Source organism: Urocampus carinirostris, chromosome 19 (assembly GCF_059441175.1).
Source record: "Urocampus carinirostris isolate Australia breed hairy pipefish chromosome 19, RoL_Ucar_1.0, whole genome shotgun sequence".
Taxonomy (NCBI): domain Eukaryota; kingdom Metazoa; phylum Chordata; class Actinopteri; order Syngnathiformes; family Syngnathidae; genus Urocampus; species Urocampus carinirostris.
The window spans coordinates 22,008,401-22,279,501 of NC_142367.1; the positions used below are offsets into that span (position 1 = coordinate 22,008,401).

Here is a 271,101-nt window from a genome sequence, read left to right on the forward strand (position 1 = left end):
AGCCCAATTGGCCCCGCCTGTGTGGCGCCAGCTGCGGCTCGGTGACAGGTTGGCTTCCCTTCTATTTAATCTCAGTGCTCACACTCATCCTTTGTCAGTCCATCGACAAACCTGTGCCCCACAAGACGTGGGTTTTGACTGTGTCCGGTTCCCTGTCTTTGTGTCCTGTTCGGTATTGTTCCCGTCTATTTTGTCCTGTTTAATATCAATCTTCGGTTTCGTTCCCATCGGGTTTGTCCTGTTTAATTTCGATACCCAGTTTTGATATCAATCCTGTCCGTCCCGTCCTGTCCGGTATCGCTCCATCTGTCTGATATCTGCTTGAGCAATTGGTATCGATCTCATCGGCCTCTGGCTTCCTGTCATACCACACTAGGCTGCTGCCTTACGTCTTCCGCCCAACGATCGCCGAATCATAGGCGTTTGGGTTAACATGCATGACTGCCCCATTTCCCGTCAAATAAAAGCTTGTGTGAGAAACATCACGCATTTGGGTTCTCCTCCTATTCCGGTTCATGACGAAACTATCTGCTGGGTTTTAGATACTATAGAGCAAATATTGTGTGCACAGGATGTTTTCAATTTGTGCACACAGGCAAAAAAAAATCCTCGGATAGTAAATCTGAGGCATACATATAAAATCCGCCCACTTTATGCTCCATTAATAGTTTCTACAACAGGGGTCTCAAACCTACGACCCGAAAACAATATTGCGTAGCCCTCGCATTAATATGCAAGTTAAATATACTGTAAGGGAGATCATCATCGCTGTTGAACTGAAGCTTAAAGGACAGTGGATGCACCTCACAAATAACATTCGATGGGCTTTTGCCATTGAGAGAAGTGTGTTGAATATTTTATTTCTGCTTGACCATAGTTCTAAAACACCATTTGGCTTTATTTGCTTTATCATACGTCACAGAAATTAAACAGTAATATCACATTTTTTGAAAGGAGCCGTGTCAATTGCAGTTCATGTTCGGAAAATTAAAGGCTAAAGACACACATTGAAAAATGAATGACAGAGACCCATCTTGATTCGGTTATCGCTGGTTCACTAAATGTAATGTGGCTCAAACTCACGGAGACCCAAGCGCAGGCAGGCCCCATGAAAATCGAGTTTGAGAGCCCTGGTCTACAATATATAAAGAAACACACGACACGACGTAACCAAACACAAAAAACACATGGTAGTGACTAAGGTCCACTTTGCAGTCTCCCTTCAACCGGGAAAATTTGCAGGCGAGCTCGTACGAAAACAGAAAAACGTTTCAAAGTTTCGAGTGAAGCCGCTCTATTGGCTGTAAACATCCGAAGGGGCGGGGCCTTTTTATGTAAGCTCCTCCCCTCCGCCGTAAACGTAGTTGTTGCTTCCGGCCGGCTGCACGTACTCTTCCGTTTTGTCCCAGTCCGATACCCAGCCGCCCCCGTTGGGGTCGGGGCCCTGGTCGGTGGCCCCGTAACCCCCGCTGCCGGTGCGGTAGAGCTCCTCCGTCTCATTGGCCAGCTCGTCTTCATCCAGGATGCCGCACTTTTCCTCGCTCAGCTGCTCGGGTTCGGCCCAGGCTTGCTTCTCTCCGGAGGCGAAGAGTCCTTTGAGATGTAACGCAGGTAATTTGACACATTAGCTCATCAGTAAATAATCGAATAATGAGTGGAGCTAACGATAAACTAGCTGAAAGCAGAAAAAGTGATAGAAATATTCCAGCAAGATTTTTCACATTTGCCCACGACTTTTTTTTAAGATGTAAGAAGTAGACGTTGAAGGATTTTATACGATTAAATACATGTTACATTTATCGAGTGCAATGAAGATTTTCACTGAGTGGGCTGAAGTTCAATGACAGGTCACGCTGATCCAAATTCTGAATGTTTTGGCTGGGGAATTTTGATAACAGAACTCTGACGCAGAACGGCAGGCATTGTTTGGAGAAGTTATTTTGATAAGCGCTCTGCTGTTGAGTTTTTCAGACATTGAGGCGAGGTGGTGGAGCCGTGGAGCCCACGTGGGGGGCTTTGCTGGCGCTCCCATGGGAGGAGCCGGCACACCGGCTGGCGGAGAGACGTGGGTCGAGAGAAGATTGAGAAGATCGAGGGAGAATCTAGAGAGGAGGCTGGACGGAGACTCAAGCGACACTAATTCGGCAAATTCGGCTAATTTGATGGAGTTTACTTAGTTAAATTATTTAAGAAATTAAATCTGCCCCCGTGTCGAAATGCCGGTCTCTTGTCCATATTTTCCCAAAAAGAAACGAGCACGCATTGTTGGGACAGAATGTATGTTGTGTTTGGAGTCAGATAACTAATTTGAACAATTTGGTAAACGGTACATTTTTAATATATTAATTCCTAACAATGTGAATGACTTCATTTTTGTGGCTGTTTAAAGTTTGTGACTTAAAATCTGGGCGGCGACAGGCGGGGCGGGTTTTGGGAGCGGATGTCGTTGGGCGTCGCCCCAAATTATACGCAGAGACAGAAATATGACAAAGAGGGAACGTACTTTATTGCATCCGTTCATTTATTCAAGCCATGTTCGAAGTTCGTCCAAGAGACGCTGGGCTTTATACTGTCATCAAAACACATCTTGTGATGATTTTCTTTCCCCGCTTGCTTAATCAACATCTTGTGAATTCTCTCTTGACTCATGACTCCCGCCAGATGTCTTCACACAATGGGCTACTGTCAGCTCGAAGGCTGCTGACTTAAATAATCCACAATACGGGGCGGAGCCGGGCCGGGCCAGAGCTGTGTCATGGAAAAGGGTCTCAATAGTTGCTAGTTGAATTAGCGCAGCTTGAGCGGTCACCATTTGTAAGAATTGCTCCTCCTGACCATGCTAGTTGCTAATGCTGGCGGCCGTGTCTACATTAGTATTGGCTTTTAGCACTTTCTTCCTATGTTTGATATTGCTAAAAGAAGCATTAGTCTTTCTTATACTAAAAAGGTGTCATAAATAAGGTCTGTCCTGACGCCCGGGGCATGCATCTTTTACGTCGGGCGTACAACTTACAAAACGTCTCTGCCTGGCTGGCCGACAAGGTCATGCATTTACATATCATTTTCCAAAGTAGACGCACAGAGAACACAAGAAAAATGGAGAAGTGGTCAGGAATCAAGCAGAAAACCTCAGCCCCAGAAGAGAGATTCAAAAGAAGCTAACACAATTTATGACGCTACAAAACGTAAACATACATCAAAAGCATCGTGGAAAGAGGAGTTCACGTGGCTTGTAACAGACGACGCAATGCAAATATTGCATGAATGAAAATCAGTAAATACAGGTACATACTGATGGCAGATGGAAAACAGAATGCGGCAGGCAACTTTATGACTGGGCAGGCAACTTTTCAGAGTTTTCTGCCCTGGTGTCTGCTAACTTTTTCTCATGAGTTTCAGACACTGGCTGGCAGCTGTGTCTACATTAGTATTGGCTTTTAGCACTTTCTTCTTATAATTGATCATTCTAAAAGCAGCATTAGTCTTTGTTATACTAAAAGCTTTACATTTTTAGGACACAATAACCACTCATAATTACGCCAATTCTACTTCGATCACAATCATATGTTTGCTAATTCTAGGTATGAGGAATGAGTTACTGATGTGAATACACTCACCATAAAATATAACACCTCCGTAATGAACGAGAGAAGCGATGAGAAAGACACCTTGCCATTCTTCACGCGTCTGCGAGAAAAGGTTGAGGACAAAAGGTTTATTCAGCGGTGGGCAGAATGTGTTAAGTACATGTTAATTGCTTCTTACCTTGTGTTTCGTCATTGCGCCAACAATAAGCGGGCAAACCATACCAGAGAGGGTGCCAACCCCGTTTGAGATGCCCATGAGGATGCTAGCGTAGCGCGGGGCGATGTCCAAGTGGTTGACATTGAAGCCTAAAAATAGGTTGAAGTATTCATTTTGAATTTATGAAATATGTTGATCGAGGAACCAGTTTACTAGACAAAACCAGGGGTGTCGAACCCATTTTAGTCCGGGGCCACATGTTAAAGAACACTGTTACGGGGGCCGGAGTAAATTAACTCGGCAAGAGCTCTCATTCTCATTCGCTGGATAGAGGAAGCAAAGTATTTCATGGAAGTGGGGGCTCCTCAATGTGCGGACAGAGATCTGACACGAAGCCATTCCTTCCATCTAGCGGCCAATGTATGCCATTTTGACTAATTTGTGAAAGCTTACAGATAATTTAGTTCTGTTTTTAGCTAATACCATTATTTAGTAAACAACAGTTGAACATTGCCAAGTTACTTATTGAAAAATTCTGAGTAAAGGATGCATTTGAGGCAGAACTTTCACTTCAGTGTTATGTTTTTTGCATTTGTGATACCTTTAATATTTAAATAATGCTTCCCATTTTATTGCAAAACACTCAACTCAAGCATGACTGAGTCATAAACTTTGCAAGGACTTTTATGTTTCCGGTGATGGGATCGTACAATTCTCTGTCAATTGGGGGCCGCCCACACACTCTCATTCGCTGGATAGAGGAAGCAAAGCATTACGTGGAAGTAGGGGCTCCTCAATGTGCAGACAAAGAGTTGACACAAAGCCATTCCTTCCATCTAGTGGTAATTTATCATACTGAAATCATTCCCATAGGCTTGATAATTACTGATCAGAAGCACCAAAGCCTTTAGAATATTTTTTTAAAATAAAACAGAAAAAAATGAAGTTTTGGCACTTGGAGAAAGGCATCACGAGGAAGTGGGGGCTCCTCAATGTGCGGACAGAGATCTGATCAAAGCCATTCCTGCCATCTAGGTGTAATTTATCATACTGAAATAATTCAAAGAGGCTAGATAATTATTGATCAGAAGCACCAAAGCCTTTAGAATAAATTTTAAAAATAAAACAGAAAAAAACGTAGTTTTGGCACTTAGAGAAAGGCATCACGAGGAAGTGGGGGCTCCTCAATGTGCGGACAAAGATCTGATCAAAGCCAGTCATGCCATCTAGTGGTAATTTATCATACTAAAATCATTCCAAGAGGCTTGATAATTACTGATCAGAAGCACCGACGCCTTTAGAATATTTTTTAAAAATAAAATAACCCAAAAAAATGAAGTTTTGCTGCCACCACCATGTTTGACAGTGGGAAAGGGGTTTTCAGGGTGATGCGAAGTGTTAGACTAACATACAGTCAGGTCTTGGTCGGTTTGCAGTGGTTTAATGTGCTCTCCATTTTTTTTATATGATTGCTTGAACAGTGTTCCAAGAGATGTGTTACTATTCTAATCTTCTCGTATCTCATTCACGCTTTGAACGTTTCTACAAATTGAAACGGACGATATCACCTGAAATGGCAAAGCCTGAAAATCCCACAGCAAGAACCAGGAAGGAGATAGCCACGCCCTTGGTGTGCGAGAAGCCCACCACCAGCAGTAGCGTAGCCTCCATGCCGAAGCCTGACACCGTCAAAAACAAAGACAAGAACGAATGGGAGCAAAGATCCGTTTCATAGTCGGCCGTGACCTCAAGTTTCCATTTCTCCACACTATTGATTTCTTCTACTGTTTAAAAATAACACCGGCAGAGTCACGGTGCCCTCAACTCGGCTAAACAAACTATGTTCTAGTGAGGTTTCTGACCTGGGTAGACAGAGTGCAAAATATAGTAGACATACGGTTGAAATACGGGGAAAACGAATCAAAATACAGTGCCTTGCAAAAGTATTGCCCCTCCATTCCGTGTACATGCCGACATTTCTTGTGTAAATATTGTGTAAATTATAACTATAACCTTATCCTCCCTGTTTTATAACCTTATCTTCTCTGTTCCTTTACCTTCTTGGCTTTTTTACCTCACTGTGAATGTGTGAAACTGGAGTGTCAGGCCCAATTTCGTTGTCACAATATGTTAACCCATTTTGGAACAATGACAATAAAGGTATATTCTATTCTATTTTGACATTTTGCCGTATTTCAGGCTTTTCAAAGACTTAACATCGATTGTGACTTTTTTCAAGATTTTATATCGTGCTGACAAATCTAAAAAATGAGTAAATACTTTGTACAACCTTCTTTTGTCTTTTAGGGCATGTTTCTATAAGTTTTGTACACCTTGAAACCGAAATATTTGCCCATTCTTCCTTACAAAACTGCTCAAGTTCCTTTAAGGCAGGGGTGTCAAACTCATTTTAACTCGGGGGGCCACACGATAGAACAAACATTCTGTCGGGGGCCGGACTAGTAGATTAAAGAGAAAGAAAAAGAGAGAGAAAGAAATAAGAGAAAGAGGGAGGGAAAAGGAGAGAGGGCGGGACAAAGAAAGAGAGAGAGGGAGAAACAAAAGAGAAGTCGTGAGAGAGGGGGAAAGAAAGGGAGCGGAAGAAAGAAATCCGAAGAGAAATAGAAAGACGGAAGGAGAGAAAAGAAAGCAAGAAGGGTAGGAAGAGAGAAAGAGAAAAGAGAGAAAAGGATGTTAGAACAAAAGAAGTTAAAAAGACACAGAGAGTGAAAGAGACGGAGACAGAGTGGGAGAAAAGGGGTGGAAGAGAGAGAGAGAGAGAGAGAGAGAGAGGGGAGAGAGAGAGAGAGAGAGAGGGGAGAGAGAGAAATACAAGTACAGTGTCTTTGTTGGAGGCACCTTTCTTTGGCAACATCAAGTTGACATATTTCAACCTGCAGCTTGTTTTTCTCTTGCTCTTCTCTTAGTGTTGTCTCGCCGGCCGGATTCAATCCCCTAGCAGGCCCGATCTGGCCCGTGGGCCGCCTGTATGATACCTGTGCTTTAAGGTTTGACGGTGATCGTTTGTGTAAAGCATTTTTCATCTTTGCATAAATGTTTTTTATGCTTGAGGTCTGGACTTTGGGTTTGCCATTCTACCATCTTTATATATTTAGTAAAAAACCATTCAATTGTTGATTTTCCTTTATGTTTATGATTGTTGTCCTGTTGGAAGTAGATCCTGCACCCCATTTTCAGGTGTTTTTCGCACTCCAACCGATTTTCTGCCAGAATTGCCCTGTATTTAGCTCCATCTCTCATTATCTTCCCGGTCCACACTGAAAAAAAGTAACTCTAGACCATGATGCTGCCACCACCATGTTTGACAGTGAGAAAGGGGTGTTAGACTTGCATATGGTCAGGTCTTGGTTGGTTTGCAGTGGTTTTATGTGCCTTCCATTTTTCATATTATTGCTTGCACAGTGTTCCACGAGATGTGTAACTATTGCAAAATCTTCTTGTATCTCATTCATGCTTTGAACCTTTCTACAATGCTATCCCAGACCTGTCTGGTGTGTTTGCACTTCTATTCTATAGCATATGAATAACCTATATTTTATGTTGACAATATTTGTGTATCTGTGTATTATTTGCCCTCAATTAGGTTTTACATCAGGTGATGGTGTCATAATAGTCTGTGGTTTGCCATAATCTGCGGTCTGTGCGGCCCTTTAAGACTATATGTCAAAAGTTTCATAAAATAACTGATTTCCAAAAGGACTTCCGAATCGATATCGGATGATTCCTCAAATTGATATTAGAAATTCTACGCCGGGACCAATACGGCAAAATCCCAAATGATGGTATGAGTGTCGATACTAGCCGGGTATCAAGATACCCGTTTTCAAAATGGTGGCCGATATCGATATTGTCTGCCCTTGAGTGGTCTTAAACTTTTAGGTATCTAAAAAAATAGATAACGGAAGAATTTTATCTAGTCACAATATCTCTTTCACAATGCCCTCATTTATATTTGGAAACTATACATTTTTGGTTGATTTTAGTTAATTAGTTAGTTAGTTAGTTTAATCAGTGCGATTCAAACAAAGATCAGTAACTTATTCCTCTCCCCTCTGTCACTTACTGGATGGTATCGTCATCCAAATAGGAAAACCTATACATATTTTGGTAGTTTTATTTAAAACGTACACTGTTTTTTCCCTTTTTTTTTATAAAGTTCAGTTACTTATTCCTCTCCCCTCTGTAGTATTCTGGAACTTATTCTCATTAAAGTATGGAAATCTATAAATGTTTCGGTGGTTTTAGTTAAAGCGCTTTTTTTATCCTTTCGATTTTGACAAATCCTTGAAGGGGGATTACTTCATGTGTGGTCCCTTCTCAAGGAATTATTTTCCTCATGCTGAGGTTTTTTTAGTTTTTCCTTGCCCTCATGTAGGTTTTAGATCAGGGGATGGTGTCATAATAGTCTCTAGTCTGTGCAGCCGTTTGAGACTATATTCAGGGCTATACAAATAAACATGATTTGACTTATTTGGTCTTCATAAGACTGTTCCCTGAGTCATTGTATATTGCACACTGGATCATTCCGAAGTCATCAAGGAACCACTTGACTCTGTTGGCTGAGCTGAGAGAACAAGGGGCCGATCATTTTGCAACACCTACTTTTCAGTTTTTTTCGTCAGAAATCTATTGTCAAATGCTTGAATAAGTGGACTCCGCTTCCCGATTGGGTCTCGCATGTTGTTGATTCTTAGATTTTGCTTTTCCAGTTTTTTAGCGTTCAGTTCGAAGCCTGAATGATGGCATTATGACAAATCGTTCTCGGCTCAATACTTTTGTTCGCTAGGCACTGTATTTTTTCTTACCTCCACAGTTCATGAGTTTCCTGACATTGGTGGTGGTCATGATTTGGTTGGAGCGCAGGTAGTCGGCAAGTTGGCCTCCGATTGGCACGATAATGGTCATGACCAGGTGAGGAAGAGCTGACACTATTCCTACCTGCATCCGACAAAGACCAAACAGGAAGTAAGCAAAAAACGTAGTACTTAAGTAATGGATTAAAATATTTATCACTCATATAAGGCTAGTAAGTTAACTTTCATTTCGTGATTTGCAAAAAAGGCTAAATCAGGTGAGGCTAACAAGACATGGTGTTTACCATTTAGTCTTAGTAATAAGTTTATTCTGTTTTTAATATCGAAAACCAGTAAACGAAATTTCAGAGCTATTTTATTGTTTTGACTATCATTGCGCACTGTTTTTTTGACTGTTACATACCGTAAATTCCGGACTATAGAGCGCACCTGATTATAAGCCGTACCCGCCACATTTTAAGAGGAAAACTGCTTTTGTATTTACACAATCCGCACCTGTATATCAGCCTGTATATAAGCCGCATGCGCCCACATTAAAACATGTAACACAATCATAAAAGTAACCCATACCCTATCTTAAGTCCCACGATTGTAACTGAATATAAAGTACACAGTCCAAAAAACAGCCGGATAAATGAACGGAAAATGATACCGGTACTTAAGGTTTGATGCAGACCTGCAGAGTCCGGGTCCCGTTGAAAGTAATCCGAGGAAAAAAAGTGTATATTTCCAAAGGTATGGGTGGGAAAAATTTATATCCACTATTGTCCGCTGCGTCCACAAACACGTCTCACCTTTACTCCCCTTCCCGTCAGCCCCCGTTGTTTACGCCCCTTCTTTTTAATTCGCCCGTGGAAAACATATCAGAATAAGTCTCTAAAATAAATACATTACAAAAATATACAGTTGCAAATACATATTATACATGGTTACACATATTTACAAAGAAAGACGGTACACCGAAAGAGATTTTAATATAACTTTCATCCCAAACCGTGACTGTGACAGGTAGCAACACGCTCGCAAAAAAGTAAACAGGTCTGTTAAAAAAATATACCGTACTTTTAAAGATCACCGTTGGTCGTGGTTCAGCAAGGCTTTGATGCCAGGTCCTTAGCTTGGCCTTGAAGCTAGGTCCTTAGCTTGGCCTTGCTTTGATGCTAGGTCCTTAGCTTGGCCTTTGATTTTTGCATTCCGGAGATGGAATAAGAGCTTACTCTGTCCACTCCACGCATCGGCCCGGTATTGCAGTACCTCCGGGAACGGTGCATTCGCAATGATCGCAGCAAGGCTTTAGGGCTAGGACCTTAGCTTGGCCTTTTGGCTGAGAGTAAGTGTCCCGGCTCCTAGGCTTTGTAGCGTATTATGAACTGACCGATAACGGATAATGGATAATGAATAACGAAGATAGATCAATAACCCTTAAAAATCCCAAACCCCCCCGTAAACCGTCCTCATCTTACTCCTTATAACTGATGGCATCAAAGTCGTCTGCCTCAGTATCGGAAAGAAACTTTGTTATATAGACATCGTCCCACGCTCCTTTATTCCAAAACATATTCCAAAACACGCTAGCAACACGCTCGCAAAGTAAAGTTTACATGCAATAGTTCTGTTTTCTTCTTTATCGGATTGCTTTTAGCTTGAAAGCTGCGTCATGTGCCTTTCTTTTTGCAATTTGCATGATGAGGGTAAGTTTACGCTAATTTAATTTGTGCACAAGCTAAGAAGTTGCAGTCTTCCTCGGCGCATATATTCCACCGGTCTAAATCTTACCTTTTGTACTCGAGCGCCGCTGGCGGCTGTTAGAAAAATGACATAAATTGGCCGCATCACTGAATAAGCCGCAGGGTTGAACGTTTGGGGGAAAAAAGTAGCGGCTTAAAGTCCGGAATTTACATAATTGTCACTATCGGACAATCATGTTACTGTTCTTTGATCTCCACACCCTTTAAGGTAGATGTGCTTTTGTAACACAGGAGATTCAATAAAAAGAAGGGGAAAGGGTTTAGGTCTTGAGGACGGCATATACCTATGTAATTTTTTTTATCTGAAAAATCCATTGATGTCTTCCCTCCTTGTTTTGAGTGTCTACTAAACTTTAAAGATATCAGCTAGCTAGACAACAAAAAACAACAAAAAATACTCTTTTCAAAGACATTGCACTTATAAATATTTTACACATGCTACCTAGCGTAGCCTGTACATCTAAGCTAACAAACTGTTAAAACAAAGTATTTTTTGATGTTGTAAAGTTTAAAAAAACGATTCAATTATTAAGAATAGCTGAAATAACTAATATATCATTAGACAACGATTATTAAACAACAGAAATTACATGAATTAATATGTTTTGGGCTGTTGAGCTACAAAAAACTCCACGTGAATCCTGCGCTAAGTAGCATAGACAACATTTGTGCTTGCAAAACTGTTTGAACAAAATATAATTTGTAATAAACTATTAAAGGATAGCATATACAGCCATTATTAAGCAAAGTAAATTATATAAATCAGTATATGTTGTTCTGGAAAGCTTTAATGTATTCTTTGTGATTTCTGCTCTAACTAGCATAGTCGCTACATTTATGCTATCAGAATTAAGTGTTTGAGCCCTTTCTAATGTTGCAAACATGCAAAATTATTTGAATAAGAAGACAAAAACAAGCTCAGAGAATGAGAATGTATCAAACACTAAATTGTACTAATATTGCACTATATTTTTTTCATGAAAGATAACAATTAACACTAATTAATCGGTTAAGAACAATATATAAAAGTAAATATTTTGGATATAACTATCAAGTTTTACTTTTCTTACTGTTCATTTATTATGCTCGCACGCCGTCTAGCGACCAGCATTATATCGCTCCATTAAATCATGTTATTTTGTTTAAGCCAATCAGAGTTGTTTCATGTATTCATGTGATCTTGTTAAAGCCAATTAGATGTGTTGTTTTACACCTGCGTTTTAAATTAATGGGCTAGTACCGTAAATTCCGGACTATAAGCCGCTATTTTTTCCCTAACTTTCAACCCTGCGGCTTATTCAGTGATGCGGCCAATTTATGTCATTTTTCTAACGGCCGCCAGCGGCACTCGAGTGTTGCTACCATTAACTGCCCTGTCAAAGCTATATTATTATTATTAAAGCTTTGAAAACTCCCTTAGTGTACCGTCTTTCTTTGTAAATATGTGTAACCCATGTATAATATGTATTTGCAACTGTATATTTTTGTAATGTATTTATTTTAGACACTTATTCTGATGTTTTGCGGGGGAACAAAAAATAAGGGGCGGAACAAACACAGGGTGCTGAGTTTAAGTGGGGACTTCTAAAGGTGAGGGACAGACAAGGAAAGAAGAGGGGGTAAAAAGTTGGTTAAAGAAAAAGGAGTTGCGTGAGTAAATATGTTAATCTGATATATTTTTCCCACCCTTACCTTTGGAAATATACACTTTTTTCCTTGGACTACTTTTAACGGGACCCGGACTCTGCAGGTCTGCATCAAACCATAAGTACCGGTATCATTTTCCGTTCATTTCGCCGGCTGTGATTTTTGGACTGTGGACCTTCATGAAGGACATTTAGTTTCAATCGCGGGACTTGAAGTCGGCTAATTCGGTTAATTTTGTCTTTGTGTTACATTTTTTAATGTGGGCGCATGCGGCTTATAGACAGGTGCGGCTTGTGTATGTACAAAATCGGTTTTCCTCTTAAAATGTGGTGGGTGCGGCTTATAATCAGGTGCGCTCTATAGTCCGGAATTTACGGTAGTTATCGGATGGGTGTCTTTTCTCTCTGAAGCAGATCGAGGGGAAAACTCAGATGGGATGTGCCTCTGATGAAAATCAATCTCCAACTCAGAGTGTTTTTCTATCTTCACTTTAATACAATCTCAAATTTTAACTTCGACAGGTTTTCCTTCCAACGCTCACCTTGCTGATCTCAAAACCAAACACTTCCTCGAAGTAGGCAGGCTGACTGATGAGTAGCAAGTAGAAAGTCCAGCTCCTGCAAAAGTTGGCCACGATAATGGCGTACACCGGCATGGAGGTGAAAAAGGCCCTCCACGGCGTGTTGAATTTCTGCAGGACAGCAAAACCGGGACGGTATTGACCTCCGTTCCTGCGAGCATGCGGAAAAACTGAAGAGACACGCACCGATATCGATTGCTGAGCCGATTCGCCGATACTATCCTCGATGTACTTCCTCTCCTCCTCCGTGATGGTAGGGTGAGCGGCGGGACTTTCGTAAGACACCATGATCCAAAAGCAGTACCACATGATGCCAAAACTTCCTGGTGCAGGGGAGAAGGTCGGAGAAAAAAACAGAAAAACCTTTAGCCTATAACGTCTAACAGACTTTGTATTTTACATGCTAGCCGAAACATGACGTGGCTAGCTAGCGCCAGCTGGGCTTTGTTTCTTTTAAAGGAAATGATCATGGCAGCGTAAATTTGACTTATGCTAGCAAAATGAATATGGTCACAAAGGTACTTTGATGTTTTTCTCTTATAAGTATTTGTAGTTTGTAGTTTTTACGGTGGGTTAAACTAAATAATACATAGCTAGCTAGCGGCAACTCGGCTTTGTTTCTTTTTCGGTCAAGTCCTTAGATTGCTAACATAATGAAAAATACTAAATTAGGTAACAAAAACACTCTCAATACATTATTATTGTAAATAAAAACAGAAGCTATTATTTTTAGGCTAGCACAAGACACTTGTAGCAGACGATATCGAAAGCTAGCTAGCCTGTTAGCAAAATGAATATGGTCACAAAGGTACTTGTGATGTTTTTCTCTTATAAGTATTTGTAGTTTTTACGGTGGATTAAACTAAATAACACATAGCTAGCGCCAACTCGGCTTTGTTTCTTTATGGGTCAAGTCCTTAGATTGCTAACATCATGAAAAATGCTAAATTAGGTAACAAAAACACTTTCATTACATTATTATTTTAAATAAAAACAGAAGCTAGTACTTTTAAGCTAGTACAAAACACTTGAAGCAGACAATATCGAAAGCTAGCTAGCCTGTACCAGCTAGACCCTACTGTGTTTTAGCCAAGCTAAGGCTTAACTTACAAACGCCAAAAAATCAGTTAATAAAAGTAATTTCATTACAATTTTATGGACTGAATTTTTGTGTTTTTTATGCTAGCTCAAACAATATATTGCTAGCTAGCGCCAGCTTGGCTTTGTATCTTTTGGGGGGGGGGGAATGGTCGTGCAAGCGTAAATTTGACTTATGCTAGCAAAATGAACATGGTCACAAAGGTACTTTGATGTTTTTCTCTTATAAGTATTTGTAGTTTGTAGTTTTTACGGTGGGTTAGACTAAATAATACATAGCTAGCTAGCGGCAACTCGGCTTTGTTTATTTTTAGGTGAAGTCCTTAGATTGCTAACATAATGAAAAATGCTAAATTAGGTAACAAAAACCCTCTCATTTCATTATTATTGTAAATAAAAACAGAAGCTATTATTTTTAAGCTAGCACAAGACACTTGAAGCAGGCAATATTGAAAGCTAGCTAGCCTGTGCCAGCTAGACCCTACTGTGTTTTAACCAAGCTAAAGCTTAACTTACAAATGCTAAAATAATCAGGTAACAAAAGTAATTTTATTACAATTTTATGGACTGATTTTTTTTTTGTATTTTTTATGCTAGCTAAAACAATACATTGCTAGCTAGCGCCAGCTTGGCTTTGTTTATTTTGAGGAAAATGATCATGCCAGCAAAAATTTGACTTATGCTAGCAAAATGAATATGGTCACAAAGGTACTTTGATGTTTTTCTTTTATATTTAGAAGTTTGTAGTTTTTACAGTGCACTAAAATTAATAATACATAGCTAGCTAGCGCCAACTAGGCTTTGTTTCTTTTTCGGTGAAGTCCTTAGATTGTTTTTCATTTACCCTCTCATTACATTATTATTGTAAATAAAAACAGAAGCTGTTATTTTTAGGCTAGCACAAGACACTTGTAGCAGACGATATCGAAAGCTAGCTAGCCTGTGCCAGCTAGACCCTACTGTGTTTTAGCCAAGCTAAGGCTTAACTTACAAACGCCAAAAAATCAGGTACAAAAGTAATTTCCTCACAATTTTATGGACTGAATTTTTGTATTTTATATGCTAGCTAAAACAATACATTGCTAGCTAGCGGCAGCTTGGCTTTGTTTCTTTTGAGGGAAATGATCATGCCAGCAAAAATTTTACTTATAAGAGAAAAACATCAAAGTACCTTTGTGACCAAATTCATTTTGCTAGCATAAGTATTTGTAGTTTGTAGTTTTTACGGTGGGTTAAACTAAATAATACATAGCTAGCTAGCTAGCGGCAACTCGGCTTTGTTTCTTTTTAGGTGAAGTCCTTAGATTGCTAACATAATGAAAAATGCTAAATTAGGTAACAAAAACCCTCTCATTTTATTATTTTTGTAAATAAAAACAGAAGCTAGTATTTTTAGGCTAGCACAAGACACTTGAAGCAGGCAATATTGAAAGCTAGCTAGCCTGTGCCAGCTAGACCCTACTGTGTTTTAGCCAAGCTAAGGCTTAACTTACAAACGCCAAAATAATCAGGTAACAAAAGTAATTTCATTACAATTTTATGGACTGAATTTTTGTGTTTTTTTTTATGCTAGCTAAAACAATACATTGCTAGCTAGCGCCAGCTTGGCTTTGTTTCTTTTGAGGGAAATGATCATGCCAGCAAAAATTTGACTTATGCTAGCAAAATGAATATGGTCACAAAGGTACTTTGATGTTTTTCTTTTAGAATTCTAAGTTTGTAGTTTTTACGGTGGGCTAAGATAAATAATACATAGCTAGCTAGCGCCAACTCGGCTTTGTTTCTTTATGGGTCAAGTCCTTAGATTGCTAACATCATGAAAAATGCCAAATTAGCTAACAAAAACACTTTCATTACAATATCATTTTGAATAAAAACAGAAGCTAGTACTTTTAAGCTAGTACAATACACTTGTAGCAGACAAGCGCTATCTAGCATGCTACTAGCTAGCTCGCACCAACTTGGCTTCCTTTTCAAGTCAAATGGAGTCAAATATATACATAATTAGGTAAACGAGAGTATCAAAACTCTTTTACTTGTAAAACTCTCTCACCATAGACATAAAAAACCGAAGACCATCCCGAGTACTGGACCAGGATTCCAGCCAATGGCATGGCAATCACGGCACCCGCATAAGAACCTTGAAAAAAAAAAAGGAACCATTTTTAGGAACGTGAAATATATAAATACTTGATGAAATAAGTACCACAAAAGGCCGTTGTTGCTAGGCGACTTCTTTCCAGGGGTGGGGCCCATTTGGCCCAAATGCCATGGCAGGCCGGGTAAGAGACCCCCTGCCGGATCACAATGGAAGGACTATAATTAGCTAGCTGTATGTAGTTTAGGTTTTATATTAAAGGGACAGTGTGTAATATGGAGTGCCTCCATTTGGTCCAAAAACGTTCATTCAGTGAAAAAACAACAGCATTGATTTAATTACCTGGCATAAAATACATGAACTATCATACCAATGTTCATTTTCATTAAAAAAAAAAAAAAAAAAAAAAAAAACTACGGAAAAACTATAGGGCTGTAGCTAACGATTCATTTCATAATCGATTAATCGGATTTCTTAAAGACATTTCTAATCTCATCCTCTTATTCCAGTATTGTGGTGTAGTAGAAAAATAGTGCACGGAATATTCTGTAATATAAAACAATAAAAAATACAAGTGTTTGTCAATTAACTTGGCAATAAACAAAAATAGATAGAAATTAACGCTATACACCTGCAAATATGGAAGATACTCTTCCAAAGATATTATATATGAGCGTATTCTCAAAAAAAAAAAAAAAAAAGAGCAATACATTTCAATTTAAATGTAGGTTTTTTTTCCACAAAAAATATATTAAAAATGTAAACAAACCCACTTTTCAAAATGTAGTATTTTGGCGTAAAATTTTAGAATATAATAATAATAATAATTTCCTTTGTATTGTCATTCTTTGTAAGAACGAAATGTCGATACACCTGACCCGTTGTAGCGAGCCGATGCAGCCGCAGCCAACAGAGGGCGCCGCCATTTTACCAATTATAATACACATTCCTTAAGAGTTTGCCCCTTGGGTAGAGTTAAACATGTCATTATTATTATTTTTCTTTTACTTTTATTCATTTGATTTACTTCTTTAAAAAAAAAAAACCAGTCTTGGCGCCCTCTACTGGACTACAAATCCCAGCGTCACAACAGAATGGTGGGCACTCCTTATTTGATTTAACCTCCTCAGTGGCTCATAAAACACTTAATACGACGAATCGATGATTGAACCAGTTGCTAAGCCTTTTAATTGTTTTTAGCGATTAGTTGTTGCAGCCCTATTTTTTCCTTTTACACAATGCTCTCGCTATTTAAGTCGCCGCCATGCCTGTACAGCCGTCACGATGCGCTCTGACACCACAGTGCCACCTAGTGGTCAAATAATACACCCTGAGGATTCATATTTAACCATATTGTGTTTGCATTACCAATTCCCATGTCCGGACTTTGCTGGATTTAATGGATTGTTGTAGTTGCCATGGAAACAGAAGGTTGACATATGCAAAGTTTTGCCTAGCAACAAGTCATTGGGCTATTTTACAACTAACAGTATTGGTTCTTTAAACCCTCTGCAACAAGGTTATCAAGAGAGTATGAATTTGGGTTGATGTCTTGCAGTAAAGGGAGGCAGGTGAGGCAGTGCCTCACCTGTTAAAGAAGATTGAAATACACAGTTAAAATATACTAAATGGTTTTATTCGTTCTGGGTTAATGTTCTTTTTTTGGATTTTCTATTTTAAATTAGCAGAATGATCACTTTATATTACAAATGTTATTAATACAATTGGTACACAATGTATAACCGTGCTGAGCGTTTGTAAAGGCAGAGTGAGGCACGCAATTCTCTTGCCTCATGGCAGAGGGCGATAGTGAGACCAAGGATTCTGATTTAGCCCCAAACAATAGAATAGATGCTAGTATTAGCAAGCTAACAGCAAGTCAAGCCATCCAGAATTTTAGTTTTTTCATTGCATGGACTTTTTGCATCGGATGTCAATTCCTTATTTCAAATACCGTACTATATTTCATTGTTTTGATTGTTATGCTCTGTTCACAAAATTTTCACTTTTGGCCAATCGTGTTGCAGTTCATTGAATCCACACGCTTTACGGCGAATCGGCTTGGGTAACCTAGGGGATTTAAAATGAAGAATGGCCTTATCATCTCCGGTTTGAGCTCTCTCCTTTTCCCCTTGGCAGTTCAAAATCCATTAAAGTCTTCTCTCCTTTTTTTGAGGGTCTACTATACTTTAAACTTGTCACCTACCTATACAGGCTTTTATCCAAAAATGTGCCTATTTTCTTCCTACCTATTTCTAAATCAGACTGTGCCTCAACAGACACAAACCTGATTGTACAACAGGGGTGGGTAAACTACGGCCTACGGGCCACCTGCGGCCCAACAGGCTTTTGAATCTGACCCTCCAAACGAAACGAGTCAAAATATCATGACAATAGTCAATACAATTCTGCTAATAAAAACGGGGTTTATAAGACAACTTTCTCCCCGTTGTCACTTTGTATGTCTACAACACAGGTGTCGAACGGGCGGCTCGCGGGCTAGGTCAGGCCCGCTAAGGGATTGAATCCGGCCCGCGAGACAACACTCAGAGAAGCGCAAGAGAAAAACAAGCTGCAGGTTGAAATATAGCAACTTGATGTTGCCAAAGCCAGGTGCCTCGAACAAAGACACTGTATTTGTATTTATTTCTCTCTCTATGTCTCTCTGTCTCTCTCTCTCTCTCTTCCACACCTTTTTCCCTGTCTCTGTCTCTTTCACTCTCTGTGTCTCTCTTTTTCTCTTCCTTTGTTGCTCTTTCTCTCTGTGTATTTTTAACTTATTTTGCCCTAACTTCCCTTTTTCCTTTTCTCTTTCTCTCTTCATACCCTTTCTTTCTTTTTCTCTTTGGATTTCTTCTCCAATTCTTTCCCCCTCTCTCATGACTTCTCTTTTTTATCTCCTTTGTTTCTCACGCTCTCTCTTTCTCTCTCTCTCTTCCACACCTCTTCTCCCTCCCACTCTCTGTCTCTTTCTCTCTCTCTGTGTCTTTTTAACATCACACTAACTTCATTTTTTCCTTTTCTCTCTTTTCTTTTTCTCTCTTCCTACCCTTTGCGCTTTCTTTTCTCTTTTCTCTCCTTCTGTCTTTCTATTTTTCTTTGGATTTCTTTCTTCCTCTCCCTTTCTTTCCCCCTCTCTCACGACTTCTCTTTTTATCTCTTTTGTTTCTCACCCTCTCTCCCTCTCTCTCTTTCTTTGTCCTGCCCTCTCTCTTGTTTTCCCTTCCTCTTTCTATTATTTCTTTATCTGTCGTTTTCTTTCTCTTTAATCTACTAGTCCGGCCCCCGACAGAATGTTTGTTCTATCGTGTGGCCCCCCGAGTTAAAACGAGTTTGACACCCCTGGTCTACAACAAATATTACTACAAAAATAATAACATTTGGTGATTAAAAACAGGGACCTAATATTATATTTGTCTTCATTTTCATACATATTATGATTTACATATCAAACAGGATTGGGTAGGGTTACTTTAACTGGATTACTTTCAATTACTTTTGGATTACTCCAATACCAAATATGCTAAAAAAGGCAAAAGAAACTAAATATGAATAAAATGACTAAATTTTGTGCAGGCTTGGGGAGTAACGGAATACATGGAACGGCAAAAATCATGTTGGACTTATTTTCATTTTGTTTCTGTCGCATTTTATGTTCGTTTTGCCGGAGATCAAAGAGATCAAAGTCAGGAGAGAAAGCTTACCACGTGTTGTGAGTCATCATTTGATTCATATTTAGTTTCTTTTGTCTTTTATTAGCCTATTTGGTATTGGAGTAATCCAAAAGTCATTGAAAGTAATCCAGTTAAAGTAACCCTACCCAACCCTGCATATCAATCAGGGGATAGGGCTTCGGTATATAGATATAGAAAGATAGAAAACAAAAAAAATGAGTGTGTGACCTCCACAAGCCCTTGAAAAATCCTGACGATGATGACGCAACCGAAATGCATGCGAGCTGCCGCCGGGATGAGCATGTTGAGGAAGGAAGTCGCCACAATGGCGAAACCGAAAACTCGGTTCGCGGCGAACTTTTGACAGATGAACCCGCCGGGGATTTGCGTCACGATGTAACCCCAAAAGAAGGAGCCGTGGATCATCCCCACCGTCTCCGGGTCCCAGTCAAACTGAGCTTTCTGTTAAGGAGAAAAGAATAAAAACATGAAAAATGTATAGTTGTCTTTGTTAATAAATCAAATCGGATTGGGGTCCTGTTTCACTGTAACTGTTGGGGTCTGATACACCTCCTACCACCGGAGAGCCCCAAAAGGGGTTTGAACTGGACACATGTAATGAAATGATCTGCATTTATATAGCGCTTTTCAAGTCAAGACTTCCCAAAGCGCTTTACAGTGTGCTTCACATTTCCCAATAGTGGCCGTGCAGCCATGTAAGGCGCTAACCTGCTTATTGGGGGTATTAGGGGTTCAGTGTCTTACCCAAGGACACTTCAAAATGTAACACGGAGGAGCCGGGAATTGAGCCTGCGATTTCTTGATCCCAAAACGAGGACTCTACCTCCTGAGCCACTGCCGCCCCATGTGTGTCATATTATCACACGCCTGTGCCTAAATAGCCAGTACCCTTTAAAGAACATTTTAAAGATTGATTTTGACATTTTTTTGTTCCCACCACCTTGTCAGGTTTGTTTGTTTCTGGTTTCTTTGTTCCGTGTATTTTCCAGTTATTTTTTTCTGGTTTTAACATTTCTTTGTATGGTGAACCCATGTTTGTTTGTCCTTTTGAACGTCTGTTTTGTAAAAAAATGCAATCCCTTGTTTTGAGCTCCCCTGCCTCCCCCACATGGGTCCACGCCTCAAAAACCTGAAGGGTAGGGTGCGTAGTTTTTCTCTACTTATTATGTGTTAACAATGCTCGACTGAGTTCAAAGAGCCCTTGTGCCAAAAAGACAATCAATGGCCTGCAGTTTTAAATATGTCCACTTGGTGTTGCCAAAACCAGGCATCACTTACAAAGCACCCACTGTAGCCGTATATGCTGATTACCATTTATCAACCAGAGAACAACAAGGAAACCCAACACTGGTGTTATTTTACTTGCAATAAAAATCACAGACCCATTGTTTAAGGGAAAACCAAAAATACAAAATTATAATAATAGCACCTGGGTGTCTTTCCAGATGTTTAGAAGTGGGATGTGTAGTTTGAAATGTCCTCAAAAAGTTTAAAATTATATATTTTTTCTTTATTAAGTATGTGTCAACAATGCCCAACTGGGTTCAAAGAGCCTTTGTAGATTTTTTCCACCGAACCGATCTGTTTTTAGTTTACTTTTACCCTCAGTGTTTTGGCCACGGAGCGCATAACGCTGAAAAAAAGTAGGAGGAGTGAAAATGGTGAAAGTAAGAAAAGGACTGTTTCGAATACGGTCTAAATGCCAACCCGTACCCTCAAAAATAGGAAAAAGGAAGAGTTTGTTCGAGCACGCCTAAGCAATGTATATACTTGCACATGCAACAAAAGGAGCTTCAGAGAGGCTGCAATGAGGATTCCAGCCAGAAGATGGCATCAGCAGGTAGAACTCTCATGATTACTGATGGGACTCAGCTTTGCCTGCTCTTTTGGCGCCAGCTGCCGCGCCTTCTGATTGGCTCCCAATCAGTATTTGTAACCGGTCCTGTCTGTCCCCTTTTGTCAGTCCGTCTGCGAACCTCAGTGAACACTAGGCAAGCCTTTTTCGACCCTGACTCCCACCTGTCCCGTTTGTTTGCTCCCGTCTGTCCCCGGCTTCGACCTGTTTTTGATACTGACCACGTCTGATCTCCCGTCCTGGCTTCCGACCATTTTTTGTTCCCGACTAAGTTTTCTGGCTTACGACTCGCTTCCGACCCCGACCACGATTTTGCTCTCCTGTCCCGGCTACTGACCCGTTTTTCCGTCCCTGACACCGCCATCGCTCGCCACGGAAGATCCACTTCCGCGTTCGGAGCACAATCCGAGTACCAGGGCGACTTGCTTCCTGCGTCCAGCGAACACCGGATCGTAGGCGCAGCCCTTTCTCTTCCTTCCAATAAAAACTTGTGAGAAACATAACGCAAGTGGGTCCTGTCTCCGTTCTGGTCCTGACAAGAATATTTTATAGGTACAAGGCTTAGCTCATTACTATAACAAATATAACAACAAACTTCCTGTATTCAAGTATATATTTTAAAATAAAATAGAAAACAGAAATACTTTTTAATCATACATCCTTTAAATGAGTATTGGTATACGATCTTGGTCACTTTCTAGTTTGTTTCCATTATTTAAGTAAACTGTAGTGAAAATGTATTATTTTTTACAAGTGCACAGTTGATAAACACTACAAAAGTTTAAATCTTAATGAAGGAAAAACATAAAGGAAATGATAACCTCAATAATGTTGCATCTCTCATAACGCTATTTAGTTGTGAGCCTCCGAAAAGACATCCGGCCCTCCACCTAAAGCACGGGTTTCAAAGAGGCGGCCCGCGGGCCAGATCAGGCCCGCTAGGGGATTGAATCCGGCCCGCGAGACAACAATCAGAGAAGCGCAAGAGAAAAACAAGCTGCAGGTTGAAATATGTCGACTTGGTGTTGCCAAAGAAAGGTGCCTCGAACAAAGACACTGTACTTGTATTTCTTTCTCTCTCTCTCTTTCTCTTTTCTCCACCTCTTTTCTCTCACTCTTTCTCTCTCTCTCTTTCTCTTTTCTCCACCCATTTTCTCCCACTCTGTCTCTGTCTCTTTCACTCTCTGTGTCTCTCTTTTTCTTTTCCTTTTTTGCTCTTTGTCTCTTTTTCTCTGTGTGTCTTTTTAACTTCTTTTGTTCTAACTTCCTTTTTTCCTTTTCTCTCTTTTCTCTTTCTCTCTTTCTACCCTTCCCACTTTCTTTTCTCTTTTCTCTCCTTCCGTCTTTCTATTTCTCTTTGGAGTTCTTTCTTCCACTCCCTTTCTTTCCCCCTCTCTCACGAATTCTCTTTTTCACTTGTTTCTCACGCTCTCTCCCTCTCTCTCTTTCTTTGCCCCGCCCTCTCTCTTCTTTTCCCTTCCTCTTTCTCTTATTTCCTTACCCCTCTTTTTCTTTCTCTTTAATCTACTAGTCCGACCCCCGACAGAATGTTTGTTCTATCGTGTGGCCCCTGAATTAAAATGAGTTTGACACCCCTGTAATAAGCCCAACTGAAGGGTTCACCTCAATGAGCCCCCTTTACTCACCACCAGTGTTCCCTCTAAGCAATTGCGCACTGCTCGCACATTCTCGGCGCATAAGAAAATCGAGCCAGCGTACAAAAATCAGGGCTCAAAATTGCTAATTAAGAAGCAAATGAAGTCAAAGTTACAGTGCATGAAGGTAAAAATACACGGGTTCCCCTGACGTTGTGTCCTAAATGCGGTATTTTGAAGTCGAGTCGAAGTCGAACAAAGTTGAGTAAAGTTAGTAGAGTATGTTCAGAACCGGCTTCTTCGGCTCGGCTCACTAAAAAGTGTCCTAAACGGCTCTTCAGGTTGTTTTTGCTTCTTTAATCCCACCATGACCAAATATTATGTAAAATGATGCACAAAATGACTTAATGGAAGGGGGGAAATAGAACAAAAAAGAAAAAAATACCAAAATGAAAAAGTAATGAAAAGCTGAGAAAAAAAGAAACAAAAGGAAGAGAAAAAAGAAGGAAAAATTTAGAAAAAAGCCAGAAAAAAAGAAAAGAAAGAAACGTATGAAAAAAGTAAATAGAGAACAAAAAGAAAAAAGTAACAGCTTGGAAAAAATAAACACAATGAGATTTTTTTTAAAGGAATTAAAAAAAAAAGTAGAAAAAAACACAGAAAAAAGAAAAAAAATGTTGTGTTGCATTCAAATAATTTCCAATGATATCAAGTGAATCTTGTTGCCAACATTGTACTTCCACTAAAAAATGTGATTAAGTACAGTTCTGTATCATAAAACCGACTCAATAAGCCCCCAAAAATGTTAATATTATGCGACAAAATATATCAGGAAATAAAAAGAAATGGATATCTTGTGAAAAAATTGTAAGAACAAACGACGTTTGTAGGCAATAGTACATGAGTCAATTCATTCAAAAGAGAAAAATCATTTTGCATTGCCGGAAACTCAGCAAAATGTAACTTGATGTCAAGTTTTGGACATGTTTGATAATTAATTATCTTGCCACACTTGGGATTATGGTTGCTCACTGTTGTTTCAAGCGTTGCTCACAGACTTTGTGTGAACGCTCAGACCCGTAAGGAAAACTACAGGGAACATTGCTCACCACTATAACCTCTTTGTTGTCCCTGTAGACGGTGTGGCTGTTGACCATGCTGACGATGGCCACGCCGAGGTTGCAGCGAATGCCGAAGGAGATGCAGAATCCGATCCCGGAGAGAATGGCGATGATGTAGCGGCGAGGGAGGCCGAAACACGTGCAGTCCACTACCGGTAACTCCTTCTCCGCCAAGAGCTCCGGACGACCCTCCGCCGACAGCTCGATGGTCTCGCCGTTCTCTTGTTTCTTCTCCAGAGCTCTGTCGATGGGATTGTAGACCAGGTGTCACCACAGTTTTTGGTTAGCGATTAGCGAGACCGGCTAACAGTTGACGGGGCACCATTTCGTGTGGTGTGTCTTGGGTAAGTACAGCCTAGTGTCACCAGGGTTGGGTAGGGTTACTTTAACTGGATTACTTTCAATGACTTTTGGATTACTCCAACACCAAATATGCTAATAAAAGACAAAAGAAACTAAATAGGAATACAATGATGACTCACAACACGTGGTAAGCTTTCTCTCCTGGCTTTGATCTCTTTGATCTCTGGCAAAACGAACATAAAATGAAACAAAATGAAAATAAATCCAAACAGCTTGCCGACATCATTTTTGCCCTTCCATGTATTCCGTTACTCCCCGAGCCTGCACAAAATTGAGTCATTTGATTGATATTTAGTTTCTTTTGTCTTTTATTAGCATATTTGGTAGTGGAGTAATCCAAAAGTAATTGAAAGTAATCCAGTTAAAGTAACCCTACCCAACCCTCAGTGTCACCTACCCTTCTCCTGGTCGGTTTTTGGAGTAGGGGTTTGCTGCCCCACATGAAACAGTACCATAACCTGTCAACCTCCACGGCTCCGTGCCCGTACAAACTGTCGTATTTTCCCTCACAAAATACAAAATAATCTTACACCATTTTTTTTTCGGAATGATGCATGATGGGAAATCCCCAGGTAGCATCAAACCGCTGGCTTCGTTTGCAACGAAAAAAACGATACCGAGATAGAGGCTACCGCGGCAAAAACGTACAGAATGACAGGTATGCAGTACTGATCTCCATGATTATCAGTAACAGGAGAAGCCTCGTGATCTGACTCAGATCCAGCACCTTTACCACCTGGTAACTGTTGTTTTTCGGTGTGAAGCGTCATCCTACTCTTCAGAGATGGTCTGAACTTGAGCAGTTTTTCGCGGGACTATAAGCAACTATCTGCCGTATTGTTGTCACGGTTGCCATGGCGCCCAGTTGGCCCCGCCCATGGACACCGGCTGAGACGCGTTGACTGATTGCTCCTTGGGAGTACTTAAACGCGGTCCTTTGAGCTATTAGTTGTCTGAGCGTCTGTGATACTTCTGTGAAACTTCTGCAAGACTCCTGTTAAACTCTATGGAATGCCTAGTCTGTGAATTTCCCTGCGTTTGATCCTGTTTAGTTTTTGGCCTGATTTGTTTGATTTTTACAACTCTTTTGTTTGGATTTCAATCCACTTTTGCCACCATCGATCCCCGGATCGAGTGTGCGCGCATTCCTCTTCTCCCCAATAAATTGGGAGTACGTTACGCGATTGGGTTCTAAATTCCCCTCCTGCCCCGGTTCGTGACAATTGTGAATTTATTATAAACAAAATTCAGTATTTTTATCTATATTATGGGTTTTTTCTTTGTCATTTAATAACATATTTTGGTATTTTTCATCTAATCCCCTCACCCTGCCCCAAAGCCCTGCCTCACTGGCCTTGTGGGCAGGGTGCTTCCCCCAGGCTTGGGAGGTCTCTGGTTTGAGCCTCGGCCAAGTCATACTTAAGAATTACAACACTGGCGTTCCGCATTAGGGGTTGGAATTGGGGGGTTTGGTCACCTATTGACTCCCAATGACCGTTGTTGCGAAATATTGGTTGGGTTGAGTGAGGGGGCTGGGAATCCCCTCCTTTATATCAATCTCCCAGAAAGAGTTTTTTTTGACTCTAGCCACCTCCCACTAGGAGGAAATATAATACATACATTTAATCCCCTTAGGGAGATTCATTTTCACAGACTTTACCGGGGGGCGGGGTACAGTCAGTGCTGTTGCAGCAGAGCGTGCGCCAAATGACCAAGTACTAACCAGGCCCAACTCAGCTTAGCTTCCCGAAATCAGCCGTTCTCAGAGTGGTATGGCCGTAAACAGCTCGAATTGAAAGTAATCAAATTACATTGCTGCAAACACCGAAGACCAAAGCTAATGAACTAAAAAGCATCAATGTTAAAGATCCTTCAAATCCGAATGAGAAAATCAAAATGAAGCGGATTGGTTTACATTTCGAAAATACCATCATGTTACTACAATGCTGTTACTATGTTATTATTATTACCATCTAGTAGTTATAAAATTTCAATTGAAATAGGCTCAGTCACTAAAACACTATACGATTTACAAACATAAATCATAAATAATGTCGGAAGAATGTATCAATGTATTTGATTTATATATGATTTCCTAGAAATTCATAATAAACCAATACAGGTGAGCTACATAGGTGATCTATAGGGGCTACCTAGTGCCCACGGGCACCATGTTGGTGACCCCTGTTATAGATAATTAGCAAAAGGAAGGAAAAGGAAAAGGATAATTAGCATGTCATAGTGGTATCATTACATTTCAGGCAAACCTTTGTTATAGAACAGGGGTGTCAAACTCATTTAAGCTCGGGGGCCACACATTAGAACAAACATTCTCTCGGGGGCCGGTTTAGTAAATTAGAGAGAAAGAAAAAAGAGAGAGAGAGAAATAAGAGAAAGATAGGGCGAGAAAGGTAAAGAGGGTGGGACAAAAAAACAGAAAGAGAGACAGAGAGAGAGAGAGAGAGAGAAAAGAGAGAGAGAGCATGAGAAACAAGAGATAAAACAGAAATAATGAGAGAGGGGGAAATAAGAGAAAGAATGAAATCCAAAGAGAAATAGAATGAGAGAAAAAGAGGAGAGAAGAGAGAAGGAGAGAAAGAGAAAGGGGAAAGACAGAAGGGGAAAGCAATAGAGAGAAAGAGAGTAAAAGAAAAAAATGAAGAGAGAGCAAAAGAAGGGAAAAAGACAGAGAGAAAGAGACAAAAAGGAACAAAGAAAGAGAAAAAGACAGAGAGAGTGAAAGAGAGAGAGGTAGAGGGAGTGAGGGAAAAATGGAGGAAGAGAGAGAGAGAAATACAAGTGCAGCGTTTGTAAGAGGCATCTGGCTTTTGCAACATCAAGTGGACCTATTTCAACCTACAGCTCTCTTTCTCTTGCGCTTCTCTGAGCATTGTCAAGCGGGCCGGATCGAATCCCCTAGCGGGCCTGATTCGGCCCGCGGGCCGCCTGTTTGACACCTGTGTTATAGAACATTATTTGATTGGTTTGGGTATTTTTTTCTATATAAAAAATTATAAATATAACGAATCAAATGATAATAATTTTATATATAATCATAATATATAACAGTAATAAGTTATAATTAGGAATAATAATAAATATATATGTATAATTTCAAATATAAAACAACAAAGTGTGGATGAGTACAATTATTTAAAAAGAAAATTTCAGAAAACTAAATAGATTTCAATTAATAAATAATTGATCATCAATAATTAATTCGAGTACTTATGATAATAAATCAAAATAACATAATTTATACTATTATCTTCACCTTAATTAATGCGTTTATTTTTCTTTTTTCTTTTTTTTTTAACTTTTTTAAAAACTTAAAAAAATGTATTGATACATTGTCAAGAACCGGAACAGGACCCAAATGCGTGACGTTTCTCACACAAGCTTTTATTTCATGGGAAATGGGGAGTCATGCACGTTAGGCCGCGGTCTGGCGTGGTAAGACAGGAAGCCAGAGACCGACGAGATCGATACCAATTGCCAGAGCTGATATCAGAGAGATGGGGTCGATACTGGACAGGACGGGACAGACAGGATTGAAATTGAAACAAGATATACGGGAACAAAAACTGGAGAGAATAATAAACGGGACAAAAATAGACTGGAACGAAACTATAAAAATATATTAAACAGGACAAAATAAATGGGAACAATACTGGACGGGAAATACCAACAGGACTGAGTGAGAGCACACGTGTTGCGGGGCAGAGCTTCGTTGACGGACTGACAAAGGAAGAGTGAGAGCACTGAGCTTAAATAGAAAAAAAGCCAATCTGTCTACGAGCCGCAGCTGGCGCCACACGGGCGTGGCCAATTGGGCGCCATGGCAACCGTGACATACATATTCTGTTTTTTTATCAATATTATTTTGGAATATTGTATTTAATTTATTAGTAAAGGTTTACTGAGGTTTTAATGTTACTTTAAAGAAACTATGCAGGCTATTTATTTATTTGATTAATTAATTAATCTATTTATGGAACGAGTTAAATTATTACTGTAAAATGTCCCATATTTATATCATATTAAAAAATTATGTACTATATGTATTTTGGAAAAATATACTAGAGACCAATATATTAAGATTCTATTTGTGTGTTTCTATTCTATAGGAGTCACTAGGGGATGCTATAGTAAGTTCGATATTTAATTTCCTTGCTTTTTCACTTTCTTTTTGCGGGAAAAAATATAGTTTTCTTTTTTTGATTTCAGATATGTCTTCTCTGCGAGGAAAACATGTAGGTGGGGTGTATTTTAGCTCTTTTTGTGTACATATTTTGACGTTCCCTTTTGTTAATTAGTAGTTATTGCGGTTTCGGTTTTTTGCTGTTCCTAAATCAACATTATTCATTCGTTCATTACTGATAAAGAGTCCAGTGTAAACAGCAAAATGTTTCATAGTAGTTTTATATTGTGTACATTTACTGTAGTAGTTTTATAGTAAAACTTTTAAGGTAAGTTGAGATAGTAAGTTTGATTCTTAATCTCCTTGTTTTTTAATTTTCCTTAAGTGGGAAAAAAAAATTGTTTTCTTATTCTGATTTTGAATACATCTTCTCTGCAGGGAAAACATGTAGGAGTCGTGTATTGTTCAGCTCTTTTTGTGCACATATTTTGCCGTTCCCTTTTGTTAATTAATAGTTATTGCGGTTTCAGTTTTTTGCTGTCCCTAAATCAACATTATTGATCGTTCATTACTGATAAAGAGTCCAGTGTAAACAGCAAAATATTTTATAGTAGTTTTATAGTATGTATATTTACTGTTTTCTTGTAAAACTTTCATAGTAAGTTGCTATAGTAAGTTCGATATGTATTTTCCTTGTTTTTTAATTTTCTTTTTGCGTGAAAAAAATGTGTTTTCTTATTCTGATTTTGAATACATCATCTCTGCAGGGAAAACATGTAGGAGTCGTGTATTGTTTAGCTCTTTTTGTGCACATATTTTGCCGTTCCCTTTTGTTAATTAGTAGTTATTGCGGTTTCAGTTTTTTGCTGTTCCTAAATCAACATTATTCATTCATTCCTAATAAAGAGTCCTGTGTAAACAGCAAAGTTTGAACCCTTTGAGTGAGGAGTCTTGCCAATAAAGTATTAATAGATTCTCAAGTATGAATTATTAATACCTCTGCATGCCTTGAACTATTTTTGTCTTTCTCGCTTCTTTTTTTTTTTTTTTTTACTTTTCAAACCTGAAAGCTTTTTTTTTTTTAACACTTTCGGTGCAGTTGTCTAGCATCCTGCTGTTAACTGCATATAACGGAGAATCTATATTAGTCCTGTTTCAGTAGCGGCAGTTGGCTCATTTTTAAAGGGACAATGTGAATTATTTGACAGTTATATGTCGTAGTGCGATTGAAAACAAGTGCTAAATAGCTCAAGGAAGAATACAAACTACGGAGGCTGAAAGTGACCAAACAGCTCGATTTTTCTTGTTATTTTTTGCTCAGTGTTTTGCAATGTTTTTGTTTTCGGGGGTACCCAGAGCAGCAAGATGGCTGAAGTTTATGTCAGCACCCTCATGATATGTAGAATAAATGCAAATTCTGAAACATACGAGGATTTAAAAGAAATGCACATTTATATGGTAGTTATTATATATATATATATATATTTTTTGCTTATTATCGAAATTATTATTTTTAACTGAGTGACATTTTTACTATTAGAAGGCACTAAATAATACATCCTGTCCCTTTAAGTTTTTGGGTTGGATTGATTATTTTGTGTAATGTTTTACAAAGCATCTTTGGATTTTTTTTTTTTTTACAAAATGTTTTATGCCATATAAAATATTCATACCCCCCCAAAAAAAATTAATTAAGGCGAAAAAATATATATTTTAAGGTGGAAAGCTGGAATGAAATATCTGAAAAAACAAATAATAAATAACCAGAGCATTTTATTTGTAAATAAATCTTTTTTTTGTATATCTTAGGTGTTTCGAAACAACTTAGATAAAAGGGTCCATTTATGAACAATTAGACGACAAGTTTACAGCACTAAAAGTTTTGCAACTGTGTGTTTTAACTTGTCCAATTTTTTTAGACGGTTTGAAAGAGTTGTAAATGTTGAACTTCTCTTTCCAGAAATCAAATCAATGATTGACACACTTGCGCGTAATTGTGCGTAAATAGGGTGCGTAAAAAATAAATCATCATCTTGGGGTTTAATTTGAATACACAGTGAATAGCTGCGCAACAATCTGTTTGCTAACCAACGTGTCAATTATCATTTCAATCAGTTACCACTGGATGAAGATAGTCGGAGCTACCTTTTATCAAACAATTCCCTATTAGCTAATGCGAGCTCTGGAACGTAAAAAAAAGCCTGCTATTAGTGTCAATCAATAGGTCAGAGCCTAAAGCCTGTATTGAAAATAATTTTACGAGTCTGTTTTTTGTATACGGGGGTAATTATGTGGCAAACCGTACGAATTATGATAATAAACATCCAACGATGCAGGAATGCTTTTAGGCGGATTTTTTTTTTTTTTATCTGTCGGCATTATCGGGTGTTTTGGTTGGATTCAATGGACAGTCCTGGGTAAAATGACTCAATTTTTGCAGAATATTTATTCATCAGCTGACTTCCTTGGGGACTTTTAGGTGTGCTATCACGGATTTTTAGTTTTCGGTAGCTTGTTTTAGACTGATCGTGAAGTTTCTGTGATGAGTACATTTTGAATCCCAAGAGCTGAAGCTTTCCAATGACATAGACGTGACGTATTTTTGTGACTGGAACGGTTAAGGGGTTTTGAATATCTAAATTAGAATAGAATAGAATAGAATATACCTTTATTGTCATTGTTACAAAATGGGTTAACATATTGTGACAACAAAATTGGGCATGACACTCCAGTTTCACACATTCACAGTGAGGTAAAAAAGCCAAGAAGATAAAGGAACAGAGAAGATAAGGTTATAACACAAAGAGGATAAGGTTATAGTTATAATTTACACAAAATTTACACAAGAAATGTCGGCATGTAGGATGTTACATACAGTTTGGTATCGTAAGGGTTTGTGCAATATGCGTTTGGTGCAAAAATGGTCGTCATAGTGCAAAAAATAGTCAACAAAATTAGCGAATTTTCATCAAAAAAATACCGCCTGTGATTCAAAAAGTCTGCCTACCCCTGGGTTAATGTATGTAGAAGCATTTCATTGTAATAATGCAAATATTTTCACCGTATTTTCGGCCTGTAAACTGCACCAGTTTTTTTAGCTGCACCTTAGAGTAGGGAAAATACGGTACTTGAGCATAACGAGGCCCCCGTTGACTTAAGGCCGAACGTGGCGTGCAACTTGGAGAGCCTCACGCACGAAAGCGAGAGCGGAAGCGTGGGCCCTAATCCCGGGGCCTGTTAAAGGCGGGGTTAGCTATAACGTTGGGGGAGGTGTTAGCATCAAGGTGCACGGGCCCTGCGGGAGGATTTACGTCGCTGGACAGCTTGCAGGAGAGCGAGGCTATTTCTGGACGGGATTTACCTGTTTAGACACTAGATCAAATCCCGTAACTCAAAGGAAGTTCATCCACAACTTGAACACGCCCACTTTGGGTCGGAGATCATTTCCTACACGTTACAAAAGTTTGAAGCCGACCTGACGATTGAGAATGAGAATGTCACTATTTAGGTTTCAAATGATAGCTATGATATATTTTGCCCATATTAATCTCTTACTTCTGTTGGCCAGTCTGAGATGTGGCTTTTTCTTTGCCACTCTGCCTCTTGGGCCACCATCTCAGAGTCATCTCTTCACTGTAGTTGTTGACATTGGTGTTTCACAGGTACTATTTAACCAAGCTACTAGTTAAGGACCTGTCAGGCGTCTATTTCTCCAAACTATAGACCTTATTGTACTTGTCCTCCTGCTTCTTCTCTTTCTACTCAGGTTCGAGCCTGTTTGTACTTAAGGGAGTAGTACACACCGTTGTCAAGTCAAGTCAAGTCATTTTTATTTGTATAGCCCTTAATCACGAAGAGTCTCAAAGGGCTGCACAGGTTATTACACAGACTATTTTTCCAGACTATTATTACATCATCCCCTGATCTGGAACCAACATGAGGGCAAGGAAAAACTCAAAAACCCCAACATGAGGAAAATGAAGAAACCTTGAGAAGGGACTGCACATGTAGTATCCCCTTCCAGGATTACCAGACAGCAAAGGATGTTGCAATCACAAATAATAGAGATATTGTCCACGAATTGTTCAGGTTTCTTGGCAATTTCACACATGGAATAGTCTTCATTTTTTAAAACAAGAATAGACGGTTGAGTTTCACACAGAAGTTCTTTTTTTTTCCCTGGCCATTCTTAAGTTCAATCACACCCACAAATGTGACACTCCAGATACTGGACGAGTTTAAAGGAAGGTGAGTTTTATATAATAATTATAATACGTTGTACATCGAAGCACCTTTCAGGACACACAAGGTCGGTGTACATATGATAACAAACAACAATAAAGAAAGAATAAAACAAGAACAAAACAAGCAAGTAATAAATACCCAATAAAACACATTAGAGTTAAAAGGGACAGTGTGAGAGGCAGATGATCAAGGATAGGCAAGTTTTGTGAGTTTTGAGTTTGGATTCGAAGGTGGACAGGGTGGCAGAATTTCGTAAGTCAGGCGGCAATGAGTTCCAGAGCTGGGGGGCAGAGCGGCTGAAAGCTCTATCGCTTATCCAACCAGGTAAACTGTTTTAGCTATGCTTACATAATTGTAAAAGAGGTTTCTAATAATCCATCAGCTTTCTAACGTAATTAGCAAACACAATGTACTATAAGAGTACTGCAGTGCCGGTTGCTGGGAATGGGCCTCAATACACCTTTGTGGAAATTGTATTAAGAACAGATATTTGCAGCTAAAGTAGTTATATACCATATACCTTGCCTCAGACATAAAGGGACAATGTGTAAATTTAAAAGAAGTCTTCTTAACCATATTGAATCAAAGCGTGTTTAATTTCAGCCTGCAGAACAGTTGAAAACCACAATTTTATCGATTAGCATTAGCATCGATGATTGTATCTTCGCTGACATGTGAAAAAACGGATCTACGAAATTTGTTTTAGTCAAATCAAGTCTTGTTGATTTGTATAGCCCCGAAACAGAGTCTCAAAGGGCTGCATCCCCTGATCTAAAACCTACATGTGGGCAAGGAAAAACTCAAAAACCTCAGCATGAGGAAAATAATTCCTTGAGAAGGGACCACACATGAGGTAATCCCCCTTCAAGGATTTGTCAAAATCATTAAAAGGATGAAAAAAGTATCAGCTTGAACTAAAACCACCCAAACATTTATAGATTTCCATGTTATAATGAGAAATAAGGAGGGGAGAGGAATAAGTAACTGAACTTTATAAAAAAAAAAAAAAATCACACAGATGGGAAAACGCGGTATTAGTTTTAACTAAAACTACCAAAATATGTATAGGTTTCCCTATTTGGATGACGATACCATCCAGTAAATGACAGAGGGGAGAGGAATAAGTTACTGATCTTTGTTTGAATCACACTGATTAAACTAACTAATTAACTAAAATCAACCAAAAATGTATAGTTTCCAAATATAAATGAGGGCATTATGAAAGAGATATTATGACTACATAAAATTCTTCCGTCTTTTTTTTTAGATACCTAAAAATTTAAGACCCCTCAAGGGCAGACAATATCGATATCGGCCACCATTTTGAATACGGGTATCTTGATATCGAAACTGATACCATGATTTGGGATTTTGCCGTATTGGTCTCAATGTAGAACTTCTAATATCAATTTGAGGAATCATCCGATATCGATTCGGAAGTCCTTTAGGAAATCAGTTCTTTTACGAAACTTTTGACGTAATATTTTTGGTTTTTGTTCTCGACTCTAGCCACTTGCCACTAGAGGGGTATGGCTCTGGTATTTAAATATATATATATATAATTTTTTGGGGGGGGTTACTTTTTTATTTAAAGAATCTCAAATTCGCCTTCATTTTTTCACCTTTTGTCCTTGAGCCTTCGTGGCCGCATTCGAATGAATTATTGATGTCCGTTTCCCGAGTGTGATACTTAACATTGAGCGGCCGTGCAATGGAGAAGGATGAAAAATGACGGTGTGGGGGGCAGGATATCGATTTTTGAGCGGATATTTCGAAATAATTGCGCAGGATTTTTTTAGGTGCATTTTTTAATGTTCTCACTTTCTTTTGTGGTAGATATCAAATAATCGAACACTCGTGGGATATCAGCACCTTACCTAATCCTATTTATAGATGTGTGTGTTTTTATACAAAAGTAATCCATTTTTTTAGTACATACCCATATATTTTCCCCAAAGTTTTGGCCGCCGCGGCCTTAAATCTGTCCGGCCGGATTTCCATCCTCTTTGGTCCAGCTCACGGCAGCTTAGTCCTGTCTCCAACTACCACATCCAAACTTCTAAACAAAGAAGAAGAAATATAATCCCTCTGAACTACAAAAAAAAGGCGATTTTCAAATGAAGAACTCACCTCTAGCTCCCTTGGAGTAGAATGGAATTGAAAAACATCCTCAGAGTGCGTTTGTCCGTCTCCTCAAAGTATCCAAAATGGAGAATATGAAATATTTTATGTCCTCTGGAGGCGGGATGCCCCCAGGAGGCAACTTTGGACGGGATTCATGGCTGGAGCTCCGTATTCTGAGTCCAGATTACCGCTGCCTAATCTCCCCGAGTGAGTGGGACCAATAGAGTGAGGCGCAGGTATGTCATAAAACCCCTTCTCCGTTATCCCCCCGGGCCACTAAGTGGCGCGCTGTTCCTGGAGTGCATCGTGAATGGACAGAAGGGACGCAAACGGGGACAAAGGAGAGAGGAAGCGAGCACCGGGATGGGAAAAGTTTGGATGATGGAATATAGACAAAAGAGAGAAAGATAAGAGAGGATTGGAAAAATCAAGAAAATAAGAGGAAGAAATCAAAAGAAAGGGAGAGAATGAAATAGAGTAACTAAAAAAAAGGAAAATAAGAGACAAGAAAAAGAAAGCTAAATAGAGAAACCCCAAAAAACAGGAGAGAAAATATATGAAAGAAAAGAGCAAGAGAAAACATGAGAGCACCGGTGTCAAGCATGCATCAAGGGTATTAATCCGGCCTGAAAGAGCACTAAGAAGCACAAGAGAAAAATGAGCAGCAGTTTTAAATATGTCCACTCTATGTCACCCAGGCCAGGCACCACTCGCAAAGCAACTTCAGTAGTATTTCTCTCTCTCTCTTATTCGCTCTCTCTTCCTTTTCACTTTCTTTTTTTCTTGCCCTCTCTTTCTTTTTCTATTTCTATTGTTCTCTCTTTTCCCCCCCTCCTTCTCTTTCTCCGCTTTCTCTCTCTGTTTCTTACCCTCTCTTTCTCTTTCAGTTTCTCTTTTATTTCTATTTCCCTTTTGCTATTTCCTTCTTTTGTTCTCTCTTTTCCTCCCTTCCCCCTCTTTCTCTCTCTAAACTGTTTCTTTGGATTTTTTTTCACATCTAGGGTAACCTACCTGACTGCCTGTAAAATATGGTGTTCCTATCAAAACTCTTTACTCCTTCCCTTAGGTGGACAGACACACACACACGTATATATATATATATATATATATATATATATATATAGGCATTGTCACAGACCAGAAACAGACACAGGACCCAATAGCGCTCGTTTTCTCCGTTTTTAGTGAAAAAAAGGGAGAGTAAGGCTTGCTTCCACGATCCGATGGCAGACGGACAAAAGGAGCGAGAGGTGCGGAAGTGGCACTTCCGTGTCTGGCGAGGAAGATCGGAGGGAGGCGAGAATAGCAAGTCGTTGGCCGGGACTGGAGATCAAAGGCGATGTCGAGTTCGTAAGCGGGGTCGGTAGCAGGAGGCAGGCCGGTAACGGGGCAAAACAGGTCAGGTAACAGGCAGGCAGAACGGGGCGTAGTCAGGTCCGGAAACAGGTTGGCAACAAAGATCAGGCAGAAAAAAGCAGGGCAGAAACGGAGTCGGACGAAAAGGCTTACTGAGCTGAAGGACACAGTTCGCATAACGATCTGACGGCTTCCAAAAGGAAGCCGGGGGTTTAAAAAGAGAGTGACAGCCAATCAGCTTTCCGGGCTGTTGGCGCCAATTAAGCCGCCGCAGCTGCGCTTAATCTACAATCATGACACTATCACCACCGTCGCTATAGTCACGAGTAATAAAAGAAAAGAAATAGAAATGAAAGGAGAATTAAACATTTGAGAAATAAAAATAATGGGAACAATCGAGAAAGTCAAATAGAGAGAGGGAAAAGAAAGATGATCTGTGAAGAAAAAAAGATAGACGATTTGAAAAAGGAAAAACTGAAAAAAATCCAAAGAAATAGAAAAGAAAGAATGGAAAGGAAAAGAAGGGAAAAAAGAAAAACATAAAAGAGAAAGTCAAAGAATAGAAAAAGACAATTAGAGCTAAATGAAAAATAAGAAAACATAAAATAATCGGTATCATCATGTCTGTTTTGTCTTTCTCAAATAATTGTTAGAGATGGTTGAGTGGCAAAACCATGTATTGATATCAAAAGTATCAGAATGTGGTATCAATTTCTACCAAGATTTGCGTCTCTCCCCAAAATACTCGTAGGATAAGAAATTTGCATTTAGTCTACATTTCATAAGCCTCACCTCAAGGGAGCTGACGTAATCATCCGCCGTCTTGCTTCTACCCACAAAAAAAAAAAAAAAACTCTCAAAGTGAGAGTAAAAACTATGCTTTTTGGTCACTTTGAGCCTCTGTAGTTTGTATTCATCTCTGTGCGTTTTACCACTTGTTTTCGGTTTCGCGACACAAAAGAGCGACATCTAGTGGTCAAATAATCCACACTGTACCACCGGATCATTCAACACAGGACTCTTTGAGGAATCGAGTTTATTGAGACTACAAATGGTTTGACATGTTATCACTTAAAAAAAAACTACATTTGATTTTCAAGACTCGGATTAATGCGATTGGCGGCTATCTAGAGCAGTGTTTCTCAACTGGTGTGTCGGGGACCCATTTTTAGTATGTTGCGGGCCTTTTGCCTTGGCAAAATAATGCAAAGAAATCAAAACAGAGGGTTAATCACACTCCTTCACAGTAGATGGCGATAATGCACTTCTTCCTGTTCAGTCAAATCCCCCAATTGTGTTTAAAAGGGACCACATCTCATTTTATTGTCATTTCATCGGTTTTATTGCCTGTTTGAGATAAGGGGAACGATAAGTGGCAGACCGTGTCAACAACGATCGAGTGGATGAAGAAAATTGTTGTGAAATATAAAAAAATGGTGTACGAGTGTCTGCCATTGAAGCGCTCCTTGAAAGTACAGAAAATGGTTTAAAATGTTATGTTTTTCGATTTTTACCAGTACATTAATCTTATTATTCTTATTATTTTCATGATCAAATAATTTTCAATTTTTAGACACACATTTTAAAAATGTTCTGCTATCTCTGCTTCAAACTACCCGATCCTAAAATATTCCACAAAAAAGGCCAAAAAAACCAAAACAAGTAAAGCATATACTCTCACATAAGCCTAAATCACATATGAGCAACCCCTAGAACCTTTTTTTAAAATAGCCAGATACACACAAAAAAATCAAAATATTATTGAAGTGTGTACCTAAAGAAAAAAAAAGAATAATGTAGGTAATAAACATTAATATACCTGGTAAAAAGCTAAAAATGCGACATTTTTCAAACATTTACTGTACCTTCCATCAGCGCTACAACATCACTTTCGTATTTTTCAATTGTTTCTTTCTTCTACTCGATCGTTATTGTTACTGTTGTCCCCTTTTTTTTCTTTAATCACTAATGAAGCCAATATTATGGGCAGAAAAGGAAATAAGACCAACAAAATCCAAACAAAATGAGATGTGTTCCCTCCAAATTGCGCCGATTGATTCAACAGGAAAAGAGATTGATAAGGCATAATCACAATTTACGATCATTATTGTTACTGTTCTCCACTTTTTGCTCCCCTAATCACTAATGAAGCCATTATTATGGGCAGAAAAGGAAATAAAACCAATAAAATCCCAACAAAATGAGATGTGGTCCCCCCCAAACACACCGATTGACTCAACAGGAAAAGAGATTGATCAGGCGTTATCACAATTTACGATCATTATTGTTGCTATTCTCCACTTTTTGCTCCCCTAATCACTAATGAAGCCATTATTATGGGCAGAAAGGGAAATAAAACCACAAAATCCTCACAAAATGAGATGTAGTCCCTCCCAAACGCGCCGATTGACTCAACAGGAAAAGATTGATCAGGCGTTATCACAATTTACGATCATTATTGTTACTGTTGTCCACTTTTTGCCCCCCTAATCACTAATGAAGCCATTATTATGGGCAGAAAAGGAAATAAAACCAACAAAATCCAAACAAAATGAGATGTAGTCCCTCCCAAACGCGCCGATTGACTCAACAGTAAAAGATTGATCAGGCGTTATCACAATTTACAATCATTATTGTTGCAATTCTCAACTTTTTCCTCCCCTAATCACTAATGAAGCCATTATTACAGGCAGAAAAGGAAATAAAACCAACAAAATCCCCACAAAATGAGATGTAGTCCCTCCCAAACACACCGATTGACTCAACAGGAAAAGGCGTTATCACAATTTACTGTTGAGGAGTGCAATCAACCCTTTGTTTTTTCTTCTTCTCAGCATTAATTTACCACTAAAAACTGGTCCGTGACCCATTTTTGGGTCCTGACCCACCAGTTGAGAAACTGATGTGACACCATATGTTAAAACCATAACAACAACAAGACAAATGAAAAACAAATGCTAGTTGCAACCTTCAGATGCAACCTCTCTGTAGATCTTTCGCCGAGATGGTTCTGAGAGACCGCAGAGAGGATGAGGACGAAGATGCAAAGTGGGGTGGAAAAGGTATGGCGGAATGAGGGGGGGACAAGTAAGGGGGTACAGAAATGACGGAGGGCGTGTCCGAAAGAGAACCGTAGCCCAAACGCTGTACCTCCCCCTCGCTCGGGGCCTGGAAATGAACCGAGGTACGGTCCATGGGATCTACAAAATGAAAAGTACAATCGATTTATCGACAATTCCTCTAAATTCCGGACTATAAGGCACACCTAAAAACCACAAATCGGCCAGAAATTTCCTGGGGCGCCTTATAAACCGGAAAATACGGTGAAACAGTTAGCTTAGCATAAAGCAGTGAACCCAATGTTGCACTAATTCTATTTTATCTCCGAGCCATATTTACTCATAAATGGAGCCATATATGGCTCGGGATCCATAGGTTCCCGACCCCTTGTTAAAGATACTGAGCAAGTACCTTGATTGGATCATTACTACTTGGGATCGATACTGAAGGATTTTATACATTTGACTATAAAGGATTTTATACGATTGAATACAAGTTTTAATGCAAGATATTCACTGACTGGGCTTTAGTTTAATGACAGGTCACGCTGTTCCAAATGAAGAATATTTGGCTGGGGAATTTTGCTAACAGGACTCTGACGGGGGACGGCAGGCGATGTTTTGAGAACAAGGCCCGGATGACGTAGAAAGGCTCGGTGTTGTTTTGAGTTTTCCAGACATTGCGGCGAGGTGGTGGAGCCCACGTTGGGCTTCCTTGGCACGCCCATGGGAGGAGCCGGCACACCATCTTGCGGGGAGACGTGGGCCAATAAGGAGAGAGCTCCAACGACACTAATTCGGCCATTTTCGATGGAGTACACTTAGTTAAATTGCTAATGAAATTAAATCTGCCCCCGTGTGAAAATGTCGGCCTTTTTGTTCATCTTTTCCGTCAAGAAACGAGCGCGCATACATTTTTGGGTGAATGTAGTTGTGTTTGGTTAATGGAGTCAGATAACTCATTCAAACAATTTGGTAAACGCTACATTTTGATATTTAATTCCCAATAATACTGACTACCCATTTTTAGCTCTATAACAATTTCGTAAGTTGGTCATAAGATGATACACAGCGTTAAAACTTTCAAATAAAATGCATTTGTGTTTAGTTAAAAAAGGCCTGTTTCAAAAATAGTCCCCCCAAAAAAAAACATAAGATAAAGAACGTAAATCCAAGCGCTTCCCAGAAAAGCATGTACTTGCACGTGCCGCGTAAGCAGTGAAGGATTTTATACATTTGACTATAAAGGATTTTATACGATTGAATACAAGTTACATTTATTGAGTTTAATGCAAGATATTCACTGACTGGGCTTTAATTCAATGACAGGTCACGCTGTTCCAAATGAAGAATATTTTGACTAGGGAATTTTGATAACAGGACTCCGACAGGGGACGGCATCCGGGCCTTGTTTTGAGAACAAGGCCCGGATGACGTTGAAACGCTCGGTGTTGTTTTGAGTTTTCCAGACATCGCGATGCCCAGGGGGGCTTCCTTGGCACACCCATGGGAGGAGTCGAGACGCCATCTTGCGGGGAGACGTGGCCCAAGAGGAGAGAGCTAGAAGACTTGAGAGAAGGCTTCCCAGAGACTCAAACGACACTAATTCGGCCGTATTCGATGGAGTTCACTTAGTTGAATTATTAATGAAATTAAATCTGCCCCCGTGCGGAAATGTCGGCTTTCCTGTTCATCTTTGAATGTAGGTTGTGTTTGATTAATGGAGTCAGATAACTAATTCGAACAATTTGGTAAACGCTACATTTTAATATTTAATCCCCAACAGCAGCTTGACAGAGGCTGCCATGATGATTCAAGGCAGGAGATGGCGCCAGAGAGTAGAACGTTTTCAAATTCCGGACAGCCATTTTCAATATTTTACCTGGGTCTTCTTGAAGTTGGGCGTGCAGGTAAGGTCGTTTGCTGTAGAACTTGCTGTAGATGCAGTAAACGACCGCCATTAGGGTGCAGGTTCCGGCCACCGCCCCCATGAAGATGCCCACCTTGGTGCTATCTTGATCCACCCGGGGGTCTGTTCCATTTCAGAAAATACCATTTTTTTCCCCGAATTCCGAAAACGCCAGTTCGACTCATTCACTCACGAGTCGGTTTTGGATCGAAGTGGCCCGGGTCCTGAGTCCTCAGCGAGACCTTGACGTGTACAGGTGGTGGAGGAGGGGGCAAGGCCGGGCCCTGGTGGGTAGGATGGGTACTGCAGCTCAAGCTAGGAAGCAGGAGTAGCACCAAGAACGGAGAAAGAAGGTCTGCCATGGAGGTGGAATGCAAGCAGTGTTGGGCGCGATGCTGAAAAGAAGGAGTTACAGTTACCAGTTATTAGTAACTCAGTTACCCAGATTACTGACACCAAGAAGTAGTTCATTACTCTTTAAGTAACCGTACCCTATATACTGTTGGGAATTAAATATCAAAATGTACCAGTTTATGCGCGCTTGTTCAACAATTTAACTAACTGTACTCCATCGAAAACAGCCGTGTTAGTGACGTTGGAGTCTCTGGGAAGCCTTTTTCTCAAGTCCTTTAGCTCTCTCCTATTGGCCATCTTCTCCCCGCATAATGGCGTGCCGACTCCTCCCATGGGCGTGCCAAGGAAGCCCCCCCCCCTAGGCTTCACCATCTCGTCGAAGACCTTCGCGATATACTCAAAACAACACCGAGCATTTCTACGTCATCAGGGCCTTTCTGCATCTGGAACCGACCCTTAGCGGAGACACTCCATATGCATTTTGGCTTCAAAGCAGTCAAAGATCTCTCTCGAGGTTTTTCTTTTTTCTCTTCATGCAGTGTTTTGCAAAAACTATTTTGCGAATATAAAGACCAAAATTAAGCTGAATTTTATATTATATATATATATATATATATATATATATATATATAATATATATATATATACACTTAAACAGCTTCCGGTTGCTTCATATTTTCACAGCGTTCATTTCCAATTCGCTTTTTGTAGTCAGCATGTTTCATTTGGCAGTGCCTCTTCATATTATGTTCTTTGGAAACAGCCACTGTCTCCTAGCGAATTAGGCAGATTATGTTGTTTTGGATTTAGGTGGAAAAATACACGATTTCCACTTGTCCCGGAAGCGGCGGTCCTCACAGTCAACTTTCCTTTTTTTATTTACAGTAGCGATTTTGAAACTAGGGTGGGCTAACATTCTCACTGGAAGCCAAGGCGGCCAAAGGGCTACTGCCATCATCTGGTGATTTTTTTGTTTTTGTTTGTACAAATCTGTTTCATACTGCGGTCAAAATTACCGGCGGGCCACATACTCTGAATTTTTATCAGAGAGGCCGCGGGCCGGTAGAAATTTAATCGCGAGCCGTAACTGGCAAAATATTCTTCATTTGGAACAGTGTGACCTGTCATTGAATTAAAGCCCAGTCAGTGAATATCTTGCATTAAACTCAATAAATGTAACTTGTATTCAATCGTATAAAATCCTTTATAGTCAAATGTATAAAATCCTTCACTGCTTACGCGGCACGTGCAAGTACGTGCTTTTCCGGGAAGCGCTCGGATTTACGTTCTTTATCTTTTGGGGGTTTTTTGTTTGGAGTATTTTTGAAACAGGCCTTTTTTAACTAAACACAAATGCATTTTATTTGAAAGTTTTAACGCTATGTATCTTTTTATGACCCACTTAAAACATCTTTATAGAGCTAAAAATGGGAAGTCAGTATTGATCCAATCAAGGAACTTGGTCAGTATCTTTAACAGGGGTCGGGAACCTATGGATCCCGAGCCATATATGGCTCTATTTACTGTCATTCATGCAAAGCCGAGACATCACTAGTGCTAGCATGGTTTGGTCCAGTGTATAAGGTGCATACTTTCTCTTACTTGCATACTTTTAAGTCTCAAAGGGCTGCAGGATGGAAGGGAGAAAGAAAGACAGGACCTGAGGAAGAGAGAAAAAAATACAGGATGAAAGGAGGAGAGAATGAAAGAAAGGACAAAAAGGAGAATGAAAGAAAGGGAAAATGAAAGAAAGGACAAAAAGGAGAGGGAAAGAAAGGGCAAATGAAAGAGAGAAAGAGAGAAGGAAGAAAAGACAAAAAAAAGATAGAATGAAAGAAAGGATAAAAAGGAGAATGAAAGAAAGGACAAAAAGGAAGATTAGAAAGAAAGAAGGAAGGAAGGAAGGGAGAAGGAAGAAAAAAAGTGAGAAAGATCAATGGAAGAGAAATACAGAAAGAAGAAAGAGCAAAAGAAATAAAGAAGGAATGAAGATAAAAAAAAGAAGAGAGGGAAAGAAACCAAAATATCAAGAGAAATAAAGAAACAGAGTCAAGTCAAGACATGTTTATTTGTATAACCCTTAATCACAAGGCGACTCAAATGGTTTCAGGATGGAAGGAGGAAAGAAAGACAGGAATGAAGGAAGAGAGAAAAAAGACAAGATGAGAAGAAGAGATTAAAAATACAAGAACGAAAGGAAGAGAGAAAGGAAAGACAAAAGGAAGATAGAATGAAAGAAAGGACAAAAGGGAGAATGAAAGAAAGGACAGAAGGAAGAGAAGAGGGTGAAAGAAAGAAGGAAGGGAAAAGGAGGAAGGGAAGTGAGAAAGATCAAAGGAAGAGAGAAATACAGAAAAAAATGAAGAGCAAAGTAAATAAAGAAGGAATGAAGATGAAAAAAAGAAGAGAGGGAAAGAAACAAAAATATCAAGAGAAATAAAGAAACAGAGTCAAGTCAAGACATGTTTATTTGTATAACCCTTAATCACAAGGCGGCTCAAATGGCTCCAGGATGGAAGGAGGAAAGAAAGACAGGAATGAAGGAAGAGAGAAAAACGACAAGATGAGAAGAAGAGATTAAAAATACAAGACAAAAGGAAGAGAGAATGAAAAGACAAAAGAAAATGAGAAAGAAAGAAAAGACAAAAGAAGAAAGAATGAAAGAAAGGATAAAAAGGAGAATGAAAGAAAGGACAAAATGAAGAGAGAAAGAAATTAGGAAGAAAGGAAGGAAGGGAGAAGGAAGAAAGGAAGTGAGAAGGATCAAAGGAAGAGAGAAATACAGAAAGAAGAAAGAGCAAAAGAAATAAAGAAGGAATAAACAGGGAAAAAAGAAGAGTGGAAAAAATTGCAAAAGAGAAACAAAGAGAGGAAAGTGGGAAGAAATAGACAAGGGAGAAAGCAAAAGAAGGATGAATGAAAAAAAGAGAAACGAGAAAAGAGATTAAAAAAAAGAAGAATGAAAGAAGGGATAACAAAGAACATGTTTTGTGCCTACCTGAAGTGGAAGCAGGTGTCGGAGTTGCCCGTTGTGATTTCAAAATGGCAAAGCGCAGCTAAGGTAACTAAACTCCCATGATGCCGAGTTTCCACCTGGGATGTTCTTCCGCGCAACAAACGTAGAAACAGAAAAGAAACAAAAAGGCTCGGATATTTAATCGGGTCAACACTATTTATTCGTTATTGTATACAAAAAAAACTCAAGTTGGGTTAAATAAATCTACAGTTTTGAATGAAATCTATTTTCCAGGTTATTTTGTCCAAAACATTCCATTTTGGGTGCTTTTTGGGGTTTTACACGGTACAACTCAATTTAGAGGGAATTTTATAGCATGTTTCTTTAAACAAAATTCGTTAAGCATTAAACTAGGTTGCAACAATCAGGGTTGGGTAGGATTACTTTAACTTGATTACTTTCGATTACTTTTGGATTACTCCACTACCAAATATGCTGATAAAAGACAAAAGAAACTAAATATAAATAAAATCAAAAAGTTTTGTGCAGGCTTGGGGAGTAACGGAATACATGGAATGGGAAAAATGATTTTGGCAAGCTGTTTGGATTGATTTTCATTTTGTTTCTGTCGCATTTTATGTTCGTTTTGCCAGATATCAAAGCCAGGAGAGAAAGCTTACCACGTGTTGTGAGTCATCATTTGATTCATATTTAGTTTCTTTGGTCTTTTATTAGCATATTTGGTATTGGAGTCATCCAAAAGTCAATGAAAGTAATCAAGTTAAAGTAACCCTACCCAACCCTGATAGCCAGTACCCTTTTAAGGACATTTTTGTTCCCACCACCTTGTCAGGTTTGTTTGTTTCTGGTTTATTTGTTCCGTGTATTTTCCAGTTCTTTTTTTCTGGTTTTAACATTTCTTTGTTTGGTGATAACCAGCTCAGTAGCCTAGATGGTAAGGCGCCCGCTTTGAGACTGGGAGGTCGGTGGTTCGCGCCCCGGCCGAGTCATTCCTAAGACTTAAAAAGTGGTCGGCGGCGCCCTCTGTTGGCTGCGGCTGCATCGGCTCGCTACAACGGGTCAGGTGCAATCGACATTTCGTTCTGTGTACATTGTTACACAGAATGACAATACAAGGAAATTATTATTATTATTATTATTATTATTGAACATCCGTTTTGTAAAAAAATGCAATCCCTTGTTTTGAGCACCCCTGCCTCCCCCACATGGGTCCACGCCTCAAAAACCTGAAGGGTAGGGTGCGTAGTTTTTCTCCACTTAGTATGTGTTAACAATGCTCGACCGAGTTCAAAGAGCCCTTGTGCAAAAAAGACAATCAACGGCCTGCAGTTTTAAATATGTCCACTTGGTGTTGCCAAAACCAGGCATCACTTACAAAGCACCCACTGTAGCCGTATTTGCTGATTACCATTTATCAACCAGAGAACAACGAGGAAACCCAACACTGGTGTTATTTGACTCACGATAAAAAGTAAAATAAAGCAAAACCAAAAATAAAAAAGTATAATAATAGCACCTGGGTGTCTTTCCAGATGTTTAGAAGTGGGATGTGTAGTTTGAAGTGTCCATAAAAAGTTTAAAATGGAACATTTTCTTGATTAAGTATGTGTTCAAAGAGCCTTTATACCATTTTTTCCTTCGCACCTATCTGCTTTTAGCCTACTTTTACCCTCGGTGTTTTGGCCACGGTGCGCATAACCCTGAAAAAAAGGAGAATGATTTGAAAGTAATCAAGTTAAAGTAACCCTACCCAACCCTGGCAACAATATATTTTTAAAAAAATAAACAAAACTACCCATGTTTTATATTTATATATGTTTTTTTTTAAATATCTTAATTTGTTCAATTTTATAAACAAACCCCTCAAATTGTTTCGCCTTCAACAGAACAGAAGAGCACAATTTTTGAAAGAGAATTTACAATAAAACCCCATTTTTTATTCAATTAAAGGTGTTGTACGGAATTTGGGAGTTTTTGCCTTGCTGATGCCATCTTCTGGCTTAAGTGATCATTGCAGTCTTTAGACGCGGCCGAATAAACACTTCTTTTTTGGGGTTTGAGTTGGTGTTTGGGAAACCAAAAATAAAGGCTCTTTGAACCCAGTCGAATTTTTTTTACACATACATAATCGAGAAAATATGCTACTTCTACTCTAATTACTACAACGATTCTAGTTCTATTCATTACTTCGATTAAACTTTTTAAGGACACTCAAGTTTTTGGACATAACGATTTGTTTTTAAGAATATACATTTTATCCTAAAGTTAAATTGAACAATCTGACCCCAATTTGGTGGGCTATAATTCATAAGCAACATATTTTTGAGAGAATATAGAACAAGAATGAGCCAATTTGGAGTCTGTCATAATTTGCCCATTGCTCTCACCTGCGCTGACTCGTTTAGTCCCAGCTGCCACTCGTGCCCTATTTTGTTCTCCTAATATTTCAACACGTCATTCTCATTCACTGCTTGTCAGTCCGTCATCAAACCTCTGCACACGCAAGGCAAGCACTTTATGACACTGGCTCCCGTCTGTCCTGCGCTGTTCCTGTTTCCTGCTCGTCTGTCCCTGGCTTCCTGATTGTCTCCGGTTACCTGACTGCTTCCGATCGCCGACCACGCTCTGTCTCGGCTACCTGACCGCTTCCGATCTCCGGACCTCGCTCCGTCTCCCGTCCCGGCTACCCGACTTGCTTCTGATCTTCGACCACGCTTCGTTCCCGAAGGCTTCCAGCTCCTCCTGCCCAGCGAGCACCAGATCGCTGTTGTTTTTTTTGGGCTTCCTGCTCCTCCTGTCCAACGAGCCCCGGATTGTTTTTCTTCCCCTCGTCTGACTTCCTCGATTCCCCAATAAAGCATTGAACGTTACGCATTTGGGTCCACTGCCTGTTCCGGTCTTGACAGTCTTTGATACAAAACTACACTATCTGTAAGACCGAAATTTGTGAGGTCACTGTACACCAAGCGAGAATTTTTGTGGATACAACATTTTGGAGTTTATAAAGTAAAATCATCTTTTCTTAAAAAACTAAAATTTTCAGGTTAAATTCAGATAATTTGAGAAAAATGACTCCATTTTGGGTGTCTTGAGAACAAAAATGGCACTTTTGAATTTTAAAGGATTTTTATGGGACAGTGTGTATTTTCTGACCATTAGATGTTGCAGTAGGGTGTAATGTAACCAAAACCGAGTGCTTAAAGCACAAGGGAGAACACAAACTAAAGTGACCAAACCGCTTGCTTGTTTGGCTAGCCTTTTGCAGGGTTTTTGGTGGAACCCGTGGCAACAAGATGGCGGACAATCGTGTCAGTCATTTATGTAAAATAAATGGATATTTATCGACCTACGAGTAATCCAAAAAATGCACGCGTATAAGATTTCGTGTATTTTTTCGAATTATTTACATGAATATTTTTTTCCAACCAAGTCGCTAAATAATAGACGAAGTCCCTTCAAAACAAAGGGGGAATATAGTGTTTATTTTATACAAGACCAGATTTTTTTTTTTAAAAGTAGATAGTTAAATACTTGATTTGTGGGTCGGTGTAATTTAACTATAGTTATCATAGTAATACTGACAAGACTTTTTGTCACGGTTGCCATGGCGCCCAAATGGCCCCGCCCGAGTGGCCCCAGCTGCGGCTCATTGACAGATTGGCTTTCCGTCTTTTTAAGCTCAGTGCTCTCATTTTTCCTCTGTCGGTCCATCAACGAACCTCTGCCCCGCAAGACGTGGGTTCTGACTCGGTCCTGTTTTCCTGTTGGTATTTCCAGTCCGGTATTGTTCCCGTTTATTTTTGTCCTGTTTAATATTGATTCCCAGTTTCGTTCCCGTCTATTTTTTGTCCAGTTTATTATTCCCTCCAGTTTTTGTTCCCGTCTATTTTGTCCTGTTATTTTCAATATCCTGTTTCATTATCAATCCTGTCTGTCCGTCCTGTCCGGTATCGACCCCATCTGTTCGATATCTGCTCGGGCAATTGGTATCGATCTCATCGGCCTCTGGCTTCCTATCATTACACGCCAGACTGCTGCCTAACGTGCATGACTCCCCATTTCCTGTCAAATAAAAGGCTTGTGTGAGACCGTTACGCAATTGGGTCCTGATCCTGTTCTGGTTCTTGACACTTTTAAAAAAACAATAAATCAAGTAAAAAAAAAAAAAAGAACAGATTTAATGAAAGATAATTCTTTTTAATAATAGCAATATATTACATAAAAGTATGAAATCCCTATTTCTGTACATCTTTGATAATATTCCACAAGAAATGTTCAAAATTGTACAAGGCACACAAATATTCTTTTCATGAAAAACAAAAAGCACCAGAGTTTGGGCAACACTAGTTCCTATTTTTGTCATATAACACCTGTACATGAGACAAAGTATTTTAGCTCTTATAAACAACGCCGTGCAAAACAGACGTACAAAAACAAAACAAAATATAAAACACAAATTGGAAATTACAATGTCTTTTCCTGCCAATGACGGCTATAAACATCGATTCTTCAAACGCTGAATCTATGACCAGGAAACTCCATTCAAACATGAATAATCGTAATCCTTGGACATAAACGAGAATCCCTGAAAACTTAAAAGTGGACGGGTTGATAAAAACAAAAGCAATCTTGGAATGATCGTTTTTAAATGTTAATTTATCTTTCGAGATAACTTAAACAAAAGCACACATCGAGGAAGCCCCCACTACCTAGTATTGCTTTCTGTATCCAGCAATTGAAAATTCATAGGCATCCCGTATGGCGGGTAGGCATAGGGAATCGTGAGAAAAGCGATGGTAGGGATAACTAATGAACGTTTCAACAGAGAATTTTTTCTTACTCGAAAAAATGACAAAGAGAGGGATGAGGTTTCGTGCACGTCCGCAAGAATCGATCGCCATGGTGACCGACATCATGTGTTAATGTGACTGGAACCATTTGACGCTGAAAAGTTCTTGCAAAGTTTATGCATCGTTCATGCATAATTTCAGTCTCCTTGCAATACAATTCTTTTTCAAGCAAAGTGTCCTGGTAATTTTTTTGAAAGCATTGTTTAGATCAGGGGTGTCAAACTCCTTTTAACTCGGGCGCCACAAATGCTATAAAAAATCTCACGAGGGCCGGACTAGTAAATTTAAGAGAAAGAGAGAGGGAGAAAAAGACAGAGAAAGAGAGGGAGGGAAAGAGAGAGCGATAAACAGATAGGGATAACAAGGGAGACAGAGTAACAGTGAGAGAAAAAGAGAGATATGAATGGAGAAGAAGGGGGAAATGAATATAGAGAGAAAAAGAAAGTGAAAAAAGAGAAAGATAAAAAGAATAAGAGAAGTGAAACGACAGAAAGAAAAAGGCCCAATCCCATTTCTCTCACTCGGCCCTGAGAACCCTCCAGTGAGGTCCCTCGATAGAGGAGTGCCCTCCGCGATTGGAGTGCAAAGTGGAGATGGTTTGGACAAGACTTGCAAGGTTCCACCCCTGTCCAGGAAATTGTGTGCAGTAAACAAGGGCTTATGTCCAGAACGGTATTCTGACTATGCTCCATGTAGATGTATAAGCACGACTCGTTTAAGATACAAACAGGGATGGGCTGAACCGTGATTTTCTGCAGTTATCCTACTTTAGAGTTTGTAGCGTGAAGATTATTTTTTGGCAGCTCCCTTGGTAGATTAGTGCACTTCGTAAAGTAGCGATTTTGCAATGTTCGTGTTTTAACGCGAAAATACGATTTTCTATTGCATTTACGTCCAACTAAGATATCTCAATACATTTTGTTGCAAATACATGCGTGGTTGTGGAAAACTACTTGCATTTGTGCGGTTCCTTTTCGGGCATGTTTGTTGATATTGAGAATTCGCAAAGCCTTCTGGGTAGTCACTTCGCCGCCAAGTGAGGTCGAGAGCCCCCTCGGTCTTGAAGTGGTTACGACATGGTTTGAGGGCACTTCTGCCTCGGTCTTGAGAGTATCGGGACACACCCCATTTTCACGTGAACGCGCAAACCGAGTGACTAGGGCACATAGCGTGTGGAAGTGCGAAGAATGGGACGCAGCCAAAGAGTCAGCAGGAGAAAAAGAGACAACGAGAGGCGAGAGAGAGGGAGAGAGAGAGAGAGAGAGAGAAAGAAAGGTCGAAAAAGGAAAGAAAGAGGGTGAGAAAGAAAGAAAAATAGAAAGAAAGAGAATCAAAGTGTAAATTAGAGAGAGAAAATGGAAAGAGAGCAAGACGGAGAAAAAGAAAGTTAGAGAGTGAGAGAGAAATAGAGAAAAGAGAAAAAGAGAGAGAAAAAGAGTGAACCGGAGAAAGAAAAGGAGGGAGGAATAAATAAAAAAGAAGTGAGTCAGAGAGAAATGGAGAAATACTACCACAATTGTTTTGCAAGTGTTAACTGGCCTCGGTGACATCCGGTGGAAATATTGAAAACTACAGCTCATTTTCCTCTTGCGCTTCTCTCACTGTTGTCTTGGGGGCCGGATTTAAGGCATTGGTGGGCCCGATCTGGCCCGCGGGCCGCCTGTTTGACACATGTGGTTTAGATAATGGAAGCGTCACAGCGTCTGAATCTGCATTGAATGAGTTAACGGTCAAATTTTATCTTAAATCTCCTGTTACCGAAAAAAAAAACAAAATCCAGAAGTGATCCTAATGACCAAAACTAGGCTGACCCGTTTTCCTGGTTCCATTGGCCGCCATGGGACATGTCCGTCATGGGGGTTTCGCTTTTGATGCTGACGATTCGGTACTCGTTGGCAGCTCCAGCTCGGTTCCGGTCCCGGGAAAGTGTATAGAAGAAGCCCAATGGCACCGGCATCATGGCAAAAATGATGAGTAGTGCCAAGACGGCTAGGGCCCAGCCCGGGTACGGCACGGCAACCTCGGAAGCCTATGAGTCAGAGAAGAGACAAGAAAAAAACGAATCCAATCATAATTAGTGACTCTTGGGGCAATACCCAATTTTTGAACGGTGCTCAAATATAAAGTTATTCAATTCCTATTCCGTAGAAACGCAACTGGCGCTCCCGAATCTGGCACGTACCCGTAGATTCGCCGATGGAACCTTGTCACACAGAAGTCCAGTCTATGGCTCAGGCCCTCGGTGAGCGACCAGGCTTCACAAGATTAAAGCAAAGTCCATAACACCAAGGACCTGAACTTTCGTCCCAGTGCTCTGATAACGAGAGCGTGTAAAGTAGGCTTAAACGTATTGACTCAAGGTGTGTATTTCGAATCAGTCTGATGTTCCCTTTTGGCGTCTTAGTCTCCCTGTCTTTGTTTGAAGGTGTGGGTATTTTTCCAGGGGGGGCGGGTGATCTTCTATCTTTTGTCCTTTATCTTTTGTCTTTTGTCACAACATACCAGTACTCTTCCTTGTGTTCTTGTTTTCAATAAAACACAAAGGCAGGCTGGAAGAAAGCCAGAAGGAGTTTGGCCATCGAGTAAATTATCCGCTCCTTGTCCAACTGCAGTAGTAAATATACAAAACAAGTCTTTGCCTGAATTTCCTCCTACGGTTAGCCAATATTTTCTTAGCTCTCCCACACTTCAGTGGTCGTTTTAGACCCAACAGAGCGCCACACGGTCTTGTTCAGCGAGTTCATCGGTCCGTGTGCGATGCCAGGTCCATGGGCAACCTCTTTTTCGCAAAACAGGTATTGTCGGAATGGATATTTAAAAAGCTTTGCGAATCAGCAACTATTTCGAAGATTAGAACAATCTAATGTGCTTTTAAGAAATATTTTGACCTAGAGAATCACGTCACAATTCATTAGCTATGCATATCCCCCGCTACATGGCAATTTCAACCCTAAAATGGATTCATGTCATATCCCAGAAGGTAGCTTTGCAAGTCTTCATACCTTGGTTGGATCCCACGCCATGTAAGTCGGCATTTGGATGAACATGCGAATGCTGGTGGCCGCCAATAAGGCCAACATTGCCAGCTGACAAATGTACTTCCAGAGGTACTTGTAAGCCACCGAGGGGCGCCAACCCATCATGGCTTCAATGTCGTCAAGAAATCTTTAAGGAAGAAGAAGAAATATAAATGTCATGATTTGCCAATTGCCAACACCTGCCCTCACTCGTTCAGCCCCAGCTGCCACTCGTTCCCTAATTAGTTTTCCTCCTATTTAAACTCGTCATTCTCGTTCACTCCGGTCAGTGAACTTCAGCCAGGCAAGGCAAGCACTTTTGACTCTGGCTCCCGGTTTGATCCCGACCTGTCTCCTGTATCGATCCCTGATCCAAGCTCTGTTCTCCTGTCCCGGCTACCCGTATCCGGAATGTATTTCTGTTTCAATTCAGGATCCAAGCTCCGTTCTCCTGTCCCGGCTACCCGTATCCTGATTCTGTTTCCTGTATCGATTCAGGATCCAAGCTCCGTTCTCCTGTCCTGGCTACCCGTATCCTGATTCTGTTTCCTGTATCGATCCCCGATCCAAGCTCCGTTCTCCTGTCCCGGCTACCTGTATCCTAATTGTGTTTCCTGTATCGATCCCCGATCCAAGCTCCGTTCCCCTGTCCCAGCTACCCATATCCTGATTGTGTTTCCTGTATCGATTCAGGGTCCAAGCTCTGTTCTCCTGTCCTGGCTACCCGTATCCTGATTCTGTTTCCTGTATCGATCCCCGATCCAAGCTCCGTTCTCCTGTCCCGGCTACCTGTATCCTGATTGTGTTTCCTGTATCGATCCCCGATCCAAGCTCCGTTCCCCTGTCCCAGCTACCCATATCCTAATTGTGTTTCCTGTATCGATTCAGGGTCCAAGCTCTGTTCTCCTGTCCTGGCTACCCGTATCCTGATTCTGTTTCCTGTATCGATCCCCGATCCAAGCTCCGTTCCCCTGTCCCAGCTACCCATATCCTGATTGTGTTTCCTGTATCGATTCAGGGTCCAAGCTCTGTTCTCCTGTCCTGGCTACCCGTATCCTGATTCTGTTTCCTGTATCGATCCCCGATCCAAGCTCCGTTCCCCTGTCCCAGCTACCCATATCCTGATTGTGTTTCCTGTATCGATCCCCGAGCCAAGCTCCGTTCCCCTGTCCCGGCTACCCGTATCCTAATTCTGATTCCTGTATTGATCCAAGCTCCGTTCTTCTGTCCCGGCTACCTGTATCCTGAGTCTGTTTCCTCTATCAATCCCTGATCCAAGCTCCTTTTTCCTGTCCCGGCTGCCCGTATCCTGATTCTGTTTCCTGTATCGATCCCCGATCCAAGTTCTCCCATCCCGGCTACCAGTATCCTGAATCAGTTTCCTGTATCGAGCCCCGATCCCTGCCTTCCCGCTCATCCCGGCTACCCAACTTGTTCCAATCTCCGACCACGCTCTGTCTCCTATCCCGCCTGCCCGACTTGTTCCATTCTCCGACCACGCTTCCTTTAGAGGGCTTCCCTGTCCTCCTGCCCAGCAAGCACCAGATTGCTATCTTATTCCTCTCGCCCTGACTTCCCCGTTCCCTTAAAAAAGCATCGTGTGAAACGTTGTGCATTTGGGTCCCCTACTAGTACCGGTCGTGACAATAAAACACCAACAACAGTACCTGAGAAGGTTTGGTCCTACCTGTCTGCTCCGTACAGCCAAGAAACGCTGAAGTTTTCGAACACAACCACGATAATAAGCGGCAAGGTGGCCGAGTAATCGTCGAACATCATCACAAAGTAGTTCCCGCAGCGTTGAGTGAAAAGTAGGCCCAACAGGAAGCCGACCATGCAGATAAAAACTGTTGACGCAAAAGGTAGAGATTTTAAGACGTAGGCTTAAAAAGCCATAAAAATGGACTCATTCACATCTGCAGTTACAGGCGAGTTTTTCTACCTGTGAGTTTGGTCTTGTTGTTTGCTAACGTCTTGAAGCGGTCGGTAAGCGGCGCCAAGATGCCCTCCATGGTGCCGAACATGGTGCTGAGGCCCAGATTGAGAAGCATGAGGAAGAAAAGAGTCGACCAGAAGGGGCTGCCGGGCAACAGGGACATGGCCTCAGTGAAGACGATGAAAACCAGACCGGTTCCTTGCACGCCCTGATAAAAAATACATACAGGAACATTTCATTCCGTTTTTTATATTGGACACCTGCAAAAAATATGGTATAGGAAGCCAATTTGTTATTATGACTATTATACCTCACTGTTATTTGTTGTTTTAACTATTATGCGGTGTTTGCATCATCGTCACAATTGCCAATCATATTAATGTTCTTTGATATCCACACCCTTTAGGGTTAATGTGCTTTAGGAGATATCATAAGAAGGAAGGGCTCACGGGAAGGCTTTTAGAACAGGTTGTAATTTCTAATCCGAAGTTTGGGTCCTCTCCTGTTCCCTTTGCTTGTTCAAAATCCAGTGATGTCTTCTCTCCTTATTTTGAGTGTCTACTAAACTATGAACTTATCAATTGAAGTACAACAGAAACCTGGTATATGGTGACCCTTACAACTCATGAAAAACGTAAACAAGAAATTATTTTGAGTTTGTTGTGTGTATCGAAGATGCCTGTCTGCTATTGGTCAGTGTCATATAAAATCCTGCTCTGCTATTGGCGTGTGTCAGGGCATAAGGAAAATACGATGCCTTTCTTTTTCTCCGTTCAGTTTAGAATATTGTGTGCTTTATTAAATACATTAATCAGCAATACAATATTGTATTTTTTGTACTGGGTCCCCAAGCTTGCAGAGACGCTTAGGGAAAAGCAAAATATGATAACCATGGAAACGAAGTTTGCAATTATCAAGAAATGCAGGGCACGTGAATCGCTACCCACACACATTAGGGACTATTTGTAGGAGTAAGGCAATTAAAGCAAGGAAATCTTTTTAAAATCAGTTTCATTTTTAATCCACCATCACTGACTCCTCCCACCAGCACCCGCCTGCTACTCCACTGAACCAGCTCAAGTCACATAACAGCAAAGGGAGATGAAATGTCGTGTTACATGTATATTTATATATGTAATTTAATTATAGACACATATATTACACACACGCAGTACTACTATATGTTAAGATCCTGTTCAAGTTTAAAAAATAAAAAAAAATAAACCCACCTTCTTCATTTCAGTTTCCAGGTCACACACAGTTAAGTTGACCTGGATGTGGCTTTTGTGTTGGCTAAACCAGCTTTTGTAAGCCTCAAGTCCAAAAGAACCCGGGTCCGAGTGATTAAAGTCTGGCAGCATGTTGGGGTCAACAAAACCGGCGTCTGCCTGCTCCAACAGGAACTCCAGGTTACTGAGGAAAAAACGAAGCGTCAATTTATCTGAGCTAAAAGATCTGATAGGTACACAAAATGTCTGTACCGTATTTTCTGCACTAGATATAAGGAAAACCGCGTTCTGTCATATATTTTTCATACATAGGGCGCACCGTACTATGAGGTACATACTATTACAGGGTTCCTACAGCAAGGCAAGTTAAATTCAAGACTTATTAAGACTTTTAATGCCTTTTGAAATCAGATTTTAGTCCAAAAAAAAAAAAACCCACAATTAAAACAAACAAAAAACGAATTTTTCTTGCACACATTACATCGTGCCTCGTACATTACCTGGGACCATGGGCAACCAGACCGTTTTTGAGGATGCTCAGGCCACCCCATATTTAACCCAAACACCCCCCATGTCAGGACCAGAACGGAGACAGGACCCACTTAGGTAGGTAGATAGATAGATAGATACTAAGTGATGGCGGTGTCCGGGACGGAAAAAGCAGGTCGGTAGCCAGGACAGGAGAGCAAAAACGTGGTCGGGGTCGGAAGCGAGTCGTAAGCCAGAAAAGGAGAGAAGACGTGGTCGGGGACAAAAAGAGGTCGGAAGCCGGGTTGGGAGAGCAGACGTAGTCAGGATCAAAAACGGGTCAAAGCCGGGGACAGATTTGAGCAAAAAACGGGACAGGTGGGAGTCAGGGTCGAAAAAGGCTTGCCTAGTGTTCACTGAGGTTCGCACACGGACTGACAAAACGGGACAAACAGGACTGGGTTCAAATGCTGATCGGGAGCCAATCAGAACCCGCGGCGGTTGGCGCCAAGAGAGCGGGCACAGCTGAGTTACATCAGTAATCATGACAGCCCAAAATTATAGCATTTTAAAACTCCCCTGAAAAAAGGACAGGATAGGCTTGAATGTAATGAAAAACGCTGGCTAAAACATATTAAAAAGAAGTAAAACAAAACAAAAATATGAATATTGTAGTTTGAAACGGTTCAGTCCATTTGATTCCTAGCACAGTTCTCGCCCCCCTCCCCGTTCCCCTTTCGCTAAGCTAGCGTCACTTACGGCATAGCGGCGGATTCTGTGGAGGCTCCGGTGTATTACTATGAGAGTATGTTATTATGGAAGGCAAAGAGTGCCATAATTCGAATAAAAAAAGGAATATTCAATTTATAAAAACAGCATTTAAAAATAAAAATCCTTTAGCTAAATATTTCTATTCAAATGTTATCATAATTATATGTAACATGTTAAAGCAAGGGGCAGCACGGCGGAGCAGTGGTTAGCGCCTGTGCGGCACAGTTCATGTCATGGGAACCTGTCGTGGGTTCAAATCCAGCTCCAGACTTCCTGTGCGGAGTTTGTATGTTCTCCCCGTGCTTTCGTGGGTTTCCTCCGGGCACTCCGGTTTCCTCCCACGTTCCAAAAACATGCATGTCAGGTGAATTGGCTGGTCCAAATTGTCCCTAGGTGTGAATGAGCGAGTGAATTGTCTGTCCCTGTGTGCCCTGCGATTGGCTGGCAACCAGTTCAGGGTGTCCCCTGCCCACTGCCCGGAGATGGCTGGGATGGGCTCCAGCCCCCCGCGACCCTAATGAGGATAAGCGGTATGGCTAATGAGATGAGATGTTAAAGCACGGCAGGTGAGTGGTTAGCGCGTCCGCGGCACAGTTCTGAGGTCATGAGATCAAATCAAGCTACCAGCCTTCCTGTGCGGAGTTTGCATGTTCTCCCCATGCTTGAGTTAGTTTCCTCCGGGCACTCCGGTTTCCTCCCACATTCCAAAAACATGCATCCAGATTTTTTTTGTCTGTCTCTATGTGCCCAGCGACTGGCTGGCAAACAGTTCGGGGTGTCCTCTGCCTACTGCCCGAAGATGGCTGGGATGGGCTCCAGCACCCCCGCGACCCTACTGAGGATAACCGGTGAAGATAATGGATGTATAGATATCACTGTAAGTGAAATGATACAATTGATAAACGTTACTACATCTTTTTAGTTCACACAAATATACATGTATTAATGTGTTCGCGTTTTGAAGACTTTCGAAAATTTTAATTCCAATCAATGCATTATTTTTAGAATAATGAATTCAATCCCTTTTAAGACTGAAGGATTTTACACAAATGACTATAAAGCATTTTATACGATTGAATACAAATTACATTTATATTCTCTGACTGGGCTGTGGTCCGAGGTTAGGGCACCCTGGTGGAAAATGTTGTTTACAGGAACGGCGGGAACGGGACGTAAGGCTGAGAAGATAATCAGCACATCCAGAAGCAGAAAGGCCCTGATGACGTAGAAACGCTCGATGTTGTTTTGAGTATTCCAGACATCGCAACGATCTTCGACGAGATGGTGAAGCCCAGGGGGGCTTCCTTGGCACGCCCATGGGAGGAGTCGGCACGCCATTATGCGGGGAGAAGATGGCCAATAGGAGATGGCTAAAGGACTCCAGAAGAAGGCTTCACACCGACTCCAACGTCACTAATTCTGCCGTTTTTGATGGAGTACACTTAGTTAAATTGTTGAACAAGCGCGCATAAACTGTTGGGTGAATGTAGGCTGTGTTTGGTTAATGGAGTCATATAACTAAATCGAACAATTTGGTAAACGGTACATTTTGATATTTAATTCCAACAAGACTTTTTAGAGATCCACCGGGACCCTGAATAAGGACTACAGTAAGAGCTACCGAGTATTTTCGTGGTTGAGCATCGGTTGGATCCCTTAACCACCAGGGTCGTAGGGGCCCCAGTTCCCGTGGTGTGTCTTGGGCAAGTACAGCCTGGTGGTTACATATAAAAACGATCGATCAGTCAAACTTACTTGACCACGCACTCCGAGACAATCTTATTGGCCCGGAAGCCGAGCATGGCGAACACCACCAAGGTGGCCAGCACCGACGTGAAGAAGTTAATAAAGGACACGGTGTAAGCGTCTCGGTGGCAGTTGTTGCTCTTGGGATTGTAGGACGAGTACGCGATGATAGAACCGAAGCCCAGGCCCAGCGCAAAGAAGACCTGCGTGGCTGCTTGTCGCCACACCTGGATGTTTCCCCAGATCTCCAGCTACGTGGAGAGAAACAAAACCATGGAGACTGAAAAAGTGGAACTTCTTGGTCCAAAAAATCTGACGTTCTCTACCTTGGGATAGAACATATAAGTAATTCCTTCCATGGCCCCTTCCAGGAGAAGACCTCGCACAAGGAAGCAGAACAGCACCACGTAGGGGAAGATGGAGGAGAAGTACATCACCTAAAAAGAATCACAAGGGCATAAAAGAGCAACCTGGAACAGAAGCTGCTGGTGGAGCACGGCAGCTGACAGAAATAACAGTAATCAACACAGGCCAGAAGATCATCAGCTGCTCCTCTGCCCAGTCTGGAGGACATTGCCGGCTTGCGATACCGTTGCCGAGCCTTCAACATTATAAAGGGCTCTTCCCAAACAAATCACCATCTCTTTGACCTGTTTCCCTCAAAACAAGGACAAACAGGCTCAGAGACGGCATCTCCCCCGAGGGCCATCACCACCCTAAACGAGCGCACAAAACTGTGACTTTTTCTTATTCTTTCTTGTTGCTGCTAAACATTATTGCACTATTGTGACTACGCACTATTCCATTTTATTCACAAACATTTCACTATCATCATAAATGATGCCGGTCTCTAAGCACTATGTAGTAAAAAAATTCTTCTGCCTTTTATCTCATGGTTTTGTAACTGCAACAAGCGCAAAAAACAGTAAACATTGCTGTTTGTTATAAAAGAAAAATAGCAAAAGCATTCGTAACGGAACACTGTGCTTGTGATGAAATGTCTACTTTATATTGAGGTTTTTGAGTTTTTTCCTTTCCCTCATGTAGGTTTTAGATCAGGGGATGGTGTCATAATAGTCTGTAGTTTGCAATAGTCTGTGGTCTGTGCAGTATATAACATATACTTGTAAACATTTGCATGCAACTCTTAAGACTTAGCTTTATTTTATTGATCATTTTTTTATTTTTGAATCAATGAAATAACCAAAAAAAAAAAGGCTAAAAATGATTGTTTTTTTATATCCTCAACATCAGATCTAGGACCACACTCGTCCTTGTACATCAGGGGTGTCAAACTCATTTTAACTCGGGGGCCACACCATAGAACGAACATTCTGTCGGGGGCCGGACTAGTATATTAAAGAGAAAGAAAAAGAGAGATAAAGAAATAAGAGAAAGAGAGAGGGAAACGGAGAGAGGGGTGGACAAAGAAAGAGAGAGAGGGAGAGAGCGTGAGAAAGAAAAGATAAAAAGTCGTGAGAGAGGGGAAAAGAAAGGGAAGAAAGAAATCCAAAGAGAAATAGAAAGACAGAAGGAGAGAAAAGAGAAAAGAAAGCGCGAAGAGTATGAAGAGAGAAAGAGAAAAGGAAAAAAGGTAGTTAGAGAAAAAGAGGTTGAAAGACAGAGAGAAAGAGACAAAGAGCATCAAAGGAAGAGAAAAAGAGAGACACAGAAAGTGAAAGAGACAGAGTGGGAGAAAAGGGGTGGAAGAGAGAGAGAGAGAGAGAGAAAAAAGGGGTGGAAAAGAGAAAGAGAAAAGGGGTGGAAAAGAGAAGGAAAGAGAAAGAGAGAAAGAGAGAGAAAAAGAGAAAGAGAGAGAGAGAAAGAGAGAGAGAGAAAGAAATACAAGTACAGTGTCTTTGTTTGAGGCACCTGGCTTTGGCAACATCAAGTGGACAAATTTCAACCTGCAGCTTGTTTTTCTCTTGCGCTTCTCCGAGTGTTGTCTCGCGGGCCGCATTCGATCCCTTAGCGGGCCTGATGTTGTACATGGTTCTCATTTCATTCGAGTCAGTCAATCTATATAAATCCGCATTCCGTTTCAATTCAATCTCATTAAAAAATACCAAATGAAATGTCAAAGTTATTAAAAAATAAGACTTGAATTTTGTATATGTGTTTTAAAGGGATTGGTATGTGAAATTGTGAGCTACTGTAATATCCTACTTTGCTGGTTGAATTTTGTCCTTCGGGTGCTGCCGTAGCTCCACCTGAACAGGTGTTGCTAATTAGGAAGCTGCTTTGTTTGAGCCACAAACGTTTGATTCCTGAGCCTCAGTTAAACTTTAATTTTACTTTATTTTTTTCATAAAAAAGGACTTAATGGAGGACACCGGTTTTAACAGCAATGAAGATTTAAGCGGCGAGGTAAGTAGGTTTCGTTTGTTTGTTGATAAATTGTATCTTTGTGACTTTGTATCAGTGGGCATGGAACACTTTGATATGAGTGTTAGCTGTTGGATGTTGAACTATCAATGCACAAAACATGAAGATAGGAACTTGTTTTATGTTTGTATACGTTAGACTAAAAGACACCTTGAGATTCCTTTTGGGCAGGGGTCCCCAACCCCTTCCCAAGCTGAAAACACTTTTGAATTGTTTTATCTTATTAGTGCAAAGGGCACCGAGTTGGATATACATTTCTGAAATGACAGCTCATCTTGTACTGCTTGTCATGTTTTTGCTATGTTGTCAACAGGTTTGTTATTGAAAGAATGAGAGGGAAGAAAAGACGGAAAAAAATTAAGAAAGAAAAGAAAAAGACGGGGAGTGAAGGAGAGGGTGAGAGAAAGAAAAAAGAGAAAGATGGAGTAAGAGAGAGTGAAATGTAAAAAATGAGAAATGGACAGAGTGAAAGATATAAAGAAAGGAAAGAGAAAGAAAGTAAGATGGACGGAGTAAGAGAGTGAAAGATAAAAAGAAAGGAAAGAGAAAGAAAGTAAGATGCACGGAGTAAGAGAGGGAAAGAGAAAGAAAGTAAGATGGACAGAATAAGAGAGGGAAAGAGAAAGTAAGATGGACAGAGTAAGAGAGGGAAAGAAAGTAAGATGGACAGAGTAAGAGAGGGAAAGGGAAAGAAAGTAAGATGGACAGAGTAAGAGAGGGAGAGGGAAAGAAAGTAAGATGGACAGAGTAAGAGAGGGAAAGGGAAAGAAAGTAAGATGGACTGAGTAAGAGTGAAAGATAAAAAGAAATGAAAGTGAAAGAAAGAGACCGAGTAAGAGTGAAGGATAAAAAGAAATGAAAGTGAAAGAAAGAGACCGAGTAAGAGTGAAAGATAAAAAGAAATGAAAGTGAAAGAAAGAGACCGAGTAAGAGTGAAAGATAAAAAGAAGTGAAAGAAAGAGACCGAGTAAGAGTGAAAGATAAAAAGAAATGAAAGTGAAAGAAAGAGACCGAGTAAGAGTGAAAGATAAAAAGAAATGAAAGTGAAAGAAAGAGACCGAGTAAGAGTGAAAGATAAAAAGAAAGGAAAGAAAGAGACCGAGTAAGAGTGAAAGATAAAAAGAAAGTGAAAGAAAGAGACCGAGTAAGAGTGAAAGTTAAAAAGAAATGAAAGTGAAAGAAAGAGACCGAGTAAGAGTGAAAGTTAAAAAGAAATGAAAGTGAAAGAAAGATCGACAGAGTAAGACAGAGTGAAAAATAAGAGATGAGAGAGATCGACAGAGTGAAAAATAAAGAGACGAAAGAGAAAGAAAGATGGACAGAGTAAAAGGGTGAAAGATAAAGAGACGAAAGAGAAAGAAAGATGGACAGAGTAAAAGGGTGAAAGATAAGAGACGAAAGAGAAGGATAGAAAGATGGACAGAGTAAAAGGGTGAAAGATAAAAAACGAAAGAGAAGGATAGAAAGATGGACAGAGTAAAAGGGTGAAAGATAAAAAACGAAAGAGAAGGATAGAAAGATGGACAGAGTAAAAGGGTGAAAGATAAAAAACGAAAGAGAAGGATAGAAAGATGGACAGAGTAAAAGGGTGAAAGATAAAAAACGAAAGAGAAGGATAGAAAGATGGACAGAGTAAAAGGGTGAAAGATAAAAAACGAAAGAGAAGGATAGAAAGATGGACAGAGTAAAAGGGTGAAAGATAAAAAACGAAAGAGAAGGATAGAAAGATGGACAGAGTAAAAGGGTGAAAGATAAAAAAACGAAAGAGAAGGATAGAAAGATGGACAGAGTAAAAGGGTGAAAGATAAAAAAACGAAAGAGAAGGATAGAAAGATGGAAAGAGTAAAAGGGTGAAAGATAAAAAAACGAAAGAGAAGGATAGAAAGATGGACAGAGTAAAAGATGAAAGATAAAAAACGAAAGAGAAGGATAGAAAGATGGACAGAGTAAAAGGGTGAAAGATAAAAAACGAAAGAGAAGGATAGAAAGATGGACAGAGTAAAAGGGTGAAAGATAAAAAACGAAAGAGAAGGATAGAAAGATGGACGGAGTAAGAGAGAGGAAAAGATAAAAAGAAAGGGAAAGAGTGAGAGAGAAAGAAAAATACAGCATGAGAAAGGGAGAGGGAAAGGGGGAGAATGAGAGAAAGCAAGGAAGAGGGGGAGAATGAGAAAGAGAAAGCAAGGGAATCCTATTTTGTTACAGTTGACCTCTAAAAGTACTTCCCAAAATGCCCATTTGTTGTATTTACTGTTGTACTACCGCTCATGAACCTGTTCTTGGTTCACAGGGATAACAAAAATGTTTACTTGATATTATTTATTAATTTGCCTGTCTCTCAAAATTCACTTTGGTTTATTTTTGGATTTATTTCTATACTGAGTGCCGTGCCTAATTTATTTGAGATTTTTATTTCATTTTTGTACAAAGCAGTAGCAGGTTAAACAAATGTATTTTTCAATATAACACTTCTTGTAGTATCATTTGCCACAAAATTAAACCAATTACCGTATTTTCCGCACTATAAGGCGCACCGGGTTATAGGACGCAACCCGAAAAAATAGTTTTTGGTCCTATTTTTGACATACATAAGGCGCACCGGATTATAAGGCGCTACAATGGGAACGTCGACAAAACAGTCAGATAGTTCAGTCAAACTTATTCCCCCCTTAACATTCCCAAAGCTTGCAAAGACGCAAATACGTGTCGAGAACACGTGCGGATGCGGTGTCCGTACGATGTCACTCAAATGCATCGTTCCATCATTCGGAAGGTTAAAGTCTTGGGATTCAAGAAATGCCAACCATTCCTTAGTTTCTATTTTCTTTTTCGCTTGCAACTTTACTGTATATATGACAATAAACACTTGAGTTTAATTTAAAAATAGACACTCTATTCCATCCATTATCTGCACCGCTTATCACAGAAACATCGAGTTCCGTCTGAAACAAGATACAGGGATAACATATATAGCCAGAGTAGCTCACCGAAGTCGTTGTGTTCATAATAATGTGCAGCCGTGGTCCTCTTATATCCGTGAGTTTAGTAAATCCAGGAGAATAAAATATTTACAAATACAAAATAGTAAGAAAATTCTTTCTGTATGCCGTCAGCCACGTGCTATACGCATTCATCTTTTTCGGCCAATTGCAGGCTTTGTTTTGCCGTTTAAGCCAATGCCAGCCTGTAAATGATAAAAAGGATCCGCCCCTTGACCTCCGAATAACTTTAGCCAATAGTGATTCATTCAAATGATGATTGACAATTTGGTTAGCCAATGAAACGCCGGTAAATAAATCCCAGCATACACCGCGGACTATTTGGCGTTCGGGGGAAAATCGAGTCGGCGGCTTAGTTGCAAGACTTTGCGACTTAATATTGATCCATATATAGGGCGCACTGTATTATAAGGCGCATGGTCAGCTTTTGAAAAAAATAAAGGCTTTTAGGTGCGCCTTATAGTGCGGAAAATACGGTAGTTACATTTAAGAAGAAAATTAAATATCCAACTATTCGACTAATCATTTTAATAGCTAGTGAATAGTTGACTATTGAAATGGTCATTAGTTGCAGCTCTTATCGCCGCTGCTATTCTAAAAAGATTTCTCTATTTTTTTTTGTCTTTTTAAAAATTTTGCTTGAATAGAATATGCAAAAAAAATGCTAACAGTTTTTGAAAATTACCCCAAAATAGAGATAGGCCGACATCATCTTTATTCCCTCATGTATTGCCGAGGTATAGGATTTGAGACTGAACAGGTAGATGAAAAAAATAAAATCGAGATTTTTCTTTCCTTTTCTTGACCTTGGTTAACTATTCAAAATAATCAAAGGGGGGAATATTGTGGAAAGAGTCAACTTTGTATGACCTTTTAAAAGGAACATTTTTAGCAGTCACATGATTCCTAAAGCTTAAAGGTGAGTTAAATTCAAGACTTTTTTTTATGCCTTTTGAAATCAAATTTAAGACTAAGTCGACAAAAAAAAAATTGAAAGTAAAATATTTCTTGCACATAAAACATTGTGCTTCGTACACATGACCTAGCACAGCTTTTAACTATGGCTAAAAATATTTGTCAAACAGCCACTTTCCAATGGTCCGAAGTAATTTTCTGTCCGAAGTTGCTATGCGCATTGTGGGTAGGCCTAAGACATAGGTCCGCTCTGAAAGCCCGACTGAAACCACATCACTGATATTTCTGTTATTGAGGGACAGGTGCCTTTGTTAAGCGCTAAGTTAGAATAGAATAGAATAGAATAAACCTTTATTGTCATTGCTACAAATGGGCTAACATATTGTGACAACGAAATTGGGCATGACACTCCAGTTTTACACATTCATAGTGAGGTATGAGCAAGAAGATAAAGGAACAGAGAAGATAATGTTATAAGACAAGGGGGATAAGGCTATAGTTATAATTTACATGGTATTTACACAAGAAATGTCGGCATGTGGGATGTTACATACAGGGTTGTCGTGATAACGTTGGTATCGTAACGGTTGTGCAATATTGCATTTGACATAGTAGGTCTGAAAAGGATTAGCGCGTACGTATTGTGGGTTCATCATGCTGTTCCACGTACGTGTCCAACTTCGCCCGCACTGTTTAGCCAATCGGAATGCAGAACACAATGCATGGTGAAAATTCGCAAAGCGGCGAAGCCGTGAAAAGTAAACCACAATACAGCGAGGGATTACTGTACTCTTAACGCAGGGGTCGGGAACCTTTTTGACCGAAAGAGCCTTGATCCCTTATCAAAGTTTCTTCATTTTCCTCATGCTGAGGTTTTTGAGTTTTTCCTGGCCCTCATGTAGGTTTTAGATCAGGGGATGGTGGACTAAAGGATTAAAGGCTATACAAATAAACATGACTTGACTAAATCAGTAAATTATTAAATGTTATGAAATCTTTTGAGCTTAAACAAACATAAATCTTATGTGTTCACGTTTTTATGTATTTTAAAATTTGGATTTAAGACATTTTAATGCCAATTAAGGCTTTAATTTTTATAATAATGAATTCAATGCCTATTAAGACTTAACAAGGATCCGCAGGAACCCTGAGTCATTTTAGCAGTCATTTAATAACCAGTCATGGAATGAACTGATTGTTCCAATATTGTGATGTGGTCATGATGGAATTTCCTGGTGATAAAACTCTTATAAACCAGATTTTGTATACAGTAGACTTCTGACAATAAATGCTGATTGTCCTGTCCAGTTTAAGCAAGTCCGCATTTAACTCGGCCGTCTCTTACGATCTCAAAACTGTATGCAGCATCCTACATGCCCACATTTCTTGTGTAAATTATGACCTTATCTTTGTTCCTTTATCTTTGTTTTCTTTTATCCTCTTGTTAAATGTGAAACTGGAGTGCCACGTCCAATTTCGTTGTCACAATATGCTCAACCCATTTTGTAACAATTGCAATAAAGGCATACAGTGGGACCTCGCTACTTCGCGGTTCCACGTTCGCGGGTTCAGAGCTTGGCGGGTCTAAAAAAAATTATAATACAATAAAATAATAAAAACAACAACAAAAAAATTTTTTTTAAGCATTTTTGAAGGGGCGTTGCTACTTTGCGGTTCCGCGTTCGCGGGTTCAGAGCTTCGCGGGTCAAAAAAATAATAATAATTTTATATATATATATATTTATACACCACAGCCATATCCCCCTAGTGGGAGGTGGCTAGAGTCATTTCTGACTCTTTTTGGGAGATTGATTCAGAGGAGGGGATTCCCAGCCCCCAACTGAGGTGTTGGGAGTCATTAGGTGACCAAACCCCCCAATTCCAACCCCTAATGCTGAACGCCAAGCAAGGAGGCAACCACAGGCTTGAACCACAACCTCCCAGTCTCGGGGCGGGCGCCATGCCCCCAAGGCCACCAAGCCCAAGCTGGTGTTTTCACTTTTCGCGGGTGGTTTTGGTCCCCATTAACCGCGAAATCCGAGGGATTACTGTATTCTATTCTCTTGCGCCAGAATTGAAGATAAATTATTCTCAAATAGCAATTATTTTAACGAGTCCAAAGGTTTGCCCACCCCTGGTAAATATGGAAAAACCTTAGCACAAAAGTATGAACTGAAGATGTTTCACCTTGACTGAGCTTTTGATGCCCTTGAACATCCCCAGGCACACAACAACCCAAGCGGCCAGCAAACAGCCGACCATGTATGGGTTGAAGGAACCGATTTGGTCGATGCTGTCCGTGGTATCCAGCGCTTTGCGGTACCAGAAGTAGGACGTGGTGGAGTTAGCCTTACATTCTGAGAAGAAAGCACGGTGATGAGGATGTTCTGTTTTATGTTACGGAAGATCGGAACCGCCAGCACCTGTGACGTTGGCTTCCTCTGGACACGAAGTCCAAGGTAAAGGAGACTGGAAGGAGTTTCCGAGGTAGAAGAGGCTCCATGCAAGGATCACGTTGTAGTAGAGCGCCACGAAAAAGCACACCTGAGAAGATATGGACGTTTTTCACAGCCTGAGAAGAATGTATGGCCTGCTCACTACGGCGAATTTCAGTGAGGATTTTTTCCCCTCCTTTTTTATTTCATTACATTTTATTCATATATATATATATATATATATATATATATATATATATATATATATATATATATATATCTGTTGGAATTTATTAATGGGTAATTTAAAGATTTTTATTTATGTATGGATTTTAAAAAAATAAAATGCATAATAATTAATATGGGGGTTGACTGTATTAATCATAATGGTTACCGATGGGATTTGATTTCATTGTCTTTGTAACAAGTATCTTGAAATGTATATTTCCTTAAAAATAATAAAAATCGGTAGATATTATTTAATTTAATTATACATATTATTTATATATAAATATTCTTATTAATGCCGGTCCAAATTGTCCCTAGGTGTGATTGAGCGAGTGAGTTGTCTGTCCCCGTGTGCCATGCGATTGGCTGTCAACCAGTTCAGGGTGTCCCCTGCCCGATGATTGCTGGGATGGGCTCCAGCACCCCCGCGACCCTACTGAGGATAAGCGGTGTAGCTAATGAGATGAGATGAATAATATCTGCCGGAATTTGTTGGTGGTAAATTTAATTAAATATAGTTTTTGTGTTTTATAAAAGAAAATGCATAATAATTAAAGTGGGTGTTGAATGTATTTAAAGATTTAAGATGTTTTAAAATTTTCTTCTTTATTAAAAAAAAAAAAGAATTGATTTCTGTATTTTTAACAAAAATCTCAATGTATATTTCCTTTAAAAGTAATAAACATATTCAATAACTATACATATTTATATATATTTATGTAATTTCAAAAACATAATATCTAATGGAATTTGTTTATGGTATATTTATTTTTGAAATCGTTTTAATTTGTATTTTATAAAAGAAAATGCATAAAATTAAATTGGGGGTTCAATGTATTTACAATTTCAAAGATGTTTTAGAATTTTGTGATTTATTAAAGAACAAATAATTCCAGTTGGGATTTGATTTGTCTTTTTATTATATCTTGAAATGTAAATTTCCTTAAAAATCGGTAGAACATATATCTATTTTTAATTTATTTTCCATAACATTTTGTATTTGTATTTTTAATTTAACAAAAACATTAAGTTGGGATTTATTTGATCTTAAATCATATTTAACTTAAAAAGATCAGTGGAGATTTTTGAAAAACATATATTTGAATTTAGCTTGTGCAAATTTTTTATTTATATTAGTATCTTATTGGGGCGGCAGTAGCTCAGGAGGTAGAGCGATCGTTTTAGGATTAAGGGATCCCAGTTCGAATCCCGGCTTGTCCGTGTTACATGTCGAAGTGTCCTTGGGTAAGACATTGAACCCCCAATTACCCCCAATAAGCAGGTTAGCGCCTTACATGGCTGCACAGATCACAGCCGCTATTGGGAAATGTGAAGCACAATGTAAAGCGCTTTGGGAAGTCATTGACTTGAAAAGCGCTATATAAATGCAGATCATTTCATTTCATTTCATTAAACAAATAACTATTTACTGGAGATTTCAATTCTTTATATATTTTATATATACATTCAATTGATAACAATTCATTTCAGTGGTGATTTTATGTATTTCTTTAATTTACAATAAATTATTTGGGGATTTCTCTAATATATAATTTTAATTGATTTTATTTCCATTTTTTTCAATTTATTGAAAAACATTTTTACAGGGGATTGATAAAATTTATCAATGTATTCTTTGTTTCTATATATTGTATAATTTGTATTTTATCAATAATAATAAATTCAGTGGTGATTTAATTTGTATATTTTTTTCATTTGATGTTTTTAAAAATCTTTTTTTTTTTTTTAAATGAATGAAAAACAAACCACTGATCTTACCACACAGCTGGAGTATCCAATTCCTACAAGCCTGGGGGAGATGAACTTCCACACCCCGATGCTTCCTTGTCGGATGGCCTGACCAGCAGCCAGTTCCAGGAAGAACAATGGGATGCCCACCACCAGCATCATCAGCACGTACAGCAGCAAAAAAGACCCTAAAGTAAAAAAGTGAGTCGAGTATTCTTTCAATACAAAAAGAGAAATAGGGTTATCTTACTTACCCCCTCCGTTTTGATGGCACAAATATGGAAACCTCCAGACGTTGCCGAGCCCAACGCTGAATCCAACTTGAGCCAAAAAGTACTCGACTTTACTGTTCCATCCCGCTCTTGCTTCGGGTTCCGAAGCATCTGGGTTCTCTTCTTGACAGCTGGTCTCCAACTCTGGGACCTGCTTCTCCATCTGTGAAGACAGAAAAAAATATATGAAATCAAAAATTGGTCATTTAGTCTACAGCTTTTTCATTTTGAAGCGAGACTTGTCTTTGTGCGTTTATTTATATTCTGGAGACAGATTCTGCTTAGCGCGTAAATATAGAGTGCACGATAAAATCTACTGCTTTTAATGTCAAAACCTTGGCGTATATGCACATATGTTGAGCCTAAAGGTAAATGTGATGAAACTCTTTATTCAGATTGATTTGGTGCTATCAATTGCTATAACCAGATACTTGCATTTAAGATTAGTCACTATTAAGAATAAAAATGTTTTAAAAATTATTTCAACATAAATCTAATAATCAAATACTCAAACTGTTAATATTGAAACCATTTCAATCAAAAAAGTGTTGTACATAGAATAGTATTTATTGACATTGTTTACAAGGAACAGTCTTGGGATCAGGGGTCGCAGTTTGAATCCTGGCTCCTCCGTGTTACATGTCGAAGTGTCCTTGGGTAAGACACTAAACCTCTAATGCCCCCAATAAGCAGGTTAGCGCCTTACATGGCTGCACGGCCGCAATTGGGAAACGTGAAGCACACTGTAAAGCGCTTTGGGAAGTCTTGACTTGAAAAGCGCTATATAAATGCAGATCATTTCATTTTCATTTCATGACTCGCACATTTTTTTATATTCAACAGAGCTGTCATTTAGTCCGAATATACAACATGGATTTACATTGAAATCGTACAACTGACCAATTCATCTTCCACTATTCTTGTTCATCAATACACTAAAAAATGGATGTAAGCAACATGTGGAAAGGCCTGTAGCCATCCATGACTTCAACTTTTTACCACAAGAATTAACCAGAATCAACCATTCTTCATCGAACTACAATCAAAAACAAGTGATATGGACAGGTCCCATACCATTCATCAATGAAATCTTGTTGCAGAAAATATCAAAACTTGAAATAACAGCAGCAAGGCAGAAGGCTACTTAAAAATAAGTGTAACAGAAATAACAGCTGATTTGGTCACAGATGTAAAATGTATTCCGTGCTTTGAAATAGATAGATAGATAGATAGATAGATAGATAGATAGATACTTTGTTCATCCCCGAAGGGAAATTCACATTTCCAGCAGCATCCCTGAGCTGAGAACAATCGAGAACAATCGAAAATAACACGGGAGCTGCTGGAGTGGCTGCCATTCGTGACGGCGCCGGAAGAAAAGATTCAATTTGAATCATTTACAAACAAACAAACAATTGAATCATGTACAAACAAACAAACAAAATATTCATGTTTTAATAAGTGGAGTGTTAATAAAATATTTCTGATACTGATATAACCAGATAAAACTAATTTTAAGTTACCTGTCCAAATGAATGTTGTGCCATCTCACCTTTCCCACTCTCTCTCCTGCAGTTGACTTGCTGCTTCTCGCTCCTGAAACTAATACTTACCTCTTTGTGTATTGCCTGCCTCTTTGTGTATTGCCTGCATATGGCGACACCCTCTTTCAGCTTGTCTGTCAGAACCTTGATCTCCTCCTAAAATGCTTGTCTAAATGTGGGAGCATGCGGCTTATATACAGGTCCGGCCTTTCGAGACGCCTAGACATGCTTAACACACCCATGCACACAATATACTAAAGTGTAAGAAGGTGAATTGAGGGAATTACAAGGCATTGATTTAGAAACAATTTGCTCAATTTCTTTTGTACAATAAAAACGTTATAATCACAAAACATTCAAACCAGTTCCACCGTCTTTGATCCTAAATATGTTTAGCTCTTTGCAACTGTCCTCTTTGAAATGCTTTCTATAAAGATGTCTTATCCATCCTATATAACAGTTTTTTTCCCTTTCCAATATAGCACCAACAAATCTTCAAAGAGGCGGCCATAAACTGGCTTCTGATATTGAAGTCTTTTTAAAAAAAATAGCACAGAGTACGAAACATGAACCAAAAACATAAAAGGTAGGAAATGCAGTGAGCAATGTGATAACTTGCTTCAGTGGTGGTGTTTTTAGCTGTGACAAAGGTTTTCAGAGTCTGTGTGTGTTGGCCGTACCTGGACACAGCGTGTTTTAATGTATCCGCCTTGTCAGACTTATCCTTGGGTTCATGTTTTGTCTCGTAATGACGAATTAACACTTGATGTGCGAGGTGCAACGCTCGCGAGGCATAATGCACAAACAGCACGGTCATTTTTTTTCCACAAAGCCCCAGTCATTTGTCCACGCTGGCTGAAAAGAACAAGATTTTTTCGCTGGAGGAGCTTTGATTCTAAAATATTAGTTGTTTTTTTAAACAAATATAGTGTGTACTGTAGAAAAAATATTCCATTGGCAGATCATTTTGCTCATTAAGTATTCACATTTATTTTAACAATTAAATAACAGAAGTGGGAAAAATTCATGTTAATTTTTTTGAAACATATTAAGTTCTTGAGCTAATTTTAATCATACTTAATTTGTTTTCTTTGTCTCCGTTAAATACGGCAATGTTTACAAGGTAGTGCTTAAGGACTGGCCTAAGTTGTAAGTGCATTAGAAATTAGTTATAATAAAATAAACACAAACTGAAACGTAGTTACATTTACAAAGTGTTCTAGTTTTAAAATGTTGGTTAAATTTCTTGTCTTGGATATTTATGGATGTACTGGCAAAACACAATTTAGCTCATTTTTAGTAGTACTTTTCTTTTACCACGAACAAGTTACTGTAGTAAAACAATTCCTACAATGTATCATTAAAAACATGATTTAATTCAGCTTAGTTTAATTTTATTATCTGTATTTGTTTATCAGTAAAATATGAAAAAGCCATTTGTGATTAGGGAAAATTGCGATAGTGTCTGTTTTACAAAAAAAAACGTAGTGTATCAGGAAAAAATGAAGTACATTATCGGCCAATCGAAAAAGATAATATACTACATTTGTGTGAGTCTGTGTATATATATATATATATATATATATATATATAATCAAATTCCTGTGCGGAGTTTGTATGTTCTCCCCGTGCTTGCCTGGGTTTCCTCCGGGCACTCCGGTTTCCTCCCACATTCCAAAGACATGCATTTCAGGTGGATTGGCCGGTCCAAATTGTCCCTAGGTGTGAATGGAACGAGCGAGTTGTCGGTCTCTGTGTGCCCTGTGACTGGCTGGCAACCAGTTCAGGGTGTCCCCTGCCCACTGCCCGATGATTGCTGGGATGGGCTCCAGCACCCCCGCGACCCTACTGAGGATAAGCGGTGCAGCTAATGAGATGAGAGGAGATATATACAATCAATACAGTTTGTAGCTAGCTTTGTTATTAAAAAAAACAGTAATTTATTCATCCAACTAGCTTAAGGAAGATTATAAATAAATAAAATACAATGTTTTTACTGTCGTTGATCAGAAAGTAATAGTAAATATTTCACCACAAAGGAAAAAGCTTGACCTAGCTAACCGAACACGTCCATTGGAGGTTAAAAACAAAAATGAACTGCAGTTCCGATCCAATGACACGAATCAAACTAACCTGAACCCAAACGGCAGAAGATGTTGTTTTTATCCGTGATCGGGGGAAAAAAGCCCCAAGAAAAGTCAAAATATAGATAATATTAACGATACAATCTTGAAAAGGGCGCACGTGCGATCACTGCTTCGATTTCTATAAAAGAAGCGCCGCTATTTATTGCAGAAAACTAAACAGTATTATTCTCCCGATACAAAAAAAAAACATTAAAATAAAAATAACAACGATTGTGTAAAATTATGACCACATTTTACTGAACCGCGTGGGAACCTCGCCTTCGTGCTGCGTTTAATGCTGTTGGCAATCAGCAATTTCGTTTAAGTGAGGTAATAAACGAAACATAGAATCTAGCCTTACGGATTCAGCAAAAAAGTCTTGGTGTGTAAAGTTGCCCTAAGGGTTGAAATGTTTTCTTTGTGTTTATATTTGTGGCAATTTATTCCATTTCACATAATTCCCACGCAGACAGGAGCCATGAAGGCAACCCATTCACAACTACAGTGTGTACATAACTTCCGCGCTCGCGTGCTGCGTTCTTAGACTTTTGTTGGTCTGTCTGCTAACCGTCATAATCGTTAAAACTATGACTTCTAACTCGTCAATTATTAGTATTAAACTGTCTTAATCGTTTTGAATTTGGCGTTTGTGTGTGTTAGTTAAATATCAGTAGCCCTGGTCGAACGGTTACGCTGAAAGAAACGCATGTCTTACTTTTTTGAGGTTCCTGAAAGCATCATAGTATAAACCATACGTCTATTGCGTAACCAGGTAAACATTCAATTAACATGCAAATGATTATTGATTATTAGATTTAGTTAATTTCCTTTTAAAAATGTTTCATCTTTATAAGGAGATATGTTTCAAAAGAGATCATTTGACTGGCGTCACTTAAAAATATTAATTATACGCGTATCCTTTATTTTAAAACACTTACAGGTGAAGTGACACAATAATAAGCATCTATTACGGCTTCCGGCGCTCAGGAATGCAGATGAGGTTCTCTAAATAACTAAAACAAATCACTTTATTTGCTATTGGAGACTCAAGTGGGAAATTCCACGCGCTGTCTTCATCGTCACACATTCTGCCACGTATGCCGCTGCTAAAGTTGAAACAGAACCCAAAAATACACAGGCCAGTAAAACCGGACCAAAAACAGGTAAATTCTTCCTTGCAAATTAAAACGTTGCAAATACCTTACTTGAAGAAATCACCGCGTGGAAATATCCTTAAAATCAAAATCAAGTATGTTCTTCTGAGCTGGACCTTCTCTCAACTCCGCCTTTCTCCTTGATTGGTGCAGAGTGGAAGCTTGTTATGAAAAGTGACACCTTTAACTAAACTACTTTACTTTACTCAGTAAACCCGAAAAGAGCAAAAAAATGTACATTTCAACAATAAAAAATGCTCAGCTTTTAGGCAAATCAAAGCACTAGATAATGGAAATGTGCCTGTGGTGCTGTGACGTCATCATCAATTTAATCACTCCATAGACTTATTATGAATATCATCAAACAACAAATTATACAATTCATTTGAATTTGTTCGACATTTTTAAATTGGAACTAAAGATTTTGGCAATGAGAGGTGAGATGTAATTGTAATTAAATGATTTTCCGCTAGAGGTCAGAGAGTACTACACAACACGTCTTTTAATTGATGAAGTAACAGTAAAAAATAACATTTATTATATTTTACCATTTAATATATTTAAATATTTTTCTGAATATTTATGTATGTAAAATGTAATATATATAATTGAATATTTTTAATATTTAGAGTTTAATATTCTAATTTGATTTATATTTGAATTACTGTATTTCCATGTTTTCATTTTGTTTTAAACGTATGCTTGTTTTTTTTGTTTCCATACTATTTTATATTTTTCTAGATATTCACTGTAGTTGTGTTCATTTTTTTTTACATTTTAACTAAAAAAATCGTATTTTTCTATTTAAAAAAAAAAATGAACTAAATTGATTTCCCAATGTGTTGGGAGGCAAGTATTTGTACTTAATTTAGTAAACGTGTTTAACTATGATAAGAAAACGTTATATTGAAATAATTACAAAATAGTAAAAAAAAATTAAAATATTATTTTAAAATATCCATTGTTCATTGTTTTTAAAGGGGCAGTGGGTAATATATAACTATCATGTAAATACACATTTTTTTTCGAGAGAATAGTATCTGACACATGATGATCCTCACCTAAAGCAAGGAGGCGCCTTGCATGGCTAATGCTGCTATCCGTATCCGTGTGTGTGTGTGTGTGTGTGTGTGTGTGTGTGTGTGTGTGTGTGTGTGTGTGTGTGTGTGTGTGTGTGTGTGTGTGTGTGTGTGTGTGTGTGTGTGTGTGTGTGTGTGTGTGTGTGTGTGTGTGTGTGTGTGTGTGTGTGTGTGTGTGTGTGTGTGTGTGTGTGTGTGTGTGTGTGTGTGTGTGAATGGGTAAGTGTGAAGCACTTTGTAAAGCGCCTTGGGAGGTCCTCAGTGACTTGGAAAGCTCTATATAAATCCATACATTTTACTTATCTTGCATGATTGGCCGCCATCTTGCTGCCAAGGCTCAAAATATTTTTTGTAATTTTTTTTAAATAAAAAAATAGAAGGTAGTTAAAAAATGTTCCACTCTAGGATAATGTTTACTCATTTTAACGAACATTTGTTATTTTTCTTTTTTTAATTTGTATTTTATATTTCCCTTTTCTCCATTTTCTGGATGTTTTTCTCTTTTACATTTCAAGTTTCCACCCCCCCCCCTGTTTCTTTTTTTCAGTTTTTTTACATTTCTCTTTCACTTTTCCTTTTTAGCTTTTTTTTTTTTTTTTTCCAAAAAAGTAAGATTATTTTGAGTCTCAGTGGTTTGTAGTCTTCCTTATGCTTTCTAGCACTTATTTTCAATTGCATTACATACACATTAAGTGATTGGATATTACACGCTGTACCTTTTAAACACTGCTTTAAATTTCGGCACTTATATCCAGTTTTGGTGACAAGATTGCATTATAAACAAATCATTTGATTCAAAGCCTGAAACACGTTTTTTTCTTTATATTTTTCATTTATTCATGTTTTGATTTTTTTTTTTTAGAATTCAATGCATCAGATCTGAGATCAGACATTCATTTTAACATCATTGCTCTTTTTTTTGTGTGCGCGTGCATGTATTTGTGCTCTTCAGCACATCTCTTCGTAATACCCCGGCCATTCCCGCGCATCTTTGACTCCTAGCTGATTCAAGCAGACAGGAAAACCACAGCGGTGTCTGAAACTCGTGACAAAAAGTTAGCGGACACTCTAAAAAGTTGCCTGCCCAGCCATAAAGTGGCCTGGCCCATTTTTCACAACTTGAAACAAAAAAAGCTATTATTGCAAAGTATTAAGGATTGATAATCAGAATATATAACAGAGCAACACTTTAAAATTAAGTTTATCATAAATCTACTTATAACATTCATTGCATGTATATGACACGGCTGTTTTCCATCTGCTATCAGTATGTACCTGTATTTTAGCCTAGATGGTAGTGTGCCCGCTTTGAGACTGGGAGGTCGCTGGTTCGCGCCTCGACCGAGACATACCTAATTGGTATAATGGCGGCGCCCTCTGGCTGCGGCTGCATCGACTCGCTACAACGGGTCAGATGTATCGACATTTCGTTCTGTGTACATTGTTACAAAGAATGACAATACAAAGGAAATTATTATTATTATTATTATTGACTCCTCTTCATTTGTGCAATGTTTGCATTGCGTTGTCTGCTACAAGCCACGTGAACTCCTCTTTCCACTCTTCTTATGTACGTTTACGTTTTGTAGCGTCATCAATTTTGTTACCTTCTTTTGAATCTTCTGGGGCTGAGGTTTTGGCTTGATCCCTGGTAAGGATATGCCAGAGTGTGTAGTTTCCTCATGCGTGAGAAGATAAGCAGGACATTGTAGTTCAGCCTTTAAGCGTATTTATTCCTCAACAGCAAACAAACAAGAACACGGCTCCTTTCAAAACAACATGGCAATCAACAATTATCAAAACGAAAAATGGTGCGTGCGTAATGATGTCACACAATGGAGTAAGAGCGCTATTAAATTAACAAATCTTAACACTTCCTAACCACTTATCGATTTCTTGTGTTCTGTATGCTTCTACTTTGGAAAATGATATGCAAATGCGCAACCTTATAACGCTCGGGAAAGTCTGGAAGCACAAAGTTATTCGATGCAGGCTTCTGATTGGCTGCCGCGTATGCAAATTGCCAAACGAACCGAAATTCAGAAATTTCCAAAACGGACAAAGATTTCAAAATCGGAATAAAAAGAAAAAAATTGTTCCGTTTTTTTTTTTCTTGAAAAAGTTGTCGGTCACCCGGGCTGAGACGTTTTTTTGTAAATTGTACGCCCGACGTAAAAGATGCACGCCCCGGGCGTTATTTCAGACACTGCCACAGAGGTGAATAGTAGATGTAATAGTCATCCTCTCATCATTTCGAAAAGGTGGGTCTGACAAGCACGTGGTCTTCCCCTGATTTGACTTCATTAGTGCCGAGCTTTTAAAGGAGGAATGAGAAAGAAATTAGCTGAGGCAGATTGTAAGGCAAGAACACCAGTATCTATCATTCTAATAACCTTAAAAGGATAATTCTTCCGAATCATGTGAGGTGCATGAATAAGTGAATTTCACATGACCTCTCCCGATCTTCTGAAAGCACAAAAACAATTTGTTTGACGTTCCAAAGTTGGACGAAGGACATTTTTCAGATGCCATGACTAGATTGCGTAATATACAATACGATTCGGCGAGGGAGTGTGAAGTGTTTGGCTTTAGGGACGGTGCCTTTATTGCTCTGAGTCAGAGTCAAAATACAAGCCCTGAAACGTTGAATAATCGGCAGTGTTCCCTCTAAGCTGCGCGCGTGCGCAATCGCGCACTGCCCGCACATACTCAACGCACAAGAAAATCTAGCCAGCTCACAAAAATCAGGGCTCAAAATTGCTAATTAAGAAGCAAATGAAGTCAAAGTTACAGTGCATGACGGTAAAAATACAGGGGCTCCCCTGACGCTGTTTTCTAAATGCGGTATTTTGAAGTCCATGTCAAAGTAGAACGAAGTTGAGTAAAGTCAGTAGAGTTTTTCAAGAACCGGCTCCTTCGGCTCGGCTCACTAAAAAGAAACCAGCTCTTTCGGGTTGTTTTTGCTTCTTTCATCCCAACATGACCAAATATTATGTAAAATTATGCACAAAATGACTTAAATAGATAGATAGATAAATGTCTAGATAGATACTTTATTCATCCCCGAAGGGAAATTCACATTTCCAGCAGCATCCCTGAGCTGAGAACAATACAATAATAAAGCAAAAGGAATACAATATTCAAATACCCAGTGTGACGTGCAAATGCCCACTGTAGCGTGTTATATAGAATAACTAAATAGTGCTACACAGAATACATATTGCAATAAGATTCGGTAATATGCAATGTAGGTGGTGTGGTTTACTGTGGGCTTTTACTCTGCCGGGTAGAGTTAAAGAGCCTCATGGCATGAGGAAGAAAAGATCTCTTCAGTCTGTCCGTAGTACAAGACAGTGACAGCAGCAAATGAAGGGGGGAATAGAACAAAAAAGAAAAATACCGAAATGAAAAAGTAGTGAAAAGCTGAGAAAAAAAGAAACAAAAGGAAGAGAAAAAAAGAGGGAAAATTTAGAAAAAAAGCCAGAAAAAAAGAAGAAAGAAACAAAGGAAAAAGTAAATAGAGAACAAAAAGATTTTTTTTAAAGGAATTTAAAAAAAATAAGAAAAAGTTTGTGTTGCATTCAAATAATTTCCAATTTTGTTGCCAACATTGTACTTCCACTAAAAAATGTGATTAAGTACAGTTCTGTATCTTGCAACCGACGAAATAAGACCCCAAAAATGTTAGTTTTATGCGACAAAATATATCAGGAGGGGAAAAAAATGGATATCTTGTGAAAGAATTGTAAAATCAAATGACGTTTGTAGGCAATAGTACATGAGTCAATTCATTCAAAAGAGAAAAATCATTTTGCATTGCCGGAAACTCAGCAAAATGTAACTTGATGTCAAGTTTTGGACATGTTTGATAATGATTTAGTTGCCACACTTGGGATTGCTGTTGCTCACTGTTGTTTCAAGCGTTGCTCACCGACTTTGTGCGAACGCTCAGACCCGTGGAAAATTACAGGGAACATTGATAATCGGTGTCGTGCACCGTAAAATTCCAGCACTCGATTTCACCTGGAAATTATTCTTCCCGAAATATGTCGGTACTACACTTTCTCCCCCCCTACAATGACTTTCTTCGGATGTTGCCCTTGGCTACTCCGACTCGTATGTGTCAACACAAAACAAGAGATGAGAGCGCGATTTCGAAAAAGGCGTGGTGGGAATTGCAAAAGTAGGCACACCCCTGCTTAAAGGATTCAGGGGGAGGGAGAATCATACCTGCGCTGCATATTTTTTTTTTCATAACGCCGACTTTGTTCTTAGGAACGGGGATTAACCGTTGGGAGGTCGTCGGCCTTGGTAAGTCTGAAACTACGTTTTTCTGGGATGAAATATTCAAAACACCTACACCTAGTTCAGCAAATTTTCGGTTGGGTTGAACGTGTGACTATACCATACGGTTTGTCGCCGTTTTACTTGCAGTCTGGTGCGCTGCGAGGATACAATTTAGGTTTGACGGATATAGCCGTCAACGGCACAGAACTATTGATCTCATGCAAGGGGTCACCAACCCTTTTTGAATCTAAAACTTGTTCATTTATTTATTCATTTATTTATTTTTAATGTGATAATTTATAAATTGTTATTACTATGTTGTTACTATGTTATTACCAGGTTGTAATTATTAGAAATTTAAATAGGCCCAGTCAACCGCCAAAACGTCATGGCTGCTGGAAATGAACATTTTCTAGAAAATCCCAATGCCCCCCTTACTGGTGAGCTATTTTCTGTCCGCGGGCTACTCGGGTCTTCTTAGCGGGCTACCGGGTGCCCACGGGCAGCACGTTGGAGACCCGTGAGCTAAAGGTTCGCTCGGTTACTCCTTTTAGGAAAAGTTTGAAGGTTGATGTATTAGCCCTGCTCATTAGAAACTGCTCCTGAGAAAGAATGTTGTGCCAGTTAACTCAAGAGTTAACTTGTGAGTTAACTTAAGTGATTCAAAGCAGTTACACATTGCAAAAGATAAAATGTTACAGCAAATAGAACGAAAGACTTTCAAAGATTGTTAATTGACTTCCAAAATCCCTCCTTTTCCTTCCGAAACTGCCAATGAGAAAGATTGCCGTGTGAGTTAACTCGTGAGTTAACATGCGAGTTCACTCATTCAAAGCAGTTACATATTGCAAAAGATGATACATTTTCCTTTTTTTTTTTTAAACTGCACAAGATTGCTCTTAACTCAAATTAATCGTCGAGTTTTAAAGCTTTAACTTGAGATAAAAATCAGTTTCAGAGGACTGCATATTTTTTTATGTCAAGGTGACTGTGTGTAATATTCAGTGCCTCCTAGTGGTACAAAAAAACTTTGATTTAAGTATTGGGCAAAATTTCATGAACTATAAAGCGAATATTCATTTTAATTAAAAAAAAAAAAAAAAAAAAAAAGAGTAATTTGTATTTTACTTAAATCGGCGCAGTATTTGTCTGGCATCCTGCTGCCACGCTGTGCTCATACCAGACAACTCATTGGTCAAATATTACACACTGGGGCTTTACCTCTTCAGTTTAAGTTAAAGCTTTAACTCATTTTTATTTCGTACTTAACGGGAATAAAACGTCAATACCGGCCAAGTTTAGCAAAAAAAAAGCGGCATTGGAATTTTCTTGGAATTTTTTCTGTGCTGTGCCCTAACTCGGCTTGCTAAATGTTTTGGCAATGAGGTGAAAGTACTTTGCTTAAGACCAGGTTGGGTAGGGTTACTTTAACTGGATTACTTTCGACTACTTTTGGATTACTCCAATACCAAATATGCCAATAAAAGACAAAAGAAACTAAATATGAATACAATGATGACTCACAACACGTGGTAAGCTTTCTCTGCTGGCTTTGATCTCTTTGATCTCCGGCAAAACGAACATCAAATGCCACAGAAACAAAATGAAAATAAATCATCATTTTTGCGTTCCGTGTATTCCGTTACTCCCCAAAACTGGGTCATTTTATTCATATTTAGTTTATTTTGTCTTTTATTAGCATATTTGGTATTGGAGTAATCCAAAAGTAATTGAAAGTAATCCAGTTAAAGTAACCCTACCCAACCCTGGTAATGATACTAATGAGAGAGAGCGATACCAGTGACACTGATGATCCCTATAAATAGGGCGGGGAGGAAGATACTGCAAAAGGCTGTCAGACCGGTCGGGACGCTCGCTTGCTTGCTGACGGAATAACTGAGATAAAAGGGGAGCGTTTGGAATGAATGAATGAATGAATGAATGAATGGCTTCATTCATTCATTCATATCAAAGACCTTTGTGTCTTGTCAAGTGTTTCGCTGTTGCATAATAGCAAATCATCTGAAACAAAGGCCCAAATAGAACAAAAGACTTTCGAAGAATGTCGGTGACCTCCAAAATACCCTATTTCCTCCCTTAACCATCCAAGGGGAAATATCGTTGGGTGAGTTAACCCGTGAGTTAACTTACTCGAAGCAGTCACACATCCGAAGATGAATTTTTACCCTAGAGAACACGAGACTCCCGGTGAATGTGATTTTACTTCAAAATCGCTCATGGGAGATTGTTACGTGAGTTAACTTGTGAGTTAACTCGTTCAAAGCAGTTACCCGTTGCAAAAGTTATATTCTTACCTCGTCAAGAATACAAGACCTCAGATGAATGTTGGGTGGTCTACAAATACTTCAATGCTCAGATTGCTGCTGCAATTAACTCGTGAGTTAACTTTAACAAAGCAGTTACACTGAACACAGAATTTTCGCCTATTGTTAGTGACCTCCAAATGACCCCTTTTTCTCAAACTACCAATGGAAAATATTTCTATGCGAGTTAACTTGGGAGTTAACTCATTCAAAGCAATTAAACACTCCAAAATATAAATTCTCATCCTGAAAAGAACACAAGATCTCAGAGGAATGTTATTTAACCTACAAATTCCCCCATTTCTTCCTGGAACCGATCATGAAAAAGATGGTTATGTGAGTTAACTCATTAGTAAACTCATTCCAAGCAATTACACATTTGTGAAAGATAAATTCTTACCTGAAAGAACACAAGACTTTCGATGAATGTTCCAAATTCCATTTTCCTCCAGAAACTACCCATGGCGAATAACATTACGTGAGTAAACTTGTGAGTTAACTTATTCAAAGCAGCTACACATTTCAAAAGCTAAATTATTACCCCAAATAGAGCAAGACTTTCGAAGAATGTTGCTCCAAGTAGAACAAAAAACCTTTTAAAGAATGTAAGTCCCCTAACTCCTCCCAAAAGTGCTCATTAGAAAGATTGTTATTAAAGTTAACTCGTGTGTTAATTTGTATGTTGATTTACGGGATAATTTAGTTAAAACAATTACACATTGTAAGAGAAATAGTTTCACCAAATAGAACTAGACAGTCAAAGAATATTACTTAACTACCAAATTCCCCCATTTCTTCCCAGACCGGTGTACAGGTTAGTTAACTATCAATTGACTTGTGAGTTAACTCATTCCAAGCAGTTACCCATTAAAAAAAGTAGAAATTCTCACCCAAAATAGATCAAAAATTTTACTTGACCCGGAAATCGCACCATTTCGTACCAAAACATCTTAAGATAGATTGCTCTCTGAGTTAACTCGTGAGTTAACTTGTGACTTAACTCCTTCAAAGTAGTTCTACACTGCAAAAAAATACATTCTTACCCCTTAGAGAAGTATTTTGAAGAATGTTACTTGACCTCCAGATCCTCCCTAAACGAACCGTGGGGAGTGTCGCTACATGAGTTAACTAGTTAACTTATTCGAAGCAGCTAAGCATAGCAAAACAAACTTACCATCTCGGATGAAAGGTTTGTTAATTATGAGTATACTTTTCCCTTTTTTCTAAATATATTTCCAGTAATATTAAAAAAAACAGCCTGTGGGCCAAAATGACTATATATGATCGTACATAAAGTACAACAAATGAAAAGTTTCTACGTGGCAACTTGGTCACCATTGTGTGTCTAATACAAAAATATTACTACAGAAATACTAAACAAAATACTACAAAATTATTACAAATTAAAATGGACTTAATATATAAAAATGCTTTCATTCTGAAAAGGAAAATACTAAAATACAACACAAATACCACTAAAGAAATATTAAAACAAATACTGTACTACAAAAATACAACTACTGTAATATTACAAGAGTGCTAAATAAATACTATGAAAATACTATGCCAATACTACAAGAAATACTGTCATGGAGATACTTAAAAAATACCACAACAGTAGAACTATGATTCAAAAATACTACTACTACAGAAATACGACAATAGAAATACTACGAAGGACATACTACAAAATAACAACTTCAGTGGTACTACAGATACACTACAAGAAATTAACTGCAAAAATACTACGATGAAAAACAAGTATACTACAAAAATACCACTGTAGTAATACTGTAATACAATAATTACCACAGAAATATTACGGCAGTTGTACTACAGAAATACTACTACAGTAATACTTAAATTCTTTTACAAAAACACTACTCCAGAAGTACTACAAATTTACTGCAGAAAATTTTCCAAAAACAAACTACTGTAATACTATTAAAATACTACTGCAACTCTACAAAATGATATTTCAAATTTGGTGTTTAAAACAGGGATTCGATATATTGTTTAGTTGTGAGCGTTTCAAAACCATTTTGATGAAATGAATGTATTTAAAAACAAAAATAAATATACCGTAGTGCAGTGGTTAGGACATCCGCCTATCGCACGAAAGATTCTCGGTTTGAGACCTGGGGCGGGATGGGCGCCACCGGGCTGTGCTTGCCCAAGACACACCACAGGAAATGGTGCCCCTAGTGGTAATGCCAAGCCAAGTCAAGTCATGTTTGTCCGTATAGTCCATATCAGGGATCGGGAACCTTTTTGACTCAAAGAGCCATAAAAGCAAAAAATATTAATTTTATTTTGGGAAAGAGCCACACCATATATTATAAGACAAATTTACTAAATTGCTAAACCCGCGCCCCAGACAAAAGCTTAGTCTTCAGCACATTTATTTTTGATGATTTGATAAAAATTATGAAAAGAGAATAATGCCAGAGCCCCTGTCCCAAAATCAACAAACATACCACTTTAAACTTGTCTCTTTCTTGCAATTACTCAAGATCCTTTTGACCCTTTTTTTCATATATATTGGTTTCAAAACCAGATGCAAGCAGTTATTGTGTAAAAACGTCACAACATTCTGCAAATAGGGAGCCTGATGAGCTCACTTTTGGCGCAGACAGCGTAGGGCGAGAGATGGGAGTGCTTGCACTTTTTGCATAGCTCCACCCATCCCTCCCACTCACCCAATCAAATGACTAAGTTCTCTTCCGGTGTTTTGGCGTATTTACAGTTCTGTGGATTCATCATAAGGTATCTGAACACTGAACACAGATTATATAGTGAACTTTTATATAAAGGATTCTTTAGCGTTGTACAACCAAAACGAGTTTTTTTTCCCCCTTTTTTTGTGTGACACCTTGACTGTAAATTGTAGTGAAAAACGTGCCCTATATATACTGCAAAGTAATGAAGGATAGGCAACTCAAGTTTTAAACAAGATGGAGAAATTTTGCATGCAATCAAATTTGTCTCTGAGCCACAGATACTCATAGAAAGAGCCATATATGGCTCGCGAGCCATAGGTTCCCGACCCCTGGTCCATATCATAAAGTGTCAAAGAGCTGTACGGACTACAGACTACTATGACAGCATCCCCTGATCTAAAACCTACATGAGGGCAAGGAAAAACTCCGATTCCTGGGACTGGCTAGGTGCTATTATCATTTTTATCTCCCACAGTGGAAAAAAGGCCCGAAGATGACAAACATCAGGCGCTATTTTGTGAAGGTGAGCCTCTCCCACCTGCACGTGACTGTGTTTTTCCGACCCTATATACGGAATGACGCGTTTGTCCCTGTTTCGTTCCAGCACTTGATCACCTTTTCGCTCCAGAGAGGAGAAGTGAACAGCGTGGAGGAAGCTCAGGCTCGTCTTCTGGCTTTAGCCCGTAGTGGAACGCTGTGGAGTCAGCAGATGCTGCTGGATGTCGGATTGGATGCCGTTTATCTCCGGGATATACAGACTAAGGTGGGACCTTTTTTTTGCGTTTTGTTTCTTAAGGTCAGACTTATTTTTCCTAGCGCTTATAACAGGGGTGTCGAACTCGTATTGCCTTAGGGGCCACATAGTAGAAAAAACTCTTAAAGTCGAATAAAGAAGGGGAGAGAGGTAGAGGGAAAGAAACAAAGGGGAGATGTAAATAAAGAAAGATACGGGGTAGAGGAAGAGATGTGGGGGGAGGGGAAGATATGGGGTAGAGGAAAAGAGATATGGGGTAGAGCAGGGTGGGCAAACTACAGCCCGGGGGCCATGTGCAGCCTGCCAGACAAAAATGGTCAAAATATAATGAAGATATATATATATATATATGTATGTAACCGCAGTATACCTGTCCCACCAAAGATCCACATTCACGCTGGACTGGATGATGAGGTTTTTATTACAGTTTCTGCAGATGAAATGAGTCACAACATTAGCTTCTCTGCTGGCTTTGATCTCTTTGATCTCGTTGGCAGCTCGCTCTGTAGACTGCCCAAAGCATATCAAAGAGCTTTCTTTTCAATTTACATAAAATACATTTTAGAATATCACAATACATTTTTACATCCATTTTAACAAGATACTTTTAACAAGAGATCGTATAGTGGTTTTTTAACGTTTACAATGAATTCAACATATTTTTCTTTAGTCTGAATTTTAACCAACATCATCTTTTTTATATATATGAGAAAATAGAAATAATAACGAATATAAAAACGCATACAATTTCCCTGCAGAGGAAATGAGTCACAACATTAGCTTCTCTGCTGGCTTGGATCTCTTTGATCTCTATAAGGGGAATTAACATTTTAGCACAACAGAAACAAAATGAAAATAAATCCAAACAGCTTGACAACATCAATCACATTACTGTGCATGTTGAGAGATTTGTCAGCTGTGGTTTTAATGTTTAAAATTAACTTTTATTGTGGAGCACCAAAAGATGTGTCTTACCGTTGGCAGCTCGCTCTGTAGACTACCAACAAAACCCCGCCTTCCGGTCACATGTCAAAAGCCAAAACAAACCCTACCCCATACCAGCAGGTGGCACTGTTGGACTCATCATCGCAGGACACTTACCAAAAACTATACACATATTTCAGCAGGAATTTCAATGAAACAAAAGTTAGTATTACACCCGTTACATATATATATAAAATGGTGAATATAATACTTGTAATAAAAACGTTGTTTTTAGGGGGTGCTAACTTTGTCCTGTTGTTTTACTACAAAACAAAAATTTTTAATTGCTTAAAAAGGACCTCACTTATTCTTTTGTCTTCATTCTTCTAGTAAAAAATTTACTAGAGAAATACTTCAAAAAAATGACTACAGTAATTATTTCACACTAAAATACTATTCTAGAAATATTACAACAGTAGTACTATAAAAATACAACTACGGTAATACTAAAGATGACTTAAATCCTTTAAAGATACGAGTATGGGTATACTGTACTTCAAATATTCTTATACAGAAATACTACTACAGTAACACTAATGCAAAAATGCTACATAAATATTACAACAAAAATACTACTGTAAAAATACTTCAATATGGGCGGTAATGATCTCCTCCTCTCCCATTTTAACACAAGGAACTGCTGGAAGTGTGAATTTCCCTACGGGTATGAATAAAGTATTTAATACGGTAAAATTACAGTAGTACCGAAACACTACAAAGACATAACAGCAAAAAAACTACAAAAAGAACAATACAATCAAACTCAGTTCGGTTATGGTGCCCCTACCACCCTAGTAGTTAAGGGATCCACCCCCACCAATACTACAAATATTCTACAATGGAAATACCACAACTGTAAAAATTCTACAAAATTAAAACTACAGTAGTACTACAGCTATACTTGTCATGATTACCGATGTGAATCGCCTGTGCTTGCTCGTTTGGTGCCAACTGCCTCGGACTCTGATTGGCTATATATATATATATATATATATATGTATGTAACCGCAGTGTACCTGCCCCACCAAAGATCCATATTCACGCTGGACTGGATGATGAGGTTTTTATTACAGTTTCTGCAGATGAAATGAGTCACAACATTAGCTTCTCTGCTGGCTTTGATCTCTTTGAACTCAGTTCGGTTATGGTGCCCCTACTACCCTAGTAGTTAAGGGATCCACCCCCACCAATACTACAAATAGCTCCCTGTCCCTATTTAAACTCATTCCTATCTGTCCCCTTTTGTCAGTCCGTCTGCGAACCTCAGTTAACACTAGGCAAGCCTTTTTCGACCCTGACTCCCTCCTGTTTTTCGCTCCCGGCTTCGACCTCTTTTTGTCCCTGACCACGTCTACTCTCCTTTCCTGGATTACGACTCGCTTACGACCACGTTTTTTCCTCTCCTGTCCCGGCCACTGACCCGTTTTTCCGCTCCCGACACTGCCATCGCTCGCCACAGAAGATCCACTTCCTCGTTCAGAGCGACCTGCTTCCCGCGTCCAGCAATCGTGGGCGCAACCCTTTCTCTTTCTTCCAATAAAACTTGTGAGAAACGCAAGGCAAGTGGGTCCTGTCTCCGTTCTGGTCCTGACAATACTACAAATATACAACGACAGTAATGCTACAGATATATTACAAAAATTTGACTGCGGAAATACGATGCGGTGCTAGGACTCAAGTGGACTGAACCATTTCAAGGCAATGGAGTATTTCCTACGTTTTTTTATTTTTATTTTAGCTAGCGTTTTTCCATCATATTTTAGTCTTGTCCTTAAGAAAGGAAAAAAACTTTTTTTAAACTCCAAAAACTATTTTTTTTCGTACGCAGGAGGAGTTGGAAAACTACTCGTTCCTCTCCATCTTCCGCTGCGAGTCCGTCAATTCCGAGGAACTCTTCCCATCGCTCCTCCTCCTCGTGTGTCAAAGCGTCAGCGAGAAGAAACCCGATATTCTCTTTTTCAGCTGTGAGAAGTTGATGGTGAGTGTCATGGACCAATATCTTCATATACTTTGGAGTAGTTGTGGTTTTCAGTTTTCGTTTGAAATCCCCATAGGCTGCAAACATCTGCGACAACATCACGCAGGCCGTTGCCAAGTCCGGTCGGAGTAAAACTGTCCCCGATCCACTTAGGTACGTCTTATTTTATACCCGGGTGTATTTATTGGGATTTGTTTTGAGTACAGTGGTGCCTCTACTTACGGATTTCATCGGGAGTAGGTTTTGTAACCTGGAACGTTCGTAAGTAGAGGCGGCTTTTCAATGAGAATGCGCTAATCCGTTCCGAGCCCCGCAAAAGTATATATTTTTTTGATAAAAGAGCATCAGAACATGAAACGAATACATCTAAAATTACATTACCGCACGCTAAACATAAAACGAGAGGCACGTAATGTAAAAAATATGGGAAATAATACAAATATTATTTTTCCTTTTAACTGGCCTCTTTGTTGAGTGGTTTTCAGCCTGACTTTTCTTGAAAAACTGATCCAATGACGTCTGTGTTCGCGGGCTATTGACAATCTGTCGGTAATGCCCAAGGCAGACGTCATCATAATGAGCAATACCCCGACCCGTCAAGACTTTTTTTTTTGGGGTGATTCCTTTCCACAAATTTTAGACTTAATCAAATTTTGCCAAAATGTCTTTAATTGGATGGCTGTGTCCTCCTCTTTGGTGTCTCCTCCTGCATAGCGGTGTGTGCTTTCATACCTTTCTATTAGCTCTTGCTTTGTTTGGATGGCCAGAAAAAGTATCTTCCTCTTCTTTTCTCCTTGTACATTTTTCTGTATGTCTTTTGTGGCGTCCAGTAGATACACCGAAAAATGTTTTATTGGTCGATTATTCATCTGATTTTAAGTATTTCATTTTAACTGTATTTTTTAAAACTTTTTTTCTTGTAAAATGAAAATATTACCCCAATGATCAAAATTACTTTATCATTTTACCACATACTTTTCGTATATTTCTAATATGCTAGTCATGCACAGTCTAGCATAACGCTCAAGCTCCTTTTTATGATTAAATATACTCGTACAGAATTTACAATATATTGTTACTGAAATATTACAGAGGCGAGTCAGACTCTGTTTGGTTCAACTGTGGGTGCAACGTGCGTCCTCTTTATATGTTCATGCGTCACTGAGCTACTGCCATGATACACAAAGTCTGCTTTTTGTCGGTCGTATCCAGGCTAAAATATGAAAACTTTAACGGTTTTGTGATGCGTAGTTGATCTTTCTGTATGTTTACCGCTTGAAACAGAGACGCTATTGCACATGAGCGACTCTCAGCTGAGGTCATGTTCATGTAAAGATGCCCTTACGCTGTGGGGAAAACGGTTTCTGATGACAATAGAGCATGATGCTGTCACCACCATGTTTTACATTTGGGATGGCATTTTCAGGGTCTTATGCATTGTTATTCCCACGTCAAACGACCCACTTTGCATTTAGCCCAAAAAGTTCCAATTCGGTCTCATCCGACTAGAGCACCTCGTCCACTTGTTATGTGTGTCTCCCATGTTGCTTCGTGGCTTTTATGGTATTCTCTCAGAAAGGGCTTTCTTCTTGTATCTTTGCCATTAAGCGCATCTTTATACAGAGTATGACTACTGTAATTTTTGTCTTATGCACAGATATGCCACCTAAGTTGTGTTTGCAGGTTATGCATTCTGACCGTGGCACCTCTTGGTTGCTTCTTTGATTAGTTTTCTTCTTGTTTGGGCGGAAGGTTTAGAGGGACGGCCTGGTCTTGGTAGGTTTGCAATGGTTTTATGCTCTCCCGTTTTTATGTTATTGCTTACACAGTGCTGCAGGAGATGTGTAAAGGTTGCAAAATCTTGTATCACACTTCTGCCTTGAACTTTTTCACGACTTGATCCTCCTAATGATGTCTGGTTTGGATGGCTGTGTCCTCCTCCTTGGCGTCTCCTCCTGCATAGCGGTGTGTGCTTTGATACCTTTCTATTAGGTCTTGCTTTGTTTGGATGGCCAGAAAAAGTCTCTTCCTCTTCTTTTCTCCTTGTACATTTGTCTGTATGTCTTTTGTGGCGTCCAGTAGATACACTAAAAAAATGTTTTATTGGTCGATGTCTGGTCAGGTGCATTTAAACTGAGACTTAATGTCACACAGGTGCACATTCTGTCATTCTTAGTCATCGAGGTTGACTTTGGATCACGGAGAAGTCATCGGGGAACTTCTAGAGTCAGTTGGGTGAGCTGAGAGAACAGGGGGCCAACGTTTTGCAACACCTACTTTTCGTCATGATATAAAATATTGAAGTGATTTAGTTGACAATTGCATCTCATATGTTGATTCTTCTGAGTTTTTCCAGCTTTAGGTTTGAGGCCTGAAATAGGGCAATATGACGCAAGGTTCTTGGAAGAGGGGGGTGGGAGAGTGAGCGCAATACTTTTGCTAGGCACTGTATGCCCAATCAAAGCGGCGCCAGATACTGTTGGTGCGTGCATGCATGCATGTGTGTGTCGGAGAGGGAGGGATGTGTAAATAGCCGACAGAGGCCGACCTGTTCTACCGGTCCGCACATAACTTGAGAAGGTGTGACAGAGACAGCCCGGCCATTGTGGCAAAGGGGAACAAGGAGCCGCCGGGAGATGACCTCCGAATAGTTTCGGGGGGCCAGCTCGGGTTTGGATTAGCGCCCCTCGGGAGTATTTGGGAAAGGAGCGGCCGAGGGATCGCTAACCGGGTAAGAAAGATATTTCCCGCTGCTTCCGGGTACGTTCAAATGTGGAAGTGATTGCTGGCAGGTATTGGCATCCATACCGTAACAGGACAATTGAGCAATGCATTTTGATGATGTCACTGATTTTCAATGATTCTTCTGCTGCCTTCAATCAATTTTCACCTTTTTTTTTTACATTCGGCAACTCTTGCGACGTATAGTGACAGCCAGAACAATGAAAGGCTCTTTAAACAAGATGGTGGGGATTGAATGATATAAGGTTAAAATAAAAGCACTTTTATATTACCAGTACATTTTTGGGCTATTTTCTAACTTTTTGTATGTTTTTACGCCAGAGGCAGAAAACTTGGTCTATGCGATTTTATTTTTTGTTTTTTATTTTTTAAGTACTACAGTCTCATTATTTTTTTTACTATAACATGAAAATAATTCTTAGATATTGCAGATGGCATAACATTTAGCTCCTTCTGGTCACAGTAAGAATGTTGATTTTTATTTTTTTATTTTTTGGGGGGGAGGGTAAAAAAATATATATTTATACATTTATTTATTTTTCATCCGCCATTCTTCCTAATTTTACTTTTTTTTTTAAAAATATTTTGCTTTTGGAATTTTCGACATAATTTTCTCTTAACTGCAAATATTTTAACATTTTTACTTCTTTTCTCTTGAAATAAGAAGTATTACTCTTATCAAAATGTTAAAATATAGCAGATGGAAGGAGATTCGTTCATTTTAAGATTAAATGTTTTAAAAATATTTTTATTTACATGTCGTGTGCAATATCAGATAAATTTCGTTTTAGTATTCTTTTTAGATTCTCCTGGAAAAAAGTTACAAATAAATGAAAATTTACTTGAATAAAGCAGTTTTCTGGGATACGAATTCATTTTTTGTTCACTGGAGAAACTCGTCAACAAATGTGTCAATAATCCTGTTTTTTAAATTATCTCGTTCTGTAGGCAATTATTTAGCTTGTGTTTAATACTTTTTTCTTTAAGATTGATTTGATTAGGCTTTTCAAGTAACATGGATATACATGTGTGTAATATATATCAATTAGTATGCACATCTGAAGTTTATTTTCATAAAATTATCTTGCTCATTAGATGATTTTTATTCACAAAGACTTGAATAATGTATGGATATATACAGTTTATATCATAAGCTAAATATTTAATGTTTTAAGCCGGATAAACTTTAAAAATCGAGTAGAGCTCAGATTTTACCTCTAGGCTGAAAGTGGCGGACAAAACCTTTCCCCGCTTGCAAAAGGCTTGCTCGTTTCAGAGTATTTAAATCAACTCAACAATATATTTCCTTGCACATATGTTGGTTTAAGATCAGGCAATGGTGTAATTGTAATCCTGTGCAGTCCTTTGAGACATTTTTGTGATTAAGGGCTACATAAATAAATGTGACTTGACTTGTAAGCGAATAGACAAATAACCTTAGTTAATAAGGAAACTGATTAGGCACAATTATCCACTAGGCGAACACTTACATTTTTGTGTAGTGTATGATATTTGGTATAGTGTACGTCAGTGATGAATCCGTAATATCGAATTTATCATCTTCCCCCTTCCCCCCAAAGGCTTTCCCACAAGGACACAGACGTCATGGACCCCTACGGCATTCCGAGCCCCCCCATCGCACAGGCCCCCAACCGGCCCCTTCTAAACCCCCCACCTTACCCCGGACCCCGAGGTCAGAATCATGCCTTGTTTTGTGCAGTGGTACCTTGACTTTTTGCCTTCAGTCAATTTGACTCATGATTCTGCTGGATGTAGAAATGAATGAATGAAAACCTACACGAGGGCAGGGAACAACTCAAAAACGGTAATCCCCTTCCAGGATGGCCAGCCTGCAATGGATGTTGCAAAAAAAAAAAAAAAAAAGCTTGGTCCAACCAGAACGTAATAATTAATGTTTTAAAAAAACTTTAAAAATCGAGTAGAGCTCAGACCTAGGATTTTACCTCTAGGCTGAAAGTGGCGGACAAAACCTTGCTCGCGTCAGAGTAATTAAATCAACTCAACAATATATTTCCTTGTACAGCTAGGTCTCCAAGTTTAACGGCTGTTGGGAACGATAGCTTTGGTTGATTACTGCCCCCTAGCCAATCATAGTTTGTGGAATCGATGACATCTCTCAAGGCCCGCTAGCAGGCGTTCAAACGCCAATTTATAATCAGATTGGCTAGACCGACGGCTTTCCTAAAGACTGATGGGACACATCTGTGTCCACCGTATATGACCGTTTTAAAATGCACTAGCGCGTTTGCTCATTTTATACATCTAAATAAGGCAGATTAAGGGAAGAAATAGTCAATTCTAAAATAATTTTTATTTTATTTAATTTGATAATAATCCTTAAAATTAAAATATTGTTTTTTTATCGGTAGATGATTTTCCTCAGATCAATTTTAGTTCTCACATGTATATGTATTGACAACATAATGTGATCTCATAAGAGGGGGCGGGTCAAACTGGCTGAGCTTTTCACTCATTCGTTGATTGACAACTGCAGTTTGTTCATTACTGATCAACCAATGGGGGAAAAGCTCAGCCAGTTTGACCCGCCCCCTCATTTGAATAACATTTTGTGACAAAATACGTTCCAAAATGAAGGAATAAATGACAAAAGATGGTTCATTACAAAATTCATGGCACAAAATAAATGACAAAATACTTACCAAAATAACTACCAAAATGTATGACGATGCGACAAAATAAAGAAATGAATTTAAAAAATGCACGACCATGTTATAGGACCAAATATACAACAAGATCCATAACCGAATATACGACCAAATAAATCATTGATCACACAACACAAAACATGACGAAACAAATTATGAAATGCACGAATGACCAAATACATTACAAAATAAGCGACAATTGGACAAAATATGCAAGAAATACACTGAAATAAATGACAAAACCTAGACAAAATATGCAACAAAATACGTCGCAAAATAAATACTGAAATTCACAACAAAACCTAGAAAAAAATAGGGGACAAAACCTAGATAAAATACACAACGTAATACATGGCGTAATACACAACGAAGCATGCGACGAAATGATTCAATGACAACGCATCAACAAATGAAGTTGCGCTTATGTCAAATATTTCAGTATTCCATTATTTTTTGTCTTAGTTTTTATGTATTTGTAGATAAGTTGAATTCGTTCGCAAGTTGCATCAGTGCTATATTTTGTATGGAATGTATGTTTAAGGTTTATATACGTAACCTGTATTGTTTTGTACTAAAAAAAAACATTTAATCAAATAATATGCTGTATAAAGTTAAGTTCAACTTACTTTTGGAAGATGAGCTTCAAGAGTTAAACGACTTCCTCCTCCGTGGTAGAAAGTGGCCGAAAAAAAAGCGATCCGAGCCTTTTCTCAACCGCATCAAGCTTTCTTATTCCACTTATTCATTTCAAAACAAACGGCTCGCCTCTTTACACTTATATTGAATGGATGCACGAGATATTAAACAATAAAAATGTCAATGTTTTTAGCGTGCTGGAGATGCAGTATAGAATGTTTACACACGAACTAGAAAGAGGAAGCGGATTTCTTCTTCAGGTGGATGCTTGGTGAGCTCTCACAGCGCCACACACAGTGGCGGAAAGAAGCACTACAGCAGGGGTGTCAAACATGCGGCCCGCGGGCCAGATCAGGCCCGCTAAGGGATGCAATGCGGCCCACGGGACAATGCTCGGAGAAGCGGAAGAGAAAAATGAGCTGCAGGTTGAAAAATATGCACTTGCCAAAGGCAGGTGCCTCTCACAAATGCTGTACTTGTATTTCTTTCTTTTTTATCTCTCTCACTCTCACTCACTGTTCCACCCTTTTCCTCTCACTCGCTATCTACCTCTCTTTCAGTGTTTTTTCCTTTTCTCCCTCTTTCTCCATTGCTTTCCTCTTCTCTCTTTCTTTCCTTCTCTTTTCTCTCCTTCCCTCTTTCTCTTGTTCTATTTCTCTTTCTCTCTTTTTCTTTCTCCCTCTCATTATTTCTCTTTTTATCTATTTTGTTTCTCACGCTCTCTCTTTCTCCCTTTCTCCTTTTTCTCTCTTTCTTTGTCCCTTTCTCTCTTTCTTTGTCCCACCCTCTACTTTTCTCTCCTTCTCTTTCTCTAATTTCTTTTTTTTCTTTTTTCTTTCACTCCAATCTACTCGTCCGCCCCCTGACAGAATGTTTGTTCTTTTGTGTGGCCCCCCCGAGTTAAAATGAGTTTGACACCCCTGCACTACAGTAATGTCCTGTACTCGGAAAAGGGTGCACACGATACAAAACCTCACTTACAACAATGTTCGGATATTTTTCGACGTCCTGAAAAAAAATGTTCGCATCTACCGTTTTTCGTAAGTCGAATGGCCGTGAGTAGGGGAGCGTCTGTTTTTACTAAAATAAGTATCGAGATAAGTCAAGGTACGACAGCAATGTTGTATGAAAATGGGATCGGTTGAAGGATCTGATGTCAGTTTTCCGGTTAGCTAACGGAGGCCCCGACGTCTCCTTACTCCGAGCCGAGAGGGAAGTGGTACGTTTTTTTTAAATTTTTTCGTACGATTTCGATGATCGGACGAAGCTTTGAAATTGTCCTCGACGCTCAGGAAATCCTCAATCACTGTTTCGACGACATCGAGAGCTTCATGTCCAAGCTGCAGCAGACGGCCGAGGCCGCCATCGTGCTCAACCAGAGGAAGAAGAAGAAAAAAAGCAAAAAACACAGTGCCGAAGGTAAAAATCATCCGGCGAGGGGGTAAAAAATGATTTGGGGTTTGGGATTTGTACTTGGAGCGGGATTTGTCATATTTTGCATGATGACACTGTTCACAAAGGTTTCCTCTGTAGTAGAGAAATAAAGGACAATCTGTCAGACTATTTGTAAATTCTGACATCGTTTTGTTGATATTACTCTACCTTTAATTCTTCGGATGTTCGAATCGTGTCCGATATGAAAAAAAAACAATGGATAAGGTTATTTTTTTATAATCTGTTGTTAGCATTGGCTAATTTAGCATTTTTGCATGGATAAAGATTTTCTTTAACACCTAAAAAAAACGAAATGAAACTATAGTCTTCCATTTTAACTGCATTGGCTAGTTTAGTGTTTTTTTGCAAGTTAAAGGTTTCCCTTAAAATGAGAAAGGGAATAAAACTAGGTGAGGTTAATACATCATTTTACAGGTTAACCTGGAAAAAATAGGGTTCAATTTATCCGTTAGCATTGGCTAACTATGCTTCTTTGCTTGCTAAAGGTTTTCCTTCAAATGAGAAAAAAATAGCTAAGGTTAAATGATAATTTCAGATTAACCTAAAAAAATAGGGTTCGCTTTATCAGTTGGCATTGGCTCATTTTGCTTTTTTGCATGCTAAAGGTTATCCTACAAAAGAGGAAAAACAATTGCTAATTCAACAGTTTAACCTGAAAAAAAATAACTTTCTATTTTATCTGTTAGCATTGGCTAACTAGGCTTCTTTGCATGCTAAAGGTTTTCCTTAAAATGAGGAAAAAAATAGCTAAAGTTGAATGATAATTTCACAGATTAACCTAAAAAATAGGGTTCTATTGTATCTGTTAGCATTGGCTAATTATGCTTCTTTGCATGCTAATGGTTTTTCTTCAAATGAGAATAAAATAGCTAAGGTTGAATGATAATTTCACAGATTAACCTAAAAAAATAGGGTTCTATTTTATCTGTTAGCATGAGTTCATTTTGCTTTTTGGCATGCTAAAGATTTTCCTACAAAAAATAAAAAACAATCGCTAAGGTTAAATGCTAATTTCACAGTTTAACCTGAAAAAAATAACGTTCTATTTTATCTGTTAGCATTGGCTAACTATGCTTCTTTGCATGCTAAAGGTTTTCCTTCAAATGGGAAAAAATAGCTACGGTAAATGATAATTTCACAGTTTAACCTAAACAAATAAGTTTCTATTTTATCTGTTAGCATTGGCTAATCATGCTTTTTTGCATGCTAAAGGTTTTCCTACTAATCTGACATAAAAAGAAAACAGAAAATGCAATAAAAAACCACAAAGTTTAGCCTGAATAGAAAGTGATAGGGTTCCAGTTTATCTGTTATTAGCAATGGCTAATTACGCTTTTTTGGTGTGCACTAAAGGCTTTACTTCAAATCTGGAAAAAGAAATAAAACAATAAGCAAGTTTAATTTTCATTGTTCAACGTGAAAAAGTAAAACAGTTTCATTGAATCTGTTAGCAATGGCTAATTTAGCATTTATTGTAATTATTCACAAAGCAGTTATGTCAAATGTTTTTTTTTTTTTTTAATAAAAGTTAGCCTTAGCTTATTTTCCGTTGGTTTTTGACATTCGAAATGTGTTTTTGTTTACGATACCGATCGCTTCCTAAACATTAATCCTTTTAATTCTAAATATTTTGAAAATAAAACAATAGGCCAGGTTAAAATTTACTGTTTTAGCATAATCTAAATGTGCATTTTCTCCAATTTTTCTAAAGTTAGCCTGCAAATCTGATTTATAAAATGTATTTTGGCTAAAGTTAGCAATCACGTACTAAAACATTTATTTTTTTGTCGTTAAAGATGTATTGAAAGAAAACAAAATATACGGTTATTCATTTCTGTTATCAGTTTTGGCTAATTCTAAGCTTATTCTGCAAACATGTAAAGAAAAAAAAATGTGAGATGTATTTGGTTATGTTGGCAATCACTTTCAAAACATTTGTTTTTTTTAAGTTCAAAATGTCTTGGAAAAAAATCGATCTGTAGAGTGTATTTTTCTTTGTTATTAGCTTTAGCTAATGGTGCATATTTTTCCCTGCTGTTTAAAAGTTGGCATCCAAATCTGGAAATAAAACGAAAATGCCATGTTATATTTCAGCTAGAGTTAGCGACCACCATGTTTGGAAATTGAAAATGAATTGATAAAGTTGTATTTTGTTTTTTTGTAATTAGTATTAGCTAATTGTGCTATTTTTCCTTGTTGAAAAATCAGCCCACAAATTTAAAAAAATACATGTATTATGTTGAAGTTAGCTATGACTTTATAAACGTTTTATTTATTTTAAGTTCAAAATATCTTCTGTAGGGTTATTTTTCTTGTTTTTAGCATTAGCTAATTGTGCTTTTTTCCCCTGCTGTTCAAAAGCTAGCCGGCAAATATGAGGGGGAAAAAAGGAAAAAGAGGTGTATTTCTTATGGTTAGTGATAACTTATCAAACATTTACTTTTTAAAATTCTGAAAAGGCTTTGAAACAATCTGGAAGGTTATCTTTTCCTGTTACTAGCATTAGCATTGCACGTGTTTCTGCTATTCAAAAGATATACCGCAAATCTAGGGGAGAAATGATGTACTTTTAAGTGAGTGATAACTTATTAAACATTTAAATTAAAAAGATGCCTTGAAAAAAAAAAATCTAAGGCTAATTTGTTTCGTGTTATTAGCATCAGCTAATAAAGCATTTTTCTTCTAAATGTGAGCCTGAATTTCTGAAAAAAAGTGTTCTTATTTTTAATTAAAACATGTCTTGAAAAATAACAATCTGAAAGGTTATCAGGAATGTCAAGTCCCATTTATTGTGACACCCTTCATCACAAAAAGTCTTAAAGGGACTTCTATTTCGCTATCCCCCGATCTAAAACCTGAATGAGGGCAGGGAAAAACTCAAAACTTCAGCACCAGGAAAATAGAAACCTTGAGAAGGGGCCTCACAAGTGGTAATCCCCCTTCCAGGATGACCAGGGAGCAGTATCTAATTTGACTTTTATTCTGCTGTTCAAAACTTAGCCCAGCAAATCTGAAAGAATACAACATATATACTGTTTTTGAGATATATTTCTGTTCAAGTTAGTGATCACATATCAAACATTCACATTTTGAAGTTGAAAATGTCATGAAAAAAACGTTTTCTGTTATTAGCATTAGCATGGTACATTTTTCAACTGTTCAAAAGATAAACCGCAAATCTAGGAAATATGTGAGTTGTACTTTTAATCAGTGAGCGATCCCCCATTAAAAAAAATGTTTTCAAATTGAAACACATAAGGTCTGTAAGGTGTTGAGGAAAAGAGACGTGCTGATATCAGACTTTTGGGAAAGGTCTTGGCAGACGAATTAGGTACGAACAATCCTCCTTAAGGGAAGCATTTGACCTGCCAAGACTATCTGAGAAAACTGAGGCGAAAACATTTCCGAAGAAAGATACATAACACCTTTCTCAAGGGAAGCGTTTCTGAGAAAACTGAGGGAAAACCATTTCCGAAGAAGTTACGTAAGCCCTCTCGCGGGGCTGAACCCCCCTTTCAGTTTTACTCCTTTGAAGCTATAAAAGCTTTGTTATGTCTAAGATTTTCTGAGTTCTCTTGTGACGCTGAAGATGCAACAATAAAGCAAGAAACTCCCTCTGACGTCATCTGCATTCCTGCATTTCTTTGAACGCATACGAGAAGAATTAATTCTCGAACCTATATTTCTCCAACAAAGGTTATTTTTTTCTATTGGCACTAGCTCATTTTAATGTTAGTCACATATATGGAAATAAGAGTGTATTTTTTTCCTGAATTAGCATTAGCTTACTTATTTTTGTTTGTTTCTGGTGTTGAAAAAGCGGTAAAACAAAAAACACTATAAAAAATACAACTCAATATTCTGAATTGGTCCCATTATTCATCTATTTTAACTTTTTGTTTCACATTTGTTTTTATACTTTTGCAGAAGATCTACTGACGATGCGAGCCAGGCCGCCACCCGAGGAGGAATTTGTGGACATTTTCCAGAAATTCAAATATTGCTTCAGTCTTTTGGTGAGTTATCTACGTTTTTTTTTTCCCTTTTTTGTTTTTTCTCTTTTTTTTTTTGACCGACGTGTTTTTCCTGCATAGGCCCGTTTGAAATCCGCCATAGCCAGTCCTTCCTCTGAGGATCTTGTTCATCACGTTTTTAAACCTCTAGATATGGTGAGTGCCTATTCTATTTTTAGCTTTTGAGAATAATCGGTCGAATGAATCTAAGTTTTGAGTAACCGCGGTTTTGAGTTACAATTGTTTACAAGTCTTTATTTTTCTATGAGGATTATAAAACTCCTCCCACATGATAATCCTTCATTTAATTGCAAAGTATGTGAAACAAACTAAGAATTTGCCCCTGGCGGTTTTTCATACTTTTGTAGTACTGAACATCGTGTGCACAATACCCATTCCAAGCAGCGATGTGCAGTCAGGGGAGGCAGGAGAGTCTGTGCCTCACCTGTTATTGAAATATAAAATAAAAATGTATTAAATGTTTTTATTCAGTGTTAAAGCTCTTAATTTGATTTTAAGCAACCCCTAAAATTAAGGAAAATATTTCAAATAAAAGACATTGTTTTTGGATAAAATGGCCCCTATCAACTGGGAAATTTATTTTAAAACACTGACTTGAGGAGCCACTATTTCACCCTAATTACGAACCGCGTCCCAAATCGATAAAACATTTACAAATCTCAAATGTATCTCACGATAGTATTGTTTAGTTTAAAGCAGAGATACTAGAGTAAATTAACTTTTTTATTTAAAAACAAACAAATGACCAGCAAATTGAAAACTACTTCAAGTATCATGTGTACTCGCATATAAGCCTACATCGCATATAAGCCACCCCCTAAAACTGCTTTAAAACGGCCACATACAAAAATAATTTTAAACATTTAAATTAATTTAATATTAAATTATTAATAAAGCGTGTACCTAAACAATTATAATTATTTCATATGTATTTAATAGAGTAATACATTGGTAAAAAGCTAAAAAATATATAACATTTTAAACAATTTACTGTACTTTCCAGCAGGGCTTTAACGGCAGATACTCGTACACCATTTACGGATTACATAACCGTTTCCTTGTTCGACTCGATCGTTGTTGCCGCTGTTCTTTACTTCTCCTTCCCCTTTTCACTAACTTTCTTTGGACCCATTATTATTGGCAAAAAGGAAATAAAACCAACTAAATCCCATTAGAATGAAATGTGATCCTACCAGAATGTGACTGATCAGGTTGAAGAGATCAAGCAGGGCATTATCCACATCTACTGTTAAGGAGTGTAATTCAGCCTCCATTTCTTCTTTTTCTTAGCATTATTTTGCCAAGGCAAAGATCCGCAACCTTCCAGTTGAGAAAAACCCTTATTTAAAATACTTAAATCATTTTCAAGAATTTTTTTTAATCACAAAATCTATATATTTTTTTCAAACATTTAAAATTAGCCCCTTAAAAAGTGGTTTGAAATAAGGATTTTAGTCTGTGGAATCAGGAGCGCCTGGTGAGGCACAGGCTTAATGATTTAACTTAAAATTAGTTTCCAGAGAAGTACACTATTTTAATTGTTTCTGTCAAAATGGACTCCATTCAGGTAAAGTTAAAGCTTTAACTCGAAGTTAATAGTCACGTTTGGAAATTTAACTTGGGATATCATAATGGAGGACTAGCTATCTAGGTAGAGCGCTCGTCTTGGGATCAAAAGATCGCAGTTCGAATCCCGGCTCCTTCGTGTTACATGTCGAAGTGTCCTTGGGTAAGACACTGAACCCCTAATACCCCCAATAAGCAGGTTAGCGCCTTACATGGCTGCACGGCCGCTATTGGGAAATGTAAAGCACACTGTAAAGCGCTTTGGGAAGTCTTGACTTGAAAAGCGCTATATAAATGCAGATCATTTCATTTCATTTATAAGTAAGACCAGGGGTGTCAAACTCATTTCAACTCGGGGGGGCCACACGATAGAACAAACATTCTGTCGGGGGCCGGACTAGTAGAATAAAAAGAAAGAAAAAGAGAGATAAAGAAATAAGAGAAAGGAAGGGAAAAGAAGAGAGGTCGGGACAAAGAAAGAAAGAAAGAAAGAGAAAGAGAGAGAGAGAGGGAGAGAGGGAAAAACAAAAGAGATAAAAAGAGAAGTCGTGAGAGAGGGGGAAAGAGAGAGGAAGAAAGAAATCCAAAGAGAAATAGAAAAAGAAAGCGTGAGGGATATGAAGAGATAAAGAGAAAAGAGAGGAAGGGAAAAAAAGTTAGAGCAAAAGAGGTTAAAAAGACACAGAGAAAGAGAAAAAGAGAGTGAAAGAGACAGAGCGGGAGAAAAGGGGTGGGAAAGAGAGAGAGGGAGAGAGAAATAAATATAAGTACAGTGCCTTTGTTCGAGGCACCTGGCTTTGGCAACATCAAGTTGACATATATCAACCTGCAGCTTGTTTTTCTCTTGTGCTTCTCTGTGTTGTCTCGCGGGCCGGATTCAATCCCTTAGCGGGCCTGATTTGGCCCGCGGGCCGCCTGTTTGACACCTGTGAGGAAGACGATAAAAAAAATTTTTTAATCTATGCTACAGTTTCTATATAGCTTTCTTGCTCCGTCAATTATACGATGAATTTATTTGCTAATCGGACTCATCAGACACAAACCTCACCACGCATCAGTTTATAATCCAGGATTCAAGCACACATGACATTTACCCGACAATGCCCGCGGGCCGCAGGCTGCCCACCCGTGATTTATGCTAGCCTACGCTAAGGCGGTATATTTAGCTTTACTTCTGAAAAGGCTGTTCGAGCGTGACCCGCCGTCTTATCAGTGCGTGCATGTGAGCCGGGGTTTGTTTGTCTTATCGGTGTTTGCAGATGGTGAAGACCACCGGGGGCCCGGCCCTCGCCGCCTCCGTTTCCAGCCCGGCCCTCACCGGGGCCGCCGTCTCCCTGCTGCAGGAGAACCTTAACGTGGAGGAGAGGACGCTTTGGACGTCTTTGGGTCCCAATTGGACTCATGCTCGGTCAGTAATGCTCAGTTAAAACGTGCTGTTGGAACTCTTGATACTAAATATCGATGCCACTAGGATGTAATCTCCCTCCCTGCCTCCAATTATTTCTTCATTTCCATGGTTTCCACATTGTAAACAGTCCCAAAATGGGTAGCCAATGCTAGCGTCAGCCATCATAAGAAGAACAATACAGTGGAACCTCGGTTCTAAACCATAATCCGTTCCAGAACCCTGTTCGAGAACCGATTTGTTCAATCACCGAAATCGATGTTCCCATTAAAAATAATGTAAATCGTTTTAATCCGTTCCAACACCCTGAATGTTTACCTTGAATGTTTAACGTAAACATAAAGCTAACCCAGGCTAATCTTACTTTCGCGTTAGCGTAATCTTTCGTACGTGTAAAAATAAAAAAATCAGGTCGTTTACAAGTCATTTGGCACCACAAGTGGCTAGCGCTTCATTGGAAAGGGGCTCCGTTCCAACACCCTGAATTTTGGGCTCAGTTCCAACACCCTGAATGTTTACTTCGAATCATAAAGCTAACCCGGGCTAATCGTACGTTCGCGTTATCGTAATCTTCCCTACGAAAGATTACGCTAACACGAACGTGTAAAAAAAAAAAAAAAGAATAATGCCAGAGCCTGTGTCCTTCTTTAAAATTGTCTCCCTCCTGCAATTACTTCACATCATTGAGGCTCATTTTGAATTTTAAAAGTAAATAAATTATAGTTTCAAAACAAGGTGCAAGTAGAGTTCCTTTGTGTAAATGTCAACAAAATACTGCAAACAAGGATACTGATGTATTTACCTTTGGTATGGTGGGCAGACAGAAGCGTGCTGTCTGCTCCGCCCATTTCCACCACCCACCCATTCAAATTGCCCTATGTGCTTTGGCTGATTACATGTTTTTCTATGGGTTTTTTATCATTAGGTGTCTTAAAGTGGACCTGAATTGTTTAATGAGCGATGTACTGCCAACGGGGTCTTTTGGTGTGACACTTCGACTGTAAACTGTAGTAGGAGGTATTTACTTTATATACTGGACCAAACCATTCATAAACTAACCCTATGCCAGCAATGCGTGCACTAGACTCTGCTCTGCATGTCAGAAATGGAACGCTACAGATGACAATTGCACGAGTATAGGTTTATCTCCGAGGCATATGTACGACACATATTTGGCCCGCGTGCCATAGGTTGCCGACCCCTGCTCTAGTAGGTGGTTTACAATCAGGAAAAGGAAAGTAGACGTCGTAAGCTGGTGCTGAAAATGGCTCACCAGTGATGGGTCATTTTGATTTTCTTGGAAATTTGATTTCTAGCTGGCGTGATGTTTTAGTAGTTGACCAGACCCATGTTTAACATATTACTAACAATTACCACTGGTAATAACATGGTTCACAGATTCCTTAACCACCCGGGTAGTTGGGGTACCACCGATGACACGACTCTGGACAACGCTCCACTGTTAACAGTCCCTGGTCTGTTCTTGGCAAAGTTGGCACCAGTCCATTTCTTGATGATGTCCACCCAGTTCTTTCGCGGTCTTACTCTCGTCCTGTCCCCATTGGACTGTAGCCTGGAAAAGGATGTAGACCAGTCCTGATGATCTTGTGACGTGACCATACCAGTGAAGTCTTCGATTTTGCACAGTTGACAACAGTTTTTGGTATGGTCCTATGTGACCCATGATGGTGTTGTGCACTGTTTTTTGTCCCATGGGGTAAGAAGCTCCTTGGCCTGGATTTTCTTTCCCAGTTTTGCTGTGAGAGTCCATGTCTTGCAAGTGTAGAGGAAGATGGACACTTGTTGGTTGTTATTTTAGACATGCATATTCAACTGGTAGCCCTTCACTCAAATCTGCTGCAAAAGGATTGCTGATGTAGCATGACATTTTGTGGAATTTCCAGCAAAAAGAAATGTTGGGATTTGAAGTCACTTGTCATTTTTGGAGATAAAAGGAAATAATTTTAGTGTTTTTTGTAGCAATGAATAATCAAAAGTTAGATATTGGTCTTTCATCTTTGTTTCACTCAAGGCGAACACATCAACCTTACTTTTAGTCATCATCCTTCCAATCTCCTCTTTCTTCCACTCAGTCGCTTTACTTCCACATCCTCTCACATTTAGTGACCCTATAACTAGGGGTTGCGACACCTGACATGGTCTTCGAGTGACATGGCTGCTTTCTTGTGTCCCGTTTCATCTGGATGGACAAAAGCATGACCAACTTGGGTGCAGAGGTGCTTAACTTGTTTGGGTGTTGGGGCATTTGGGTCGGCCATGGTCCACAAAAACATTTTGTGTGTATTTTTTTGCTACCTTTTCCCTTTATTTCTTTTTTTTATTGCATGTGTTGTGTTGCTGTCTGTCACCCCTCTTGAGGGATATGATAGACAGATATTGGTCTGGATTTAATTTGCTGAAAAAAATGCATTCCTTTTCATGTATAATTTCTGTTCAAGTTAGAGCCATATAGTTAAGTCATATTTATAAGTATAGCCCTAAATCCGTTTCAAAGAGCCGCACAATCCCTCCATTACACCACCCCCTGATCTAAAACCTAAATAAGGGCAAGGAAAAACTCAAAGACCTTGATGAGGTAAACCCCCTTCCAGGATGACCAGGCTGCAATGGATATGGCAGTAGACCACAGGTGTCAAAAAGGCGGCCCGCAGGCCAGATCAGGCCCCCTAAGGGATTGAATCCGGCCCGTGAGACAACACACAGAGAAGCACAAGAGAAAAACAAGCTGCAGGTTGAAATATGTCGACTTGATGTTGCCAAAGAAAGGTGCCTCGCACAAAGACACTGTTCTTGTATTTATTTCTCTCTCTTGCTCTCTTTTCCACCCCTTTTCTCCCACTCTCTGTGTCTCTTTTTCTCTTCTTTTGTTGCTCTTTGTCTCTTTCTATCTCTGTGTCTTTTTAACTTATTGTGCTCTAACTTCCTTTTTTCCTTTTCTCTTTCTCTCTTCCTACCTTTCGCGATTTCTTTTATTTTCTCTCTTTCTATTTCTTCCTCTCCCTTTCTTTTCCCCCTCTCTCTCTTTCTATCTGTGTCCTGCCCTCTCTCCTTTTCCCTCCCTCTTTTCTTTATTTCTTTATCTCTTTTTGTCTGTCTTTAATCTACTTGTCCGGCCCCCGACAGAATCTTTGTTCTATCCTGTGGCCCCCGAGTTAAAATGAGTTTGACACCCCTGCAATAGGCAATACATGGACATGATCCAGGGTTGGGTAGGGTTACCGGTACTTTAACTGGATTACTTTCAATTACTTTTGGATTACTCCAATACCAAATATGCTAATAAAAGACAAAATAAACTAAATATGAATAAAATGACTCAATTTTGTGCATGCTTGGGGAGTAACGGAATCCACGGAACGGCAAAAATGATGTTGGCAAACTATTTGGATTGATTTTCATTTGGTTTCTGTCGCATTTTATGTTCGTTTTGCCGGAGATCAAAGCCAGGAGAGAAAGCTTACCACGTGTTGTGAGTCATCATTTGATTCATATTTAGTTTCTTTTGTCTCTTATTAGCATATTTGGTATTGGAGTAATCCAAAAGTCATTGAAAGTAATCCAGTTAAAGTAACCCTACCCGACTCTGTGGACATCAACATGTAAGAGTAACAGGATGTTAAAGGTCAAGTTGACGGCTTCCTGTCCCCAAATCTTGGCCGATGCAGCAGGTTCTAGATGAGGTCCAAGTGCCGGTAAGATGGCTTGGAATGCATGCACCATGCAACAGCCAGACTCGTCCTTCTCCTTCAAGAAAACGAGAGTATGAGGTCAAGATGGCTCAGGCTGTTGAAAATAAGTGTGGCATAAGCCTAGATTTAAACACTACGACTGAGGTCCCATGTTAAATCTGAGGGCAGGGCATTCAACAGCACCAGGGCCCAAATGGAGAACGCTTTTGAACCTTCAGATGACTCTTGGAATCACTCGAAGACTATCATTTTCTGAGCAGAGGCTCTAAACCAGGGTTGTCAAACTCATTGTACCTCGGGGGGCCACACGATAGAACAAACATTCTGTTGGGGGCCGGACTAGTAGATTCAAGAGAAAGAAAAACAAAGAAATAAGAGAAAGAGGGAGGGAAAAGGAGAGAGGGCGGGACAAAGAAAGAAAAAGAGAGGGAGAGAGCGTGAGAAACAAAAGATAAAAAGTCGTGAGAGAGGGGGAAAAGAAAGGGAGAGAAATAGAAAGACAGAAGGAGAGAAAAGATAAAAGAAAGGGTGAAGGGTATGAAGAGAGAAAGAGAAAAGGAAAAAAAGGAAGTTTGAGCAAATAGGTTAAAAGGCAGAGAAAGAGCAACAAAGAGACAGAGAGTGAGAGAGAGAGTGGGAGAAAAGGGGTAGAGAGAGAGAGAGAACGAGCAAAGAGAGAGAGAGCAGAGAGAGCGCGAACAAAGAGGGATAGAGCGAGCAAAGAGAGAGAGAGAGAAATAAATACAAGTAGTGTCTTTGAGGCACCTGGCTTTGGCAACATCAAGTTGACATATTTCAACCTGCAGCTTGTTTTTCTCTTGCACTTCTCTGAGTGTTGTCTCACGGGCCGGGTTCAATCCCTTAGCGGGCCTGATCTGGGCCGCGGGCCGCCTGTTTGACAAAAAATCGCCAATCTGATGAGTTCTTTTTTGGTCCTACCTCAGTTCAGAGCTCCGAGGGCCAATGGCCCCGTACACGCCCGTTTTCCTGGACGGATGGAAGCCCGACACTTTCCGGGCCGACGGGCAAACCTACGAAGATCCGGTGGAGTCTCAACACAAGCACGAAGCACTTCGGCTTAAGCAAGAGGTAAAGACGACATTTTTGGGGGGACGAGCTTTAAAACCTTGAGTTGGCTCGTTGAAAATGTCACCTTATTGTTTTGTTTTAAACGACAGCAGTCCGACAGCCACATCAGCGATGAATTGTAAGTCTTGTTTTTTTTTTATTCTTAAACTTGTGGAATCTGCAAAGCCATCTCCAAAAGCTGACGTCCCCTAAAAGTGCCAAAATGAAATAAATAAAAACGACCTTGACGCTAACTAATATTTTGCGAAATAACAGGCAAGTATGGAATAAGTCGATTCATTTGTAAAATAAGGTGGTGTATTATTGTGACCTTAAAACCTATGAAATGTATTTTTTCTAATTAAATATCTCATAATTTTCATGAAAATCATAACACCTTTTCAATACATTTATAATTTTAGAAAGCCATTTGGGGGAGGTTTGATTCCTGTTGTCAATCTAAGACAAACATGTTCAGGAAAACCACCCCCTATTGAAGGGTCAGTGTGTATTATTTAGCATCTCCCAGTGGTTAAAAATATTAGTTTAAATAACAAGTAGGATTAGATGGACTATCACATAAACATGCCTTTTTAAAAAATACTGTAGGTCGAGAAATTAGCATTTATTTTACAGAGTCTCACCTAAGATGACATTATTCGACACCATCTTGCTGCTTCGGGTTCCCAAAAACCTCAAAGAAATGGGTAAAATGGTGGGTTTTGGTCACTGACTCGCCGTAGTTCGTATCGTTCCTTGTGCTTTTCGTCGCACTATACCATATAGCGACATCTAGTGGTAAAATTAATACACAACGTCCAATCAAGGATCAAGTGCAGTCATGACATTCTTCCGTAAAAAACTTTGTTAAACATTTTTTATAAAAAATAAAATGCATTTTTGATGAAAAGTATATCATTCCTAATATAAGATGTCAATCTGATTACTCTTATACATTTTTTACAATAATATCACCAAATGTTTAACAGCCATAGAACGTCATTTTAATCTTTTTTTTCAAACAGTCGTTTTTATTGAATGCATTTTGGCCCTTTTAGTTTTCCATACTTACATACACCAATCCAAGACTTTGGGTCACCAATGTTGTGGAAACTGGGGCTACTTTTGTTACCGATTAAGCACACTACCAGTAAAAACATTTCTGAAATGGCAACTTAAGTTCTTATTACCATCTTATTAACTTCTTGAGGTCTTAACATTTTCTGTCTTCTTGCTACATTATAACTAGCTTACAATTATTAGAACTAAAGTAGGGTCAGTCAACCGCTAATCTTTTGCCTTGTATAAGGGAAATGATTCATTTACAACAAAAGAATCGATGGCGTCAACCATTTCTCAAATCAAATTCATAGAAAATCACCATGATCCGCCACTGGCCAGCTCTGGTCTTCTTATCAGGCACCACGTTTGACATGACATCTCCCCACAGAGACTCAAAAGCCCCCCCTGAATCGGACAAAGTCTACAGTTGCAGTTACGACTTCATCGCCAGGAACAACACGGAGCTCTCTGTCCAGCAGGGGGAGACGCTGGAGGTCTTGGAGTCCTCCAAGCGCTGGTGGAAGTGTCGCAATCGCTTCAACCAGGTGGGATTCGTCCCCTTCAACATCCTGGAGCCTGTGGCCCACGTGGAGAGTCCCGTCACCAGCAAACCGCCCTCTGTGAGCCGGCAACACCGGAGTCTCTCGCCTGAAGGTGTCATCTAACATGTATAGGTCATGTTCCTCAGGTGCCGCAGGCTCCGCCCCCACCGACCCTCACCAAGACGTTCCCCCCGGTCGCGCCGAATCTCCCGGCTCTGCGCCATAATCCCGTCGTCCAACGCGTCCCGTACGGCGCACCGGCCTATCACCAACACGCTTCGCCGACGGAGGACGATCGAGGTACCGTCAAAGTTAGCCGATGGGGCGATGCCGCGACTAACCGTGTTTTGTGCGTCGCGTTCAGTTATGATGGTCAACGACGAGCTGCTCCAGAGGCTCACCAACGGAAAAGCGGTCAACAGCAAGCCCCTGGTTATTCCCCGCTCGGCCGAGACCTCTCTACCGCTGGACTACCATTCCACTCCTGAGGAAGTGGCGTCGTGGCTCACGGGGAAGGGATTCAGCGAACCGTGAGTCCTACTGTAGTAAACCCTCGTTAATATCCTTACTTTCAAATACAAAGAGAATCAAATTTACAAGTACTGTAATCCCTTTTTTTTTTAGCTCTGTTAAAGGGGACCATTACCCTCTGCGATATGCAAAAATATGCTAAATAAACCCTTATTTTTAACATGCAGTCTGCCAGCACCCAAGAAACAGTGACCTGGGCAAAGGAGATCATGGCCAAGACAGTGCAGTTCATTTTAGGCTCGTCGCAATTGCAAACATGAGGAGCCCGAACTAAAATCAATGCTCTGCTGGCCCCTGCTCCCAAATAGTCGATAGAGGATAATTAATCGACGGCCACAATTGTGCATTTTATTTCAGGCAGGTTAAAAAGGGCCTTCTGTTGCTCCCTGCTAGCAGCCCCAAAGGATTGGGAATAATATATCGCGCTCGCATCAGTGCCGTTTATTTTAAGGCAGAAAGAATAGAAGAGGCTGCCACGCATGAGACAAATTAGTTCTCTTATGCTCTCGGTAATGGTCAACTGAGGATAATGGCACGCTTTAAAGACTGGAACCCTCTCCAAAAATGGGCTGTTTTGCCCCCTGCTCTTGGCAATAGTTGACCGGGAAGAATGAATCATGAGTAAAACAATTCAGGTGATTTTAACCACAATACCTTAGATTTAGAAGCCTAAAATGAGAAAGGCTGAGGTGGCCTCTGCTCTCAGCAGCAGAAGTTGACAGGGGATAATGGGTGCTGATATTTTTTTAGCTTAAAGAGCAGAATAAAGCAGAAGTCATCTTTCAGCCTGTGCCCTTCGCAATAGTTGACTAGTGATAATAGATTGTGGTCAAAACAGTGCAGTAAATGATTTTTTTATAGGTCAAGTACAAAAATGTCTATAAAAGTAGTTTTTGCGATAGTTGTTTATTTTACAAGTCGTATTTGGTTTTCTACACAAGTAAATTTCATTTATGTGGTGATTACTTTTTCAACTTATGGCTTTATATGCTTTTTATCCTACAATTATAATTCACATCTACAAATCATTCTAATAGTGTTTTGAAAAGCAAAATTTATTGAATTACAATTAATACATTATCCAGCCTCCTTTTTTGATACAAAATACTTTGCGTATTGATATTGTCAATATATACAAATGTGCAAAGAGAAACAAATTTATAGATGTATTTTGACTTTTATTATTGGGCGTGCATCCGTTTATATAGCACCAAATTTTCGTTCCTATAACGCCACCTGGTGGCCGCTTGAGACAATAGCTTCCCTTTCAGGACGGTGACGTGTTTGGGAGTCCTGACGGGCGCTCAGCTCTTCTCCCTCAGCAAGGACGAGCTCCGCGAAGTCATCCCCGAAGAAGGCTCCAGGGTCTACAGCCAAATGGCCGTGCAGCGAGCACTACTCGAGGTGAGAGTTTAATTTTCGCAGTCGTTCAATCGTACCTGATCCGGCGGTATGTGCGCAGGACGCTCGGAGGGCCACGGAGTTGGAGGCCGTCATGGAGAAACAGAAAATGAAGGTGGATCTCAAATTGGAAAGCAGCACACTGTGAGCGGACTTTCAAGCATTATTATTGAAAATATAATATATATATACCGTACGTACCTGAAAATGGTCGCTTGTTATTTGGATTCAATGCATGCATACACCACTCACTTATAGTACAACAATCCTTACATAGAAAACAGACACTTGACCCCTAGATATTGCTTCATTGTGTAATTCATGCGGCAGGAACTGAAACTATTTACCCGTAACAGATTATAAATACTCAACATAATAAAGGATGTATACATATAAGTTACTCATTATTTTAGATTGTCAATAATAAATTAAAGGTAATTGTATAAAAAAACATTGTTTGACCTAAAGGAACGAAATCAAACAATTCCCTCTATATTCTTGTTTCCAATATAGTGCAATCAAATGTGTACAATACCAAGACTAAGTAAATGAAACACAATATGACCTATTTTCAGTATACCTGTAATGTTAAAATAGCTCACAATTCTGTTGACACTCTGTAAGCCTCAAGGAATGTAAATGCGCAATTTTGATAATTTATGAACTTCTGTTGATTTACCACTAGAGGGCGCCTTTGAGTAATAAAATACAGTAAAGGCACAAGGACAAAACGCAGACAAGATTATGGTTTTAATGGAGTTGAAGTGTAAAAGCAAAACCAAATGACACCGTGTTATCTGTAATCATGAAGCAATTCCGTTTGGCTGAATGCTTTTTTACAAGCGAGTACATTTCTGAACATAACAGACATGGGTCAGGACTTAAAGAAGACTACTATATATATTTGTGTATATTGTGCACTGCTAATTCAATTGCTTTTCATTTTAAGCGACAAACGTTAAATACCAGCCGCCATGATTCAAATCATTTATTAACACCAACTTTAAATTTACTATGTCCTTTTAAAGTCTGATTCATTATCAGATGGGGGAGAAAATAAGAACCAGAAGACTAACAATTCAAGTAATGACGCCAGATAGCATTAATCTCTGTTACCATGAAGAAAATCGAATGTATGTTACACACAAATAAATACAGTACTCCTGCCTGCTCGAAATACACTGATTTGAATTCAAATAGTGACTCACTTTGGGGAATTCTCATAAGACCCTTAAAACATTTTCTCCACAATCCATGTAATTCAACCTTTTCATTTCAAAAAGACTATACAAACATTCTCCCGCTAATCTTTACATTTGAAATGATGTTGACTAACTACCGTCTGGTTGGTGAAAAGATTTGAGGGGGTCTAGGAACCGAAAACACAAGTCCATATATTCACAGGATGGAGAATATGTAACCAAAGAAGGGCTTGCTATATGATTTGATTGGGCTTCGTGTGAAAGAAAAAAACTACAAACAAGATGGCTGGCCTTTCACGGGTCATCTCTGTCTGTCCTGCGCGAGTCCGAGCGTCCGTTGAGGTCGTCCCGTCGCTGAGATCTGTCTCTGGATGAGCGCTCGCGGTCTCTGGAGGACCTGCCGCGAAACACGCATTTTCAATCTTTGGCATAAGTCGACCGATTATCAGCAGTTTAACATACTAAACTTCATTTCGCTTCTCTCCACGAATGAGTGACTGGGGTCTAAACCGTTGGAGCAGATAAAACACCGGCAGCTCTGCTAACTCACCTATGAATCGAGACGGCTGCTGATGAGATTTTAGGAAAACACGTTCAGGTGGAACTGATAGATTAGCTCTTATCATTAGTCAACCGAACGTGTGTTTAAAAGAGCCCACTAAGGTAAAAGGCTGAGCAATAAGCAGTTTACCGTAACATGAATTCAACAATCTGGCTTTAAAACAGTAGTACAATTAAGGAACTCTTTAAATATTGTAAAAAAATCTATTCAAATAGATGAGTTGCTGCTAAGCTTAATTTTGGTTAAATGATAAATCAGTCATGTTTATTTTATTTTAATGGTCAGTTTTAAGGGAGCTATTAAAGTTGTATTTGACTTTTGATTATTTTCATTCTTTAACAAATATTAATCAGGGCTGCAGGGCGAATTAATATTGCGATAGGATTTATAGTTCCTTGTTTCCGAGTGATAGACTGTTTGGCCAACCAGAATGCTCACAGTTTGGTTTTTAAGTGTCAGCCAATAGAGGCAAGGCAAGCAGTGTGGGCACGACATCTCATTACATTGAAAAAATAATAATAATTATTAATCAAATCAGACTCAGTCAGAAAAGCACCAAGAAATATTGATGACCAGCGGATGCAACATACTGCTAAAGCTAGGTTAACAACTCTTCGAAGCTGCTAAACGCAAGATCGATTACTCATGGAACGGATGACCTGGAGCTACAACTTTGTGGAACACCGCTACATTTGTGAAGTTTGTATTTTATTCATCACTTAAATCTGATGCCAGCCATTCTCTACATCACTTTACTTAAAAAAAGAGCGTCCTTCAATTTCATTGTACTTTTGTAGAATGACAATAAAGATCAATTATTCAACCACAATTCTATTTTTATTTGTACATAAATATATATATATATATATATATTTTTTCTTTTAAACCCTTGTCAGTAGAAACATGGTCATGAAGTAAGTTCTCATCGAATCAAAATTGTAATTAAGTTTTTTTTCCAAACAAATGCAGCCATAAGGTATAACCCAACAAAAAAAATAGATATTTGTATTATGTTGGCTCAGCTAGTCTAGTCTCTTGTGAATTTCCCTACGGGGATGAATAAAGTATCTAGAATTTTGTCTAGAATACTTTTAACAATATTACAGTCTTTGCATTGGTTTTATAGCATTGCTGCATTAAAATTTTACATGTAGAATTTGGTGTATTGCCATTTCATTACTCTTGACTGTAGTCAAGTCATGTTTATTTGTATAGCCCTTAATTGCAAACATTATTTTCTAGCCATTGTTTAGCAAAAAGGTATGCTTGTATCAATAAAGTTATTGACAAGGGTATTCTAGATCACAACCACCCCACTCCCCCCTTTTGACCTCAAAACGGTGAGATTGTTGTCTGATACCTACTTGTGTCTGGAGCTCTGCTCGTGGCTGTGCCGGCGTCCTCGGCTTCGGGAGCGAGACCTCTGGCGCCGTCTCCTGTCCCTGGAGCGCGAACGGCGCTTGTCTCGAGAGGAGGAGCGCGAGCGGCGTCTCTTTCGCTCTCGGGAGTCGGACCTGGAAACCCGGAATGCGTTCAGTACCTCCCGACGGGCGCGGGGGCGGTTTTCGGGTCGCTTACCTTTTATGTTCTCTGCTGCGGGACCTGGTCCTTTGGAGAGAATATAGGAGGTTAAAAAAAGCTTTATTCTCTAAAACAGGCGTGCATTTTACCTGTTAGAATTAAGGATACACAGATATGGGTATTTTCAGGAACAACACTGATGATTAGTATTAAGAGGAGGCCGTTACCGATATGTGGAGCAAATATTTATCGGCTTTAAAAGCGGCGGAAGAATGTGTTATCAATTCAAATCAAACTAATAGCGCTCTGAAACCTTTAACATTTAGAAACAGGTAAACAAAAAAAGGCAGTTCCTGTTCATACACAGGATGAGGAAGAGGATGGAACAAGCATTAGATAGGTACTCCAAAGCCATCAATGGTCTTTGGTCAGTATTTCTTATAAAACACCACACAGACTCTTTGCTGATAACAAATAATGCTCCAGGATTCACCTACAACGCTCCTAAAGCAAATAGCACCAGAGCTCAATTCTTTCGTCAATAATGGAAACAGCTATCGACACAGCTGCTAACGCAAGCAACCTATTGGCTAATGAAGGCTGCTAACATTAATATTCTAATTGCAAATACAGACGGCTAACATTCGACTCAACCGCTTTTATAGAACAGTTAAGACAGTATGTGGATAAAGCGTTGTCATTTTTAAATTAAAGTAAAACTTAAGTCAGTAAATGATGACAAATACTATCAGGAGCAATTAAATACTACGACTTTCACTTGGTTTTCTGTACTTATAATCTTTAGTCTTCATACCATGCAGTTTGTATCCAATAGTACACATTTTAAAAACAAACTGTTGTCCCCTAAGATTTGCGTCTGGCAACCAAGCCCGAGATCCTTCGCACACACTCACCGCTTTTTCATCTTTTCCTCCTTCTCCCGCTCTTCCCGTCTCTTGAGACGTTCCTGGTTCCGTTTCTCCTGCTTCTCGACGACGGTTTTCTGAGGGCAAAAGACAAAGTAAATGAGCGTGCCCCGCGGCCACTCCTTTCGCGTAGGGCGCCACCTTGAGTTGGTCCAGCTTCTCCCGGATCTGGATGAAGCCCAAGTGAAGCTTGCCCCCAAAGTGGTCGGCGAGGCGGCGGTCGTTGTCGTGGAGGCCCAGGTAGGCCGAGCACACCTCGCAGACGCGGAGCTTCTGCTGCTGGTAGCTGGAGGCCGGCATGGAGTTTCTGTATTCCTCCTGGTGGAGAACACAAACAGATTTGGGTGGTAGAATCAGTTTGTTCTTCAATGTACAGTAATCCATTGTTATAACAAGGTTTACTTTACAGGGTTTTGCATCGTGTTCTGCATTCTGATTGGCTAAACACGCTCCGATTATAATCTGAAAGTAGTTATGAGTTTTAAAAAAGTTTAGAAATGCTACAGCCTGTCAAATAGGTTTGTTCTTTGGTTTCAGTGTATAATTGAGTGTTTAAACGTAGAATTGTAAAAAAGGTTGTAATTCACAGATTTCGCCAATCTTCTTTTTGGGAGGCGACTCCTGCGATAAACATGGCATTATTATATATTTCCTTCATTTTGTCTTTTCACAGGATTTGAGATTGCTAGTAAAGTAGAAGTCGTATAACATAAAATTAGATTTAAAATATGGCTGCTGTAAAAAAATATTTTTGGTATTACTTTTAAGTAATTTTTTCAAATAGTGATTGGTTAAATCATTTTTCAGATACAAAAACATTGTAAGATATGTAATCTTTGAAATGCTGTTCTCAAAGTACTATAGATTTTTTAAATATAGCTTATTTTGATTAAGTTATTAAAATGTAACACCTAAGAAAGCATTTTCAACCTGTACTTTTAATCTTCATTTTAAATACAAGCCAAATGAAACCAGGGTTTCTTTCACAATGGTCCTCTGGTTAGAGTGATCAGTGAACAACTATGGACAATAAACATGCATGACAAAGGCGACTATAGTACACTATATAAAGCCTACTTCAGTACAACTCCAGTGTTGGTGACTTACATCAATATCTCATATTAGACTTATTACATAGACAACAATCGGTTTTCTTTTTAATCACACGATCAATATTTCTCATTCAACAAATTTTACAGACTACGACACTATCAGATGTGCAGTGTCGAGAAACATGAGAAACACCGAGTATGCGTTCAAATGAATGGGAGCCAGATTCTGCAGGGGAGTCAGAATTAGGCACAACACTGGTGTTCTGTGCATCTCTGCACACTGACGCCAGTTCCCCAAAATTCTAGTCATGTGTGGAGAGTAAAAAAGATTAAACCGACGTGAGAAATATTTGCAAATAAGAAAAATATGCATATTTCTCTCCTGTGCAGAAAGGTAAAAGTGAAACACATGGAATATACGTGTTGAGGAAAACGCTAGTTTAACGTAACTGCCCTTTGTGCATGAATAAAACTAGCGTGTACAGACCCTCATCATGGAAAAGGTGTCAATTTAAAGGGGAAGGCTAGCAACCATATTGAATAATTTTAGGAGTCTTAATTTATATGCGTAAATTATGTGGCGAAACGAACAGATTACAAGAAGCAAGTCCAACGAAGCAGACATGCTTTTAGGCGGATTTTTTTATAAATTTTCAATATTTAACACAGTTGGATTCTATGGATTTGAAGTTGAATGCGGCCTGGGGACGTCATTGTGCGTTACGCCAGCTTTTTAGTTTTGATTAACTAGTTTAAGACCGATCATGAGGTTTCTCTGATGATTATGTTTTCATATCTTGAATCCCAAGAGTAAGCTTTCCAATGATATGTGGCATAAAGTATTTCAGTGACTGGTGACATTGTACAGACACATATTTGTTTATCAAAGGTCAGAATGTTAAGGTAACATTTTCAAAACTCTGAACCGCCTTTCCTTGATAATATCTTATGTTTAATGTGGGCACATGCAGCTCATAGTCAGGTGTGGCATATGCATGTACAAAGAGTTTTTCCTCTTAAAATGTACCAGGTGCAGCTTATAGTCCAAATTTTACAGTACATACATTTAAGCCTCTTGTTACTGTGCCATATCAACAAATAAATCAAATTCACCAATCGATCATGGGCATTGTCCTTTGTACCCATGTTTTTATACATTTACTAAGTGATATATCGACTTTGCTTCAGGTGCTTGTTTAGATTGTACCATCGTTTTACACTAGTTATAGATGTACAAACATTTTTCAGTGTTGTGCTTGGATTTAATATTTTGAAACTTTAACAGATAGCCACTCTCCTGGACCCTAAATACGTTCTGAATATTTTCTGGTAATAACCCGCTTTTGCCATTAAATTGCTAATTGATATGATACAATGTAGAATATGCCAATATGTCATTGTTACAAAATGGGTTCACATATTGTGACAACGAAATTGGGCACGACACTCCAGTTTTACACATTCACAGTGAGGTATGAGCCAAGAAGATAAAGGAACAGAGAAGATAAGGTTATAAAACAAGGGGGATAAGGCTAGTTATAATTAACATGGTATTTACACAAGAAATGTCGGCATGTGGGATGTTACATACAGTGTTATCGTGATACCGTTGGTATCGTAAGGGTTGTGCAATATGTCAGGATAGTTTTGAAATTAATATGAAATGATCTGCATTTATATACAATGTGCTCCACATTTCCCAATAGCGGCCTTGCAGCCATGTAAGGCGCTAACCTGCTTATTGGGGGTGTTAGGGGTTCAGTGTCTTACCCAAGGACACTTCGACATGTAACACGGACAAGCCGGGATTCGAACTGGGATCCCTTGATCCCAAGACGAGCGCTCTACCTCCTGAGCTACTGCCGCCCAAAATGTTTTGAATGTATAAAGAGTGGATGTGTGTGTTCCCACTAGTAGACTCAATGAATAATCCTTATTGCTCATTTTTGCAATGTGACAAGTGACTGTAGGGAAATTCTAGATTTTTTTCCCCAAACCTCAGAACATTAATGTAAGTTTAGCAAGACAAGTGAACAGTAAAGGGTGAAAAGTGACTTATGATCTAGTAATGTTTTTTTTGTGTATTACTAGAAAGCTTTTTAAACTTTGGACTGTATGTGTTTGATGTGTGGTTTCCAACTCTGTCATCACCTTTAACTTAGAGGAATTTCTTTTCATGCACCCTGTCAATTTCGATCCCATCTATTGTCATTCGGATCTTTGAGTTCACTGCCTTTTGCAATCTCTTCCCCCTCACCTCAGCATCCTTCTTTCGACTGCGGACCTTCTCCACCTCTTGCAGGACCTTTTGGGACTCGTCCACGTTTCCTTCAGCTCCGAGTTGCTCCGCCTTAGCCAGGAGCTTCCCGATCTCCTCGTTCAGCTCGTGGACCTTCTCAGCCTGCGCCAAAAGTCACACATGCTCTTCATTGCCGATCCCAGAAAAGTGACACCTATTATTTATCTCATCGCAAACCTTAGCCGCCACTTCGGCACTGATCTCCTCTTGAGTCTCCGCCAGGCGTTTTTTGGCCAGTTCGGTCCTGCGGTCGCAATCGGCAATGAAAGACTCCAAGTGATCGACGGCCTTTGAATGAAAGGCGAGTTAAAAACAAGACGTGGGCCAACGGCGTAACTGCCTTAGCGGTGACACCACTCACGTCCAGCTCGAAAAAAAGCTCGCGTTCCTTGGAGGCAATTTCGTAGTCTGCTCGGAGTGCCAAGTCGTGGATCTTGGTGCAATCGCCCAGGTCCATGCGCTACCAAGCAAAAACACATGGCAGTTGGAAAACAAAAAATGCTAAAGCACTGCAGTATAGAAAGAATATGTAGATTTGAGTAGGGATTGGGTTGAGGCCTGTACAGATACAAACCTACAGTGTCAGTACTTTAAATATTGCCAATAACAGTATTTAATGCCCAAAAGTCCTGTTTATTTGTATAGACCTTTATCACAAGGAGTCTCAAAGGGCTCCACAGACCACTATTGCAAACTACAGACTTATGACACCATCCCCTGATCTAAAACCTAAATGAGGGCAAGGAAAAACTCAAAAACCTCAGCATGAAGAAAATGAAGAAACCTTGAGAAGCACATGAGGTAATCCCCCTCCCAGGATGACCAGGCTCCAACAGGGCCGTAAAATAATGGAGAGCCTCACCATTTTTACCGTTAAAAGAGAGGATTTATACATAAAAAAATAATAATCTAATATTTAATATTTATTCTATTCAGCCCTAAAGTAATAGGAAATGTTACAAATATTTTTGTCATGTTTGTCCTTCTAAGCATCTCAAAAAAACATATCCAGTCTATACTTTCCCCCATTTTTTGCCATTTCCAAACATTTCTGAAAAAGCTACTAAGGCAGTGCTGAAAAGCCACATGCAGCAGCTCTATGACAGAGTAATTTTAGAAATGTATATGGTTTTATGCAACTTTTGGATGAATATCGTTTGGAGTTTGAAGGAACTCCTTTAAAATACAGTCCATTTGGAATAATGGGGGAAATTATTGGTATCAGTATGTGAGATCATACACTGCCTACAGAAAATTTTGCACACGTGTAAGCAACTTCCTTAGAAAAAGTTACCAATAAAAAGATACTACAACTGTATGTTCCGTAATATAGGTTTCTCCAGAGTATAAGTGGCCAGTATGTTCAATCATCAGGGGTTTATTCAAATACGCAAGGTTTTTGAATATAAAGCAAAAGGACCTTACGAAGAAAAAAAGAATAATGGCAACATCAGCTTTCGTCTAGGCTAAAATTGGAATCCCTTCATTTGACACTTACGGTTCCAGACAGGATGTCATGAGGACAGCAATCCAGAAGGTGACTTTTGCAGACTCTGTCGTCAGAGTACTTGACCCTCTGTCGTGTCTCGTCCCCTGAAACAGTCCAGAAAAACCTCCAGTGAGACAGACCTCACATATTTACCAGCGAGGGCCAGGCATCAGCTTTTGATTGATCTGATTGCCACTTTTTATGTGTGGCACACTTGTCCACAATAGCTGCATTCAATCAGTCTGAGCCCAAAGTACAAAAAGAACTTTACAAGGTCGTTAGCATGTCAAATGGGCTCCTCAGAAATTTTGCTTCCACGTGTGTTGTTACATGAGGCAATGTGTGGCCTCATTGTGCGACTTACCCAGGCCTCAATGATATCACAATGAGAGTGCCTCAAGTCCCAGTTGAGCTGGTTTTAAGGCTCACAGGGTGGTGGGCATCATTTGCTCAACATACAAGTTAGAATAGAGATCATGTATTCCCCGCCACGCCATTTACAGACATGAAACAGTGACAGAAAGTAGGTTTATACACACTGCGATCTGCACCACATACTGTACCCTCCTGCATCTTCAAGCCCTCAGCTGCAGAATTTTAAACCGGCTGTGGGAAAGTTAAAATGGGAACAGTTTTCTTGCCAAACCTGCGGTAAGAAGTTGGGAGTCATAGAAAAGTCAGAGCGAAAATGAGGCGTGTTAAGTGTTTCTCTTCTGGAAAAAGAAAAAAAAGACGTCCACTGCTATGCTTATTTTTTTAGGTGTTCATTAAGCGCAACGTCTTCAGCTACTAAGCACTACTTGAAAAATATATATAAGTTTTTAAAGAATAAAAAATTAAAAACAAGCTACAATGAGTTCCGAAATGCAAACATATTGTTTGGAATGGATATTGATCATAACAGCTTTAAAAATTATGTGTGACTCACGGCTCGATGAACATGAGGCTTTTCTGCAACTCCTTTGCAGATTGATGTAGGCTGGCAAAGATACACTGAACCTTAATGAATAAAATAAAGGGGCCACAATTGTTCAGTTTGTATGCAACATATGCATGGGAAGAATTTGTTGATAATTTCATCACACGCACGCACACACAAACATTCACTCATAAGGATGATCGATAGGGCTACAAAAAGGTTGAAACACCTTTTTGACAGCGCAGGCCAGGAATATGCTTACGGTGTACAATCAGCATTCAGCAATAATTGCTGTGGTAAATGTTTGTATCCAAATGGCTTAAAAAACATCCAATACTGTACGTTTCTAATAAAAATGCATCCGATTTAAAAGTCAGTTTGCTCAATTGATCGATATTATTAGTCTTACACCAACAGCTATCAGTTTTATGAGGTGGTATAAAGAGAAGAAAGTATTGAATGCAAAAAAAGGATCAATTGGACTCAAAGAAGTACCACCATCGCGCATTGTTTTCAGCATTCTGAAACTGTCCTTAAGAGAGTAGATATTGATGGAAAATAAAAATGTTTGAGTGCAGTATAAAGCCCTTTAATTTGAATGCTTGGACATGTAAAAAGGTTTTGTTCTTTTATATAAATCCATTGTATAGTATTTTGTTGTATAAGAATTATAAACAATATAGGTTATTACTTCACAGATTTCAACAATCCCGGGTTTTTTGCAACACAACCCCCTGTGAAAAATGAGGAATTACTAAAAAAAGGAGTGTCTAATCATAGCAAATAATAGGAGGCAAAATGTACTTTAAATTGTTGTAAAGGTATATTTGGAAGGGTTTGCCTCAAAAACATTTATATATCAATGTTGTTAGAAAGCTTTTATATCTAGGGGGATTTAAAGGTGATCGTGAGTATTATTTGACCACTAGATGTCACTATATTGTGTAGTGCAACAGTGAATGAGTGCTAAAAAGAACAAGGGAGAAAACTACTACTATCAAAGTGACCAAACTTCATTTTAAATCGGTTTTGACCAGCCTTTTTGAGGTTTTTAATTACACGTAGTAGCAAGATGGGCGACACTTACGTCATCTCACTCTAGCCAAGGCTCAAATTATGTAAAATCAATACAAATGTATCCCCCTTTCAGTATTATAATAGGAATGCTCTTCCCCCTGAGATCCGATCTGCAACCTCAGTGGAAATGTTTAAATCTAAGCTTAAAACTCACTTCTACTCTATAGCATACGAATAACCTAAACTTCTTATATGTAATAACTTGTGAAGACCTTTGAGACTATTTGTGATTAAGGGCTATACAAATAAAAATGACTTGACTTGAAACACATTCTTGCATTGTTCATGTGTGATTGCTTAATATATCAGCATTGTCACACACCACTGCCTGTCAATGCCAACGTCCGGTTTGTTTATCAAAGGCAGCATGACGCTTTATACTGAAAATTAACAGTGGCCAGATGATGAAGGTGTCGTATCAGAGTCAGCTCAGGAGGCTTCTCCTGCCTCTGGTAACCATGGAAATCTGGACTATCCGTTTTATTTGAGGGAGCAACACCTAGCCAAAAAACGACCAGGAGAAGGGCGAGCGCCGCCAGGCTGTACTTGCAAAGGACACACCACAGGAAATGGTGCCCCTATGACGCAGAGGTGAATGGATCCATGAACCATTTTCTTTACCACAAGGTTATAAATACATCCCGTCTCTTTAAAAGGGTGAGTTTAGAGATAAAAATAATTTAATGTGAATACAAATAGTTTGCATGGCAAAAAAAGACATTCTTACCCAATTGGCAGAATATCATCATATCATTTTTATTTTAATATTTCCATTTTAACTATATTTTTAAAATGAGGAAAATTAGGTAGTTTTCCTTGTTTAAGTACATTTGCTTTCATAATTTACCAAAATTGATTTTTAGCCGGATAATTTTGCCGAATATCTAAAAAAACAAACAAAAAAAACAACGTTTATTATTCAAACGAGTAGTTTTATTTTACCACCAGGAGGAACCATGTACTAATCACTGTCCCTTTACCTGGAGCAGAGCCATCCCATATAAATACCTTTTCAGAGGCATTGTGCCCCGGGCGTCGAAACGTAAATATGTTTAATTTTAAATGATTTAAAAAAATTCTAAAGGCTTTGACACCGCTGATCGGTAGGTATCAAGCCACTGAGAATGATTTAAGTATGATAAATCACCATTAGACAGCAGGAATGGTTTGATCGGATCTTTGTTCACACACCCAGGAGCCCCTACTTCTTAGTGTTGCTTAGCTTTCTCCATCCATTGATTGAGAGTGCTTGGGCGGCCAGAGTCCCCGAAATCACATAAAACGATGGGTGCCGAAAAGTTAATGCAAAGTTCACTGATCTTGCAATGAAATGTTATTTTGCAAACAAAACACCCTTGTGTTTAAGTAAAGCATGGTTTACATATCGGAGGTATCGCAAATGAAAATAAAACAACTGCACTGTTTTTCTCAGGGTTTTTTCAAGAAAACAAGTATTCAAAAGAAGCTTAGCAATGTAAAGCGGTATATTAAACAATGGCAAAAATAGAAACATACCCTCTTTGTAATTAAAGATTGGAGTTAAAGCTTTGTTTTTATACGTCTTATGCATATATAGCAAAAAAAAAACTTAAATTCCTGTAGGCCTTCAAAAATGAGTCAAAATGGCCAAAATTGGCACCCGCACTTCCAATTCGAGAGAATCGTTTGGCAAGTTAAACTACACGTCCATCTGATAGATGTAAATTTTCTGCATTTAAATGGCGCAAAAAAAAAACCTCCCAACGCGCTTTACAATGCGCTTCACACGTACCCATTAATGTATTAACGCCTTCTTGTTTAAAATCATTAGTATTACGTACCACTAGGGGGCGCTAAATAATACACACAATCCCTTTTAAATTGAGCAGGTGTCGGGCCTAAAATCACGGTTAGCCAACTGAAACTCGCCATTGTTTAAGGTTAAACTGATAACTTATTTGAAACGTGTGTGTTAAAACGACCAATGGATACAAACATAACACCAAATCATGTACGCGACTAAGATGAAGTGAGCCCTCGTTTGCATTCGCCAACACAAGCCTGCCTCAACACGGACTCCATCTTGGCTAGCGAGCTAAAGCTAGCGGAGCTAGCATGCAAACAGCGACTCACCATCCCTAGCCGTTCCCATCAGTTGGTCGAGCAAAGCTCTCATTTGAGCTTGGGCGGACATGGCTGCCGACTCTTTTGTCCACGGCGCTTTACAAAAAGGGTGGAAGGGAGGAAAAACAACGGTAGTTTTGGGGTAATTATGGGACTGAAAAACACTCGCGTCGCCCATTTCAGACCTTCTCCATTTTTCCTCTTTTTTCATAGAGGAAATGACGTCGGGCTGTTCCGTCATAATTCAGTTTAGCCAGATCAAAGGGGCGGGGATGAGATTGAAATAAACCAATGGGAGCATTTAAAACTGGAAAAAGTATCCAGTCAGAGACGTGCTTCTTGATATTTCAGTGTAGGGCTTCCCAATCAGAGCAGCGTACTATCTAATTCTGATCCCTCATTGCTGTATTTCAGGACACTATTCAATCAAAGTATACGTTTACATTGGCTTTAAAGTTATTTAATACGCAATTAAACTTCTTTATATTCATAAAAAACAAAATTTAAATGTATTGTGATATCTATCAATAAATAAAAATACCTGTAAAACAAAATCAGGGTTTAAACCATCCGCTATAATTGAATGTGTTTTTGTCGCTGCAGGGGACGATCCTACCTGTCTTTTAGCTTTTAAGCTAAACCTTCGCAAGACGACGCTTCAAAGTGAGTAAAACGTCGATGGCGATTTGGAAATTCGTATGACGGATCATTACGTGGATTCTCGCTTTGCAGCAAGGGAGGGGTGCGGGTCGGCCTTTTCACTCAACAAGTTCGCCAACTGTAGAAACGTCAACTTTTTCAAGCTGCTACCTTCAATAAAGGAGTGTCATCATCGCGGTTTTGATTGTTTGGCGCCACCAATCTGATCTAGTCATCTAAATAATCGAAATTGGTATATAACTTCACATCAAACCTATTGTATATGCAATAAAGTACAGTCAATACGGGCTATAGTGCTGTGCTCGGGCCTCCCGTTTACAAAAGTTCTTGCTGCAGAAATTGCTGGAAAAAGCAGGCACATTTGGTTGTTTCTATTGATGCTGCCTTGTGTCAAACAGATTTGGAGAAGGCGATGCACTAAAACTAAATGATGGAGGCGACAGCTTGTCCTGCTGAGGGTGAGTTTCGTCTATTTGTAAAGGGACAAGTATGCACCATAACCTCATGCCACTATAACATTTTAGCCAAGGCTGATTCTCGATGTCACCTGTCCCCAGGTGATCCCCTGAAAACGGAAGAGGATGGAGTGGAGACGGGGACATCGCCCCCTCCAGCGACGGAATTGAAGAAAGGCTGCAAGGAAATGCTGGGGCTTTCCAAACTGACCCACTGGCGGACGGCTGTCTTCTTCCTTTCCTTGTTCCTGTGCCTCACTGTTGTCTTTGCCTTCTCGTTCATTATCCCCTGCCCCGTTAGACCGCAGTACCTTGCATCCTGGAATAGGACGTTTCCCAGCGCCCGTGCGTTCGAAACATGCGTTTTCCTCCGATTTTTGACAGCTTTTGTGATTTAACGCAACTCTTCTTTCGTTGCAGAGGCGTACGACTTTTTGGCATTTGAAGACGCCAGCAAAGACAAGGTGATGGACGTCCTGCTTGTGGTCAAAGCTACTGAGGCCAGTCTGAATGATACTTGCGGGAACGCAGGTGAGTTTGAAAAACGGATCATCTGCAAAGTTGAGATTTAAACGGAAACAAGTCAATCGGGGTGTCAAACTCGTTTGCGCTCGGGGGCCATATGGTTGAAAACGCACTCTTGTGGGGGCTGGACTTGTGGATGAGAGAGAGAGAAACAAAAGACAAGAAAGGGTGAGAGATATGAAATGAGGGGCGGAAAGACAGAGAGAGAAAACGGGGGAGAGAATGTGGCAGAAAGAGGAAAATATACATGAGAGGAAGAAGGAAAAATAGATGCGAAAGAGAAGAGAGAAATGGGGAGAGAGGGAGGAAAACAAAAAATACAGAAAAGAGATAGAAGTAAGAGAGACAAAGTGAGAGGGGGATAAAGAGAGGGAAAAGGGCATCAAGAAAGAGAATAAGAAGGGAAAGAGAAGATAGGATAAGAAAGGAACAGATAGGGAGACTAAAGAGAAAAAGACAGGATAAGAATAAATATACAGAGACGAGGAGAGAGAGAAATAGCATCAAAGATAGAGAAGGAAAATAAAAGTGAGAGAGAACAAAAATAGAAAGGGTGAGAGATGAAATGGCGGGAAAGACAGAGAGAAAACGGAGGAGAGAACGTGGTAGAAAGAGCAAAATACACACAAGTGAGAGGAAGAAAGAAAAATAGATGCGAAAGAGAGAGATGAGAGAAATGGGGAGAGAGGGAGGAAAAGAAAAAATACAGAAGAGAGAAAGAAAAAAAATGAGACAGAACACAGTGAAAGAGAGGGATAAAGAGAGGGAAAGGGGCATCAAGAAAGACTAAGAGGGGAAAGAGAAGATAGGATAAGAAAGGAACAAATAGGGAGATAATAGACGGAGGATAAGAATAAAGACAGATACTAGAAGAGAGAGGGAAATAGCATTAAAGATGGAGAAGGAAATTAAAAGTGAGAGAGAGAGAAAAAAGAAACAAAGTGTGAGAGAGATATGAAATGAGGGGGGAAAGACAGAGAGTAAATGGGGAGAGAACGTGGGAGAAAGAGCAAAATACACACGAGTGAGAGGAAGAAAGAAAAATAGATGCGAAAGAGACAAAGATGAGAGAAATGGGGAGAGAGGGAGAAGAAAAGAAAATATACAGAAAAAAGAGAAGGAAAAAAGAAAGAATGAGACAAAACACAGTGAAAGAGAGGGATAAAGAGAAGGAAAGGTGCATCAAGAAAGAGAATAAGAGGGGAAAGAGAAGATAGCATAAGAAAGGAACAAATAGGGAGATGAAAGATAAAAAGAGAGAGGATAAGAATAAAGAGACAGAGACTAGGAGAGAGACAAATAGCATTAAAGATGGAGAGAGAGAGAGAGAAAAAGACAGAAAATTAAAGAAAGAAAGGGACGGCATCATGTGGCCATATTTCAAACTGCTGCTCTTATTATACTTGCATTTGTACCAGCGTCGTCTAGTGGGCCGAATTCTATCCGCCGGCGGCCCTGATCCGGCCAGCGGGCCGTATGTTCAACAAACCTAAACTCGTGTTCGCCCAGGGTTGCCATCTCCGTGCGTTTTCATGCTGGCGGTGGACGGCACGGACGGGGAAATCCTGTGGGAGCGTCCGCTGGATCCCAATTTCCACTGGGCACAGTGTGGCCTGGGGACAAACGCGGGACGGAAATGGGACTGTCTGCTGTTTCACTCCGACCAGGTAACGGCTCTGGACAAATTGAAAGGTGAGCACTTCAAAATGGAAAGTTGAGAATTTCAGAAGACAAAATGAAAAGCAAAACCATGTGTGATTAGGTGAGGTCAGGTGGCGGCAGCCTCATCCTCCCGGTCTGTACAGCAGCGTCCCCGTACTCGGCGTCCCGGATTTAGACGGGGACAAGGTCGAGGACGTCGCCCTGGTAGCATCAGATGTCATGCAGGTAAACATGATGGTCAAAAACAAGGGTGTTCTGACTCCATTTTGCATGAAAGTAGACCCCCCCCAAAATGTATTTTAACCTTTATTTCAAAGCACACGGAATATTGGACTATGTAGAACTCAAAGTTCAAATAATTCATTTTTACTAACTAGTAGTAGAACAAGACTAGTAAATGTCACTTTAAGGCAATTTTTTAAAATTTTTGGTTATGCTAACAGTACACGTAAAAACATCATTGCTCATAGTTTTAAAAGTGAAGCATTTATGATGTTCATAGGTTTTGTCCGTTTTAGTAGAATTAACTGAACAAACATTTTGATCCGTCACATTCATAAAAACCTATGATCAGCTACAATTTTTTTAAAGGGACAGCGTGTGTTATTTAGCGCTTCTTTGTAGTAAAAAACAAGAATTCACACAGAACTCTTGATGATTTACCAGTCAAGTCATGTTGATTTATATGGCCCTCAATGACAAAGAATTTTAAAGGGCTTCACAGAATACTAATAAAATACTACAGTAATACTACAAAATAATGTCAAATTTAGTGCTAAAAAGGACCTTAAACTAATTATTTTGCTTTCATTCTGAAAAGAAAAATATGACGGAAAAGGTACAAATGGGATGCTAAATATTAAAAAATGCTGCTACTGAAATACTAGACGTACATCTGCAGTAATATTACAAAAAATACTACAAATATACTACTACGGTAATACAGAACTACACGCCTAGAGATCATATACCATTTGGACTCATTTTAGAGGACAATAATGATAAAAATGCAATAAATATACTATCTACAGTACAAAAAAAAATAAGGATCAAAAGTGTAAACGTGTTTTTCGTAATTTTTTGGGGGTTGAATCTTTGATAATACAACTTTTTGTAAAAAAGATTGTGAAGAATAACAAACCATGGGGTCATTTATGACTTCTGTACTTGGAGTCAATTACATACAACAAAAGAGTTAATGTGGAGAGTCTGGAACACATCATGAAGTTGTCTCTTAAAGGCACATCATGTTTAAGAGCAGTGAAATACACACAGTAGGTAAAAGGGACATTGTGTATTATTTACTTCCTTCTCGTGGTAAAAAAAGTTGATGGAAAAAAATCAGTAGTGATTTGAATAATGAGGAAAAAATACATTAACTATCATATAAACTCACTTAAAAAAACAAAAACACTAGGTCAAGAAATATTTTACATAACTTGAGTCTCACTTCAAGGGAGCTGACGGAATTGTCCACCATCTTGCTGCTACTGGTGCCCCCAAAAAATGATAATATTGTCTAAGGCTGGGCAAAAGAATGAGATGAAAAATGGTGCGTTTTGGCCACTTAGGGTCCCTGTAGTCTGTATTTGTGTTATGTAGCACTCGTTTTCAGTTGCACTATATAAAGCCAAGGTATGTAAGTGATGCACTGCCATTGTCTGCTGGCCATATTCGGTACTGTTCAAGATTTTCGGCTGAAATTCCAACAGTATCAAATCATGACACTTCTCGTCTTTGGGTGTCAAGGTATGGTTGCATAGTGACAAGATTTTTTTGTCACAGTACCTGAAAGAGCTAACAGGCTGAATATTCCTTAGACTCGGCTAGTCTTCCTCTCCGGAGAGACGGGCACCCAAATTGGATCCACAGTATCCCTGAACATCACAGAAATATCGGGACATTTTCTCCATAAGACTGCGGAGGGCGCTTTCTATTTACTGCTGCAAAAAGGTGAGTCAATGCGGTAAAGCAGTGTTTCTCAACTGGTGGGTCGGGGGCTTTTGCCTTGGCAAAATAATGCTATGAAGAAGAAACAGAGGGTCAATTACGCAGTAGATGGCGATATTGCCTTGCTCGATCTCCTCTTCCTGTTGAGTCAAACAGTGCCGTCCAATTTGTGTTTGAGAGGAATTGCATCTCATTTGATTGTTATTTTGTGTGTTTAATTGCCCTTTTTTTGTCTATTACGGGTGCAAAGAGAGTTGGTGATACGGGGAAAGAAAAACTGAAAGCGGTGTCAATACCGATCGAGTCAAAGAGGGAACTGATTGCAGAATACAAAAATATTGTATGAGTGTCTGCAATTGATCGAACCTTCCTGTGTGGAGTTTGCATGTTCTCCCCGTGCTTGCGTGGGTTTCCTCCGGGCACTCCGGTTTCCTCTCACATTCCAAAAACATGCATGTCAGGTGAATTGGACGGTCCAAATTGTCCCTAGGTGTGAATGAGCGAGTGAGTTGTCTGTCTCTGTGTGCCCTGCAACTGGCTGGCAACCAGTTCAGGGTGTCCCCTGCCCACAGCCCGAGGATAGCTGAGTTGGGCTCCAGCACCCCCGTGACCCTACTGATGATAAGCAGTGCATATAATGGATGGATGGATGTCTGCAATTGAAGCATTGCTTGAAGGTACAGAAAATGGTCTAATTTTTTACATTTTTACAGTGTTCCTGCAGGTCCTTGAAAAGTCTTAAAAAGCAATAAACTCATTACTCTAAAAATAAGGCCTTAATTAGCATTCAAATGTCTACAATCCAATTCTCGAATATTTGTTTTCAACTGGACTAAAATGTGATTTAAATAAAGTTGAAATGTGTTTAAAATTTCCTCTAATGTATTTGGTGTCTTATAGTTTTGTTTGTTCAGTTGACTTGGTCTTAATTTTGATTTCACAAGGCAATTAACTTGAATTTAACTCGCCTTAAGCTGTAGGAACCCTGTTCTAGGTTTTTACCAGTATATGAATAATATCTACACAATTAAGTAGTAATTGTTGTTGGGGTACACAATTTATTTTAAATATTTTGGGTAGTCTTGTTCCACGGACAGACTGAGGAGATCATTTCTTCCTCATGCCATGAGGCTCTTTAACTCCACCCGGGGGAGTAAAAGCCCACATTAAACTCCACCCCTACATTTGCATATTACCCTATTTTTATCACAGCATGTATTTTCCGTAGCACTATTTAAATACTTTATATCGACGCGTTATATTGGGAATTTTTGTATTCTGTATCTTTTATTTCATTATTTTATTTTTCAACACAAGGATACTGCTGGAAGTGTGAATTTCCCTAAAGGGGATGAATAAAGTTTCTATCTTCTTTGAGTATGTGCCTATTTTAAAGCAATTCTAGGGGGTTGGCATGTATGTGATGTAGGCTTATATACCAGTATGTACGGTTTTGGCTTTGCTTGCTCATATAAGTCAATATATTCTACTATCCCTTAAACTGCATAATCCTTTCATTGGATAAATTAGAGAAGTGGATTTTTTTTCTCGATTTGAGTCTTTGGGTTAGAATGGTAGGTCTTGAAGTCAGACCACTTAAGAACCCCTGCACTAAACCCATTTCCGTTTCTTTGTGATCGGATTCCTCTTGGATTTTCCCAGACACTGGTTTGTACGGACTGGGCCTGTGGAAGATCGCAGCCCACGCCCAGAAAGGGCTGGAGGCGAGCCTGAAAAAAGCCAAAGAGATTGAGGAAAAAGCCACGGCAGCATCCGGATGGCTACCAGTTTACGAGTAAGGCACCGTGTACTGTTACTTAACTTTGCTTTTGAACTAAAAGCCGATGTGGACGATCACAGATCTGACTCATTGAGGCAAGTGGTGAAGACGGACAAGTCTGAATCGGCCAACCTGATGCTGGTTACGAGCAGGGAGGTGGTTTTAATCGATGGAAAGACATTACAGCCTCTGTGGGTTTTCAATAGCACCTCAGTCTCCAGGTAGGCATTCCATCTTGATTGCAATACGACAATAACTAGATGGTGAGCTCAAACAACCCAAAAGATGGTTATTTTAAATCGATCTCATTCTATTCCGATGTCAGTGCTAACTGCTATTGCTAGTGTCGCAGACCTGGGCCAAAGCCCAAGGGGTTGGGAACCTATGGCTCGGAGATAAAATCCGACTCGTGCAAACTTTGTGTCACTCCGTTTATAATAAATGCTGTGCCAACTTCATCGGAAGAAAGCCACAGCGGGACAGTAAATGGTTCGGTCCAGTATACAGTATATACAGGGCAAAGTCTCAAGTAGTGTACAGTCAAGGTGCCAAACCAACAAACCCAATTTTGGCTGTACGCCGCGAAGGAATCCTCAATATGGAAGCTCATTTAAACAATGTATTCTCACTGTTGAGACCCTTTACGATGAAAAGCAACAGAACAAACTGTAAACACCCACAAACTACCAGCCGAGCGCACGGAGCAGTTCGATTGGGTGAGCGGATCTCTGCACGCTCCCCTCTCTCCCACGCTGAAGGGGGGGGGGAATCCTTAAATTTGCGTTTGTAGTATGTTGCGACATTATTACAAAAGAACTTTGCTTGCACCTCATTTTGAAAACATAATTTATGAAATAAATGAAGGTTTACTCTGTTGTAAGGTAAAGACTGTGTACTCAATGAGTTCAAGTAAGGGAGACAAGTTGAAATACGTATATTTGTTGATATGAGGCACTGGCATTACTAATTTCGTACATTTTCTCAAATCATATAATATCACATTGTGAAATAAAATCTGCTAAAGAATTGGCGTTTGTTGATTTTTTTTTTTTCTTAAAATGTGGTGTGGCTCTTTACCAAAACAAAACCAAAATGTTTTTCTTTTATGATTCTTCGGGTCAAAAAAGTTCCAGACTCTTGCTCTAGCCGCTAATGCTAGCTTCACTGACCACAGATCTTGCGATATTGGTACTCATTTGTTATTGGAGCCAAATTCTAACGTTTTGGGCAGTCTTGTCTAGGGCTGCAACTAACGATTATTTTCATAATCAATAAATTGGTTGATTTTTTTTTTTTTTTGATTAGTCGATGAATCCGATTTCTTGAAGATATTTTTTAATTTCCTCTTCTTAGACTTACCATACCAAACAAAAACAAAAGTGCTTTTAATGTGTAGCAAATTTTCTTTATCCACAAAAAAATCAAAATGTAAAACCACTTTTAAAAATGTTGTCCAATAATTAGGTTATTGGGTTGAATCTTTGAATATGATAAACATTCCTAATATAAAAATCATATATAGTAATGTTATCAATCTGCCCCTTGTTAAACATGTCATTATTTTACTTTATTTTCTTATTTTATGATTTTTTTTTCCTCTCTCTGTACTTCTCCAGCACTTTTTGTTCCTTTGAAAATTGTTAATTTTGTTTCATAACTAAACACTACAAAGATGAAACTTATACCTCATGCCAATTTGATTTGTAATGATGCAATGTTCAATTAAAAAAATCTGTTAAAAAACGTTTTGGCGCTCTCTGCCGGACCAAAGTTGTACTACAACTTTCAGCGTCACAATTGTGTGCACTCTTATTTGTATTGATTTAACGCACTCAGTGGCTCACAAATCACGCGATACAAAGGATCGATGTTTTTATTAGTGGCCAACGCTTTAAACTATCCATTTTAAACGCTTTTATCGATTACTTGTTGCAGCCCTGCACCATCATCGTTTTGGTTCCCCCAGAAAAATAATTACAGTATTGCTTAATGAGTTTCTTTTCATCTATGATGTTCATTCAGGGAGCCTGGTTTCGGCCACTTCAACAAAGACGGTGTACTCGATGTTGTGCTGGAGGAGGAAATGGACAATTCCACCAAGATGGTAATTATTTTTAAATGATTCATTCATTTTTAATGTGTGCATACATGCTTGGAAATGTTTTTTTAAATATTTGAATTGTCAAGGGAGGCTGAGCTGAGGGAACAATATTTTTGCAACACCTTTCTATATAATGTTTGGTTTCACTTCACAATGGTGTCTCATCTTAATGGTACTAATGTCTATGTTCTTGCACATGTCGACTGCACTACGTTTACTGCTCACCTTGCACAATGTCTGACCATTTCCTTTTTTCTGCACTATGTTGTCTATGTTTGCACCAATGCATATGCTGACTATTTTTTGCACTATGATGACTTTGCACCAAATGCAATATTGCACAACCCTTACGATACCAACGGTATCACGACAACACTGTATGTAACATCCCACATGCCGACATTTCTTGTGTAAATACCATGTCAATGATAACTATAGCCTTATCCCCCTTGTTTTATAACCTTATCTTCTCTGTTCCTTTATCTTCTTGGCTCATACCTCACTGTGAATGTGTAAAACTGGAGTGTCATGCCCAATTTCGTTGTCACAATATGTTAACCCATTTTGTAACAATGACAATAAAGGTATATTCTCTATTCTATTCTATTCATATGTCTTTTCAGTTTTTTTAGCTTAAATTTGTAGCCTGAAATGTGGCAATATGACTAACACTCCTTGGGGACCCAATACTTTTGCTAGGCACTGTAACTTTGGATGCTTGCCTTTTGCATACAGGTGAAGATCTTGGACGGCAAATCCGGCGAGGTGCTGTGGAAAGCAGACTTTTTCTCCAGCGCCAACTCGCCCGCCCCCACCTCCATACACACCACCAACTCCATTTCCATCTTTGTCTTCTGGGGGCAGTTGGTGTCTCACTTCAACTCCTCTGTGAGTCTGTCGCGACGAAAACGTGTCGGGAGTTTTCCCAAGATCTGATCAAAAAGATTTTCCATCAGGTACCCGGCGAACGTCGCTCCTACATGCTGTATCCACTGTACTCCAACCGGCTACTCGAGTCTGAAAACGTCTTGGACCACATTGTTACGTTCAAAGGTAATCCCAAATTCTTAAACATGCAAAATGTGAGGAAATAGTACATGGTATTTGCATAAAATCTACCGTAAATTCCGGACTATAGAGCGCACCTGATTAGAAGCAGCACCCACCACATTTCGGGAGGAAAATCAATTTTGTACATACACAAGCCGCACCTGTATATTAGCCGCATGCGCCCACATTGAAAAAGTGCAATACAAACACGATTTCAACCTATACCCGACACAGTCTAAAAACCACAGCCAGCAAAATGAACGGAAAATGATACCGGTACTTAAGATTTAATGCAGTCCTGCAGAGTCCAGGTGCCCGTTGAAAGTAATCCAAGGAAAAAAAGTGTATGTTTCCAAAGGTAAGGGTGGGAAAAATGTATATCCACTATTGTCGGCCGCGTCCACAAACACGTCTCATCTTTACTCCACTTCCCGTCAGCCCGCGTTTGCCCCGCCCCTTCTTTCTCATTTGCTCGTGCAAAACATACATTAAAAAAATATACAGTTGCAAATACATATTATACATATTTACAAAGAAAGACAGTACACCGAGAAAGTTCTCAAAGCTTCTATAATAATATTATAACTTTCATCCCAAACCGTGCCTGTGAAGGGTAGCAAAACGCTACTAGCAACACGCTCGCAACACAGTAAATAGCACTGTTAAATAAACACACCGTACTTGTAGTAAGCAGGGTAAACCGTCCTCCTCCTCAAAACTGAAGTCATCAAAGTGGTCTTCCTTCAGTATGGGAGACTTTGTCATACAGACGTCGTCCCACGCCCCCTTATTCAAGAACACGCTAGCAACACGCTCGCAAAGTAAAGTTTGCGTGCAATAGCTCTGTTTCCTTCTATATCAGACTGCTCGATTGAGTCTAGCTTGAAAGTTGCGTCATGTGCTTTTCTTTTTGCAATTAGCATGATGAGGATATGTCTACGCGAATTTAATTTGTGCACAAGCTAGGAAGTTGCAGTCTAAATCTTACCTTTTGTACTCGAGCGCCGCTGGCGGCCGTTAGAAAAATTACATAAATTGGCCGCATCACTGAATAAGCCGCAGGGTTGAACGTTTGGGAAAAAAAGCGGCTAATAGTCCGGAATTTACGGTATATTTAAGATGGCCTTGTCTCATCTTTGTCATCCTGAGCTGTGACGTCAAAGGAGGAATACCGATACACTAGCAAGCCAGTTGCCATATTGTTTTACTTTCAAATTAGTCGTAGAGGTAGAGTTTTTTAAGTGACATTTTGGTAGTTTTTGTGGGGAGTGCTTAGGGGTTGGGTAGGTGGATGCAGTAATGGTACAGTAAATGACGGGCAGCCAAAAAGGGGCTAACTTACACATGAACACACTGAAAGCTGCCAACGGGACTGATCAGTAAAAGGCAGAATCAGTGGAAAAATGCAAGACTGACCAAAAAACACACAGTCAGCAGGCTGGCTAACTGGGAACCAATAACAAAAAGAGGGAATGGCTATGGAGACACACACAAAGAAGGCCAGGGATAAAACAACAAAGGAGAATGCAAAACTAGCGCTAATGCTAGGTTAGCCGGTCAAAAAACATGCAGTGAGCAGCCAGGCTAACTGGGAACTAACAATCATCAATGCCGAAAAGCGAATAAACCAATGTACAAGGCAAGACTAGCCTGCCAAACACAAGGTAGCAGCCAACGAGAGCTAACCGGGAGCAAACAACAGGAAGCCCTTGGCAGACCCGACGCTAACTGGGAGCTAGACGGACAAAATCATATTGACAGTGACACTCGCAGCAAAAAACACAAAAAAAAGCCACAATCGCCTACAATCCCTGTTCACGACAAGTGCTATTTTGCAGCTGCCTCATTTGTTGTGTTCCTTCAATGACATCGCAGCAAACAAGCCAGATGAGTCAACTTTGGGACTCCATTTCTTGAGTCCTCCGGGTCATGGAGTATTTTTCCACATATTTGCATGTTTGTGGGGAGGAACCCTTCACGTTCTGTGCCTTATTGAAAAAAAATGTTTGGGAATACATTCCTGTTCCTATTCCTTCATAACCGATGGAAATTCTTGTTTTTTGGTCCCCGGGAATATAAGCAGAACACTATTTGAGTTCGTACAATCATTTTACAGCTTCCAAGGTGGCAGTATCACATAAATGTGTATTGAAATTTCCATAAATTAGTGTTAGTAGTGGCGAAACAGATTTTGACAGTTTTTGTCTCTTTTTGAAGATAACTACTCTACTATGCCGATAAGGTTAAAGGTACAGTGTGTGGTTATGAAAGGCGGGGCACTTGGCAAGTGAATAAAGAAGTAAAGCCGCCTGTGTTGCTAATTGCAGCGACGTTGATGGAAAGAGGACGCCACGCCGCCTTCATCCTGCTCAGCGGTCCCGACGCCAAAGAAACGGAGGGCACGGTTGTCCTCAGTAAGTGGAAGCTGAAAAACGACGTGCCTTCGAGCAAGGTGCTCTCGGTCGGAGAGAGCAAGGTCTCAGAGACGGACGATATCATCAAACAGGCTTTTAACAGAGTGCGCTTTAGCGAGATGTAGGATTTTTTTTGACGTATCGGGTTGTGTTCAATACACGGTTAGCCTTTTAGCGTAATTGTGAGGAAAAAAAAATCACATTTAATAACAGCGAGTGAAACTTGATATACAATTGTGCAATCAGGCTAACAATTCTATCAATCTGCTGTTTTCCTTGACAATTCCGCCGCCTGCTGAAAAATCCCATCGCAACTGTTACTGTATTGAAATATCTTCCACTTTTGTCCCACCAGTGCAATCGTTTGTTGTTCCTCAACAAGATGGATTATTTTGCATAGCAATGCAACTGTTTAACACTTGAGCTTTTGGGGGGGGGGGGATTACATACTGTACATTGAATACTAGAACAGCCTTACAATGCATACATTTCAACTTGAATTATTGTCTGGTTTTATTTTCAAGTGTAAAGTTCTCCAAAGGGCCTTATTAGATTTACAGTGGATGTGTGATTTACGTATATCCATAGGGATTTTCTTTTGCTGTATATTAATATATTGAAACTGTTCCTTTTATGGCAGGACTGGGTATAAGATTTGATCAATAAAGTTTTCTTTTCTAATTATTTGCAACTTTTTTACTCAAATATTGAGCACCAAAGCTAAAATAAGTGGGGGGGAAAAAAAGACAGCAAAGTCCATGCTACTGTGACAGGCCGGCGCTGATGCAACCCAAACACGCGCAGAGGAACCGGAAGCATCACTTTCACAATAAAAGAATAAATCAACATGTGATTTAAAAAATAAGCAAAGCCTTTTTAAAAATATGGGCCAGAAACTGAATAAAATTAATTGGAAATAAATATAGGAACATCAGAACTGAGGCCTCACAGTTGTACTGTGCCTAAATTAAAGGAACAAACATACATACATGATATATATATATATATATATAAAAATATACACACACACGTATACATTGGTACCTCTGCTTACGAATTAAAATCCTTCTGGGAGTAATATATTTGTAAGTAGAGATGTTATACAATACAAGCCCCGCAAAAGTATATATTTTTTCTTTTAAATCATAAAAGAGCATCAGAACATGAAGCAAATACATATTACAATTGGATTAGCATTTTGCACACATTAAACATAAAATGAGAGGCAAATAATGTAAAAAAAGTCAGAAAAATTAATGTAATAAAAAAATATCCATTTACCTTTTAACTGGCCTCCTTGTTGACTGGGCTTCAGCAGTGTTTTTATCTGCCTGGCGTTTCTTGAAAAAACGATCCAATGACGTCTGCTTTTGCCACTCCATCAGAAAAGCGCAAGGCAGATGTCATGAGCGATAGCCCAACTGATCACTTTCTGGGGGATTTCTTTCCACAAATTCTGAGACTTCACTGAATTTTGCTGAAATGTCTTTATTTTGGAATGGCTGCATCATTCCCGTCGTCGCTGAACTCCTAGACGGCGGTGTGTGTTTTCATACCTTTCTATTATCACTTGCTTTGTTTTTACAGCCAGAATCTCTCTTCCTCTTTTCTCCTTGTCCACTTTTCTGCATGTCTTCCGTGGTGTACGTTGCAAATGCTAGCTCTTCTTAGCAGTATCATACAGTAGATTGTTCACAGAGCAAGGATGGGACACAAAGATCATGCCGGGATTCAAGCATATGCACCGTGTTGCCAGGTAGAACTCTGGGAGCTGCGAATGGTAGAGTGTACTGTACAGTATTTTTAACTTTGTATCCTGAAACTCCTTTGTGAGTAGAGGCACTATTTTCCCGTTCAGGTACTTTGTAACCTGAAACTTTGGTATGTAGAGACATTTGTAAGTAGAGGTACCACTGTATATATATTTATGACTATAAAATATAATACATGAATAAATACTAAGAAAAACAGTAAAAATATGTGGAAACAAGTGTAAAAATATATAAAACTCAATACCCCACGTTTGAATAACAAGGGCATTTTTATTTATAGATTGTTAAAAGGTGAAAGAATTAATAATCAAATTCCTCTGTTGAATCGAATAATTTACATTTAAAAAAGTTTCATTATTTCAGTTTATGGATATTAAAATGTGATTTTTTTTGGTCTTTCATTAGAGAAGACTTACTGTATTTGTGTTAAATGAAAATTAAAAAAAAAAAAACTAGCGTCCCAGTTTAGTAAATGTAATATTTTTTTAAGAAATAGAAGGTATTTTTCAGCGCTTGTGTGGGCGCTTTTCATTTATTTATTCAACAAATTATTCACATCCAGTGTTAAAAGCTAAAGGTATATTTAAAAGAGAACAAGAGAGAGAAATATAGTTAAAAGGATGTTCTTATTATCTTTGACAATCAAGTACTGGTAAACAGATCATTGTTCTATAAACATCAAATTTAATTCAACGTTTGTGCAAATTAAATTCGTTTATTCGCAGATTAAATAGACACCTTTATAAGAAAAAGCAAGATTTAGTGGAATCCTAACTTAGAATCAATACAAAGGAAAAGCAAAACACATGATACATATTTACAGTTTATTCACATTTGAAATAAGCCTAAACTTAATATACAGCATCAAAATTAGAAAAATAAATTGTTTTATCCCTTCCGGAACAGCAAATGCCACGCATACAATAATGAGGACCCCGTGCTGAGCGTCCCACATACTCATAAGGAAATACGTAGCGCTCGGTTTTAAATTCTGTACAAGGACATATTCAACATGCGGCTTATTTACCTGTTAAAACCAAACCTGTTAAAAGTCAGGTTGTTGAGGTCTTGATTCGAGGTAAATGGTCAAGTTGTTTCTGCATATTAGAAGTCACCTGTGATGGCGGTGGACAGTTTAGAAATATACCGTAGTTTCCAGACTATAAAGCACGTTTATACCCCCCAAAATTGTCAGAAATTCAAAAGTGCGCCTCTAAATCCAGTGCTCCTACAGTGCTGTGAAAAAGTGTTTGCCCCCATCCTGATTTCTGTGTTTTTTTTGCGAATTTATCACTTACAAAAGGATTGAGATCATCAAACCAATTTTGATATCACACAAAGACAACCGAGGGAAATACAAAACGCAGTTTTGAAACGTTGATCTGACTATGTGAAAAAGTAGAGCGAGTTGGGCCACCTTTGGCAGCGATAACAGAAATCAAACGTTTACGATCATTGTTAATGAGTCTTTCACAACGCTGTGGAGGAATTTCGACCCACTCTTCTTTGCAAAATGGTTTCAAATCTACCACATTGGAGGGGTTTCTAGGAAGAACTGCCCGTTTAAGGTCACACCATTGCATCTCAATTGGATTTAAATCCGGACTTTGACTTGGCCAATCCAGAACCATAATTTTTTTTTCTAGCCGTTCAGAGGCGGACTTGCTGGTGTCTTTGGATCGTTGTCCTGCCGCATGATCCAAAAGAGCTTGAGTTTAAGTGCATAAACTGATCCTTCAGGATCTTCTGGTCAACACCAGAATTCATTATTTAGTCAACCACAGCAAGTTGTACTGGTCCTGAGGCAGCAAAGTTAAGCCCAGTTAAGGTAAGCGTTCATGACTCCACTATAAAAAAGACGCAGTCAAAAAAAGTAGGGGTTGCAAAAATATCAGCCCCTGTTCTCTCAGCTCAGCCAACTGACTCCAGAAGTTCCACAATAACTTCTGAATAATCGAATGTCAACTTTAACTAATAACAAAAACACACGAGACCATTTTTTTAACTCTTAGTTTAGATGCACCTGCTTTGTGATGGGCTCAGAGGTCTGTAAAAAAAGGAGCCACTGGCATTATAGGACCAAAAAACACAAAAGGCAGGTCCGAGATAAAGAAAAGTAAACGTTCAAAGCAGGAATGGTATACAATAAGATTACCCATTTACACATCTCCCAGAGCACTGTGCAACCAATAATATAAAAAAAGAGGGCATAAAACCTACCAGGACCTGGCCATCCCTTTAAACGTTCAGCCCAAACAAGGAGAGAACTAATCACAGAAGCAACCAAAAGGTCCATGATCACACTGGATAACCTGCAGGCATACACAGCTGGGACAATCTGTGCATAAAACAACTATTATTCATACTCTGCATAAATATGCCCTTTATGGAAAAGTGACAAGAAGAAAGCCCTTTCTGAAATAACACCATATTAATGCCCATTTGGCATTTGCAAGAAGCTAATCAGGAGACACAAATTCCATGTGGAACGAGGTGCTCTGGTCCAAATCAGACCAACATTGAACTTTTTAGGCTGAAGGTTACTTTTGGCATAAGAGCAACACTTTACATCAACTGAAAACACCATCCCCACTATCAAACATGGTGGCAGCAACATGATCTTGGGCTGCTTTTCTTCAGCAGGGATTTGGAAGATAGTTAGGGTTGATGGGAAGATGGATGGGGGCAAAGACGCCGATTCTGGCACAGAATCTGTTGGAGTCTGTAAGAAACCTGAGAATAGGGCACAAGTTCACCTTCCAACAGGACGACACTAGACATAAAGCAAAATCTACAATGGAATGTTTTAAAACTAACAATATAAAGTTGTTAGAATGACCTAGCCAAAGTCCAGACCCCAATCCTGTAGAGCATTTTTGAAAAGATCTGAAAAATGCTGTGCACAAACGATCCCCATGAAACCTTAAGAAACTTGAGATTTTTTTGTAAGGAAGAATGAGCAAATATTTGTTTCAAGTGGTGCAAAACTTGTAGAGACATACCCAAAAAGACCTGTTTGCTCGCAGCAAAAGGAGTTATACATAGTATTAACTCAAAGGGGGGAAATATTTTTGTGACACCTACTTTTCAATTTATTAGCACACTATAAAATGTTGAATAAATTTGGTTTCTTTTCATGATTGCGTCTCACATGTTGTTGATTTTTAGAAAATATTTTGAGTTTTTTATGTATCTGAAGTCTGGCACAAAGTTCTTGGGGGGCAATACTTTTGCAAGGCACTGTAGTTTTGAATTGAAATATCTGGAAAAAATCACACAAACGAGGGAATAGAATCCCTCTTACAGATTGAAACATGCGTGTTTCCTGCACATCCGAGTACTCAATGAGAAGAGCTCACATTTATAAACAGTGTACAAAGCATTCCATTTAGTTAGCCAAAGAACTCGGCTGATCAGTGCTTTCAATATTGACCAACCAAAGTGAGTGAAACCGGACTGGCTATTTCTTATACAGGGTGTTGCAATGGTCTTGTGCACATTTGAAGTCCCCATATCTTCTTAACTATGAGTGGAAGTAAGATAAAAGCCATTTTGAAGTTAATTACATTAAGATTATTGTAGGACTATTCATTTATCTTCAAACAAATTGACGATGTTCACTCAAATAGAAAAGTTGTTTTGTGTGCTTAAATTTGCAGAAACTGAATCATGAGACTGTTGTTCAGCATGCATTTTGCAGAAAGTTGAGAAAGGAGACACCAGAGAGAAAGTCCACAGTGAGTCAGCATGGTAAACTTGTAATGGATGGGTGCTAATGCCCAGAAGATGTGATTGAACAAGTTCGAACTGCTTTCCAGCGGAGCTCCTGTAAATCGTTTGGAAGAGCCAGTGGGGAACTTAAGTGTCCTACTACAACTGTTTGTCTTAAGAAGACGACTGCAGAAGACACCTTTCAAGCTACATTTAGTCCAACAGTTGAAAGACACTGATAAACCAGCATGTTGCAGCAGAAGATGGCGGATTTGACAACCATCTTGTTTTTAGCAAGGCGACTTTCCACGTAAATGGCAAAGTAACAAGCAAAACACTCAAATATTGGTAAGTGAGAACCCACTTGAACTTCTGGATCATCTGCGAGATTTTCCAAAGGTGACAGTGTTTCGTGCTATGTCAAAGAAAGACGTCTACAGACCATTCTAATTTGAAAGATAACAGTCAATGGTGAGATGTACCTCCACATGCTGGAAAACTGGTTATAAGATAAATTGGGTGAGAAAGAGTCTGGGGAGGTTATTTTCAAACAGGATAGGGGCAGCACTACTCTAGAGCCTGAGGGTGAGACAGATTCTGAACACAACACTGACAGACGGTTTGGATGGTCTTGGCATAATAATCAGGAGCTCATGTCGTGAACACCCAGATCTCCATACCTCACAACATGCAATTTTTGGGTGGGGATTTTTGAAAGGATTGACAATTAGATGCTGGAAAACGTTTGGCACCAGCTTGATGTGAGACTTGTGACCAACGGTGCTCACATTGAACATCTTTGAACATTAGAGAGCATCCCAATGTACTGCATAATGGCGTCCTACGCGGATGCTCTGCAGTTGACAGGAAAGCCCAACAGAGGATTATGAACACGGCCCAAAAGATCACTTGCAGCCCCCTGCCCAGTCTGGAGGACATTGTCAGTTACCGCTACATCAGAAGAGTTAAACACATCCCAAAGTACTTGTTACACTACAGCAACCGCTTTTTTGAACTGTTACTTTCAGGCCAATGGTTCAGATCCCGAATGGACGAACAAACAGACTGAGGGATAGCTTCTTCTTTAGAGCTATTAACATAATAAACCACAGTTTTGGCACACAGTTCTAAGTGAAATATCCCAGTAATGTATAGTTTTTATTTTACATTTGAATACTTAATATTATAGGCAAATGCTTTATATTTTTCTATATATCATTTTATCATATTGTACATTATGCTAATTGGAGTGGCACCCAAAAGTTGTTGTAGCAACACAATGATAATAAAAGGTTGTTTTGATTCTGAACATTCCATGTCAAAATTGAGATGACAAGCTTCCTGGATTCACCAGATGTGTTCTTCATCCTTAGTAGTTCCCGAAATATTGAATGTCAATATGTACCCAAGACTTTTGGAACACCCTGTATGAGGGCTGCACGATTAACCGAAATCTAATCAATGTGACGCAGTGAGATAGTGTAATCGCAAGACACTGCGGTTTATTTTTCAAGGATTGAGTGTTCGGCCAATCAGAATGGTCATCGTTCGGGTTTTAAGAGCATCGGACAATCAGAGGCAAGTTTTAATGGCACGAGCGGCACGTGAGCCTCGTGTGAGCAGACAGCAACCATACCAAAGCTCTCCAGAAGAGGGCGGTGTTTCTCAAGGTTAAAGCATGATTAACCTTTTTGTTGTCTTCATTTTAAGGACCATTTTGGTACTTTGTTTTACAGCTTACATGGAAATGTGAATAAAAGCATTTCATTGTTCTAATTTTAGGACCAATCTAGGAAAACTCATAGCATTTGAAGTTAAGTACAATATAATTCAAGGGGATTTTTCTGGGTTTTTGATAATGGAGGGTCGTTATGACCGGAAGATTTGAGTAGTAACAAAAAACAAAAACTAGCACAGAAAATGCAATCTTCTTTTAAAATCGAAAATCTCATCGAAATTGCCGTTCTGGTCTAAAAATCGTGCAGCCCTACCCCGTCTATTCACACGGCACGGGCAATTTACAGGCACATTACCGATATTAATATAACAATAAGGCTGGCAGAAAGCAGCCTGAGGGGCTTATTTAAGCCTGGCACCGAGTGAGTCCGCAGTTTGGAGGGAGTAATCCAACCAGAAAGTGGAATACACAGAGCGTGTGTGTGTGTGTGGAGAGCAAACCTGTGGTGATTCAGTGCAAAACGTGTTCTCCTCATGCAGGTCAACAGGAAAAAAGCAAAGGACGGAAGCTTTTCATTCACGTGGGTCAGTATCGCCGCTGTCCGTGTTTGCCGACATCAGTCATGCAGGTTTTCGGCCGTAGAGCTGAAATAAGCAAAAATTGAGCCGTGCTTTTTTAGTGTACAAGTTAATACACTAAAATTTCTCATGGATCATTGTGGCTATGTTGAATTGAAAGAAACCGAAGAGCGATTCAAATAGGCGTCAGAAATTAAATGCTATCTGGAGCAGAGGTGTCAAAGATGCGGGCCGCTGGCCGGATCGGGCCTGGCGAGGGTTTTGATCCGGCCCGCGAGACACAGCCGAAAGAAAGAGGAAAGAAAAAAAGAGCTGCAGTTTGAAATATGTCCACTTGATGTCGCCAAAGCCAGGCCAAGGCACTCACAAAGCTACTGGTGTTTGCTCGCTTGCTCTCTTTCCGTTTCTCTGTCTCTCTCTTTCTCCCTCTCTCTTGTTCCCTCTCTCTAGCATTTTCTTGCTTGCACCCTCTAGTTATCTCTCGCGCTCTCCTCACACAATAGTTCTCTCTCTCTCTCACCCTTCTCTCTCTTACACATTTAGTTTTCTCTCCATCACACTCTAGTTTTCTCTCTCACGTTTTCTCTCACAATCTATAGTTTTCTCTCTCTCTTCCTCTCCCACACTCTCTAGTTCTCTCTCTCTTTCACCCACACTCTCTAGTTCTCTCTCTCTTTCACCCACACTCTCTAGTTTTCTCTCCCTTTTTCCCACACTCTCTAGTTTTCTCTATCTCTCTCTCTCTCTCCTTCACCTTTTCTCTCACACTCTCTGGTTTTCTATCTCTCCCTTACTTTCTAGTTCTTTTTCTCTCCCTCTCCTACACTCTATAGTTCTCTTTCTCCCTCTCTCACACTCTAGTGTTCTCTCTCTCTCTCTTTCTCACACTCTCTACTTTTCTCCCTCTCTCTCACTCTAGGTTTCTCTCTCTCTCAAACACTAGTTCTCTCTCACACTCTTTCTCTCACACTCCCCAGTTTCATCACACTTTCTAGTTATCTCCCCTCTCACACTCTCTAGTTCTTTCTCTCACTCGCTCTCTAATTTTCTCTCGCTATTTCCCTAGTTTTCTTTTACACTATATTTTTCTCTCTCTCACTCTCAATCTCACTCTCTAGTTTTCTCTCTCTCTTTCCATCTCTCTCTCTCTAGTTTTCTCACTCTCTCTAGTTTTCTCTCTCTCACTCTCTTTCTCACTTTAGTATTGTTCAGCACTAAAGGGGTGAGGTATGAACGTTTTTTCCCCCATTTAAATGATTTGCAACTGCACAGCAACACTGGGAATCAATTTATAAAAACTGAAAAGCAGTCCAATTTTCCCACATTTACAAAATATCTCACGGTTATGTCCCTCACCTGGATCTGCTGTTTGCTTCTTTTTGTTGTGATGGACGATCTGATTCTCATTGGTCATCTTCACATCCTGGTCCTCCACGTAATTACTACAATGAGACCCAAACCAAAAGGAAAATCACACCGTGTTGAGCAAATAAGAAGAAAACAGCTCACTCAAAATACTCAAACTCTCTCGCTGAAAATCAGGGTTGGGGGAGTGAGGGATCACAGATCAGGAGTGTGTCCGGGGTGGGTGACAACCAGGTGAGGGGCATTCCAAAACACTAGGGCAATCTTCATTGTGAGACAGTGACTACAAGGAAGCGCTATATGACGTTACTCACTGTTTGTGGCGCCTGCTGCCGTGGGGGCTGAAGTGGAAGATTACAGGGTTGAATCAAACCACAGAGATAAACGAGATCTTGCTCATTTAGAGGCCTGTATTCTTTATCACCCGAAACGAGTAACTCATGTATTTTCATGCTGTGTAGGCATAGATTGCTTAGTTATAAACTCAACCTTCTCTTTATGTACTAAAGAAAACAAAATTCCTTCAAACTTTGGACAGCAAAAAAAAAAAACGTCAAAAAAGGAAATCATTCACCCTACTACACAAATGTCAGCTTCACGGGCCCGCGAGGTTTTCTACGGCCACTAAATTGATCTTGGTACTTCATTGTATCATAGACCTTCGCTGTACAATACTTCTCTCTGAAAAAAGTGTTAATAGTGAATAGATTTTTGCACTTTATCGTTATATATATTATAAAGACATATTATTATTAAAAAGAAATGTATTTGAGGGGAAAAAAGCCCTTGCACTTAGAATCAGTCTTTGAGAAAGTACCACCGACAGACTGAAGAGATCTTTTCTTCCTCATGCCATGAGGCTCTTTAACTCCACCCGGCGGAGTAAAGGCCCACATTAAACCACACCCCTTACATTGCATATTAACGTACTTTTATTGCAGTGTGTATTTTATGTAGCACTATTTAAATACTCTATACAACACTCTACAGTGGGTATTAGCACGTCACATTGGGTATTTGTATATTGTATTCCTTTTGCTTTATATTGTATTGTTCTCAAGGAAGGGATGCTGCTGGAAATGTGAATTTCCCTGCGGGGATGAATAAATTATCTATCTATCTATCTGATTTAGCCAATAATTTTATGAGTTTGTGTTTGAAAGCCCTCTGGAGGGCCTTGATAAACATCACCGGTTTCACAAACTATGACTGGCTAGGGGGCGGTAATCCAACAAAGCGATCGCACCAACACCCTTTAACCAAAAATAAATAAATAAATAAAAAGATACCGTTGTCTTCATTTAATAGTGAAAGGTCAAACAACTCCTAAGCAAGCCTTTCGCAAGCGGAAAAAGGTTTTGTCCGCCACTGTCAGCCCATTGCCAAGATCTTAAGCCTGAGCCCAAGGCCGAGCCCAAGCCTGACCTGTCCCGATCCGAATTTCCGGCTGGTAGGGCTTAAAATGTCAAGCTGCAGGCCGAGCTGCTTTCTCGCTAAAATTTTTGTTTTCTTATCCACCTGACTTTGATCTGTTTAATTTTTGAAATAATGTAATTTATTTGGTCCCCTTAAAAAAATTCATTTTCAAACTGTATCAGGGGGGTACAGTCAGTGCTGTCGCAGCAGAGCTAAAAGTAGTCTTTAAATGGTCTTGTTTAATTTAGATTTTGTTAAAATGACGTTTTCGCACACCCATGTCGCGGGGCTTGGGGAGCAGGAGAGCTGTCTGCGCGAGAGTGGTGCCGTCGGACCCAGAGAACAGCGCGCACATTGGGGGCTGTGGTCGGCCCAAATCATTTCCACGCCACCAGAGTCCTCACAAATGAAATGGGAAATTTCCCTCCCTAGAGCTGGCTTCGCGAACGACACATCAAGAATTCAGCTCCAATAAAGACAAAGAGTTAAATTGCACGGTGCACAATTGGGTTTTCAGTAGCTTTAATAAGCTTCACTAGTCTACAGTGCCACAAAAAGTATTTTCCCCATTCCTCATTTCTGTGTATTTTGCATATTTATCGGTTGCAAAGGTTTCATATCATCAAACTAATTTTAATAATACACAGACAACCCAAGGACATACGAAATGCAGTTTTGAAATATTGATTCCATGTCTTAAGGTACAAAAAGGCCTAAGCTAATCTGGCCTAAGGTGAAAAAGTAACTGCCACTCCTTGTCGGATCACAAGGTAACTGATACTTAACATAGTTCTGGGAAAGCTGAGTTCAGTTTCACAAGAAATCATTTAAATTGAATCTGTTAAAAAAAGTGAACTAGGCTGTAAAATCTCAAGACCAGAATTGACACGCCACGATCCAAAGAAATCCCAGAAGAAATCATAAAAAAAAAGAGGTGGAAGTCAATCAATCCGGAAAACTTAAAGGCATTTCCGAGGCTAAAGGGCTCCAGCGAACCACTGTTAGAGCCATTATACAAAAATGTAGAAAACTGGGAACAGTAACAAACCTCCTCAGGAGTGGTTGAGCAACTAACATTACAGCAAAAGTGTGACGACAGCTCATCTAGGAGGTTACAAAAGAACCTCAAAAAACCTTCTCAAGTAAATTCAGTGTTAATGACTCCACTGTAAAATAGATACTGGCCAAAAATTGCATCCATGGGATCCCAGGCAAAAACCACTGCCGTCCCAGAAGAACACAAAGAGTCATCTTACAATTTCCAAAAAGCATCTTGATCATCCTCAAGACTACAATTTGTGGACGGATAAGTTAAAACTAACTTTTTAGGAGGTGTATATCCCGTTACATCTGGCGTAAAAATGGGTCAGCGTTGAACATAAAAAACATGATGCCAACAATAAAGCATGGTGGTGGTAGTGTGATAGTCTGGGGCTGCCTTGCAGCCTCAGGATAAGGATGACTTGCTGTGGATGATAAAATAATTCTGGTGTATCCCAGAAGATCCTGAAGGAGAGCGTCCAGCCATTAGTTGGTGGCCTCAAACTCAAGCGCTCTTGGATCGTGCAGCAGGACAACAATCCGAAACACACCAGCAAGTCCACCTCTGAATGGCTCGAATTAAACAACCTGAACGTTCCTGAGTAGCCAAGTCAAAGTCTGGATTTAAATCTAATTGAGATGCTGTGGTGTGACGTTAAACGGGCAGTTCATGCTAGAAAACCCTCCAATATGGCAGATTTGAAACAATTTTGCAAAGAAGAGTGGGACAAAATTCCTTCACAGCGTTGTGAAAGACTCATTACCAATTATCGTAATATGCGGCATAATTTTTCAAAAAGGTTTGGAGGTTTTTTCCTACCTTAATAACTGGAATCAACAATTGAAAACTGCATTTTGTATTTCATTCGGTTGTGTCTGTGTAGTATTAAAATTAGTTTGATGATCTGGAACCTTTGTGTGTGAGAAATATACAAAAAAACACATAAATCAGGAAGAGGGAAAATACTTTTAAAAAAATGATAAAAAAACAATATTCCATGGGTCCGGCTTTTGGTTTGTAGTCAGATATTTGATTCGGCCCTCCCTTCATTTGACTTCGAGACCCTTGCTCTACGGCACCATACCTGATGACAGTGTTCCTTTCGCGGTGAGCAATATAGGCGTTATCGGTGAAGAGGATTGTGTGATACGGCACCACTGCATCGCAAGTGGGAAGGATGCCGCGGCTTACGTGGCTCACGCAGTCCAAAATGCCGTTGTAAACCAGAAGGTCGTCCACTAGAAGCTGCACACACATGCAAACATGTCAATGCTTTTTCACTGATATTGCAGTTGTCTGTAATGAAGACCCAAAAATTAGATTTAAAAAAAAAATGTTTAAAAATTGCAGAGCTGCTAAATATTCAAAGGCGTATTTCTGATTGGATAAAAAGAATGATCAGAATTGAAAAAATGTTGTCCAAGTAGCATTTGAGAATGCCATTTCTTGGTTTAAAGTGGCTCTTAGACACTTCAAACAGAAACAATTGGCGATCATTAATACTTTATTGTTCAAATTTGGTAAGAACACAAGTATTTCGTATGTGTAACAATGAACGTATTTGTAAAAATCAACATTTTCAATTCATACATCTGTAGTTTAATAGAAAATGCATATTTGAATTGAGTTAAAAAACATGTTAAACAATGTATGCAACGAGATAAGACATGGCACTCCAGGGTAAACGTGTAACAAAGACTTTAAAGAGAAAAAAAGAGAAGACTTTCAGGATAAAAGGCATGAGAAAAAATACAGTTTCAACGTAGAATGGCCCAAGTTATAATAATAATGCAATGTTTGTGAATGAAAAATATTAGTGCATCGTAAAAATAGAGCAATGAAAACAAGTGCAATAACAATTAGCAGCAATAAAATTCCCAAAGAAGTCACATGTTTAGACTAACAATTTGTGCAGCACAATTTATCAGTTACAATTGTATTTATTTATTTATTCATTTAAATTTCCATTTTTATTATCTTTTTAAAATAATTTTTATTATAACTTTGTTATTTATTATAAATCTGAGCGTTTTTGGTCTTCCATAAAATTTAGAATTCAAAGGGGGAAAAATAAAATAAAGTGAAAATAAAAAGGAAGTTAATTGTAAAATTGCAAAATGTTATCTAAAAACTAAATGAAAACAATATAATATGGAAAGAAATACTTTTGTTAAATATAATCAGAGAAATGAAACATTATTATCATTATTTTCCATTTACGAGATTTTTTTTAACCCATATTTCTTATATTATTCATAATTAATATATTAAATATTATTGTTGACAGACAAGGACAAAAATTACATAAATAGAATATTAAAAACATACATAAATATACATAAACATACATAAATACAAAATTCAAGTCCAGTCGAACAACATAAACATAAAAACATTATGTATGTCTTTAAGATCTTTTTGGGATTGATGTGTTAGAGTAATTATATGATGTATTTCTTTATCTAATTTTGGAATTTATCACGTTTATTTTACAACCAATACTTTTTAAATATATATATATATATTTATATATATATATATATATATATATATATATATATATATATATTTTATTTTTTATTTTTATTTTTTTTGCGAATATTAGGTGATAATTCTGTTCTGTTTTTAATATTCAACACCTACATAAGATGCCAGTGTGTTATTTTGACTATTTGGTACGGTTATTCGTTGTTTTGACTGTCATTACCTACTTACATCATTGTCTCTATCGGCCAATCATATTGCTGTTCTTTGACACCCACAGCCTCCAAGATATTAAATTAAAAGTCAGGACTCAGGAAAGGGCCTTTAAATTCTAAAAGCTAGAATTTATTCTCTAGTTTGAGCTCTCTCCTGTTCTTCTTGGTTATTTGAGATGCATTGATTATTTTGAGTGTCTACTAAACTTAAATTTAACATTAGGATTAAGCCTTGTTGGGTCAAGTTGCAAAACTGGGGGTCAATAATCGCCACAAAGTGTGACTGAACATGTTATAAACTTGTAATGAAACTGTTTTTTAACACACCCCAAATTCCTTGACTCCTCTCTGCGGGGTCTTGGAGTAGTTCCAAAGTTTAATCATAGATACGGTCACTGGTTGGTCGAAGATGACGTACACGCGGTTCACCTGGATGCAAACAATAAATTAGGGGAATAAAAGAAAAGTCAGCTTTCAAAATGTTTTGCGATTTCCTCACCAGTCCAGGGAGGACTGGCGCCAGCCACGTGTGTCTCCCGTCCTGCGTACTGTTGACGCCGTCTATCAATTTATCAGGAGTCCTCACATCGCCGCTCACGTTGTCCAGAACGTTCACACTGTCTGGGAAAGCAGCAATGTCTGGCGGACGTTGAGGAACAAGTTCACGCTTACGTGATGAATATTTTCTTCCTAACAAGTTGATATTGCACTGCTGAGCAGGCTTGAGTGTTTAAAAAAGACGGATTTAAATTCTAAAAACAGGCAATTAGCGTACTTGTATAATCAGGGTTTCCCATAAAATTTTGTGAGACCCAGATGGGTTGACAGTTTAGGGGGGTCTGGAACAAAATCTTGTACATTTTAATAAAACTAATAATAAAAATACATTCTACTTCAAAGCGCCTTTTAGGACACCCAAGGTCACTACACACAGAAAACCGAAAAAGAATAAACAAGAAAGTAATAAAAAGCAAATAAAACCTAATTAGAGTTAAAAAGGGGGTGCAGTATGTTAGGCAGATGATCATGATTTCGGATTTGAAGGTAGACAGGGTGGCAGAATTCCGGAGGTTAGGCAGCATTGAGTTCCTGAGCTGGGGGGCAGAGCAGCTGAAAGCTCTTCTTTCCATGGAGGTGAGACAGGCAGCGGGTGTAGTGAGATGGAGGGAGTATGATCTGAGGCTGCGGGATGGCGTGGCAGTGTGAAAGAGGGCGGAGAGATAGGGAGGGGCAAGGTTATGAATGGCCACGGAGGTGTAGAGAGTATGGTGTCGTTGATTCTATGGTTGATTGGGAGCCGGTGGAGTTAAAGGACAGGGTTGATGCGACAGCAGGAGGGGTTTTTGGTGATGATCTCTGCAGCAGAGTCACGGACCAGCTAAAACTTATGGAGGGACTTTTGAGATAAACAGTAGAGAAGGGAAATGCAGTAATCGAGGCGTGAGGTGACAAGGCTATGGACGAGGATGGCGGTTGTGGTGGGGTTGAGGGAGGGGCGAAGACTGTTGATTGAGCGCAGGTAAAAGTAAGCTGACCGGGTGATGTTGTTTGTATGAGAGTTGAAGGAGAGTGGACTGTCGAGGATGACACCCAGACATTTGACCGGAGGGGAGGGAAAAAAATGAGGATTTGTCGATGGAAAGAGAGGAGTCAACTTTAGAGAGGGTGGATTTCAAATTCAAACGCATTGATTAGGTGCATTTTAGAGCAAAATCAAGAAACTAGAACTATGATGAATGTGTGCCGTTGTAAACGATTGAATCATAAATATATTAGTTATGAAAGACGACACCGCAATCAAGTCACACCCACAAAGCCTGATAAATGAAAACAGGTACCCCATTTACTCACAGAAAGACAGATCATGTGAAAAAAGGTATTTATATAAACAATACCCTTGAAAAGTAAATGCTAGATTTGGGATAACATTTTCTAATGTAAGGGCACTGATGGAAATAACTATTTATAACTGTTGACCAATGGAAACAACACTGAACCTCTAAAAAACATCCAAAAATTGTACTTAAAATGTGAAAGACAAAAAGAAAAGTATCATGAGTCTCTCTTGAATATTAGCATTTGGGAACACCAAGTGCCTAAGCTTTTAGGGACTGATTCAGGTTCTTCTGGCATTGATAGACGATGTACTTTGGAGCCATTAAAATAATTAAAATGAGTCAAAATTGGGATCATTTTCCTGCTTTGACTCTTTTTCTCTTACTTTCTTTTTGTCCTGTGCTCACTTGTGCTGTGCCAGTGCCCCCTAACCCCTCTACCTTTCAAAAGGACAGTGTGTAAAACTGAGTGCCTCCTCGTGGTACAAGAAACATTCATTCAGTAAAAAAAACATTGATTTGAATACTAGGCAAAAATACATGCATCATTATACCAATGTAAATGTCAGAAATAGTTGATCTTTCCTATACAACTTGACAAATTTCTGTTAACAAAAATAATTCAAGTAACTTTCAATGCGTTGTACTACAAACCAAAAATATTGGTCTATGTAAATAAATCAACCTATAAATTGGATCGTGTTGTCCAAAACAACCCTTCAAAACTAGGGATTCTTTTTTGAGTTCAACTTGAACTTGTGTTACCAAGTGTAGCAAAGGATACTATTTTCACTGAGGCTGATCTTTTCATGGTTCTGGTTGAAGAACTCCAGGCCGTTGAGGCCGATGTAGTAAGGGTCGCCCCAGGTGGTCAAGAGCTGCAGCTGAAAGATGACTGGCAAAGAAAAATGATAAGGAACGCAACTAATTGAGTTTGGAATTCATTTGCATTTCTGCTAGACAGGTTATTTGTGTTGTAAAAGGATACATCCACAAGGCATAATGGGAGCTTCATAGTCCATGCTGGCCTGTTCTTTCTTGGTGCTTCGTCTAAGGAGGACACAAGTGAATGGTGTAAACTTTTTTCAACCACTATTCACAAAACAGTGGATTACATACTTGTTGGGGTACTCGTCGGCACTCTTGTTGTCGGTGGGCGTCTGGAGGTAGTCCACAAAGAGGATCTCTTGGGCAAAATCAAAGTGGCAATTGCCCGGGCCTTTCCGTACAAGAAAGCCCTCCATTGGAGAGATTGCCACGTTGTCCATGATCACGTGGATCACCTTCACCTAGGGTGAAAAGTTGATTTACAGTCCCTTGCAAAAGTATTGCCCTCCTCTCAACCACTTGTTAAAATATTGCTATATTTCAAGCTTCAAACTTATTAATAAAGACCTCGGCCTTCTCTCTTGCCGTTTATTTCTTCCTTTGGTGGAGGATCTGCACAGCATGCATTTACTTTTACTCATACAATTATTTAGATGACTGCTTTTTACTTCTACTCAACTAATATTTTTCTGAAGTAACATTACTTTTACTTGAGTAACACACTTCAGCGGCGGAGTTATGTTACTCAGATAACACTATCATAAAGAACGTGCTTCCGTGCTCCTTCTTTACACTTCTACGTCCCTTACGTAAGACGTCATTTCTGCTTCTCGCCAAAAGCTTACAAGTTTACAAACTTTCTTCCTGCTTTTCGGCCAAATATTTTACTATTTGCATCTTGTAATCTGCAGAACCGAACTTGCTGAAGACCGGAAATTCTCCAGGAATCGACAACATCCCATCAGAACTCTGAAATGGTGGTGAGCAAACTATAGACATTTTGACAGAGATTTGCAAAAAGATCTACAGTATCTGGCAAACAGGACAGTATTTATGCTATTAAAGTAAGGAGCCTTTAACTATGCTCACACTACATAACAATGTCCCACCCCTCTGTACGAGTCCTCAGCCGACTTGTTGTAGTTCCAAATCCGGAGCCCGGCAATGGTTTGGGTCTGAGGGAAGGCGATGGTAAGCGTGTGAGGCTCTCCCAAGGAAAACGGAACCAACCACATGTGTTGCTCGTCTGTGGTGATGTTGTGGCCGTCAATTAGCCTGAAATACAAAACCCCAAAAAGTTTTTTTTTAAATATATGAATGGTAATTTTGAGAAATGATCAAATACAGATACCAGGTTTTGCTATCAGTGCTGATACCCTTTTAAAGTATCAATGCTCATGATGGTGGTTTATACCAATATTTAAAGGGATGGTGTGTATTATTCAGCACCTCCTGGTGGTAAAAAAAACAACAACTTTAAAATACTTTTCTTTCATTTCAGGCTCCTTATTGTTAAATGGCCAACAGCATTAATATCATTTGCCTTCTAGTGGAGAATACTGATACAAATACTTTGTATATGCAACGATACCCTTCCCTGTATCAGTACTCGGCCATCTGATTATCAATCCGTTAAATGAATGCAGAGATTAAAGAGACAGTGTGTATTATTTAGCTCCTTCTAGTGGAAAAAAAACTTTATTAATTAAAATACTTTCCTTTCATTTTAGGTTCTTGATTGTTAAATGGCCAACAGTAACAATATCAGCTGCCTGTGACTACTGATACAAATACGTTGTATCTGCAATGATACCCTGGTATCAGCACTCGCCCATCCAAATATTAATCTAATAAAGCCATGCAGAATTCAAAGGGACAGTGTGTATCATTTAGCACTTACTAGTAGTAAAAAAACTCATCCTTTAGAATACTTTTCTTTCATTTCAGTTTATTGATTGATAAATGGCCACCCGTTCCAGTATTATTTGCCTTCTAGTTTCGAGTACCAATACAATTGGGCTTTATCTGCATCGATACCATCCTTGATATCAGTACTTGGCCATCCAAATATTAATCAACTCAAGGTTTTCTGTGTCAATAATGAAAATGTATTGAAGATAATTCCATACATTTTTTTCTTTACTCATCCCAAATCAATGGAACATTTTTGCATGCCAGAAAACTTCAATTACTCATTTATCTATTGAAGTACTCTTTTAGAAGAACATGATTTAAAAAAGGGACTGTGTGTATTATTTAGCGACACTTTGTACCAGAGAAACTTCATACATTGAAAAATATATGTATGATTATTTGAAACATAAGCAAGTTATGTATTTTTTTAAATATTTGAAGGTTAAGAAATTTGCATTTATTTGACATAACATGAGCCTAACCGAGAGGGAGTCGACATAATTGTCCACCATCTTGAAGCTAAAGGTACCCAAAAACCTTGTGAAAGATTGGGCAAAAAAAGAAGAAATATTGAGGGGTTTTTCACTTTGAGCCTCCTTGTGCCTTTTAGCACCTCTTTCCAAATTACATTACGCAATCTGGGACATCTAGTGGTCAAATAATACGCACTGTCCCATTGAATGAGAAATCTTATGTGAGAAAAATATAAACACCCTGCAAGTCAAAAATCAAAATTTGACAATCATTCAGACTGTTCATGTCCAATTTATGTTACCTATGAAAAATTTTAACTGAAATAACGTGAAAGCTTTGGGTTTTTTTTACAAAGAAAGATGTACCTCTCGAGGGAGCACGATTCATATCCGTATTGGCGCAGCTCCATGATGTCCCCGACCGAGGCGCTCATGATATTGAGATCCAAAGGCAGCCCCTCCCCATCTTTCCCGACCACCTCCAGCCCAGTCAGGCCCATGTTGTGAGGGTCGCCCCACGTGGACGCCAGCTCCAGTCGAAGGCCTTGGAATTGAGAAGTCGTCGAGATTCCGTGAGAATAAGAAAATAGCACAGGGATAAAAAACCTTGTACTCACACTTTCCAGTGTACATGCCCGGAATCTGCTCCAGATTGTCCATCTGGCTCACTGTGGCGCTGAGGTGAAGTTTTAACTAAATGCAGAAAAACAATGGAGAATGGTGACCATCTTTGGTGTAGTCTTATGATTGTGTGAATAGAAACCAAATGTGTTAATCAATTTACGTAGTGCTAACAAAAAAAAAAAAAAAAAGTAGGTGTTGCAAAAATATTGCCTCCTTTTGAGTTAACACTTGGCAACCTCCTTTTGCTGCGATCACAGCCACGAGTCTTTTTGGTTACTTTACAAGTTTGGCACTTCTTCAAACTGAAATATTTTCCCATTCTTCTTTACAAAACAGCTCAAATTTCTTAAGGTTTGATGGTGATTGTGCACAACATCACATCTTTCCAAAGATGCACTATAGGATTGAGGTCTGGACTTTGGCTTGGACATTCTAACACCTCATATTGTTAATTTTGTACTATCAAATAGTAAATTCTACCTCCTGTTTACGGTCAATACTTGCGCTAGACACTCAACTTACGGCGAGGTCCTCCTCTCGGAAGCCGGCCTGTGTGAAAGGTCTCTCCTCCCCCTCTCCATCGGCCGTTCGCGGTCTGTGAAGCTCCTCCTCGTGCACAGGATTCTCCGACGCTTGGCTTTCACCCAGGAAAGTTTCGTCGAAACGGGACATGGCCTCCAGGATATCGTCGTCGGTCGTAAACAGAATCGTGTCCCCGAATTGATCGAATCCTGAGATCGAACAGGATAAAAATTGCATTGATATTTGTTCTGATAACAGTGTTTCTCAACCAGTGCGCCAGGCATATATAGGGTCCTGCCGTATGTAGAAATCTTATCTCATTAGCTGCACCGCTTATCCTCAGTAGGGTCGCGGGGGGGCTGGAGCCCATCCCAGCCATCTCAGGGCAGTGGGCAGGGGACACCCTGAACTGGTTGCCAGCCAATCACAGGGCACACAAGGACAGACAACTCACTCGCTCAGTCACACCTAGGGACAATTTGGACCGGCCAATTCACCTGAAATGCATGTCTTTGGAATGTGGGAGGAAACCGGAGTGCCCGGAGAAAACCCACGCAAGCACAGGGAGAACATACAAACTCCGCACAGTAAGGCCGGTAGCTGGATTTGAACCCACGCAGGAGGTTCCCACGACCTCAGAACTGTGCCGCACACGCGCTAACCACTGCGCCGCCGTACCATATTTGAAAACTGCATTTACGTATTTCCTTGAGTTGTCTCTGTGTGATATTAAATATGGTTTGATGATTTCAAATCATTGTCTGTGATAAAAACACAGAAATCAGGAAGGTGGCAAATACTTTTTCACTGCACTGTTTATGAAAAATATTTTCAAAAATACTATTTCTGAAGTTGCGACTTATAATCCAGTGCAATTTACAGTCCAGAAAATACAGTATTAATGTTAGTTTGGGCTCAACACACACACAAAAAAAAATTCAATACCTCCTGAAAGAGTCCCAGAAGCTTTGGCGATCTCGCCCCTGAAGATGCACCTCCCGTCTAGCAACATCTCCACCTCCTTGACTCCTCGAAAGGAGTGAATGCGCGACTTGTTGTAATTCCACACCCGGATCATGGCGACCCGATGAGTCTGCCCAAAGTCGAGAAAAATGGCGTGGCTTCGGCCCGGTGTGAACGGGGCCAGCCACAAGTGCATGTCGTCCTGTGTGCGGTGGACGCCGTCGATCAGGTTTGTCACCACGCGGGGGTCTTTGCTGTACGCCGGGAGTATGTTGATGTCGGGGGGATCTGCACTTATGTGAGCCGCTCTCACTGGCTCCCCTGTGGCACTGAACACTTCCAGGCCGTTCAGCCCCACGTAGTGACGGTCCCCCCACGTTGACAGGATATTGATGAGCAACCGTTGCCCCTTGGGGAGTACTGGGATCTCGAAGTCGTCTTCCGGCTCCATCAAGGAATCACCGTCCGGGCCTACGCATGGGATCCCTCGGGCGGTTGAGGTGGAGGAAGGCGGCCGATTGGTGGGGGCCGCTGAGGGGTTGGCGCTGTAGCCTCGGCCATGTTGCTGCTGCTGGAAGTCGTCGAATATGTCTCCCTCGAAGCCCGTGTTGGAAATCCGACCGCGTTGGCACTGGTTGAATTTGGTGAGGGAGTCCCAAGATTCCATAAGGGTGTCATCTCGATGGCTGTGCGCCAGAGGCCTCGGGGTTCGCTGCCTCCTGCTGGCATGTGATGGTATCGTCGTCTCTATTGAATCAAATTAAATCAAATGTAATAGTAAAGCTAGTTTTGGGTAATGAATTGCCACTCAGAGTGCTGTATGAAAACATTCAGTGTGCAATAAGACAGTAAAATTCTCTCTCTTATCCCCAACAAAAAAACACTTAATACACAGACGCACACAATGAGTAAAAAAAAAAAAAAAAAAAAAGAATAAATAACAATAGAAATAAACTATAACATGGCAAGGCACAGACTATGGTTCGTACAGCTTTTTCATGGCCACATTGAAGAACTTTGAGGTCCTTTCAAAGCCAGTTTACTAATCGCTCCAGTTCCATTCAAATAATCTTGCGGGAATCATGTATTTTGCAGCACCATAAAAGTATGTGCAATTTACATATTTTAAATCTTGCTCTTGCATTTTTCAAGACATATGATTTTAGATCTTAATCACGAATATATTTGCTTATGAGACAAATCTCTCCCCATATAGGTGTTGTGTAAAGATGAAATATGTATCTTACATTTTGGGTTACAGGAAGTTCTTCCCAGTACAATTTACCACTGGGAAACGCTGCCTTCATTTTTTGCATGGCTCACAATAAATGCACATTTCATAGTACCCTGTTAAGGTGTAGCGTGACGATGACACTTCGTGGGAAAATGCCTTAACAAGTAATGCAAGCTGCCATTAATCACGAGGGAAGAAGAAACACAATGGCAAAGCCAAGCCACCAGAGACCAGTGTCTGCATCATTTTTAAGCAGATTTCTTGAGAAACATGGCAACAATTTGAAGCATTTACAGGCACTTTACCCAAAATGTAAGCATTTTTCAATCCTTGAAAACACAATATTAAAAGAAAGTATTTACAAGGATTTCAAGCACCTGTACAAACCATGGAAAGGAAAACTCATTTTTACGTTTTGGCACTCAGAGAAAATGCTTCTGAAAACGTATTTATACATGATGGCATTAAATGAGTTCTTCGTCAATAGAAATAGTGAACAAAGTACAAATGAGCTTCCCCTACCTGGATTTGACTTGACATGTTGCTCTTCCGTTTGCCTATTTCTCAAGGAGCTTCTCCTCCCACTGACGGGCCGTTCATGCTTCTGCTCCCCGAGCTCGTCGAGCAGATCGCAGTTGAAGTCCAGAGAGTCGGTTTTTCGTTGAGCCCCGTTGCCCGTTTTCTCCCCTCCTCTGCACACCCGCCCAGGGTTGCACGGCAGCTCTGGTAGCAATGAAGCAGACGAGGATTTGGCTTCTGCCGGCGTCTGCTGAGGCACTAGCCAGCGCGGTCGTTCTCTGCCAGCCTCGCAGCCTTCCGGGGCGGCTCTTTTTAGTGGCTGCAGCCACTGGGGTGTCATCCGCGAGGAGGATGGCTGCACGGTGACTGCAGGATCATCGAAAGAGTTCCTTGGCACAGAATCGTGCCTGGCGGGGATGGGGGGGAGCGGTGCGTTTGAGGGCTCCTGAGTGTTCATCTGGCTTGACGGGTCTGCAGCTCCGTCATCGTGTCGGTGGGGGCTTTCGCCCCGCAGGTTGTATCTTGAAAACGTAGGGCTAGAAAAGAAGGAATCTGAGGCTTGAAATCCCTGGAGATCGATGGCGGTGCTGTAGTCGAAAACCTGGTTTCCGCAGCCTCTCTCCAGCTCGCCCTCAAACACCAACGTGCTGTTCAGGTACAGCTTCACGTGACGTGCACCGATGTCAAGTTCCTGGTAAGAGAAAAAAAAAAAAGAGCGTTTATTTAAAATATGTGGTGCGTGATTTGAAACTAGGGCTCCACGTTTACCTGAAATCTAATCGATATTCCGATGTGACGTAGTGCGATTGTGCAATCTGCATTTCCAGAGTTCCATATTTGTGGGTTACGGAGTGTTTGGCTAACCGGAATTGTCAAAGTTTAGGGTTCGTCACCGCCGGCCAATCGGAGGCAAGTTTTAAAGGCACTGGCCATTGACCAGTTTACGGCGAACCATAAAAAAAATCTTGAATTTTGACATTACTTCGAAAACACATCATTTTTAGGTGGTTAAAAATGTTTTTTTTTTAATCCTACACATTGACCTGTATGCACATAGAAAGTGTCTAAAAATTCAATTCTTATCATAAATAAACTGTGCTTGTTTCTATGTCAAGATATATTTTTCTAACTGGGTAGTTATCCATTAGTAATTTCAACATAATAAACAATCATGATAATATCAAATCAATACTAAATTGAAGTTACCAGGTAGTACAAATACACTACCACATTGGAGCTTATAAAGAATGTTTCAAGTTTAGTGCTTAAAAGAGCTTTAGCAGTATTTAAACCGATTTAAGATCAAATAAAAAAAAATCTAAATAAAAATCATTGACTCTTAAGCAATTTAATTTTTGACACCAAAAAGGCACTTAACACAGGGTTTGTACACCCTCTTCATGGCCAAATTCATGTACTCTTTAAGAACTTAAAAAGCCAATTTTTCATTTCTCCAGTACCATTAGGAGAAAAGAAATCTAATGTAGATTTCAGAGCCACAATTCTTTTTTGCGATTTACATTTGCAGTACTGTATTTTAATCTTGCCTGTGCATTTAATAAGACATCATTTTTAGATCTTGAGTAAATTGCAAATATATTTGTTTTTCAGACAAATCTCCTCCCAATAGTTGTTGGGTAAAAATGAATAAGTATGACAAAGTAAAAAGTAGCTTATATTTTCAGTTCGTGCGTTAAGTTTTTCCCATTACAATTTAGCACTGGGAAATGCTAACTTCATTTTTTGCATGGTCCATGACAAATGTCCATAATTGATGTGAAATTCGTGCACAAATACACTTTTCACAGTGCCCTGTTTAGATGTAGCAAACAACTGTCCTCCTGGGCGCAACCGGTAGGCGGCAAAGATGGTTCGTTGGACAATGCAGTATAAACTAATGCCAGGTGCAGTTAATCATGAGGGAAAAAGAAATGTAATGGCAAAGCAAAGCCAACCGGAAAAAGTGTCGGTGTCCTTTTTATGAAGACTTGTTGAGAAACATGGCTACAATTTCAAATATTTACAACTACTTCACTCAACATTCAAGCACTTTTCAATCCTTAAAACACAACATTAAAATTCAAGCATGTTAAAGGATTATAAGCACCCATTCAAACTCTATAACATTAAATATTAAATCCATGTACCAGATGGACTGAAGACTCCCACAAGCTAGTGCTAAGTAGCCTTTATGAACAACGCCGTGGCTGACGCCCAGCTTAAGTCCGACTGATCCTCCTGGCAGACAACCCAAATAAACTACGATCAACTAAAACATTCCAAGTCACATCTCCTTACCTTGTTGTTGGTTCTAAAAGATGGACATGCTTTAGTGCAAAAAAATAAAAATAATAAATAAAAGAATACGTGCTGGAACGCACGTTCCCCTGAATATACAACAGTGACGATGAAAGGACACAAGCCCACGTTTCCTCCTACGCTAATCTTCAAGGCTAATCTCTCTGTGTTCCACATTTGGGACAGTCTGAGTGGCAGTTCTGCCAACCACTGCTTAAAAAGTCCTTTAGCCTGATGCAACTCTACAGATAAGGTCATCCGCTCATTTCAATCAAAAGCCCACCGGCAAAATTATTGCAAAAACAAATGCTACTGACATTGAGGCTTCTGTTGTAGTTCCAGATTTTGATGCGTGAGATCCCAAAGTCGGCAGAGCGCTCCGCGTTCCGGATGATGAAGTAGAGCTGGACAGGAGGGTGGAAGGGACACGTCCACATGTGGCGATCCTTGGTCGTCTGTAAGCCCACCAGAGAAGACCCCATCAAATCAGTGAACACTAGATGTTCTCTCTACTACTTAAAGGCATCACTTAACTGACATATAAACAAAAAGGTACTTTGTTTAATAGAGACAACAGAACTTTGCCAGAAATTTGAAAGTGTGCCCTATAATCTGGTACAGTGAATAACCTGTAATTTGTTTGTAAACATTGTGACGTATAGGGTGGGCGGGGCTTAGCCTGGAGGCAAAAGCTACAGCAAGACAATATGTCAACAAGCGTATGCGCTAAACATTTAACTTTGTATCATCAAAATGGATGACTTGGATGAGTTTTAATATTCTACCTCACACGTGACGTCACAAATTTGGAATAAAGCAAACGTTTGACTTGAAAAAAAAAAAGACGTTCGTCCTTTTTTTTTTCTTGAAAAAGTTGTCGGCCACCCGGGCAGAGATGTTTTATAAGTTGTCACGGGTTATGGTCACGTGAGTGCAAAGGGTCTATAGTTTGAAAAATGGTAACCATTTAAAAAGCAAACACATAGGGTAGTTTTCATTATTTTGTATTTTTCCCTGATAATAAAAAGTTATTTTCTGTAGACTGACCTTGGCCTTGCCGTTGACAAGCGCCGCCAAATTCCCGGGATGGTCGGCGTTCCTGATGTCGAGGTCATGCGGTGACACGTACAGCTTCTTGTTTCCAAGACCGAAAAACTGCAGCTCGGTCAGGCCCACAAGCAGCTCGTGCCCCCAGTTGGACAGAAGCTCCATGGTGACGTACAGAGCAGGAGGCACCTCGGACGTCCGCTTCGGCTGGTGTGAAATTAGACGCAGAAAAGGCGTGCTGAAAGATTCCCGGCTTCCCATTTTTCACTGCAAGGATGCCCGATTATGGAGACTTACTGGTGGTTTGTTGAGGACTGTTTTAACACCCTGAGTTATATTGAGGGTGGGTGCAGTTTCCAGCTCCTCCAAGGCTTTTAGCAGTTTTTGCTGCTCCCTGTAACATAACCATACAATCTGCTGTTTGCTTCTCTCACACATCATCATCGGGCACAAAAACAAAGACGAGTTCAGTTTCATACAGTTTCTATTTATAGCACTTTCAACCTGCCAAATAGAACGGGTAGCTATAAATAGTCGTTCTAAAAGAGGTGAGAATAGTGACTCTCAAAAGGCTGTTTGCTTGCCACAAAAACAACTAATTTTGAAACAAAAGGGTTTTGTAACTCATTCAATTCCAGACCTTTCCCTCAAATGGGAAGAGCCGTTAGAAAGGAAATCAAAATCAAAATTATTAAAAATAATTCTTAAAAATACACATAAAAAAGAAACATATTTGAAATGACAAGGATAATCTGCCAGTGGATTTGTCAATTTTTCCTTGGAAAGGTGAATATGATACTAACTGGGATTTTTTTTTTGAAGTTATACAAATAAAAATGACTTGACTTGACTTGACAAGTGTCCACGGACAAAATACAAAAATACAAAGCCATGAATATCGTATCATAATAATAATAATAATAATCATTTCCTTTGTATTGTCATTCTTTGTAACAATGTACACAGAACGAAATGTCGATACACCTGACCCGTTGTAGCGAGCCGATGCAGCCGCAGCCAACAGAGGGCGCCGCCATTTTACCAATTAGGTATGACTCGGCCGAGGCGCGAACCAGCGACCTCCCAGTCTCAAAGCGGGCACACTACCATCTAGGCTACTGAGCTGGTATTATTTGGGTTATTTGGATGTGCACCCCTAAATTTTGATTAAACATTGCTATAAAATCTTGTTTCACTTTTGTCAGGTCAAACTAACCACTGTAGGAGACAAACATTGCATATGTGCAGTCAAGATTAAAATAATTTATTAACAACGTAAAATATGAACACAATACCAACATAAAACTTACAATGTAGTCTTTCAAAATCCAATTCATGATCATCCATCCATCCATTATTCCATTATCTGCACCGCTTATCCTCAGTAGGGTCATGGGGGTGCTGGAGCCCATCCCAGCTATCTTTGGGCAGTGGGCAGGGGACACCCTGAACTGGTTGACAGACAATTCGCTCGCTCATTAATACCTAGTGACAATTTGGACCAGCCAATTAACCTTAAATGCATGTTTTTGGAATGTGGGAGGAAACCGGAATGCCCGGAGGAAACTCACGCAAGCACGGGGAGAACATGCAAATTCCACACAAGAGAGTCGGGCTCATGACTTCACAACTGTGCCGCACATGCGCTAACCATTGCGCCGCCGTGCTGCCCCAATTCATGATCAGACACCCCAAATAATTATTTACCTCGTCGTAAATTTTTGCGTTTATTTAGATCTTTCAGGGCGGGTTTTGCTTTTTTTTCCATTCTCTAACATTCATATCTTGTACCGTGAATAAAAATAGGGTGAGAACTAGATAACATTTTCACATGTCCTCTTCTTCACTGGTGGTCGAGTAATTAGGATTTGGCACTCACACCGCCGAGACCCGGGTTCAATTCCTGTTGCAGCCAATGTTTTGCGATTTTGATCAGGGATATTTTTCAACTGGTCGATCAATGCACAAATATGGTAAACCCTCGTGTACAACGCACACCCGAACTTTGAATTATTTTTGGGAATTTAAAAAAAGTGTGTCATGCACCAACCTGGAACCCATGAGTGTGATTCTCTGCATGGCCGTAGTGACGCTGCTCTCCTCTTTGTCGCTGTTGTTACGGTGGACTAAGCCGTTCATCATCTGCTGCCCTCTGCCCTGGATCAAGCCCAGCAGAAATGAAAAGTCAGAAACACACACACACACAAAAAGCTTTCGGTTTAGGGTTAAGTTGCCAGCAAAATCTGTGACTGGATTAAAACCATTGACATGCATGCTGTGGCAAATATACAGTGACAGTGTGAACAAGGTCATTCCGGTCATGCTGACCATGCTGTGTTGGAAAAGCTCAGGACTCTCGTTTTCTCGCTGGATGGCCTCGCAGACACCACGGGCAACCTCCTCTGGATCCTGCTCCTCAGTAAATGCCTTCCTGGGTGTTGACAGGGGCTTCTCAGTCTGAATTGTTTGCCCTTGAAACACATGCAACACAAATTAATGGAGGGGTTGCCAGTCAATGACAAGATAAAAAGATGATTGACTCTCTCGTTATCAGCATCGCAGAGTGAGAAGATGCCCTTTACTGCTTGTCGGAAGACTCCGTGACCCATGCAGTAAGATGTTGCAGGGTTCAAACACCTCTTTCCTGGCCAAATTCAAGCACTTTTAAAACGTTTTATCAATTTTATCCAGAACTATAAAAAGGAAGAGTCCGGTGTGAATCAAATATGTCACCATTTTCAGGTCCACAAATATATCTGCAATTTACATCTGCGATTTTAAATCTTGCGTGTGAATTTATCAAGACATATGATTTTTTGATCTTGAGTAAATCGCGGATACATTTGTGGATCTGAACAATACGCGTGTACCGTAAATTCCGGACTATAGAGCGCACCTGATTGTAAGCCGCACCCACCACATTTTAAGAGGATAACCGCTTTTGTACATACACAAGCCGCACCTGCATATAAGCCGCATGCGCCCACATTAAATCATGTAACACAATCATGAAATTAACCCAAACCCGACTTTGAGTCCTGCAATTGTAACTGAATATGAAGTACACAGTCCAAAAACAACAGCCGGCAAATCGATTGTAAAATAATACCGGTACTTAAGATATGACGCAGACCTGCAGAGTTCGGGTCCTGTTGAAAATAATCCAAGGAAAAAAAATGTTTATTTCCAAAGGTAAGGGTGGGAAAATATATATCCACTATTGTCCGCTGCGTCCACAAACACGTCTCACCTTTACTCCACTTCCCATCAGCCCCCGTTGTATTCGCCCCTTCTTTTTGATTCGCCCGTGGAAAACATATCAGAATAAGTCTCTAAAATAAATACATTACAAAAATATACAGTTGCAAATACATATTATACATGGTTACACATATTTACAAAGAAAAACGGTACACCGAGAGAGTTTTCAAAGCTTTTATAATAATATTATAACTTTCATCCCAAACCGTGTCTGTGAAGGGTAGCAAAACGCTACTAGGAACACGCTCGCAACACAGTAAACAGGTCTGTTAAAAAAAAATACGGTATTTGTAAGAATCATGGTAAACCGTGCTCATCTTCCTCCTTACAACTGATGTCATTAAAGTCGTCTTCCCCAGTATGGGAAAGAGACTTTGTCATATAGACGTCGTCTTACGCTCCTTTATTCAAAAATACGCTAGCAACACACTTGCATATATTCCACCGGTCTAAATCTTACCTTTTGTACTCGAGCGCCGCTGGCGGCTGTCAGAAAAAATACATAAATTGGCCGCATCACGAATAAGCCGCAGGGTTGAAAAAAGTAGCGGCTTATAGTCCAGAATTTACGGTAATTATTTTTTAGACAAATCTCTCTCCATATAGAGTGCTTTCCCGCCTAAAGAAATGCAATGGCAAAACAAAGCCACCAGAGAGCCATGTCAGCGACCTTTTTAAGTAGACTTGTTTTATTTTTCGGCATTTAATGCGCGTCAGCCTGCCGAGAAACATGGCAACAATTTCAGGCATTTACAAGCACTTTACCCAAATTTCAAGCACTTTTCAAGCCTTGAAAAAAACAAGTTTCCAAGGATTTCAAGCACCTGTACGAACCCTGATTTTGGTGTTGCTTGATATGCGTTCGATCAAAAAACTTACTCGGATTACCCCAGCTGTAGTTTGAAGGCGGCATATCTAAAGTTTTGCTCTTCACTAGCAGTGGCTTGACGGGAATGAAGGAGTCGCTGTTTTCTTTCCGCTTTGCAGACAATGAACGCTCAAGCCTACGACCTGGTACAAAACATTAAAAAAAGATAAGTTTTCATGGTCAGGTATATAAATATGGTCACAGATTGAAAGGAAGTAGTGCTAGAGGTTCTGCCCTGACGACTACACTCAAAAAAGTGGCTTTTTTTTTTAGTTTACTGGGGTCATAAATGACAAATGCAGAAAATATGAGCAATTAAATGCCCAAAACACCCACACTACACACTACTTTGTCCACCATTCAGATAACTCTGTTACACACCAACACATGAATCCCTCTACACCCATTTCATATGACAATTTTCGTTCATGAAAAAAGCCGGCCCGAATTCAGTGCTTGTCTCGACATGATACTTTTACAGGTTTTGCCCTATATCTTTAGCAGCCATCTCCGCTAGCATTAGCAGCTAGCAATTAAGAGCATTGGACTTTGGGATCATTATCATTTGACTTTTTGGTGATTATTTATAATGTGATGAAATGTAATTTTAATATTGTAGCGATCAAACCCGAGGGCGTTAAGTTTGATCTTGGCATTGGTGGGGACACAGCCCATTCTTACAAGTGATCACAGTGATTGTTCCATATTGGTGGGTACACATCCCCAAAAGTACGCCATTGGATCAACCTGTCACGATAAAAAGTACGACTGCAATCCCTTGCTCCCTCAAGGCTTTAGTGTGTTTCAAAAACCTGCGATCCCTTATTCCCGATCACATATTGCTACGAGCTGGGGCCAGCAGCACGCATTTTTGTGCCGTGCTGTCGTCCAAAGAGTGAACTGCAGTCGCGGCCGTGATCTATTATCCACGATCTTAAATTGCTTCAAGAAGGGATTGGCAGAAAGCAGTCTTGTCAGGAGGCGTGCTGTTCTGGCCTGCCTAAAATTATATGCAGTCGTGACTGTGATCCATTATCCCAAGTTGACCAGAAAAACCCTTTTTTTCCCGGTCCTTGCCAATGGAACCTGCCGCTGTGGCCCGCCTAAAATTACAGTTCTGGACGCATTTCCATTCTCCCAGTCGACTATTTTTGCATATCAGGAGGGTTAATAATTTGTAGAAAAGTAAGATGTCCCATTAATTTTACTTTTTTTCCTTGCAAGGCAGTCAGTTACATCCTTTTCCCATACTGTGATTTATTTTATTTATTTAAACTCAAAGGACTAAATGTTGCACCCCACGTCCTGTTATTACTGTACCAAAACATTGTTCAACCCATTCTTCTTTACTGCTCCATTAGTTTTTTTGAGTATGCTCTCTGTCACGCACCGGATCAAACTCACACGTATCACTTACACAGAAGCTAGAATTGTCGGCCTACCCACACACAACCTCTTAGACTTAAAAAAACAGGTCCATATCCGTCTGGCAAACTCAATAGTCCAGAATTTGACTCACCCACTACACCACTACTTCAGACCACTTCCGACAGGGCGCAGATACAGGACAATAAGATTGAGGAGGGCCCGCCTCGGGAAAAGCCTGATTTCCACTGCCATCGCCATTAAAAATATCAGGTACCACTGACCCAACCAACCAGTCTGCCGTAATTGCCCCACTGTAATATATGTTTTTCATTCTGATGTTTTTGTAATGTAATGCCTGTTCTTCTACACCGGTACAGTTGGTAAAGTGAATTTCCCCAAGCGGACCAATAAAGTATAAATAAATCTTTCACCATCAGATTAAATGTGTAAAATGTAGCGCTAAAGTGGCTGGGAAAACCACAAAGGTATTTTACAAATGAAATTGAATGTGGCCCTCACCTTTGGGTGCCGGTCCGAAGTCGAGGACAATGAGGTTTCCTGGGTCAAAATGGCTAGGCGAATTGTGGGGCCGAGGATTAGAGGACGACTTGGAAGAGGAAACGGGAAGTCCCAGCTCATCGAGACTCTCGGTGCTCTCGTCTCGCTCGATTTGCTCTTCCACCCACTCTTCATCCGACTCTTCCCCCGCCGAGTCGCGGCTGCTCCGCCGCATGCTGTTCTCCAGACTGCGCCTTAAAACCTGTGTACATGCGGATGCATCATTTATTACTTCAATTATCAAGGGCCCTATGTTTTTCAGTTGGTTGTACAGTACAGGATCACATCCATATTAGTGGTAACAGAAAATGTTATGTTTGAGAAGTCCCAACCAGGTAATATAAATCTTTGGCAGGTTTATCCGCCTAATGCCAGTAAACGAGTTAATAACAGTCAATATTTATGTTTTGGGATGACGTCATTGCTTTTAATTAAATAAGAATTTTGAAAAAATACTGAAATGAGGAAATTCCTTTTTTCCCAATCTGCCAATGTTGGTTGTAAATGTTAGTCTTTGATGCACTTTCAAATCATTTATTGACAACTATGAACACAATCCCAACATAAAAATGTTCTATGTATTCATTTATGTCCTTGAAAGTCCAATTCTTCATTAGATACACAAAGAGTTGTTTCCCTTATTGTGCTTGTTTGCGTTTATTAATATCTTCCTGCACAACTTTCAGTTTTCTCCATTCTTTAACATTTCTCTCTGGTACCGTGAAAAAAAATAGTGTGATAATGAGATAAAATCTTATGCGCTTTACACACGAATAAATGTAGTACTCCTGCCCGTGCGAACTTCAATGATTTTAATTCAAACGCACCACCTAAAGCGCCCGATTCAATCTGGGAAACCTCACACTAGGACCCTCTTAACCTCAAAACATTTTCTCCTTGGATCTATACAATTCACATAGGACACCCTTTTTGACTTCAAAATGGTGAATTTCTCTCCTAGTGTTGAGAGACTATTACGCCTGAATTGAGTGGTAAAATATCCAAATCAGTTTTTAAATATCATGGTTCTTAGATCCAGGCAGCACGGCAGCGCACTGGCTAGCGCGTGTGCGGAACAGTTCTGAGGTCTTGGGATCTAACTTCCTGTGTGGAGTTTGCATGTTCTCCCCGTGCTTGCGTGGGTTTCCTCCCACATTCCAAAAACATGCATGTCAGGTGAATTGGATGGTCCAAATTGTCCCTAGGTGTGAATGAGCGAGTGAGTTGTCTGTCTCTGTGTTCCCTGCGATTGGCTGGCAACCAGTTCAGGATGTCCCCTTCCCACTGCCCGAAGTTAGCTGGGATGGACTCCAGCCCCCCCTGCGACCCTACTGAGGATAAGCGGTGCAGACAATGGGTGGAGGTGGTGCGTTGTGTTTGCAAGGTTTATTATCACTTAATACGGGGAATTGCAATCAATAATAAGGGGAGCAATTAGCTGATGTTGACATAGAATTTCAAAATTAAAAAACAAAATCCGTTACATTAAAATGGTAAAAACCAAAGCAACAGAGTATATTCACTTCATCCCCAACTGACCTTCACTTCTTCAAGATTGAGAAGCACTTTTTCGCCGTGCTCCTGCTCCACTTGGCTTGCTTGGTTTTGCCGCCTGGCCGGGGAAACACGAGGTGAGCTGCAACTCTGTCATGGTTAAACAGCAGAGATGGAAGAGATACTAAATCGTAGAGACAGCTGTAGCTGACACACAGCCCCTCCTCTTAGGAAGAAGAAAAAAAAGAGAAGCTTGGTGGTCCTACCTCCATGTCTCCACTTTCATACGTCTCAAAATCATCAGAGTAGTGTTTTTCTGGGCATATCTTCAAACTCAATCCATCCTCTGTACGAATAATGACGGAATCCTGTTTGAAATGTGAAATAATGTTGTCCTTTTTATCCCCCAGTCATGTAAATCAATACTCCTGAGAGCGTACCTGCGCCCATTCTTTCCTCCGAACGTTTCCGGGGGCGGTGTGGCTCCTCCGCTTGAGGCCGGGCTCGGAATTTTCCCTTAACCGGTGGGCGCTTCGACAGCTATCGGCTGATGAGTCACGGCACGGAAAAGGGAACATAGAAAGCGTGCGGCGTGCCGTTCGCTGTAATTACGCGTGCAGATGGTCGTCGCAACTAGAACTGTCACTATCATTTATTCAGCTGGACGGACACGTGATCATGTCATGCTAACTTGATTGAAAATGGAAAGAGACAATTAAGACATTCAGTGCCATTGACGGTCATTCTGCAGCTTCCTTTAAACACAGTCGGGCAGGAATAAAGCTCTGTTTTTCATTTAGGTAGGCTGGCAGCTAATAATGTCTATAAAACTGAGCGTATTAGAAGTAAGATTGGGCCCAAAAAATCCAGCTCGACCCAATCCAACCCCAGACCCAGGCCCCTGGGTATTAAAGCCAGATCCAGCCATGGCTCTACCAATTAACTTTATTTGGGAGACCGAGCCCGAAGCTAACCCAAAATTTCACTACATGTTGCTGTGTTGTTTAGTGCAGCTGAAATTGTGCTAAAAAGCACAAGGAAGAATACCAACTATCAAGACTCCAAGTGAACAAAACGCACCATTATATTTGTTTTTGGGTAGCCATTGGAGCAAGATTACAGACAATTATGTCAGTTTCCTTTAAATAAAATAAATGATAATTTCTCAACCAATGAGTGTTCTAAAAAATGCATGTTTATTTGATATGTCATGTATTTTTGCCTATTATTTAAAGATGCCGTCCAAAATTTTGAAATGGTATGCTTGCTGACGCCATCTTATTGCTTAAGTCATTATTGCAGCCTCAGTCAAGCTGCTTGTGTAGCGCATACAAGTACGTGCATTGCTTAGACACGCTCGATTTGGGATTTGGGTTGGACCATTCTAGTAAAACATTAATAGAAAGCAAATCGTAAACATAGAAATTATTACATCGGTTATATTGTCTGTGTGAATGCCTTAGAGAGGTAGGGCCTGGTGAGGTGGTATGGGTTTTAAAATAATCGATTAATCAATATTGAATCAATTTCCATTACATATTACAATATATTTATTGCACTTTATGACAATTCATAATTTTCTCCAATATATAAAGATTTCATTGATTAAAATACACACATTCACACACATTTTATATGGCCCAATTCAAGCACTTTTAAAGTCAATTTTCTAATTTCTCCAGTACAATTAAAAGAAACAATCCAGTGTGAATTCTTTTTTTGCAGGCCAAATATATCTGCAATTTGCATATGCGGTTTTTAATCTTACGTGTGCTTTTATTTATTAAGACATATGATTTTTAGATCTTAAGTATTTGTGTATCTCAACAACACATGTGTAAACATTTTTTAAACTTATCTCTCCCCGTATATGTGTTGGGTAAAATTGACGGTTAATATATACCTTATATTTTATATTTTTACATTACTGGCAAACACTACCTTGGATAATTTCATGGCCCATAATCAATGTACATAATTTTTAAGTAATATTTGCACTAATACACATTTCATAGTGCCCTGTTTAGGAGTAGCATAGAACTTTCCTCTTGGAGCGATTACGCTTTATAGAGAAATGGCATACAAACTAATGCCAGCTGCAGTTGATCACGAGGGAAGAAGAAATGCAATGGCAACGCAAACCCACCATAGAGCAGTGTCACAGTCATTTTTAAGCAGACTTGAGAAATATTGCAACCATTTCAAGCATTTACAAGCACTTCACCCAAAATTTAAGCACTTTTAAATACTTAAAAACACCATTAAAATTCATGCTTTATTAGGGATTTCAATAATCTGTACAAACCCTGTAAACCGCTGAACTGTGATTCTGTTTGATTTAGCATGGAAAATTTTGAATGCAATAGGTTTTATTGAGGAATGGATTTCACAGATATAGATTTTTAATATGTAATGATGCCAATGAAAACAAAAACAATGAACTACTGTGACTTTGAATCAAAAGGATTATTGATATCAATAAAAAAATCAAGATGTGAATTGTTGGGTGTCGCTAGAGACAGACAGCAGCTTTTTCATATGTTGTTAGTCGTCGAAATGTACATCAACTACAAAGCTATCCTTTCCTATATGTTAGGGCATAGCAGTAAAGTATTACAAACCTGCTGTACATGGAGTCCTCCAAGGAGGCGTGGAGGTGACAGGCTTGTGGTTCTTTTGCTGCCTCTTACAAGATTCAGCATTGGCTCCGTTGAAATAAATGGAAAAGCCTTGTTCCAGTCTCTCCAATTCTATCTCCCTTTGGCCTTTTGCTTTGAGGCGATTAAGGATCCTGTGAACAAAAGACAATTTTACAAACCGCCTCTAAGAATAAAGTTTCTCAAAACAAGATGTCAATCACTACTTTTACAGAGGTAATCAGGGACTATAAGTCACATCAGAGTTAAGTCTTCAACGTGAAATCCAATACTTGTCTCATTGAGAACCCTTGCTCACACATACCGGTTTTTATGCTGGAGCTCAATTAAATATTCATCCGCATTCTCATCCACAACAGGAGTGAGCTTCCTTCCATGGCACTCCTCAGTTTCCTTCAAGAGCACACACAATGTACATACATGTCAAGTCACTTGTTAGACTATTGCTCACTTCAGTCTTCATTACTATGAAATTGGATTGTATTTAAGGATTTATTGAAAAAAAAAACAAAGAGTAATCACAATAAAGATTGATATGGTTTATAGCAGGAGTCTCAAACTTGGCGTGAGGTCGGGTCAAATGGGGTTTTCCACAAAAACAGCGGTAAAAAAAACAAAAAAAAAACCATCAGCTCTTCTCAAAGGGACAGTGTTTTATATTAACCGACTAGATGTCGCAGTTGTGTGTAGTGCAACTAAAAATGAGTCCAGGGAAGACTACAAACTACGGAGACTGAAAGTGAGCAAAAAGCACACCTTTTCTTCCAATTTTTACCCAGCCTTTTTTAAAGAAAGACAAAAAATAAGGAAAAAATATTTTTATCAAAAAATATTACAAAATAGGGAAGAGATTCAAAAAAGAGGCAAGACGGGAAAACGGGAATAAAAAAGTAGAGAAAAAGAAAGCAAAAACGGGAAAATTGAGAAAAACAAAAAGGGAAAAAAAGGAAAAACAAGAGCGGAATTAAAGAGCACAATAGACAAAAAAAAATGCATTTTCTCTCATTTTTATTGTACTTTTTGTCTTTTTTAAACATATTTCTCTTTTCTTATATCCTTTATTTTTTTTCTTGTTTCTTTTCTTTTTCTTTTGTTATTTTTCTTCCTTTCAAAAACAATAACGTACATTTGGGTCACATTGCATAAATGCGGTAGAACCTCCCGAGACTTTGAATTATTTTATTGGGTAAAAAAAAAGTGTGGTATACACAAAAAAATACATCCATCCATCCATTTTCTGTGCATCGTATCCTCACTAGAGTCACGAGGGTGCCGACTTTGGGCAATGGGCAGGGGACACACTGAACGGGTTGCCGGCCAGTCACAGGGCACACTAAGACATACAATTCACTCGCTCATTCATACCCCAGGACAATTTGGATACGCCAATTAACCTGCCATGCATGTTTTGGGAATGTGGGAGGAAACCCATGCAAGCACAGGGAGAACACTCAAACTCTGCACAGGAAGGCAGTGAACGTGCTAACCACAAAAAAATACAGTAGCTACAAGATTGATTTTAGTCTGTATGCGTCATATACACATGTTTGAAAAATACAAAATGCATGGGCTACAATATGTGATCTTTAGTCTGAATGGCATGTGTTTATATTCATGCACCATCATGCAAGAAAGAAGAAGATCCCAAGTCCCTTACTTGTGAATTACTACAGTCTACTGCATCTGTCAAACAGCAAGAGGAGAGAGGAAAAAGCAAGACAGGGAAGGAAAAAAAGACAAGACATAGTGGTTAAACAACAGCAGTTCAATGAGCATAAAGGGAAACACAAGCCTTGAAATATAAAACAGCAAAACAAGAAAGAATTTGGCCAGATGTCTGAGGGAACATAGCCTACCTCGCTTTTATAATCCATAATGAGGCCACGGAGGACAGTGAAGCAGATGATGCTGTGTCCACATAACCTCGTGGTGCGTTCAGGCACTTCGCGGAAAGAGCAAAGAGCACTGTACAGTCTGACCTTGGCCACGAGGAAATCCCTCACCTTTCACGAAGGCTGCATCTATTGAATTTCAACAGAAACAGGAAACTGTACAGTAGATCTATTTTATTAATGCATGTGCAAAACCCGTGTATACAGTTTCTAAGCTTCAGTGAATACAACAAGAATGTGTCATTAGACAGGCGGAAAATAAAGGCGTCTATGTGATAATTACAGTACGTGTGATCTTTTTGAAGTGGATTTAGATTGAAACTAAATTTTAAAACTTGTCATAAATGAGTGTGAAGGCCACAAATATAGGCGAAAATAAAACGTCGTCTCTCTGGGAATCCAAAGTGCTACACGGGGGTTTTCAGGTTGCATCCATATTCCAATCGAGTGGATCATTCTTAAAATCATTTAATGTTGCTTTTTCCCCCATAACTCAAAGCTGCAGGATATATAAAAGGGGGAAAAGCCACACCGAAATCACGAGTCAATAACACGGAGGGATTTTTGAACCCTGCCTAGCAACAAGACACAAACATTTGCTTAATGCACTAAAATGTGATATTGAATGACATTACGCTAGGTACACTTAACGAGCTATTTTTCACAACTGTCGAAAACAAAAAGAGAATATAGGATTTAAATTAGGAAAAGTGACATGTATTACACATTTAAACGAGTATTATAATACAAATTATTTTATATATAATAGGACAGGAAGTGTTTAGTCAACGTAAATATTTAGCACCTAAGCTAACCATGTAACGATGTGCTAACCGGCTAGCACACACCGAATGAGAAATAGACACAAGCCTGTACAAATTATCAGTGGTCCATTTTTAAAAAAGACATTTTAACACAAACTTACCGTCTCGGCATTAAAAAAATACAATTCTTAACAGTTAGCTGACTCCTCTTCCTCATGTGTCCGCTATGTTGTGATGCGTGGTTACCAGGATGGCTCTCCACCAATCACGAGAGCCGCACGCCTCGAAGACACGCCCACAAAAGAAACACACACACGCCCGATGTCAACATTTAGAAGTTGAACACTGTTTATTTGTTTATAAAACCAAAACAGTTTTTATTAAAGAAGGGGGAAAAAAATGAGGTCTGAAATAAAAATATTATAGATGTGAAATTAGTGGATGATGGTAGCCAACTTTCGCCACTGGATTGGTTGCAGACTCGTGGATGGAAAGCCGTTTAGAACAGTATGGAAATAATTTTTGTTACCAATTACTGGAAGAAATACGCAATTACCATCAACGTTAACTCCCTTTAAAATGGTATTTTATATCCTTGAAATTGCACCATATTCTTTCTCTAAAGCAACACCAGTGACAATTCAACTTGCGTAGTTTCTTAAAGGGACAGTGTGTAATATTCAGTGCCTCTTGGTGGGATCAAACTTTCATTCTGTATAAAATAAAACATTGATTTGAATACGAAAGAAGAAAGACATGAACTATCATACCCATGTTAATTTTTATGAGAAAGGGTCAAAAAATGCTCTGTTCGTCTACAGAGTGGAATTCCAACCTAAGGTCACTGCCATGTTTGTCTGCTGCTACTCTGTGGCACTGGTTTTTGTTCACATTAGAAAATACAGTGCCATCTAGTGGTCAAATATTACATACTGGGGTTCTCAGTGTACCTGCAGTTGAGGGTGACAAATTAATACAATAATCTCATGCTTTCATACCAAATAAATTAATTTATTATATGAACCCATTATATTCATAAGCATGGGGTGCTTGAACCAAATATGGACTAAATGTCAGCCAATCACAAAGCAATAACATAAAATATTTATAAAGGGTTCGTACACTTTTTTCATGGGAAAATTCAACCACTTTTTAAGGACTTTCATAGCCATTTTTTAATTTCTCCAGTAGCATTAAAAGAAATCGATGTGAATCCTGTATTTTCCAGAGTCACATCTCATCTCATTAGCTGCACAACTTATCCTCAGTAGGGTCGCGGGGGTGCTGGAGATCATCCCAGCAATCATCGCGCAGTGGGCAGGGGACACGCTGAACTGGTTGCCAGGGCACACAGGGACAGACAACTCGCTCGCTCATTCACACCTAGGGACAATTTGGACCGGCCAATTCACCTGAAATGCATGTCTTTAAAATGTGGGAGGAAACCGGAGTGCTCGGAGGAAACCCACGCAAGCACGGGGAGAACATACAAACTCCGCACAGGAAGTCTGGAGCTGGATTTGAACCCACGCAGGAGGTTCCCATGACATTGAACTGTGCCGCACACGCGCTAACCACTTCGCCGCCGTGCTGCCCAGAGTCACATATAGTCACATATTTGCAATTTACATATGCGATTTTTAATCTTGTGCGTGCATTTATCAAAACATGATTTTCAGGTATTGAGCAAATTGCAAATATATTCTATTTTTGAGAAAAATGTCTCCCTGTATAAGTGTTGGGTAAGAAGGACAGTAATGTCTTTTACAGGGTTATCCCCATTAAAATTTACCACTGAGAACCACTGTCTTTGTTTCTTTTGCCTGGACGATGATAAGAAATGACAAATGTCCATAATTGATGTAGTGTTTAGGTGTAGCATGCATCTGTCCTCATGGGAACAACCCTTAAGGGGCGATGACGCTTCATAGGACAATGCCATACTAACTTATGCCAGCTGCCGTTAATCATGAGGGAAGAAATGCAATGGCAAAGCCTAGCTACCAGAGAACAGTGTCAGGGGCCTTTTTAAGCAGACTTGAAAAACATGGCAGCAACTTCAAGCATGAACGAACACTTCACCCAAAATTCAAGCTCTTATAAAACCTTGAAACCATAACATTAAAATTCAAGCATTTAAGGATTTCAAGCACCCGTAAAGACCCTGTATATACGTTAAACTAGGGTGTCTGTAAAAGAGTTTCTAGTAAGAAATGTTATTTTAGTATGGTACGAAATCACAGAACTAAAGTGCATTTTTGTACATGATCCTCAACTCACTGAATGCCAATTCATTTTTCGTTATTCATTTACTTTACAAAGTTAAATTGATGTAGAATATGTCAACATGACATTGCAGTCCCCTGAAATACTTCAAAAGTTAATTTTATTACGATGTATAGGACGGTAAAAATATATTTTCTTGGAGAAAGAAAAATAAATTTCTCAACTGTTTAATGTTTGTGTAAGTATTAATAGAATGTATTTTTAATGTCTTGGATAATAGTCAAAAATATTTTTAAACTTAGTGCCCCCTAGTGGAAAAAAACCCTCAATTCATTAAAAACAAGACAATATTGATTAATAAGCAAAAATATATTAACACGCCTTTTTTTTAAAAAAAATACTCGTTAAGAAATGTGTGTTAAATTTACATATCGTGAGCCTCCACTAGAGGGCACTGACATCATTGTCAGCCATCTTAGTGCTACGGGTACCCGATCACCAAACAACTCGCAAAAATGTACAGTTTAGTACTTTGTAGTCTTCCTTGTGCTTATTGGCATTTTTCTGTTGCTCTACACCAGGGGTGTCGAACTCATTTTAACTCGGGGGGCCATACGATAGAAAAAACATTCTATCTGGGGCCGGACTAGTAGATGAGAGAGAAAGAAAGAGAAAGAGAGAAGAGAAAGAGAGGGAAATAAAGAGAGAGAGGGTATGACAAAGAAAGAAAGAGAGAGAAAAGACAGAGAATGTGAGAAAAAAAAAGATAAGAGAAATAGTGAGAGAGGGGCAAAGAGAGAGAAAGAGAGAAATCCAAAGACAAATAGAAAGAGAAGGGGACAAAGAGGGAGAGGGAGAGAGAGAAAAAGAGAGAAAATGAAAAAGGAAGAGAGAGCAAAAGAAGTTAAAAAGACACAGGGAAAGAGACAAAGAAGAACAAAAGAAAGAGAAAAAGTGAGAGGGGGAGTGAAAGAGAGAGAGGGATAGAGAGTAAGAGAAAAGGGGAGGAAGAGAGAGAGAGAGAGAGCGGGTACAAGTAAAGCATTTGTGAGCGGCACCTAGCTTTGGCAACATCAAGTGGACATATATCAAACAGCAGCTCGTTTTTCTCTTCCGCTTCCCTCGCAGGCCAGATTCAATCCCTTTTTGGGCCTGACCCGGCCCGCGGGCCCCCTGTTAGACACCCCTGCTCTACACGATACAGCGACATAAAATATTACACACTGTCCCTTTATAAAACCGGATAGCAGTGAATGTGCATCTGCATATCAAGGATATTAAAAAAAATTGCTCCAACAGTTTTCCAAAATCTTTCAATGAGTTTCAATGGAATTAACAGCATTGCAGTATTAGCAACAATACAGCAAGCTAACATCCAGCAGTTTTGTGCAATAGTACAACCACCACCGTTCAAATTTGTAAACTGTGCATTCCTTTCGTCGTCGGGTACAAGCTGTCAAACCCTGACCGGCCGGAGGTAAACAATATCCATCTTTCCGAATCGCAGGTAAGAAATGATAATATGGCTTGATTTCGTTAGCATTTCAAGTAAAAGCTAGCATCATTGCGTTTTTCCTGTTTTCCACCAAACACGCTTAGCTGCTTATAGAAAGGAAGCGAATATCGGGAGGTGAGAAGTGGAAGGGGGCACTGCAAACCTGAAAACATTTGGGGGGAAAGAAAATGTGCGTCTATTGTCATGGAAGTCAGTTTTGACAACATTTTCAAGAAACTGGATAGAAAATGCCCTTAGAATTCAATTTTATGTTGTGTTTGCCGAAAGTGGCCAAGGCGAGGCGAGTGCAAGCATTTTAGACCCATCAAGATAAAGCACATTTCCCAAAATGTTCTTTACGTTTAGTCCCCGTTTCCCTTCTTAGAGATATTTAACAGCAGTTGATACAAAATAAAAGGTGATGCCTTGAGATACAATTTTGACCCATTCCTCGATCGTGCTAGATTTGGGTCTTCAACCTTTTTCAAGTCGAACTTTTTGTTACAAATAATAGCAAAAGGAACCCAGTTGGATGTGCATTTCTACTATATTATTACCAGGTCAATTATTTGGAGTAGAGTTCCATAGATTCAAAATCACAATGGCCAAGCATCCATCCATTATCTGCACTGCTTATCCTCAGTAGGGTCGCGGGGGTGCTGGAGCCTATCCTAGCCGTCCTCGGGCAATTGGCAGGGGACACAGAGACAGACAACTCACTCGCTCATTCAAACCTAGGGACAATTTGGACCATCCAATTCACCTGACATGCATGTTTTTGGAATGTGGGAGGAAACCGGAGTGCCCGGAGGAAACCCACGCAAGCACAGGGAGACCATGCAAACTCCACACAGGAGGTTCAATCTCATGAACTCAGAACTGTGCTGCACACACGCTAACCACTGCTCCGCTGTGCTGCACTGGTGAGCTATTTTCAGAACAAGTCCTTAGGCACCTCAGCTATCTTTACGACGTTGGATATTAAAATTGATGCTGCAATAAAGAATCTTCATATTAAATTTACTAGTGAATCTCTGCAGAGGATAAAGAATTGAGCATTGTTATTGTGCGTTGTTAAAGTGTGTTCAATTCATTGTAAACGGTCTGCATTTATATAGAAATTTTCAAGTCACTGAAGACCTCCCAAAGCGCTTTACAATGTGCTTCACACTTACCCATTCAAACACATACACACGCTCACACACTGATAGCAGCATCAGCCATGCAAGGCAACTACCTGCTTATCAGGGGCATTAGGTATTCTGCGTCTTGCCTAAAGACACTTTGACATATATCACAGAAGAGCCAGGAATCGAACTTGTGACCTCTTGATCCCAGGACAAACACTTTACCTCCTAAGCTACTGCTGCTTAAAGAAGTAGTGTCCAAAATCGATTTTGTGCAAAGGCTGTGTATGGAAAACTCAAAAGATTCAAAGGCAATTTAGAGATTTTTTATATATATAATTTTTGTGCCGCTTTATAAAAAGGTACAAAGTCAAATATTTGACCACTAGATGTCACTGTACTGTCTAACGCGAAGGTAAACCAGTGCCAAATGAGCACAGCGTCTCAGCAAGATACCGGTCAAACATGGCTGTCACTACTGTGTATGGATTCCGCTTTGTCAAGGAAGTATATATTTCTCGATTTATGAAAATTTATAAGAATTTTCCTATTATTATTTTGGATCACTAGGAGGTGCTAACTATTACGCACTGTCCCTTTAATCATACTAAACAATTAAATAATGTATGCAGGCTTGTGGCATTTCTTTTTATGCATATATTCTTAATTATATTTTTACTTATTTTCTATTTTTTGATTTGATTTTTGTTGCGCTTGCATCTTTTCTAAAGACTACCGTAATATTTTAAAATATAACGTGTGCAACAATTAAGTAATTCTATGGAAATTCTCATTTTATTTATACTTGGGTCAATTTTAATATTATTACGTTGTTTAAGGCCGATTATGTGTCAGTATCCATGTTGCTTGTAAAAATTAAATATCTAAATCTATCAGAATGTAACTCATTTTTTATCAATTAAAGTATTTAGAAAACGCATTTTGGTATAGTAAACAATATCATTCCTGGTAGTGGACGTTTTTAGGGCCACTTAAAAATATATGCCCCCGGACCAAAGTTTTAAAACCCTTGGCTAGAAGAATTGAAGCACAGCAACATTGATGTATTAGCATTAAAGCTACATAGTGTAATATTAAGCTCCTCCTAGTGGTATTATAAAGAATTTCATCCATTAAAAAACAATGCAGGTACTTATTTGAATAATAAGCAAAAACCCATGAACTCTTATTTTATCTACAAAACATAAGCCTCATCCAGAGGGCGCTAACATGATTGTCATCTTGCCATTATGGGTAACCCCCAAATAAAAACCTGGCGAAAGGCTAGGCAAAACCATCAGAAAAATTGTTTGTATTGTTTGTTGTGCTTTGTAGCATTCGTTTCCGGTTGCACTGCACATGACAGCAACATGGTGTTACATACTGTCCCTTTAAGCTAGTGGCTTAAAATAGCTAAACTGAAAAAACTTAAACTCAAGTTTTTGCATATTGTGAAGAGTTGACCATAGGTTTATACAGTGCATATATTGTACTTATTTGTCAAATAGTCAAAGCTTAAAGGGAGGGTGTGTATTATTTTGCGCCTCCTAGTGGTAAAAAAAACCCTACAATCATTAAAAAAACATGTTGATTTAAATAAACAAAAATACATAAACTATCATAATGGCATGCTTTTTTTAAAAAGACAAACTTGGCATTTATTTTACATAACATGAGCCTCACCTAAAGGGAGTTGACATGGTTGTCTGCCATCTTGCTGCTACGGGTAAACATTAAAAAGGCTGGGCAAAAAAAACAGAAGTAAAAAGGTGCGTTTTGGTCACTTGAGTTTCTGTAGTTGGTATTCTTTCTTGTGCTTTTCAGCACTCGTCTTTTGTTGTATCACACCCAACATCACGTGTCAAACTTGTGGCCCATGGGCCAATGTGGGCCGCCATATCATTTTGAGCAGGCCACAGCAGCTTAAAATATTTGAGCGTCTAAAGACTAAATCGGTTCGAGTGCTTTGCAAAAAACTACATTCCCCACAATGCCTGTCCACTAAAATATCTGCAGTGATGGCTCAGCCCCACTATTCGGCAGCATTTATAGATGCAAATGAGTAAAATCTCGAAAATATCCAAGAAGATGTTTTTTTTAAGTGCATAACATCATATTGCTGTATCTAGAGCTACATTTATTCAATGCAACTGTAATAAATGTGACTTTTCTTAGCAGTTGGTTGGTTGGATCCCTTAACCACTAAGGTCAAAGGGGCAACATTTCCTGTGGTGTGTCTTGGGCAAGTACAGCCTGGTGGTGCCAATCCCTCTCCAGCCAAACGTGAATTTCCACCCAGTCTCAAACCGGGGTCGTTTGGAGTGTTAGGCGAATGTTCTAACCACTGCAGTATGGAAACAATCAGCAGTAGATTCAGTTATTCGCCTGTCAGGATCTACAGAGGAGAAGTAAATGGAAGGAGATGAAGAGGAAGGCTGCGATTGACGTAGAAGGATGGTGTTATGAGTGCACTGCAGGAAATAGGTTTAAATGTAATAGAAGTTTGAGGTCTTGTTGTGATAGGAATGAGTGGAGAGGTATTATGAAAAGATAGTGGGATGTTTGGACGTGTTCTATGATGCAGCGGGGGTAAACCAGTGAAAGCTTTCTGGGCCTGCTGTTGAACAGAAGAGTGTGTTGTGTCACCCTGGCCTGAATGACATGGCCGCTTTCTTGCGTCCCGTTTCATCTGGAGGGACGAAAGCATGACCGACTTGGGTGCCAAGGTGCTTAACCTGTTTGGGTGCTTGGGCATTTGGGTTGGCCAAGGTCATATTTTGTGTTTTTCGCTAATTTTTCCTTTTCTTTGTTTTTGTCTATGTGTTTGTCTTGCTGTCAGACACCCCTCTCGAAGGATATGACCATGGTAGATAGTTATTTTATATTAAAGCCCCAGGGTGTAATATTTGACCACTAGATGGCACTGCAGTGTCTAATACCAATGAAAATCAGTGCCACACACAGCAGGATGCCAGACAAACATAGTGGCGACTTCTAGGTAGGAATTACACGATGTAAAAGAAATACAAAGTTCTCAACCTAGGATTTTTTTTTTAAAAAACAACATTGGTATGATAGTTTATTTTTTTTAGGCTAATATTCAAATGAATGTTTTTTTTAAGTGATGTTTATTTGGTTAGCCTGAATGTAAGTTTTTATACCACTATGAGGCACTAAATATTACACACCGTCACTTTACTTTACATTTATTAACATACAGTTTATATACATTTGTCTATATTTATATATTTTTATTTCATATTTTTAAGTTCCATCAGGCCCATTGAAGGCAATTATTACGCTGATGTGGCCCTTGGTGAAAATCCGTTAGACAGCCCTTCCTTACATTGACATCAAGCGGTAAAATAAAACTTTAAAAAAAATAAGACTGTTTGTATCTCAAGGCACCACTATGGTTTCTAAAACGGGAATTGGGTAGATGTTATAGCTCTTTGTTTTTGTCAACCTCTTTGAACACAGCCTTCAGCAGACACGGTGCATGGAAATATGAAACTTAAAAACACGGGGAGGAGTCGAGCAATAACTTAAATAGAAGTGCTTAAAAATTCAGTTCACAGAGCCCTTTCAAAACACTCCGATTAAAAACCGCCAAGCAGGAATCCCGTCCCAACTGAAATTCTCAATAATCCCAACGTTCACTCCTAAAGTTGATCTCCCTTACAAAGGTTTGCTCTCTGCTCGGCGGCCCCCCACGTCTGTGATCCGCCACCGCCGTCCGTTTCCGACCGTTCCGTCTCGGCCGGCAAGCTCTCGTTGCACGTTGCCGACCCCCGCCCCTCTCCTCCCTCTTCTCTTTTCCTACGCTCCAGTTCCCACTCCACGAAAGTGTCGAACAGGCTGGGCCAGGCCTCGTCCTCGCTGTAGTTGCTGAGGTCGGGCCCGATGGCCTGCGTGAAGTTGAGGAACATGTTCCACGTGTCCCTGGAGATGCCCCGGATGCCCGGGGGGTTCTCGGCCAGGAAATCCAGCCAGTGCTCCAGGATGGAGGGCATGTCTTGGGTGAAAACGAGACGCCACAAGGCGATGGCGATGTCCCGCTGCAGCGAGCGCTGGCCCTCGTCGGCGTCCAGGCCGAACTGGAAGGTGAAGCGGTACAGGTCCTTGAAGTTCTCCTCGCCCTGGGCCTCCAGCAGCATGTAGGGGAAGCGGGAGCAGATGCCTTCAAGGCTGTCTGCCTGGATGGCCTTGCAGCCCTCCACAAACTCTTTCCTGCACACACAGCACATGGGTTTAAAGCTCACACAGGGTTCGTACACCTTTTTCATGGCCAAATTCGAGCACTGTTTAAAAGACTTTCTGAGCCAATTTTTTTAATTTCTCCAGTAGCATTAAAGAAATTTGATGTGAATAGTGAATTTTGCAGAACCACGAATATATCTGTGATTTACATTTGTGTTTTTTTTTAATCTTGCGCGTGCATTTATCAAGACATACGATTCTTAGATCTTGAGGAATTCCGTGAATATATTTGTTTTTGAGACTAAACTCCCCCCGCCTCCAATACAGAATAGTTTTTGGGTAAAAATGACAGCAAATGTTGCTTACATTTTCAGTTGCAGGAAGGTCTTCCCATTGAAATTTACCAATGGGAAACGCTACCTACATTTTTTGCATTACCCATATTAAATGTCCATAATTGATACGCAATCCTTGCACTAATACACATTTTATTGTGCCCTTTTTAGGTGTTAGCATAGAATGCGGTTCTTTTGCACATCATTGGACAATGCCATACAAACTAATAGCAGCTGCCGTTAATCACGAGGGAAGAAGAACTATAATGGCTAAGAGCAGTGTCTGCGTCATTTGTATGCAGACTTGTTGATAAACATGGTCACAATCTCAAGCATTTACAAGGTCACTCAGATTTCAAGCAACTTTTAATCCTAGAAAACAACATTAAAATTCGTGCGTTTTCAAAGATTTCAAGCACCTGTACAAACCCTGCTCATAGTTGATCATACACAAAGAACAGAAAACCTTTTTATTATGGCTAATTCACTTGAAGTCGCGGGCATGAATTGAGCAGTTAGCTCATTGAGTAGTAGTTTGCAACCCTTTCCGTAACACAAATTCCCACGGCCCAGACCAATAATAATACGTAGTAATAACAATGACAATAATAACCCTAATAAACCTAAATCCATTGTGTAATCACTACAACACTAGGGGTCTAGATGACATAGGAAAAGGCATTAGCTTTTACCTCATCATCACACTATTTTTACTCAGATGATCCTAGGTCATTATTAGAACCAACGCGCAGACCACAGCAAGCTGGCAGCTCGCAGAGCTTGTAAATGCACAGATACTACAATTCCCACAGTGCAATGGTACTGCTTGCACGCTCACGCACGAAAGATAGATGGGGAGAAAGAACATGAGTTTGATGTACATCTGCCTTTCAATGTGCAAAGATTTAATTTGCAAATTTTATGTGGTTAAGTGTTTGAGGAAGTAAAATTAAAAGGGTTTTGAAGCAAAATTCCCCGGCACTAAACGGGATTATTTTAATTGGATTGGATTTTTGATTTGTTTAAGGATTTGATACAGTACTCATTGTTTTGTATTTCAGCAAAAAAAAAAAAAAAAAACATTCATAAGTTATCTGATGTGAATCAATTTGTTGCGCAGATGTTTAAATAACATAGGTGCGCTAAATACGTTTAAGTATAATTTTCCGATTTTTTCAGTACTATATATCTGACAATGTGTTTAATTTCTTGTTTTAAATATTTAATTAAATAAACGCATGGGTGCGTTTTTTTACGCATTTCTTCATGTTTAATCCAATGTGACATAATACTTTTAAAATGATACAAAGTTAGGTCCAGCCAGGCCTCTATTATTTTCTTCTGACTGCCTTTTTGAAACGAGCCAGACATAAAACTAAAAATTCAAAGAGTAATTAGAGTGTTTCCCAGAAATTGTGAAATTAATTTCCTTTTAGGCGCAATCCTTTGTTAGAAGACGTTACAAAAACAAATTGTCCCCATCAGGGGATTGAGTAAGACCATATGCTTCTGGGTGATTTTTATTCTTTTCTGTCGAAAACACTGTAAATCGGCGAAACTATAATCAGACACCGAAAAACCCTAATTTTTCAGAAATACAAAAGTGCGCCTTATAGTCCGGTGCGCCTTATAGACCGGAAATGCAACGCATGTAACCAAAATGCATGATACAATGAATTGCTATTGCATACAATAAGCATTTATGAAGTAATTAATTTTAGTGTTGATACGAGATTTCATAATATTTAGGTTCTATGAAACTGTTTTAATATTCTGATGTTTCTTTTGATGTAACCCTAGCTTCCTAGTGTTTTCATTTAATGAACCTTATGTAAAAATATTTAGAAAATACTGTTTTGTATGGTGCGGCTTATTATCCATTCCAGAAAATACAGCACCATAAATATCTCAAGCATGGTCATTCTACAAAGCCACAGTCCAGAAAATCATTGGCTGCTCTCTGCCCAGCCTGGAGGACATTGCTGGGTTGCAATACCGCAACGGAGCCAACAATATCATAAAGGATTCCTCCCGGCCACCACTTCTTTTGCACTCTGGTATGCGCTACAGGTTCCTTAAAACAAGGACTCCTAGGCCATCACCACCCTAAACAAGTCCACAAGAGTTAATTTAAAATGGGTTCCCTTCTAGATTAAACTGCACTTGTGTCCCAATGCACTATTTTCCTTTACAAAAGAATATTGCACTTACAACTTAAGCCAGTCTCCAAGCACATAATACCTTATGAATATTTGTTCCCATCTTTTTCTCTTTTCAGTCTTTATTATGCGTTTATCTTGTTTATACCGGAATGCCGTGTCTATACACGTTCTAAACAATGTTCACTACGTTGTTATCAATGACATTAAAAGTACATTGTGCAATATTCCACCACTAGATGGCACTGCACTGTCTTATGTGAACAAAAACCAGTGCCATTTGAGCACAGCATGGCAACAAGATGCCAGAAAAACATGGCAGCGACTACTATGTATGGCTTCTACTCTACTAAAGAAATACACATTTTTCAACATTGGTATGATAGATCATGTATTTTTGCCCATAATTCAAATCAATGTGATTTTTTTCTACTTAATGAAGGTTTTTATGAACCAACAGGAGGCACAAAATATTACACACTGTCCCTTGAAGTACATACATAAGTCGCACGAACAACTTTTGGCACAACACCACCTGATTTTGTTAGCCCTAGAACGCCTTTGACTTTTTACATTGCTCCAGTTCTCTCCGCAACATCCATTCATTAATCCCAAGTTTACATGCCATCGATTCATCAATGCAAAGTTCATGTGCAGCAGCTCGGTTTTCTTCTTTCTCAGCCAGTTCGTTTACTTTTAACTTGAAAGCGATGTCATAATCTTTTCTTTTTTGCATTCACGTACAAAGTGCGTTACCATACATTTAACTTCTTCTATTTGGTTTGGGTCACTTGTGAATTTCGAGCGCCCCTGGCGGCAGTTACTAAAAATAACATTGGCTGCAAGAGTAAAATAGCGTGACTAAAGTTCTGGCTTATAGTCCGGAAATTACGGTATTGATCGAAATCGGGAGTGGTAGTGGGTGACTCAACTGGAAGGCTATTCTATTCAAATGAAGCACAGGTTGACATTGGCAGGATATGTTTCCTGTGTACTGTGTGGTGGGGGTGTTTTGAGTAACTGTAAACCAGGGGTGTCAAACTCGTTTTAACTTGGAGGCCACATGGTAGAAAAAGAATGGTCAAGGGGGCCAAACTAGTACATTAAAGGAAGAGAGAAGAAAGATAGTGAAAAAAATCAAAAAAAGAAAAAGAAATTGAGCGAAAGAGTGAAAGAAAGACACAGCGAAAGAAAGACAGAGCCAAAGAATAAAAGAGCGAATAAAAAAAAAGAAAAAGAAAAAAGAGCGAAAAAAAAAAGCGAAAGAGCAAAACAATAAAAGAGCACAAAAAAGAAAGAGCGGAAGGAAGAGCAAAAGTGCAAAAGAAAAAGCAAAAGGAAAGAGAGATATGGACAGAAAGAGATAAAAAAGAAACAAAGAGGGAAAGAATAAAAAAAGAAAGAAAATAATAGGAGGGAAAGAGAAAGACATAGGAAAGAAAAAAAGAAAAACTGAAAAAGAGGAAAGAAAGAGCCAAAGAAAGAGAGCAAAAGAGCGAAAGAAAAAGCAAAACAATTAAAGAGCAAAAAAAGAAAGAGCGGAAGGATGAGCAAAATAAAGAGCAAAAGGAAAGAAAGATATGGACAGAAAGAGAGTGAGAGAAAAGAAACAGAGTGAAAGAAATAAATAAAAATAGGAGTAAAAGAGAGAGAGAAGAAAGGAAAAAAATAGAAAAACAGAAAGAGGGAAAAGAAAGAAAGAGCGAAAGAGAGAGTGGGAAAGAGAGAGAAAGACAGAAAGAGAGAGAGAGAATAATATATCTCCAGTGTCTGTGTGAGTGGCAGCTGGTCAATATCAAGCGGACATTTTTCTCTCGCCGTCGTCTCGTGGGCCCCTTGGCGGGCCCGACCCGGCCCGCCGGCCGCATGTCTAACACCGCCCCCAGTAAACCCAAACGACACACGGACCAGCCTCGACTCCTCCCGAGAACCCGCCGCCTCACCTCGTAAACTTGCACATGGTGGCGGCCTGGAACTTCCAGGCCAGGACCAGCACGCGAAACTCTGCCGGGTCCACGCACAAATCGTTGCAGAACCTCTCCATGCCTTCCTCCAGGATGGCGTCCTCTTGCTCGTCCTTGTAGCAGCAAAACAGTTCCTCGATCTGCTTGAGGGACAGCCCGTCTTGGTCCAGGTTGTCCTCCTTACGGGGATCGCCCGTCGACGCAGAGATGACGGGCGTCTCCACGGAAACCTCCAGGGATTTGGTGCCGTTGGACAGCTCGCCGCCGGGCTTGCCGCAAGGGGGGCTGGTTTCTTCTTTGTGACCTCCGGCGCTGCCCATGCAGCCGCTTTTCTTGTTGGACTTGGAAGCGCTCTCCTTGTCGCCGCTCTTGCTGCCGAGCGAGGATGTCGGGTTCTTGCACTTGGTGACGCACTGGCCCATGTCTTTCTGCCGGCTCGCCCGCCTTTCGATTCCTCCTCCCTCCCTTCAGTCCCCGTCCGAAGCACCCAGACGCCGAGTCTCTGGACCGTCCGGAGCTCTCACCATACCCTCAAGCCTAGAGGGGTGGGGGGGGGAAATAAAACAAATATTTAAAAGGCGTCCATTAGTAGAGTTTTTCACAGGGTTTGTACACTTTTTTCATGGCCACATTCAAGCACTTTTTAAAGGAGTTTCCAAGCCGATTTTCTGATTTCTTTAGTACGAAATCCTCTACACCTCCACGGCCATTCATAACCTTGAACCTCCCTAGCTATCCAACCTCCTTCACATTGCCACATAATCAGATCATCCTCCTCTCTCCATCTCACCGGACCCGCTGTCTGTCTCAGCTTCATGGGGAGCAGAGCTTTCAGCCGCTCTGCCCGCCAGCTCTGGAACTCATTGCCGCCTGACCTCCGGAATTTTGCCACCTTGTACACCTTCATATCAAAACTCACCTCTTCAGACTTGCCTTTTCTTGATCATCTGCCTCACATACTCCCCCACCCCCTTCTTATTTACTACAGTACTTATTACTTGCTTTGTTTTATTCTTGCTTTATTGTTGTTTGTTACTCTATGTACCTTGGGTGTCCTGAAAGGCTCTTTGAAGTACAATGTATTATTTTTATTATTATTATTATTATTATTACCGTTAAAAGAAGAAATCCAGTGTAAACTATGAACTTTGCAGAGCCACAAATATATCTGTGATTTAGATATTTGATTTTTTATCTTGTGTGTGCATTTATCAAGATAGGATTTTAAGAACTAGAACTTAAGTAAATCGCAAATATATTTGTTTTTGAGACAAATCATTCCCTATTGGATAAATATGACGGTAAAATGTAGCTCTCATTTTCAGTTGCAGGAAGTTCCCATAACAATTAACAACTAGGACATGCTACCTTAAAGCCCCAATGTATAATATTTGACCACTAGATGGCACTGTGTTGTCTGGTAGAAGCGAAGGCCAGTGATACATGGCACAAAGTGTAAAAGAAATACTTTTCTCAACCTATATTTTATATTTAAAGATAATTACCATCGGTATGAAAGTGCATGTATCTTTTCCTAGTATTCAAATTTAGGTTCATTTTTTTACTGGATGAAAGTTTTTTTTGTACCACTAGGAGACAGTAATTTTACACAATATTTGACCACTAGATGGCACTGTATTGAGTAAAGCGGATGTAAACCAGTGTCAAGAGAATATGGTAGCAGCAAGATGGCAGACAATCATGGCAGTGACTTTCAGGTAGGGATCCCAGTATGTAAAATAATTACAAATTTATCAACCCATGATTTTTTAATATAAAATTAACATTGGTATGATAGTTCATGTATTTTTGCCTAGTATTCAAATCCATGGGTTTTGTTACTGACTGAAAGTGTTTTGTACCACTAGGAGGCAGTATATATATTACACACTGTCCATTTATAGATGCCTTAGTAGTTTTTTTTCACAGGGTTTGTACAAGCACTTTAAGGACTCTCAAAGCCAATTTTCCAATTTCTCCAGTTCAAGTTATTTTTGCCTAGTATTCGAATCAATGTTTTTTGCTTTTTCTTATATGAATGAACGATTTTGTACCACTAGAACACACTAAATATTACACAGAATCCCTAACAATGTATTTATTTTAAACTTAAACGAACTTTAAACTTCAACATGTTACCTAGTGTTCTCTTTTATTGATGTTTACTATGTTTGTGAGGCCCTTTCTCAAGGTTTCTTTTTTCCTCACGCTGAGGTTCTGAGTTTTTCCTTGCCCGCATGTTGGTTTTAGATCAGGGGATGGTGTCATTGTAATCCTGTGCAGTCCTTGGAGACATTTTTGTGATTAATGGCTATACAAATAAATGTGACTTGACTTGATTTTATAATTATTAAAAAAAAAAGATCGGAAAGATGATTATTGGAACTTTTTTCCCCAATTTTTTGAACTCGACTTTTTGAACTAACCAGTTAATAATACATGAGATATTTTTTAGAGGCTGCTTTACAAGCCCAACAGAAAAGTCAAGTCAAGTCATTTTTATTTTTATAGCCCTTAACCACAAAGAGTCTTTAAGGGCTTCAAAGGTTATTGCACAGACTATTATTACAGACTATTACTACACCATCCCCTGATCTGAAACAGACATGAGGGCAAGGGAAAAACTCAAAAACCTCAACATGAAGAAAATGAAGAAAAGCCTCTTTTGTATCATTTGACATGTTTATGTCCTTTACCTGCAACCGTGTGAGAGGAAAAAGTCAATAAGCGTGCATAAAGAACAGTGCACGTTGCAGTTGTAAAGACAAAACCCAAAGTCAACAGGCAAGATGGCAAAGGAGTGTCCTTAGGTCACCAAACCGGAGCTCAGATTTTGGACATTTCTGGCTGTAACTTAGCAAAACGTGGTCAAAGTGAAGCACTGTGGACACTGGAAGACCAAGGAATTGTAAATTCATGTTATATTTTTACGAAAAGGGTCGGAAATCCCACGATGCAAATGGAAACTAAAAGAGAATGATAACACGTAACAAGCGTGTACTTACAGGCTTTCCATTGCATTGTATTGACCACAAATCACAGTCGCTCTCTATGCTTCCTCATCATTCTAATCTTGATATCTGCAAAGCTGGAAAGAAATGGTGGCATCATTACAACTAGAAACACACCCGTGTACATTTTCCACACATATATATATACACTAGGGCTGCAACTAACAATTAATATATGGATCGGATTTTGAAAAAGACATTTTCAAGTTGAAACTTTCATGCCAATTTTGTTTGTAATGATGCAATGTTTAATAAAAAAAGAATTCCAAAAGTGGTACTTTCCGCGTCACAAAATTGTGTGCACTCGTATTGATTTAAGGCATTTAGTGGTTCAAAAATCTCGTAATATAACAACTCGATGTTTTAATGAGTTGCCAACGCTTTTAATAATCAATTGTAATCTATTTCATCGATTGGTTGTTGCAGCCCGAATATACACAACACAACCGTTAAATCATTCAATGCCATAACACGTGAATATGTTTTCAGGGGCAGAAATGTTTCCACCCGGTCTCGAAGCTACAGAACGAAATTTTCCGTTCACGGTTTCCAAATCCCCGCTGGTCCGAGAGCGTTCTCCATCCGGGCACCGGTGCTGGCGAATGCTCTTCCCCCCCCGAGATCCGATCTGCAACCTCAGTGGAAATGTTTAAATCTAAGCTTAAAACACACTTCTACTCTGTAGCATATGAATAGCCTATACTTTTCATGGAAAATAGCTCTGTAATATTTGTGATTGAGGTTTTTGAGTTTTTCCTTGCCCTCATGTTGGTTCCAGATCAAGGGATGGTGTAATAATAGTCTGAAAAAATAGTCTGTTTAATAACCTGTGAAGCCCTTTGAGACTCTTTGTGATTAAGGGCTAAACAAATAAAAATGACTTGACTTGACTGTGCGGAGTTTGTACGTTCACCACGTGCTTGTGTGGGTTTCCTCCCACATTCCAAAGACATGCATTTAAGGTGAATTGGCCGGTCCAAATTGTCCCTAGGTGTGACTGAGCGAGTGAGTTGTCTGTCCCCGTGTGCCCTGCGATTGGCTGGCAACCAGTTCAGGGTTGATGATTGATGATTGCTGGGATGGGCTCCAGCACCCCCGCGACCCTACTGAGGATAAGCGGTGCAGCTAATGAGATGAGATGACTTGACTTAACAACCAGGGTGGTATGGGGCACCACATCCTGTGGTGTGTCTTGGGCAAGTACAGCCTGCCAGTGCCCATCCCTCTCAAGGATGTTCTTTGGGTAAAGTTGAAAAAGAGTGACAACGGCAAAGATTTGGCCGGCATTCGCACTTCCCATTCGAGAGAAACCTCTGGCATTGAATGGGTTTATTATCACTTTTGAATACTATCATTTCATATCTTTACTCGTTTTGTGTCTGGCCTTGCGATGCCACACTCGATTGTATCATTTCGAATTTGAGGGAAAGGGAACCGAGGCAAAGCCCATTGACTCAGTATTGCTCGAGGCATGTGCAGACACGTCCCTTTGCAGCGCCCATCACCACTCTACCCAACACATCTTTAGGATAATGAAGCAATTGCTTGTTTTAATAATCATTCATGTCCCACATGAGAACGGAATCCTGCAACCGACTCTTTAATTGAGAAGCGCCCGCCCCGGGCTGACCGAGATTTTATGTAAAAAGCACTTTGAAAAAAACAAACCGCGGGTGACTCAAGTCTTGGACCTAAATCAAGTATATTAAAGCTTTATACAGTACATTTTCCACGGTTAACTCTACCGAATGTGCGAGGCTTTCTCTGTACCATAAAGGCTCCTTTTTCCCCCTCCATTTTAATTGCAGCGTATCCGAAACGCTCTTGGATTCTTGGGATCCACGAGACGCAAATGAATACATAAATAAAACAAAGAGACAGCTCATAAGTCCCCAAACATGTAAAAGGAAACAGTGTGAAAATCTGCCTGGCTGGTCAAATGAGGTTGGGGAAAACTGCGGTCCTGATTATGTTAATTAGTCCAATTTTTTGCTAAAAATGGGGCAAATTATCAACACGAAATTGCTCAGTGACGCACGTGTTTTCAAAAAACGGGCGGAGGCTAACCAGATTTGAAATCATCTTACTGTGACACTCGTTTTAACGGTGGGGGATTCCACAGGCGTATATAAATATTTTTTTCAGAGGAGATTCTTAGACATTTTCCGCAGTGCACATTTAAGTATCACAAAGCTGCCACATTTGAAAACAGGGTTCGTACACCCTTTTCATGGCCAAATTCAAGCACTTTTTAAGGACTTCCAGAGCCATTTTTTCCAGTACCAGTAAAAGAAGTAATATGGTAGTGTCCTACAGGCGCTCCCCTACTTTCGACTTACGAAAAACGGTAGATACTGAAAGATCTTATACATTTGACTATAAAGGATTTTATACGATTGACAAATTACATTTAATGCAATAGATATTTACTGACTGTGCCTTTATTCAATGAGCAGTGAAAGGTCAGGGCAGGCTGGTGGAGGATGTTGTTTACAGAACGGAACGTAATGCTGATAAGATAATCAGCACACTCAGACGCTGATCGGCTCGGTGTCGTTTTGAGGAACCTAAGACATCGGGACGCTCGTCTATGAGATTGTGAAGCCCAGGTTAGGCTTCCTTGGCACGCCCATGGGAGGAGCTGGCACACCATTATGCAGGGAAAGGATGGTCAATAGGAAAAAAGCTAAAGGACTTCAGAAGAGGGCTTCCCAGAGACTCCAACGTCGCTAATTCAGCCGTTTTCGATGGAGTACACGTAGTTAAATTGTTAAGGAAAATAAATCTGCCCCCGTGTGGAAATGTCGGCTTTCCTGTTCATTTTTCCCTCAAGAAACGGGCGCATAAATTGTTGGGTGAATGTAGGTTGTGTTTGGTTAATGGAGTCAGATAACTAATTCAAACAATTATGTAAACTGTACTTTTTGATAATTCCGGGATGTCGAAAAATATCCGGACATTCCTGTAAGTTAGATTTTGTATTGTGCAGAACAGGACATTACTGTAGTGCTTCTTTCCGCCACTACCTGTGTGTGGCGCTGTGAGAGGTCACCCACCAACATACACCCCGAAGAAGAAATCCGCTTCCTCTTCCTAGTTCGCGTGTAAACATACTATACTGCATCTCAGATTCAGATTCAGATTCAGATCTACTTTATTGTCATTCTAGTACACGTGTATACAGAACGAAATGTCGATGCATCTGACCCCCACAGTTTCCTTGAATGTACAGATATAAATAATGTTGTATTGTATTTTGGCTACGTGTAGTATTTTACCATAGTGCCGATAGTGCAAGAAGAGTAGCTAACCAAATGTGCAATATGGGCAGTCAGGTTAACAAGTCAGGTACACAGTAACATTAACACTGTAACAATAACGCTGTAATTACAATAGTGCAGAGAGCAATGTGCAAGGAGTGGCAAGCTATAAAAAAAACTGCCAGTAGTGCAAAAGTCAGATTAGCAGCCGTTTAGATTTAAGTTAACTATATCTCTATATCTCCAGCAGGAACTTTGACATTTTTATTGTTTAATATCTCGTGCATCCGTTCAATATGGTTGGTGTAAAGAAGAGGCCAGCCATTTCATTTTGAAATGAAAGTGGAATAAGAAAGATTGATGCGGTTGAGAAAATGGTCGAAACGCTTTTTTTCTGCCACTATCTACTACGAAGGAAGTCTCGTAACTCTTGAAGCCCATCTTCCAAGAGTAAGTTACACTTAACTTTAGTTATCTGTATAGAGCAGGGGTGGCGAACACGCGGCTCTTGGCAAATAAGAATGCGGCTCTTTGCATCATCATATTTTCTATATACTGTGGCTCTTTGCCTCGTTTCATGTTTAGTTTTCCCCCCTCTTAAAACACACTTGAATCCATCAGCATTAATAACAAATAATAAATCATATTTTGAAATTAATTTGGCAGATTTGTCAGTGCGTGGTGTGGCTCTTTTGACTCGCAGTTAAAAACTTCTTTTATAAAATGTTTATTTTTTTAGTACAAAACAATACAGGTTACTTATACAAGACTTAAACATACTTATATAAACCTTAAAGATACAAAATATAGCACTGAAGCAACTTACGAACAAATTCAACTTACGATCGTCCGAAACATATCTCGTTCGAAAGTAGGGCAGCGTCTGTATATTGTTAATAATGTAATCAATTGTTATCAATATTATTATTATTGATCCCACCAACACCAACTAATGTGTGTTTAGGCCCACAAAAAGTCAATTCTTCAAGTTTTATTTTTCTTCATTTAATGTGTAGGAGAGGGATGGGCGCCACCAGGCGGTACTTGCCCAAAACACACCACAGGGAATGGTACCCCTATGACCCTGGTGGTTAAGAGATCCAACCAACCAACCAACAAACAAACAAACAATGCAACAATTTCAAGCATTTACAAGCATGTTTAACTTCTCAAAATTTCTCAAATATTAAGCGTTTAAGGAGTTCAAGCACCTGGACTAATCCTGTGAAAATCATATTTTGGAATGGATAAATAACTTTTAATTTGGAACCTTTTTTTTCTAGTAGTATGAGGGTGCCATTTTTAGGTTGAAAGTGGTCCTGAGACAATGTTATGTAAATGGACTGCATTTATACAGCGCTTTTCAAGTCACCTGAGATCTCCCAAAGCGCTTTACAATGTGCTTCACACTAACCCATTTACACACACACTTACACACCGATAGCTTTATCCGTTTAAAATAAACTGGAATCGTTAATAACTCAATGTACAAATTAAGTATGATTACAATTGTTTAATATTTGCAACAATGTACGTATTTGTAAGTTTTCAATGTTTGATTATTCAATAAAATGCACATTTAGTTATTTGCTATCAACTGGCATCGAAAACTACAGGTAGTTCAGGTATCACTTGAGATGCAGTCCATTTACCATTCTTGCTGGTTGAATTTGATCTTGCTGGGATTAGCTCAGGTGGTAGAGCGCTCGTCTTGGGATCAAGAGGTCGCAGGTTTGAGTCCCTGCTCCTGAGTGTTATATGTCGAAGTGTCCTTGGGCAAGTCACTGAATCCCTAATGCACCCAATAAGCATGTAGGCGCCTTGCGTGGCTGACTCCCTATTGGTGTGTGAGTGTGTGTGTGTGAATGGGTAAGTGTGAAGCACATTGTAAAGCGCTTTGGGAGGCCTTCGTTGACTTGAAAAGCGCTTTATAAATGCAGACCATTTACAATTGTGAGAAGACGGTCTTATCTTTGTTAGCCAATCATATCAGGACAAGGCAGGGAGGGAATCTATGAGAATCAAAGCCAAATCTGTAATTAATCACTAGTTATATGCCATTATTAACGGATATTTTACCGCCATAGTCATCCTATGAATAGTTTTTGGAGAAATTGGTTGTTAGGTCTCCTGAATCAGGAATGCCGGTGCACTTTGATGTTTGTATTTTGTTTTTTCTTGTTTAATTTTTCCAATCATGTTGCAACAAATATCACATCACAAAATTAATAAATCACCTAAAAAGAAAAAAAGGGATGTCAGGTTGAAGCCAAAGGCCTAGGAGAGACCCTTCTTCTTTCAGTCATATAAACAATTTATCTAACTTACATCATTATAACAAATCATTTGTCAATCCATCTGAAAATAATCACATTGTTTGATTTACAATATATACAGTATTTTACAATGTTCTTTCCCCCCCATCCTTCTCCTTACTCCCTAACAATATACATGGCCAAATTCAAGCACTTTGTAAGGACTATTATGTTGAGGTTTTTGAGTTTTTCCTTGCCCTCATGTAGGTTTTAGATCAGGTGATGGTGTCATAATAATCTGTGGTTTGCAATAATCTGTGGTCTGTGCAGCCCTTTGAGCCTCTTTGTGGTTAAGGGCTATACAAATAAACTTGACTTGACTATCAAAGCCAAATTTCCAATTTCTCCAGCACCAGTAAAATAAATTCAGAGTGAATGGTGTATTTTGCAGATCCACAAGTATATCTGTCATATACACGTTTTTTTCAAGTCCTGAAATATGTCCCCTATCTTCACAATTTACTTGTGTGTGTGCATTAAGTAAGCATGTAGCAAACAGTTAGCAAACCAAAATACAGGTAAGCTAGTCATCTACATGATTTACCTTAAATATGACTTGAGAGAGCTGACTCCCATTGTGAGGATCAGTTACATCTCTTTTTAGCATACTTGGCAGCAGGCTTTCCATGTATTTGTTCCAGATTTCAGCCATTGTCTTTTCCGTTTTCTAGCCATCGTTTTTTTAGAACGTCAGCCTTCTGGCATCTAGCACCTCTTGGCCACCACCCCTAGTGGCCGATGATGCTTCACAACACAACGCCATACAAACTAAAACCGGCTGCCGTCAATCACGAGGGAAGAAGAAATGCAACGGCAAAGTCAAGCCACCAGAGAAAGCGTGTCAGCCTCGTTTTGCAGCGGACTGGTTTACTTTTTTATTTTTAACGCGTGGTCAGACTGTCGAGAAACATGGCAGTAATTTACAAGCACTTCACCCAAAGTTCAAGCACCAAAACTAACTCTTAATTGAATGAGCAACACCTGAAATAAATAGGCACAAAGGAGAAAATACAGTGGAACCTCGGTTTTCGAACGCCTCTCAGATCGAACAAATCGGAGTCCGACCAAAAATTTCGAGAAATTCTTGCTTCGCTGTTCGGTCAAAAAATCGGAGTTCGAACGCCGGTAATGCGTGAGTGCGTACGCTAGGGTGCGATGCTGAGCGGCGTACGGGTGTAGATCGCTCTTTTCCTGACCGACTGTTATCGCGTGCGGACGTGCTTCGTTTTGCTTTCGCTTTTAATATAGGTGTACGAAGTGTTTTAGCCCCTAATTATGCCTCCGAAGAAAGTCATTGCAAGCAGCAAAGTTGCTACAGGTGAAAAAAGAAAGGTAGTGCGTACAACTATTGCATGTAAGAAAGAAATAATAGCAAAATATGAAGGAGGTGTGTGAGTGTCTGATCTTGCTAGGAATACCCCACGGTCCACCTGTGCCTTCTGCTGACCACCACAAGGGTAAGAAAATCCTATTCATAATTATTGTCTTTATCCTTTTTTTTTACACGTTCATGTTAGCGTAATCTTTCGTACGGATGATTACGATAACGCAAACGTACAATTAACCTGGGTTAGCTTCATGTTTACGTTAAACATTCAAGTTAAACCTTAAGGGTGTTGGAACGGAGCCCAACATTCAGGGTGTTGGGACGCAGCTCCCTTTCCAATTAACTGCTCACCGCTTGTTGTGGAGACCCGGGTGCTAAATGACTTGTAAACGACCTGATTTTTTTATTTTCACACGTTCACGTTAGCGTAATCTTTCGTACGGAAGATTACGATAACGCGAACGTACGAATAGCTTGGGTTGGCTTTATGTTTACGTTTAACATTCATGGTAAACATTCAGGGTGTTGGAACGGATTAAAACGATTTACATTATTATTAATGGGAAAAAGGATTTCGATGATCGAACGAATCGGTTTTCGAACCGAGTTCTGTTACGGATTATGGTCGAGAACCAAGGTTCCACTGTATTCCGGAGAAAGTATGAGAAGCGTCCTTTCTTGTGAAGAAGACTGCATTACTGAGATTGACTTCTAGATGGCAGCATTGTTTACTCGCTGTCTCTTTAAGGAGGGCAGTAAAAACACTTATTTAGTCGTTTTTACACTAGAGGACCTTTGATCAATGATGCTTGGTTGTAAAAATGAATGGATTGCCACCAATGTTATTGTACATTTATTTCTTTTGGAGAAATTATTTTGCAACAATGTGATAGCAGTTTGAGTACCAGTTCCCTTAGAGCAGAGTCACTTATTAACAACACCGTGTAGACATTTAAATCAAACTAATGAGGTGAAAGTGGGGAAATGATGAAGAAACCGACTAGGGCCCTTTTGATGTCGCCTCGATGGAGTAAAAAGTTAGCCATCAGCTAAGCTAAGTCCCTCGATTATGAGAGTCTCAAACTCACCTTTATTGAAGTTCCAGTGTCGTGGAATCGGATAAGCATCCCCCTCCGGTATTTCGCCTCGATGATAAACTCGTTAATTAATTTGACCGGTGCAGCCAGAAATGAACTAGAGAGAAACTCGTCGCGTTAACTCACATTAGCGCGCCCAGCTAGCAAGCGGCTAAAAGAACTTACTAAGTGTAAAAGCGGTGGCAGCCAGCTCGGTAGAGGAAAAGACCGACGTTTAACGAATGACGTCTAACGCACGTCATTTTAGTGGCGTTAAACGTACGTGGATAAGAGTTGCAAGGCTTAGATCAAAATAGACGGTCCCCTCATTTCTTTGTGCTTCCCCCTTTTTTTTGGAGGAGCTTCTTTACGGGCATTTCAATGCATCACTTCCTGCTTGGTTCCAAGCGGCGAAAACAGCTGATCATTACCCCGGCGCCTCGAAATATTATCTCTTCATTCTGTTAAACGACAGCGATCGTAAATGTGTATTTTCAAGCCGTAATACATAATGAATAAATAAAACCCGATTGAATGACATGTTCCGTTGATGCAACGTTCGCGAGCTCTTTAAGAGATTACGCCGTGTGTCGCGGGAGCTATTGAAGTTATTATATAAAGTATTGATAAAGGGGTTTTATTCATAAATTATGTTTTTCGCCCTAAAAAATGAATATTTTTTTCTCGTAAACGTGTTGTTGGACGCGTACCTTTGTTTTTGTACGTGTTTTTATTTTCGTTGTGACCGTGACGTCATTAACATGCGACAAGCAATTGAGCCACCCAAGCCAGGCAGCTTCACCTTACAAGGAACACTCAAGATCACTTTTCAAAGGTAATCCGTTGACGGATTGGCATTCAATTTCAATAACAAATGGAGCAATATATATTATTTTTAATTCACTTGAAAAAGAAGGTGTCATGCTTTTTTAAAAGGGTTACATCTGCCTTTTTGAGTTTCAGACAGCAGCGTACTCACCAAGACATAAGTAATCGAATATAAATCTAAAGGTTTCAGGAAGCATCCTACTAACTATGTTATAATTCCTAATCAAAATTATCCAGTACGTAACATGCATTTTTCACAACAGCCAATGAACAAACAACGCTTTTGCGACATCTAACGTGAATTTAGTGGAATTGCAGGAGTTTTATAAACAAATATTTTGTGATATTTCTCTTGATTTTCAACCTTTTTCTAGTGATGTTTATTGTGATAAATATTTCCCCCAAGTACGCATAGCCCGCAGAATACTTTTTTTTGTTTTGGAAAATACATATCAATTTGTAAATAGACAAATGGATAAATATAATTATACGAAAAAGATTTGATTAATTCCAATATTTTAGCTTTCGTTTTAACAAACAGCATATCTGATTAAAAACTGAGGGACAAAAAATTGTCAAAAGGCTAAAATATAATGCCTCGCAAAAGTATGGTCTATAGGATTGAGGTCTGGACCAGGACCTTAATATTGTTAGTTTTACTATAGGGTAGGTTTTGCTTTGTGTTTAGTGTCATTTTCCTGTTTGAAGGTGAACCTGCGCCCCATTCTCAGGTCTCTTGCACACTCCAACAGACTTTCTGCCAGTATTGCTCTGTATTTGGCTCCATCCATCTTTCCATTAACTAAAACACTCTTCCCAGTCCCTGCTGAAGAAAACCAACCCCAGAGTATGATGCTGCCACCACCATGTTTGACAGTGGGGATGGTGTTGTCAGGGTGATGTGCAGTCTTATTCTTACACCAAACGCAACACTCTGCATTTAGCCCCAAACGTTCAATTTTGGACTCATCCGACGAGTACACCTTGTTCCACATGTTATTTGTGTCTCCCGTGTGGTGTCTTGCAAGCGCCAAACAAATATGGTATTCTTTTGGAAAGGCATTCTTCTTGCCATTCTTTTATACAAGGCAGATTTATGAAAAGTACAACTAATAGTTGTCTTATGCACAAATTGTTCCACCTCGGATGTGTATGCCTGCAAGTCATCCAATGTGATCATCGGCCCCATGGTTGTTTCTCTGATTTGTTTTATCTATGTTTGGGGTGAAAGATTACAGGGGTGACCAGGTCTCGGTAGGTTATCAGTTGTTTTATGCATTTTGATATTATTACTCGCTGAGATGTGTAAATGTTGCAAAATCTTCCTGTATCTCATTCCTGCTGAGAAATATTCCACAACTGCCTGGTGTGTTCTGTGGTTTTCATAATGTTAGTGGCTTCTTTCACATCTCTGTGATCCCATCAAGGAGCAGATGCATTCAAACTGAGACTTAATGACACACAGATGCACTCTGTTTATCGTTTTAAGTCATTCGGGTTTACAAGGGATCATTCAGAAGTGATCGAGGAACTTCGAGAGTCATTTGGCTGAGCTGAGAGGACAGTTTTGGAGCCGACGTCGTTGGGCGTCGCCCCAAAACATAAACAGAGCCGAGATATGACGGAAAGGGAACGTTGTTTATTTCATCCATCCATACATCCACATTCAAGCCACTTTACTCAGACGCTGGGTTTTTATACTGTGTTCAACAACATCGGTGAGCAGTGACGTGGTGTTTTTCTCGAACTTGACAGTGTTTTTGCCCACCGACTTGGCTCAGTCAACACCTTGGTATTTCCTGTATGATTCTGCCACCACCATGTTTGACAATGGGGATGGTGTTTTCAGCGTGATATGGGGCGAGAAAAACACCTTGATATTTCCTGTATCAACATTGTTTCATAACATCCAGATGTTTTTCATCAAGCTGACTTGCAGTGAATCCACAACAACAGGGGGGCCAATATTTTTGCATCTCCGACTTTTCATTTTAAATATTGTCCAAAATGTTGAAATTATTTGGTTCCACTTCACGATTGTGTCTCACATGTTGTCGATTCTTTGAAAGTATTCTTCACTTTTTTAGCTTTGAAGCCTGAAACGGGGCAAGATAACAAAAAGGGGGTTCATAATTTTGCTAGGCTCTGTAAAATCTGAGTTAAAATTGTGACATCAAAATAATTTTGACTATCTTTGGCAGAGACATTCGAAAGCTAAGATGACGGCGTCCACTCAGAGGACAGTATTGTCTCTCTACAAGCGGGTGTTTCGCATCGCACGGACCTGGCAAGCCCAAAGCCGAGTGGAAAGCGAGACCATTACCGAGAGGAATTATATACTCCAAGAAGCTCGTACTTTATTCCGACAGAACCAGCAGGTGAGAGTGACATGCTGCTAGTACATGCTGCAGAAAATGATGGGACATGCGTCACCGACTGTCGTTTGCTGCTTTGCAGATAACCGATCAAGAATCAATCAAGAAATGTATCGAGGAATGTGAAGCAAGGATAGAGATCGGTAAAAATGAATAAGAACATTTTTCTATTTACAATCATTTTTGGGGAAAAAAAGGGAAACTTTAAAGCTGGGTTTTCAAAATTGTGGCTTGGGGCCAGTGTGCGTTTGTCTTAAAACAGACCCTTGAAGGGATAATGTGAATTATTTAGCAGCTTGAAGTGATTGAGACAAAAAAGAACAATGATATCAACCCGGGTTTTGTTTTTTCAATTGCATTAATTTGACACAAAATTGTTTTGCTAATTTTAATTATTAGTTATTTATTTTTTTACTAAGAACAAAAAAGTTAAAATGTATTAAAATTAGAAAATTAATACTTAAAATGAGCAAAATGAAATATCTCTTTTTGTTGTTGTTTTTCGAAGCATTGTTCCTAAATGCCCAAACATAAAAATACGATTTTGTTGTTGTATTTTAGAAAAAAAAACTATTATAACGGGTTTGGCACAGCTCATCCTTAAGTATCAAGCCTCTGAGAAGGATTTTGGAGTTTGATCAAACACCATTTGATGGCAAGAGTGTCTTTATTCAGATCTTTGTCCACACATCATGGGAGCCCCCACATTTAAGTGTCGCTTCCTGTATTCAGCGAATGAGATTGTGTGGGCGGCCCCACATGGCGAGTAGACTTATTGAAGGAGTGTGATGAGAGAACAGAGCTTATTCTTTTTGAAATAAGACGACAAAGACCCATCATTATCGTTTGGTCAATGAGGGATGACGTTTCGTGCAAGTTCGCATAACGCGGTCGCCCGAGGAAACGCGATTAAGATGGTGACCGAAATTGTGTGATCACAGGGGAAGCTCTTGTAAACTTCATACATCGTTCATGCATGGTTCAGTGTTTTTGCAATACAATGTTATTTTGCAAGTAATTTGGCCTAGGTTTATGGAAAGTATTGTTTAGATATCGGCAGTATCACAAATGCAAAAAAATCAAGCCAACCAAAATGAAAGTTCAGCTTGAAATGAATCCTTTAGGAAAAGTCTTTTTCTTAGAAACATTTTTAAGCTCTCTTTTGATATGTCCTTTGTCTATATAGCTGTAGAGAACTAGATTTTCTGTAGGCCTTCAAAATGAAGTAAAAATAGATAAAAATATCTAAATTTTTCGAGTTTAAGACCTCTGCTCTAAAGCGTTTTATTCTGTCTCACAGGCCTCCATTACCGGATCCCCTATCCAAGGGCTGTAAGTAAAAACCTTTGTTCTCCTTCCCGCCCCGAACCGAAATGGAGAAATGGTAAAATCCTGTGTTTGATTTCCTTCCGGAAGACGTACCTGCCGCCGCTCGGGCTAGCGACTCAGAAAGGGAGGAAGCTACGAGCGCAGCAGCGTCTGAGGAAGCAGGCCAAGCCCATTTATTTAGAGTCACACAAGGAAACCTGAGGCTCGAATATCGGGGAGCGCAACTCTCGAGGCGGATGCCGTACAAGACCATCTTTTGGGGCCTTGGAGTCCCTGCGGAACTGAGCATTAGTCATAATGGAGATTTCTGTGTATTTCTTTTTATATTATTTTAACATTTGCAAATATTTATTGCTCTCCTTGACATTACAAACGTGTTTTTGTATCACTTATATTAAAGCCTGTGGGAAATTGAGTGTGTTTCATATTTTTTTTTTCATGGATCCGTAGGGGTAGTGCTTCATATGGTGTGTCTTGGGCAAGTACAGCCTGCCGGCGCCATTTTCATTCCAAGGCGTTTTTAAGGGGTAGGGGTTTGCTCCTCCACTTGAAACCCATAATACTTATTTCCATGGTTAGCAGGAGCAGAAGAAGCCTCTTGTAATAGAGCCTGTGGGAAATTCCATCCATCAATGATAGGATTTATAGTTAATAAAATGACATTGTGCATGAAAGTTAGCCTTATTTCAGGACCTATAGACTAAAAGATAAAAGAAAAATAATCATAAAGGGACAGTGTGTATTGTTTGGACCATAGTGTAATCTTAATTTGGCGCCAAACAAACCGGCACAGGTGAAATTAGTCATCATGACAAAAAGTCTTCAAAATGTGAACACATTAATAAAAAAGTGTACATTTTTTGGTTTGTTTCAATTGTGTGTGGTTTTTTGTCGACTTGGTTTTAAATTTGGTTTCAAAAGGCATTAAAAAAAGTCTTGAATTTAACTTGCCCTGAACTGTAGGAACCCTAATGTATATATTCCATTATTTATGTATTTAAATTGATAAATAACTAGATGGCTACAATAATAGAATGGCTCCTTCAGAAATAAAAACAATTTAAAATAAATTCCATGAATACGTAAATAAGCCATACAAAAACAAGCACTATAAAAAAAATAGAATTGTTAAAATAATGTAATTGAAATCGACGAATAAACTACAATTTTGGGATATTTGACTTAATCTATGGTTCAGAATATCTATGGTAGCGTTTGTTAATGCTGCATCCATTGCAACCTGGTCATCCTTTTTGTTTTATTTTTTTAATTTTAGATTATACTTTTATTACTTTATCTTTTATTTTTTATTTTATTGTTTGATAATGCAACATCCATTGCAACATGGTCATCCCGGGAAAGGGGATGACCTCATGTGCGGTCCCTTCTCAAGGTTTCTTCATTTTCCTCATGCTGAGGTTTTTGAGTTTTTCTTTGCCCTCATGTAGGTTTCAGATCAGGGGATCGTGTCATAGTAGTGTGTACAGCCCTTTGAGACTCCTTCTGATTAAGGGCTATTCAAATTAACATGACTTGACAGGAACAAGTTTTGATGGTAAGAAACAGTCAAACATAACTGCTGAATCAGCTTTTTGGGGGGCATTTTTCATATCTAGGGTAACTTACTTGACTGCCTGTGGAAAATGGTCATAACTCAACTCTTTCCCCTTTTCTTGGGTGGACGGACACAAACAGACAAAATTACAAAGACCCTTGCTCTGTTCACGGGTATTTAAGGGGAAAACAGAAATTTACCCTACAAACGAAATGTATTCGTTCAAACTTATAATAGTATCGCGAGTAAATTTCCCTTCGGGAATGAATAAAGTATCTATCCATCTATCTATCTATCTATCTATCCATCTAATACCCAAATAAACCCTTATTATAGTAATCTTACAGTATATTATCTAAAATACACGTAGTGTGTGATTTTTTTTTTATATTAATATAAAATTAGGTCATTTTTAAGGTCATCTAAATTGTACCATAAATAAATAACTTTTCAGGTATCAAAACGGCTTTTCGATATTGTGCTCGAATACTGGACCTTGAAGTTCTGGATTCTCTTGAGATAATGAATGTCTGCTCTTTAGGGATATAATTGTTGAATATTTGTTGGCAGTTGGTGTGTACTTGCTTTTTATACTATTTATGTGTGTTTAAGTGTCATTATATCTTCAAATTTCAACATGTTGGAGTTTATAAACAGCTTATTTGTATGTTCTTTATACCTAGGGTTATGCACACAATCCTAACAGCTTTCTTCTGTCATAGAATAAGCGATTCTTTATTGCTTTTATAGGGGCTCCAGCACCCCCGAGACCCTATTGAGGATAAGCGGTGCAGATTATGAATGGATGAATGAATGAATTTTTATTGAAGTAGTTCTTAGGGTTGCAGGATAGAAGTGGCCAATAAACATCACTTTTTATATTATCCACAAGATGTCGTAGTATACCAAACATTTTGTTGGACAACCTATTGTATTCTCATTGTGCGTCAAATTAATTATTTTTAAATATATTTTCTTCAGAAATATACCCCCTTAACTAAGCTTCACTGATCATTTTTGAGTGTTTGTGGTAAGAGAAATAATAAGTCAAATTATTTGGATATAACTTCGTTTGTTTAACGTATCATCTTCCTCACTATATTCACACGGTTTTCTAGCGAAATGCAAATAAAGGAAATATAGCTAAAATAATTTAATCTTTTGTAATTTACATGATCCTTTATGCAGGGTGAGTTTCAATGTACATATACGTTCACATAATTTTTGTGAATTCAGAGGAAAAAACATTTAAAATAACATGAAAAAAAAACAAGCCAAATGATGATTAATGGGAGTAAAAAAATTGAAAATACTTGTTTTGGCTCCATCTATCGTCCCGTCAACCCTAAAGTTCTTTCCAGTCACTGCTGAAGAAAAGCAACCCCAGAGCATGATGCTGCCACCACCATGTTTGACAGTGGGGATAGTGTTTACAAGGTAATGTTCATTCTTACTCTTACGTCAAACGTAACGTTTTGCATTCAGCTCAAAAAGTTCAATTTTGGACCCATCTGACCAGTAACCTAAACCTTGTTCCACATGTAATTTGAGGCTTCTTGCAAATGCCAAATGGGCTTTTTTTTATTGCCACTATTCCATAAAGGTCAGATTTAAGCAGAGGGCTATTCACAACTAGTTTTCTTTTAGACTGATCGTCCCACCTCAGCTGTGTAGGCCTGCAGGTCATCCATTGTGATCGTGGTTCTCTTGGTTGCTTCTCTGATTAGTTTTCTCCTTGTCTGGGCCTTTGTGGCTTTATTGCTCGCAGATGTGTAAATGTTTAGAAATTAGTCATTTAGGTTGACACTTGGATCATTCAGAAGTCATTAGGGAACCTTTGGAGTCATTTGGCTGAGCTGAGAGAACAGGGGGACAATATTTGTGTAAATATGATATAAAATGCTCAAATAACATTATTCCCCTTCACAATTTTGTCTCACTTGTTGTTGATTCTTAGAAAGTATTTTCAGTTTTCTGAGCTTTAAATTTGAAGTCTGAAATGTGGAAATATGACAAAAAGTTTTTGGGCGGGAAATACTTTCACTTGCCACTGTAAATGAGAATGAAAATGGTGCAAGTTGGTCATTTTGAGTCCCTGTAGGTTGTATTATTTTTGTGGTTTGTAGCACTCGTTTTCTGTTGCACTACCCAATTCAGTGTCATCTATTGGTCAAATATTCCACAGAGTCGCTTCAAATTGACCTTTTTTGTATATGCTTACATCAAACATATTGTATTTAAACCTCTGATGACAACACTGAGGTACAGAATGTGACCCATTTTGCATCCAATTATCAGATCATATGGAAAATTCCTATATTTAAAGATTCACTGACAGCAAAATCCAGTGAGGGAATTATGAATCTACTCAAAGCACCATCTCAAGGTAGAGCAGAATGATCCATCATATAGTCAACTTCACTTCGGGTGACTTCAATGCAGAATATGATGATACCGAAAAAGTCACGGGTAAAGAATAATGCAATAAGGTAATTAGAAGCTTGTAAATACAGAATCTGATCCTTCCTCTCCTCATCTTTCTCGGTCAACTTGCATTAAGGATTTCCGTGCAGATCACATTCTTACTTGTCCCTGGTACATTCGAACTCATCATTAAATAAATATCAAGTTTGTTTTCCGCATTTTGGGGTTTGTTTTCTACCGTCCTTTACACATTTTTGGTTTGTTAGTTGACTCATGATATAAAATGGGGTAGGGACCAAAGGGTGAAATATTCATTTATTTTTGTGTCTACCAACACAGCCTTGTATCTGATCCGTCCATCGATCCATCCATTATCTGCACCGCTTATCCTCTGCAGGGCCGCGAGGGTGCTGGAGCCCATCCCAGCCATCTTCGGGATGTGGGCAGGGGACACCCTGAACCGGTTCCCAGCCAGTCACAGGGACAATCTGGACCTGACATGCATGTTTTGGGAACGTGGGAGGAAAATCCAGAGGAAACCCACGCAGGCACGGGGAGAACATGCAGACTCCACACGGGGAGGCTGCGGTAGCTGGACTTGAACCTTGAACCTATGCACTGTGGGGCAGCACGCTAACCACCCATCCCCTGTGCCGCCCTTACTCTGCAATGTATGAGGGGAAAAGATCATGTAGGTGTATCTCTATTTTGGGGAATCTAAAAAAAAAACATTTGATGCATGTTTTCACATTACATCCAGGCATAAATAAAAAATGACCGGAAAAAATGAAGTGTCTTCATCATAGCAGCAATGATATACATTTATGAATTAACAAACATGCAGACATGTTCAAGTACATGTTCTTATTGTTTTGTCTGTAAATAAACCACTTCAATAAATTGGTTTTGAAAGGCTCCGAATTAAAGCAAATTAATAAATGATGTCCAATTTTAAAGCCCCTAAATTTGATAACGTGCATTGAAAAATTCCAAGACAGCAAGCTCATGATACATCCATCCATTCGTTATCTGCACCGCTTATCCTCATTAGGGTCGCGGGGCGGCTGGAGCTCAACCCAGCTATCTTCGGGCAGTGGGCAGGGGACACCCTGAACTGGTTGCCAGCCAGTCGCAGGGCACATAGAGGCAGACAACTCACTCGCTCATTCACACCTAGGGACAATTTTGGACCGGCCAATTAACCTGACATGCATGTTTTTGGAATGTGGGAGGAAACCGGAGTGCCTGGAGGAAAACCACACAAGCACATGGAGGACATGCAAACTCCAGACAAGAAGGTTCGATCTCATGACCTCAGAACTGTGCCGCACACGCGCTAACCACTGCTCCACCATGCTGCCCCCTCATGATACATATATTGATAAATAAAAGACATGATGAAAACGGCAGGTCAAGAAATCGTAGCCAGCTATTTGAATATTAGGGAAACTGGGGACAAAAGTGGTTTCTTCATTTTCCTCATGTTGAGGTTTTTGAGTTCACGGATTACTGACAGTCTTTGTTGACTATTTTTTGGTATGTCCATGGTATGTTGATCAAAGATGAGTTTGTCGTCCGGTGTTACTCCCAAGCATTTGAAGGTATCCACTGTTTCAGCTGTTGGTGTTAAGGTCTGACAGACCTACCACCACAGGGACCCAACCTGGGATTGAACTGGGCACAGTGTGTCCAATCATCACACTCCTGTGCCCAACTGTTCGAAACCCTTTAAAATGACATTTTGAACATTTTGGTCATTTTGAGTTATTTTGCACTTCTCATCTTGGTTGTCATTTTCACTTCCACCACCACTCTACATTTGTTGGTATTTGTTTCTGGTTTCTTTGTTTCTTCGCTCCATACATTTTCCAGTTCGAGTTTGGTCCAGTTTTAGACCAAGAGGAAGGTCGCGATTTACGTGGATGGATGGAGTTATGACTGCACTGCAGGAAAGAGGTCTAAATATAATGGAAGCTAGAGCTCTTGTTGGTGATAGAAAGGAGTGGAGAGGTGTTGTGAAAGGATAGTGGGGTGTTTAGACGTGTTCTAAGGGATGGGCAGGGCATCCGTATGATGCGGCAGGGGTAAACCAGTGAAAGCTGTCGGGCCCTGCTGTTGAACCGAAGAGTGTGTTGCGTCACCCTGACCCGAGTGACCCGCTTTCTTGTGTCCCGTTTCATCTGGAGGGACGAAAGCATAACCCTCAAGTTTATGCCTTCTCCACATGGGTCCATCACTACCAAAGATGGAACAGGTTGTGTGTTTATGACGATATGATGTTGGGCTGGGGCGGTTGGGGGTTGGTCAAACCATATTTTTGTTTTTGTTTTACTGACATTGATTTCAAGATGAGTGGCTGTGCATGATTCTGTGAAATGTTCGATTGTGTTGTATTAATCCAAGACGCCAGAGAGGAGTGCAAGAATGACTGTGTCGTCTGAGTGTCTTAAATATGTTGTGGTGGGAAAAAACGCTGCGGCAGTCATTCGTGGAGAGTGTGTACAGGAAAGTTCTCAGCAAGCATCCCTGTGGGACCATGTTGTTGATAGTAAGTACTGAAATGTGGCTGAGCCCACCCTTACTGCCTGCAGTCTGTCAGTGAGGAAGTTGTGGGTAAAGAAGATCAGTTGGGGATATTGAGATGGTGTAGTTTCTGGATCAGTAGGTGCTTTTCTAATGAGCTGAAGCTAGAGCTGAAATCTAGTCTAGAGTCCAGATGCTGGAGGAGGGGATGCAACAGGCAGGCCACAGCAACCTCTGTGTCCCTCTTAGCGTCATAGGCTAATCAGAGGTGACAACTGGAAGCATGGTATAAGCGACAGCTTCTCCAGGCACCTTATATTTATAGATGTGAGGGCTATGGGATAGTAGTGGTTGAGTTCTCTGGGTCTGGGTATTTTTCATACTGGGATAATGGTTTTGTTTTTCACAGTGTATCATAAGTGAGAGCTCCATGGTCAATTTCTTAACCACCTTGGCTGGGATGCCATTGGGCCCAGGTGTCTGGCTCAGTTGGCACCGTACCTTGTCCTCAGTGAAGGGGGACAGGTTTTTCAGGGTCTGGTGGTGGAAGAGCTCTCAGGAAATCATGACTCTTCGATGAGAAGGCCAGGTTATCAAAACGGGCGAATAAAGAGTTCAGGTCCCTACAGAGGGTTTTCGGATCACTGACTGTTCATGGTGTCCTGGGTTTACATCCTGTCATCGTTCTCACCATCTGAAAGACCTGATTAGTGTTCATGCACCTAAATTCGGCTTTATTTTTTGTAGTCCAGTACCTTGTTTTTTTAGTCTTTGCTTGTTGCCTTGAAGCTGGCTGAGTCCTGGTGTCCAAAGGGTTTTATATGTATTATCGTTACATTTTCAACATGAGGACCGCAGTCTGTAGTTTGCCCACCCCTGTTTTAGATTGACGTCTATAGCTGTTAACAGCACCCAATCCATAGTGATGCATTATTTGGCAAGGTCTCTGTTAGCAAAGGTCGCTAATGTACTCTTTACATAACCGTCTCAACTTCACTTTGTGGTCAAAGATGACTCTTTAACACATGATGGTATAAGCGAAGGGAACGGGCAGGAGTTGTTTAACAAGGCGTGCAAAATACGCACAGAAGCTCAACGGTGGTGTTAGGTCGCAGTTCTTACTGCTCCTCTGTAACTTGAAGACGCCGTTAAATATTCAGGAGGCCTTGTTTTTTGTAAACAAACGTATTACCTGTGTGACTGACAAGTAGTTTGAGAAGGCTTCTGTTAAACTCAAGGTCGATGGGATTAAAACTGCTACATAACTGTATGGGATTCTTTTTAGGCATAAAAGAATAGAAAAAAGAGTCGAAACACAGTATGCTCTCCTGGCCCTTCGCTCTAAGTAATAGTCAACTTGGAATAATGGATCGTGGCCGAAACAGTGCCGTTTATTTTAGGCGGGCCACAATAACGCCCCAACTGAGGAAAAATGCGCTCTGTCAGCCATTGCTTTCTGTAATAGTCGGCCAAAGATAACGAATAACGGCCAATACTGTAAAATTAATTTTAACCAGATAATGGAACGCAGCCGGACAAGTCATTTTCGGCAGAATTAAGGTAACGGCAAATAAAGAGCCAAACAAAAGTGCGCCAGTACCTCCTCGCAGTAAAATGCGATCGGTGATAACGGATTGCAGTTGAATTTTGGGTGAAAATACAGTAACAGAGAAAAAATCCTGCCACGAATGATACAAATTTGTTCTTTTAGCCCATGCTCTCAGCAATAGTAATAGGGGTAATGGAAAGTGGCCCAAACAGTGCAATTCATTTTAGGAAAGCCAGGCCAGAACCACAGACCTGCTGACAAAAGTGCCTTCTGCCGGTCGTCGCTCGTAGCAATATGGGATTCGGGATAATGGATCAGGGCCGCACAAGTGCAGGTTATTTTAGGCGGAAATACAGTAAGAGCTAAAGATGAGACACCAGGCCCAACAAAAGTGATATCTGCTAGTAACTATATATATATATATATATATATATATATATACATATATATATATGTATGTATCTATAAATATACTTCTGCAAGGCAGCGTACGAAACCGTTCACACCACAACTTCATGTTGCATGGCGTCCATTATTAAGTTGTATAGGTTTGTTTACAACTGGACACAGGGGGAAGAATTCAGACTCGGCAAATGCAATCGAGCGCAATCATTCCTTTTATTGCGCTTGAAGTTGCATGGAAAACTCATTAAAGAGGGCAGATGAATAATGGAGGAGGGCGTGTTGGATTTAGCTTGCTTTACATCTCTGCCGGGCGGCTCGCGGAGGGTTCACTCAGGGCATGAAGCAAGGGAGGGGAAGGGACAACCCGGTGGCGTGTGTGGGCATGACACGGCGAAAGTGAAGGGCCACACTGAGGGGTCTTTTCGGGCACATGGGGCACAGGGTGGGACGGCGGGCGGGCTTTCGAGGAAAGAAAAGTAATTGTTCACATATAATATATGGCAGCATTTGTACAGTGCTACCTCTACTTACAAATTTAAGTAGCCTTGTAACCTGAAACATTTGTAAGTAGGGACGCCTTTTGAATGGAAATGCGCTAATTCGTTACCAGCATTCAAATGTATGATATTTCTTTTTAATAAATCATAAAAGAGCATCAGAACATGAAAAAATACATGTTAAAATTAGTTAATTGCACAATAAACATAAAACAAGAGGCACACAATGTAAAAAAAAACAATGACTAAAGGAAAAAATAAAAATATTCATTTAGCTTTTAACTGCCCCCTTTGTTTACAGGTCCTCAGCAGTGTTTTTTGTCTGGCATTTCTTGAAAAAACGATCCAATGACGTCTGCTTTTTTCCGGCTTTTGACAGTGCGCTCGGAAATGCGCTAGGCAGACGTCATCATAATGAAGAACAGCTTGACCAGACCACACTTATTCTGGGTGATTCCTTTTCACAAATTCTGAGACTTAATGGAATTTTGCCAAAATGTCTTTAATTTGGGAAGCTGAAATGATGGCTGCGTCCTCCTCCTTTTCTTCTCTAAACTCCTCCTGCACGGTGGTGTGTGTTTGCATACCTTTCTATTATCTCTTTTGATGGCCAGAAAAAGTATCTTCCTCTTCTTTTCTCTGTGTCCACTTTTCTGCATGTCTATTGTGAATGATAATTCTTTTTAGTGGTACCATACAGAAGATTTACAGAGCGGAAGGGGGACACAAAGAGAATGCCCCATTCACACATGTGCACCAGGGTGCCAGGTGTTTACAGAGCGTCAAAGGAGACACGAAGAGCATGCTGGGATTCTGGCATAAACACCCCACTGCCATGTAGAACTCTGGGAAGTCTCTCTCTCTCTCTCTTCTCTTTTTCTTTAACTCTCTTTTTCCTCTCTTTCAGCCTCTCTCTCTTTTTTGCTTTCCCTCTTCTTTGCTTTGCTTTCTTTTGCTCTTTATTTCTCCCTTTCTTTCTCTCTCTTTCTCTCCCTCTCTAGTTCTCTCTCTCATTCCTTCTTTCTCTCATTGTCTCTCTCCTTTTCTATCTCTTTCTCTCTCTCCCTCTCTTTCCCTATCTCTCTCCCTCCCTCACTCTTTCTATCTCCAATGAATGACAGATCAATCAATTCCTTTTTTTTTTCCGATTATTCGATTAATCAAATTTTTAAAAAACACGTTTAATATTCTCCTCTTATTCAAATAATGGAGTTGTGGACAGATGCACAAAACAACAGAAAATTCTACAATATAAAACAATTAAAAATCCAAATGTTTGTCCAACAACAATGAAAATACATACAAATGTATAATATACACCTGCAAATATGTAAGACACTCTTTTTCTACCACCTTATCCAAAGATCATATTACATTTGGACCTATCATACCAAACAAAAACAAAGGGCAATACATTCTATTTTATGTGTAGCATTTTCTTAATCCACAATAACATACCAAAAATATAAACCCATTTTTTATAATGTTGTCAACAAATTTGTTTTTTGGGGTTAAATCTTTGAATATGATAAACATTGCCCCGCCGTGTGCTGCAGCTTGTTGACAGATTGGCTTCCCCACTGTTTAATATCTGCCCTGTCAGTCCCCTTTTGTCGGTTCGTCTGCAAATCTCTGTTTTTACACGGCAAGCCCTTTTTCGCCTGTCCCGTTTTTTTGCTCCTGTTTGTCTCCCGCTACGATCTGTTTTGATCTCTACCACGTCTGTTCTCCGTTTTTGATCTTGACCCAGTCCACTCTCCTCTCCTGGCTTTCGACTTGTTTCCAATCCCGACCAGATTTTTGCTCTCCTATCCCGGCTCCTGACCTGTTTCTTCCGCTCCTGACATCGCCATCGCTCGCCACGGAAGTGCCACTTCCACGTTCAGAGCGACCTCCTCCCTGCGACCAGCGATCACCGGATCGTGTGTGCAATCCTTTCCCTTCTTCCCAATAAAACAGTGAGAAACGTTACGCGAGTGGGTCCTGTCTCCGTTCTGGTCCTGACACCAATGGGGAAATTATATATAAAATGTTTAAGAATCCACCCATTGTGTTGAGTTAGACATGTCATCATCATTATTTTCTTTTTACTTTATTTATTTATTTTTTGCACTTTCTAGTCTTTGACTGTTTTTCATGATGCAATGTTCACTAAAAAAGGATAAGAAAATGTAAGATACTGTTTTTATAAAAGCTGTCCCAAGGCGCCCTCTCTCAAACCTAAGTAGTACTACAACCCTCAACGTTACAACGAAATCGGATTCACTCTCATTCAGGGTTGGGTAGGGTTACTTTAACTTGATTACTTTCAATTACTTTTGGATGACTCCAATACCAAATATGCTGATAAAAGACAAAAGAAACTAAATGTGAATAAAATGACTACATTGTGTGCAGGCTTGGGGAGTAACAGAATACATGGAACGGCAAAAAGCTGTTTGGATTTATTTTCATTTAGTTTCTGTCGCATTTTATGTTCGTTTTGCCGGAGATCAAAGAGATCAAAGCCAGGAGAGAAAGCTTACCACGTGTTGTGAGTCATCATTTTATTCCTATTTAGTTTATTTTGTCTTTTATTAGCATATTTGGTATTGGAGTCATCCAAAAGTAATTGAAAGTAATCAAGTTAAAGTAACCCTACCCAACCCTGCTCTCATTTCCATTGATTGGGTGGCTCATAAACCATATAACATGCCGATCAAATTCGTTGCCAACGCTTTTAATCATCGATTTGAATCCATGTTATCGATTCGTTGTTGCAGCCCTAGTGCAGACGTCAGGAAAGCAAAGAACTAAGACACGAAAGAAGCTACACGCGGTTCCATTCATCCAGCCCTGCATCTTCCTCCGAGGTGACGGGGAGGTGTAAATTGATAATCGCAGGTCTGAGAAGTGCGATTATCTTCACATCCTTCTAAATGTGCCTTGTTACGAGAGACAAGGCTAAAATATGCCGGTCTAATTTTAGCCGTGGGTCCAAAAAGCTGTCGGTAATTTACTTGGCACATTAGCATTTGCATGGTGAGGAATCAGGCAAGGTCGCCAGGGCTTTAATTGCTTCGTCGATGGAAAAGAGTCTCCTCGTCTCTTCACAAAAGGAGTCGTCCAAATGACGTTTGTTTTGATTGAGATGAGAGCGAGGTTCGATTCGGACAAAGAGTCTGATGTTGTTGTGGAAAGCAGGGATGACGGAAGGGTTTTTCGGGTAAATGAACCTTCATTTTATTATCATTTGATTGGATGAGCAAGAAAGCCATACAAAAATTGTTGCATGAAAAAAAAATTATTTTCTTAATGGTGCCTTAATGTTGCCGGCTTTGTTCTTCATTGGTCCTCCTGCCCCCTTGGACTGTGCCCTGGAGAAGGATCTTGACCAGTCCTGATGATCTTGTGACGTGACCAGGGTTAGGTAGGGTTACTTTAACTGGATTACTTTCAATTACTTTTGGATGACTCCAATACCAAATATGCTAATAAGAGACAAAAGAAACTCATCTCATCTCATTAGCTGCACCGCTTATCCTCATTAGGGTCGCGGGGGGGCTGGAGCCCATCCCAGCCATCTCGGGCAGGGGGCAGGGGACACCCTGAACTGGTTGCCAACCAATCGCAGGGCACACGGGGACAGACAACTCGCTCGCTCATTCACACCTAGGGACAATTTGGACCGGCCAATTCACCTGAAATGCATGTTTTTGGAATGTGGGAGGAAACCGGAGTGCCCGGAGGAAACCCACGCAAGCACGGGGAGAACATACAAACTCCGCACAGTAAGTCCGGTAGCTGGATTTGAACCCACTCAGGAGGTTCCCAAGACCTTAGAACTGTGCCGCACACGCGCTAACCACTGTGCCGCCGTGCTGCCCCTAAATATGAATAAAATGATGACTCACAACACGTGGTAAGCTTTCTCTCCTGGCTTTGATCTCTGACAAAACGAACATAAAATGCCACAGAAACTAAATGAAAATAAATCCAAACAGTTTGCCAACATCATTTTTGCCGTTCCATGTATTCCGTTACTCCCCAAGCCTGCACAAAATATAATAATTGTATTCATATTTAGTTTCTTTTGTCTTTTATTAGCATATTTGGTATTGGCCAATCCAAAAGTAATTGAAAGTAATCCAGTTAAAGTAACCCTACCCAACCCTGGACGTGAACATACCAAGTTTTCATCTTTGGACAGGTCACAACAGTTCTTCATAGGGTCTTATGTAGCCCCTGATGGTGTTGCACAATGTTTCGTCCGATATGACAGGTTTAAGGCGGTAAATGGACTGCATTTGTATATCAATTTACCAGACACTGAGGACCTCCAAAGGGCTTTACGATACACTTCACACTTTACCCATTCACACAGCGATAGTGGCGTCAGCCCTACAAGGCGACGACATGCATATCAGAGGCATTATGGGTTCAGTGTCTTGCCTAAGGACACTTTGACACTTAACTCGAAGAACCTGGGAATTGAACCAGCGACCTCTTTAGCCCGCTCTACCTCCTGAGCTACTGCCACCTAAAATAATCCAATTTGTTGACAGGTTCAAGCTCTAGGGTGAGGGAAATCATGTACCAATGTTGTTTCTCATCATAAGGGGTCCAAGAGCTGCATTTTGTTATGCCCATCACCTAGGACCTGTTCGTCATGGTCGACCCGACCAGGAGTTTGAAGCCCCCAAAAAACGTCGTTCCTAGGATCATTGGGACCAATGTTCCCTCTAATTTTCCACGGGTCTGAGCGTTCACACAAAGTCGATGAGCAACGCTTGAAACAACAGTGAGCAACAGCAATCCCAAGAGTGGCAACTAAGTCATTATCAAACATGTCCAAAACTTGACATCAGGCAATGCAAAAACATTTTTCACTTTTGAATTAATTGACTAATGTATTATTGCAAAGATTGTACGGCCTACAAACGTCATCTGTATTTTCAACAATTCTTTCACAAGATTTCCATTTCTTTTTTTTCCTGGTATCTTTTGTCGCATAATACTAACATTTTGGGGGGCTTATTTCGTCGGTTGCAAGATACAGAACTGTATTTAATCACATTTTTGAGTGGAAGTACAATGTTGGCACTAAGATTGACTTGGTATAATTGGAAATTATTTGAATGCAACACAAACTTTTTCTTCTTTTTCCCTGTTTTTTTCTATTTTTTAAAATTCCTTTAAAAAACTCTCATTGTGTTTATTTTTTCCTAGCTGTTACTTTTTTATTTTTGTTCTCTATTAACTTTTTTTCCCCTTTGTTTGTTTCTTTTCTTTTTTTCTGGCTTTTTTCTGAAATTTTCCTTTTTTTTTCTCTTCCTTTTGTTTCTTTTTTTCTCAGCTTTTCGCTACTTTTTCATTTTGGTATTTTTTTCTTTTTTGTTCTATTCCCCCTTCCTTTAAGTCATTTTGTGCATAATTTTACATAATATTTGGTAATATAGGCATGAAAGAAGCAAAAACATTCTGAAGAGCCGTTTAGGACCCGAAAGAGCCGGTTCCTTTTAGTGAGCCGAGCCAAAGAAGCCGGTTCTCGAAAAACTCTACTGACTTTACTCAACTTCGTTCTACTTCGACCTTGACTTCCAAATACCGCATTTAGAACACAACGTCGGGGAAACCCTTGTATTTTTACCGTCATGCACTGTAACTTTGACTTAATTCGCTTCTTAATTAGCAATTTCGAGCCCTGATTTTTGTGAGCTGGCTACATTTTCTTGTGCGCGGAAAATTGCGCCCGCTCGCAGCTTAGAGGGAACATTGCGCTGGATAGATTTTCTTGTGCGCTGAAAATGTGCGGGCAGTGCACAATTGGGACACAGAAACCTTTCCACCACGATAAGGTAGAAAGCTCGCTGACCGATCCCGTGGTTGAAATGAGTTTTCTCCGCAGGCTGGCATTGGCTTTCCCTTAGAGATGGGGTGAGAAACTTGGTATTCCAGGAGGGACTCAGAGTAGAGCTGCTGTTACTCCACATTCAGAGGAGCCATCTAAGGTAGCCCAGGCATCTGATAAGGATGCCTTCTGGACGCCTCCATCGAGAGGTGTTCTGGGCATGTCCCACAGGCAGGAGGCCCCTGGGACAACCTGGTGAGACTGGAGAGACTACGTCTGTAGGCTGGTCTGCGATCGCCTTAGGGTTCCATCGGATATGCTGGATGAATAGGCTGGGGATATGTAGGTCTGGGCTTCCCTGCTGATGGTGCTACCTCAGCAACCTGACGCCGGGTAAGTAGAAGATAATAGATGGAACTACAACCATCTACTATGTATTTAATATTAATGCCTCACCTGCGTCCCCTGACTGCACATCACAGCGAGGAAGTACGTGGAACTTTTTTAACCTGACACAGCGTTGCAGTTGATGTTCTTAGAAGCGACTTTTTCAACTTGATGTGTGCCTGAGTGGGCAAGTCACTCATGATAGCTCCTGTCACATCAAATCAGCCTTGAAGGGCGTCTGTCTGCTGCTTGCACTCCACAGTGAAGGTCACACGGAGCAGACTCAACATCAGGTACACCAGCACAGTCTAATTGGATCCAATATTGACACAAGAGTGAACTGAGATGAGTACTTGTGAGTTGATCTAAGAAAAATATTTGTTTATGGTAATTTGGTGGAGGCTGATGTCAAGTCATGTTTATTTGTTTGGCTCTTAATCACAAGGAGTCTCAAAGGGATACACGGACCACGGACTTTTGCAAACTACAGACTATTATGATACCATCCCCTGACCAAAAACCCACATGAGGGCAAGGAAAAACTCAAAAACCTCAGCATGTGTCACGGTTGCCATGGCGCCCAATTAGCCCCACCCGTGTGGCACCAGCTGCGGCTCATTGACAGATTGGCTTTCTGTCTATTTAAGCTCAGTGCTCTCATTTTTCCTTTGTCAGTCCGTCAACGGACTTCTGTCCCGCAAGACGTGGGTTTCGACTCGGTCCTGTTCCTGTTGGTATTTCCTGTCCGGTAGTTCCCGTTTATTTTGTCCTGTTTAATTTCGGTTTCCAGTTTTGTTTCCGTCTATTTTTTGGCCTGTTTATTTTTTTCTCCAGTTTTCGTTCACGTCTAGTTTGTCCTGTTTATTTCCAATATCCTGTTTCATTATCCATCCCGTCTGTCCCGTCCTGTCCGTTATCGACCCCATCTGTCCGATATCAACTCGGGCAATTGCTATCGATCTCGTCGGCCTCTGGCTTTCTATCATCTAAGCATCTGCTTCTGACTACCCCTTTTCTAACATGTTATGTAACATTATTTTGTTGTTGACTCATTGTTTTTGTCCTGTTTTCATCATTTCACGCCAGACTGCTGCCTAACGTGCATGTTTCCCCATTTCCCGTAAAATAAAAGGCTTGTGTGAGTAACGCCATGCGTTTGGGTCCTGATCCTGTTTTGGTTCTTGACAGCTTGGGGAAAATGAAGAAACCTTGAGAAGGTTTACTTAGGGCACATATATTGGCAATAATGGCAAAAACATGGACTATTATCTCAAAAGGTGTCATAAATGTTTACAAATGTCACCATGGTGCTTTGTATTTAGAGCGCTGTTGTAGAAACGAGCAGCTAGCTTTTTTCCTCGGTGCTGCTGCAAAACAATAAGGAATAAGCCACATCGTATTTAAAGCTGCAGTGTTTAAAATGAGGCCAAAAAAATGCAAGGAGAAGTAACGTACTGTGAAAACAATTACACAACAATTCTTGGTGTATGATACGATAAAAGGGTTCGTACGGGTGCTTGAAATCCTTAAAAACTGTTGAATTTTAATGTGATTTCAAATACTGAAATGTTCTTGGATTTTCGGTGAAGTGCTTGTAAATGCGTGCAATTGTTGCTGTGTTCACAACAAGTCTGCTTAAAAATGGGGCAGACACTGTTTTCTGGTGTATTTGTTTGCCATTTATTCTACCATTGTGACTAACAACAGTTGGCATTAGTTTGTATGGTGCTATGATGCGCTACGGGTTGCGCTCAAGAGGACAGGTGCTTGCTACACTCAAACAGTGCAATATGAAACGTGTATTAGTGTAAGGATTAGGATCAGTTATGTTAATATTTAAACACATATTGTTCAGATCCACAAATATATTCTCCATTTACACAAAATCTAAAACTCATATTTCTTGATAATGCACACAAAAGATGAAGAATCCCATATGTAAATCGGAGATATATTTGTGCGCCAGCAAAATACATGAATCGCACCTGTCATGCATCAGACAGACGAGGACCACAATTGCGTCACGTTAAGAAAGCTTATTTAGGGATGGGGGAAACGGGAGAGAGGGTCTTGGAGTGAACAGGAATCTTGAAGTGGAGATTTGGGACTACCTTTAAGGAAGATGGCTTGAAAGATGGAACGAAGAAGAAGAAAAAAGCGTTCCCACCATTTTCTCAACCGCATCAAGCTTTCTTATTCCACTTTCATTTCAGAAGAAAACCGAGCAACTAGGTTGGCAAGTCTTGGAGTAGGTAAAACACGAGTCTGGAAGACCGGGGCAGAAGAGAAGGCAGAAGGGTCAAACAGGTTCAGAGTCAGAAGCGCAGACAAACAGGTTCCGGGTGTAGGCTTTGCAGAAGATCTGACTAAGGTAGGCTGCAAGGCAGGGCTTTGAATACAGAGCTTGATTGGCAGGGAATTCAGAACAGCTGGTGATAAACGAGAACAGACAGGTGGAACAGATCAGGGTGCAGTGACAGAGCAGGGAGATGATTGGTGCTGGTTACCGGTAGAGAGAGAACTTAGGACAACACCGGATTTATTTTTTATGGAACTGGAAAAATCGGAAAAAAGTTCATAAAAAGTGCTTGGATTTAGCCATGAAAAAGGTGTACGAAACCTGAATAATCAAGATCATTTCAGGGCCCGAAGATAACCTTCTAAGGGGGCTGGATGTGGCCCCCCGGGGGTTGACTTTGACAAGTGTGGTTCACACTATTCCACCGCCTTGAGCATACAGTAGGAATAACATCTTGGTCATTATTTGTCTTTATTAGTAACCCCCTCAATTTGGATATTTTTAAACCAGGGGACGCCAAGGTGGAAGTCCCCAAGATCCATAAATAGCTCAGAGGAAGTCCTGTTGTACTCGGGACCTCACACCTTCTTTACAGCACAGTGGTCACCTCAGAAGTCTATAAAAGCACTTTGTCATTCCTCAGGGAGGACCCTCGAGCAAACTGAAAGTCACGCCTCCATTTTGGACTAAAAAAAGAAGTAATGAAACGACATTCGTCTGACACATTTGAGTGAAATTGGTCGATTATCTCAGAAGGGGCACCCTCGGGTGATCCATGATCGCCGAGAGGCGATTCGGAAAGATGTATCGAGGATTTGGCCGCCACACTCGCTCCAAACCATAGAGGCAACGCTGAGGGAAGCGCAAGAGAAAAATGAGCTCCAAGTTGAAATATGTCCAATATGTTGCCAAAGCCATGTGCCTCTCACCAACGCTGTACTTACACTCTCTCTCTCTCTCTCTCTCTCTCTCTCTCTCTCTCTCTCTCTCTCTCTCTCTCTCTCTCTCTCTCTCTCTCTCTCTCTCTCTCTCTCTCTCTCTCTCTCTCTCTCTCTCTCTCTCTCTCTCTCTCTCTCTCTCTCTCTCTCTCTCTCTCTCTCTCTCTCTCTCTCTCTCTCTCTCTCTCTCTCTCTCTCTCCATTTTTTTTCCTTTGGATTTCACTCTCTTTTCCCCCCCTCTCTTACTATTTCTTTTTATCTCTTTTGTTTCTCACATTCTGTCTCTCACGCTCTCTCTTTCCTCTCTCTCTCTTTCTTTGTCCCATCCGCTCTCTTCCTCTTTTTTCTTTCTCTCTCTTTGTCTTTCTCTCTAATCTATTAATCCGGCCCTCGAGTTAAAATGAATTTGACACCACTGCTCTAGGGTAATCATTGATATATAATACTGCCTTCCCTTATGAGAAATAAAGTAAATTAAGAAAAACAATCCCCAAAATATAGGTCGATACCCTATTTTTTACCAGGTAACTGGTAACCATGTATTTATAGCACAGTACAGCCGAGATTGCGGTTGAAGGCAGCTGTCACGTCTTCCATTTATCGTGTTATTGATTATCGTTGAGTTTTGTTGGCAAATGCTTGTGCGCATGCACACCACCAATTAGAGGACTATTGCCGAAATAGCTGCTTCACGGCAGAGCACACATTGGAAGGATGTATCCTTTATCAATTTTTATCAAGCCAAAACTCGACACCATTATCCCCACCTTCAGGGTCCAGAATGCGGTCCAGAGGCCAATTCTTAATTCATATGAATACACTGCACTAAAAGGTTACCCTGTTAACAAATCATTTTGCTCATTTTAAAGCCCTAGTGTGTAATATTCAGGGTTAGGTGGGGTTACTTTAATTTGATTACTTTCAATGACTTTTGGATGACTCCAATACCAAATATGCTAATAAAAGACAAAAGAAACTAAATAGGAATAAAATGATGACTCACAACACGTGGTAAGCTTTCTCTCCTGGCTTTGATCTCTTTGATCTCCGGCAAAACTAACATAAAATGCCACAGATACAAAATGAGAATGAGCAAACAGCTTGCCAACATCATTTTTGCCGTTTCATGTATTCCATTACTCCCCAAGCCTGCACAGAATTGAGTCATTTGATTCATATTTAGTTTCTTTTGTCTGCCATTAGCATATTTGGTATTGGAGTAATCCAAAAGTAATTGAAAGTAATCAAGTTACAGTAACCCTACCCAACCCTAGTAATATTTGACCACTAGCTGGCACTGTATTGTCTAATGCGAGCAAAAAACAGTGACAAAGAACAGAGTGTAGCAGCAAGATGACAAACAAACATGGCGGCAAACTCTAGGTAGAGATTCCATTATTCAAAATAAATACACATTGCTTTACCTATCTCATCTCATCTCATTAGCGTACCGCTTATCCTCATTAGGGTCGCGGGGGGGCTCTCAGCCATCTCCGGGCAGTGGGCAGGGGACACCCTGAACTGGTTTCCAGCCAATCGCAGGGCACACAGGGACAGACAACTCATTCGCTCATTCACACCTAGGGACAATTTGGACCGGCCAATTCACCTGAAATGCATGTCTTTGGAATGTGGGAGGAAACCGGAGTGCCCGGAGGAAACCCACGCAAGCACGGGGAGAACATACAAACTCCGCACAGGAAGTCTGGAGCTGGATTTGAACCCACGACAGGTTCCCATGACATGAACTGTGCCGCACAAGCGCTAACCACTGCGCCGCCGTGCTGCCCTACTTTCTTTACCTATGATTTTTTTAATTAACATCGGTAATTTTGCCTAGTATTCAAATCAATTTTTCTTTTTTTACTGAATTAAAGTTTTTGGACCACGAGGAGGCACTTATTATTACACACTGTCCCTTTAAGTATGGTTTTTTCCCCATCTTATTTTGTTTTTGTAATATATTTTATCCATTCTGTTTTTAACTCCATACATCCATTATCTGCACCGCTTATCCTCAGTAGGGTCACGGGGGGTCTGGAGCCCGTCCCAGCTATCTTCGGGCAGTGGGCAGGGGACACCCTGAACTAGTTGCCAGCTAGTTGCAGGACACACAGAGACAGACAACTCACCTATTCACACCTAGGGATTTAAATTATAATAATCAACACCCACATGATATTTGTCTTCGTGGGTTTGCGAGAAATTGTGTGGCAAAAATGACATCCAATTCTCCAATGTTGAATGAAAGGGGACAAGATGAAGTTACAGGTGAGGACAAAACCTCAGAGGGTGTTCTCAAGTCCTCCACTTACTTGTAACCATAATAGCGGCCTATCGGCCATTTTAGTGTAACAGAGAAGACCAAAGAGAAAAGGGGCTTAATGCTGAGGGGCCTCACTGCAACGAGATTGATTGTCTCCTCCATGTTGGATTTTCCTCTGATATGGCGAAATAATTACCGTATTTTCCGCACTATAAGGCGCACCTAAAAGCCTTTTTTTTTTTTCAAAAGCTGACCATGCGCCTTATAATACAGTACGCCTTATTTATGGATCAATATTAAGTCGCAAAGTCTTCCAACTAATGCAGCAGCCGCCGACTCGATTTTCCCCCGAACGCCAAGTAGTCCGCGGTGTGTGCTGGGATTTATTTACCGGCATTTCATTTCCTAACCAATGTGTCAATCATCATTTGAATCGATCACTATTGGCTAAAGTTATTCGGAGGTCAAGAGGCGGATCCTTTTTATCATTTACAGGCTGGCATTGGCTTGAACGGCAAAACAAAGCCTGCAATTGGCCGAAAAAGATGATTGTGTATAGCACGTGGTTGACGGCATACAGAAAGCATTTTTTACTAGACTGTATTTGTAAATATTTTATTCTCCTGGATTTACTACACTCACAGATATAAGAGGACATTGGCTGCACATTATTATGAACACAACGACTTCGGTGAGCTACTCCGGCTATATATATTATCCCTGTATCTTGTTTCAGACTGAACTCGATGTTTCTGTGATAAGCGGTGCAGATAATGGATGGAATGGAGTGTCTATTTTTAAATTAAACTCAATTCCAAGTGTTTATTGTCATATGCACAGTAAAGTTGCGAGCGAAAAAGAAAATAGAAACTAAGGAATGGTTGGCATTTCTTGAATCCCAAGACTTTAACCTTCCGAATGATGGAACGATGCATTTGAGTGACATCGTACGGACACAGCATCCGCACGTGTTCTCGACACGTATTTGCGTCTTTGCAAGCTTTGGGAATGTTAAGGGGGTAATCAGTTGGACTGAACTATCTGACTGTTTTGTCCACGTTCCCATTGTAGCGCCTTATAATCCGGTGCGCCTTATGTATGTCAAAAATAGGACCAAAAACTATTTTTCGGGGTGCGCCCTATAACCCGGTGCGCCTTATAGTGCGGAAAATACGGTAATAGATTGAAATCAAATGTGACTTACAACATTACTGCCCTCCCCCCAAGATATATTGCCATATTTAAGGCTTCAAATTTATCAATCTCACCATATTTCCCAAGAATAAACAACGTGTGACACACAATAGTGAAGTGGAACCAAATGATGTCAAAATTTTATACTGTCCTAACAAAGAAGATGAAAATTATTAAACTATTGTCCCCCTTTGAGTTAATACTTTGTACAACCTCCTTTTTGGGTATCTTTAAGTTTTTCACATCTTGAAACAAAAATATTTGCCCATTCTTTCTTACAAAACAGCTCCAGTTGTCACAACCAGGACGGAATCAGGACCCAAATGCGTAGCGTTAACCACAAGTTTATTGATAGAAAGAGGAAGGGCAACGCTCATGCAATCGGATCGTGATCTGAATACGGAAGTGGATCTTCTTGTAGCGGGAGATGGCAGTGTCAAGGATGTAAAACAGGTCGATAGCTGGGGCAGGAGAGCAAAAACGTGGTCGGGATCAAAAACGGGCCGTAAGCCGGGACGGGTGAGCAAATGTGGTCGGAATCAAAATGAGGTCGAAGCCGGAGACAAATGGGGAGATCAGGAGCGGACGGGTGGAAAACGGGTGTAACAGGTGGGAGTCAGGGTCAAAATGCTTGCCTTGTAACAACAGAGGTTTGCTGACAGACTGACAACCAGAGAGTGACAGGACTGGGCTTAAAAAAGGACAGGGAACCAGTCAGGTAGCCCACAGCGGCTGGCGCCAAAGAGCGGGCACAGATGACACTAATCGGTAATCATGACACCAGCATTTTTCAGATCATTCTGCAAATACTCTACTGTAAATAGTGCAACACATGAGTTTAATAAACAAATACAACAACCCACAACTTCTGGCGACACTTAACTTGAAAACTAATCATTGTTTTGCAATTCTTAAACCAAAAAAGAGCTGCTGTCTTTTCAGTTTTTCACAAAAACTCAGTCTATTTCTCACTTCTGTGTCCACACGCCCACTTTGAGAGCTGTTAAAGAGGGACGGCGACCAAAAAAAGCTTCAGCTCACACCAAGTGCAAATTCCTACAGGGTCACAAACAAATACAGTGTCGTGAATAGTATTTGCCTCCTTCATGATTTCTGTGTGTTTTTTGGCATATTTATCACTCACAAATGTTTTAGATCATCAAACAGTTAAGACCGGAACGGAGACAGGACCCACTTGCGTTGCGTTTCTCACAAGTTTTTATTGGAAGGAAGAGAAAGGGCTGCGCCCACGGTCCGGTGTTCGCTGGACGCGGGAAGCAAGTCGCTCTGGTACTCGGATTGTGTTCCGAACACGGAAGTGGATCTTCTGTGGCGAGCGATGGCGGTGTCAGCAACGGCAAAAGCACGTCGGTAGCCGGGACAGAAGGCAAAAACGTGGTCGGGTTTGGAAGCGAGTCTTAAGCCAGAAAGGAGAGAAGACATGGTCAGGATCAAAAACAGGTCGAAGCCTGGGACAGACGGGAGCAAAAAACGTTACAGGTGGGAGTCAAGGTCGAAAAAGGCTTGCCTAGTGTTCACTGAGGATCGCAGACGGACTGACAAAAAGGACTGGGTTCAAATAATGATCGGGAGCCAATCAGAACCCGTGGCAGTTGGCGCCAAAAGGGCGGGCACAGCTGAGTCACATCAATAATCATGACACAAACCAATTTTAATATCACACAGAGACAACCCAAGGAAATACAAAATTAAGATTTAAAATGTTGTTTCTTTTTAAGCACGGCGGCGCAGTGGTTAGCGCATGTGCGGCACAGTTCATGTCATGGGAACCTCCTGCGTGGGTTCAAATCCAGCTCCAGACTTCCTGTGCGGAGTTTGTATGTTCTCCCCGTGCTTGCGTGGGTTTCCTCCGGGCACTCCGGTTTCCTCCCACATTCCAAAAACATGCATGTCAGGTGAATTGGCCGGTCCAAATTGTCCCTAGGTGTGAATGAGCGAGTGAGTTGTCTGTCTCCGTGTGCCCTGCGATTGGCTGGCAACCAGTTCAGGGTGTCCCCTGCACACTGCCCGATGATTGCTAAAATGGGCTCCAGCACCCCCACGACCCTACTGAGGATAAGCGGTGCAGCTGATGAGATGAGATTCTTTTTAATAAGGCACAAAAAAAATCAAAACCTATCTAGCCCTATGTGAAAGAATAATTGCCCACAACCCTCTTTTGAAATCACAAAGTAACTGTAACTAAGCACTGTTTTGGGAAAACTGAGTTTAATTCTAATGGCCACACCAGAAATGAATTGCCACCATCTGTGTTGAATCAAGAAATGACTTAAAATGAATATGTTAGACAAAGTAGGCTATCCTAAGATTGCAATTGACATGCCACAATCCAAATAAATTCCAGAAAAAAATAGAAAAAGAGTGATGGAAATCTATCCGTCTGGAAAATACCACAAAGGTGTTTACCAAGGCTGTAGGGCTCCAGTGAACCACTGTCAGAGCCATTATCAACAAATGGAGAAAACTGGGAACAGTGGCAAACCTTTCCAGGAGTGGTCGACCAACTGGGATTACTCCAATAGTCCAACGACGGTTCAACCAGGAGGTTAGTTTAACAACCTCAGAAATCATCCAAGAAACTACAGGGGCAGCTGCAGGTGCCCCGAATCAGTAATCATGACAGTTCAGTCAATCAGCTCATTTGAAAGGGACCACATTTCATTTTATTGTGATTTCGTTGGTTTTATTTCCTTTCTCTGCCCATAATAATCGGTCCTAAGAAAGTTACAGTAGTTATGAGGGAAAGTAGAAAATAGTGACATCAACAATCTGGTCAAAAAAAGAAAATTGCGAGATTCTGTCTGCCATTCAAGCACTGCTTAAAAATAAGTAAATGGTTTAAAAGTTTTATATTTCTAGATTTGTTTACAAGTATATTGTTCTTTATTACGTACAAAATCGAGTAATTATCACTGCATAAGTATTTAATTTTTTTCTTTATTTTGGGTACAAATTTATTTGAGTATGTGGCTATTTTAAAGCAATTTTAGGGGGTGGCTTATATGCAATGTAGGCTTATATATGTAAAGGGTGTAATAATAACTTTTGTTTTATTGAAATTCCTGCTGAAATATTTGTATAGTTTTTGGTAAGTGTCCTGAAATGATGAGTCCAAGAGTGCCACCTGCTGGTATGGGGTAAGGTTTGGTTTGGCTTTTGACATGTGACCGGAAGGCGGGGTTTTGTTGGCAGTCTACAGAGGGAGCTGCCAACGGTAAGACACGATTTCTTGGTGCTCCGAACAAAAAGTTAATTTTAAACATTAAAACCACAGCTGACAAATCTCTCAACATGCACAGTAATGTGATTGATGTTGTCAAGCTGTTTGGATTTATTTTCGTCTTGTTCCTGTTGTGCTAAAATGTTAATTCTCCCTATAGAGATCAAAGAGATCAAAGCCAGCAGAGAGGCTAATGTTGTGACTCATTCGTTTGCAGGTAAATTGTACCCGTTTTTATACTCATTATTGTCATTATTTCTATTTTCTCAGGATGATGTTGGTTAAAATTCATACTGAAGAAAAATATGTTGAATTCATTGTAAACGTTAAAAAATCACTACACGATCTCTTGTTAAAAGAATCTTGTTAAAATGGATGTAAAAATCTCATCATCTCATCAGCTGCACTGCTTATCCTCAGTAGGGTCGCGGGGATGCTGGAGCCCATCCCAGCAATCATCGGGCAGTGGGCAGGGGACACCATGAACTGGTTGCCAGCCAATCGCAGGGCACACGGGGTCAGACAACTTACTCGCTCAGTCACACCTAGGGACAATTTGGACCGGCCAATCCACCTGAAATGCATGTCTTTGGAATGTGGGAGGAAACCGGAGTGCAAGCACAGGGAGAACATACAAACCCCGCACAATAAGGCCGGGAGCTGGATTTGAACCCACGCAGGAGGTTCCCACGACCTCAGAACTGTGCCGCACACGCGCTAACCACTGCGCCGCCGTGCTGCCTGGATTTAAAAATGTATTGTGATATTCTAAAATGTATTTTATGTAAATTGAAAAGAAAGCTCTTTGATATGCTTTGGGCAGTCTACAGAGCGAGCTGCCAACGAGATCAAAGAGATCAAAGCCAGCAGAGGAGCTAATGTTGTGACTCATTTCATCTGCAGAAACTGTAATAAAAACCTCATCATCCCGTCCAACTTGAATGTGGATCTTTGGTGGGACAGGTTACATATGTATGGTACTTGAAGTCGTTTTGGTTTTTTGGGGGGAAAGGTAAATAAATATTATACTGTCTTTGCTTAAAACGTCACCATCCTTCCATTGGATACATTTATGAAGTGGCGTTTATTTCTTGATTCGGGTCGCTGGTGATTAGATCGGGATGGTGGGTCTTTAAATCTGACCATTTGAGGACCACTCCACTCGAGGATTTGCAATTTCTGATTAATACAGAATCCCCAAAAAGAAAACAGCACATGCAACCGGCGTGTCCCCTTTACTTCAGTTTTGTGAGAAACAGGACAGCATCTCATGGCAGTCTTATGAATGGTTTCTTGCTGCTTCCTCCAAAAAAAGCCTCAAGCAAAAGGGGAAAATGGCATTCTACCATATGCTTGCACAAAACAGCCATATGCCCCACTGGTTAATTCATGTTCTGAAGGGACAAAGTGTTGTTATTATTATATTTTTAAGCATCTCTACATGAAAATGACATGATTGGCTTTTTTTTCAAATATCTTTAGGCATCCATCTCTTGACCTGGCATGGAAAGCTCACTAAAAGATGTTAAATGTTAGCATTGTGACTGCTGATATAGTCTTGTTCCACGGACAGACTGAGGAGATCATTTCTTCCTCATGCTATGAGGCTCTTTAACTCCCACCTGGGGAGTAAAAGCCCACATTAAACCCCAGCCCCACATTTGCATATTACCCTATTTCATTACAGTGTGTATTTTTCGTAACACTATTTAAATGCTCTTTATTAACACGCTACATTGGGTATTTTTGTATTCTATATATTTTATTTCATTATTTTATTTTTAACTCAAGGAAACTGCTGCAAGTGTGAATTTCCCTTCGGGGATGAATAAAGTATCTATCTATCTATCTATCTATCTCTGCCTGTCTGACTATCTATGTATCTATCTCTGACTGTCTGACTATCTATCTATCTATGTCTGACTATCTATCTATCTATCTCTGACTGTCTGTCTATCTATCTATCTATCTCTGCCTGTCTGACTATCTATGTAACTATCTATCTATCTATCTATCTCTGACTGTCTGTCTATCTATCTATCTATCTCTGACTGTCTGTCTATCTATCTATCTATCTCTGCCTGTCTGACTATCTATGTATCTATCTCTGACTGTCTGACTATCTATCTATCTATGTCTGACTATCTATCTATCTATCTATCTATCTATCTCTGACTGTCTGTCTATCTATCTATCTATCTATCTCTGCCTGTCTGACTATCTATGTAACTATCTATCTATCTATCTATCTCTGACTGTCTGTCTATCTATCTATCTATCTATCTATCTATCTATCTAGACATCTATCTATCCATCCTGACCTTTGATTTACTCAATAATGTAAAGTATCTATCTATCTATCTTTGCAGTTTTATACAAAGTTTACCACACAGAACTAATACATTACATTCATTTTATTGTGGATTAAGATATTAAAGCATCCTTGTTTTTAAAATTGTCGCTAGCTTAGTGCTAATGCTAAAAGTTAATAGAAGAGCTAACAGGAAATCTATTTCAAAAACGTCTTAAATAATTATATTTATTCAGTGTTCAAAGTTCTTTCTTATTCAATTTCACAATTTGGAGATTTTCTTGCTTAAACTCGCTGAATTTTCACATCATAGTATGAATATTATTATAGTATGTAATGTATTACCGCATCTATTTTAACTTCTGCATTTACTTAAAGAGATATTTTGTATTGTTTAGCACCTCCTAGTGGTAAAATATCATAAATTCCATCCATCTATTTTTTGCACCGCTTATCCTCGGTAGGGTCACGGGCAGGGTTGGGTAGGGTTACTTTAACTTGATTACTTTCAATTACTTTTGGATGACTCCAATACCAAATATGCTAATAAAAGACAAAAAAACTAAATATGAATAAAATGACTCAATTTTGTGCAGGCTTGGGGAGTAACGGAATACATGGAACGGCAAAAATGATGTTGGCAAGCTGTTTGGATTTCTTTTCATTTTGTTTCTGTCGCATTTTATGTTCGTTTTGCCGGAGATCAAAGAGATCAAAGCCAGGAGAGAAAGCTTACCACGTGTTGTGAGTCATCATTTTATTCATATTTAGTTTCTTTTGTCTTTTATGAGCATATTTGGTATTGGAGTAATCCAAAAGTCATTGAAAGTAATCAAGTTAAAGTAACCCAACCCAACCCTGTATGTAACGTATTACCGCATCTATTTCAACTTCCGCATTTACTTAGAGATATTTTGTATTATTAAGCACCTCCTAGTGGTAAAATGTTATAAATTCCATCCATCTATTATCTGCACCGCTTATCCTCATTAGGGTCACGGGGGTGCTTGGACCTTACGGAAAAAATATTGATCATTTTCATCTATAAGTTTGAAGCCTGAAATGTGGCGATAAGTCCAAAAATGGGGGCCAATACTTTTGCAAGGCACTGTAAGTAATGAGTGACGACATGGGGTGGGCAGTAAACGGTCAGCAGCAGGGAAATTTTAAATCAAATTACGGTAGTTTTATTTATTCTGGGATACTTTCAGTGAAACGGACAGATGGAAGTTGGGCTTCCCGGGTGTCCTGCTACAAATTCAGTCAGGAGACCGGACCAGAACGGAGGCAGGAAGGGAAAACTTATTTGCGTTGACGATCCGAACTTTTATTTAGCAAAATAAAAGTCGTCCAACTCTCAAGGACAAAACAAAACAAAAACAGGCTGACAGGCAAACAGGAACTTAGACTAGGAATACTCACAAAACAAGCTTTTACTCAAAACGTGCAAACACAGGTTTCCTCCGACTCAAACAAAACAGGACAGAGCAAAACAGAACAGAAAATGTAATGAACCAGCCCTCGCAATACCCACAACCCCCCCTTAAGTAGCACACACGCAAATTAGCTGATTTACTACAGCCGGTGCCCAGGGGGCGGGGCCAGCCGGTCGCCACGGAGACCATGCTGGACACGACAAAAATGATGTTGGCAAGCTGTTTGGATTTATTTTCATTTTGTTTTTGTCGCATTTTATGTCAGTTTTGCCGGAGATCAAAGAGATCAAAGCCAGGAGAGAAAGCTTACCACGTGTTGTGAGTCATAATTTGATTCATACTTAGTTTCTTTTGTCTTTTATTAGCATATTTGGTATTGGAGTCATCCAAAAGTCATTGAAAGTAATCCAGTTAAAGTAACCCTACCCAACCCTGGTTACTCAGTAAAGTACATCGGGTAATAAAACTCACATCAAGCTCTTTCTAACCACGTAATTCAAAACTCTTCCATTTTTTTCCCTTAAGAATTGTTATGAATAACCTTTTATTACCAGTGTTCTGTGAGTTTTGCCGAAAGCAAACTTTGAGTAACCGGAGACTCGATAGGTGTAAAAAAAAAAATTTGATTTTTCACGTAACACAGACAATAGTGACCTTTTCTTCATTAAAGCTATTCTTGAGATTGTCTTCTTGGCATCGTGTAGTAAAATGTTTATATGTTAAGATTGCATAGGATGCCAGTTTGTAACAGTGACTATTATTGTGCAATGCTGACTATTGTTAACTCTATAGGGCAGGGGTGTCAAACAGGGGGCCCGCGGGACCGTTCAGGCCCGCTGAGGGATTGAATCCGACCCATGAGACAACGCTGAGGGAAGCGCAAGAGAAAATCGAGCTGCAGGTTGAAATATGACCACTTGGTGCCTCTCACAAAGAGTCTGTAGTTGTATTTCTCTCTCTCTCTTTCTCTCTCTCTCTCTCTCCCTCTCTCTTTCTGCTTCTCTTTGTCTCTTTATCTTTCTTTCTCTCTTTCTTTCTTTCTTTCTTTCTTTGTCTCTTTCTTTCCTTGTCTCTTTCTTTCTTTGTCTCGTTCCCTCTCTTTCCTTGTCTCTTTCTTTCTTTCTTTCTCTCTTTCCCTCTCTTTCCCTTTCTTTCTCTTCCTCTCTGTCTTTCTCTCTCTGTGTCTCTGTCCCTCTCTTTTGTTCCTTTGTCTCTGTGTCTCTCTCTCTGTCCCTCTCTCTCTCTCTGTCCCTCTCGCTCTCTCTCTTTTTTTCTCTTTGTCTCTTTCTCCGTCTCTGTCTCACTCTCTCTCTTCCTTTCCTCCTCTTTGTTTCTTTCTCTTCCTGCGACTCTCTCTGTCTCTTTCTAAAAATCTCTCTTTTTGTTCCTTTTTGTCTCTTTCGCTTTCTGTCTCTCTCTATATATATCTCTTTCTTTGTTCCTCTTTGTCTCTCCCTCTCTCTTTTTTCTCTTTGTCTCTTTCTCTCTCTCTCTTTCTGTTTCTCTTTGTCTCTTTCTCTTTCTTTCTCCCTTTCTCTCTTTCTCTTTCTCTCTTTCTTTCTCTTTCTTTCTCTTTCTTTCTCTTTCTTTCTCTTTCTTTCTCTTTCTTTCTTTGTCTCTTTCTTTCTTTATCTCTTTCTTTCTTTATCTCTCTCCCTCTCTTTCCCTCTCTTTCTCTTTTTCTCTTTCTCTCTCTTTCTCTCTCTCTCTTTCTTTCTCTCTCTGTGTCTCTCTCTCTCGTTTGTTCCTTTGTCTCTGTGTGTCTCTCTCTGTCCCTCTCTCTCTCTGTCTCTCTCGCTCTCTTTCTTTATTTGTTCCTCTTTGTCTCTTTCTCCGTCTCCGTCTCACTCTCTCTCTTTCTTTCTTCCTCTTTCTCTTCCTGTGACTCTCTCTGTCTCTGTGTAAAAATCTCTCTCCTTTGTTCCTTTTTGTCTCTTTCACTCTCCGTCACTCTCTATATGTCTCTTTATTTGTTCCTCTTTGTCTCTCCCTCCATCTCTTTCTTTTTTTCTCTTTGTCTCTTTCTCTCTCTCTCTCTCTCTCTCTCTCTCTCTTTCTCTCTCTCTCTACAATTAGGTAGTGGGAATTATTTTCTTGATTTGGGTCGCGGCTTGTAATCAGGATGTGATCGTGGGTCCTTAAGACAGGTCAGTTGAAAACCCGTGGTTTAGATTACTGTGCATTGTCAAAGTGGCTCAAAATTTTACAGCAGGGGGTCTCATTTTTCCGTGAGAAAGGATTAAAAACATGACAAGGGCGGCATGAGGTAGAGCGCTCGTCTTGGGATCAAGAGATCGCAGGTTCGATTCCCGGCTCCTTTGTGTTATATGTCGAAGTATCCTTGGGCATGACACTGAATCCCTAATGCCCCCAATAAGCAGGTTGGTGCCTTGCATGGCTGCACGGCCGCTATTGGTGTGTGAGTGTGTGTGTAAATAGGTAAGTGTGAAACACATTGTAAAGCGCTTTGGAAGGTCTTCAGTGACTTGGAAATTGCTATATAAATGCAGACCATTGATTAACCCAGCATTGCCTATCGGATTTCTTCCCAAGAGATGAAAAAAGACTTTGACATGTAGCCCTATTCCCATGTGTATAGCACACTTATCAAAGTGTGATATCCTTCGTGCTTCACAGGGCAAATCATAAGTCAAATAGAGAGCGAGCGGACAGTGAGAGGGAAAATAGGGAGAGTGTTGAATGAGTGTGAGGTTTCTAAATCCAGCGATGGTGGCTCAGCCTCAGCTTCATCACTAATGATTCATCAGTGTAGGACACCTCTCTTTCCCCCCCTTTCCCTCTCACTCGGCCGCTGATTTCGGACTCGCAAGAGCCCGTGTGTGATCATCACTCGGCCATTGTGGTTTGAGCCGAGGACAGAGTCATCGGAGCTCAAAGAGACGCTTAAAAGCGGTCTGTGTCGGCGCTAGCATGCGGTCTGCGGTAGGGCTCGGATGCTATTGGCGGAGCAAGCTAGGACCGTCGCGAGATCCTTACAACCGTATTTCAGACTTGGTTATGTAAGAGTGCTATAGTCACAGGTGGCAGCACACATATGCATGTCTGTGTCTCAATGAGAAGGTTTAGCCTCCTACGGGGTTTGCTAAGTGGGAATCACTAACGCTGCCATGGCTACAGGTATAACACATTAGGACTATTTTTGGACCAATTGCAAAGGCCTGCTACATAGACATTCAAATCCGGTAGCCGACATCTGAATGGATGGACATTGGTCTCCTAAACCAAAATTGTGGGTTCAAATACCATCTGGGATTTAAACCAGTCTCATATTTTTTCCGTTTTTATTTTAAATTTATTTACCGTAAATTCCGGACTATAGAGCGCACCTGATTATAAGCCGCACCCACCACATTTCGGGAGGATTGGCGAATTTGTACATGCACAAGCAGCACCTGTATATTAGCCGCATGCGCCCGCATTGCAAAAATGCAACACAAACACAATATTAACCTATACCCGACACAGTCCAAAAATCAAAGCCGGCAAAATGAACGGAAAATGATACCGGTACTTAACGTTTGATGCAGACCTGCAGAGTCCAAGTGCCAGTTGAAAGTAATCCAAGAAAAAAAAGTGTATATTTACAAAGGTAAGGGTGGCAAAAATATATATCCACTATTGTCGGCCGCGTCCACAAACCCGTCTCACCTTTACTCCACTTCCCGTCAGCCCGCGTTTGCCCCACCCCTTATTTCTCATTTGCTCGTACAAAACATATCAGAATAAGTTTCTAGCAGAAATACATTACAAAAATATACAGTTGCAAATACATATTATACATGGTTACACATATTTACAAAGAAAGACGGTACACCGAGAGAGTTTTCAAAGCTTTAATAAAAATGTTATAACTTTCATCCCAAACCGTGCCTGTGAAGGGTAGCAAAACGCTACTAGCAACACGCTCGCAAAACAGTGAATGGGTCTGTTAAAAAAATCATACCGTACATGTAGAAACCACGGTAAATCGTCCTCATCTTCCTCCCTATAGCTGATGTCATCAAAGTCGTCTTCCTTCAGTATGGGAAAGAGACTATTTCATATAGATGTCATCCCACGCTCCCTTATTCAAAAACACGCTAGCAACACGCTCGCAAAGCTTACGTGCAGTAGCTGTTTCCTTCTATATCGGACTGCTCGATTGCGTTTAGCTTGAAAGTTGCGTCATGTGCCTTTCTTTTTGCAATTTGCATGATGAGGATGTGTCTACGCTAATTTAATTTGTGCACAAGCTAAGAAGCTGCAGTCTTCCTCGGCGCGTATATTCCACCGGTCTAAATCTTACCTTTTGTACTCGAGCGCCGCTGGCGGTCGTTAGAAAAATTACATAAATTGGCCGCATCACTGAATAAGCCGCAGGGTTGAAAGTTTGGGGGAAAAGTAACGGCTTATAGTCCGGAATTTGCGGAAGTGTTTTTGACGAAAAATTTGGAGTGTTGTTGGAATTGCTTAGCAAATACACTCGCTGCTTTGCAGATTTTGAATTGAATTGTCTTGATTGTCATTGATATCAACATATCCTGCATCGTATTCTGCAGCAGACAGCACACACCAAATCATATCACTGTCAAGAACCGGAACAGGATCGGGACCAAATGCGTGACGTTTCGCACACAAGCCTTTTATTTGACAGGAAATAGGGAGTCATGCACATTAGGCAGTAGTCTGGCGTGGAATGACAGGAAGTCAGAGGCCGCCGAGATCGATACCAATTGCCTGAGCAGATATCGGACAGATGGGGTCGATACCGGACAGGACGGGACAGACAGGATTGATATCTGAACAGGATATTGAAACTAAACAGGACAAACTAGACGGGAACGAAACTGGAGATCAGTAATAACCAGGCCGAAAATGGACAGGAAGGAAACTGGAAATTGATATTAAACAGGACAAAATAAACGGGAACAATACCAGACAGGAATAACCAACAGGAAACAGGACTGAGTCAAAACCCACGTCTTGCGGGGCAGAGGTTCGTTGACAAACTGACAAAGGAAGAGTGAGAGCACTGAGCTTAAATAGAAGGGAAGCCAATCTGTCAACGAGCCGCAGCTGGCGCCACACGGGCGGGGCCAATTGGAAGTCATGGCAAATGTAACAATCACAGGGCCGAGTTGTGTCTGTCTGTGTTGGGTGGGAGTGACTGTGAGTGACTGAATAAAGTCAGTTGAGCGCAATGAAATGGTGATCACCAGCTAGTGCTCTGTGGATTATTATCAGGTTTGGGAAGCGACTGAGGCAGCGGCAGGAGAGAAAGCAATAGCGGCGTCGCAGGTCCAGCCTAGTACGGCTAGGCTATAAAACAACTCTCACAAGCCCCCTCCTGCCGAGACTGTATCCCACCAACGCCAGATCTATTGTCCATGAAACGGAACACCAGGAGCTACAATTTAGGCGAAACTACTACATTCTGGATGGTTATGTTTCAATCGTAGAGGCCTGGCTTAACACGAGGATACCTGATGCTTGCGTGCAGCTAGCTGGCCGCTCTCTAAATCGCTTTTTTACACTGACAGGAGAAGCCGACCATGCTTCAGTGCTTACTTACAGCACTGAAATGGTCTCATAAACATAAGTCAAAACCTTACACATGTACAGTACAAGTCAAACACACTAGTTTGTGTTCATTAAAAAATATATAACACATTTCACCAGCGTGTGTGAAATATATTGACATGTGTTCACGTGCTCAATTCGCTATAATCTATGCATGCATATCAGTACTGTAAACGACGTGTCTCACTTAAGTAAATGAGTGCTTTTGACAGTGAGTTATGGAGCGTATGATCAGTACGTGTGTAAGGTTTTAAGATTCATTTCTGATACCATTTCACTGCTGCAAGTTAGCATGTTCGTTTTATGGACACAAACATTTGACCACACTGCTCACTCGATATGGAGTTTCTTCTCCTGCCCGCTGCTATCAATAAACAGCAGCTTGCACACCCCAACGGAGCTTTATCGTCGACGGCGACTTTAATCGGGCATGTTTATGGACTGTACTCCCAAATCCATTCAATTGTGGACTGAGCAATTCGGAAAAACACTGGACTATGCGTAATGTAAGATCAAACATCAAACATTCCGGTTGTATCCAGCAACTCTGTTTGACCCTCACCCCCCTCAGCACCCCTCAAGGAGGAAAACAAAGCCTACTTACAACAAAGTCAATTAGTTCTTTGTTCCTTTATCTCTTTGTTTCCTTATCCTCACTGTAAATGTGGAACTGGAGTCGTCCAATTTCGTTGTCACAGCATAGCCATGTTGTAACAATGACAATAAAGGCATATTCTATTTTATTCTATTCTATGTTTGAAAGCATTTGACCAGTACTGTAAGGTTTTGACATAGATTTATGAGACCATTTCAGTACTGTAAGTGAGCGTGTTTGACCAATGTTTATGAAGACAAACAATCGACCAGTGTGTTTAAAAGCGTTCGACCAGTAGGTGTGTAAGGTTTTGACACGTGTATCCCTTCACTCTTACGTATGAGAGCATTTCAGGTGCAAGTGTGAAAGCCAATCCTGAATTATGGCCCAGACAGCATCCCATACTACTCCTGTGACAGACACACCTCCACAGGCATGAAAATGGCTCAGGGTTTAAAAAGATGAGATGGACGTGGAGGAAATACCGAATGTATTTGTGTATAACACACACCCCTACTTTTTATTGAACATCTGTATTTATTGACAGCTGTGAACACAATATTAACATAAAACTTACAATGTATTTATTCCATGCCCTTTAAAGTCCTATTCATCATCAGATACTGTACACCGAAGAGTTGTTTCCCTCAACATGATTTTTGGGTTTATTTATACCTTTCAGTCTGACTTTCGGTTTTCTCTATTCTTCAACTTTTGACTCTGGTACCGTGAGTAAAACTAGCGTGATAATCCGATCAAATCTAATGATATTGGGATATGGAATACCTAAAGCATTCAAAGTGCTCTATTTAGGCCATCTAACCGCAGATATATTACAGAGAAGGGATGAGTACCTGGTGGAAGATTTACGGACAGCTAGCAAAAAAGGATTAACATCTCACCACCGAGGTGCAGTGGGTGCGCACTGTGGAGGAAATATTTGTAATGGAGAGAAACACATTCCGAATAAGAATACAGGAGACCAATTTTTTTGACAAATAGAGAAAATAAGGACCCTACTTCAAACAATGAAGACAGGACTTTGAAGAATGACTTGAATATGGAAGATATTTACTGTTACTCAAGGCTAAATCTATTGCACCCTGGTCATCCGGGGAGATTACCACTTGTGAGCCACCTTCTCATGGTTTCTTATTTTCTTCGTGCAAGGGGTTTGAGTTTTTCCCTGCCTGCATGTTCGCTTAAGATCAGGAGATGGTGTCATTGTAACCTGTGGAGTCCTTTTTGAGAAATCTTGTAATTAAGGGCGTCACTAGATTCTGTGGCGCCCTTACGGCATAAATCACGAAAAAAAAGGACGCACCTTAAACCTTTGTTTACTAAAGAAACCTAGATCACTTAAACAAGACTGCAGGAAATCTGAACAAAAATGGCTGTACAAATAAACATGGCTTGACACATTTCCAAGAAAATGCGACTTGTATGGAATCTCCTGTGACTTCTATGCGTCTTTTGTCACTCCAAGTGTCTTGACTTCACACGCAATACATTGTTTGCGGAAGTGCTCATGGATGCTAGTGCCATAGGGTAGTTAGTAATAATCTGTGGTCTGTGCAGCCCTTTGAGACTCCTTGTGATAAAGGGCTTTAGAAATAAAAGTGACATGACATGACAAATAAATGAGACTTGACTTGATTTGACTTCCGCAACACTGCAATGTTGTTTTGGTTGTTTATTTATTTATTTTTATTTTTCCGGGGGGGGCAGCACGGCAGCGCAATGGTTAGCGCGTGTGCGGCACAGTTCTAAGGTCTTGGGAACCTCCTGTGTAGGTTCAAGTCCAGCTACCGGACTTCCTGTGCGGAGTTTGTATGTTCTCCCCATGCTTGCGTGGGTTTCCTCCGGGCACTCCGGTTTCCTCCCACATTCTAAAGACATGCATTTCAGGTGGATTGGCCGGTCCAAAATTGTCCCTAGGTGTGAATGAGCGAGCGAGTTGTCTGTCCCTGTGTGCCCTGCGATCGGCTGGCAACCAGTTCAGGGTGTCCCCTGCCCACTGCCCGATGATTGCTGGGATGGGCTCCAGCACCCCCGCGACCCTACTGAGGATAAGCGGTGCAGCTAATGAGATGAGATGAGATTAGATTTTTCCGGGTTTTTTTGTTGTTGTTTTCTGGGGTTTTTTTGTTTGTTTTTTGTTCATTTCTTTGGGTTTTTGAATCTATCCTTTTCATTTTAAAACCGTGTTTTTTTTTTTTCTAAAGGTGAGAGATTCTCATGCCTGCCTCCAGGAGCATCCATATTCCCCTTTCTGAACAAATATTACAACTACCACTTTGCATAACAGGTGCTTCACCCAAAGCGAGACAGCGAATAAACTCTTTCCCAACAAGGCGTGATTACAGGACTTAACTCCGAGTAGAAGGAGAGCAGATGGACTCTGCAAAGTCTGCACACTTCATATGGTGTGGGAAGTCTTTGTTTCAGAAAAATACACAAAAAAAACAGTCTCGCCTCTTTAAATTGTGGCTTTAAGATCCACATGTGATCTGACACATGGTCAGTCTTGTCAGCCACCGATTTCTGAATGATGCATCAAGTTGATGTCAACCTGGAGTGCCATGAAGGGAGCAAGGGAGTAAAAAGATATAAGAGGGAGAGGGAGGTAGGCTGCAAATGGCAGCTTCTGTGACACTTCAGAGAAGGAGCGAGGGAGGAGGGAGAGAAAGGAGAGTGTGATAGAAAGAGAGAGAGAGAGAGATCAGATTGCAAAGATTGATAGAGAGAGGTGTTCACTTATTAAGCAGTGAGGAACTCTCGGACAGAAGTTGACTTGGGCGGATTTAAAGCTTTTCGTGTCTTGAGACCTTCTTTCCTTTTCTTTAAAATCCACAGAAAAGAAACTGATTTTTCACTGCCCTTCCGTCTGAGCAAGGATGAAGACATTTAATGGGAGCCTGTGCCCTCAGACGCTAAAGATGAGGGGATGGTTTATTCGGGAGATGGACTAAATCGAAAGCTCGGTTGGGAGATGCCTCAGTTCGGCTGAGAAAAAAGAGCGCCGTTTAGTCCTGCGTGAAACCTGGGAGAAGACGGGCAGGAATCAAGGTAAGAAATAACCTGGATTGCTTAACTGCTAGATTCGATCAACAAGTCACTATAACATTTTCTGTATTGTATTATTATTAAGTGATTGAGGCCTATTTGACATTATCTTTTTTTAAATTTCTCTTATATTCATATTTACAAGTAGTTAGTGGAGGCAGGTGAAACTCAGCCTCACCGGTCGTCTAGGAAATCTAAAAATATATGAAAGGGTTATATTTATTTAGTGTTTGTGGTGATGGACCCATGTGGGGGAAGCAAGAACTGAAGGCATGGGTGCTCAAAAAAAGGGTTGTTTTTAATAACGAAAGGAGGGACAGAGTGACAAACAAACAAGGGCTCACAAAACAAGGACATTTCCGAACAAAGCCAAATGTGACAACGTGCAGATCAGGAACAAAGACAGAAACTGGAACTGGAAAATGCATAGAGCAAAGTAACATTAAAACCAAAAATAAACATGAACAAACCTAGTGTGGTGGTCAAAGTGAAATCAAATCGACAATGACCCAACAACGTGAGCAGATGAAAATGTCCTTTGAAGAGTTCAGGATAATTGGGCACAAGTATTTGGTGCCCAGTTCAAACCCCGGTTGGGACCTTCTGGTGTTAGGAGTAGGTAAGACACCCTAACAGTTAAAGTTATTTCTCTTTTAACTTCACAATTTCCGGATATCCATCCATCCATTATCCGCACCGTTGATCCTCACTGGGATTGCGGGGGTGCTGGAACCCATTCCAGCCATCTTCAGGCAGTGGGCAGGGGTTACCCTGATCTACTTGCCAGCCAGTTGCAGGGGATAGAGAGACGGACAAGTGACTGGCTTATTCACACCTAGGGACCTGCCATGTTTTTATTTTCGATTGTGGGAAGAAACCGGAGAGCCCAGTTGAAACTCGCACAGGCATGGAAAGAACGTGCAAACTACGTACTGCCGTAGCTGGAATTGAACCCTGGACCCTCTTGGTCTCATCCTTTCTTTTTCGTTTTTTAATTCAACAAGTGTTTTTGATGAAAAAATAAGGGTATTGTTGGTATTGCTTAACTACCCAGCTGCCATGCCGCCAAATTTTCGGATCTTATATGACTACTATTGATTCAATTAGTAATATATAACATATTACTGTGCTTAGCGTCTGCAGATGAAAAGAGAGGCATGCAATTCTTTTGCGTTATTTCAGAGGGTGTATTCTCTATTCTGAGTTGGAGCACACCTCAGCTCCAAACAATGGAATTAGTGATACTATTAGCGAGCAAAATCAAGCTACCAGAAATTTTGTTGTTGTTGTTGCATTGACTCTTTCATAATGGACGTTGATTCAAAAGGAGCAGCACCTAGACTTTATTTCTGAGTTAAAGTAAGACAATATAAGTTGTTTTCTTTGCTATAATTTTTTGCTTTCTGGCTTCGCCAAAGAAAAGATGAATATAGATGTTTATTTATGTCAGGACCAGAACAGAAACAGGACCGAAAGAGGAAGGGCTGCGCCCACGGTCCGGTGTTTGCTTGACGCAGGAAGCAAGTCGATCTCGTACTCGGATTGTGATCCGATCACGGAAGTGGAGCGATGGCGGTGTCAGGGACGGAAAAACTGGTCGCTAGCCGGGACTGGGAGAGCAAGGCGTGGTCGGAAGCGAGTCGTAAGCCAGAAAAGGAGAGAAGACGTAGTCGGGGACAAAAAGAGGTCGTAAGCCGGGACGGGAGAATAGACGTGGTCAGGAGCAAAACAGGTCGTGGCCAGAGACAGACGGGAGCAAAAACAGGACAGGTTGGAGTCAGGGTCGAAAAAGGCTTGCCTAGTGTACACTGAGGTTTGCAGACGGACTGACAACAGGGTATTGACAGGACTGGGTTCAAATAGTGACTGGGAGCCAATCAGAACCTGCGGCGGTTGGCGCCAAATGACCAGGCAAAGCTGAGTCACATCAGTAATCATGACAATTTATTTGTAAATCTGACTGTGCCTCACCAGAGACGAACCTCACAGCATGGTGTACTTATTTAGTCTTATACAAAGACAACAAACATAAATTAAAAAAAAATCACTGTGCTTGTAAGCAACAGATAAACAGAACAAAAATAATTCACAGGTTCCCAGCAGAACCATTCCTGCTACTCGTCTCTTGGAGTGGATCATTTCGAGTGATTAAAATGCGAAAACTTGTGTAACGCCAGCAAGCTGAATGGTGTAGGTGCACACGTAAACAAAGACCTCGCAGAGACGGCCGGCGAAGAGAACGAATACCGAAATGCGGCGTGCCGTGAAAGTGCCATGACCTCATCGCGCTTTGTTTGCGCCACTCACTTTTAGTGGCCGGAGAGCTTGCGAAAAGGTCCTTTTAATCGTCACATTTTCGGGGCTGATTCATCTGATGGATGGGATTTTGAAGAGAATGGACAAAAAGAAGGAGAGTCACGTGGTGAAATAGCAGAACGGGTGCTGGAAATAAATCATTTTGATAGCAGGGTTCGTGTGGGTTCTTGAAATCCTTGAATTTTGGTTGCAGTGATTGTCTCATCTCCTCTCATTGGCTCTACCGCTTATCCTCAGTAGGGTCGCGGGGATGCTGGAGCCCATCCCAGCAATCATCGGGCAGTAGGCAAGGGACACCCTGAACTGGTTGCCAGCCAATCGCAGGGCACACAGGGACAGACAACTTGCTCGCCCATTCACACCTAGGGACAATATGACCGGCCAATCCACCTGAAGTGCATGTCTTTGGAATGTGGGAGGAAACCGGAGTGGCCGGGATAAAACCCACACAAGCACGGGGAGAACATGCAAACTCCACACAGGAGGTTTGATCTCACGACCTCTGTGCCGCACACGCGCTAACCACTGCGCCGCCGTGCAGTGATTGTAATTGCTTGTAATGTTTTACAACAATTCTGATTAAAAATGACAACGAAACTGCTTCATTTTGCCATCGCGTTTCTCTCCTCGTGATTAACAGCAGCTGGCATTAGTTTGTTTGGCATTGTTCTATATGAAGAATCATCGCCCCCTATGGGTCTCTACACCTAAACAGAGCACTAGGAAATGTCTTTGGTGCAGGGATTACGTACCATTTATTATAAGCCATGCAAACATTTAAGTAGTGTTTCCCAGAAGTAAATAGTAATGGGAAGAACTTCCTGCAACTGAAAATATAAGGTACACATTCCTGTCATTTTACTCAACACCTCGATTGTTCAGGTCTAGAAATCATATGTCTTGATAAATGCACACACAAGATTAGGAATCACAAATGTAAAACGCAGATGTATTTGTGTATCTGCAAAATACAGAACATCATTCACACCGGATTTTTTTTCATAATGGTACTGGAGACCTTGAAAAATTGGCTTTAATGGTCCTTAAAAAATGCTTGAAAAGAAAGCTTGAACCCTAATGTTTCATCATGATGAAATGTATGCATAAGTATGTTTCTGACTTTTACCATTGTTCAGTAAACAACAGTTAAACATAAGTTTCTTGAAAATACTCATTTCCAAGTAAACTTCTGAATATACTGGCTTTTTGTCAACTTTCGCTTTAGTGCTTTTTTAAATTTTAATTTGTGATACCTCCAATATCCAAACAATGCAAATTAACATTTTATTGAACACTGAACCTATGCATGATCGATGCATGAACTCTACCCCCCTGATGCTTGCAGTGATGTGATCACACTATTTTGTTTACCCACCCGAACCCCCTGAACACCACCCCCACCCCAACACACACACATTCTCAATTGCTGGATAGAGAAAGCAAAGCAACACGAATAAGTGGGGGCTCCTCGATATGTGGACAAAGATTATCATATAAAGCCATTCTTGTCACAAGCCAGAAACGGAGACAGGACCCAGTAGCGTTCGTTAACTCAGTTTTATTGATAAAGAGGGAGAGCAGTGCTCGCTACCACGATCCGATGATCGACGGACACGGGTAGCTGGAACTCGGAAGTGGCACTTCCGTGTCGAGCGAGGATAATCGTAGTCAACAGGGATACTGGTCACTACCCGGGACGGGAGAGCAAGGGCGGTACCGAGTTCAGAAAAGAGGTCGGCAACAGGTATTGGGCAGGAAACAGGGCAGGAAAATGTCGGAAGGTATGAGCTTGCCTCGCTGGGAGCATAGGTTTGCAAACGGTCTGACGGCTTCCTCTTGGAAGCCAGGGGTTAAAAAGAGTCTTTGAACCAATCAGCACTCAGGGCTTTTGGCGCCAATTGGGCAGTCACAGGTGCCCTGAATCAGGAATCATGACAATTCTTGCTATCTAGTGGAATTTTATCAGACTGAAATCATTCCCAGAGGCTAGATACTTACTGATCAGCAATGCCAAAGTCTTTCGAATATTTTTTTCTTTTAAAATCAAACAAAACAAAACATATTTTTCTCACAGGGGTCGCCGGAAGTTGAATGAATGAATGAAAACTTTATTTCGAACATTAAAATAAAAACAGGACAAAAACAATGAGTCAACAATTATAATTATTACAATAATCACATATTTTATACACTAATCCTCATAATACCCATCCCTCAACGTCATAATGCCTCTAGTTACCAAATATCACTGCGGCACCAATGATAATTACAACAATAAAAATAAACATAATATTTATAATAACAGTTAATATATAATAGTAGCAACAATAACAACAAGTTAGCCATAGTTTTTCCAATCTTACTCATATCCCATTTTCTTCATCTCTGTATTCCGCCAGGATGGTTTTTTTTTGTATTTGAATTAAACACATGAATAGTTGGACATTGTTTGATCTCATCTTGTAAATTATTCCAAAGTTTGACTCCACACACAGACACACACATACTTTTCCTGGTTGTTCTCACCTTTGGGATTTTGAATTTACTACAGCCCCTCAAGTTATAATTTCCCTCTTTTCCAAATGAATAATTTTGGATGTTTTCTGGCACCATGTTTTTGCTGACCTTAAATAACAGTTGTGAAGTGATTTTTTTGTTCTTAAATCATCCAATTTTATTAATTTGAACTGCATGAATAACATATTAGTATGATCCCAATATCCTACCCTGTGTATGGTTCTTATTGCACGTTTTTGGAGGATAAAAAGGAAGTTAAGCGTACCCTCGAAAAGGGTTAGCGACCAGCTAGCAGTACTAGCATGTTCACTCGTTGATGCTTTCCATAGGAAATACCTGCAGTTCACTTGAGATGTGAGAAGTTGCACATATAGGAAAATCCGGTGACACCTGAGCCCCGGCTCTTCCTTCAACAAAGGCCTTGGGAGGTGGGCAGCCTTCGTAGCGGCTCAGCTCAATTTCGCCGCGGTGCTCGTCTTCACATCGAGTGCTCTCCCCGACTCCACTTCATTATCTTCCCCATCTCCGTCATTGTTTTGCACATCCAATTCTGCATTCTGTTTATTCTAATCAGACATCTCGGCTTCCCTTTCGAGGCCCCCGCCGAGGAACTGATTCGGGAGCTCACCCACTTGCCTGCTTAAGAGGTTACTTTCAACAGGCATATACACTGGTCCTCAACCGGGCTAACTTCAGGACCCAACATTCCAACCTAACAATAAGCTGCGACCTAAACAAAAACACATTTCCACTTCTCAAATGTACCCAATGAAAAGATTGTGTCGTTGAAAGCACAGATAGTAAAATCTATTCACCTTTTTGTCGAAAACACAAAATAATCTGGAAGACCAAAACGACTTCAAGTACCGTACATACTTAGAGTGTAAGCATTAAGTATGAAGCGTTGACAGGGTTGGGTAGGGTTACTTTAACTTGATTACTTTCAATTATTTTTGGATTACTGCAATACCAAATACGCTAATAAAAGACAAAAGAAACTAAATATGAATCAAATGATGACTCACAACACGTGGTAAGCTTTCTCTCCTGGCTTTGATCTCTTTGATCTCCGGCAAAACGCACATAAAACGCGACAGAAACAAAATGAAAATAAATCCAAACAGCTTGCCGACGTCATTTTTGCCGTTCCGTGTATTCCGTTACTCCCCAAGCCTGCAAAAAATGTAGTCATTTTATTCATATTTAGTTTATTTTGTCTTTTATTAGCATATTTGGTATCGGAGTAATCCAAAAGTCATTGAAAGTAATCCAGTTAAAGTAACCCTACCCAACCCTGAGCGTAGATACTAAGTAAAACAGGCTCTCAAGTGACCCCATGAAAAAAAAACATTTTACATGAATGCAGAGACAGGCGGGGGGGGAGACAACAACTGGGCAAAGTGACAAACTGTCATGAACCAGAACCGGATCAGTACCCAAACGCGTGACGTTCTCACACAAGCCTTTTATTTTACGGGAAATGGGGAGTCATGCATGTTAGACAGCGGTCTAGCGTGGAAAGAAAGGAAGCCGGAGACCGACGAGATCTGTTCCAATTGCCAGAGTTGATATCGGACAGATGGGGTCGATATCTGAAAGGACGGGACAGACGGACAGGATAGATAATGAAACAGGATATCGAAAATAAACAGGACAAACAAGACGGGAACGAAAACTGGAGAGGATGATAAACAGGACCAAAATAGTCGGGAACAAAACTGGAAACCAATATTAAACAGGACAAAACTAAACGGGAACATACCAACAGAAAAACGGGACTGAGTCAGAACCCACGTCTTGCGGGGCAGAGGTTCGTTGACGGGCTGACAACGGAAGCGTGACAGTGCTGAGCTTAAAATCTATTAACGAGCCGCAGCCGGCGCCACACGGGCGGGGCCAATTTGGCACCATGGCAACCGTGACACGAACAAAAGTCTCCTCCCAAAAACTAAGACGAGGAAGTTTGACAAAGTATGCTAAAAATGTTGGCAGCGGACAGCATGAAGCCAAATAAATTAAGCTGTCACTCCATGACATTAGACCTGTTTACAGCCGGGCCTCCTTGAGAACCTGAATCTTAGGAAGCTAAGCAGTGTTGAGCCTGGTTAGTACTTGGATGGGAGACCGCCTGGGAATACCAGATGCTTATAATATTTTTGGAGCATGCTCTGCTGCGTCAAAACTGTTTTTCATATTTCAAAATTGTTTCCTTCTGTGACGCGATCATTTCCGTCACGGTTTTCCACTTTTCTTTATCTCTAACTTTCTTTGGACTCATGATTATAGTCAGATACAGTAAATAAAACCAACAAAATCATTATAAAATGAGATGGGGTCCCTCTCAAATACGCTTTTTGATTGAATATGCGGAGCAGATCGAGCAGCACATTATCACCTTATACTATTAAGGAGTCTTATTGACCCTCCATTTTTTCTTCTTAGCGTTATTTTGCCAGGTAAAATACCCACGGCCCACTGTAAACAATCCGCGACCCACTTAAGGGTGCCAACCCACCAGTTAAGAAACAATGGCCTAAACACTAACCCCAAGAAAAAAAATGAAAAAAAGAGTTTTTTTCAAGGGATTCTAAGAAATGCACGTACTTGCACGCGCTTCATGAAGCTTGAGAGACACTGCAACTATGACACAAGCTAGGAGATGGCGACAGTGAGTAAAAAGGTTTTAAATTCTGTATAACTCCTATACCTAAATATATTTGTGTTGAAGCAAAAAAACAAATATTGAGTAAAACAATAAACAAACATATTTTTTTAATTACAAAGAAGTTCTTTAGGGTTAACTCCAACGTCAGAATGTTGGTAAACAAAGTTAAGCCTTCACTATGTCAACAATCACTGGAATCGGTCATAATACACATCATTGGGAACTTCAAACTCTTGAGAATCAAATAAAATATTCACGAAAGTCCAGTAAATACAACCGTGTAAAATATTACTGCAAAACACACGATAATGCCGATAGATTGAAAAAAATCCGCCTAAAAGTATTCCTGCATTAATTAATCATCTTTGTTGTATCCGTCAGTTTGCCTCCATTACTCCCGTTTGAAAATAAACAGACTCGCAAGATTATTTTGAATACATCCGTTAGCCTTCTGACCTTTTGATTGACACCGCTCTTGGCCAATTCAAAGCTTTTTTTTACGGTCCTTAGCCTGTGACAACCTATGAGGGCCTGTTTTTTAAAAAAACAATATCATGACCAATTCGGCTTGTAAAATCTTCAGCCAATAGTGACCGATTCAAATATGGATTTACATATTAGTTTGCCAATAAATTCCCAACAAAAATATGTACACATTTACGGTGTGTATCCAAACAGGAGCCGAAGCTAAACGTGCATAAAGCCGATCGTGATTCATTTTTCCAAACCATTATTACGCGCAAGTGTGCACAATCTTGATTCAAACTGAGAAAGAGAAGTCAAACATTTACAACTTTTTCACAACGTCTAAAAATTGGCCAAAGTAAAAAAACACGAATGCAAAATTTTAAGGGCTGTGAACTGGTTTTCGGATTGTAATCAAATTTGACAAAGCAATAGGTAAAGCTTAAAGCTTTTTTTCTCACCTGTTTTCCAGATAAGATGCCCATGCTCCACTCTTTTGCAGACATTTGATTGCAAAAATAATTCAGGCGAGAATAAAACCCTTCTATTTCTCTATGTTTCAACTCTGATTACTCAATGTGAGTAGCAATTGCAGTGATTATTTTAGTTCGGGACCAGGGTTGGGTAGGGTTACTTTAACTGGATTACTTTCAATTACTTTTGGATTACCAAATATGCTAATAAAAGACAAAAGAACCTAAATACGAATAAAATTACTAAATTTTGTGCAGGCTTGGGGAGTAACGGAATGGAACGGCCAAATTGATGTTGGCAAGCTGTTTGGATTTACTTTCATTTTGTTTCTGTCGCATTTGATGTTCGTTTTGCCGGAGATCAAAGAGATCAAAGCCAGGAGAGAAAGCTTACCACGTGTTGTGAGTCATCATTTGATTCATATTTTGGTTCTTTTGTCTTTTATTAGCATATTTTGTATTGGAGTAATCCAAAAGTAATTGAAAGTAATCCAGTTAAAGTAACCCTACCCAACCCTGTTTGGGACATAACCCGAGAGTGTTACCTTTCAAAAAAGACCCAAATTGTCCATATTCTCTAAACAGTTTAAGAACAGCATTTAATTTACTTTGGGTATGTTCAGGATAGGGTTTTTGCTAAATTTTAAGGTGTCAAGAAAGCTTGTTAAACAAAAGATATAACTAAGATATTCTGTAGCTGTGTCCTCGTTTCAATCAATTGTATGAGATCAAATCTGTGTCCCGAGTTGAACTTCAAGCATCCACTCAGGCACGTAAACAGTCTACTTTTAAAGAGCTTATTTAGGCAATTACAGCATACTGGTGGTTTGTATGTGGATGGAGATGACAGAAGTACTTATCTAATGGTTTTGTGGACTCCTGGCGGGTTTTTGCTTTCATTCAACCAACACAGTGGATACCCGACACTGCTCACAGAGTGGAGGGCTGCCAGGTCACTCGATTCAGACCTCCAGGGCCAAGTTCAGCCGTTATGCTCACAATAGAACCGAACAATTTCAGCTGTAAATTCTGAGGGCTCTTTTAGCCATAGTTGGGCGCGTTACAAACAAATAGTAATCGGCTACAGTTACTCGTTACTACATTTTAAAAGGGACTCGGTTATTCCCTGGAAAACTGACACCAAAAAGTAGCACGTTACCCCGAATGTAACAGTGTATACTCGCAAAAAAGCCGACACCCGAAAACTGTTTTAGAGTAGCCACATAATAAAAGAAATGTAAATTTAAAAAAGTGTATATCAACCTTTGGATGCAGGTCCAGTGACCCCCTTCACATTGCTTGAGGGCTTGCAAACAAACAATTAGCCGAGACACTCCATATCCATTGTGGGTTTGGGCTTCATACCACTACAAGATCTCCTTTCCCATATTATTTTTTTTTCCACACTTCCATCCATCCATCCATTATCTGCACCGCTTATCCTCAGTAGGGTCGCGGGGGTGCTGGAGCCTATCCCAGCTATCTTCGGGCAGTGGGCAGGGAACACCCTCAACTGGTTGCCAGCCAGTCGCAGGGCACTCTGGGACGGACAATTCGCTCGCTCATTCACACCTAGGGACAATTTGGACTGGCCAATTAACCTGAAATGCATGGGGGTTTTTTTGGAATGTGGGAGGAAACCGGAGTGCCGGGAGGAAACCCAAGCAAGCACGTGGAGAACATGCAAACTCCACACAGGATGTCTGATCTCATGACCTCAGAACTGTGCCGCACATGCGCTAAACACTGCTCCGCCGTGCTGCCCTCCCTAAGACATGTCTTTATTTATTTTGCTTATAAACAGTTCTTGACATTTTACTGAAATACAGCAATACGTTACAGTTACTATTCACTTTATTTAGAATGTTACTCAGCTGGCGCCTAGATTACTGACACCAAAAAGTACCGCGTTACTCTGAAAGTAACAATATAGTAACAAATTACCGTTTGTACTTGCATTGAAGCCAACCCCCTAAAACTGCTTTAAAATAGCCACATGATAAAATAAATAGAAAAATATGTGTACATCAACCTGTGGAAGTAGTGTCAATCTTGAGAGTTTACAAACGAACACCCGATACACCCCATATCCATTTTGTCTCTGGGCTTCAAGCCACATTTAATATCTCTTTCTCTATTTCTGAGTACTGGACAAGACGTTTTCTTTTTTTTCCAGGCATAGTGTATTTCAACAATAGTTTTACAAATAAGACCAAAATTCCGCACACGTTTACCATAAATTCTGTACCTACGCTTGCCCCGTTGATTTCCAGTTCATTTCTTGTTCCTGTATAGGCCATGCCCAGCTCCCTCCCCACACATTTGTGTATTTTATTTTATAGTAGTAAATTCGGCTTGGATGTCTTATACAATAGGGAGAATATCTCCATGACAAGAAATTAAGCGTCCTCATACTCTGTGCTTGAGACGATCCCAAAACTGTATGTAAACACCCAATGATCTTCTGCTTTAACATGCCCACACTTTCTTGTGTAAATATTGTGTAAATTATCTTTTACCGTTTTTTTTTCATCCTCACGGTAAAATGTGAACCTGGAGCGCTACGTCCAATTTCGTTGTCACAATATGTTCAACCCATTTTGTAACAATGATAATAAAGGTATATTCTATTCTATTCTATTCTAAACCACAAGTTTATAATCACAAGGGTTATGTCATTTAGGTCATGGAACAAAGCATCATGGGAAGCAGACATAAATGTGATGCATCCTCCCAAAAATGATTAATATGCCAAGTTGTACACAATGGGGTCAAACAGAGTTCCACTCCCTCCATCCCAGCAAGCAGCATCTGCTACTGTCCGTGAAATAAGTAGCACACATAAAAGCCTGTTGGGAGTTAGCGAAATTGAACACAGACGCGAAATTGAACACAAACTCACAAACAAAAGTATTCTACCAAAGGAAAAACAGACAATTTGGACGATGGAAGAACAGAGGGAAGATTTTCTGTGGGATTGGTCACATCTGCATGAGTCTGCTTCGTCGGTGCCAACAACCACGGACCCTGATTGGCTGTTGTACTCTTTTTAAACCACCGCCTACCTGACAACATTCGTCAGATCGTCTGCGAACCTACGCTACACGCTAGGCAAGCTTTTGTGACTCCTGGTTCTATCCTGCCCTGTTTTCCGTCTGATTCCCGTTGCCGAACTCTTTTCTGGACCCGTTTATGTTTTTGCTCCTCCGTCCCGGCCATCGACCTGTTTTTCCCCGCTCTCGACACTTCCTTCGCTCGACACGGAAGTGCTACTTCCGCGTTCCCTGCTATCTGCTACCTGTGACCGACGATCATCAGATCGTGGGTCAAGTTATTTCCTCCTTCTAAATAAAGCTAAGTAAACGAACGCAATTGGGTCCCGTCTCCGTTCCTGGTCCGTGACAGCATTCATTTTGGCTCGGGAAACAAACGACAGCCTGTCACATTTTATGACGACATCAGACAGCAGGGCTTGTTGTCATATTCGGTAAGGACCATCCAGAGAACGCTGAATTACATTTTCACTTTTTAGAAGAATACATATGGCGTAAATGGTCATTAACTCTCATTTACACAGCACTCAGTCCTTGAAACACTTTTACATTCAACACTCGAGATGACACAGCAACTCGGGAGCAACTCGGTGATGTGCGGTGTCTGCTGAGGTACAGTCAGATTAACAAAACACTGAATCTACATCTTATTCATCATTTGATTGACAAAGCAAGAAAGATATTTTTATAAACTGTAACATACCAGTTCTTATCTCTGGTAAAACAAGGGTAGGGGACTATGCGCTGCAATAACAGCAGAATCATTGACACACACTGCTCACCCAATATAGAGTTCCTAGCAGTATCGGTAGACCCTTCTATCTTCAGAGAGAGCTAACTGTGGTCATTGTGATTGCTAATGTTAGCATAGCGCTAAATCTCCTGCTCGCTGCTATCAATAAACAGCAGCTTGCACACCACGATGGAGCTTTTATCGTCGCGGCGACTTTAATCACTCATGCTTAAGGACTGTACTTCCCAAATTCATTCAATACGTGGACTGTGCAACCAGGGGGGAAAAACACTGGACTGTGTGTACAGTAACATCAAACATGCGTACAGAGCTTCCCCCATCCCCCCACCTAGCTGGATCCGACCATCTCTGTCTGTCCTTCACCCCCTCATACACCCCCTTCCTGCAACAAGGACAATAGAAACATCTTCTTTGTTCTCTTCTATCCTCACTGTAAAATGTGAACCTGGAGTGCCACGTCCAGTTTCGGTGTCACAATATGTTCAACCCATTTTGTAACAATGACAATAAAGGTATATTCTATTCTATTCTATTCTATTCTATTCTATTCTATTCATTTATAAAGTCTATGAAATGCTCCTTTTGAATAAATGCATTAATAGAAAGGTAATCAATCCTCCATTATAGCACAAAATCCATACAACTACAAAAACATTCACTGGATAGCTTTACTTAACATTTTCTTGCTATTATTATCACAAATTCCACTATTTGGGTCTGACGTGTACGTCATATCTGTCAAGAACCGGAACCGGATAAGGACCCAAACGCGTGACGTTACTCACACAAGCCTTTTGTTTTACGGGAAATGGGAAGTCATGCACGTTAGGCAGCAGTCTGGCGTGAAATGATGGGAAGCTAGAGGCCGACGAGATCGATACCAATTGCCCGAGTTGATATCCGACCGATGGGGTCGATACCGGACAGGACGGGACAGACAGGATAGATAATGAAACAGCATATCGAAAGTAAACAGGAAAAACTAGACGGGAACGAAAACTGGAGAAAATAATAAACAGGACAAAAATAGACGGAAACAAAACTGGAAACCGAAATTAAACAGGACAAAATAAACGGGAACAATACCGGACAGGAAATACCAAAAGGAACAGGGCCGAGTCAAAACCCACGTCTTGGGGGGCATAAGTTCGTTGACGGACTGACAAAGGAAAAATGAGCGCACTAAGCTTAAATAGACAGAAAGCCAATCTGTCAATGAGCTGGAGCCACACGGGCGGGGCCAATTGGGCGCCATGGCAACCGTGACAATATCAAAATCCTTTGTCGCACTATACCCCTCTGCCATGAGGCAAGAGTAGTGCGTGCCTCACTCTGTGTCCTCAGATGCTCAGCACAATAATACTTTAACTAATAATTGTATTGATAATATTCATAATATCGTTAAAATTCAGTAATTTTGAAAAAGAAAATCCAAAGGTTGTGAAATTTAAAGAGAAAGATCTTTAACCCAGATTATATATATAAAATTGTATATGTCCATGATGAGCCTTACCTGCCTCCTATGACTGCTGTAGCAACTTAGTTGGGTCGTTCTACATCAGGGGTGTCAAACTCATTTTAACCCGGGGGCCACACGATAGAACAAACATTCTGTTGGGGGCCGGACTAGTAGATTAAAGAGAAAGAAAAAGGTAGATAATTAATTAAGAGAAAGACGGAGGGTAAAGGAGAGAGGGCGGGACAAAGAAAGAAAGAGAGGGAGAGAGCGTGAGAAACAAGAGATAAAAAGTCGTGAGAGAGGGGGAAAAGAAAGTGAGAGGAAGAAAGAAATCCAAAGAGAAATAGAAAGACAGAAGGAGAGAAAAGAGAAAAGATAGCGCAAAGGGTAGAAAGAAAGAGAAAAGAGAGAAAAGGAAAAAAGGAAGTTAGAACAAAAGAAGTTAAAAAGACACAGAGAGAGAAAGAGACAAAGAGCAACAATGGAAGAGAAAGAGAGAGACACAAAAAGTGAAAGAGACAGAGACAGAGAGTGGGAGAAAAGGGGTGGAAAAGAGGGAGAGAGAAAGAGAGAGAGAGAGAGAAAGAAAGAAATCCAAAGAGAAATAGAAAGACAGAAGGAGAGAAAAGAGAAAAGAAAGTGAAAAAGGGTAGGAAGAGAGAAAAAGAAAAGAGAGAAAAGGATAAAAGGAAGTTAGGGCAAAAGAAGTTAAAAAAGACACAGAGAGAGAGAGAAAGAGACAAAGAGCAACAAAGGAAGAAAAAAAGAGAGACACAGAGAGTGAAAGAGACAGAGTGGGAGAAAAGGGGTAGAAAAGAGAGAGAGGAAAAATGGTGGAAAGAGAGAGAGAGAGAGAGAAATACAAGCACAGTGTCTCTGTGAGAGGCACCTGGCTTGGCAACATCAAGTTGACATATTTCAACCTGCAGCTTGTTTTTTGAGTGTTGTCTCGCGGGCCGGATTCAATCCCTTAGCGGGCCTGATCTGGCCCGCGGGCCGCCTCTTTGACACCTGTGTTCTACATGATCACAAAGAGAGCAGTGTTCTGGTTTGCCCGCGTCCCTGCGTCCTAGAAGCATCATTTTTGCTGGGGACGCATAGTCTCAAATCAACGTCCGTCCCCAGGACGCATCCTTTTTGACACAAAATTGTCATTATTACCCGATTACTTTTTTTTTTTAAACAAAGATTTATCGCATTCCACACTTTTAGTCAGGCAGATCCGCCATTGTTGTTTTGGTCTCGCGGTTCGAGTTTTCGACTGCACGCCGATCTCGGCCAACGAGATCTCGTTGCTTCGAGATGACGTCATTGTTGCGGTGCTTGTCGTCGAGCAAAGGTTAAGTATGCCTCCAAAAAAAAGTTAGTATTAGGTGAAAACCAAAACAAAATTCGTAATTTCTTCAGCGTCAGTAATAAGTCGAAACATAATGCAGAAAGTGGTAACAACTGCAATAATTCCAGCACGAAAAAAACGTCGGAGAAATTCATACCTGTCAACCTGTACGTCTTTGCCGTACAAAGTACGTTTATTATGTATTTTAAGACGTGTACAAAGTACAAGAAAATCCGTACGGAAAAACGCAAATTTGTCAATGAGGGTACCATCCGGTATACACCGACTATCACGAAACGGCAAATCAATCAAGTCAAACGAGTTCGAATTGTGTAGTGAAAGGAAGTCCGTCTTTTTTTCAGAGAACGGGCTTTTTCGGCTCAACTCATTCAAGAGAGCCGGCTCTCATACGGCTCACTTGCTTTTGATGATTGATATTACGAATTATGTTGTGTAAAGAAGTTAAGAAAAAAAGGAAGTATAAAAGGAGAAAATGAAAAAAGACAGGTTTGTGGTTATCCCTTTAATCGGTATATTACCAACAATAATTTGATGCAGAAAATGAATTAATAATTTGTTGATTAAAACTGAATGAATATATAGATTTTTATTACCGTATTTTCCGCACTTTAAGGCGCACCGTGTTATAAGGCGCACCTTCAATGAATGATAGATTTTTTAACTTTTTCCATACATAAGGCGCACCGCATTATAAGGCGCGAAAAGTGCATGCTGGTTTAAGATCAGGTAATTGTGCAATTTTGTAATTGTAATCCTGTGCAGTCCTTCGAGACATTTTTGTGATTAAGGGCTATATAAATAAATGTGACTTAACTTGACTTACAACCATTAGATAGTGCCGCGCTAAAGGGAATGTCAACAAAACAGTCAGATACGTCAGTCAAACTTTATTAATAGATAACAAACAAGCTTTCCACAATCTTCATTCACTCCCAAAATGAATAAACAGCCGTTTTATTATTTTCTCTGAGGTTAAGCATTTTCGTGACACATCTTTAACATATTTGAACAACAGCAAGGCATAACATTTTACTTTTCCCCCATTTAGTCAACACGCAAAAAAACCGTCTGATACTGTTATGGTAAATTAAACGTTAGTGCAATCGCAATATAGTGACACTCGTAATGTGCAAAAATAACAAGTGCAAAACAATAACAATAAAGCAATAACATAATAACTGTAAAATGTAAAACGTTAACACACACCAAGTAGGACCACCTCTGAATTCTTTAATGTTAAGTTCCCGTGCCAGCGCTGTTGCCTTCATTCGAATAGTGATTGTACTGACACTTCTACTTGCTGCTCTTTGTTCAACAACCCACTGTTGAAGTGTGTCCTCTAACTCTGGACATCTCGCTTTATTGCCACGGAAACTTTGTTTAGTCTTCCTTACTTGGCCATCGATTCATTAATGTAGAACTCTCTCGCTGCTGCTCTATTCCCGTGTTCTACTGCGTGACTGATCGCCTTGAGTTTAAACTCTGCGTTGTAAGCGTGTCTCTTAATAGGAGCCATTTCAGGGTCTTTTTACAAATGCACAAATAAAAGAGAATTGTTGTTTAATATTTCCCAGTATGCACAGCGCACTTCTTCTACGCGAAAAATGGAGTCGGCGGCTGCTTCTCTTAGTTGCGAGACCTTGCAATTCAATATTGATCCATATATAAGGCGCACTGGATTATAAGGCGCATAGTCAGCTTTTAAAAAAAAAAATCTGATTTTATAATAATAATAATAATAATAATTTCCTTGTATTGTCATTCTGTGTAACAATGTACACAGAACGAAATGTCGATTGCACCTGACCCGTTGTAGCGAGCCGATGCAGCCGCAGCCAACAGAGGGCGCCGCCGACCACTTTTTAAGTCTTAGGAATGACTCGGCCGAGGCGCGAACCACCGACCTCCCAGTCTCAAAGCGGGCGCCTTACCATCTAGGCTACTGAGCTGGTATGTGCGCCTTATAGTGCGAAAAATACGGTATATATTTGTCACCGATTTACAATTTCAACCTCGATAACACTAAACGTTGGGGACCCATGGATCTCTGTTGGGACCCATTTGGACATGCGAGTCCCCGGGACCCATCACTTTTCAGAAGTCAAATGAACACTGAGAGCCTGCAATTAAATATCCAATTTTTAGGTAATACCATTGAACGACAGGACCCTTAAAACTATTATCTCTTCTATTTACAAATAACTTACAGTATGTTTTTTTATCCACACAGGGATTGGATTAAAGATAAGGGATCCCTTCAAGCTTCCGGTTCTCGGCCCACGAATATGCATCTTTCCAAATGATCAAGCCGTAAGGAGTCTTGATCGCACGTTGGGACTCCATGGCCAGACTTTCTCCTCTCATCCCACATCTGGAGGTGCCCCCGACATGAGCGTGGGAAGGATCAACCGCTACAGCATCGTGTCATCTGAGGAAGAGGGCCTCCGTCTGACGACCATGCATGGCATGAATGGTTTTGGCAATGGCAAGGTCCACACGCGCCGCAAATGCCGCAACCGCTTCGTCAAAAAGAACGGCCAGTGCAACGTACAGTTTGCCAACATGGACGACAAGCCGCAGCGGTACATGGCGGACATTTTCACCACCTGCGTGGACATCCGCTGGAGATGGATGCTGGTGGTCTTCACCCTGGTGTTTGTGGTTTCCTGGCTGGCCTTTGGCTTGGCCTTTTGGGTCATCGCCTTGCTGCACGGTGACCTGGACAACCCGGCCGGGGATGACAACTTCACGCCCTGCGTCCTCCAAGTCAACGGATTCGTGGCTGCTTTTCTCTTCTCCATCGAAACGCAGTCTACGATAGGCTACGGCTACCGTTGTGTCACTGAGGAGTGTCCGGTTGCTGTCTTCATGGTGGTGTTTCAGTCCATAGTGGGTTGCATCATTGACTGCTTCATGATTGGTGCCATCATGGCCAAGATGGCAAGGCCTAAAAAGCGAGCGCAGACGCTGTTGTTCAGTCACAACGCTGTCATTGCCATGCGGGACGGAAAACTCTGCCTCATGTGGCGAGTGGGGAACCTTCGGAAAAGCCACATTGTGGAGGCCCACGTCAGAGCGCAGCTCATCAAGCCTCGGATAACAGAGGAAGGAGAGTATATTCCCCTCGACCAAATCGACATCAATGTGGGATTCGACAAAGGCCTGGACAGGATTTTTTTGGTGTCCCCTATTACCATTCTCCATGAAATAGATGTGGAGAGCCCCCTTTTTGGAATAAGCAAGCAGGACCTGGAGACGTCTGAGTTTGAGATTGTGGTGATCTTAGAGGGAATGGTGGAAGCGACAGCCATGACCGCTCAGGCGCGGAGTTCCTACATTTCCTCCGAGATCCTTTGGGGACATCGTTTTGAGCCTGTCTTGTTTGAGGACAAAAACCTCTACAAGGTGGATTACTCCCATTTTCACAAAACCTACGAGGTGCCGTCCACCCCCCGGTGTAGTGCCAAGGACATGCTGGAGAATAAATTCCTCGTTCCAAGCTCAAACTCCTTCTGCTACGAGAACGAGCTGGCCTTTCTGAACAGAGAAGAGGAGGAGGCGGATGGAGGCGGCGGGACCATGGCGCTAGAAAACCTAAGTCCGGACCGGAGCAGTCGACAAGAGTTTGAACGTTTACAGGCAGTCAGGACTCTGGATCAAAGGTCGTATCGGAGAGAGTCGGAAATATGACGTCTTCTCGTAGATCCGGGATTTCTTTTCTGACGATGCAGAACAATGCAAAGTGCCATAGGAAACACTAGGTATGTCTACATTGAGGGAATAGTCGGATTGAGATAAGTCTAAAGTTTAGTAGACACTCAAAATAAAGAGAGAAGACATCAATGTATTTCAAACTTGCAAGGAAAACAGGGGAAAGAGCCCAAACTTAAGATAAGAAATTCCAACCTGTTCTAAAAGCCCTCCCCTGAGTCCTTTCTTTTTGATAAATCTCCCAGAGGGTGTGGGAATCAAAGAACAGCAACATGTTGAGTGGATAGTGATAATGGAGTAAACAGTTCATCATAATCAAAATAATAAACTGGCATTTCATGCAATCTCCTTCGCAGGTGTCCAATATTAAAAACAGAATAAAAGTGTAATTTAGTCCAAAAAATCCGTTTACTTTACTCCTCATACATGACGATAGGAAATAACCTATGGGAAGTAGCAAGGCGCAAACGCCAAATTTTCACAAATTTGTTCGAGAAGACCAGGGTTCATTGCAGCCCAGAAAGGAAAAAATAGCCGAAAATGAAATTGAGCATGCACATAGGGAGCTGGATAAACAGTCTTGGGTTTTTGCAGGTGATGGACCCATGTGAGGGAAGCAGGAACTGAAGCAGGGCTGCTCAAAAGAGAGGAATTGCATTTAAAAATGAAAGAAGGTACAAAGTGACAAACAAACATGGGTTCACAAAACAAAGAGATGTCCAAAGAAAACCTGACTTAACCGAGTCCAAACTACAAACAGAGACAACACAAAGGAAATGGAAAATGTAACAAAAAAAAAGTAACAAACTAACAAATGAGCACTAAACAAAATGTCCAAACAAGAAAACTGATACAAAAGAAAAACAAACCTGGCGTGGCAGTGAAATGAAAATGACCCTGACCACGCCGGGTTTGTTTGTTTCTGGTTTCCTTGTTGCAGTTTTCCATTTCTGGTTTTGGTCTTTGTTTCTGGTTTGGACTTTTTCAGGTTTGTTTTTATTAAGACTTTTCGTTGTTTTGTGAATCTTTGTTTGTCACTTTGTACATCCTTTTGTTATTCAATACCATCCCTCTTTTTGAGCACCAAACCCAAACATATTTGGGTCATTTTCATTTCCTCAAGTTTGGTTTTGGTTTCTGGTCTCTTGTTTGGGCATTTTTTATTTGCTTTATGCCCACTAATTTGTTTGTTACTTTGGTCCTGTTTGAAAAAAAAAATAACATCCTTATGTTTAGACATTTCGTTGTTTTGTGAACCCATGTTTGTTTGTCACTTTGTACCTCTTTTTGTGATTAAAATCAATCCCCCTTTTTTGAGAACCCCTGCCTTCAGTCCCTGCTTCCCCCACATGGGTCCATCAACCTCAAAACGTGACAAACAGAACGTTTTTACATGAATGGTCATTCCGCTAATGAAAGAAGTAACTCACCCCTCTTAATTAAACTATTAGCAAGCCAAAATAACATATTTGGGTTAAATTTCTTCCCTACGAAACTCAAATATCGATATATTTCGAATTCTTATCAGACTATTCCCTGCAGGTAATCATACTGACTGACTATTGCGCTAAAATGGACATCACTGGAGTGAATGTGACAAAATAAGTATGCAGCTTAGAAAATCGTGTCTACAATCAAGAAAAAACCTAAAAAAGACATTTATCTTTTCTAGAAACTTGAATCTTTTTTCACTCGGTCACTTTGATTGCGGTCATACGACTAAAGTACATTAAAAAATGGATTTAAGGTGTAAATATACACATTTAGTGACGTTATAAAATGCAAAAGAAGCACCTTATTTTTTAAGAGTAATGATTATTTTATTCGAAAATGATGATTTAGAATAAATCAAGACTTTTCTTCTGTTTGATTTTCTTCTACCATGACTAAAACTATAACACGCATACAAATATGTGTTTTCATTCATGTAGTCACCAAAAATAACTATGCATATTTTTATAACTAGTGGGATTGATAAAATATGAATTTATTATCTAAAAAATACTTTAAATTGGAAGTTGTCTTTTTAGAGGAACAGTGTGTGTTATTTTACAGGTCGCTGTATCGTGTCGTGCTAAAGAACACAAGGAAGAATACAAACTACGGACACTCATAGGGGGCGTTTTCTGTTTTTTTAGAGAAACAGTGAATGTAACATGTCGCATTCGAGGTGGATACAATGGATTTAATCGAATTCGAGGGAAATTATTGAATATTATTTTTTTCCACGACACATGCTAATTCACATGCTAATAGGTTAGCACAGCAGACCAGTGGTTATAGCGTGTTTGCGGCACAGTTCTGAAGTCATGGGATCGAACCGTCCTGTGTAGAGTTTGCATGTTCTCCCCGCGCTTGCTTGGGTTTCCTTCAGGGACTCCGGTATCCTCCCACATTCCAAAAACATGAATGTTAGGTGAATCGGCCGGTCCAAATTGTCCCTAGGTGTGAATGAGCGAGTGAGTTGTCTGTGTGCCCTGTGATTGGCTGGCAACCAGTTCAGGGTGTCCCCTGCCCACTGCCCGATAGCTGGGATGGGCTCCAGCACCCCCGTGACCCTACTGAGGATAAGCAGTGCAGATATTGAATGGATGTTGCTGATAAAAAAAAACAATGAACCAAAGCTTGGCTAAAAGCAATAAACACTAAAGCACAACTTTGTTTTGAATATTGCTTCTTTTGAAAATAGCAAATATTAAGATAAATATATTTGACAATGTCAGGACCGGAAGGAAGACAGGACCCACTTGCGTGCGTTTCTCTAGTTTTGTTAGGAAGAAGGGAAAGAGTAGTATACAGGATCTGTAGATCGTTGATCGTGGGGAACAGGTCACTTAGACGCGGTATTACCGTGGCGAGCGAAGGCAGTGTCGAGAGCGGGTAAAAACAGATCGATGCCCGGGACGGGGGAGCAAAAACGTAGTCAAGTTCAGAAAAGGGATCAGAGCCGGGAATCAAACAGGAATCAGGACAGGAGAGAGTCAGGGTCGAAAGGGCTTGCCTAGCGTGAGCTGAGGTTCACAGACAGACTGACAACCTGTCAATAATTTAAGTATTTCTTAATAAAATGACACGCTTTAAACACCCACTACACAGACTCTGCAACTTTTTTTCAAAATAAAACAAAAGCGAATCTTAACAATTAAATATCCTGTTTTTTGAGCTTCCATAAAATGGTTAATGTTCCAAAACATGGAAAAGAGAATGTATGAGACATTAAGAAAGTAGCAAACACGAGCATTTGACCGCAGGGCAATAAAACGAAACGTGTTTTTAGGATTATAGATTTGATACGAAAATGGGATGGAAAGCTCAGGAAAGGACTATGTAAAATGTGAATGAGAATGTTTGTATTTTTCCTATGACATTGAAATCCCAATCCTTATATTTATTGGTTACGTGTTGGAATTGTTTCTTCACATGAAAAATGGCATTATTCAAAGAACAAGCTGTCGTTGCCTTCCGGGAAGGATTTACTGTGTATGTTGTTTTCTCGATATCCGATGATTTTGTGGTTTAAAATAAGTCCATTGTCGCAAAATGTTTTTGTTGCTTTCCTGCCTATAACTATGTCACTTCAAATAATAAATCACATATTTTTTGGTCAGATATTTTCCACCTTATAAAAAAGAAAAAGAGAATAATAAGATAGAAATATTTTGTGAGTAACTGCATATTGATATCCCAGAATTGACTGACTAATGCTGTTTATTTTTTATACAAAATCTTTTTGGATAAAATAGAAATCCTTATTTATCTATTTCAGGATTCACCAATGAATCACGAGAGAATTTAACGCTCACATTCATCACGTTTTATTTAACAAAATATTTCTCTTAAAGGGATGAATGGAACAATAGTTTTGACCTCTGTAGAAGTCTTCCTATGTCCGGTAAATTGTCTACCGGTGTTTTGATTATAATTCAGTAAATACTTCGAATAAAGTGGGGGGGAAAATAAGGGTTTACTGTTTCTGTGTTTCTTTTGTTGACCTTGAAATTACAAGGATGATAATGCGTTAGAACAGTGTTTCCCAACTGGTGTGTCGGGACCCAAAAGTGGGTCATGGACCTGTTTTGAGTGGGTCATTCCTTTGTCAAGACCGGAACGAAGACAGGACCCACTTGCGTGCGTTTCTCTTAGTTTTATTAGGAAGAAGGGAAAGGGGTAGTATACAGGATCTGTAGATCGATGATCGTGGGGAACAGGTCACTGAGACGCGGAAGTGGTATTTCCGTGGCGAGCGAAGGAAGTGTAGAGAGCGGGTAAAAACAGATCGATGGCCGGGACGGGGAGCATAAACGTATTCAAGTTCAGAAAAGGGATCGGAGCCGGGAATCAGGACAGGAGAGAGTCAGGGTCGAAAGGGCTTGCCTAGCGTGAGCTGAGGTTCGCAGACGGACTGACAACCGGTGACAGGAAGACGGGGGTTTAAAAAGTGACAGGCAGCCAATCAGCGTCCGAGGAAGTTGGCGCCAAAGGACCAGACTCAGGTGCCTCACATCAGTAATCATGACAACCTTGGCATAATATTGCTAAGAAGAATGAAAAGGGAGGATCAGTAGACGGCGATAATGACCTGCTCAATCTCTTATTCTTGTTTTAGGGTCTTTTCTAAAGTTGTGAGAGGAATCTTGAAACTGGGTCCTTTGGAGGTGGAGTCATTTGGGTAAATTTGAGGAGAGATGGACCCATGTGGGGCAAGCAGGAACAGAGGCAGGGGTGCTGTCGAGTCATTTTTATTCCCACCACACTGCAAGTTTGTTTGTTTCTGTTTTTTTTGTTACTTCGTTCCTTGTATCTTTCAGTTCCTGTTTCGGTCTTTGTTTCTGGTTTGGACTTTTGTCAGGTTTGGTTTTGTTTGGACATTTCGTTGTTTTGTGAACCCATGTTTGTTTGTCACTTTGTACCTCCTTTCGTCATTAAAAACCATCCCCCTTTTTGAGAACCCCTGCCTACGTCCCTGCTTCCCCCACATGGGTCCATTACCCCCAAAACCTAACATCCTGTTCTGTCATTTGAAGCGTTTGAAAGAACCACATTTCATTCTATTGTGATTGTGTTTGTTGCATTTCCTTTTCCTGCTTGTAATAATGGGTCACAAGACAATTAGAGATGAGGGGAAGAAAAAGTTGAAACTTGGATGACAACAATCGAGTCAAAGAAGGAAATTGTTGTGAAGTGTCTCAAAGATGTTTCCTTTTTTTCTCCAGGCATTGTGTATTCCAAAAAAGCAATAAAAAGACCAAAGTCTAGCACACTTTTTTGTAAATTCTGTGCACATGTTTGCCAGTTGTTTCAGTATAAGCCTCCATAGTCTGTCGTCTTCTTTGTGCTTTGTAGCACCTGTTTTCCGAATACAGCAACACCTAGTGGTCCGATAATACACGGTGTCCATTTGATCACATTCGTGATCTTATATATCACTCAAAATATAATTTTACTCACCCGTTGCCTACCATTCGCAAACATATATGCACATTTAACTGATCCTCTGATTTCAGTCATTTCTTTTATAGTTGCATATTTGGCTTGGTGCCCTGCGATTGGCTGGCAACCAGTTCAGGGTGTCCCCTGGCCACTGCCCGATGATTGCTGGGATGGGCTCCAGCACCCCCGCGACCCTACTGAGGATAAGCGGTGCAGCTAATGAGATGAGATGAGATGAGATTTGGCTTGGATTGGAGAATATCTCCATGAGGAGAAATTCAGCACCCTCATAATCAGTGCTTGAGTCAGAACCAATATATGCAACCACCCTTAATCGTATGTTGCCAGTGTATCGACCACTTTAGGTGACAACCTAATGATGCAGGGTTGTTCAGCTATCAGAGGACATTGTAATTCATGATCTGCATACAATGAATAGCAGAAAAACGCAGTTACGCACCATGTAGTAACGACAGTTGAGTTACCAAATATGTTTAATTACGTATTACAGTAATTGTTATCGTAAAAATAAATAAATAATTGAGTTCCCTTCATGATCACTTAGTCCCAACACTGGTCTTTGCTCAAAAAAGGTTGGGAAACACTGTGGACCTTCAGGATAGATCACTAACTGCCGACCCGTTACTTATTAATGATAAATAATCTCAAACTATTTGCACGGGATCGGTTGTTGTTAAATGATTCAGGTCGCGGCGATATAGTCGCCCTTCCAAAGCGAGGGACAGATGTAAGATTATCAAGCCTGGCTGCTAGAAGATCAGGTCTCAGGATGGAAACAAGCAGCGTTGAAGTCTTCTGCCAAGCTCCCTTACGTAAGACTTGAGGACAGCGACGAGTGAAGCTTCTTTCCGGATTAACTGGCGGTAATGAGCGCAAGCTCTGTGCTAGAGTTTTAGATTTTTAGATTTGTCGAGGAAAACTCAGCTTTGAAAATGAGCTCACTTTTAATAGCCGCCGTGTGATGTGATCGTGGAGTGTCACCACTGCAGGATTAGATGGAGAGAGCTTCCGGACATTGAGATAAACTAGTCAGGAACTGAGATCCAGATGGATAACGGAGTTATTTCGTGTTCTTCCCAGGGTTGTCATTGATATGAAAAGCAGGAATCTACACTGTGACAAATTGCTGTTATTTCTGCGTTAAAGAGTACAGAGACCACTCGCTACTTCGCGCTTCGGTTATCGCCAGTTCACTGCTTCGCGAAATTTGAATTTAAGTGGCTTTATTGTCATTGATATCAACGTATCGTGCAATGTGTTCAGCTGACGGCAGAGAGCAAATGCAATCATGGGAGCAGGATAGGGTAATGGGTGGGCGGGTCTGTCTGTGTGCGTGACTGTGATAGGCTGGTGTCCAAAACAAACTGCTATATGTTAGTATTTTCACGGCTCGTTCCAATAACAAGGAATTGATCAATTGAATTGGACTCTGAGAGAAGTTAGAAGAGCACAAAGAAATGGTGATCACCCGCAGGTGCTCCGGGGATTGTTATCAGGTCCAGTACGAGATTGAGGCGGCGTCAGGAGAAAAGGCAAAAAGCTGGACTACAGGTAGGGCCTACTGCTACGGCTAGGCTAACAATGCTTTTGAGCCAGATCTTTTACCATTTCTCCTTTTTATTCCTTATTTGTTGCTTTTTTTCCATGATTTTCTTTTTTTTCTTTCTTTTCTTAGCATCTCATCTTTATTTTCTTCTTTTCCTCTTTCTGTTTTCAGTTGTTCTCCCTTTCCTTCTCTTTTCTTCTTTATCCTTTCTCGTTTTCCCTTTTTTCTTTTCTGTTTTTCCTCTTTCTGTCATGATCACTCATTACATTCACCTGTGCCCGCTCATTTGGCGCCAGCTGCTGCTGGTTACCTGATTGGTTCCCCCCCTATTTAAGCTCAGTGATTTCACTGTCCCTTTGTCAGTCTGTCAGCAAAGCTCTGTTTTACACAAGGCGAGCATTTTGACTCTGACTCCCGTCGGTCCCATTTTGTCACCCATTTCCCACTCGTCTGTTCCTGATTTCCACGTTTGTCTCCGGCTACGACCCGTAATGTGACCCCGACCACATTCTGATCTCCCGTCCCAGCTAACGACCCGTTTATTCCCGTTTTGACCACGCTATGATCTCCCGCTCCGGAAGATCCACTTACGCATTCCGAACACGCTCCGATCCGAGCACGGGATCGCTGGCGCTTGTTTTTCCTCTTTATCTCAATAAACTTGGGAGTAACGTGACGCATCTGGGTCCTCCTCCTTTTCTGGTCTTTGGTCTGGTCTGTTCTGGTCTCTGGTCGTTTCTTACATTTTCTATTTTTTTCCCCTTTTCCCTTTATGTTCTTTTCTCCTTTCTCTATCGTTCACAAAAGGCTGGGTAAAAAGTAAAAAGGAAAAGCAGAGTGCACTTTGGTCACTCTGACTCATTAGTTTGTATTTTTGATCATGCTTTTTAGCACATGTTACTGCAACAACCAGTGGTCAAATATTACACATTGTCCTTTTAAATTTCTTCTGTAGCAATAGAATACCTTTCACGGGTCAGTTTTGGTACTACTTCGTTCCCGGCTTTCCTAATATAAAACTTAGAGATCATCATTTGATTTTGATTATGCAATAGTAGAGTTTGGAATCGCAATCTCCGGGGATTGTCCCGTGTGTTATTCCGAGAGAACAGCCAGCTGCGCCCATCACATGCAGACATGCACACACCTTTCCTTGAACACTTAAAGGGACAGTGTGTATTATTTCACCACTGTGGTTCACGGTGTCACGGTTCCCATGGCGCCCTATTGGCCCCGCCCATGTGGCACCAGCTGCGGCTCATTGACAGATTGGCTTTCTGTCCGTTTAAGCTCAGTGCTCTCATTTTTCCTTTGTCAGTCCGTCAACGAACTTCTGCCCCGCAAGACGTGGATTTCGACTCAGTCCTGTTCCTGTTGGTATTTCCTGTCCGGTATTGTTCCCGTTTATTTTGTCCTGTTTAATTTCAGTTTCCAGTTTTGTTTCCGTCTATTTTTGTCCTGTTTATTTTTTTCTCCAGTCTTCGTTCCCGTCTAGTTTGTCCCGTTTATTTTCGATATCCTGTTTCATTATCTATCCTGTCTGTCCCGTCCTGTCCGGTATCGCCCCCATCTGTCCGATATCAACTCGGGCAATTGGTATCGATCTCGTCGGCCTCTGGCTTCCTATCGTTTCACGCCAGAGTGCTGCCTAACGTGCATGACTCCCCATTTCCCCTAAAATAAAAGGCTTGTGTAAGTAACGTCACGCGTTTGGGTCCTGATCCTGTTCCGGTTAATGACACATGGATCC

At 40.1% G+C, this 271,101-nt stretch overlaps 10 protein-coding genes, 1 long non-coding RNA gene and 1 pseudogene across 17 annotated transcripts; 6 read left to right on the top strand and 6 right to left on the bottom strand.

The window, feature by feature from the left end:
* Nucleotides 1-844: 844 nt before the first annotated feature.
* On the bottom strand, nt 845-35,101 carry LOC148347720 (vesicular glutamate transporter 1-like). The gene is made up of 13 exons (XM_088324198.1): nt 34,896-35,101; nt 34,705-34,824; nt 24,005-24,257; nt 19,653-19,886; nt 15,859-15,946; nt 15,706-15,792; nt 12,741-12,877; nt 12,516-12,665; nt 8,571-8,703; nt 5,313-5,423; nt 3,766-3,893; nt 3,618-3,687; nt 845-1,593 (listed from the first exon to the last, which is right to left on the bottom strand). Exons 2-13 carry the CDS (start codon nt 34,764-34,766, stop codon nt 1,331-1,333), a joined length of 1,716 nt encoding a protein of 571 aa, XP_088180324.1. The 5' UTR covers nt 34,767-34,824; nt 34,896-35,101; the 3' UTR covers nt 845-1,330.
* Nucleotides 9,718-9,855, top strand: LOC148347721 (U2 spliceosomal RNA; annotated as a pseudogene).
* Nucleotides 35,102-39,215: 4,114 nt separating the features above from the next.
* Nucleotides 39,216-41,684, bottom strand: LOC148347722 (uncharacterized). Its single transcript, XM_088324279.1, has 4 exons — nt 41,655-41,684; nt 41,407-41,608; nt 41,187-41,336; nt 39,216-39,445 (listed from the first exon to the last, which is right to left on the bottom strand). The coding sequence occupies exons 1-4, from the start codon at nt 41,682-41,684 to the stop codon at nt 39,216-39,218; spliced, it is 612 nt and encodes a 203-aa protein (XP_088180405.1).
* An 8,533-nt stretch (nt 41,685-50,217) lies between these two features.
* On the bottom strand, nt 50,218-72,061 carry slc6a16b (solute carrier family 6 member 16b). The gene is made up of 13 exons (XM_088323118.1): nt 71,068-72,061; nt 69,527-69,707; nt 69,303-69,460; nt 67,284-67,404; nt 67,048-67,217; nt 58,888-58,998; nt 58,571-58,812; nt 55,577-55,760; nt 54,354-54,555; nt 54,099-54,258; nt 52,397-52,559; nt 51,206-51,423; nt 50,218-51,054 (listed from the first exon to the last, which is right to left on the bottom strand). Exons 1-13 carry the CDS (start codon nt 71,089-71,091, stop codon nt 50,964-50,966), a joined length of 2,025 nt encoding a protein of 674 aa, XP_088179244.1. The 5' UTR covers nt 71,092-72,061; the 3' UTR covers nt 50,218-50,963.
* On the top strand, nt 60,824-69,467 carry LOC148347724 (uncharacterized). Its single transcript, XR_015847864.1, has 3 exons — nt 60,824-60,928; nt 67,084-67,472; nt 69,310-69,467. It is a non-coding gene; the product is annotated as an uncharacterized LOC148347724 (long non-coding RNA).
* A 7,629-nt stretch (nt 72,062-79,690) lies between the features above and the next one.
* eps8l1b (EPS8 signaling adaptor L1b) lies at nt 79,691-111,541 on the top strand. 3 transcript variants are annotated; one of them, XM_088323119.1, is made up of 18 exons: nt 79,691-79,758; nt 85,254-85,301; nt 85,383-85,541; nt 88,345-88,494; nt 88,571-88,647; nt 92,817-92,929; nt 95,720-95,778; nt 95,852-95,978; nt 99,942-100,030; nt 100,109-100,183; nt 102,874-103,022; nt 107,674-107,818; nt 107,908-107,936; nt 109,248-109,479; nt 109,548-109,701; nt 109,766-109,931; nt 111,204-111,336; nt 111,395-111,541. In XM_088323119.1, exons 2-18 carry the CDS (start codon nt 85,272-85,274, stop codon nt 111,479-111,481), a joined length of 1,974 nt encoding a protein of 657 aa, XP_088179245.1. In that variant the 5' UTR covers nt 79,691-79,758; nt 85,254-85,271; the 3' UTR covers nt 111,482-111,541. The 3 variants fall into 3 exon arrangements, with proteins under 3 accessions (XP_088179245.1, XP_088179246.1, XP_088179247.1); XM_088323120.1 differs by having other exon boundaries at nt 107,911-107,936; XM_088323121.1 differs by having other exon boundaries at nt 95,732-95,778.
* Nucleotides 111,542-112,501: 960 nt separating this feature from the next.
* Nucleotides 112,502-124,961, bottom strand: luc7l (LUC7-like (S. cerevisiae)). The gene is made up of 10 exons (XM_088323124.1): nt 124,493-124,961; nt 120,394-120,488; nt 119,257-119,355; nt 119,073-119,183; nt 118,854-118,997; nt 115,686-115,862; nt 115,533-115,621; nt 114,676-114,705; nt 114,462-114,611; nt 112,502-112,932 (listed from the first exon to the last, which is right to left on the bottom strand). Exons 1-10 carry the CDS (start codon nt 124,722-124,724, stop codon nt 112,830-112,832), a joined length of 1,230 nt encoding a protein of 409 aa, XP_088179250.1. The 5' UTR covers nt 124,725-124,961; the 3' UTR covers nt 112,502-112,829.
* Nucleotides 124,833-137,509, top strand: fam234a (family with sequence similarity 234 member A). 2 transcript variants are annotated; one of them, XM_088323122.1, is made up of 14 exons: nt 124,833-124,914; nt 125,087-125,146; nt 125,542-125,601; nt 125,701-125,943; nt 126,019-126,129; nt 127,633-127,815; nt 127,886-128,010; nt 129,606-129,738; nt 131,398-131,530; nt 131,596-131,736; nt 133,538-133,619; nt 134,352-134,504; nt 134,573-134,669; nt 136,994-137,509. In XM_088323122.1, the coding sequence occupies exons 3-14, from the start codon at nt 125,571-125,573 to the stop codon at nt 137,203-137,205; spliced, it is 1,644 nt and encodes a 547-aa protein (XP_088179248.1). In that variant the 5' UTR covers nt 124,833-124,914; nt 125,087-125,146; nt 125,542-125,570; the 3' UTR covers nt 137,206-137,509. The 2 variants fall into 2 exon arrangements, with proteins under 2 accessions (XP_088179248.1, XP_088179249.1); XM_088323123.1 differs by lacking the exons at nt 124,833-124,914; nt 125,087-125,146 and adding an exon at nt 125,217-125,375.
* Nucleotides 137,510-142,074: 4,565 nt separating this feature from the next.
* On the bottom strand, nt 142,075-176,701 carry katnip (katanin interacting protein). Of its 3 annotated transcripts, XM_088323930.1 has the most exons (29): nt 176,622-176,701; nt 175,661-175,825; nt 174,109-174,197; nt 173,769-173,938; nt 171,588-171,694; nt 171,414-171,515; nt 171,193-171,297; nt 169,615-169,855; nt 167,739-167,870; nt 165,927-166,069; nt 165,649-165,755; nt 163,896-163,992; nt 163,599-163,805; nt 162,869-163,006; nt 160,257-160,944; nt 158,483-159,247; nt 157,538-157,746; nt 157,009-157,084; nt 156,758-156,935; nt 155,114-155,279; nt 154,296-154,465; nt 154,165-154,226; nt 153,961-154,071; nt 151,841-151,980; nt 151,669-151,770; nt 149,727-149,887; nt 146,499-146,525; nt 146,176-146,261; nt 142,075-144,885 (listed from the first exon to the last, which is right to left on the bottom strand). In XM_088323930.1, the coding sequence occupies exons 2-29, from the start codon at nt 175,676-175,678 to the stop codon at nt 144,827-144,829; spliced, it is 4,656 nt and encodes a 1,551-aa protein (XP_088180056.1). In that variant the 5' UTR covers nt 175,679-175,825; nt 176,622-176,701; the 3' UTR covers nt 142,075-144,826. The 3 variants fall into 3 exon arrangements, with proteins under 3 accessions (XP_088180056.1, XP_088180057.1, XP_088180058.1); XM_088323931.1 differs by lacking the exon at nt 146,499-146,525; XM_088323932.1 differs by lacking the exons at nt 174,109-174,197; nt 175,661-175,825; nt 176,622-176,701 and having other exon boundaries at nt 171,414-171,493; nt 173,769-173,804.
* A 2,380-nt stretch (nt 176,702-179,081) lies between these two features.
* Nucleotides 179,082-201,499, bottom strand: dcun1d3 (defective in cullin neddylation 1 domain containing 3). Of its 2 annotated transcripts, XM_088323656.1 has the most exons (4): nt 200,968-201,499; nt 192,972-193,054; nt 189,946-190,503; nt 179,082-185,538 (listed from the first exon to the last, which is right to left on the bottom strand). In XM_088323656.1, exons 3-4 carry the CDS (start codon nt 190,386-190,388, stop codon nt 184,971-184,973), a joined length of 1,011 nt encoding a protein of 336 aa, XP_088179782.1. In that variant the 5' UTR covers nt 190,389-190,503; nt 192,972-193,054; nt 200,968-201,499; the 3' UTR covers nt 179,082-184,970. The 2 variants fall into 2 exon arrangements, with proteins under 2 accessions (XP_088179782.1, XP_088179783.1); XM_088323657.1 differs by lacking the exon at nt 192,972-193,054.
* On the top strand, nt 201,229-205,902 carry lyrm1 (LYR motif containing 1). The gene is made up of 5 exons (XM_088323662.1): nt 201,229-201,790; nt 203,985-204,161; nt 204,241-204,301; nt 205,459-205,490; nt 205,575-205,902. Exons 2-5 carry the CDS (start codon nt 204,003-204,005, stop codon nt 205,686-205,688), a joined length of 366 nt encoding a protein of 121 aa, XP_088179788.1. The 5' UTR covers nt 201,229-201,790; nt 203,985-204,002; the 3' UTR covers nt 205,689-205,902.
* A 37,405-nt stretch (nt 205,903-243,307) lies between these two features.
* kcnj12a (potassium inwardly rectifying channel subfamily J member 12a) lies at nt 243,308-262,893 on the top strand. Its single transcript, XM_088323641.1, has 2 exons — nt 243,308-243,587; nt 260,874-262,893. Exon 2 carries the CDS (start codon nt 261,032-261,034, stop codon nt 262,331-262,333), a length of 1,302 nt encoding a protein of 433 aa, XP_088179767.1. The 5' UTR covers nt 243,308-243,587; nt 260,874-261,031; the 3' UTR covers nt 262,334-262,893.
* The last annotated feature ends 8,208 nt before the right edge of the window (nt 262,894-271,101 follow it).

What these genes read in the sequence shown, in the direction of transcription:
- katnip (XM_088323930.1), bottom strand. An exon ending in GAATCGTGCTCCCTCGAGAG is followed by an intron (nt 155,280 to 156,757) that starts GTACATCTTTCT and finishes TTTGTATTTCAG; the next exon opens with GCTAATTGACGGCCACAACA. An exon ending in TCCCATTATGCCTTGTGGAT is followed by an intron (nt 154,072 to 154,164) that starts GTATCCTTTTAC and finishes TTTCTTTGCCAG; the next exon opens with TCATCTTTCAGCTGCAGCTC.
- kcnj12a (XM_088323641.1), top strand. Translation starts at nt 261,032, where the DNA reads ATGAGCGTGGGAAGGATCAACCGCTACAGCATCGTGTCATCTGAGGAA.
- lyrm1 (XM_088323662.1), top strand. Translation starts at nt 204,003, where the DNA reads ATGACGGCGTCCACTCAGAGGACAGTATTGTCTCTCTACAAGCGGGTG. An exon ending in TATTCCGACAGAACCAGCAG is followed by an intron (nt 204,162 to 204,240) that starts GTGAGAGTGACA and finishes GCTGCTTTGCAG; the next exon opens with ATAACCGATCAAGAATCAAT. An exon ending in TGAAGCAAGGATAGAGATCG is followed by an intron (nt 204,302 to 205,458) that starts GTAAAAATGAAT and finishes TCTGTCTCACAG; the next exon opens with GCCTCCATTACCGGATCCCC.
- LOC148347722 (XM_088324279.1), bottom strand. Translation starts at nt 41,684, where the DNA reads ATGAACTACTTCTTGGTGTCAGTAATCTGG. An exon ending in TCTTGGTGTCAGTAATCTGG is followed by an intron (nt 41,609 to 41,654) that starts GTAACTGAGTTA and finishes CCTTCTTTTCAG; the next exon opens with CATCGCGCCCAACACTGCTT. An exon ending in CTTCGATCCAAAACCGACTC is followed by an intron (nt 41,337 to 41,406) that starts GTGAGTGAATGA and finishes GAAATGGAACAG; the next exon opens with ACCCCCGGGTGGATCAAGAT.
- eps8l1b (XM_088323119.1), top strand. Translation starts at nt 85,272, where the DNA reads ATGACAAACATCAGGCGCTATTTTGTGAAG. An exon ending in ACTGTCCCCGATCCACTTAG is followed by an intron (nt 88,648 to 92,816) that starts GTACGTCTTATT and finishes TTCCCCCCAAAG; the next exon opens with GCTTTCCCACAAGGACACAG. An exon ending in TCACCAGCAAACCGCCCTCT is followed by an intron (nt 109,480 to 109,547) that starts GTGAGCCGGCAA and finishes CATGTTCCTCAG; the next exon opens with GTGCCGCAGGCTCCGCCCCC.
- luc7l (XM_088323124.1), bottom strand. Translation starts at nt 124,724, where the DNA reads ATGACGGAACAGCCCGACGTCATTTCCTCTATGAAAAAAGAGGAAAAA. An exon ending in ATGACATCCTGTCTGGAACC is followed by an intron (nt 119,356 to 120,393) that starts GTAAGTGTCAAA and finishes TTTGCTTGGTAG; the next exon opens with CGCATGGACCTGGGCGATTG. An exon ending in AGAAGCTGGACCAACTCAAG is followed by an intron (nt 115,622 to 115,685) that starts GTGGCGCCCTAC and finishes TTTTGCCCTCAG; the next exon opens with AAAACCGTCGTCGAGAAGCA.
- fam234a (XM_088323122.1), top strand. Translation starts at nt 125,571, where the DNA reads ATGATGGAGGCGACAGCTTGTCCTGCTGAGG. An exon ending in AATAGCACCTCAGTCTCCAG is followed by an intron (nt 131,737 to 133,537) that starts GTAGGCATTCCA and finishes ATGTTCATTCAG; the next exon opens with GGAGCCTGGTTTCGGCCACT. An exon ending in TGTCTCACTTCAACTCCTCT is followed by an intron (nt 134,505 to 134,572) that starts GTGAGTCTGTCG and finishes ATTTTCCATCAG; the next exon opens with GTACCCGGCGAACGTCGCTC.
- dcun1d3 (XM_088323657.1), bottom strand. Translation starts at nt 190,388, where the DNA reads ATGGGCCAGTGCGTCACCAAGTGCAAGAACCCGACATCCTCGCTCGGC. An exon ending in ACCATGTGCAAGTTTACGAG is followed by an intron (nt 185,539 to 189,945) that starts GTGAGGCGGCGG and finishes CTGTGTGTGCAG; the next exon opens with GAAAGAGTTTGTGGAGGGCT.
- LOC148347720 (XM_088324198.1), bottom strand. Translation starts at nt 34,766, where the DNA reads ATGGAAATCCGGCCGGACAGATTTAAGGCCGCGGCGGCCAAAACTTTG. An exon ending in GAAACTCATGAACTGTGGAG is followed by an intron (nt 5,424 to 8,570) that starts GTAAGAAAAAAT and finishes TGACGGTGTCAG; the next exon opens with GCTTCGGCATGGAGGCTACG. An exon ending in TTCAGGCTTTGCCATTTCAG is followed by an intron (nt 3,894 to 5,312) that starts GTGATATCGTCC and finishes ACCTATTTTTAG; the next exon opens with GCTTCAATGTCAACCACTTG.
- slc6a16b (XM_088323118.1), bottom strand. Translation starts at nt 71,091, where the DNA reads ATGGCACAACATTCATTTGGACAG. An exon ending in TTGGATACTCCAGCTGTGTG is followed by an intron (nt 67,405 to 69,302) that starts GTAAGATCAGTG and finishes ATATCTTCTCAG; the next exon opens with GTGTGCTTTTTCGTGGCGCT. An exon ending in CTTATATGTTCTATCCCAAG is followed by an intron (nt 58,813 to 58,887) that starts GTAGAGAACGTC and finishes CTCTCCACGTAG; the next exon opens with CTGGAGATCTGGGGAAACAT.